A 212,980-nucleotide genomic window follows, 5' to 3' on the forward strand; every position below is an offset into this window, starting at 1 on the left:
TACTCTGTCCGTTCCATAGTTACAGAAGTAAAATGACCCACATGCGCACTCTACGTATGGTAAAATCACATATCCTCCTTAGTTATATCAAATTTCAATCAGTTTCGTCAAAATGAGTCTGTTTTATAATAAAATACCAGTGCATGACAAAGAATAATATACGTTATCCTGTCAAACATATCTGGTTAACTACTGGTGACCTATTGAAGTAAGAACACTTGTCAAACATATCTGGTTAACTACTGGTGACCTACAGAATTAAGAACACTTGTCAAACATATTTGTTTAACTACTGGCGACCTACTGAATTAAGAACACGTGTCAGACATAACTGGTTAACTACTGGTGACCTGCTGAATTAAGAACACTTGTCAAACATATTTGGTTAACTACTGGCGACCTACTGAATTAAGAACATTGTTTAACATATCTGGTTAAAAAAACTGCTGGTCGTCTTATGGAGTAAAAATATTTGTCAAACATGTCTGGTTAACTATTGGTTGTCTGCTGGAGTAAAAACACTTGTCAAGCATATCTGTTTAACGAGTGATACTGTGCTGGAGAAAGAATACTTGTCAAAATATATCTAGTTAACGGCTGGTCGTCTGCTAGAGTAAGAACACTTATCATACATATCTGGTGAACTTCGAGTAGCCTACTGAAGTAGAGGCAGTTGTCAAACATTGTTTGTCAACTAATGATAACATATTTTGTCAACTGCTGGTAGCATCTTAGCCAGACTATTCGAAGGCTAGTCAGAGCTATTCCACTGTTAACGTTTTGCATCTAAGTTGTTTTTATTATTTTATTTATTTATTTATTTTGGGAGGGGAGATTAACGTTGCACAGACAATTATAGGTCATATGGCGACATTCCTGCTTTAATGGTGGAGGAAGACCCCAGGTGCCCCTCCGTTCATTATTTCATCACGAGCGGGCACCTGGGTAGAACCACCGACCTTCCGTAAGTCAGCTGGAAGGCTTCCTCACATGAAGAATTCAACGCCCCGAGTAAGACTCGAACCTACATCGATGTGAGGCAAGTGAATGAAGTCAGTGACCTTAACCATTCGGTCACGGAGGCCCCTTTGCATGCATTTATAGCTATCATTTAAAGACATATAGATTTGAAACATTTTTCTTTTTCTAGATTTATTACCGACCTCACAGGACCAGGTCTCATAACTCTGGCATTACTTTGCTTAAATTGTATCCCCTTTATGTATGTAAAGGTAATTTAGCCGTGCATTATCACTTTGCAACCATGGGCCTAAACTAGAGCAGCATTATTATGATGTTTATTTTGACTTATTAATGAGGTTGTGGATATTGTATCTGTAAAGCGAGTTCTAAAAGATAAAAGGAAATGGAATTTTTGGTATTCTACAACCAATTTATGCTCGCAAAAACAAATTGAGGTGGGGATGGATAACATAATTGCCGCCTTGACCGTCTCGAAATCCTTGTAAGGATATCTTCCACATTTTAGGGATATGGCAGACATATACAGAAATGTATCTCATTGACTTGAGCCCGCCCGCTTAACTCAATAGTGAGAGCGAGCGCAGATCTACGGATAGCTGGTCGTGAGTTTGAGCCCTGGGCGAGGTGTATATTCTCCGTGACGATTTGATAAACGATATTGTGTTGTGTCTGAAATCATTCGCCCTCCATTACTGATACATGTTGGCAAGCTGACACTTACTTGCGGAGAACAGGTTTGTACTGGTACAGAATCTAGTAACCTTAGTTTAGTTAACTGCCCGCCGTTACATAACTGAAATGCTGTTGAAAAACGGCGTTATGAAAAGGCATTAGTACTACAGATCAATGTAATTATGTCATTTGATATTCGCTATAAATTACTGAGAGATATTTCACTTTATCAAATTGTTAAAAGTTTTTAAATATATAAGCTTGTGCACACTCAATAAAAGTATCCTTATCGTAGTACAAGGGCTTTAAGTACCCGATAAATACATTCATCGGAGTCAAGAGTTATCATTATTTGCGAACTGATAAAAGTTTCACAGAATTCATATTTATAAAATTGAAAGAACTTAAATATTGTTTAATGTGTTCTATCTTTGAAAATTTGAGGTTTTTATCTTAATTTTTTTGAAAATTTGAGGTGCTATCTCCATAACAAATGGCCTGTCCAGATCACTCCGCATCTTACATACATTTACCATGCCCATGGAATTTTGGCCTTTTGAAAATTTATAATTTCTTTGTTGTCTGCTATCCGGACAACGCTTGTAATAGTTTTCAAAGAACGTTTTCAAAGGACGTGCATCGGCCTGGTAGCCTAGTGGTAGTGTGCTCACTATGAATGTCGGAGGTCGTGGGTTTGTTCCCAGTCGCGTCATATATCAGATGTGAAAAACGGTAATAGTAACTCCCTTGCATGTTATGACGCCGGTGTCCGTCCGTCCGTTAGCAATTTCGTGTGCACTCTGTGACTCTTGAACACCTGAATCAAAGAAACTTCACACAAATGTTCACCACATCGAGACGACGTGCAGTGTGCATGCTTCGGATTGCTCGCTTCAAGGGCAAGGTCACACTTACTGGTCAAAGGTCATATGACTTACTTCGTGTCCGGCTATTTTAGCCATGACACATATTAAACTATAACCAGTGCTTACTAAGCAACATCGTCAGATGGTCCCAGTCATCTATCAAAGCTTTCTTGGTTAAAGGTTTTTTGCAATCTTTGTTTATTTTTTGACATATATTTGTTACTATTGCTTATATCTTACTGTAACTTCACATAAACATTGTCCATCATACAAACAAAATATGTTCACGAGGTTGGGCTCATTATACCCAAGTTCAAGGTGACCAAGGTGTTATACTTAGGTTATTTTTAAGGTTAAAGTTTTTTCTGCAACCTTTGTTTTTCTTTCATATCTTTGTTACTATTGAGTATATCTTACATAAACATTGTCCAGCATACAAACAAAGTATGTGCAGGGGCTGGGCCTATTATACACAAGGTTAAGGTTACCAAGGTGTAATACTTTAATGATTTTTAAGGTTAAAGTTTTTCGGCAACATTTGTTTTTCTGCCATATTTTTGTTAATATCGCTTATATCTTACTGTATCTTCACAAAAACATTGTCCAGCATAGAAACAAAGTAAGTGCAGGGGCTGGGCCCATTACACCCAAGGTCAATGTCACAAAGTTGTTATACTTGGAAATATTTTCATGTTAATTGTTTTCGAAAGCTTCGTTTATAGACAAAACTTTGGTACTTTAAAAGATAATGACTTGAAATTAAAAGTATTTCTTCATAATCATCATCTGCATGTGTGGTTACAATCCCCTTAACTCTAATTGTATTTTGATAGAATTATGCCCCTTTCATACTTAAAGTTTTTTGGCAATCTTCGTTCTCTGGATATAACTTTAGTACAATATAAGATAAAAACTTGAAACTTAAAATGTATCTTTATCATCATCACCTACATGTGTGGTAACTATAGCAATACCTCTGATTTGTATTTTTCACCAAATTTTGCCCCTTTCATACATATTTGTTTTGACAAACTTCGTTTTCTGGACATAACTTTGGTACTATATAAGATAATGACTTGAAATTCAAAACACACCTTTACCATCGTCATCTGTATGTCTAGTAACAATCCCAATAACTCTAATTTGTGTTATTGACAGAATTATGTCCCTTGCTGTGTCTTCCTTTTCAAGTAGAAGTCACTTATTGAGACATATATTCATTTTACTGGGAAATCAACGAATAGTGGAGCACGCTGTGTTATGGACAGCTCTTGTTAAGGGGACGCATATTGCTACATTCACAGTTCATACAGAAATGAGGAAGGGGTGCATATTCAAGAAATCGATGGTGGGAAGATAAAAAACATATTCCTAAACTGATATAATACTGATGGACACCTGTAATATTCAGTACTATGTGGATAAGGATGTGATACTATGAATGTAATAGGAAAACAGAGGTCTTTGTGAAAGTACATTCAACACAAAATATTAAGCTTTTGTATAAGTAAAAAACAGGTTTTTTACAATAACAGTATTACAAATAATGTTGAAGGGATGAAATTTTCTTTCTAACACACCAGGTTTGCTTAAACATGTAAACAATTAACGCCACGTCATTTCAGCTCGAGATGGACGCCATATTTCTCATTGATAAAAAATGTAAACAAAAATATCAGAGTTGGATTAGCATTGCATAGTTGGCATAACATGACATTCTACACTATGAATACCTTAACAGATATCTAAGATGCTACACAGGTCAGGCGGGTTTAATGCATAATGTCGATCACTTGAAATTCATCTTGAAAAGGTGGTTATTTTTAGTTTATTTACATGGTTTTTAATTTTCCTACGACTTCTCGGCGATTCACTGCAAAACGTATTACTGCGCCGGACGAAAGGTAACTCTAATAAACAACGGGAGACAACTTAGGTGTCAGCACGTGTATGATTTAAAAAAAAAACATGTCGATGATTATAATTTCTTATCAAATAATGAATCCTATTCAGATATTCGTCTTTAATATTAGAAAATTATTAATTTCTGTGGACATTTATCAAAAATATTACTTACAGTGGACTACTTTGCGCATCAAACTGGTTTCCGCTTCAGTTGTGAGGCACTTCCGTTATACTTTTTGACAACAATAACAAAACACAAAATGAATCAATAAAGTCACTTATAAACCGACTGCTACTTACATCAGTGTAAGTATAGTTGTTGTAACAACATTATACTTGTTCATTACGTTATGAGATAAAGTTTATCTTGAACTGCATAATCCATTATTTACGTTTAGATGATATTGCATTTACAACTTATCTGACCCCGTTTTTTTACGTGAATGACAGCATCCTCGTGCAACTCGTGCAAACAGAGTTATGGAAAGTATGGTGGAGAATTCAAGGACAAATTATAAATGACATTAAAGTGAGGATAACTGTATATTCGTCCAGTTTTGATCATTGACATTCCTGCTGTGTATTAGTAAGTTTTGTGAACAAGATTAGAATGTTACTTTTGCACATATACACATTGATTGGACCTCTCAACCAAATTTCATACCTTATTTTAGGGATTTTTAAGACAATACATTTTCAAAAGTTTGTTGAATGTGTTTTGATATTTAAGTGCATTGTAGTTCATGAATACCAAGTTTAAAATTAATAATGGCAACATTTCTAGGCCCTTATTGTAAGCCACTCGACTTCTGTAACGATAAATGTTTAATGTATTAAGGGGAATATACTCTTAGTTCTGGAATGTGGCATTCCTTGACAACCGTATCTTTTCTTATGCACTACTTTGTGAACAAACTAAATAATGTGTTTTAGCTTACATATGCAAAATGAAAAGCAAGACAGTGAACTTATTTCACCTTTTTTCTTTAAATTAGAATCTGTAGGAGATTGATAAATGTTTGGACAAGGTGAAGCACTATTATTTTCGCACAAAAAAGTATTAATTTTTGACTTTGAATGTACACAATAAGTCTTATGTAATTCAACAATAACTTTCTTCTTTCAGTTTTTCTCATTTTTATTTTAGTGAGCAATCCTTTGTGTACTTATAACAGTTGAAACAGTATCCATTTCATGTACCAAAACCTTGTACCTTTTTGCAGGTAAATTTTATCATACCCCAAAGTATGCGTCCCCTTATTAAGTTATATTGTGATATTAAAATATCTGACATGTAAAATATTTTATCTTGAAATGCACGGATCTCTTTAATCATTTGCAATTATCTTAAAAACAAGCACGCGAAATATTATTGGCAAAATGTTTTTTACGACTGACAGTGTCATTGTACGGAAACGTTATCAAGTTGTGATTTTCCAGTATACTTCCATTATGAAAACTTATCTGAGTCCAAAATATTTTAATGAGTCTGGCCAAAAATCGAGCAAAAGAACCTATCATTTTATTTGCTTATTTTCTTTTAAAGTATCTTCAGATGTGTTGAAAAAATCAAGGTTTAAATAAATTCTACATTGTAGAAGATTTTTTTTGTATCCAAACGTGCAGAACTACCTTAAATTGTACACACGTCTGCCTTTGAATAACATTTCACCGCTTTTAAAAGGCATATGATAGGGCTATAGTATTAATGACTATATCAACCTAAAGTGTAATATAATCTGGTGGTTATTTATAACTTACGGTGCATTTATAGATACGCGTTTTGTTGATTTAAGGTAAGAAATTCTGAATAACTCTACAATTTAATTGTAAGAATTTACGAGTTATGTGGTCAATATTTGTCAAAAAAGATAGTGACAGTTTGGACTTTCAGTGCAAAAATTGTAACGGACAAAATAGTTGGTAATCGGTATTGTAAACATATGCTATCGACGTAATAGTTAAGATACATTATAAATTCATTTTGCAATATTACATCTGTTGTAAAAACGATTGCAATATCGATAATGTATGTGTCTGTCAATATCTGTCAATATCTAGAAATAATTTATTGAAAATATAAAAGATGCATACCAGAGTAGGGGGTCGAACGTATTTGGGCTCGTTAAAGTTTTAAGCGAGAGCAAAAGGTTATTTAAACTAAAATGGCGGATATCAGCGAAAGTGAAAGTAAGTAAATACACATTTTACCTAATTTATCTCCAGTTTGCTAATTTAAATAATAATGTCGCTCGCACATCGTGTGACGACTACATTGGTGAGTATGTTTCAAGTTTTCACAACGCGCGAAAATTGATTGAATGCATAGGTTTTTGTGTGTAAACAACACGCGGACACGCCATCTGAAATCATGAAATATTACCGTTAAATGACAATCCATGGTAAATTAGACGATAAATCACAAGAAGGCCTTGATTGTTTTCATTCTGACATGCTCCTTGACATATTTTAATAAATATTATCATGGACTTCATTTACCCGAGGAATAGTGTATCGGACGTCATGCGGCAATGTAACATCATAATTGACGTCATAAAATATCATTTCTGCATTACTTAAATTATAGTTCTGATATGATTAGCAATGCTTAATCACAACATTTTTATGTTGACGTCACGTCGACGTGATATTTAGGGCCATATGGTATACATCAAGAAATATGCACTCGGGTGGTTATACATAGTTCATATACCTTCAATTGGGCTGCGCCCTCATGAAATTATTACACCCGGCGTATAACCGCCCTTCGTGTAAAAATAGTGTTAAGACACGGGTTTGCGATAAATTATTTCTTAAATACATTTGATGAAGATTTTCTACATGTCAAGTTAATATCTTAATTGTTAAATATTAGTGATAAGAATTGGACGGCTGAAGCGGAATAGATTAATCGGTCCGATTTTCATCGTTATGTAGAAATGTGGTAGCAACAGTAAACCTTTTTATTCAAGACTTTCATATGACTTCTTCTATTACTTTTGATGAAGAATTTTATGACTCAACCGCTGTAGTTTGCAGCCTTTGGCAACTGCCAGGCAATCAGACTGGTTCTCTGGGAGGAGTTGTTAGACCAAACGGAAAAGTAACTGGAATTTATATGTTATCTATGGCCAGGGATCTGTATGTTCTCCATGGCCGGCTCTCCATGGCCAGGGATCTGTATGTTCTCCATGGCCAGGGATCTGTATGTTCTCAATGGCCGGTTCTCCGTGGCCAGGGATCTGTATGTTCCCCATGGCCGGTTCTCCATTGGCCGGTTCTCCATGGCCAGGGATCTGTATGTTCTCCATGGCCAGGGATCTGTATGTTCTCCATGGCCAGGGATCTGTATGTTCTCCATGGCCGGTTCTCCATGGCCAGGGATCTGTATGTTCTCCATGGCCAGGGATCTGTATGTTCTCCATGGCCGGTTCTCCATGGCCAGGGATCGGTATGTTCTCCATGGCCAGGGATCTGTATGTTCTCAATGGTCGGTTCTCCATGGCCAGGGATCTGTATGGCCAGGGATCTGTATGTTCTCCATGGCCGGTTCTCCTTTGGCCGGTTCTCCATGGCCAGGGATCTGTATGTTCTCCATGGCCAGGGATCTGTATGTTCTCCATGGCCGGTTCTCCATGGCCAGGGATCTGTATGGCCAGGGATCTGTATGTTCTCCATGGCCGGTTCTCCATGGCCAGGGATCTGTATGTTCTCCATGGCCAGGGGTCTGTATGTTCTCCATGGCCAGGGATCTGTGATTCGAGTCATGCCAATGCCAAATGTGACATGAAAAATATTTTGGGACATTCCTAGCTGGTCTAGGATTAGTTATATCTTTTTTTTTTAAATTTCATCCACTATTAGTTTATACTAATTCATTTTAGGTCGATAGTGAAACAAGTTCTACAACTTATACTAATCACACACGGCACCGCATTCCTGATTCCATCGCCACGAGGCATAGAAGAAGAGGCCAGTTTCCCTTCTAAGCCCTTCCGCAAAGCAAGGGAGCTACTGATACCATTTTTCACATCTTTGATCTGACGCAGCCGGGGATCGAACCCACGATTTCTACCACTAGGCTATCGAGACTAGTGTTTTGTGTTGAAGCAAAAACAATAGCTTGTAAAATGAAATCTAAAAACTGTTTACAATGAGAACTAGAATTTTTCAACAAAATCAGCGGCTAGAATCTATTCTCTGTGGTCAGAATAGATGTCGCCGACTCTGAAACTTTTGCGACGATAACTCGATCATCGGCGACAATCGGAACATCACTTTTAAATGTAATAGCGGAAGATGGTCATTGATATCGTTGAACGTTTGGTGAAATTTATGAATTTTAATTATATCACCTTTTTTATAAATGACTAGTGAGTAGATTGAGTAAACTGTTTTTTATGCAGTTTCTCTTATTATTTTCTCCCTTTTATTGGAACGGTGTCTGTTTCTGTCTGCTTCAGGATTTTACAGTATGTGCATAAGGATATTCTTAAAATGCATTTCACAGCATTGTCGTGAATGTTCATGTGAAGTTTGCCACACCGCCTATTTACCATTTTTCCCCGTGTTTTATTGTTTTGACCGTACGTCATTATAATATAATTTCAAAATGTAACTGCCTGATGATATGTTCATTATTTCAAGTATAGCGCTATTTGTCTAGACTTTTTTCTTGTAACGTGGCATATTCGAACTGAAAAAAGTAACTTGACAAATAAAGCAAAAGGCAAAATTTAAACACAGAATGGAATACCTGTCACAAGGTAACTTGATCGAAGCTGGCGAAAAATAAATTGACTGTGCCAGGGGCGTACCTGGATGATTTTGAACTGTACGCCAGATATGAGAAGCATATAGCTACGAACCAAGCAAAGATGCTGCGAGTGTGGGGTATGTGAAAGAGGGGTTCTCCATTTCATCTCCCGGCGCATTGCGTTTTTGGGACCTCCCCTTGAAACTGTTGAAAACTTTCGACAAGAGATGGTTCTCTTGCTATATTCCAGCGTCAATATATTTTGTTTGTCACAATTGTACTACATATTACAAAGATAATTATTTAAGTTGATAGTTTTATCACACCACTCTTGTTTACTAGCTGGGATTGTGACAGTGTCAAAACATGCCGGATATTTTGAGGAATAAACCATTTTTCGTGTAGAGTCCTGTGTAACTTTACTCTGGAAAGTGTGTATGCTTCAATAACTCGGTCGCTCTGGCACGACACTTGTCCCGTGCTAGATTTTAAAATTCAAACTGCGTAAATTGTAAATATTTCGGTATCCAGATTTGGATATAGACTGATTTAAAAAACGATAACATAAAAAAAACTAGACTAAGTATATATTTAATGTGTGATTAATGCCTATGCAATCTTCACATTGTAGAGGATATTAAATAAACCAATAAATAAATAAATAAATAAAATAATGATAATAACAGCTTTGCACAAGGTTTGAATATGCGATTTGTTCACATATGTAGCAGTTGGGATTAGGTAAGAGTTTAGATGCAGCTAAGCCTGGCATAATTCATTTTGTTATTTGTCGTTGTATCAAAGTAATTCAAGGAAAAATCTGCAAAAAAGTTACTAAACATTTTAAAATCTAGCACGGGCCAAGTGTCGTGCGAGACTGATTAGACTGATTTATGTGTTTTTTTTTCAATAATCGTGAATATAGAATAATATAAACATGTGTGCTAAACCACAGCGCACACTTAGACGAATCCTTGTAAAACCAAATGGTAAAACAAATAAACAAGAAATCAGCGGCCTCATTTACCAATATAAAATGTGAAGGACATGATTAGTTTCAGTGTAATAAGGACTACATAGGTGAAACGGAACGAACACTGAAAGCAAGGTTCATGGAACATAGACGACTTTGTTCTGGAAGTAACGAGGTATGCCGCCACGTACACCAAGACAGCCCAGGTCACGCTGTCTCATTGGAATCCGTGCGATTTTTTTGACCGGGAACCTTCTTGGTTTAAAAGCGGTCAAGGAGGTGGTATACATTAAAGCATACAAGCTGGCGCTGAACAGGGACGGGGGCCGTTTCCAATTACCGCACATGTTGGACACAGCATTAACATTGTTCGCGCCCTCGGATGGTCACGGGTAATACTAATCCCCAGTTAATGTAAAGAAGATCAGTTGGCTGATGAAGTCCATATTAGATGAATGAAAGCTCTCAAGTTAGCTTTCAGTACATTTTGTAAGAGAAAGTAAACCTATATTCTGTTATATGCGCCATATTGTTAGGCTGCACTTTTTGAGCTCTGATTTGATTTAATTTTGTTGTCGTTAATAGTGGGAGTAGAGACGTGATTTTTGGAGTGTAGTTTTGTGAATGTGTGCTTGATGTGTTTGTGTCATTATATTTTGGATTGCTGCATGTGTTGATCCGGAATCAGCATCAGAAACAATCACATATATAAACTTGAAATATTTATTATTGATAAACACTTTGTGAACTTTCGTTCACCATTGTAGTTTTCAATCATGGATTTTATTATGTATGACAGCAATTTTCTACACAAAATTGGACAATCAACAAGGTGTAAACTTAATCCTATTGTGTTATCAAGGTTTAAAGATTTGAGAATATTGAAACAGTACAGAGGAAAAAGAGCTGGTCGCCTAAAGGCACAATCCTTGAACAATAGCAAAAGTGGTTACGGTAAACCAGTGGTTTTCAGAGGTGTAAACTTAAGCAACCTTATATACCCAAAGAAAAATGGAAATAAATTGAATGGACAAAATGAACAGCTAACATGTTTGACGCTAAATTGTCGCTCGGCAGTAAACAAGGATGTTATTATTGGTCAATTATTACGCGAGGAAAAGATAGATTTTGCTCTTCTTACAGAGACTTGGTTTTCGGACGACAAACAGTACCAATATGAAACGTCTGATCTCAATCAAAATGGCTACAAACTGAGTGTTACGAACAGGCAAAATAGGGTGGGTGGTGGTGTTGCACTGACGTGTAGATCTGCTGTAAACATGCGCAAACTTTCGGCAGGAAATTTTCACAGTTTTGAATATGGTATTTGGCAGTTGATTTTCAAGAACATTACTATGCATATAGTTGGGATTTACAGACCTCCATCTTTATCCACTTGTTCCCAGTTCGTCACAGACTTCTTTCAATATATGGAGGGAGTTCTATCACAGTACTCAAATGTAATGGTCATGGGTGACTTTAATCTTCACATCCACGATGACACAAATGCAGTAACAGAATTCAATAATTCTTTGTACGCCATGGGTTTACAACAACATGTACAATTTAGTACACACATTGGTGGTAACATTCTTGATTTGGTCCTTACGGAAGTCGTAAATGGTGTTGAAGTAGTTTCTTGTGAACAGGGTCCATATATTTCTGATCACTGTGCAGTCAAAATTGTGACAAATGTTAGAAAGGAAAATATAACCAGTGAGGTTGTGCTCTTTAGAAATTTCAAAGACATGGATACGAACACTTTTTCAAGCGATCTGAGAAAAATGACAATCAAAAGTGATAATGTCGACCTTTCTGTTGAAGAGTTTCAGACAGCAGTAGAAAATATTTTGAACTCACACGCACCATTTATAGAAAAAACAATCATCCATCGCGCTCCAAAATCCTGGTTCACAGAAAAACTTCTTCACCTTAAAAGAGTGGCTCGCAAATCTGAACGTTTGTGGAAAAAAACATAGACAATCACATCTGCATGAAGCCTTCAAAACAGCGCGTAAAAACTACGAAAAAGAACTCAAACATGAAAAAAGTCATCTCTGAGTGAAAAAGTTCTTAATGCAAAAGGTGACTCGAAAAAGCTTTATAGATTTGTATCTGAGACAACAGGCACTAGGTCGGAGAACCCTATGCCAACTGGACATGACAGTACACTGGCTGAGAAATTTGCAGATCATTTCATGAATAAAATCGAAAAAATTCGAAAATCGTGGAAAGATTTCGATAAGTTTCAACCATGCGAAAAAGATATTCCTTGTTTTGACAGTTTTAAAGATCTGAGCGAGGAAGAAGTTAGAAAAATTATAAACCAACTACAGACAAAATCATGTGAACTTGATATCCTACCAACAAAAGTGCTAAAATCATACTTGGATGAGCTGTTGCCTGTAATTACCAAATTGGTTAATTTGTCGTTGCGCGACGGCATCTTTCCAACAAATTGGAAACAGGCAATTGTAAGACCTTTGTTGAAGAAAATGGGACTGGAACTTGAATTCGCAAACTACAGGCCTGTTAGTAATCTATCGTTTCTGTCAAAATTAATTGAAAAAGCAGCTCTGTTCAGGCTCAATGATCATGTAAACAAACACAATCTTCTACCAAAAAAACCAATCTGCTTACAGGAAAAACCATTCTTGCGAATCAGCACTGTTACGTCTTGTAAATGATTTACTGGATGCTATGGAGAAGAAAGAAGTTACGGCGCTAATTGCCATCGATCTCAGTGCCGCTTTTGATACTGTAGATCATGACATTCTTGTTGATGTGTTAAACAAGCAGTATGGCGTTCGTGGAACAGCACTGAGCTGGGTTGATTCCTATCTGCGCCCCAGAAGTTGTCGTGTAAGTGTCAATTCAACCATGTCATCTCCACGCCAATTAAATTGTAGCGTTCCACAAGGGAGCTGCTTAGGACCGTGGCTATATTTGACATATGCGGGGACACTGTTTGATGTTATTCCGCCGTCGATTTCAGTTTACGGCTTTGCGGATGACCACACTGCTAATAAACGCTTTAAACCATCATCTCCAACAGTAGAATCCCAAGCAATACGAGAACTTGAACAATGTGCTAAAACAATCAACAACTGGATGAATGAAAATAAGCTGAAAATGGACACTTCCAAAAAAGAGTTCATCATGTTTGGTAGTAGGCAACAGCTTTCTAAGTGTTCGACTGACAAAGTATGTATTGTAGGTGATGAAGTGAAATCAGTGAGCTTTATTCGATATCTAGGTGCATTCCTGGATGAAAACTTGAATCTAAAAGAGCATGTAAAACGAAAGTGTAGAACAGCAATGCTCAACTACTTCAGAATAAAATGTATCCGGAAATATCTTACCAAAGAGGCTACCGAAACCCTTGTACTGTCATTGGTGATATCCCATTTAGATTACTGTAATGTCATTCTATATGGTATTGCTCAAAGCGAAGTAAACAAAATGCAACGTATTCAGAACATGTGTGCAAAACTTGTCCTAAATCGAAGAAAATATGACAGTTCCAAGCAAGCGCTGTATGACCTTCACTGGCTACCAATCAAAGCCAGAATCACATTCAAAATGCTCACCTACATGTACCATTGTTCAGTTGGAAACTCTCCAGAATATCTTTCTGAACTTCTCGTAAAACAAACACAGACAAGGAACTTGCGTTCTTCAAATTCCGTTACTGGGTGTTTCGTTGTTCCTTTCAACAAGCGCAAAACTTTCAGCGACAGAAGTTTTGGTACTGTTGGACCTAAACTCTGGAATGAATTGCCTCTCGAAATAAGGAACTCAGACACAATAGATGTTTTCAAAAAGAAGTTGAAAACTCATTATTTTGTAAATTACTATGCACTCTTTTAGAAACTGTGACTGTATTTTTTTAAGAGATTGAAGTAACGTGAACCGGATGATTTTATTGTGTAAATACATTCGAATTCTTACCTGATAATAAACAGCTGTCTTACCGTATCTTAATGCTCTAATATTTTATTAATTTTATCTGATGTCTGATCTTTTTTTTTTTTTTTTTTTTTTTTTTTTTTTTTTTTTTTAATGCTTACTTAATAGTTTATTCACAGTGATATTTATGCTCATTTATGTTATATGTCATTAAATATCTTATTTTTTTGTCGTATTTTTATGTATTTGTAAAACGCCATTGAATATGTTTTCCGTAAAAATAGGCGTTTAATCAAATAAAACAGTTTTCAGTATATAAACTATTTAATAATGACTGAATCTGCCACAGTGTGCAGCCAGATCGGGACTCGAACCCGAGACTTTGGAATACTGTTCCAATGCTCTACCGACTGATTTACCCGGCCGCCTACACATTTTCTCCCCGTTTAAATATTCAAGTTCTATACTGTGACAAAACCACACAGTTGAATTTTCATTCATACGTGTATGATATCCCGAGTAAGAAAAATGTTACGCTAAAAATAACACTCATGATATGATATTGAACATTTTAGTGGTTGCAAGTCGGTAGAGCCCCCAGTAAATTATAACATGGTGTAAAATATAAGAAGTAAAGATTAACTGATCGAAATAGATCCAAATTGGTGGATTTTTGATAAACATTTCGTTTACGAGAGAGCGAAAGTTATCTTTACACTCAATAACTTTTTACATACGACATAGTTCTTCCTTGTAGAATCGGCATTACAAAGCTGAAACATTTGTCCATTCGATGTACAGTTTAAATTACCACAATAATGTTGAAATAGCATAATATCTTTAAAACTTTTATCTTGTTTACATACAGATGTCAGTCATTTTATGTTTCGAAAACCTTTTTCTCTGGTTAAGATTTTAACGAACCAAAACACGTTGGACCCCCCTCCCCCCACCACCCCGCCCACCGGCAGAGCTCAAGATGACTTTGATAAATTTGTGAAAATAAATCGGCCTCTGTAATGATTAAATGTAGTTGACAATGGAGTTTTCTTTTGGTCAAAAACCATTCATTTTCAATAATGTCTATAGGTCCGGGATCTGTTCTCTGACACTATTTCTAGCCTTGTAAACATTCAGGCTGCCTGCAGGATGTAAAGGGGCATTATCACCATGAAATAAATATCCATTATTAGGAAAATGTCTTTCTTCTTATTTTTCTTTCCATTCATTTTGGCAAGAGTGTCCATATTTTTTCCAACAAATACCGCCGTATATCATTACCTTAAACAACCCATCGTCTTTTCACGACACAAGGCAATACCACTTACAATTGTTATATTTAGAAAGTGGTAACAGCATCGTATGATTTCGGATAAAATCAAGCGGATTTGGTAATTTTGGGTAAGAAAACTATTTTTTCTGTTATTTCATAAAATTAGTGTCAAGGACGACATACAGCGCAAGATGTGCTCCCAATACTCATTTTCCAACAGTTCTAAGCATTTTTCTGAGGTACTTCAGAAAACTTTTTTTTCTTTAAATGCTTGCTTTTTCGAATCGGTTTTACCCTTCTTCATATGTGTCGCAATGTAACACCAAGTTACTAGCGATGTTTGTGGTCGAATTGCGCTAGGTTTTATTTTTAAGTGACAATATGACTTTTTGACTTTACTTTACTTTACATTTAAAGTTGTAGTGAGCGAATGTTCCGGATAACGGGTTCCGGCGATTAGACTCATGCAAGAGGATTGTGGGATCGCGATCTTCGTCTAGAGAGTCAGCCATATTGGATGACTGTCAAAGCGTACTACACAAAGCCGTAAATATACATTCATACAGTAGCCATCCATCTAATTGGGTGAGTCTATAATTATATATAAATAATTCTAGTATATCTTGGTGGGTTTCAACACTGTGGCAGCGCCTCTATTCGACCAATAAGACCGCTGATAGTAAACGCTACCTGACCGTGGGAAAAGGTCTATCTTTTTTTTTTCACCAAGATTGGCCTGTGTTTGCACTCTAATTCATTTTAGGGAGGAAAAAAGGAATCTACGTTTGATTCTTGGATTGCTACCTGTTTAGTCAGTGAAAAAAATGCGTTTAACCCTCATAAGCAATCTACGTGCGCATGTCTGTCGGCCTTTATTCTGGAAAACCAACACCATTTTCCGTGAAGCCGGTGTTGGGGTACAATTCTCAACCGGTTTTTCTAAATATTCTGACCCGATATTTTAGAGTTTTTGAGGAGAGTGTGACCAAATTATAGTTACACTAGATTGGAATCGAGTGTACCTGTAAGTAAAGAACCAAAACCTAGTTCTTTTCTTCGTGTATTGCCATTTTGACACAAAACCTGTCATGGCAACTGGTGGATCCGATTCTACGAAGGTGCCAGCTGTCCAGATAAATTTTGCTGGTGAGACTGAACTGCAACAGATACCTGGTATTGGTAAGAGGTTGGCCAAGGCCATTATAGCCGTTAGGCTAAGTAGTGGTAATGTAACTCCTGAAACTCTTGGTGTTCTGTCCAGACGAGAGTTTTCTGATGATGAACTTCTTCAGATTGACTTTACCCCTAATGTTAAGCTGGAGAGTTCAGGCTCGGAGGGATCTGGTGACGAGGCTACGGAAGTTGGGCCAAAACCGCCCGCTTCCGCATGGAAAAAGGCATTATCGGCTGCTGCGGACAAAACAAGTATGCTGGAACAAGTAAAGGTAAGGCAAAGGTTATCTTTTCAGGAACCTGTCGTGACGCCGCTTAAACCAGTGGCGGACATCAAAAGCGAGCCACACTACACTAGTACTCCTGATGTGGGGGGGGGCCCAAAACCCGGTCTTCACCCCAGTGCAGCCAGCAGTTACAGGTAGTATTATGGCAAGTGTTCCAGTTTCAGGTATGCAGTCATTAAATCTCACTAACATTACCCAGATGCCAACGCCAGCCCCAAGGCCCAGCCGTGGTGCACACACCAGGGTGAAGGAGTTTGTAGCTTCCCTGCCCAAAAACTTAATCTTTGATGGGAGGGGAAACTGGAACGCCTTTAAGTTACAGTTACAGCGGTATGTAAGGACTTTCGAGTGGTCAAAACAAGAAGCACTTGATTGTCTAGTGTGGAGTTTGAGGGTAAGGCCCTTGATTATTATGAAATTGTGTCCGACGTGGACCAGACACTTTCATATGAAATGCTGTTGAAGAAGTTGGATGCCAGATTTGGCGAACAAGAAATTCCAGCTATTGCGCAAGCTAGGTTTCAGCAGGCCACACAACAGGTAGGTGAGGGCTTGGACGACTGGGCGGATAGGGTGCTTACTTTAGCAGCCCGGGCCTTCAAGCAGTTACCGCCTGAGTATTGTACTGAGCAGTCAGTTAACCGCTTTTTACAGGGTATGCTGGATCGGGAGGCGGGCCATCATGTGTGCATGCAAAACCCATGCACAGTACAGAACGCAATTCAGTTGGTCCGTAAATTTCAGCAGGTCCATCTGGCAATGTATGGTAAGGGCAAGCCTGAACGGCGTAGGAGGGGGGATGATATGGATGAACCTCCTCGTGCTGTACATAACGTATCTAAGTCTGACCCACCCGTGGCAGATTTTCAGGAGGCTCTTAAACAAATGGAGTCTCGTTTAGAAAAGAAACTTGGTCAACCACAAGCGGTTAATCAAGTGTCGGCTGAAGCACCCAGCCAAAAAGGGGATGACTTCCGGGAGGCCCTGAAGGAATTGGAGAGCAGGTTAGAAAAAAAGATTGACCAGAAATTGGGCAAATTCCCAACCAGGGACCGACCAAAGGGTTGGCATGCCAAGGTCTCCTGTTTCAATTGTGGTGAAGTGGGACATATAAGACGTCATTGCACCAAGCCACCTAAGGAGTCTTTAAACAAGACGGGGTCACGCTAACTGGCCAAGCCATGGCCCATGATCAGCCGCAAGGCCAGATTAATATTGAACGAGGTACTGCAATCATAGTTGATGACCCCAAATCCCGGGTTACCAGCACTTCCGGTGTAGACCCTGTTGCCCCCAAAACCAGGGACACAGGTGTAGACGGAATAACACAGTCACAGGAGGATGTCATGGAAGAGGTGACTGTGCGACACATGCAACCAGTCACTGAATTTTCCATGAATATCCAGGTTAGCAACCATATGGTGAGGGCCGTTATTGACACGGCAGCCCAGGTTACTATACTGTCTGACAAAGTGTATGAAGCTTTAAAGGTCAAGCCACAGAAGTTAAGGACAGTTAAATTGTTAGCTGCAGGAAGGGATATGTCTATGGTAGGGTTTGTTGCAGGTCCTTTTAGATTAAAGATAGGTGACCGCTGGTACAGTGAGAACTTGTATGTAGCTCCAATTGATCAAACTATGTTGTTTGGGGCTGATTTGCTTATCAATAAAGGTCAATCAGTACTTGATATGGGGCGGGGTATTTTGCATTTTGATGGTATGAACATTGTTTTGGATGGGGTCACGGATTCGAACCAGCCCAGGGTAGCTAGGGTGTCTGTGGCTAAACGTGTTGTCATACCACCCCACTCAGTAGCTAGGGTCCGTTGTACCATGGACAGTGATTTGTCTGATTATTTGATTGAGCCAGTGGACAATAAGAAATTCCTAGCCCCAAGAATATTCAGGGGTGGGGGCTCTCAGCCAATCATGTGCTTGGTTAACCCCAGTGATTGCTTTAGGGAAATAAAGAAGGGTAAGCAAATAGGTAAGGCATATGAAATAGATAATGCCACTGTGTATAACCCGGAACAGGAAGACTCGGTCAGTATCAACTTGGTCGGTCTACAAGCTGAGTCCGAAGCCACTATAGGGGACACCAAAACCCGTGTGCCTCTACATCTACAGCAGATGTTTGATGAATCATGTGAAAAACTTGATTCAAAGCAGTGCTTGCAGCTAGCGCAAGTCCTTGTTGAATACCAGGATGTGTTTGCGAAGGACGAGTTCGATCTAGGAACTTTTAATGCAATTGAGCACAGGATTGAAACTGGTGATGCACGTCCAGTTAAGCAAAGGATGAGACGGACACCTGTTTGTTTTGCTGGGGAGGAGGAGGCTCACCTTGAAAAAATGCTCAAGGCCGGAGTCATACAAGAATCAACATCGGATTGGGCTTCAGCACCGGTGTTGGTCCGGAAAAGGGACGGCTCTGTCAGATGGTGTATTGACTATAGGGCCGTTAACCTTATCACGGACAAGGATGTATTCCCGTTGCCCTTGATAGATGATTGCTTGGATACACTTTCCGGTAGTACCTGGTTTTCAAAATTAGATGCTAATTCTGCATACTGGCAGGTAAGTATTCGGGAAGAAGATAGGAAGAAAACAGCCTTCATAACAAAGTATGGCTTGTTTGAACATGTTAAGATGGGGTTTGGGTTATGTGGAGCACCAGCTACCTATGCTAGAGTTATGAACCTAGTGCTGCGGGGTCTGTCATGGAAGACCGTACTAGCCTTCCTAGATGATATTTTGGTGCTTGGCTCAGATTTTCAAGACCATTTGAATAATCTGTGTGAGGTGCTTGCAAGGTTCCGTTCTTATGGTTTGAAACTCAAACCTAAGAAGTGTGTATTCTTCCGCCATGAAGTAGAATTCCTTGGGCGAATGGTGACTGGTGACACCTTACGAATGTCCAAATCCGACATTCGAGTGGTGCAAGAGTGGCCGGTTCCTGCAAATGCAAAGGAAGTTGAAAGATTCATGGGGCTTGCGAACTATCATAGAGGATTTATTAAAAACTTCTCTAAGTTAGCTGAACCACTGTATGCGGTAACTGGTAAAAAAGCCTTCCAGTGGACTGATGAGCAGTCAGCAGCGTTTAAAGCATTAAAGGATGCTTTAACATCACCTCCAGTGTTGTCATTACCTAATGTAAACGACGAATTTATATTAGATACCGATGCATCTGATTGGGCAATTGGTGCGGAACTCCTTCAGGTGCAACAGGGGGTGGAAAAGGTGATAGCCTATGGCAGTTATGCTCTCACAAAAGAGCAGAGACGGTATTGTACCACCAGGAAGGAACTCCTGGCTGTGGTGCGATTTACTAGGCAATTTAGACATTACCTTTTAGGCAAACCTTTCAAAGTCCGTACCGACCATTCGAGCTTGAGATGGTTGATGAGGTTTCATGAGCCGCAAGGGCAGTTGGCGAGATGGTTGGAGGAACTGTCTCAATATAATATGGTGCTGGAGCACCGGGCAGGTCGCCACCACACTAATGCAGATGCACTGTCCAGAATGCCGGCTAGAGGTGGGCAGTGTGGGGCACCGGTGGTGGGTGTACGACCGGAGGACTTACCTTGTGGCGGTTGTCGGTATTGCAAGAAGGCCAGTGAGAGCTGGGTCTGGTTCCTCACCGATATAGACGATGTTGTGCCGTTGGGGGTCAAGCCAGTGGCTGAAGGCATGGAGTGGTTTGGCCAACCTAGTGTCTTTCAGGGTTTGGGGTCCCACGCACAAGGGCGCTTCGTCCATGGGAGTGAAATTGAATCTTCAGCGGGCTGTCTCAGTGAGAAGTCGGTGCGGGCGGTAAAAGGTTTCTTCACATTAGAATGTGAGGAACAGGAAATCCTTGGGGGTCGGGGGTGTACTGGGTGTGAAGTGGGTGAAATACCTAATCATGACCTAGAGTATACAGTTGACATATCTGATGTTAGGAACTGGAAAGCAGTTGTAGACCTTATCCCATGGAATGCTGAAAGAGGATTATCAGCAGGTGCAGCAAATGTGAATTTGGTCACAACGAGGCGGGGCGCCAGGGAAAAGGGTCAAGTCCCAGTTCAGCCTTCAGAAGGCGGATCCCCTGACTCCGGGGATCAGTCGATTAGCCAGGCGGGCCAGGTAGCTCCAAAACCTGAATTACCTAGCCCTCAGGTTAACCAAAAGAAGCCTGTCCCAAAACCGAGAAAACAGGCGAGCCAGGCAGCTGCAAAACCTCAGCTACCTATGCATCCGGTACAACTGGATAAACATGTTCCAAACTCTGAACAGGGATTCGTTCCACCAAAACAGACAATACCTCAAACAGATGGTAAGGGTGGGACCACGGGGAATCAACCTAGTAGCTGGGGGTTCTCCAATTCTGATCTTATTAGAGCTCAGGAAGACGATGTGAATCTAATTGTAATCCTAGAATGGTTAAAAGATGTATGTGATCCTGACCAAGCTATGTTGTTCCGTGCGAGTCCAGAGTTGAAGTCGTACTGGTTAAACAGAGAGTTTTTCAAAATGTTTGATGGGGTACTCTACCAAACGAATGCACACACTGACGAACCTTTGTTAGTGTTGCCCAAGTCCATGAGGGGGGAGGCTATGAAACTCCACCATGACCTACCGTCTGCAGGCCACCAGGGGGTAGCAAGGACCCTGGAACGGCTAAGGGAAAAGTTTACCTGGTATGGCATGAAACATGATGTCACTACCTATATTCTAGGGTGTTCCATTTGCAACAGCAATAAGAAATCCGCAAGGCATGGTCGGTGCCCCTTAACAGAATTTCATGCTGGGGTACCTATGGAGAGGGTTCACCTTGATTTTCTTGGTCCACTGCCTAAAACATCCCGGGGTAATGAATATGTGTTAATGATGGTAGATCAATTCACGAAATGGGTAGAGTGCATACCTTTACCTACCCAGACTGCGTTGGAAACAGCCAGAGCCGCTGTTGACAACTTCTTCTCAAGGTTTGGGGTACCATTCGAAATATTCACAGATCAAGGTAGAAATTTCGAATCCAGTCTGTTTTCTGAAGTCTGTAAGTTATTAGAAATCCATAAAGCCCATACAACTCCTTATCGGGCATCTGCAAATGGCCAGGTGGAGCGTTATAACAGAACGCTTATGGACGCAGTTAGGTGTTTCATAGGTAAGTTTCATAACCGCTGGGATCACCACATACAGCAGATCGCAGGAGCTTTACGGTCATCTGTAAATCGCATGACTGGTTACACAGCAAACAGATTGATGCTGGGACGTGAAGTTAATATGCCTGCACACCTGATGTTTCCATTGAAAGGTACAGAACCATTAGATTCAGATTCTTATGCAGGTAAGCTTAAGGTTGCCCTAGCAGAGGCCCATGACACGGCCAGGGGTAAGTTAAAAACTTCAACGGTCAGGATGAAACGGGATTACGACATAAGGCTTTTGGAGAGGTCGTATGAGGTAGGTGACCCTGTATACATTTTAGACACAGCAGTTCTAAAAGGTAAGTGCAAGAAGCTGTGTCCGCCTTGGAAAGGCCCTGGGGTTATCGTAACCAAGTTATCTGCTTTTCTGTTCAGGGTAAAATTCAGAAACTCTGTTTTTGTAGCTAACCATGACCGTCTGAAACCTTGTCGAGATAGACATCTACCACATTGGATAGTACACTGGAAAGAAAACCCAGTGGAAGTGAAAACAGCTCGGGGTGATGATAGGGTCTATTGCTTTTGCCAGAAACCCTGGCAGGGGCGATTCATGATTCAATGTGACACTTGTGGAGAGTGGTATCATGGTGCATGTGTAAATGTATCACCAACTGATGCTCTAGATATTGATAGCTATAAATGCACAGATTGTAAAAATAGGTAGGACATTTGTAGGACAATTTCCATGGTCTATTTTTCTTTTTCAGATATGGCAAAAAGAAATCTTGTTGCCGAACTTGAGGAGTTCGAGGCTGAAACCGCCAATGGCTTGGTTATGACCACGGAAAAGATCCTACAGGTCATTCCATATTGCACCGGGGACCTAAGGAAGCGTGCAGAGGACGCTCTGTTGGGTCAAGTTAGGCTAGCCCGGAGGCTCTCAAACAAGCCGATGCTGAAAGCTCTGGCGGAGCGGTTAAATGCCATCCAGTTCCATAGCCACCACTGGATTTCGGAGATGGTTCATCATCTTCCAACGCCCAAACCACGAGCCGTTAGCGGGGATCCACAGGGACCAAGTAGGGATATCCGAAAAGGTACACACCCATCTATTGTCAGCATAACTAGGATGGAGGGTGGTAGTCGGACTGAGGAGAGGACAGAGGAGGATCTTCTGAAACCTAGTTCAGGAGAGGAAGATATGGAGGTGACAGCCGCAGATGATGCCATCCTCACCGACACAATTCCTACAAAGCCTGTGAGCCCGGTGAAGCCAAGGATGCAAATGGTCATTGAAGGAGCCAGTGCTTGTCCTGCCCCAAATCCCGGGCAGGTAGAGGTGGAATCTACCCCTGTCGCTCCCTCGACAGAGCATATCAGGGATTACTCTGCTCCAAAACCTGAGCATAGGAGGCACCATGGTAGGGGTCCTGCTCCAAAACCTGAGCAGGAGGCCCAGTCTTCAAAACATGAGAGTAGGAGGCACTATGGTAGGGGTCCTGCTCCAAAACCTGAGCAGGCGGCCCAGTCTTCAAAAGGAAGTTACTCCCGCCTGAAGGAACAACATGCCCCTCGAGATATGAGGCGTGAACACCCATCTGGCAGAAGGGAGCAGCGATACGAACACTCCCGGAGAAGCCGAGAGAGAAGGGAGAGAAGCGAATCGGGTGAACAAGCAAAGAGGCCGAGGGTAGCGGAATCGAATGCCGCAAGCAGAGATCATCATGATAGGCAACGTCAATCTGGGTCCAAATTCGACCACAGAGACCATGATAAACTACGTCAATCTGGCCCAAAATCAGATAAAAAGAAAGCTAAACGAGGTTGGTCTGGCCCTCGGTGCCCGATAACTGGCTGCGAGGAAGGACTATCCATGAAACATACCTTCAACAGTCATCTGCCGCTCTTATTCCACCCTAACCTAAGTGGAAAAGACATTTCAGCCAGACGTAGGACTGCTCTGGTGTTCCTGCAGAGAGTGCTGGTGGGGGCACATAAAACGCTCTCAGATCTTATCCGGTTGGCAGACAATACCGATCAGACTCCAGGAGACCATAACCTGTCTCCTGAGCTGATAGCAGGAATGACCGAGTTCTGTGTTGAGACAGGTATTCCAGTACCTGAAAAGTGGTGCATAAGACCAAGGGGGAACTCTGAGACCATGCTTCTGCACTGGAGTAAACTTCTTGCCTTAGTCTCGTTGTTGAGGAAGGAGGAGCAGGAGGATTTCAGGGAACTATTCCAGCCATCACCAGAGGAATTGGCCCAGTTACCTATTCCAGTTCAAGGCTTTGATGCGCACTGCCATCTTGACCGAACCATGGCAAAATTCGGAATTGAGCAAATGTCCTTGGAGACCATAAACCAGGCTGCCGTCTGCAATCCGGAGTATGAAGTGGACACTCGGAGAGTTGTGGCGGTTTTCTGCGATCCAGACACGTACCCAACAGAGGAGGAGATGAGTTCATGGATCACACAAGGTGCCGTCATAGCTATCGGCTGGCATCCACGGACATCAGGCACTGAGGAGGACTGGCAACGTTTTACCACTCTGATGTCCTCCCCAAAGGTTACTGCTCTTGGAGAGATTGGGCTTGATAGGACCGAACATCCAGACACTTGGTTCACTCAGATGCTTAATATGGAGAGGGCCCTGTCGACACTAGGACCAAAACACGTCTTGGTGCTCCACAGTCGCAGCTTGAATGACACCCAAACGCCGGATGAAAGTTGGTTCACGATTCTTCAAATACTAAAGAATCACCCCAAAGTAGGTAGGGGCCGTCTCGTCCACTGTCACTGCTTCACAGGGACGCAAGCCTTGACTCTAAGGTGGCTGCAGGAGTTTCCAAACACCTATTTCGGTTATACCAACCTGGTGAGAAAATTCTCAGAAAAGGATGATCCTGAGAAACTGGAAAGCATCCGTCGTATGGAGCCTGGGAGGATGCTGTTAGAGACAGATGCCCCATACTTTGGCACCGGAGGAGTTAGACGTACCACCCCTGCACTGCTGGGATATGCAGCATTGGAAGTTGGAAGAATCCGTAATGAGCCATGGAAGGATCTTCTCCGTCGGTGCTCAGAGAATGCGTACCGGCTGTATGTCCAGGGCCAGTCTCCTGAATTATAATGGACCCAAAGGGCGGTCTAAAGTATGGGGTTGGTAAGCACAGCCAACCGGGAAACAGTCTTTTCAGCCAAACCCGCTGAGAAGTGCAAAATCACCACTCACCTAGCCAACCTGGGTAGCATTTTTCTTGGCCAAATCCGCTGAGAAGTGCATTGCCATCACTTACCAAGCCGACCTAGGTAGCCGCCTTCTTGGCCAAATCTGCTAAGAAATACATGTACTGATGAGGATCCCAGCAATTCTTCACCTACAAGGTTCTCCTTTTCAGAGTGGGGAGGAGTGTAGTGAGCGAATGTTCCGGATAACGGGTTCCGGCGATTAGACTCATGCAAGAGGATTGTGGGATCGCGATCTTCGTCTAGAGAGTCAGCCATATTGGAAGACTGTCAAAGCGTACTACACAAAGCCGTAAATATACATTCATACAGTAGCCATCCATCTAATTGGTGAGTCTATAATTATATATAAATAATTCTAGTATATCTTGGTGGGTTCAACAAAGTATTGAATTGGACCCGTAATGACATTAGGCGGTTTCCGTACGGTAACATTTTCTTCGAATGCGATTTCGGCATTATCCGGATTGTTGTTGATACGAAATACGTAATCGAACGACCGACTTCATTACGAGTCCATTACCGTATAAAGGGATCGAACGTGTTTGGGTCCGTTGAAATTTTAAGCGAAGCAAAAGGTTAGTTAAGACAAAATGACGGATATAGGCGAAAGTGAAAGTAGGTAAGTACACATTTTACCTTTTTTATCTCAAGTCTGCTAATTTAAAGAATAAAGTCGTCCGCACATCGTGTGACGACTACATTGGTGAGTAATGTTACAAGTTTAAACAACGCGCGATAAAGCGAGTTAAACAGGTTATTGGATGCATAACTTGTTGTATTTGTAAACATGAAATATTACATAGGGATTGTGATTTAATTAAGAAATGGTGCAAACAAGCTATATGACAAAATGAATAACAAAAAAACGATACTCATTTGTGCAGTATATCCAGAAAACGTATTCACAAAGTGTAAGTACGTTTATTGGTTCCATAACATAACTGTACGCCTAAAATATGTTCTTTAGGCAAATAAAGTGTTAATAAGCTGTAGGAATAACAAGCAAATAATTTAAAGAAAACATGGATTGTACTGTCCAAAATGTTTTGTATGTTTTGGTTTGCAATGGATGCAAAGAGTGTTATATTGGGCAAACAGGTGATAAATTAAGAAACAGAAGGACAGTCCATGATCAGCAAATAAGTGATCAATCAACAAGACAATTGCCTGTTAGTGAACATTTAGATCTATGCTCTAAAATGAACCCACAATATTCATTTTTTTTTCCTTTTTATAAATTTCATGATAATAATGTTTCAGCTAGGTTATCTAAGGAACGTTACTTTTTGATATTTTTAAACCAAAACTGAACAAATATTGATGACGTCATTGTCAGGATACGAGTAATATGACACAAGGATGTGCCTACGCCTTTACTTTCTTGAACAATGAATTGGGTCCAATCGCTGAGGTGACTATGTCTTAGACTAGCTGACAAACGATATAAAATTTCCTTTGTTAAAACGTAAAGCTGGTGAGACCAAATATCTTATATATAAAATTTTCCTCTGGCTACATTGCCTAAATGATTCGTGTACCAATGATCAGTAAATGATTTCTATTCGGAGCTAAATAATTTCAGGGATCAAGCAAATCACTAAATGTTTCAAACAAACAATCTTCAATTAATGATAATCCTATAACTCCTATAAGCTGGAGACTCTATACTTGACTGGTCTTTTTGTTGAAGTTCCCGTCAGACAATGTCTTTGAATCATCAACATACAAGTCCTATCGTATAGATTCTCGGCCTCTGTCCTCTTAATTGAAGTTGCAACTCTATATGATTGCCCTGACTCCTGGAATGCTCAGCGTCTATATGCTATCACATGTAGCATTCAACTACCATATAGATGTATCCCCAATGCCTTGGCTGTACTTCGCCAATAATGTTGAACGGTTTATAAGCTGTAACTCTCCTACTACCTCAGTAGATTACCAAACTCTGAGTATCTGTCTCAGCTTTCCGATCCTCAGCCAATATTTGCTATCGTCTATAGCATTCAATTACCGTTAAGGTAAAACTTCTATGCGCTGGCCCTATAGCTGGAAACCTTGTTGAAATTTTGCAACTCTTCTTTAGTCTATGAACTTCAAACATCTTCTTTTTAATAATGTATCCGCCCTGACAGTGTAGTTGCAATAACTTCATTATCTTTCTGTCACCCATCTACCTATTAGAGATTTTCAACTTACTTCAACGCGGATTGCGGACAGCGGACTGCGTACCTACAGTAGAGGTTTTCTCAAAATATTTAGGTTCGCAAGAAAGAAAACATAACTATGTTATATATGTTTCTTTTACCTATATTTGTAGAAACTTTTGCCTCCATTGTAGAAATTATTGTATTGGGTTATAATTATCTGCTATTATACAATACATATGTTTGAAAATATATGGATAGTGAACAGGCTACATTTAACACTTTCAGAGGTAATCTAAATACTCTGTCGCATTTTACTTGCCTTTAGCATGTTCTTTAAATATGCGTATGCTTTAACATTTTGTCTTGATACTGAGACATTTCTGGTGTTACTTACCTTCCGCGCGACCCGAACGACACGACATGTGAAGTTTCGAACCCACGGAACTACGATGATACTTCATCTTAATAATATTATGTTCATGCATTAAAAAAAGTACAACTTGAAACATGGATTTGAAGATAACGGAGATTCCTATAAAAACAGTTTGGTTTTAATTTGTGTTCGTCCACACGATTCCTAGACTTGTTTTTCATAGCAACAAGATAAGAAAACAAAAGTGCCAGAATGTCACAATATACGTCCATCAAGTAAATTCTACAGTAAAACATATTCTGTATAAGTTTGGTAGACAGTGAGCCCAAACAATGACATATCCAATTCTAACAACCAGGTTAAATGTTTCAAGAATAAGCTATTAAAAGTAGCAAGAAAGGGAAGTAAGTCCAAAAGAAATATGTATTAAAGTCCACAAAAAACAGTAATAAAACAATTTCAATATCAGCTATTTATAGTAACAATAAATGGAAGTAAATCTAAAACTAGGGACTTAGTTCTTGTGCATGACATTCCGTCTTATGATTGTGAACAATTGTGCCAAGTTACATCAAAATCCATCCATGCATGAAAAAGAAATTCTCCGGAAAAAGAATCGACTTTTGACCTCTAAGTGTGAAGTGTGACCTTGACCTTAACCCTAGGGACCTGGTTCTTGCGCATGACACTCCGTATCATGATGGTGAACAATTGTGCCAAGTTGAATCAAACTCCCTCCATGCATGAAAAAGAAATGCTCCGAACAAAGTCATTCTTGAATTTAGTTTAAACTGTATCAAAATCCCTCTATGCATGAAGAAGATATACTCCGGGCAAAGTCGGTGGACGCTCGCTGTCCGCCAGGCTGCGGGCCCGGCAGGGGCGTTCCCATAATATGTCCCGTTTTTCAAATGGGCGTATAAAAAGCACTACAAAATATTATTGTGAAAAAAACAAAACATTCTGAATTAAATGAACATCCGTTTACTTTTTGCTGCATAGTATAAATACAGTGTTCTCGTAGACTTCTGTACGGAAAAAGTCATTGTCTTTCATTAATTTTGATAATATATTGTAGACTGTTCCATAAAATAGAAGTTTTAATGATATATCTTAAATGATTTCGTTCAACATTTCCTCTAAATATACAGGAAGTTTTCATACATGTATCCCCGTCGAAACGAGATCTGATACTTTACCATAATTTAGCGATAACATCCTGAATAAGTTATGTATCAGCATGTTTGAAAATAAAAAATAAGAATAGCATGCCTGATACATTACCATAATTTAGCGAAAACATCCCGAATTAGTTATGTATCAGCATGTTTGAAAATAATAAAAAGGAAACTTCGTATTAACATAAACTGATATCAGATGATCAAAACAGGCTCGGTTTTGATGACTGAGCAAAGATTGAATTCCTGGGCATCTGTTTTCAAAATATGTTGAGTCTCAGCTAAGATTAATAATGAAACCTTTTAATTGATATCAAAGTTGCATGTTAAAATTTAACTTTTAAATACATGACTATTTCCAAGTAACTATTCAGTAAGGACTGTCATATCTCAGCTGCAATTTAATATTTAAGTACCGTTAAAACTAGCTTTCAAAAATTCAATTTAAAACCCAGCTGACACCGAAAATTGTTTTGTGAACAAAGGGCTTGGAAGCGTCCGTCCAAGGTCAAAATTCCGATCATATTCCAAAAAAGTTTTATGGCCAGCACATGCATAGAATTGTCAACGAATGACACCATTTAAGCAATTCTGTGTGGTCATTTGATACAACCAGCTTAGTAGTGGAGACTAGCATTTTATCGTTATTGACAAAGCCTTTTTTCTCGAGTACCTTTCCGAACATATGCATATATGGTATGTATAGATACTCTGCTTCAGGTAATAACGCAAAGTCTATATTAGAAATTTAGAAATTTATAATGTAGCAATAATGTATATCACGACAGGATGACCGGGAAAACTGAATGAATTTAGTACCGTATAAAACTGAATTTGTAGGGTTTGAAATAACACCACATGCGGCATTTTTAATAAATATAATATATATGGTAAAAAGGGCATTTAAAAGAAATGCTCCCACGCTGTTAAGAATGCCTGTAAGACAAAATAAATCGGTATTTCATATACAATAAGACGAAGGTTAATAATCTTATAACTGCCTTTTCTCAGATATTTTAAATGGAAACAGTATTACAGAATTAGAACCGGATGCTAAATATGCCACGGTTCAGTTATGAATAATTTCCTCGTATACAGTTTGAGAAAACTCCTATAGTAAGTCCGCAGTCCGTGGTCAGCAGTACGTGTCGATGTCTGACTGATTGACTGATTTAGGTTTAATTACGGTCCATCCGCCCTTTCAGACACAATGAAGCATATAAATGCCACGTAGAGTATAGACCGCGAACATGCCCCTTATCATGTTCTTAAAGTGTGTTTTGGTTCTAATGTAGGGGTATTGATTACCTCTCTGCAATTCCCAGAGAGTTTCGTCCAAAGAATATGAATTTAATAGCCAAATTGCGACTGTAAGTACAGCGGCCAATGAGACCTAAACGTACTCAAGTCCGGATGTAACAGTCTGTTTGGAAAAGCGAGCACTCGGACCGGATCGGACACGCGTTCCTAGCGTAGACAATATAGCAGGTGTAGGAGAAGGCGAGCCACTCTGGTGATCGGGCTACTGGAGTCTCCAGCAGAGCCATGCCAGTCAGGAACCGGAAACGCACCGTTGATGCCACACCTGTCGCGGTCGTTGATGGAGCCCCTTCGCCATTGTCTTCGGTCTGTTCTGTTTCAACTAGTTTTCACCCTCCCCTCTAAGAGAAGCACGTTAATTGAGCATCTATCTCAGTCCTCGGCAGGTGTGGCTGTGTCATTGCCACTTGTAGACCACACAAACGTCCCCTCCGGGGGCCACTCGTTTTTGAATTTGGAAAATGGTCTAAATTGTATGCCAAATGAGAAGAAGATATTATCCAAAAAATTGCCAAAATTTGAAGTAGAGAGATTTTTATGCCCCCGAAGGGAGGCATAGTTTTAGAACAGTCTGTCTGTCGGTCTGTCCGCAATTTTCGTGTCCGGTCCATATCTTTGTCATCCATGGATGGATTTTCAAATAACTTGGCATGAATGTGTACCACAGTAAGACGACGTGTCGCGCGCAAGACCCAGGTCGGTAGCTCAAAGGTCAATGTCACATTTAGACGTTTTTCATGATAGTTCATTGATGGGCGTGTCCGGTCCATATCTTTGTCATCCATGGATGGATTTTCAAGTAACTACGCATAAATGTGTGGCACAGTAAGACGACGTGTCGCGCGCAAGATCCAGGTCTGTAGCTCAAAGGTCAAGGTCACACTCAGACGTTAAAGGTCATATTTCATGATAGTGCATTGATGGGCGTGTCCGGTCCATATCTTTGTCATTCATGCATGGATTTTAAAATAACTATGCATGAATTGTGGCACAGTAAGACGACGTGTCGCGCGCATGACCCAGGTCCGTAGGTCAAAGGTCCTAAACTCTAACATCGGCCATAACTATTCATTCAAAGTGCAAACGGGGGCATGTGTCATCCTATGGAGACAGCTCTTGTTTTTTTTAGATAAAAATAAATATATTTACTCAAAAGTTACTAATATGTATTTGCAATGTATTAAAAACGAAGACAACGCAAGAACTAAGCTTTGAACAAAAATTAACTCATTCATTTTATGTTCTGATGTGAACAGGAGCCTGTTTTTATCTATCAATAAATGGTTTATTTTCTTTTATTTTCGTTTTTTTCTAGTGTTTTTTTGTAATGTCAGGGCTATTATAACATAGTTATAGTGTATAAACAAATTGTAGCACCTGCATTTTTTATATACATTTGTATTGCCTAACATTTTCCTTCTTTTTGTTGCTGTTTGGCCGAAATTTCGTAACGGAAGACTGTATTTAGATAACTATATATTTCATATATGCGTTCATACAGGCTCCGGCTTTGTATTTTGCAACATCAGAGTAATTATTTTTCACAATGTGTTCTTACTACTATTGTAAATTGGTTTGTCTTTTGGTGACAGGTATGCATTTTCTTCTTTTTGTTGCAAATATGATCTAAATTTCTTTTCATGACTTACTTTCTGAAATATTCTGCTGCTGTCTTCTGATTGGCTGAAAAAAATACTGCCTTAATTTGATTGGTTCTTACTATTGCTTCAGTTCTGTGTGTCTTCTTACCATTAAATCGATTTTAAAATAAGCTATATACAAAATAAGTTTGGCAAGATGATACTCTACTGGGTATATGTTATACGTGCCTTTAATTGTACCTTAAAGGGAGCACACAGTCCATGGTGGGGGCCCAGTTTCATATCATCTATAATGTTCAGTCAGTATCCAGCTCATTAGTGGGTTTTTAAATCATGAGGGCAGGGTATCACTGTGGCACTTTCCAGATTTGTCCTTCAACTGACGGTACGCCTACATGGTTGGGCTTTCTTGCCATTTTTACTTGATTCGGGTTACCCTGCAGACCTATGGAAACCATGTATTGTACCATCCATCTGGCATCTGGCATCCAGCTCATATGGAGTGGGTCGGGGACCTTTGTTTATTATGAATTATTGGTCTGGGCGATATGCTTGGGACTTTATGTCATATTAACAGACCTGTCCCTCAGCCAGATGCATACCAGATAGAAAAAGTGGAAACTCCACAGGTCGCTCAACACAACAAAAACGAAAATGTTGCAGGTTCGGTTTGATTGAGCCTGTTCATGGACGGTAGTGGAAATGCATGCTACCGTCCACGCCCTCTAGCCCCGGGTTGAGCAGAACATTTAGACCTTACTTGGTATATTATTTATGCTATATTAAATAGTAGTTTTGGTTAAATCTTTATTCTGTTTTCTGTTTTCTGAGTTGTAAAAACGAGTTGAGCTAAGGCCAAAAATCGGAACATAAATCTATGACAAAGAAGACAAGAGCTCTGAACCAATCAGCGCTCTTCTCTTATTTGCCATGTTCGGCTTGAAAATGTAAACAATCCGGTAGAATAAACTTGGTAATTTGATTAAGTTTTTTGTTATAGTATATTGATCAATTTCATCAATATTTTATTTTTTCAATGTGAGAGGACTTTCCTTTCGAATTAGTCCATTAAATAGTATTACCCTTGTCTGGTTATGCCAGACCGGTATGCCATTTTCTTCATTTCGTTTAGTGCATTATTTTTTTGTGGACCAGATATTTGTTGTATACATACATGAAAGTTAGTTTTCTTTTATTAACTGGTTTCTGCACCTTTCTTAATATAAATACTGTAGTTGTTTTACCACCAGTTCGATAGTTATGAAAATTTCTCTGATAAATAGGTTTTAGGTCGGATGATACTAGGCTAGGTGGGGTGTTGTTGCCATTATTTGAGGGTGGGGATGCCTTTAGTCATTTGGGACCTCGCTTTGTATCATCCTTGGTATGCATCCAACATCCAGCTCATATGGTGATCAATTTTTTGATGGGGAAAGGATATAGTAGGCTGTTGGCAAAGTATGGGACCTGTCTTTCAGTTGGATGCATACTTGACCGTGCCTTATTTATTATCCTTTCTTCGAATTGTTTGTATTTACATAATTAGGCAGAGAAAATCTAATATTCTATATGGTATGAGACTGCCATTTACCTTAGTATGTTGAGCTTAAGCCAAAAAACGGATAGTAAATTTAGCAATCATGACAGAAGAGACAAGAACTCTCGTCCAATCAAAGAGCTCCTTTCATCTGCCGTGTTCGGTATGATAATGTAAACAATGGAATTGGAATTTGATCGATTCCACTAACATTTCATTTATTCAATGCCTGTATGATTTTCTACCAGGATCACTTACTAAATAGTGATTCTTAAAGGCCTAGATTTTGGCAGTGGGCCAAGGGATTTTTGTCTTCACCAGCACAGTTGGGGGCTAATGACCATCACAGTATGACTCCAATAAACAAGGGTCATTGTTTATTGGAGAGTCAGTCTACCTTACAAGTGTATCTATTAGTGAAAAGGGGAAAAGATGTAATTTATTGTAAATTAATGAATAATTGATAACTTTTAAAGTTATACTAGTTTTTTTTTTTGGCATTTCTATGTAAAGAAAAATATTTGTTGACCAAACACAATTATAAAATAATCAGAAACTTATTTTCACAATAATGAAATAATGAGAAACTTACTTAAAGAAACATGCAAGTTTTATTTTTTCAAATTCTGTCTGGAGAATTGTGATATTTCTGAAAAATGTGACTTTCACTCATCTAAAGCTTGCAGAATACTGTAAATAACATTTGTATAAACTGAAAACAGAATGTGAATTTCAAAGTTACAAAGCAAAGCATGATAAAAGTCCCTTTAGGCAACATACTGAAAATGAAAATCGAGTATAGATGGAACACAATTTTATATTCAAATAATGTTGATTACATGAATACATGAAAATCAATTTCCAAATCGAAAAATATTGTTTATCAGCACAAAGAACTCAGGAAGTTTTCACTGTACTTGTATTTTATTATCATTATTATTTTCAATATTATTACTGTATCTTTTATCATCCTATATGTAATATAATAATAATAATAATATACTAATGATAATATAATAATAATAATTATTATTATGATTATGATTATTTCTATTATTATTATTTTCATTATTATAACATTAAAGTGATAGTTATTTTCATCTACAAAATATCAAAATAATAATTATTATAATTATTATGAAGAAAAATTAACTTCTTTCAACTCCACTGCACACATCTTCATGGTCTAGTTAGGGTCCCTGCTGTGCTAATTGCCCTCTAATCAGTTGCTATTACATAATCGCTGATAAGCAGCAGATAAGATGGGAGTTGTATATTGGATTTGGGGGGGGGGGACACTTATATAGTAGTGAATCTAGGCCTTTAAGGCTAATTTAGCCAAACTGATACCCTTTTTTCTTCTTTCCGTTCATTTGTTGTTGTACTTATCTATACTCTTTTAGGGTTTGCACAGACAGATTGGTGTAACTGCCTAATGTCTTTGTGCCATTATTAGACCAGTAATGTTTGTTTTGTCTTATGAATAAACAAAATTTCAATTTATTCCATAGTTTTTGAGGTTTTTAGTGAAAAAGTTAGGTTTGGTCGGATAATATTCGGCTTGGTCGTGTCATATACTGCCATTATTTGAGGGGTATGCTGTCCGGACTTTAGGAGACCACGCCTTATATTATCCATGGTATGCATCAAACATTCGGCTCATAGGGATGTCAGGTAGAGATCTATTTAATTGTGGGTAATAGCGTAATAATTGTTAATATGATATTTTTCATTTTTGCCTATGATAGTGACCGCTAGAGTTTCTGCTGTTGCACTATATCTAATTGCTTTTTCTTTAAATGTAATTCCATTTCGTACGTAAATGCACAGCAATCCGGCTGCTGAGTCTTCTGCGCCCGGGCGTAATTTATTTATTGGTTTCTGGTACCCCTTAAAGTTGAAAGGCTTACTTTTTGTTTTAAGTTTTGTTTCCTGAATACATATCACATCTATCGGATTTTCTAAAGAGTCTAAATAATTTTGTAATTGGTTGCATTTCACAAAGTGGTCGGTTTTCCTTCCTCTGATATTCCAAGACATGATGCTGAGGCGGGATTTTTGCTTATATTTATTTGTCTATTTGCCCCAACATCATTTAAAGCCAGTATTTATAATTGATTATGGTGTTTATTTTATTATTTGTTTTTGTAGGTTTCAGAATTTATCTCTGTCACAAATTGACATACGGGCCTTATTTTATCTGTAGTGTAAAGGCAGGTAATGCATCATCTTTTTGTAAATTTTTGAGTTATTGAGATAAATGTCAGATTTCACGCATAAAATACCTCTAATGTTTTTCTGTATTTCATAGCTTAAATTTCCTTGTAAATTTCATTAAATTCGGTTCAGTAATAAGAAAGTTGATATTTTATAAACTTCAGTAATTTATGTTTTTATCCCCAAAACCACTATAACGGGCCTCAAATTGTCAATTTCAATCCGCGCCAAAGTAGTCAGATTTCCCGGCTATATCGTGAATCCCGTGAAAATAAAAATAGTGATAGCACACGGATTATCCATGAGTCCCATGAAATTGAGTATTTGGCGGGACATTACTCTACAAATAGAATGGACTAGATATGCCTTACGCACACCACATTCCGACATTAGACGAATCTATGTCAGACTAATTTTTCTTGCTTGAAATTTATGCTCGATCGAGGTAAGAAATTTATTTGTTAGATTTTTGTATGATTTTTGCATTACGATTTTTATTTGGTAAATTTTTGTGCATTCTACAGAATTCTGTAACATTTACTTTTCGGCATGTGATTTTGGCTAGTTTCGGTATGTCAGGATAATTTATTAAATTTTTCAGACTTTTGTAAATTATTTCAAAGAGGAGTCTAAAATGTTTCGTTTATATAAGATGTAAGATTTGTACTAAATTTGTAATATGATAATTGTAAAGTACTCTGTTTCAAAAACTTCTGTCAAACATTTCGTTGTTAAGGAACGCCGATACTGCAATGCACTGTAGTGTATAAATCTATATGGCAAGTCTAGTACCATGTATGTAATATATCATTGTAATATGAAATTGTGTGCCAGTCTATAGCACATACATACAATGTCCGTTTTGTTGTATGGCATTTGATGCTATATCGATACCAACTATTGTATAACGTTCGATTTGCATTGAATTTTGTTAATTTATAGTTGTAAATAATAGCTGCAGTTAATCATTTCCGTATCTGTATTTTTCATCAAAAACTTTTCACATCTTTTTCATACTTTAACTTTAGTCTTTTAAGTAAGTAATTTTTGTAATAATGGAAGTAATAAGTGACGTATTTTAATCACGTGACATCTGAACTTAGTAGCACATATATTTTGTATAGGTAGCACGTATTATTTATGGGAGCCTACGGAGGTATGGTGTACTCAAAGGAGCAGTTTTATGCCCTGACTTATTTGTTTTGCTATGGTGCTTACCATATGTTATATAAGTTGTGATCTTCCCAGCGCAGAGCTTTCGTCCCATGGTTGTGCCGTAAACCGCAAAGACGTTGGTTTTTGTTATCCTCTGAAGTCAGCTCAGGGATGCAATCACCTACCACCATAGGGAGCCAAAACGGAATCAACGTATTCACGGTTTAAAGGGACTTGATTTGAAGATATGTTATATATTTTTTGTGCTGCTTAAAGTTCGCAATTAACTGAAAGATCTGTGCCACGTCACATTAAAATGAAACTGTCAGTGATAGAACTTTGTATCTAGAGATACTGAACTTTGATTTTTTTCTTTCTTTCTTATAATCAGTTTCTTTTCTACATATCATTTATTCATTGTTAATACTCATTTTATGTAAATAAATTTGTAAATATTGTAAAGGGTGTTAATTTGTTCTGATAGTTATTGTCGCCGGTACGGCCAGTCTTGTCACAATCTCCCCCGTCATGAAGTGACCAGTAGCGTTTTTCAGCTATCAAGAAGGGGTCCGGAATTAGAGTTCTATGTCCCTTTGCATTTATAATTGGCATACATCCATACGGCGGGACTAATGGGAGTCCTATATGGTGATTTTTTTCCTGATTTGGTGTTTCCGGGCTGTGTTACTTTGTTTTTTTGAGGCTGGGTGTGTTATGGGTGTCTGTTCTTTTCCTTTTTTTGCTGTTTAGTGGCAGGAAGTTCCGCTGTTTGTTCAGTGGGTTCTTTTGTGTTTTGTGCTGTTTTGGCCATGTCACCTTCGGGCGTGTTGGTAGAACCACTACTATCAATATTTGGCTTATCGGTGGTCTGTTTATGTTGTTTGGTTTTTGCTGTTCTAGTTTGGCTATTACTGGATGGCACTAGCTGTTTGCTGAGAATCTCTTTGATCTCTCTTTCAGATTTATTTGCTAACTTTGGTGCCAAATCTGAGATTATTTTCTCAAGATTATCATTTGCGATTTTTATGGGTGTGATATTGTTTTCTTTGCGGCATTTATTTTCGTAATCTGCTTCTATTTTTTTTATTTGTTTTGCTAAGTTTGAATTCATAGCTGAGCTACACCGGGCATCGTTTAAATGGAGAAGTTTTTGAAGGTGATGATGATAAGTCTTTCGTTTCCGTTGACCTTTCGAGTATATTGTTAGTCTAGATTTTGTCTTGTAACGTGACATATTTGAACTAAAAAAAAACAACATACAAAATCAATAACAAATAAAGTAAAAGGCAAAACTAAAACAGAATGGAATACATGTAACAAAGGAACATAATTGAAGCTGACCCAATATAAATTGACTGTTGTATCATTCAACTTCCAATATATGTTTTGAAATCCACTGAGTCTCAACAAATGTTTATTCTCAATATGTAAAATAACCCCGGTAGTGCAAAATATATGTACACAATTAATCTAAAACCAACTATTTTGAGCGTACATTAAGTTTAACCAACATTTTTGCATTCGTACGCCGCATTATTGAACCATAGTTTACGGACCTGAACCTATATTTTCGAGCGTGAACCTATGTTTACGAACGTGAACTTAGGTTTACGAGCGTGAACTTAGATTTACGTTCACAAAACCAGGTTTTTCAAACGTAAAACCAGGTTTTTAAATACTAACCTTTTTTTCGGGCGAAAACATAGGATAACGTCGTAAACCATAGTTCACGCTCGTAAACGTAGGTTCACGTTCGTAAACCCAAGTTTACGGTCGTAAACATAGGATAACGACCGAAATTCATAGTTCAATCGAGAAACCTAGTTTATCGAACGTAAACCATGGTTTACGATTGATATACCAGGATTATGAAATCAACTATCAATTTCGGCCGTAAACCTATATTTACGAGCGTTAACCTAGCTTTACGGCCGTGAACTACAGTTTACCTTCGTAAAACCGTGTTTGTCGATTTGTAACAATATGGCAAGCCAATTGTCCAATAATTAAGTGAACCCTAGTTCACGGTCGAAAAACTAGGGTTAACGATCGATAAACTAGGTTTTTCGAACATAAAACTAGGTTTTTCGAATACTAACCTATATTTTCGAGCGAAAACATAGGATAACGCCGTGAACCATAGTTCACGCTCGTTAATTTAGGTTCACGATTGTAAACCCCAGTTTACGATCGTAAACATAGGATAACGATCGTAAACATAGGATAACGACCGAAACTCATAGTTCAATCGAGAAACCTAGTTTATCAAACGTAAACCATGGTTTACGGCCGATATATTAGGATTATAGAATCAACAATGAATTTCGGGCGTGAACATGGGTTTACGGCCATGAACCTATGTTTACGGGCGTGAACTTATGTTTACGACCGTGAACCATAGTTTACGGACCTGAACCTATATTTTCGAGCGTGAACCCATGTTTACGAACGTGAACTTGGGTTTACGAGCGTGAACTTAGGTTTACGTTCGATAAAACCAGGTTTTTCAAACGTAAAACCAGGTTTTTCAAATACTAACCTATTTTTTCGAGCGAAAACATAGGATAACGTCGTAAACCATAGTTCACGCTCGTAAACGTAGGTTCACGTTCGTAAACCCAAGTTTACGGTCGTAAACATAGGATAACGACCGAAATTCATAGTTCAATCGAGAAACCTAGTTTATCGAACGTAAACCTGGGTTCACGAGCGTAAACTATGGTTTACGCCCGGTATCTCATGTTTTCACTCGAAAATATAGGTTAGTGTTTGAAAAACCTAGTTTTACGTTCGAAAAACCTAGTTTATCAATCGTTAATCCTAGTTTTTCGACCGTGAACCGGGGTTCACGTAATTATTGGACAATTGGCTTGCCATACACGCGCTTCCAGTCAAGTATAACATGATGTAAAATATAAAAAGGAAAGATAACCTGGCCAAAATAGATCCAAATTGATGGCTTTTTTGATAGACATTTCGTTGGCGAGAAAGCGAACGTTGTCGGTTTACACTCAATAACGTTTTATATACGACATAGTTCTTCCTTGTAGAAACAGCATTACACTTGAATGTAGTTTTAATTATGACTAAATGATAAAATTATTTTATATTTACCATAAGAGGGATGAAGTGCGACCTTTCAGACAGACGTGTAGATGGTGGATATGGTAAAATTTGTTGTCTTGTCAACTTTCTGTCTCATCGTGATCACAGACGGTATACTTTTTTCGTTTGGCAACTTGATAGTTGAGCTGATTGAAGAGTTCAATAATGATCGGGCAACAACAGCTTTGGTCGCTTCAATTTACTTGGGATAGCTGGTCTTTTTGGTTCGTATAGATATATATTGCGGTATTTGATTGTTTCAAGAGAACAATGGGTTACATGCACGTCATCATTAGTACTTAAAATAAATTAATGAAAATCTGACCTAGTTTCCATTAATAAATACTCAGTTATCAATTTGCTTGCTTGAGTTTTTTGCTTCTAAATATGGTGGCCGGTTGCGGCCATTTTAAACCCGCGAGAAATTTAATCGATTGTTTATAAAATGTCGCGGGCAACTTACAAATCCGCGAGATTTTCTGTCAAAATCGTATAAAATGTCGCCAGGAACACATAAACCGCGATATTTTATAATAGTCGTTGGGAACAGCAAGGAAAAAATTGACTCTGGTGGCCGGTAACCTCCATTGTTTGACTCTACATTTTTTCCCTCGACAGTCTATAAAAAGTCGAGAAACAGAAAAAAAGCCGCGACATTTTTTGCAATTTTAGTAGAAATTCTACAAAAAGTCGAGGGTAAAAATTAAGGCGCGACATTTTGTTTCTCTATAACGGTCTCATAAAATGTCGCGGCGAAAAATAGCGAGTATTCTAGCCGCCATATTTTATGCAGACGGAGTGGTTTGAATACACCAGTTTCTTTCAAAATTGATATGAAGTTGGCTGTAGCAGGAGCAGCAAAAACGTAAATCTAAGAGCAGCAGCAGTAGCACAACTGTAAAATCGGCAGTAGAATTAGCAACAGTAGCAGTAGTAAAAACATGAAATTGGCAGCAGCGAAAGTCGCAGTATTAGCACTAGCAATAACATGACATTAGCAGTAGCAGCAGTAGAAGTAGCAGTAACAGTAATATCAATAGATGTAGCAGCAGTAGCAGTTGCACTAGCAGCAGTAGCAGAAGTAGCATATGCAACAGCAGCACCACCAGCAACAGTAGGAATAGCGGCAGTAGCAGAAGTAGTAGCAGAAGTCACAGTAGCAGTAGCAGTAGCAGCAGTAGCAAAAAAGTGAAATTGACAGTAGCAGCAGCAGTATCAACAGCAGTAGCGTAGCAGGTGTTGCATAAGCAGTAAAAGTTGCAGGAGCTGTAGAAGCAGTACCAGTAGTAGCAGTAGTAGTAGTAGTAGTAGTAGTAGTAGTAGTAGCAGTAGTAGCGATAACAGCAGAATTATTAAAAACAATAGCAGCAGTTGCAAAAGCTGTAGTATCAGTAGCAGTGGCAGCAGTAGCAAAAAAAAAACGTGAAAAAGGCAGTTTCAGCAGTAGCTGTAGCTGCTGAAGCATTAGCAGTAGCTGTAGCAGCAGGAGCACCAGTAGTCCAGAAGAAGTAGCAGTAACAGCAGCAGAAGCAGAAGTAACAACAGCAGCAGTAGCAGTAGCAGCAGTGGCAGTAGCAACAGAGCAGTAGTAGCTTTAGCAGCAGTAGAAGTAGCAGCAGTAGCAGAAACGTGAAGTTGGCAATAGCAATAGTAGCTATAGCAGTAGTAAAAACGTGAATCGGCAGTAGCGCAGTAGTAGAAAAAAATCGTGAAAATTGCAGTAGTAGCAGCAGCAGCAGCGGCAGTTTGTGAAACAAGCAGTAGCAATAGCAGCAGCAGTAGTAGTTGTAGCAAAAACGTGCGCTTTTACTTCTGTTACTACTGCTATTACTATTACTGCTGCTGCTCCTACTGCTACTGCTAACTTCCTACCCATTCTACTTACGGGTGAATCACGCTTTCATTAGCATTTTCATAAAAAGTCGCGGGTAAGAAATCCGCGACTCTTTATGAGAAACGTTTCTCTGCATAAAAACTCGAGCTTAGATGTTAAAACTGGACTTTTTATAAGGTACGCATGAAAACAAAAATATCGCGGATTAAAATGGTCGCAATCGGCTACCTAAAATAAGATTGAATATGTTTGTGTGGCTTGTTCTACTATGTAGACAGAAAATGTCGCGATTTCGTCCGTAATTCGCAACGTTTAAGAGAAAAACTCGAGTGTCTTTCTTGGCGCGATATTTTATATAATTTCAACATAAAATCTCGCGGATTTGAAAGTTGCCCGCGACATTTTATAAACAGATGGTAAAATTTCTCGCGGTTTTTAAATGGACGCTACCGGCCACCATATCTGAAGGATCAAATATTATTTATTTGATAACGATTTTATTACAGGACCTATCTGTGGAGGTCTTTGTGACATGTATGGATGCCGCATTATTGCTGTGGTTGGATCTATTTTATCCTGCGTAGGACTTTTGATCAGTTCATTCGCTACAAGCATCTACTTCATGTACTTTTTCTACGGCTGTGTTGGTGGTAAGTGAAATGTTTGTGAGCGAATTCTAAACTTCGCCGTTTGCGGGTTTGGTATGCTACTGAATATCATCATTATTTTTTACACAATATAGTTCATTTGATATCGAGATAACAAATAATACAAATCATAATCGATGGTAAATACAATGTACCTGTAAAACCCGTGCAGGATATTTATTTTGCTCGTCATTTCAAGAACGTCTCATATACTTTACTTCATTTTGAAACCTGTTTCATGATATGCTTTTTTATTTTAAACAGAAGTCGAATATCTTAGTTAAATTTTGGAAAGCTCTGAAATATATATAGACATATATTGTAATTATATTTCTAAGATATTTTATTGTGATATATCGCTCTACACTAGCTATGATGTAAGCAGGACAATTATATTCAGTGAGAATTATATTGACACAAGTCTGGGCATCTTGGTCGAAAATTTATATGAAAATTGTATCTTTCAGGTGTAGGATTAGGATGTATTTATCTAGCAGGGAATATCATAACTGTACAACATTTTTCTAAACGGCGTGGTCTGGCATGTGGAATAACATTGTGTGGGTCTGGTATGTTGAATTTACATCTATAAACTACTTAAAAGTCACGGATAATGATTCCAAGTATCGCATCCTTTCTGGATCTGAAGGTACCTCTGTTGCACATTAAAACTATTGATGTGACATGTTTTTATATGTTGATGATTTATACCAGACCTATAGTAGGGAAACACTTTAAAGCTACTCGGCCACAATTTGAGTGAATTTCTTCAACATGTTAATTTCCACCATGTTAGGCATAGAATGTATATATGACACTGAAAAATGATAAAGTGGGTGAAAGTAAAAGTTAGATATTAGTAAAAATGCAAAAGGAATGTTAAATTTCTGCATTATTTCAAAAGCGTTGCAACGGTTTACTGTATCTTTTTGGTTATATATAAGAATATCTTGCAAAAATCTTATGTCAATAAGTCTGTACCACTAGTCACTTTGAGAGTACTCACTTTTTATGGGTTTTTGAGAGAAATTATTTTTAGCCTAAAATGTGTGGGTAAGTCCCTTAAAAGGATATAACACTTTATGATTATAAAACGCTATGATCAATTTGTCAACGTTCTATCAATGATTATTGTAGGAGTCGGGACTTTTGCTTTTAATCAGTTCACGCGTGTCTCGATAGCAGAATATGGATGGAGAGGTACTATACTAATTGAAGCAGGCATGTGCCTTCAGTGTGTTGTATTCAGCCTTTTTCTGTTGCCTCCTTTTCAAGAGAGAAAATGCCGTCCAAACACATGTTTTAACGATGAAACTGTTAGTATCCTAAAACTTTTTCTTTAAAAATTTTCCAGATCCTCATAATTGCGAAAACATATCACTTACCCCAAATACCGGAAGTGTAAAAACTGACAAAAGCGTCGATGAAAACAATTTTGAAATGGAAACGGAACCAGAAGAGTCTGCTATCAAACGTGATACGGGCAAAAGGGAAATTTACAAATCCCCTGACACTGTCCTACTTAAACAAATGTTCCAGTCAATATTTGATACATCACTTCTAACTGATCTTAGATTCTGGATATTTCTGCTCTCCACGGTGGTGGTTCATCTAGCATTTTCGGTAGTCATTACTATGACAGCAGATCGGGCTATGGAATTAGGAATGACGAAATACGAGGCATCTTGGCTAGCATCTTCGATAGGCAAGTAATTTTCACTAACCTGGCAAAAGCTGTATTTTAAGCTCTCCTGTCACGAAGTGACAAGGTGAGCTATTCTCGTCGTCCGTCGTGCGTTGTCCGTCGTGCGTCGTCCGTCGTGCGTTGTCCGTCGTCCGTCAACAATTTCTAAAAAAATCTTCTTCTTGAAAACCACTGGGCAGAATTACACCAAGCTTCACAGGAATGATCCTTGGGTAGTCCCCTTTCAAATTTTTCAGAGAATTGAATTCCATGCAGAACTCTGGTTGCCATGGCAACCGAAAGGAAAAAAGGAAAAACTTTAAAAATCTTCTTGTCCAACACCACAGGGCCTAGGGCTTTGATATCTGGTGTGTAGCATCATCTAGTGGTCTTATACCAAAATTGTTCAAATTATCCCCCTAGGGTCAAATATGGCCCCGCCCCGGGGTCACGTGGTTTATATAGACTTATATAGGGAAAACTTTGAAAATCTTCTTGTACAAAACCATATGGCCTAGGGCTTTGATATTTGATATGTAGCATCATCTAGTGGTCCTCTACCAAGATTGTTCAAATTATCCCCCTAGGCTCAAATATGGCCCGCACCGGGGGTCACATGGTTTATACAGACTTATATAGGGTAAACTTTGAAAATCTTCTTGTACAAAACCACATGGCTTGGGGCTTTGATCTTTGGTATGTAGCATCATCTAGTGGTCCTCCAAAGTTGTTCAAATTATCCCCCTAGGGTCAAATATGGCCCGCCCCTGGGGTCCCAAGTTTTACATAGACTTATATAGAAAAAAAAGTTTAAAAATCTTCTTGTCTGAAACCACAACACTTAGACCTTTGATATTTGATTTGTAGCATTGTCTTATAGTCCTCAACCAAAATTGTTCAAATTGTACCCCTTGGGTGAAAAGAGGCCCTGCCCTGGGGGTCCCAGGTTTTATATAGACTTATATAGGAAAAAGCTTTAAAAATCTTCTTGTCTGAAACCATACGACCTAGGCTTTTGATATTTGGTATGATGCATTGTCTAGTAGTCCTCTACCAAAATTGTTCAAATTATGCCCATGGGGTTAAAAGAGACCCGCCCTGGGGTCACTTAGTTATTATGTGAGTTATGTAGGAAAAATACTTAAAACAATTCCAAGACTGTTTAATTATAATTACCTGATGAACCCAAGTAATATGATGTCACTTGACTGTGACCTTGACCTATTGACCTACTTTCTTGTTTTTTATATACAACCTTGAAATTTTGATGACATACACAGTTTTGCACACAAATCGTAAAACTGAATTTCATTGACCATGAATGTGACCTACTGACTCTCTTAATATTTTATCATCAGTTTGACATTTGAAACATGTAGCTCATATTACTCAGGTGAGCGATCCAGACCCTCTTGTTTAAATTGTGTTGAATATGTATGTGTAATGGTGTTTAAGTTGTGTACCTTCATAATGTATTTAACAAAAAAACTTATAACGCAAAACAGATAGTTATGATAAACAGCAAATACCTAACTATAATAAAATACAAAGAAATCAGACTCCCAGCATCTTCTATGTGCGGCCTAAATTTCAATACGTTCATAATCTATGAGAGACAAACTTTCAATGGCATTCCGTGTCCTCTAATTCACTAGACTCTCTAATTTAGCAGACTCTCTATCTCTATAAACATTTTGCATATTATTCACCCTTATGCATTATGCACAAAATAATTATATAAATGCTTGATTTCTTCAGGGATAGCAAATACTGCGAGTCGAATTTGTCTCGGTTGGTTAGCAGATCAGAGATTTATGAGTAGAATAGTTATGGCGTCTCTGCTATTGCTTCTGGCTGGAGTATCTACGGCGTTGTCGCATCTGCTAAGGACATTTTCCACAAGAATTGTAGGAACGTCATTTTACGGATTCTGCATTGGTAAATTTGAGGTTTATTGTTAAGTCGAAATTTATGTCAGTATAACAACAGATAGGATAATTATGATATAATTTATTTCTGACTGATACGGAAGCTACGAATTGCATGTAGGCCTCTAATCTCGAGTTTCTATCAAACGAACTATTCAAATTCCAAATGAATTACTTTGGTTATACGTACAATTGCAACTATGCTGGAACGTTTGTCATAACTTTTGATTAACCAATTTTATGTTTGAATTGTCATTTGATAATAGCTTAAAATAACAGAGTGTTGGAGTTGGCTTTTTGACTGGTTGAGAAAGATATGGCACTTTGAAATGTAAGGAAATGGTTGATCAGGGAGGCAGTCACTTTAGTTTTTACGGGTTTTTTTTACAACTACCGAATTATTTATTTAGCAAACAATAAAAAAAATTGATTCGAATAAAAATAACCTTTTAAATAGATTAAATTCTATAGAGTTTAAGGTGTAAAGCATTTTTTCATTTTAATTGGAAAAGGAAAAACCGTTATTTTATTATACAGTAAAATAATTAACTACTGCCTTTTTGTTTTATGTTGCACTGGAAACGAAATGGATACGATTTTTATCAATAATTGCAATGTTTCTTAGCCAGTTTTGAATATTCCTTCGCTGCCTGAAATGATTCAAGAGGAACTTTCATACGAAATTAATACATGTACTTAGACAACATTGCTTATCCCTTTAATTACTTTCATTATCAGTATCACATCAGTACAAATAAATAATGACGTCTTGAAAAGCACTTTTGCCCATTTACATACGGTATATATGCAACTCGTTAAAGTAAATAAATTTGTTTATTCAAATTAATTGTGTACATAGCAATGCCATATATTGTACAACTTATGCAATTTGGTGCTTCTAAACGTATCACTTGTCGTTGTGTATTGGATTCGCATTATAATACATTTGCAGGTTCTGTTATGAACATGAATTGAGCCGCGCCATGAGAAAACCAACATAGTACATTTGCGACCAGCATGGATCCAGACCAGCCTCCGCATCCGCGCAGTCTGGTCAGGATCCATGCTGTTTGCTAACGGTTTCTCTAATTGCAATAGGCTTTGAAAGCGAATAGCATGGATCCTGACCAGACTGCGCGGATGTGCAGGCTGGTCTGGATCCATGCTGGTCGCAAACGCACTATGTTGGTTTTCTCATAGCGCGGCTCATTATTATTGTTTTTAAACTTTTATTCTTATTGTATTTTAGGTGGCTATATTGCAATATGTCCTCTTATACTTGCTGACATGTTCTCATCTGAGCTGATTGCCAAATCGTTAGGTTTATATCTTTTTTGCACTTGGCCTTTCTACAGTAGCATCAACTCCTATAGGAGGTTTGTATAAGTTTGTTAAATTTATGACGACTCCTTTTATTTACGAAATAACAAATATGTTCCCACATTTGATCAGTTAATAAAATATAGGCTGGAGTTCGGAGGCATAATAACTAAATCACGATTGAATGCGTAAAACGAGTGATTTAATTGGTTCTTACAAACCAAGTAACAAACCAAGTATTTCTTGTTTTATATGAAATGTTACAAGTGTAATACTTAGAATTTTAAAGCTGAATATACGAAAGGGTGAACATCGGTCACCAAATAAAGCGGGTAAAGTCTACTTGTAAAAAAACATCAGTAGGCCCTAATTGGTTTTTAATGGTAAAACACGAAACTGGTTAATTCTTTGCAAGTTAGGTAATATAAAGTCTCATAATCAAAGCAAACTGTTCCGACGAACATATCTTAAATGAATAAACTGCAATATTATTTTCAGGATTCCTATTCGACAAGACCGGGAATTATGACGTCACATTTGTAGTTGCCGGATCAGAGCTTATTATTGCGGGACTACTGGTTCTTTTCTAAGATTTATGCAGAGAAGAAATTAATTCAACTATTGTTATGGTGACCTTTCAGAATAGAAAATCTTGACATATCCGTATGCTTTGAAATAAACTGATTTGAATGAACAGTTTTTGCTTGGCCTATGATAATAATAAGATTGAACGGTCGTTTTGTTTTGAACAAATTTTCAAGAAGCTACTGAATCAGCTGCATTCCTTGTAGGGAATATGGCTTATAAATTTGAAATCAATTCGTTACTTCTAAGTGTCCCATCTGAACTTTGGATCATCGTGAGGTTTACGCAGTTGTCAAAAATTCACACAATTAGTTTAATTCTCTGAAAATTCAAAATAATTGTTATGTCTGAAGTTTATTTAGGCATTGTTGCAATATTTAATTGAATTTCATATGTTATTAATTTGTAATATTAACACAAAATGAATTACTCACGAAGTAAAATTACATTAGATAAAACACACACGAATAAAACATTCAAACACAAATTAACTTAACTGATTAAATCATTACTTAAACCTTTTGAACACAATACCGCATGTTCACGCGGCATAATAATATCGTCTGCATATGACACTACAACAACAACTTCGCGCTGACGTTAATTTTTCTTCCAAATTAGTGAAAATAAATCGTCTGAGAACGAATCAAATTATTATTTCACAAAAATGAAATAAATATCATTCAAAAGATAAATTCAACGAGAATAGGAAATTACTTGCACCTAAGCTTTCATATCAATGGTTTTATACAAAAAATGGCTGTGTCCCGCCAGATTGGAGAAGTGCAGTTGTCGCCCCTGTGTATAAGAAAGGCCCGAAATCCAAGGCCAGTAACTATAGGCCAATATCTCTCACCTGCATAGCTTCCAAATTATTTGAACACATTCTAGTCTCCAACATCATGACACATTTTGACACTAATGACCTCCTAAGCCAGTACCAGCATGGCTTCAGATCTAAGCATAGCTGTGAATCACAGCTGATCAGCTTTACACAAGAAGTTTACGACAACCTTGAGCAAGGTCAACAAACAGATGTAATAGTAATGGATTTTAGCAAAGCATTCGACAAGGTTGATCACAATAAACTGATATTTAAACTTAATGAGCTGGGTGCCCACCCTCTGGTATCACAGTGGATAAAGTCATTTTTGAAGGGCCGAACCCAAAGAGTAGTTGTAGACGGCTGCACTTCTGACACCCTGCCTGTCCTGTCCGGTGTCCCTCAGGGATCTGTCCTAGGGCCCTGTCTCTTCCTGGCTTACATTAATGACCTACCAGATTCTATTAGAAGTAAGGCAAGACTGTTTGCAGGTGATACCATAGTATACCTTACAGTCAAGTCCTCATCTGATGCCCAAACACTACAAAAAGATTTGTACGCCCTTGAAAAGTGGGAACGGGACTGGTCAATGGAATTTAATCCAGACAAGTGTGAGGTGCTGAGAATTACTTGCAAACGAAATCCTGTCATGTTTCTTACACCCTGTATGACAAGGAACTGAAATCTACCGATACCGCTAAATACTTAGGTGTTACACTAACTAAAGACTTAAACTGGTCTGAACATATTAATACTATTTCCTCTAAAGCAAACAACTCTCTTAAATTCATCAAAAGAAATGTTCAGACAACAAACAAAAAGGTCAAAGAGAAAGCCTATAACACATATGTCCGTCCACAACTCGAGTATTGCTCATCCATCTGGCACCCCTGGCAAAAGTCCCTCTCATACAAAGTCGAAAAAGTGCAAAGATCAGCTGCACGGTTTATCTTTAACGACTATAATTATACAAGCAGTGTAACCCAGATGATTAACACCCTAAATTGGCAAACTTTAGAACAACGGCGCATACAATCTTCTCTCATCTATTTTTACAAAATCCGAACGAATCGTGTATGCGTCGACCATAACCATCTAACTCCGACCAGAAACCTAAACTACCTAATTCCACAGTCCCGTACTCAATACCACATGAACTCCTCCTTCCCCCGTACAATCAGACTATGGAATGGCCTTCCTCACTATGTACAGTCCAGCCCCAGCCTCAACATATTTGCTGAGCGGCTGGCTACTGTACATCTGCAGTAACTTCCTTCACTATGTTTTTAACTTAGTACCTGTAGTAATTTTTATTCTTTGCACCTAATGAGTTTTCTCATTTTTAACACTGCCCAGACAAGCGCCTTCCTGTCATAATCGCTAATGATTATTGGAAGTAACATGTAGATGTAGAGATGTAGAAAATTGCTTTTAAGAAACGCATGTATGAGATATTTTACACATTTTATATGGAAAATAGAAGGGAAAAATTGACGAAATGATAGCCTTAAATATCATATTAGGAACGAATCAAAAATAAAGATAAAATTTTATTTAAAAATACCGTGTGATGAATCAAATGTTGAACTTTGGTAATATTTTTGCACCTAAGGTTTCTTAGTTTTAGTAGTTTTGTTATTAAGTTATTATTTCTATATAGAAAATCTGACCGCTATCGATTATTGGCCGGAGGAATATTCTTCGGTATGATTGCCTTTCAATGGTTTTCATAATTTTTGAACGGTATAAAGGTACAAAATCGTCAGCTTGTAAAAACAATCCACACCAGGATTAATATTTAACGTTATTACGAGGGCCATTGTAAAAATAATGAAAATCGCGCATTTCCGTGGACGTTTGACACTCAAAAAACTCGTGTTTTACATTGATACATGAATGACTCCTTTATAATCCTGCAAAGTTTTGTTGAAAACTGTTCTATGGTTTCGGAGATATTTTGGTTTGTATCAGCTGTAGCAAGCAAAATACATTTATATATGAAAAGCGAACAGAAACCTGAAATTAGAGCGCGTACATTAAATTACGTTGTTCTTTAGAAATTCCTGGAAGGCAGATACTCAGTGAACTGAACGGTGAACTGCATACTTCATTATGGGAAGTTTTTAGTATCAGAGAAAACTGTTTATAGGTGGTTACATATTCTTAAATGCAAATTGTCCGGCAGTTCTCAAAGACAGGGCTCATCCTTACAGGCCCAAAACAGCGGTGACGTCGTCGAAGAACATTGTTGCTGTAAGACTTCTGACTGATGGATACGCCAGGTATACATATGGTGTCCGAGATAGCGGTCAACGTTTCTCACCAAGCACTTGGGCTTAAAACTGTTTGTGCCTCACATTTTAACAGAGGAGCAAAATGTCAATAGAATAACAATGTGCTAAATTTAGATGATCGCATATGTCACAACCCCAAAAAAGAAGATGAGACCTGTATATACTTTTATGTGCCACAGCGTCGCGTTCACAACAGACAGTGTCTGCGAAAAAGTGACCATAGGCCAATAATTGCAAAACAAACCTACTCGAAAGTGTCAAAAAGACTTTGTATTCCGTTTTCTTTAACTCAAAGGGTACTGTTGTACAAATTCTTACACCTCCTGTAAATTTAACCTTTAGCCTGCTAAATTTCTAAAATGGACGGGTCCATCATTCAATTTGGGCAGTACCATTTATCATTTGAATAGGTATTTTGAATAACGAACAGTGCACTGGTCGCAAAAGTAAAATCATTTGCTGCCAGCAGGCTAAATGTTAATCAGTCACTTTGAAGTTTTATAGGGACAAAGTACTGAAAGCTGTTAAACTAAAATGCAAAACAATGCGTTCAAGGACTGGTCTTCTCGGTCTCCAGTTGATCCAAAAATCTAGTACTCCTGTCTTCTCTGGTGCAAGTGTTGTCAGTTCCGTATATTGGGACCTCGTGAGAGATTTTGACTAATGTCTTGGGAGAGACATCTGTTTTTGTGAAATCAACAATTCTCTAGAACATTTTTTTTCTTGTTTTTTTTTTTATATGTATACTTGATAATTGTATGTACATTATATTTCATATTTAGAAAATGTTTTCTTTTTTATTTGGTACAGTTATATGTAATAGTTATAGTATGTGTGAGAGTGTGTTACCAGGATATATCAGAGCTAGGGGTACATCGAGGGTATTTTTCTCTGCACATATCGTCGAGGCCGGTAGGCCGAGACAGATATGTGAAGAGAAAAATACCGAGTCGTACCCCTAGCTCTGATATATCCTGGTAACACACGAGCATTACATATTATAACTGTTTTATCGCATAGTTTATCATTAAAATTTATATATTATTTTCATTTAAATTTGTTTATTATTATTTTTACTATTTTGATTCCCTTTCTGTACCTCGCTGACTGAAACACTAAAACTTCTGTTTTAGAAAATGTGTTCCCCAGATAAAAGTACCCAACAAATTTCTGCATTGGTTTTAAATCTTTGCATTTCATTGGCCAGACATATTGTAAAACTTGTTGTTTTGTTTGTAAAAAAAAAAAATAAAAGAAAAAGAAACATTTGAGAAATCTCCCCAGTAAACACCTGACGTCGTACCGACGTTGGTTAGACGTTGAATTTTGGTCGCGACGTCGGCGACCTGAATTCAACGTCTAACCAACGTCATAACCACGACGTCTAATAGACGTCAGACTTAGACGTCTAGAAGACGTTGGAATTAGGTTGGATAGAAAGTCTGTTTAAATGTTTTCATTTATGAAATTTACTGGTGTAATTTTGCTATTATAGTTTAAAGATAGTTATGCCTGAACATGCGCTTATAAATAATAGTTCATTAGCACATAAAACATTATCATTAATTATGTTACAAAATCGCATGAGACTGTCTATTTTCGGAAACGGATTTCTTTTTTACCAATTTAAAACTGTTCAGGAAAAAATTGCGTTCTATACACATGTATAAATTATTCTAAATTCACCTAAGGATCTTCTTCTACACATGTTGTTTATTAGTCATGCCTCGCGAGATAAGCCAGCATCGGTTTACACAAGTCTTCCGGTAATTTGATATTTGTGGGATAAGATAGAGCAAGTTTATAAATACTTTACACAAAGGGATCCGCAACGTGAGTAGCAGATTTTTGAAAGTTGTTCTTAGTTTAATAGTTATTCTTGTTAAATGTTACGTATTCTTTCAAAGATTGATGCATTATGTTTATTTATTTAAAAATCAATTGCGTTTAACATAAAACTTCATTACATTTTATGAGGTTATAGAGATTTCGTTTAGAATTTAAAATATAACATGTTTGTTTTGCACGTAGCAATTATGTTCTTTAGTAATAGCTCTAGCATACTTGTATAAGTTTTCAAATTTTATGAAATGATGAAACTGTCAAATTTTATACATTTCAGATGGGAATTTTAGCAGGGTTGAAGAATCATGCAGATCGAGTCATGACTAAACTTGAAAGTTTCAATTACTGGATTACCTTTTTTGGATTTATGATATTAGACTTATGTCGCTATTATGTGAAATAAAGATAATAAAATACATGTGTTGATTAATTGTTTGATTGCAAATTCTGTTGAAAATTTGGTCAGATTTTGGTTGGAAAGTGGTTAGATTTTGGTTGGAAAATGGTCGGATTGCGACGTCTAGCCAACGTCGGGATCCGACGTCTAAACGGTTTGCAAATCCAACCAAAATCCAACGTTAATCCGACGTCGGGGTCCGACGTCTATACAACGTTTAACCGACGTCAAATGTCTACTGGGTCAGAATTTCATAAATTTCATGTATTTCTGAATTTGGCAATAACTATCAAGTTTTTGAAATATGTAATAGTTATAGTATGTGTGAGAGTGTGTTACCAGGATATATCAGAGCTAGGGGTACATCGAGGGTATTTTTCTCTGCACATATCGTCGAGGCCGGTAGGCCGAGACAGATATGTGAAGAGAAAAATACCGAGATGTACCCCTAGCTCTGATATATCCCGGTAACACACGAGCATTACATATTATAACTGTTTTATCGCATAGTTTATCATTAAAATTTATATATTATTTTCATTTAAATTTGTTTATTATTATTTTTACTATTTTGATTCCCTTTCTGCGCCTCGCTGACTGAAACACTAAAACTTCTGTTTTAGAAAATGTGTTCCCCAGATAAAAGTACCCAACAAATTTCTGCATTGGTTTTAAATCTTTGCATTTCATTGGCCAGACATATTGTAAAACTTGTTGTTTTGTTTGTAAAAAAAAATCAAAGAAAAAGAAACATTTGAGAAATCTCAGAATTTCATATATTTCATGTATTTCTGAATTTGGCAATAACTATCAAGTTTTTGAAATATTCTAGTTTATTTATTCTTTTACTTTATAAATGTAGGTGTTTGTGACATTGTGACAATTCTTTCTCTGTGAACTGTAAATTGGAGCTAAATAATCTTTCCTTTGAAAGGAAAAAATTATACTCCTTTGATAGGACCTCAATAGAGAAAAAGTGTTCCGATATATATCGGAACAGTTTTACTGTGCTGATATATATCGCAACACTTTTTTTCTAAATGAAACTCTATAGAGATTTCTGTGTTGATATATATCGTAACAGTTTTGTAAAATATCGCACAGATTTTGTAGTATTAATGTGTGTTACCATGTTTAACATACTGCAAAGATCAAAGGAAAACTGCCGCACTATGCGATAATCTAGTTTATTTATTCTTTTACTTTATAAATGTAGGTGTTTGTGACAATTCTTTCTCTGTGAACTGTAAATTGGAGCTAAAATCATCTTTTCTTTGAAAGGAAAAAATTATACTCCCTTGATAGGACCTCAATAGAAAAAAAGTGTTCCGATATATATCGGAACAGTTTTACTGTGCTGATATATATCGGAACACTTTTTTTCTTATGAAACTCCATAGAGATTTCCGTGTTGATATATATCGCAACAGTTTTGTAAGATATCAGCACAGTTTTGTAGTAATAATGTGTGTTACTATGTATAACATGCTGCAAAGATCAAAGGAAAATTGCCGCACTATGCGATAATTTAATAAAATTGATAAAGATTTAAATAAAACGTGTGACTGTCTCATTTATTCAACAGTTGACAGTGATGATGACTGGCAACGATAGTTCTGGCGGTTTTGTGATGATTATTTCACATATTACGAATGAAACAGTCTGATAACATAATAATAACGACGATGAAGTAGAAAATGTTTTTTCCGATGATAGCGATAGTGCGTTTATTGTAAGTATAGACTGACCCAAACAGCTAATCCGCCATTTTTATTATTGGCATTTTTTTCGCAAATGATAAACATATTAACAGATGAATTTTCACTCTATCCATTTCATAGTTACAGAAGTAAAATGGCTCGCATGCGCACTCTACGTATGGCAAAAACTCATATCCGCATTAGTTTTTTTACATTTCAATCAGGTCTGTATTATAATAAAATACCAGTGAAGGACAAAAAATACTTTACATAACTTGTCAAACATATCTGGTTAACTACTGGTGACCTAATGAATTAAGAACACTTGTCAGACATAACTGGTTAACTACTGAATTAAGAACACTTGTCAGACGTTACTGGTTAACTACTGAATTAAGAACACTTGTCAGACATATCTGGTTACCTACTGGTGACCTACTGAATTAAGAACACTTGTCAGACATAACTGGTTAATTACTGGTGACCTACTGAATTAAGAACACTTGCCAGACATATCTGGTTAACTACTGGTGACCTACTGAAGTAAGAACACTTGTCAGACATATCTGGTTAACTACTGGTGACCTACTGAATTAAGAACACTTGTCAGACATATCTGGTTAACTACTGGTGACCTACTGAATTAAGAACACTTGTCAAACATATCTGGTTAACTACTGGTCGTCTTCTGGAGTAAGAACATTTGTCAAACATATCTGGTTAACTATTGGTTGTCTACTGGAGTAAGAACACTTGTCAAGCATATCTGTTTAACGAGTGATACTCTGCTGGAGAAAGAATATTTGTCGAAACATATCTGGTTATCTACTGGTCGTCTGCTGGAGTAAGATCACTTGTCAGACATATCTGGTTAACTACTAGTAGCCTACTGAAGTAGAGGCAATTGTCAAACATGGTTTGTCAACTACTGGCAGTCCCTGAAGTAATATCAACACCCAAACACTACTGGTAGCCTGTTGAAGTAAAGACAACATGTGTTGTTAACTACTGGTAGCCTGCTGAAGAAATGACAATTTTAATTGTCAATCATGTTTTGTAAACTAATGGTAATATATTTTGTCAACTGCTGGTAGCATTTTAGCTAGACTATTCGAAGACTAGTCCGAGCTATTCCAATGTTAAAGTTTTGCATGCAAGTTTTTTAATTATTTTATTTTTTATTTATTTTGGGAGGGGGGATTAACGTAGCACAGACACAATTATAGGTCATATGGCGACATAATCCTGCTTTGATGGTGGAGGAAGACCCCATGTGCCCATCCGTGCACTATTTCATCACGAGCGGGCACCTGGGTAGAACATCTGACCTTCCGTAAGCCAGCTGGATGGCTTCCGCACATGAAGAATTCAACGCCCCCAGTGAGGCTCGAACCTACATCGATGAGGGGCAAGTGAGTGAAGTCAATGACCTTAACCACTCGGTCACGGAGGCCCCTTTGCATGCAAGTAGGTATAGCTATGATTTAAAGACATATAGATTTGAAACATTTTTCTTTTTCTAGATCAATTACCGACCTCGCAGGACCAGGTCTCATAACTCTGGCATGTATTTTGCTTAAATTATGTCACCTTTAAATATGTATGTAAAGCTAATTTAGCACTGCATTATCACCATGCAACCATGGGCCTAAACTAGAGCAGCATTATTAATAATTGATGTTTAATATGATTTATTAATGAGGTTGTCGATGTTGTATCTGTAAAGCGAAAGTTCTAAAAGATAAAAGGAAATGGAATTTTTGGTATTCTACAACCACTGTGCTCGCAAAAAAATGAGGTTGGGGAGGGGCACATTATTGCCGCCTTGACCGTCTCGAAATCCTTGTCAGGATCTTTTCTACATTTTAGGGGATCTCTTCTACATTTTAGGGATATGGCAGACATTTACAGAAATATATCTCATTGAATTGAGCCCGCCCGCTTAGCTCAATAGGGAGAGCGGGTGCAGATCTACGGATCGCGGGCCGTAAGTTCGAGCCCTGGGCGAGGTGTATGTTCTCCGTGACGATTTGATAAACGACATTGTGTCTGAAATCATTTGTTCGTCACCAGTGATTCATGTAGGGAAATTGGCAGTTACTTGCGGAGAAAATCCAGGAACACTGGTTAAGTTAACTGCCCGCCGTTACATAACTGAAATGCTGTTGAAAAACGGCGTTATACCCAAAACAAACAAAACAAATCTCTATGAATTGAACTTGTGCATATTGTCAGGACATCGATGTATTAAGAATATCTTTCTACAAAATAAGTAGTTGTACGTGTATTGTGTAACACTAATGAAAGGGCATTGATACTTCACTACATGTTATCATAAATCTGATATTTTGTTTCGCTATAAAATACTGAGAGATATTTCACTTTATCAAATTGTTAAAACATTTTTTTTGAATAAATAAGCTAAACAATGTGAAGAAGTGAAGCTAGGGTAAATCACACACAGACGTCTTAAGTCTTGGTAGTACAAGGAAAGTAAACTAAGCTTTAAGTACCTGATAAATACCTTTATCGGAGGCGCTAACAGTTGTCATTATTTGCGAACTGATAAAATTTTCACAGAATTCATATTTAGAATTTGGAAGGACTTAAAAATTGTTTAATGTGTTCTATCTTTGAAAATCTGAGGTTTTTATCTTAAATTCTTTGAACACTTGAGGTTTTATCTCAATAACGAAAGGCTTGTCCAAATCACTTCGCATCTTGCATACATTTACCATGCCCGGTATAAGAGTTATGGCCTTTTGAAAATTTACAATTTCTTTTGTGTTTTGCTATCCGGACAACGCTTGTAATAGTTTTCAAAGGACGTGCACCGCCCCGGTAGTAATGGTAGTGTGCTCGTTATGAGTGTCGGATGTCGTGGGTTTGCCCCCGGTGCGTCATGCCAGATGTGAAAAACGGTACTAGTAGCTCCCTCAATTGGCGCTCAACATATAGTTCTAGGAATATGCAGTCCAGTGAGAGTTTTATGTGAATGAGTTCGGTTACATGTCTACGGTGAACAGAACTATAAAGTTTGGCGTTGTGCTCACTGCTACACTCGTTTATATGACATAACACTAAATCCGAACACACACACATACTATAAATTGAAACTGCGCATATTGTCAGGATATGTATGTTCTTTCTCAATGTGACAATGCTGTTTGAATTAGTAGCGTATATATAATAATTATATATAATATAGATCTAGTACAGATATTTCAATAGAATAACTTCTACACATGTTCATCTTAGGATATAGCTAGAACTATTGCTTTCTAGTGAACGATTGCTGGTTTACCTCCCTTTTTTATGAATTAGACAATTACTATGCAATTCCAACGACTTTGATTACTGATGGTAGGCAATGAGATGAATGCGAAGGACTCGAAACGTAACTCAAACTTAGATAATTGCTAATGTGTCCCCCTTTTTTACTTCATTTCACATCCCCTTTCATTGTGTTATGGTTATTAATACAAATACACAGCTTTTTGTCCAGTATATACTCTGTGAGCGTAAACTAGATTACTGATAGCTCGTTTTAAACTTTGGTGAGATTGGATGTCTGCGGAGGACAGTCATGTAACAACAACAGAAAGAATTGCAACTGCAAAATATACAGCGATTCGTTTGGCCTCTTTGTCAGTACATTTATATTTGAAGACCCGCCATAACCCAGTGACCTAATTAATTCCCCTCCCCCTACACACCTCTACCTGAACTTCATGAAAATCAGTTTGAAAATAGTTATAAATCAAATAAAGCTGTACTACAAAATGACTAGGGGACAAGTTAAGCGGCCTTTCCTATGTTATTGATGTGTTTTCACAAATTCTATCTACTAATTATGTCTCCCCCAGGAGACATATGGTTTTTGCCCTGTCCGTCCGTCCTTCCGTCCGTCCGTCCGTACGTCACACTTCATTTCCGAGCAATAACTGGAGGACCATTTGACCTAGAACCTTCAAACTTCATAGGGTTGTAGGGCTGCTGGAGTAGACGACCCCTATTGTTTTTGGGGTCACTCCATCAAAGGTCAAGGTCACAGGGGCCTGAACATTGAAAACCATTTCCGATCAATAACTAGAGAACCACTTGACCCTGAATGTTGAAACTTAATAGGATGATTGGTCATGAAGAGTAGATGACCCCTATTGGTTTTGGGGTCACTCCGTCAAAGGTAAAGGTCACAGGGGCCTGAACATTGAAAACCATTTCCGATCAATAACTAGAGAACCACTTGACCCAGAATGTTGAAACTTCATAGGATGATTGATCATGAAGAGTAGATGATCTCTATTGATTTTGGGGTCACTCCGTCAAAGGTCAAGGTCACAGGGGCCTGAACATTGAAAACCATTTCCAATCAATAACTAGAGAACCACCTGACCCAGAATGTTGAAACTTGATAGGATGATTGGTCATAAAGAGTAGATGACCCTTATTGATTATGGGATCACTCCGTCAAAGGTCAAGGTCACAGGGGCCTGAACATTGAAAACCATTTCTGATCAATAACTAGAGAACCACCTGACCCAGAATGTTGAAACTTCATAGGATGATTGTACATGCAAAGTAGATGACCCCTATCAATTTTGGGGTCACTCCATTAAAGGTCAAGGTCACAGGGGCCTGAACATTGAAAACCATTTCCGGTCAGTAACTTGAGAACCACTTGACCCAGAATGTTGAAACTTAATAGGATGATTGGTCTTAAAGAGCAGATGACCCCTAACGATTTTGGGGTCACTCTGTGAAAGGTCAAGGTCACAGGGGCCCGAACATTGAAAACCATTTCCGGTCAGTAACTTGAGAACCACTTGACCCAGAATGATGAAACTTCGTAGGATGATTGGTCATGCAGAGTAGATGAACCTTAACGATTTTAGGGTCACTCCGTTAAAGATCAAGGCCACAGGGGCCTGAACATGGAAAACCATTTCCAATCAATAACTTGAGAACCTCTCGACCCAGAATGTTGAAACTTCATAGGATGATTGTTCATGCAGAGTAAATGACCCTTATTGTTTTTGGGGTCACTCCGTTAAAGGTCAAGGTCACAGGGGCCTGAACATTGATAACCAGTTCCGATCAATAACTTGAGAACCACTTGACCCAGAATGTTGAAACTTCATAGGATGATTGAACATGCACAGCAGATGACCCCTACTGATTTTGGGGTCAGTCTATTAAAGGTCAAGGTCACAGTGGCCTGTTTATGTAAAATCATTTTTTGGAAATAACTTGAGAACCACTTGACCTACAATGTTGAAACTTAATAGGATGATTGGACATGCAGAGTAGATGACCCCTATTTATTTTGAGGTCACTTGATCAAAGGCCAAGGTCACAGGAGCCTGAACAGTGACTTGAGAACCACTAGGCCACGAGTGTTGAAATTTAGCGGGATGACCGGACATGCCAAGTAGATGATTCCTATTGCAGCCAACCATCAGTGTCTCTTTGACTAAGCGGGTCATGATGACCCTAAATCGCTCACCTGAGTAATATGAGCCACATGTTTCAAATGGCAAACTGATGCTAAAATATTAGGAAGTAGGTCAGTAGGTCACATTCATGGTAAATGAAAGTCAGTTTTAAGGTCATCCAAATTTCAAGGCTGTATCTCAAAAACAAGAAAGTAGGTCAGTAGGTCAAGGTCACAGTAAGGTGACATGTAATTACATGGGTACATCAGGTAAATATAATTAAACAGTCTAGGAAATATGAACTGATAATTTTCGAAGTATTTTTTCCTATATAACTCATATAACAACATGACGGGGCCTCTTATAACCCCTGCGGCATAAATTGACCAATCTTGTTAGAGGTCCACTAGGCAATGATATATACCAAATATCAAAGGCCTAGGCCTTGAACTTCCAGACAAAAAGATTTTCATTTTTTTCCCTATATAACTCTATGTTAAACTTGGGACCCCCAGGATACAGCCTCTTTTCACCCCACGGTAATAATTTGAACAATTTTGGTAGAGAACCACAAGGCAATGCAACACACCAAATATCAAAAGCCTAGGCCTTGCAGTTTCAGACAAGAAGACTTTTATAAGTCTATGTTAAACTTGGGACCCCCTATGCGGGACCTCTTTTCACCCCTGGGGCATAATTTAAACTATCTTCAAAGAGAACCACAAGGCAATGCTACATACAAAATATCAAAGGCCTAGGTCTTGTAGTTTCAGACAAGAAGATTTTTAAAGTTTTTTTCCTATACAAGTCTATGTAAAACTTGAGGCCCCCGGGGCGGGGTATCTTTTCACCCCAGGGTAATAATTTGAACATTTTTGTTAGAGGACCACAAGGCAATGCTACATACAAAATATCAAAGGTCTAGGTCTTGTGGTTTTAGACAAGAAGATTTTTAAAGTTTTTTTCCTATATGTCTATGTAAAACTTGTGACCCCCGGGGCAGGGCCTCTTTTCATACCAGGGGCACAATTCGAACAATCTTGATAGAGGACCATAAGATGATGTCACATGCCAAATACCAAGACTCTATGTCTAACAGTTTTGGACAAGAAGATTTTTAAAGTTTTTCTTTTCGGTTGCCATGGCAACCAGAGTTCTGCATGGAATTAATTTCTTTGAACAATTTTGAAAGGGGACCACCCAAGGATCATTCCTGTTAAGTTTGGTGTAATTCTGCCCAGTGGTTTTCAAGAAGAAGACTTTTTTAGAAAATGTTAACGGACACACGACGCACGACGGACATTGAGCGGTCACAAAAGCTCACCATGAGCCTTTGGCTCAGGTGAGCTAAAAAGTTACAAAATAAGCTATTCATAGTAACATAAAAGGGAAGTAATTTAAAAAAAATATTGTAAGTGAACAAAAAGGGATCTGCCAAATAAAAACAAGAGCCATCCAGAACATGTGCTCTGTATGTCGTCTCGATGTGGTGAACATTTGTGTCAAGTTTCTTTGAGATCCGTCAAGGGGTTCAAGAGTTACAGAGCAGACACGAAATTGGTAAGGGACAGACGGACACCGGGGTTATAACATAATACATTCCTTCGGGCGTATAATAATAAATACTTTTTTCTGTCAATTTTTAACTGTTTAACCAAACTTTTCAATGCAACTCATGTATCATTACCATCATGGAAGCACAAATTTTAAAGAGAACAGGTCTTTAACAAGGGTATTTTCCCCTGAATAGCCTTTGGTTATGGAGTCTTAATTATCAGAAAAAAATATTTGATTCAAAATAATTCCCATATCTAAACAACTAGTCATTGCAACAACCTAATTATATTTCCATTTTGCAATGCCGTCAAAACGTTGTGACCAACAGGTCCCCTATCACGCCGTGTATATTTCCCCTTTTAAGATGGAAGCAAATACTGTTCTATAAAGATGTGCTAAAACTATATTTTGCACTCCTCATGTGTCCCACTGGGCCATTAGAACAAACTACCCATTCCAGGAAAACAAAGCTGATATCTAATTCCACCCTTAGTTGAGTTGGTGGGCCCAAGGATAGGTGGCTGGGACGATTGATTCAAAGCTACTCTGCCACACAGCCCCATTCGCATGTACTAAGCGGAGATTTAAATAAAGACTCGAAGAATAATACGTTTAAAACATTTATCTATTTAACATATCTGAATATAGTTAATCAAAAACAATAAACAATGCCATTTTCTATATTTGAATATCATTGCAAAGTCACCAGATCTTCAAGTTTTATCTGTTAAGAGAAATAAACAATAATACAATGGTGAATAACTTATCTGAGAAGAGTCTCACCTGACCCCAACTTCACAAACTTTTAAAAGCTAAATGTACACTGGAGAGAGTTTCAAATAAGCTTACAGCTTCTTACTCAATCCTGTATGCTTTTTTGATATATGTACATGTTGTAAATGAATTGTGATTAATAAAATATTGTTTAAACCAAATGTACACTGTCTATTTTTAACAGCATTTTTTTGTACATTTATTCATCAATATACAAAGCAAATATTAAGAATAAAATAATCCACTGGATTACATTTAAAGCACCACCATCTGTATTTTTTAAACTACAGATGTTTCTGTAAATTAGCATTTCATTGATATTTGAAATTTTTGGCAATATTCATAAAATATCACTGGTATAAAAGTTTTCAAAATTGTTGCATTACTACTAAAGATTTTTGGCAATATCCATTCAAATATACATAATGAACCTTTACCAAATGTGTGTATGTTACTTACACAATAACATTATGTGAAAATAAAGCTGACAATGTGGTGACAAGTCACTAACCTTGGCAATAGACAACATCATTAACAATAACTTTACTTCATAGACTGATACATTTTCCTTTAAGATGGCCAATGTTGAACAGTAAATGACTGAGTCTGGAAACCAGTAATTGATTGACTGTTTTTGCACAATCTCGAAAATGACCAATGGCAAAGCTGCATTCATAACTGTTACAATGGTTTTCAAACTCAATTTCCCTGATAAAGTGCTACTGAGCACAATCTCAAACTTGACCAATCGCAAAGTTACAGACTGGCTTTCACACTCAATTTCCCTGATAAAATGCTACTGTGCACTAACTCAAACTTGACCAATGGCAAAGTTACAGACTGACTTTCACACTCAATTTCCCTGATAAAATGCTACTCACATGTGCAGTAACTCAAACTTGACAAATGGCAAAGTTGCATTCCTTGACTGGTCCCTAAACTTTCCAAACTTGAAGCCAGACTTCTGACCCAGAAACGTCTCAATGTTACAAAATGAAAGTGTTCCTTTGTATTTGTCAACTTTTGAAGCAATCTGGTTCTTAAAACCTTATGTGATAGCTAAGTACAAGCGATTTTTATGAAAGAAAAAAAACCTTAAGCATCTGTATAAAAGTATTTCTTTTCTCAGAAATGATAACTTAATATAAAATCCTGTAATCATTTTACCAAAACAAAGAAAATAAACATAAGCTTTTCTGTTTTCTGATAAGACTCATTATGTCACCATTTCAACATAGCATGACATTAACACACAAGCAATTCTGTTTAAAAACATCATCTTTCCCGTTCCCAAATGCAACATTTTTGTCCTCCATTACCATTTTAACAAAAGTATATAACATATAATTGTTTTCTTTTTTTTTAAAGTAAGAAATAATGATTAAAGAACTTTAAAAACACATCCATTTAGGATAAATATTTCATTGTTGCAACTTGTATGCTAATATCAAATCTGATTAAATGTAACTTGGATCATGACCATTTTTAACTGTGCACATGCAGCTCCTTTTGTAACTTTATGTTGCACAAATTTCCCAGCATGCATTTTAGGGACAAGAACTTTCGAATAACAGTGCCCTCAACTTTTCCTAAATGTTTGCCAACAGATAAACCAAAGAACTGAAAACAATAAATGCAATGAAGAACAAGGAGCTGCGTTCAATAAACGCTTGATGCCCCCGGTGGCATCCTTGTCGATACAAATCAACTTAAGTCCAAAACGAGGTCAAGGTCAAACTGAGGTTAGGTGATGTTTGAAGATGAGGAATGGTCACAGGTTACATCTGTATTACCGGTAGTATCAATTTATTCTTGTAAGCAGTATTGATGCTAGACGAAACGGTCCCATTTGGTTAACCAAGAGATGGCCCATATAAAACAACCTTAGTCCAAAATGAGGTCGAGGTCAAGGTCAAGGTCAAACTGAGGTCAGGTGATGTCTGAAGATGAGGAATGATTACAGGTTACATCTGTATTAGTATCAATTCATTCTTGTAAGCGGTATTGATGCTAGACGAAACAGTCCCATTTGGTTAACCAAGAGATGGCCCATATAAAGCAACCCAAGTCCAAAATGAGGTCAAGGTCAAACTGAGGTCAGGTGATGTCTGAAGATGAGGAATAGTCACAGGCTACATCTGCATTAGTATCAAGTCATTCTAGTAAGGGGTATTGATGCTAGATGAAACGGTCCCATTTGGTTAACCTCATACGGACGGACGGACGAACGGACGGACAGGACAATCACTATATGCCTCCCGTATCAGTAGATGCCGGGGGCATAAAAACTGTACATCTGTATATCAGATTAAAATCTGTCTGAATACAGCTTCATGAGGCGTTGTCACACTTCCAGTAGAACAGAAATATTACCATCTTAACATTTCTCGTAATTATCATGCATATTTTAATTACTATATACATAAGTAAATTCTTGCTTGGACTGTTTTTCAAATGTCTAAATGAAGTGTTTTTAAAGTTGTTGAGTGTGATCTTCACACAATCTCTTGACATTTATGACCTTTATGAGGACGCCATACAGTAATACCTATTAATTAAGCACTAAATCCACACTGCAGGGCAGTAACAAGATGTGCAACAAAGTTTCTGCATAAGCTCTCTGTCTATTTAAAATTAAAGATCTATTGTTCAGAAAACAAGAGCACCGCCTTGCGGGTGCTGACGCTCATCTGATTTTTTTTTTGTATAATAGAAATATTGTCCTACCCATGATTTTCTAAGTCTAAAAAGGGCCATCATTCTTGCAAAAAGCAGGATAGAGTTATGTTTCTTGATCTACAGTGTCCACTTATGATTGTGAAAAACTGTTGCAAGTTTTAAAGCAATAGCTTTGATAGTTTATGAGAAAAGTTGCCTTAAACATAATACTCAACCAAGAAAATGATTTTCTAAGTCCAAAAGGGGCAATAATTATTGCAAAAAGCAAGATGGAGTTATGTTGCTTGCTGTACAGGGTCAGCTTATGATGGTGAACAAGTGTTGCAAGTTTCAAAGCAATAGCTTTGATAGTTTAAGAGAAAAAGTTGACCTAAACATAAAACTTAACCAAGAAATCTGATATTTTCTAAGTACAAAAGGGGCCATAAATCTTGCAAAAAGCAAGATGGAGTTATGTTTCTTGCTGTACAGGGTCAGCTTATGATGGTGAACAAGTCTTGCAAGTTTCAAAGCAATAGCTTTGATAGTTTAGGATAAAAGCTGACCTAAACATAAAACTTAACCAAGAAAACTGATTTTCTAAGTCCAAAAGGGGCAATAATTCTTGCAAAAAGCAAGATGGAGTTATGTTTCTTGATGTACAGGGTCTGCTTATGATGGTGAACAAGTATTCCAAGTTTCAAAGCAATAGCTTTGATAGTGTAGGAGAAAAGTTGACCTAAACATAAAACTTAACCAAGAAATCTGATATTTTCTAAGTACAAAAGGGGCCATAAATCTTGCAAAAAGCAAGATGGAGTTATGTTTCTTGCTATACAGGGTCAGCTTATGATGGTGAACAAGTCTTCCAAGTTTCAAAGCAATAGCTTTGATAGTTTAGGAGAAAAGCTGACCTAAACATAAAACTTAACCAAGAAAACTGATTTTCTAAGTCCAAAAGGGGCAATAATTCTTGCAAAAAGCAAGATGGAGTTATGTTTCTTGATGTACAGGGTCTGCTTATGATGGTGAACAAGTATTCCAAGTTTCAAAGCAATAGCTTTGATAGTTTAGGAGAAAAGTTGACCTAAACATAAAACTTAACCAAGAAATCTGATATTTTCTAAGTACAAAAGGGGCCATAAATCTTGCAAAAAGCAAGATGGAGTTATGTTTCTTGCTATACAGGGTCAGCTTATGATGGTGAACAAGTCTTCCAAGTTTCAAAGCAATAGCTTTGATAGTTTAGGAGAAAAGCTGACCTAAACATAAAACTTAACCAGGCAACGCTGACGCCGACGCCGACAACCGCTCAAGTGATGACAATAACTCATCATTTTTTTTCAAAAAATCAGATGAGCTAATAAAATGGACGTCTATATATCATACATGTATATACCAAGCAACCTTTGAAAGACAATAGTCTTAACAAAATTAAATAAATTTGTAATTGGTCCAAAGCAAAAGATATCTTGTCTTTTGTATAGAATTACTGGCCCTAAAATTGGGCATAACTGAGATTACATTATCCCATTTATGTCATGTAATACAATGGTTGGCTGTAAAATTCCATCTTGTGCCTACATATAACCTGAATGAGCTATATTCAAAGAGGAGTAGACAAAGTCAACTACACTGTATTAAACAGCATACCCTAACATAACATGAAATCTGTTATTACTTTACATATGACTGTGCAATGTAACAAATTCTGTATGAAAGCAGCTTTCCTTTTAAATGAATATGTCATTATACTTCAAATGTAAATATCTCAGGTCAGGCATTTTCACTAACTTTTCAAGAAGAAAACAAATATAAAACAAGTATAATACAGATATTTCTTCAGAAATGTACTGGTAAAACAATATCTTATCAAGTTAAATGCAAATGGTATACTGGAGAAAAACTTTGTTACAAACAACAAAAATTGCATATTGAAAGCATCACAACAGTTTAATACACTTAAGAAAATGTTCTCAAGTACTTTTAACAATATAGACTGTCCTCCCCTTTTTCATCTGGGTGTCTGCATTCTAGACCACTCTCACAAAACTTTGTGACTCACAGATTTTGAATGTCCAGAACTTTGAAATGTTCAAAAGTCGTAGTAATAAGACAAGAATGGCATCACAAAAAATATGCATTTCTGAGGAATAGCTTCAAGTGAGAATACTCAAAATAGTTGATGTTAAGTTCTGACAACAGGTACACAGTGCTTAAGCAACTGTTCCAGACAAGATCAAGGAATAAGAAAGTGTAGTTTTTTTCTGATATAAACATTACTAGGATAAAACTTGAAATGTATATATGAGCCATGCCATGAGAAAACAAACATAGTGGCTTTGCGACCAGCATGGATCCAGACCAGCCTGCGCATCCGCGCAGTCTGGTCGGGCTCCATGCTGTTCCCTTTTCAAGCCTATTGGAATTGGAGAAACTGTTAGCGAACAGCATGGATCTTGACCAGACTGTGCATATGCGCAGGCTGGTCTGGATCCATGCTGGTCGCAAACCCACTATGTTGGTTTTCTCATGGTGCGGCTCATATATGAAACTGGGCTCCATGTAAATTATATATGGAAGCTGATGCAAATACTGTCTGGTTAACAGTGACATGACTTACTGAGTTGTGTCCCTTTGCTTAATAAAGCGCCTTTATGACTATCTTACAAACTCATGCTGGTAAAATATGTTTGTTGTACAAACGTTGTTACTACACGGAGTTTAATTTACTAAGAATTTTATCAAATTGGAAAGAAACTATCAACAATAATTGTTGCTGTTTCCTCTTTAGAAGTGTTGTTAACCCAGGTTATGCACCATAGTAAACAAGTAATTACGATCTAAACTGAACCAAAAATCTTGAATTTACAAGTTTAAGACACTTACAGTTATAAATATATGTATATATATCTATAACTGAAATGAAATGTTTATCAAAGGTTTTGCATTTTCATTTACTTAAACGTGAAATAACAAATCACCATATCATATACACCTATTGATGCTTGCCAGTTAATAGTCAAAACTATTGACTGTCTGAAGGCCCGAGAGCCTATAGTTTTGACTATTGCCCTGCAAGCCATTCTTTAAGTGTTCTGTTACATGACAATATAAATTAAGTTTCAGATTTTTTTCAAACTTTTTTGACTTATTAGCCCTTTAACCCTTAGCCTGCGGGCAGCAAGTGATTCTGCCTTTGTGACCAGTGCAGACCAAGATCAGCCTGCTGGCAGCAAGTGATTCTGCCTTTGTGACCAGTGCAGACCAAGATCAGCCTGCTGGCAGCAAGTGATTCTGCCTTTGTGACCAGTGCAGACCAAGATCAGCCTGCTGGCAGCAAGTGATTCTGCCTTTGTGACCAGTGCAGACCAAGATCATGCAGTCTGATCATGGTCTGCACTGTTTGCTATTCAGTCTGAATCTTTTTGGTAAGCACCCCTTTTAACAGTTAATAGTACTGTCCAAAGTGAAAGATGGACAAGTTCATTATAGAAATTTAGCATGGTAAGGGTTAAACATGTGCTGAACAGAGACCAGTCATACATCACAAATTAGACCAGCAATGGAAATAAAACTCGTAAAAATGTATTTCCGTTCTGCTGCAAACACAAACTTCAGTCATCAATGTGTAGTTAACTGTTAAAAAACAACATAGTTTTAACACAAACTAATAAGATACTTAAAAATGTTAACAATTCCATAACCCAATAACAATTTAATTGCAAGTACCAACAACATTCTATTGCTTTCAAAATATTTAACCTTTAGCCTGCTTGCGACATGTGATTGTCTTTGCAACCAGTGCATGCACTGTTCGCTATTCAGTTAGTAAATTTTCAGTGAACACCCCTTTGGATAATAATTATTGCCCAAATTGAATGATGGACTAGTTCATTTTAGAAATTTAGCAGGCTAAAGTTTAAAGTAACATGTATCTTTACACTATTGTTAATAAATGTACAGGTAAACTGAGTTATCAACAACATAGAGGTTACTTGTGTAAAAGTCAACAGTGAACATTTAAACATGAGAAAACAGTATATTTAGCAAAAGTTTGCTGAAATGCATACTACATATAACACTTCTGTTTCAAATGAATATACGTATATTTAAAATGCATGTATCATAAATACGGAAGTCTGAAATGCAATAAACTATTAACAACTTTTCCTTTACATACATGTCTTTAATAGCTGTACCAATGCAAATTGCTCATGAACTTTTGTTCGAAATGCATATTGTGTAAACTTCAATATCTGAAATGTATAGGACAGTATAAAACTTACTTAAAATACCACTTTATAAAAAAAAAACTTTTGGCAAAGGAATGTTAACATTAGCACTTAAATTATTATATATACACAGGTAGACATCTAAAGAAAAACTGCCAACAAATGCAGTATTTCTTTTAGAATAAACTCTCATTTTATGTAAAATATTTAAGTCCATAATATGTACAAAACATGGCACACATATAGGCTAATGTCTGCTAAAAGCAATAGAAAATGTTGTGATTTTATTTTTATGTGTACATGTAGTTCTTTTTTTGGACACATTTCATCCTTATGAAATAGTTTATTATAAAGAAGGAAATTTTACAAGCACACATGCTCATACAAGTATGAAATCACAACATCTCTAATATCTCATCTTCAGAAGGAATAAAAAGAATCTTCTGTATTTATTTTTCCAAAATAAGGACTTCTTGTATCAGGTCTTTCAGTCAATTCATTGCTCCATTATGAAACTATTTATGCTGTTAATGCTTGGTTTAAGAACAGGAATGCTCAAAACGAAAACACTACATTTGTTTGTATTTATGTACCTACAAATCTTAGGTTTTTACAATATCAAAAATTTATTTTAAGTTGGTTGGTTCTGTAACAAACAGCTTTAGCTATTTATAAATATTGACCAAATTTTCACAACGTAACAGGCATTTACTGTTTTATGAATAAAATGTAATCTGAACCAAATGTGAGAGTGTGAAAATGTCCGAGGAAGGACATATATTTTTAAGCTGATATGGAACATATTTTCAGGCCATTAAATATAACTCACGAAGAGCATAAAAATGTTCGTTGCATTTATATGATGACTGAGATCAAAATGAACAGTCTAAAATGAAAAATCTCTATCAAAATATGAAACTTTGTAAATATCTAAATAACAATATATGAACTGTTCTAAAGACAGCAATAAATGAAAACATGAACAGATGTGTAACAAGCTTTTCCAACCATTGAAGCAAATAAAGTTAACATATTTATCTCACAGTGAACAATTCGGTGGTACATCTAACTATTTGGTAAAACAATTTTCTTTTAATTACAACCCCACTGTGATGAACACTCAGACTAGGTGTAAAAGAAATCACAACAGCTGTTTTTATAGACACAACTTTCAAGAGTACTCATGTTGCCCATTTATTATGTAAACATTGACCTATGAAAATGGTCTGTCCCATACATAGATTACCTATTAGATTGGCATATTTGTTTTGAGAGATTCTATTTCATGTAACATACAAATCGCTTAAAATCGCATGGAGATGAACAAATTGTCCAGCGTTTCTAGCAATCAAAACATAAAAATCTATATTAAAGGAAAACTACCAGGGACAACATGAACAGTCAGCCCAAGAGTAGAGGCTTTGATGCTCAAGGAAGGGGTGTTTCACTGTAATTATAGTGCATCCAAAGTAATTTTAATCAGTTCCTTACCAATATCATTACATGTAACATGTCCATGGTTACTGAAATTCAGGCCATTTCATGGTTTTAAAGTTTACTGCCTATAAATCATTCAAATATGTACATATATCTATCTATTACATTTGGAAATACGAGATTTATCAGTACTGCCTGACCCATTATGGCCTTTATAATTCTCACAATGTGTAAATTTTACCATACTACAAATTGTAATATAAACTTTCAATGTTCAGTTAAGTCATGTGTCTGATTTCAATGTGACAATGTGTTAAAATTGTCAGTATATATGTTTTTATTACTGAAATGCCAAGTAATTGATTCCAAATCAGTTGTATTAAGGACTGGTATATCAATAACAAGGCTATTATGAACACACATTAAAGTAATAATGGCAAAATGTACAATAGGTACAGTCTATAATCTATTTGTTATAATAATGATCTACATTTCTCCTGTCATCATATTGCCGTTGGTTACTGTCCCTTGCTTCAATATAGCTTGAACGCTTGTCTTGGTACTGAGGTGGAGCATTGTATGCAGGCGGCTGAGAGCTGTAACCAGAGGAGGTGGATGAAGAATAGGTTGGGTGGGTCTGGGAGGAAGCAGGGTAAGATGTATGACTGTATGACTGGTTAGAAGGGGTGTTTCTGTGTGATGAGTACTGGCCTTGAGGTAGAGGTGTGGGCGGGGTATTTTGGCTTGGGTAGCGTGATCCATGTGGAGAATGATCCCTAACATTAGTTTTTGCTGGTGTTGGGTTCCTCACTGGCATGTTCTGATAAAATGGAGGAGACTGAGAGCTGGATGGCAGTGGGCGCTGATTCTGTGAGGATGATGGGGTACTGTAGGCATTAGACGGTCGTGAAGTTTTGTTTGAACTTTGTGCACTGTAATCTGGGTAGGAAGATTGGGAATAAGCATGAGGGGGAGGAACTGGGTAATCATAACTTGAACTGACCATATCTTGTGAACGATTATGACTTGAACCATATTTTTGTGATGTTTGACTGTTATAATAGTAACCTGGAGGGACATTCTCATACGAGTTGTCTCCCATATTACTAGGAGCAGGGTGATTCTGATAAACTGGCACATTATGACTGACTGATGACTGGGAGTCAGATCTAGGATACTGATTTCTGGGTTTAGGACCTGGAGACTGGCTACGTTGCATGTCTGCTGCCTTTGGTGTCACTGCCCTCCTGACAGGACCAGGAGAGTGACTCCTGGGTTCCATTTTCTGAGTGACATTTGGAGGCTGACTTTGTTGTTGTGGTGTTGGGGTTACTGGGGTTGACCTTGATGTGTGTACATAACCATAACGACCCTGTTGACTTGAATAATGTGTGTTTGGTTGTGGTTGACCTTGAGGTTGGGAGCTGGACCCAGGGGGAGGTCTCTGAGACTGAGTAGTTTGGGGAATCATCCCTTGATAGGGCCCAGAATATTCATCAGGTCTCCGTGCATCATGCCCGGAGTATGTAGGTGTAACCTGAAAAACTGTATGACCTCTACTATTATCAGTCCTCTGTATGTAAGCCGCTGGCTGACCAGGCCCTGGCCCCAGTAGTTCTGTGCTTGACCTCAAACCTTGTTCCGGTCCTGTAGAGTATCTGTCTCCTATAGGTTGCCCAGATGGACTTTTCTCTGATGTCTCTGGTGGGGTGCTCTTACTCCGTACTGGCTGCAGGTTTTCATAGACTGGAGGCTGCATAGCATTCTGTGCCTCCTGTTGCTGCTCTGCTTTCACATTGCCCAACTTCCTCCATACAACCTGTAATGTGCAAGCCATCTAGATAACTGCTGATTGCAGAAGAAATATTATGTAAAATTGTTTACCCAAGGATCTGGGTCTTGCATGTGAAAGTCTTATAATGGTGGTCATTTTCCCAAAGTAATTTGATATCCAACCAGGCCTATTAAAGTTCTCAACCCAACATAAGTTTTTAAACACACTAAAAAACTGAACACACAGAGGTAACACTACATGCCTGCAATTATTAACAACACAGGCATAACAGCACAATATAAAATAATGTTAAGCAGTCTGTAAAACACTTTTCATCATATCTTTAAAAGAAAACACAGGTATTCTTAACAAAGATCCATAATAGTTTCCATACCAGTACTAATTAGTTCTCTGTAAGTAAATAAACAACTATGTGACATACAATGAATCAGAGGTAGAGGAATGACAGAATGCTCGACTAGTTCAGACCCTTCCACATAATACTTCGCTTACAAACAAGAGCTTCATCGGACAAAAATGCTTGATTATTCGGCAGCCTTGTAAATTGAATGCATATAAAAGTAGAACAAGAGCTCCGCAAAGCGGGGCAATATACGCCCGAAGGGTTACATCAGAGGATGGGAGCAAAATTTAAAGGACTTGAAGTGTGAAGCCAAAAGGACAGGAACAACAAAGGGAGGAAAGTCCAAAAAAATTCTAAGCCCACAAAAAAAATCCTTACAAGGTAAAGGTATGTCAAAATACACCTAAAAATTGGATGTACCATCCATGTTGTACCACAGAAAAGTGGTCCCATTTTTTCTCTACTGTCAATAATAAAAAAGTTAAAAAGTTTCAAAATAAGCTATTTATAGTAACGTAAAAGGGAAGTAATTCAAAAAAAAATTATTGTATGTGAACAATAAGGGATCTGCCAAATAAAAACAAGAGCACTGCAATCATCGCAGCAGAGTAATAAAAACAAAGCAGTCATATATGACTTTTGACCCCTTAGTGTGACCTTGACCTTGAAGCAAGTCAACCGGAATATGCGCTCTGCATGTCGTCACAGTGTGGTGAACATTTGTGTCAAGTTTCTTTGAAATCCTTCAAGCAGTTCAAGAGTTACAGGGCCGACACGAACAAACTGATATGACCTTTGACTCCTAAGTGTGACCTTGACCTTGAAGCGAGACATCCAAAACATGAGCTCTGCACGTCGTCTCAGTGTGGTGAACATCTGTGTCAAGTTTTCTTGAAATCCTTCAAGGGGTTCAAGAGTTACAGAGCCGAAATTGCTAAAGGACAGATGGACACCAGCGTCATAACATAATACGTTCCTTCGGGCATATAAAAAGGGGCAAAATTTTGTAAAAAAGCAAAATAGAGTTATGGGACCTGTCCAATGTAAGTCAGTTTATTACAGTGAGTAAGTGTATTTAATTTCGGGACACCGACGCTGATGCCGGCACCAATGCACAGGTGAATCCAATAGCTCCACCTGTTCTCTTTACAAAAATTTTCTACTTTGAAAACGGCGCATATTATTTGAAACTGTAAGTCAGGGCTATGAAACCTATTTAAAAATGGTCATTCATGATGCAAAAGACTTCTGAAGTGTTTGAAAAGCATTCCTGAAAAATCTTATTCATCAAAATCTAAGTGAAGATGTGTCATAACTTTGCAATACTGTAGGCCAGATTTGTGAAAACCCACCATGTGTGGCCACTTTAAGATGCTAAAGATGTGTGTTAAGTTTGAACACATATAATCAAGTATTATGAAACCTCCCACTTTGTGAAACCATTTTATAATGCCAAAGAAGCATTCAGCCCAATAGTTTTGAGAAACCTGCTTTACATGCATTGCTTTCATAAAATGTCTATGTTACAAAAGTGTACAATTCTGACAAAATATAAGCTAGAGTAATGGAATTTGTCCTGAGGGGTCAAATCATGACTACAATGGCACGTATGAAGTTTGAAAGCATTTGGCCATGTGGTTTTTCAGAAACCTGCTTGTTTACTTTAACCTAAAATTCTGTGTGAAAGAAGGCATAGTTTTCACACAATCAAAGCTAGAGTTATGTACCTTTTCTGGGAAGGTCATACCTTGATACTAGACTACTAGACATTTGTGAAAGTTTAGAAGCATTTGACCAAGTAGTAGTTTTTGAGAAACCTGTTTACATGCAAAACTTAACCTAAAATTCAGACCAAAAAAAAAGGCATGATTTTGACAAAATCAAAGCTAAATTTCTGTAACTTGTCCTGTGAGGTCAACAAATGATGCTGAACTCTGTGTGAAGCTGAAAGCATTATGGCCTAGTAGTTATTGATAACCTGCTTACATGCAAAACTTTTGTGATGTGGATGTCGACAGAAGGGTGACAAGAAAAGCTCTACTATTTGAAATACTTCAGAGATATACAAAGAAACAATATAAGACAGGATAGTTTGAGAAGATACATTAACATTCAGAAGCCTGTCACAACACTTTAACAAATGCTTACAAAATCTGAACCCAATGACCTTGACCTTTTAGGTACATGAACCTAAACCAAACAGAATTTGCCCTCAACTAAAACCAATCTTAATCTGAGGTTTAATGATTATAAAGGAAGTAGTTAAGAAGAAACAATGAGACTGAGAGCCTGCAATACAACTTTAACCTTAACCAATTCTACCCCAGTGGCATCATACCAAAACCAATCTTTACACAAGGTTTGATGAGAATGGGGGCAGTAGTTAAGAAGATATAACAAATTTAAAAAAAAGCTTGCCATCAAACAAATACATTACCCAACCTTATTCTTTGAATAATTGCACTGAAAGCTGCATAAAACTCTATGGATCACCTTTTTCTATTTTTCTATTTACATGTACTAGCAAATTCAAAGTAATTATTAAATTTCAAAAAACTTTAAATACATCTGGAAGCTGTCCTCAATATTACCTCAAATATAGTAAATTAGCCTATATTTACTTACATTACACATTTCTCTGACAATGGCCTTCTCTTTATCGTCCAGTGTGTTCTCCTCACCCACCGCAGTCTGGGGTCTCTCCAAGTTTTCATGTACTTCTAACACCTTCAAGAAACAAATAACATTTGAGCTATCACTGAATGTGTTAAGAATTATTAAGATTACATGTGTTTCTAAATGTTGGTTTCCTTGATTAATTTCTTCTTTTTATCAAATTTATCTCTGATCAATGGCCATAATAACTGAATTAAATAACAAGAATTAGATACAGTTTTGAAGAGTTTTATTCATTTTAATCTCTTTGAAATCTTGTTTGTTTGAAGCCAAATATAAGTTACTTATGGATTCCTTGCTAGAATAACCAACTATTCCATTATGTCCAATTAAGGTTTTGGAGTATATCATCAAAGCACAGAAATATTTGATAAACTAACATCTTTACCAACAATCTACCTGACCATTACATGCTCTGTACAATGAATACTTAGCGTATGTTGAAAAAGTTGTTTCCCTTCAAAAACGAATGCCAGTTGTAAAGAAACAAGAGCTGTCCGTAAGACAGCCAATGCTCGACTATTCGTAATATTGTCCCAGAAGCAGGAAAATATTACCCAAAATGTTAAAATATCAAAAGAGTTTTAAGTTCAAAAGGGGACATAGTTTGAACCAAAATGCAGGTCAGAGTTATGGGACTTGATGCTATCAACTAGTTTTATAACCCTGAAGACACATGTGAAGTTTCAACTTAATATCTGCATTTGTTCTGCAGATAGTAACTTGCATGCAAAACTTTAACCAGAATTTTCTAAGTCCAAAAGGGGGCATAATTTGCCCAAAATTGCAGGTGCAGACACTCATCTGTTTTTTTTGTCCATGTATAATAGAAATATTGTCCTACTCATGTGTTTTTACGATATTTTCTAAGTCTAAAAGGGGCCATAATTCTTGCAAAAAGCAGGATAGAGCTATGTTTCTTGCTGTACATAGTCAGCTTTTGATGGTGAACAAGGTTGCAAGTTTTAAAGCAATAGCTTTAATAGTTTAGGAGAAAAGCTGACCTAAACACAAAACTTAACCAAGAAATCTGATTTTCTAAGTCCAATAGGGGCCATAATTCTTGCAAAAAGCAATGCAGACAAAGTACTTGCTGTGCAGAGTAAGCTTTTAATGGCGAATAACTGCTCCAAGTTTTAAAAGAATACCTTCGACCGTACAGGAGAAAAGTTGACCTAAACGCAAAACTTAACCAAGAAATCTGATATTTTCTAAGTCCAAAAAGGGCCATTATACTTGCAAAAAGCAGGATGGAGTTATGTTTCTTGCTGTACAGAGGCAGCTATCAATGGTGAACAAGTGTTGCATGTTTTAAAGCAACAGCTTTGACAGTTTAGGAGAAAAGCTGACCTAAACATAAAACTTAACAAGGCAACACCAACGCCGATCAAGTAATGACAATAACTCATCATTTTTTTCCCCAAAAAATCAGATGAGCAATGACTGGAAACTGTGTTCCACCTAGTTATGTGAAATTTCAGCACTTGGACATTATTGCAAATGTATCAAAACAAAGATTGTACTCTTCTTTGAAAATGGTGTTTTTTAAAATTGTTGAACTGTCCGGAAGTGTGGCCCCTTTATGCAGTCCCTTGCAAGAACTCTACGTATATATCAGTATACTGATAATTGTTTTGTAGAGTAATACACATAAGGCTAAGCGTTAAACAAATTGGTTGTATTATCCAATTATGCCTATTAATCAGTTTGAAGATCTAACTGATTTGTTCATCATTAGTGGGTAAAGGCTCTAACATTTCAGCCATCTTTTATGAAAAAAAGGGAATTTTTATGGCTTGTGCAACTGAACAGAGTGGAACAATGCTGATTACAGTGAGCCCTTCTTTACCTGTTATAACAATATCTTACCTTCATGGCATGTACAACAGCTTCTGGTTTGTGAGGATTGGTTCCTTGGCCTCCACTATTGTCCACAGCTTGTGTACCATCAGGACCAACACGCTCGGTACCAGTAACCTGAAAAATGACAACTTCATATCTAAATTTAGATACTTGTAAGAGATTCTACTGCTAAAAATTACTACTGTACTATCACAATGTAATTTTTTTTTGGTTTAAATTTCATACTGCTTTTTCTGAAACATTTACAGCTGTTTGTAGGATTTAAACAATTCCTGAATACAGTAATGCATTCTTGTAGTCAAACGCCTCAAATCAGGACCAGTCCTGCTCAATATGTGGTGTTTCTTTTCCTTGACTCTCAGTGCGACAGCTAGAACATCTTACCTGAATATTCAATATGTGGTATTTCTTTGCCTTAACTGCCGGCATGATATGAAATAGCATCTTTCCTGAATAATCAGGTGTTTCTTTGCCTTAACTGTAGTGTGACATTAAAATCAACTTACGTAAATATATGGCGTTTCTTTGCCTCAACTGTAGTGTGACATTAAAATCAACTTACGTAAATATATGGCGTTTCTTTGCCTCAACTGTAGTGTGACATTAAAATCAACACGTAAACATATGGCGTTTCTTTGCCTCAACTGTAGTGTGACATTAAAATCAACTTACGTAAATATATGGCGTTTCTTTGCCTCAACTGTAGTGTGACATTAAAATCAACTTACGTAAATATATGGCGTTTCTTTGCCTCAACTGTAGTGCGACATTAAAATCAACTTATGTAAATATATGGCGTTTCTTTGCCTCAACTGTAGTGCGACATTAAAATCAACTTACGTAAATATATGGCGTTTCTTTGCTTTAACTGTTACAAAGTGTGACATTAAAATCAACTTACCCAAGTATATAGCATTTCTTTGCCTTAACTGTAGTGTGAGATTAAAACCAACTTCACTGAATATCTGGTGTTTCTTTGCCTTAACTGTAGTGTGACATTAAAATCAACTTACGTAAATATATGGCGTTTCTTTGCCTTAACTGTTACTAAGTGTGACATTAAAATCAACTTACCCAAGTATATAGCATTTCGTTGCCTTAACTGTAGTGTGAGATTAAAATCAACTTCCCTGAATATCTGGTATTTCTTTGCCTTAACTAGAGTGTGACATTAAAATCAACTTACCTGAATATATGGCATTTCTTTGCCTTATTGTAGTGACATTAAAATTAACTTACTCGAGTATATAGCATTTCTTTGCCTCAACTGTAGTGTGACATCAAAATCACTTACCTGAATATCTGGTGTTCCTTTGCCTTAACTAGAGTGTGACATTAAAATCAACTTACCTGAATATATGGCATTTCTTTGTCTTATTGTAGAGTGACATTAAAATTAACTTACCTAAGTATATGGCGTTTCTTTGTCTTAACTGGAGTGCAAGATTAAAATCAACTTACGTAAATATATGGCATTTCTTTGCCTTAAATGTAGTGTGACATCAAAATCACTTACCTGAATAGCTGGTGTTTCTTTGCCTTAACTAGAGTGTGACATTAAAATCAACTTAACTGAATATATGGTATTTCTTTGTCTTATTGTAGAGTGACATTAAAATTAACTTACATGAGTATATGGTGTTTCTTTGTCTTAACTGTAGTGACATTAAAATCAACTTATGTAAATATATGGCATTTCTTTGCCTTAACTGTAGTGTGACATTAAAATCAACTTACCCCCAAGTATATAGCATTTCTTTGCCTTAACTGTAGTGTGACATCAAAATCACTTACCTGAATATCTGGTGTTTCTTTGCCTTAACTGTAGTGTGACATTAAAATCAACTTACCTGAATATATGGCATTTCTTTGCCTTATTGTAGAGTGACATTAAAATCAACTTACCGGAGTATATGGCGTTTCTTTGTCTTAACTGTAGTGCAAGATTAAAATCAACTTACCTGAATATAAGACATTTCTTTAACTTAACTGTAGTGTGACATTAAAATCAACTTACCTGAATATATGGCATTTCTTTGCCTTAACTGTAGTGTGACATTAAAATTAACTTACCTGAATATATGGTGCTTCTTTGCCTTAAGTGTGACAGCAATATCATCTTACCTGAATATGTGGCGTTTCTTTTCCTTGATTGTCAGCATTTCTGCCAGTTAGCTGGAAGTTATCAACAGATATTATCAATAAAACTTATAAACATGCAGGATGGAAACAGCAGTAAAACATTATGGACAATTGTTGAAATATGGACTCTTACTTCTTTCATCATAAAAATCTTAGGAATAATAAAAAAAAAGATAAATGGTTTGAATTAAGGTAAAAAATAGAAAACAGCATCAAAGTTCTTACTTAAATACATTGTTCAGGTTGAACACAAAAGTTCAAATTATTCAGTTCTGAATATAACCAGTATGTTAATACAACCAAGCAGTGTAACTGTTTAGGTGTTACAACAATAATGAAGGTAAGAACTATTCAACTGTCATTTAATTACTGTAATATTGGCATGCATGGTTTCCAGTGGCCCAAATTTTTTTGGCCACAAAGTATAGAAGTCATTTTTATAGTTTATTTCATCACCTTGTCTATGGCTAAACAGGCACCTAAAACATATAATCAAGAGCGCGTTTAAATTTTAAACAAATCCAATAAATCAAAAATCCAAGCTGAAAGTTACACAGGCATGACAGGGAGTAGAGTAAATGATGCCTCAATAGCTGACAAACTCTAATAATCAAAATTTATTTTATACATGTAAATAATTACAAGTATCTCATATAACTGACGATATTAGTTTATTAACCAACCTTTGAAACTTTCTTCTTTTCCTTCTCAAGGTGCCGAACTTTGTCTTCAAGCTGGCGTATATAATCATTTGTTGCTAAAAAGTATTATGAACATATTATTCATTAAAATACATTTTTTTATTTGAAATATTAAAACAATTTCTAGTTTGTCTGGTTTAGTTTAATTTTAATTTTTAAGTAATATTCTAACTGTATTTAACTGACAGCAGTCATTCATCCTAACTGCTTTGGAGTTTCCTGAATTTTTTATCAGAACATTGTAAATTTATGTTATAAATTGACAACTTCTTCACAGGAAACAGAAGGAAGAAAAAAATTAATGATGACAAAAAATTTCTTTAATCCATCTGTTCCTAAATGGCCTGGCAATCTTAAACTTTCCATACCATGACGATATCATGAAAACTGAGTGAAAGACAGTATATTTATACCAGATTCAGTGTCTGCATTGGTGCTATTGTTCTGGAGTTGACTGACTGGTACAAGTTCAATGTCATTCTGATCCTCAGTTCCTGCTACCGTGCTACTACTGCTTCCATCACCCTCATCACGAGGCTGACTCGCCCTCAAACGTTCTTGATCCAAGTAAAGACACAGCTCTTTCAAATCAAGGTTATCAGATATCAGCTCCTGCTGTTTTGTTTCAAGCTCTTTCAACTTTTCCTGGTATGCTGATACTTCACTTCTCATCACACTCGCTGTATAACGACCAAACCTCTGCCACTCTCGTGCAAGCTTCCTGCCACGTTGCCGATCATCGTCAAGGAAACAACATAAGTCACGCAACTCTTGATTATCATCTTGTAGATTCTGATTGATATCTTTCAGCCCTCTGACTTCTAACAGTAAAATTTGCATTTTTTTGTTCACATCTTTAACAACATTTGAATGTTCTGCTATGACGTTTCGGTTTTCTACTTCAAGTCTCCGAATAATATGAAGGAGATCATCTGGGTTACGCCTTATCAAGTCTTCATCTGGAGTCTTGGCGAGTGCAAGGATAGATGCACTCTGGGTGATAGGTTTGTATGCACTAGGTATAGGGGTACTTCTAGCACTCGAGTTAGAAATACTAGATGAAGGAATGGATGATACACTACCTGTCTCCATAATTGTAACGAAAAGAAATCTGAAAATAAAAAGGAAAATTTAAACATCTCTAATCTATAAAAAGTCATACAGAACAATGTTAACATTTCATCTGCCATTGATTTAATTTAATTGGCATTTCAATTTCTGATGAAGATTGTGGCTAAACAAATGTGAACATTTTGGTGTGGAAAAATGAAGTGACATTTCCAATTTTAATGTGTGTACAATCGAATATATGCTACACTGCTTTGATTTTTTCCATTTTCATCAGGTACCAGAAAAGTCACAAATTAGCTACATAGCTAAATCTTAAGCTATATACAGCTAAAATCAGCTATAAAACCAATAATAACACTGGTAATTAATGCAAAATAATTGTCAAATCAAATGCAAAATGGTCATAATCGCATTTGAATGGTTTATAAGATGAAAGACAATAATTACAAAACGATTCGTACATTTTCAATAAAATGCAGCAATATTTTGTGATAAGTCATAATCATTGAAGAATACATGTATCACTTGAGAAAATCATTGCATAATTTAGTAATGACTTATCGCAAAAATTCACAACATGTATTAAACTGAAACTGCACAGATCTTCATTGTCCACCTACAAATCACAAGGCCGGGGTTTGTGCACCAGTAAGGACCATAGTATTTTCTCTCACAGGGTTTACTTTGAATGTAACATGTAACATTTTCAGACAAGAGCGGTAGCATGATAGATTACGTAATACACAAATATATCAGACGGATGCACCAATTTTTTTTCAAATTTGCTGTTACTGTTGCATGACGTTAATTATTCAAATCAGGAATCATGCATTGTGAAAAACTATGAGGTCTAATTAAAGTTGTTTCACTTCTTAAAAATAGTCTATCCCCTTGGGTTCTTCAATAATTCCTGCAAACTCTTTGAAAATGACAAATTTCAACAAGTTAATAAAATGTCCGACATTGATATAACTGTAGAAAGTGTTTAGAAAATGCTCAAGGATCTAGCTCCAAACAAGGCGTCTGGTCCAGATCAGCTGTCGCCAAGATTACTTAAAGAACTTTTTAAGTCGGCTAACAGCTATTCATAGCTAATGTTATTATGTTTGCAACCTGACTATAAATAAAAATTTGTATCTTGTATCTCTTGTATCATATGAACTCCTTTTTTCCCCGCACAATCAGATACTGGAACACCTTAACTTATAATATCAAGGACAGTGTGAACCTTCAGTGCTTCACATCTGACCTAGACTCGTATATGTACTAATGGGAAACAGGCTGATTCGGACCATGGCTGATTCGGCCAAGGCTGATTCGGACCAAATATTTTGGCTGATACGGACCAAATACTTTGAATAAAAATAGAAAACTGCCATATATTTTGGCTGATTTGAACCACAAACTTTGATTAATGAGTCAATAAGGACCATATATTTTGGATGATTCTGTAATGTTCAGGAAATAATGTTGATAATAGGGATTTAACTTGAAGAAAGGATGTTTAACATAAAATATACACAGTACAAGCAGGTAAGAAGTTTTGACTAGCTAAAATGCATCAGTTATGCATCTGATAAGCATTTTAATTATTCTTTACATTAGAAATTATACTCAATACTCATAAATGTTATGTTTACTCATGATATTAGTGTCAGGAACAATCTGGACTGAATAAGCCAAGTAAATTTGGGCCGAATCAGCCATGGTCCGAGTCAGCCTGTATTCGTACTAATGTCATCATCCTGTTTTTATTTTTAACAAACTGTATATATTACTGCTCTAACTCCCTTAACAACATGAATATCATGTAACATAGGAACATGCTTTTGAACAACTGCCCCGTCCTCCCAGTTATGATCAGAAATTGATTGTTGGGAGTATCTCCGTAGTCTAGATGTAGATGAACTCAAGTTTTAACCTTTTTATATCACCATAGCTATTTTCACAGTGTATAGACTCTCTGTACGCCCAACCGGAAGTCGCCAGAAACTAGGCGTTCAGAAATCAAAACACAAAGTTTTGCTGTCGCGGATGGCTTGGATTTTCATTGATTATTTCGTTAATATCGTATAAAGTAAGTGTACTTTTAATCAACGTATTGTTTAAGAGCTACTGTTTACGTAGATACCAAACACGCCTATTAAAACTCTTAATATACTTCATTTCAAGTCAAATTACATGTGGGTATTTGTTCGATTTTGTAATAAAACTATCAATTCTTTGAAATGCATATATCTTGAGCTTTTGCAAATAATTAAAACCTTTGCTACTTCGTAGATAAATATCTTACGCATCGATAAATACTAGCATGGCTCTATGGTAACGAATGCGTTTGTAGGAAAATATGTTTTTCTGAGACATATATGCCGATTACACTGTCCCACTAGTCGATACATTACTGGCCCACTAATCGCAATTTCTAAAATCCGGACTGAACGCTTAGTCGAAAAACTGTACGCCTATTCAGAACTTCTTTTCATTCATGTATTTCAATAATTTGACTTTGTGTTATGATAACCAACAGTTAAAAAGTAATAGTTATATTATCTTTCGTTTTCGTAACAGTCACGGACCATTTTATATGTTATTACTGCAGTTTCGAATCTACTTTTCGTAAAGGTTAGTGTTTATTAGTAAGTAATTATCAAATCAATTTAGTCTAGCGCGGCACTGCCGCGCGACTAATTCAATTTGGTAAATGCGTACTAATAAACTCTAACCTGCACAGTGTATAAAATTATTTTTTGTAATAATGACTAGATTCTTTACACATAAATCACTAACGCATCATTCATATAATCGTTACGTGGCACAACTCAGTGTTTGATCAATTTCCGGCATCTCAGGGACTTGTTCGAATTTTACCTCGGGAACTTTATCATCATTCACAGAAGAAACAGCTGCCGTAATCGCTACAAATCAAAATGAAAATGACCTGGCTCCTAACGTTTACATCAGTTGTTCTACACGTATAACTAACCACCGTCTTGGAAGATATATGAGCGGACTCGTTTTAGACACTTTGATTGTACAAAGTTTTCATATAGACAGCGCGTTTGTCTGTTGGCGGAGCTTAAACTCAAAAAAAAAAAATTCAAGAACAACACAGAGTGACATTCACCTTGGGTATAATGGGAAGTCCCTGCATAAAAAGGCTTTGTTTGCACAATGTTTATGTGAAGTTACAGTAAGGTATAAGCAAAAGTAAAACAAGAAAAAGATGTGACAGAAAAAAGGTTGCCGAAAAACTTAACTTTAACCGAAACCAGGGCGAGTAGAATAGCACCGCTATTCCCCGAATAGTCGAGCTGAAAATACAAAGGAAAAAAAACAGTGTCCTGTCAAGCTGAGCGGAATAAATATATATTTTTCTCGTATGTTAACGGAAACACGTACACAGATTATATTTCTTGTCCAAGACAAGGACGTCGTTGGTGAAACAGACCAATAAATACTGTTTCACTGTCGCAAGTAAAATACAAAACAAAACTTATATTTATAAATTCAATAAGTACAGTGTATAGAGCCTACAAGCCGACACGTCGTCATTTCTTTATTGAATAGGCGTACAGTGTTTTGGCGAATAGTGGGACAGTTTTACAGAAAGTTTTGCGACTAGGCGGTCAGTGCATAATTCAGATGCATGTTGAATTAAACAATATTTAAACTATTCAGGATTGTAAATTCATATTTGTAGGTATAAACTCACTTGCATGGATTTATAATTTAACATTCGGAAGCGGTTCTGACATGTATTTCACTCGCAGTTCCTAAATAATGGGCATTTTCAGCCTGAATGTATCGTCTTTTGCTTTGACCTGCTGGGTTTTTGGTGAAAATACGTTTTAATTTCATGTGTTAATGTCTATTTAACGGCAGTTTGTTGCAGAGACATTTATCATACATTGAAAAATATATACAACAAGAATATTTATTTCAAAAAGCCAAAGAAAAACATAAAAATACTCACTACCGACAGCTTCCAAAAATTTGAAAAACGAAAGTGAACGCCTAGTTATTGGCGACTTCCGTTTGGGCGTACAGAGAGTCTATACACTGTGATTTTTAGTTTCTTCCACTCTAAATTTTTATCACTATATTCTTTCTCTTTTTGATTTTTACGCGCAAAACGTCTATGTTCCCGCAAGGGGTTTGCCGTCTACGGAAGATAGATAGATAGAATTCAGAAAATGTAAATAAAATCAATGTCGGAGACATTGTTCTAAAGATTACAAGGACTAGTCAGGTTACCCCTATTTGGATTGTATAAAGATGCCTTTTGTATTTTATGCCGCAAATATATTTCAAAAAGAATTCGAAAATTGTGTTATAATAATTAATGTATCAAACGATATGAGCTGTTGATTGATATACTGACATAACTGTATGATATGCACTGATGATGAGCACTGTAATAGTCTGTACCTCACCTGTTTTACCAGATTACCGCTTTCAGCGGAAATTTACAAAACAAAAATAAAATTGATTTTCAAATCTAACGTGGGCAGCTTTCTATAAAGTTGATATTCCTGTCAAATTACCTGTGCTTTTGTTTAAATATGAAATAAACATACCTGTCTATATTAAAAAAATACAATCAAAACAACATGGCGCCGGAAATTTTGACAGGCGGTGTCCAGGTAAAATAACTCCGGAGAATAATTTCCGCCTACGATACGGCATCCGTCTCATATTAGTTGTTTACGTCATACAAGATACAAAAAGCTTTATTTTATGTCGGACGTTTCGGGACAGCGTGGTAACTTTTGACTGTCGCTGTCTCCAGGACTGCAACTAAAAAATACCAGGTCTTAAAGCAAGTCATCCCGATAAGCCAAATGAGTAAGGCTAGATGCCACGTAGAAGTCTACCAGTTGTTTATAGATTCACCTTTTCCGCACAACAAATCCCTTAATATTTAAATATAAAACAATATGACATTCCATATGATTTTTTTTTTACATTTTCTGAATTATTGAAGAACCCGAGCGGATAGACTATTTTTAAGAAGTGAAACAACTTTAATTAGACCCCATAGTTTTTCACAATGCATGATTCTTAGATTCCTACAGTAACCAAAGCAATATAGTAAGTAACCCCAGTAACCAAATGTATATAGTAGGTTACAAATGGACACACTTGTGCAGAGGTGCACATTTTGGGCCATATATGATGATTCCTGATTTGAATAATTAACGTCATGCAACAGTATCAGCAAATTTGAAAAAAAATTGGTGCATCCGTCTGATATATTTGTTTATCGCATAGTGCGGCAATTTTCCTTTGATCTTTGCAGCATGTTATACATAGTAACACACATTATTACTACAAAACTGTGCTGATATCTTACAAAACTGTTGCGATATATATCAACACGGAAATCTCTATGGAGTTTCATAAGAAAAAAAGTGTTCCGATATATATCAGCACAGTAAAACTGTTCCGATATATATCGGAACACTTTTTTTCTGTTGAGGTCCTATCAAGGGAGTATAATTTTTTCCTTTCAAAGAAAAGATGATTTTAGCTCCAATTTACAGTTCACAGAGAAAGAATTGTCACAAACACCTACATTTATAAAGTAAAAGAATAAATAAACTAGAATATTTCAAAAACTTGATAGTTATTGCCAAATTCAGAAATACATGAAATATATGAAATTCTGATCGAGATTTCTCAAATGTTTCTTTTTCTTTGATTTTTTTTTTACAAACAAAACAACAAGTTTTACAATATGTCTGGCCAATGAAATGCAAAGATTTAAAACCAATGCAGAAATTTGTTGGGTACTTTTATCTGGGGAACACATTTTCTAAAACAGAAGTTTTAGTGTTTCAGTCAGCGAGGTACAGAAAGGGAATCAAAATAGTAAAAATAATAATAAACAAATTTAAATGAAAATAATATATAAATTTTAATGATAAACTATGCGATAAAACAGTTATAATATGTAATGCTCGTGTGTTACCAGGATATATCAAAGCTAGGGGTACGACTCGGTATTTTTCTCTTCACATATCTGTCTCGGCCTACCGGCCTCGACGATATGTGCAGGGAAAAATACCCTCGATGTACCCCTAGCTCTGATATATCCTGGTAACACACTCTCACACATACTATAACTATTACGTATTACGTAATCTATGATACCGATCTTGTCTGAAAATCACCAGAAGTTTTCCCGAAGTTTTTGTTTCTGTGAAGAATACCCAGAAGAAGACGATAAGATATACACGCTTTAAATGATCCATGATCCTCCCACGAGAGGACGTTTTGGGATAGCGTGATAACTTTTGACTGTCGCTGTCCCGTCTTGTATTTAATTGTTGCCTTTTAGGTTCGGTCGATATGCGGATTTCGACCTGATAAAAGCGATATCAACCTCACAGTATCATCATTTTGTTGCATATTCATTTTTACTTATAAAATCATACATATTTTGTTTGTTTGGCTGAGAAAATTTGAAAATTATTGACGTATTTCAAGTCATCCATTAGTGACGTCACAATAAGCCCTACGGAAAATATTGACAGATGTTCCATTTCAACTAAACTGAGCTGAATATTCAGTATATAATAATTTGAATTTCATCAAATTCACAGGTTGAAAGTGTACTGCTGTGATTTGGAATTTACTAATGTGACTTTTGATTTAATGGTTATTTTTTTGTTACCCTTACAGTTAAATGTTTACTTCATTGCCGAGCGGAAACTGTTTTCCTCTTTGATATATAATTTTTATATCCAGTCCAAAGCGGCGTATACAGTCCAAAGACAATTCTTCATATAAGCTTGCTTTACACAAAGTTTGGTGACAATAAGTCAATCCTTCTAGTTATAAGCCGGAAACCGCCTTTCTGATAGATCTAATCACACTGAAAATATCCATATTCTGTCACTGTGACCTTGACGCTGACCCTACGACATAAAAATGACATTTTTTTCATTATAAAAGTTAGGCCCAGACCGGGATTTTAACTTCAATAATATAAAATGTACATTAGACAAACGCTTAGGCCCACTGCGCCACCAAACGTAGGGCAATGGTCGGAAAGCGCCATGGTAACTAGAGCAAAATCTAAAACGATGACCGCCATTTGCCTTATGAAGATTCGATATTGATTGAAATTTCAAAGTTCAAATTCATTCAAAATACTTTATGGCAGTTTCTTAAATAATGGCGTCTTTACGTGAAATTTTAGGTGAAATTCGACGTCAGTTTTACGTGTTTTGCGTCCATAAATTGCTTGCCTTCCATGTGAAGTCGAAATAAACTTGACAAATTATATGAGTATCATTGGAGATATACTGTTAAGACAAACTTGAAAAAAAGTTTGTTTGCCATGTTTTCGTTTTATACCTGTACAAAAACGCTGCTTAAAAAAAACCTGCCAAGTACATTTTGTGCTCCGCTGAAAAAAAACACACAAAAAAAACCGAAGTTAGTAGTCATTTTTGAAGATTTATTGCAGCTAAATGGAGAATAATATAGAACTGAAAAAATACCAGTCTATCGGAAACATGGTCAACTTAATTTGTGAAAATTTCATAACTGTCCATTGAAAAATGGTGGGTGGCGCATTCTACCTTAACATGAAAATGCAGGTTTGAAATGCAATTTTTTCGTTAATATAGTATCAAAATACTGGCTTTAACCTAGCATTTGAACTATTGCCAGTTCTGTGGCATTGTGACAGAGGGTCTTTAGACGTTATGATTAATAGGCGGTAACCCAGGTAAAGTATGCTTTTTTAAAAAAACAATTGAGAAGCTCCAGACTAACACAATTAAAATGAAGGCGATTGATACAACAACCACACGTGTTGATAAGCAGTTATTTGCGGTTTCACTACCACATTTAGCTCGCTCTGAAACAACTGTTGTTGGTTTCTACGCAAAAGAAGGGTGCAGAAATCAGGGTGACTAACCCACATGACTTTTGAGTATCGTAAACACGAGGAAAAAACGCTCGACCCATGTCACATAATTGCTAGTAATTTCTTTGCTACTTGATGGATTAAAAAAACAACAACAACAAAAATCATCGAAGACGTCCGCCAGACTATCAATTCTGTCTTAAATTCCAGTATGTACATTACCTACATGTTTGGGCCATGCGAAATGTTTAAGAAATGTATCAAGAATGTTTGACTGAGACTTTATGGCAAGAAATCACCAATTTTCCTGTCTTCAACGCCTTTCATTTTTTGACATCTGGCTCACTCGGGGCGTTGAATTCTTTATGTGAAGAAACCATCCAGCTGGCTTACGGAAGTTCGGTGGTTCTACCCAGGTGCCCAATCCGACGGTGATGAAATAATGCACAGAGGGGCACCTGGGGTCTTCCTCTACCATCAAAGCTGCAAAGTTGCCATATATGACCTATAATTGTGTCGGTGCGACGTTAAAACCCAACAAAATAGATATAAATAAGTAATAAAGAGATTATAAGCAAAAGTGTTACCTTAATTAAGCGATTTTCCATTTGTTTACGCGTGAGCTGGCCTCTCTGAAGATCCCACTATCAAATGTTTGTTATGGATTTTGATTAGTGAAATTTTGAACCAGTTACTCTGTGCGCCATAGCCAGATGAATAGAAAGCGTTGTTTCTGGAGCTAATGGCACATTTTTGTCGAAAATAAAACGTACACAAGAATGAAGTGCATATTTTAAAACTTGTTTCGAAAGCATATTTTTAAGTGGGTAAAATACGTGTAGCAAGCCATTTGTTTTTGGACGTTGTGAGATTCAGCCAAATTGATAACGTTGACGCCTTGCGGTTTAGGCCAAAAAAGCACAAGTTTGTTCTGTACATATAAAGTTCATTCGTGTTTTGAAAGTTACAGATTAAGAGCGTACGGATTTAAACAAGAAACAGAACTGAGAACTATGACAGTGGAGATGCAAAACGTTTTGCGCGAACAGAAGAGGCTCCATAATTCCGGGCATTATTCTGTCAAACATCGAAGCGGTGGAAAAACTACTACTGGCAATTCCCAAAGTTATGTATAGATACCAACAACAGGATTTGGTTAAAATATCAGTAAGAGAATATTTGTATTAACTTCTTCCTGAAACCCGTAACACTTTGCTCAGAAATATGTTACCAAGGATACTGTAGGAAATCATCTCTTAGCGTGTTCAGCATCCTTAGACGTGATCTGATCTCCATCTGATACATGCGTGGAAGTTGTAAGTCACTTGCAGAGAACAGATTCATACTGGTAAGGAACCGTGGAGAGTGGCAGGGGTCGCTGACTTCGGATCTCTTCTTGCACCTTTCCGATGTGGGTTTGAAAACTCACTTGGGTTGTAGAGTTCTTCATGTGACGAAACATCCAGCTGAATTACGGAAGATCGATGGTTCTACCCAGGTGTCCGTTCATGCTTGAAAAAAAAAGCCTGGAGGGGCACCCGGGAGTCTTTTCCCACTATAAAACTATAAAAAGCTGAAAAGGCCATTTGAAGTAAATTATGTTCATGTGACTCTACCCCTCCCCCCCCCCCCCCCCCCCCTCCCCCTTTCTCCTCCTCCTACACACACACACACGCGCGCACGCACGCACGCACGCACGCACGCACTTGAAGGAAACGAGAAGCACTGTTAAGTTAGCTCAACTGACCGCTGTATAATTGCCATATGGATTTTGCAGGTGTGTCTCTAAATCACGCCCTATCCCACCTCCTATCACCTCACTTCCACCCCGTGCCCCCCCCCCCCCCCCCCCCCCCCCCCCTCCTCCCTCCCACACACACATAAAAGGAATCCAGAAACAGTGTTACCTTTTATGATTATTTCCTAAGTTATAACTCTCCTTCAATGTGACATAGTAGGTCATTTATGTAATCTGTTCGTGCGCATTGTCAGATGTAATGAGTTATATCTTAGCTCTTAGCTTTGTTTAATAGATAACAGCACACAGTTTGCTTCAAAAGTGTCCTTAACAACCGTAAGAAAACTGGGGTTAATACCCAGATCGTTTACCCAACAATTATCGTTTAGTCGTACTTATTTTATCGATGTCTTGAAACGTTTGTTATACAAAACAAATAACATCCGGAGAGTTACTCAAACAAGCATCTTCTCAGTCACTAGATCAAAATCATTGGAACACTTGTCTTTTGGGGGTTTTGGAAACCAAAAAACCGGGGAGGTACTCAAACAAGCATCTTCACAGTCACTGGAACAAAATCATTGGAACACTTGTCTTTGCGAGGTTTAAAACGAATAACATCCGGAGAGTTACTCAAACAAGCATCTTCTCAGTCACTGGATCAAAATCATTGGAGCACTTGTCTTTGCGGGGTTTTGGAAACAAAAATAAAAACGGGGAGGTACTCAAGCAAGCATCTTCACAACCACTGGATATATATTTTTGGAATATTTAAACGGAAGAGAGCTTTATTCTATTACATCATACATGATACAAAAATGATTCGTTTCTTTCCAAGTTTTGACATTAGCTTAGCAAAATTTTAGTGTTGAACTGTAGACCGATCAATGGCACAAACCTAGAATTTGTCCACCATTATATGTCGCAACACCAACGCTAAATGTCGCACTGCCTATTTAAAACTAATACATACATCAACAATTCTTTGTATATTTTTTTCTATTTTATTTTATGTTGTAAACATGAATCTTCAATTGTAAAATAATGTGGTGTTAGCTTTAAGCATGACGAAAGTCACACTCATACATTCTTGTATACTTTTTCGAGGGCAGCAGACTTAATATGTCAATGTTTTACAAATAATTATTTTATGCTAATTGCTGATGCATATAGAAACAAGAGGTTTGTGATGGCCCTTGATCGCTCACCTGAGTTTCACAGCTTGCTTGAAGAGTTTTGATAGAGGGTCACACAAGAAAAATACTTGTGAAATTATTTTGAAATAGAGCTAGCGTTTTCTGACAGGAAGATTTTAAAGTCTCCGGTTGGTAATGACATTGTGTGTTTGTGGGTGTGGGTAAGAGAGGGGAAGGGAGTGAATGATGACACGAATCTATGACACAATACCAACATATAGTAAACAAATGGAGGAGTGAGATGGGTAATGTGGACAAGGATGATGATGATGTGATACTAAGAGACAATTTCCTCAAGGTGTCCGCTCCTGCCTGAAATGATACACGGAGGGTCATATAGGATCTTCCTCTGCTACTAAAGCTGGATAGTCGCCTTATGACCTTATCTGTAAAATTCCAACAAAGAAATAGCGATCATAACCAATTATAAGGAAATCATTCGAATTTTACAGCTGTTCTGGTACAAAACACAGGAACACTGTTTAGGTTAACTGGTTAACTGGCTGCGGTTATATGATAAGTGTCACGAATAGGTTTAAGCCTTTCATATGCACCCCTTAACATGCACATTCATTCTCGAGATCGGTGCAGTTTGCTTTATTCGCACGTGTATTAATATGCAATTGATGGTCTTTCAACATATCGGGGTTCGATCCTTCGATGACAACGCCTTTTTATGTCGCATATATCATACATTTTCATATTACAACAATATGTCTTGTAGCAGATGTTTCTGAAATGAGTCAGACTGGGCTGGGCTAGGTCAGCCTGTGCTTTTGATAGTAGATCATTCATTTTTTTTTTAATATTTGGTATCGTGTTGGGAAGTTGTCGGCAACTATCTAAAACAAGTGTTAAATTTTAGTTTTATGACATCTACATAAGAGTACACTTTCTTATGTTTTTAGTTAAATTTTCTCGAGCGATCGAAATAAGATGTCGTAAGATTGAAATAAGATGTCGTGCGCCCGAGATAAGAAGTCGTGCGCTCAAGATAAGATGTCATGCACTTTAGGTAAGATGTCGTGCTCTCGAGATACAATGTCGTGCGATCAAAATAAGATGTTGTGCACTTGAGATAAAATGTCGAGTTCTCAAGATAAGATGACATGTACCCGAGGTAATACTTCGTGCTCTCGAGATAAGATGTCGTGCGATCGAAATAAGATGCCGCGCGCTCAACACGAAAAGACGCGTGACACGACGAACGACAATGCGACATTAATGTCGTGGGTCGTGTCGCATTGTCGTGTGCGTCGTGTGATGTGTCGTATCGTTTTGGCATGTGTCGTATCGCACGTCGTGCGTCGGCCTAAAAGAGTTTACAACTACAGTGCGACATTACGCACGACAATACTAAAGGAAAATCCCACACAACATGCATTAATGTCGCTATATCGTGTTGTATTGTCGCCCTTCGTATCATGTGTCAAGCGTCGTATCGCATTGTTGTGTTTCATGATGTATGTTGACCGTCTGCTCGTCTAGGTCGATGTACGACATGTGTTACACCACGCGACAATACGAAACGATGTGCGACATTACGCCCGATACATGATACGACGGACAATCGTGACTTTTTACTGAATCATAAACCGAGATGCACGATGGTGCGATGACGAAAACACGATGGTGCGATGGCACGATGATGAAACAACGATGGTACGATGGTGAAAACGCGATGGCATGATAATGAAATCGCGATGATGCGATGGTACGATGGTGAAATGTCGATGTAATATCGCGTTTTCATCATCGTACCATCGCATTTTCGCCATCGTATCATCGTACTATCGCGTTTTCATCATCGTACCATCGCGTTTTCACCATCGTGCCATCGCGTTTTCAACATCGTACAATCGCATTATCACCATCGTACGATCGCGTTTTCACCATCTTACCATCGCGTTTTCACCATCATGTCATCGCGTTTTCAACATCGTACCATCGCGCAGGAAGGTCTAACATCGTCTTCCGGTGGTCATGCGCAGTGGTACAGTATATGTGTCAGTAAAATACAGACTTGATACAATCTCATTTTAACATTGCACTATGTACTTTATACATCCTAACAAGAATAAGCCGAGTTTGAATAATATCATGTGACTACTACACCCAGCTTTTTATTTACTTTTATGCATACATAAAATACAAAGGACTTGGCCATGATTTTACAGTTTTAACAAACTGAGCACTGAACATTTTGTAAAACATTTTGCAAAACACCAGAATCTAAATGGTAAATTTATTCCCACAAAATACATTGAGATACATTCATCTATTGTTGACAAAAATACAAGTGCACGGAACTACCATTTCTAACCGGAAGGCGATGGTACGATGGTGAAAACGCGATGGTACGATGTTGAAAACGCGATGGTACGATGGTGAAACCGCGATGGTACGATGATGATAACGCGATGGCACGATGGTGAAAACACTAACGCACGATGGTATAACGCGATGACACGATGGTGAAAACGCGACAGTACGATGGCGAGAACGCGATGACACGATGGTGAAAACGCGATTGTACGATGGTGAAAACGCGATGGCACGATGGTACGATGATGAAAACGCGATATTACATCGACATTTCACCATCGTACAATCGCACCATCGTGCATCGCGGTTTAGTATTAAATAAAAAGTCACGATTGCCCAAACGGAACACCGTAGTTTTCCGCAAATGTCTTTGTTTTTGGTTAACAATCTGTGAAAACTTCAACCATTTCTTTTAACAGATGTATATTTTCAGAGTAGCTGTGTGAAATTTCCGGTTTGAAAGAAAGTATTAGCCGTTAGGAGTCAAGCATGAAATAATCTTACATATAATACACAACGTAGTATCTACTGTCTGATCAACCAAATCCGTAACAGACGTTTTCATGAGTTTTAAGATCCAACTAAATGTTACACATCATTCTACAGGCCATTAGAGTTGGTAGTAGGAACTTGTAGAATTTTTAGGGTATCTCAAAAATCATTTCAATATAATAATGAACAAAAATGTAATTTAATTAGTTCTATGAGAATTTCGAAAAGAATCCAAAACTGTTATGCATGCATATATTCTGAACATTTCTTACAGGCCCAGCGAAAAAGGAGCCATATTTGCAGCTTTTCTAAATATCATCACGGTCCAAAATCGAATGTAATTAATAATGAAAAACATTATATCAAAAAAAGTTTTTTTATGATAAATTCACAACTAAAAATATTTTCTAATTACCTCTCATTGAGTTTGTTTAGAATGATTTGTTCATTATATCTTATATCTAAAGAAGGAAACGAAGTAAAATTGATACGGAAAAGTTAGATTAAACAGTAGTTATTGACAAGGCCTACGTGAAAAAAAAACACCACGTGAATTCCGTGCAGGCAAGGTATACATGCTTACGGACACTTCTTCCCGTACAATTGTATATTAGGTATTTACATATTTGCGAAGCAATGATGTCAAGCACACGGTAAGTTTATATGTTTTTATTCATGTAATGTGATTTTAAAACATGTTTATGTTCTCGTGTGGAAGACCTGGGAAGAACATGTAGTGTTTGATTCGTCTGTCCGTTAGTCCGTTCGTCGCACTGTTGTGTACTCATTCAGGCAACAATTTACATCCAGTTCAATCGAAACTTGGTGTTTAAGGTACTTCCGCCATCTTGAATTTAGAGTGACTTTCATTTGAAGTTTGAAAATATAATGAACAAAAGCTTTCAAATGCAGCTGTTCCAGAATACAAAAACAGCTCAGTTTGCAAGACCTGAACTAAAAGTAGCTGTATAAAAAGTAAAACTAAAATTTGGAAATAGACAAAGCAGATATTTTACCTGTATTTTTCCAAATTTTTGGTTAGATTTATAAATCCTTTCAAAATACTTTATTAAAAATTCATGAATTGCAAAAGTTAGTTCAAAGTTTCAATTAGTGCATAGGAGAATTGTCTTACTGAATATAACTAAACTTATTACAAAATCTGTTTTCAAATCTGACCACCTCATGTATTAAAACGAAAATAAATCTGTACATATTGCTATTTTCAGCATACATGAAAGTAGTGCAATGTGCGGACAATGATTTTTGTACGTATGGTGTACCAAACTGCCTAAAATTGTAAGACAAGTCTCAGACTGAATGTGAACAAGATTTGGCAACGATCCAAAATTCTTTTCAAAGTATATATAATCTCTCACTAGCTTAAAAATAGCTAGTGAGAGATTATATATATTTTCAAATTAGTTCAAATAAGTTTAACATTGCTTGTGTGATTATAGTTTGGGTCTGGATATACGATGATGATGATAAAAATATACACAGGTGCGTAGTAGTTTGGGCTGGAGGGGTTGGGGGTTCCAGACCCCAAGTGTCTGTGATATTTTATTCCTTGAAATAAACATGGCGGCGAAATATTTTAGAAAAACTGTGCACGTGTTTTGCGCATTAGAATGTTTAACGACAATTTCTTGAAAAAGTAACGCTCGTGTGCACTATTTTGGCATTTCTTTGATTTGAAAATAAATATTTTATAGCAATTTAGGTTGCATACGATACCAAAATTTTGCACCAAAAATGTTCACTCATTTTCCTCCAAAGCACCGTGGAGATAGGGTTCAGCGTAGCTTTCATGCTCGCAATTTTACCTACAGATATATCTTTTCAACTTTTATCATACATTTTTGTGTCCTTGCATTTCGAAAGCTGTTTCGAGGGTTCTGATTTTTCACATGAATTTCTAATTTCAATTTGCGGAAATACCTTAATATCGACATGAAGCGGACAGGTGGACAGGCGGATAAGCGCTTTCATTTTTTGTTGTGTTTAACGTCGTACCGACACAATTATCTGATTATAGGTCATATGGCGACTTTCCAGCTTTGATGGTGGAGGAAGACCCGATAAGCGCTTTCAGTGTTTATGCTAAGTTGTATGCATCGAGAAGTTGGCACTGACATCGAAGATCGAAAATCGAAATTAAATTTCTAGCCAGCTCGAAGATCGAAATTCAACATTCAATATCAATTTCGTGCTAGCTTTTAACTTCTAGCCAGCTCGAAGATCGAAATTCAACATAGAATTTCGAGCTGGAATGAATTTCGAGCCAGCTCGAAGATCGAAATTCAGATTACCAAAAAGTTGAATTTCGAGCTAGGGTTGAATTTCGAGCCAGCTCGAAGATCGAAATTCAAATTATGAAAAAATTGAATTTCGAGCTGGGGTTGAATTTCGAGCCAGCTCGAAGATCAAAATTCAAATTATGAAAAAGTTGAATTTCGAGCTGGGGTTGAATTTCGAGGCAGCTCGAAGATCGAAATTCAGATTTTGTAAAAGTTGAATTTCGAGCTGGGATTGAATTTCGAGCCAGCTCGAAGATCGAAATTCAGATTTTGTAAAAGTTGAATTTCGAGCTGGGGTTGAATTTCGAGCCAGCTCGAAGTTCGAAATTCAGATTTAAAGAAAAAGTTGAATTTCGAGCTGGGGTTGAATTTCGAGCCAGCTCGAAGTTCGAAATTCAGATTTTGAAAAAGTTGAATTTCGAGCTCGGGTTGAATTTCGAGCCAGCTCGAAGATCGAAATTCAAATTATCAAAAAGTGGAATTTCGAGCTTGGGTTGAATTTCGAGCCAACTCGAAGATCGAAATTCAGATTTTGAAAAAGTTGAATTTCGAGCTGGGTTTGAATTTCGAGCCAGCTCGAAGATCGAAATTCAAATTATCAAAAAGTTGAATTTCGAGCTGGGGTTGAATTTCGAGCCAGCTCGAAGATCAAAATTCAGATTTTGAAAAAGTTGAATTTCGAGCTGGGTTTGAATTTCGAGCCAGCTCGAAGATCGAAATTCAAATTATCAAAAAGTTGAATTTCGAGCTGGGGTTGAATTGAAATCCCAGCTCGAAATTCAACTTTTTCAAAATCTGAATTTCGATCTTCGAACTGGCTCGAAATTCAACTTTTAAATTGAATTTCGATCTCAACTGGCTCGAAATTCACCAGTCGAATTCATTTTGTAATTGAATTTCGATCTTCGAAGCTGGCTCGAAATTCAACCCCAGCTCGAAATTCACTTTTTCAAAATCTTGAATTTCGATCTTCGAGCTGGCTCGAAATTCAACCCAGCTCGAAATTCAACTTTTTCAAAATCTGAATTTCGATCTTCGAGCTGGCTCGAAATTCAACCCCAGCTCGAAATTCAACTGTTTCTTAAATCTGAATTTCGATCTTCGAGCTGGCTCGAAATTCAACCCCAGCTCGAAATTCAACTTTTTGAAAATCTGAATATCGATCTTCGAGCCGGCTCGAAATTCACCCCCAGCTCAATATTCAACTTTTTGATAACTTGAATTTCGATCTTCGAGCTGGCTCGAAATTCAATTCCAGCTCGAAATTCAACTTTTTGATAATTTGAATTTCGATCTTCGAGCTGGCTCGAAATTCAACCCCAGCTCGAAATTCAACTTTTTCAAAATCTGAATTTCGATCTTCGAGCTGGCTCGAAATTCAACCCCAGCTCGAAATTCAACTTTTTCAAAATCTGAATTTCGATCTTCGAGCTGGCTCGAAATTCAACCCCAGCTCGAAATTCAACTTTTTCAAAATCTGAATTTCGATCTTCGAGCTGGCTCGAAATTCAGCCCAGCTCGAAATTCAACTTTTACAAAATCTGAATTTCGATCTTCGAGCTGGCTTGAAACTCAACCCCAGTTCGAAATTCAACTTTTTGAAAATCTGAATATCGATCTTCGAGCTGGCTCGAAATTCAACCCCAGCTCGAAATTCAACTTTTTGATAATTTGAATTTCGATCTTCGAGCTGGCTCGAAATTCAACCCAGCTCGAAATTCAACTTTTTCAAAATCTGAATTTCGATCTTCGAGCTGGCTCGAAATTCAATTCCAGCTCGAAATTCTATGTTGAATTCCGATCTTCGAGCTGGCTAGAAGTTAAAAGCTAGCACGAAATTGCTATTCAATGTTGAATTTCGATCTTCGAGCTGGCTCGAAATTTAAAGCTGGCTAGAAATTTAATTTCGATTTTCGATCTTCGATGTCAGTGCCAACTTCTCGATGAAGTATGTGTATTTTTGTACTGTTGAACACTTACATATCACAACTATAACTTGGTATACGTCATCAACTGATCAACATGTGATATTGTCATGTGTATATTGACCAGTTTGTACCTCTACTTTTCGAAGAATGTGTAGAGCCATTCCACTTGCCCACTCAATGGCGTTCTGCGTCAGTGTCTGTGTCGTGACACTCCAATCCACCTAAAATCATTTTTAGCTCGACTATTTGTAATTTGTCAAAATAGAGCTTTTGTTAACACCATTTCGTCGGCATCGGCGTCACCAAAGTATTTCATGAAGAAGGTTTCTCTGATTCTACTAGGCAAAATGTGTTTAAACTTCACATCATAAGATGATTCCAAAAGACAAGTTACATAACTAAGTAATGTTGGTTAAAGTTTGAAGCAAGCAGGTGTCCAAATGCTTTCAAACTTGACACATATCTTTTGCAGCAGTTGACCTCATAGGGCAAGTTATTTAACTCTACAAAATGCTATTACGCAAAATGCTAAGTACATCTTCATACATGTCTCCGGCGTCATGAGATTACCTTACAAGATAAATTACATAACACTTACTTATTTTGTTAAAATTATGCCCCCTTTTAACACAAAAGTTTATAAAGTTTTAACAGGACGTATTATTGAATGAACCAGACAGTGGAATGTATGAACTTGCTGGATATGATAGACCAAATACATGCATATCAAATTACTTTAAACTGTTTGTTTCAGAGTACTTTTGCTACTGGCCGCTTCCTTTATTTGCGCATACATTGTGCACGCTGACCATTACACATTACAGTTCGGTAAGTAAGTTCAAAGTACTTTTGATGTTGTTGAAACATGTGCATTTATCGAACCAACGCATGCTCATAGTTGGTTTGTTTGTACTAATTATACCCTCAGGTACTAGTATCTGTGAGCTATACTGGATTCCGGTCCGTACGTCAGTCCGTACGTCTGTAGACGGAAGTTGTCCGGGCTATTTCTGAGCAATTATTTGCCAGATTTCCATCAAACCTTGTAAACATTATCAGCACCAAGCCTAGTTGTGCATTTGCAAAGCGGGTTCCATTTGGATGATTTTTCACTTAGTTATGGCCTTTCTTTTCTATATATGTATATGGAAAAAAATGTTCACGCCATTTCTCTGTCCTTATATGGCAGACTTTTATCAAACCTTGCCATTGTCATTGGTACCAAGTCTATTTGGATGATTTTTCACTTAGTTATTGCCCTTTATTATTTTTTTTATATGTATATATTAAAAAAAATTGTCTGCGCTATTTCTCAGCAATTATTTGCCAGATTTCCATCAAACCTTATTATTATCAGCACCAAGCCTAGTTGTGCATTTGTAAAGCGGGTTCTATTTGGATGATTTTTCACTTAGTTATGACCTTTTTTTTCTATATATGTATATTGAAAAAATGTTCACGCCATTTCTTTGTCCTTACATGTCAGACTTTTATCAAACCTTGCCATTGTCATTGGTACCAAGTCAAGGTGTGCATGTGCAAAACATGATTTTTCACATAGTTTTGGCCTTTTATTATTTTTTTCTTCATATTTATATGGAAAAAAAATTGTCCGCGCTAATTCTCAGTCATTGTATGCCAGACTTTTATCAAACCTTGTTATTATTATCATCGGTACCAAGTGTAGTTGTGCATGCGCGAAGCACGTTCCGTTTGAATGATTTTTCACGAAATTATGGCTCTTTATTTGTTTCAAATATGAATAGAGTTACATTGGAAAAAACTTCAATTAATACTTTTCTAACATATTTCATATGCTGTTTAGTATAACTAGTTGATGACCCTCAGTGATTACATAGTCCCTTGACCATGACCTTGACCTTCTGACTTACTTTCTTCTTTTTATACGCCCGTCTTTGAAAGAGCGGGGCATATTATGTGAACACCCATGTCGGCGTCCAAAAGCATGTCCGCTCTCTAGATCAAACAGTTTTCATCCGATCTTCACCAAACTTGCTGACAATGTTTGTAGGCATAATATCTCAGCCAGGTTCGATAACCACCCAAATCGCCCCAGGCACTCTTGGATTATGGCCCTTGAATAAATCGAAAAACTGCGAATTTAGCCTTGTCCGCTCTCTAAGTCAAACAGTTTTCATCTTCTTCACCAAACGTGCTGACAATGTTTGTGGGCATAATATCTCGGTCAAGTTCGATAACCACCCAAATCGCCCCATGCACTCTTGGATTATGCCCCTTGAATTACTCGAAAACTGAGAATTTAGCCTTGTCCGCCCTCTAAGTCGAACAGTTATCATCCGAACTTCACCAAACGTGCTGACAATGTGGGCATAATATCTCGGTCAAGTTCGATAACCACCCAAATCGCCCCATGCACTCTTGTATTATGCCCCTTGAATTACTCGAAAACAGAGAATTTAGCCTTGTCCGCCCTCTAAGTCGAACAGTTATCATCCGAACTTCACCAAACTTGGTGACAATGTTTTTGGTGCATAATATCTCGGCCAAGTTTGATAACCACCCAAATCGCCCCAGGCACTCTTGGATTATGGTCCTTGAATTACTCGAAATCTGCGAAATTAGCCTTGTTCATTCAAACAGTTTTGATCCGATTGTCAATTTCATCCCACATGGAACCTCACAAATACCTTGATTCCTTCTCACTCTTTTTTGTTGGGTTTAAAAGGCATACAACATCAACATTATTACCTTTATGATACGTAACTGAATATTTTGAAGGGCGTATTTTGTGACAGTCCGGCACTCTTCTTTATAATATTGTCATAAAATTTGGACCACTTGTACAATTTTGAACACACATGACTTTCAGTTACCTTGATTTTGACCTACTAAACTACTTTCTTCTTTTTAAGGCACAGCAATGAAATTGGTAGATCTTACACAGTTTTGCACAACATTTTTTTTTGTGCATCTTTATACATTTTCTCCCTATACAATATACAAATGCAATAGATCATATGTTCAATACCCCTGTTCCTCCGACACTAAACCGCTGTCTGGGGATATTCATCACTATTAGTTATAGATCTTGTTTTATCTGTGCTCGACTGGGCTGAATTGAAACAATTTGTGTCCGTTGATCGGTATGGAAAGAGGTGTTTTGTATTTTGTTTATTTAACACCCAGCAAACAAGGTTTCAGAGGATATAGAAATCACTTCGTCCCGTCCGTTCCAATGTTTTGCTTCCCTTTAATATCTCAAGAAGAACGCTTAGACCTATAGGCGTCAAACTTCATAGGATCCGATAATTGCCTGTGGTAATTAGAGGACTCCTATTGTTTTTGAGGTCAGTGGGTCAAAGTCAAGGTCGCAGTGACCTTGAGACTGAAAACAGTTTCCGATCGGATACTTAACAACGCTTTGGCCTACATGCATCAAATTAAATAGGATGATTGCCTGTGATCAATAGATTTGGGGTCAGTAGGTTAAAGGTCAAGGTCAACGTGACATTGAGACCGAAAACGGTGTTGATCGATAACTGAAGAACGCTTTGGCCTACAGACGTCAAACTTCATAGGATGATTGCCTGTGGACAGCAGATGAACTTTATTGGTTTTGGGGGTCAGAAGATCAAAGGGCAAGGTCACAGTGATCTTGAGACAGAAAACGGTTTCTGATCAATAAGTAAAGCACGGTAAAACTCACGGACCTGCAATTTTATAATTAACCATATGTTTATTTACAAACTGCCAGAAGTTTTATAAAAATCTACATTGTAGAAAAAATTATATTTTCGAAAAAAATTTCAACATGTGATTATCCCATAGACGCCAATTATAAAAAGTTGTATCATCTAAATTTTTAAAAAGACCAGGTTTAATCAAATTCTACACTCTAGAAAAAAAATCTGGATCCAAACTCACAGAACTACCCTAATAAGTTACTTATTTAATATCTTCCTAAGTATTGCTAGTTATCAAAAAAAAAAAAAAACGAAAATGTTCGGAGTATTCCGATTGTCTCAATAACTGCTGACACGATCCTTCGTGCCTCTGGGTGCTATGGACATAATTCCAGTGTTTAGCTTATCATCTGAACACAACGTGCTCAAGGTTAGCGATTGTGAACACTCGCCGTTCGTTCGTCAACCCGTCCATCCATCGTCCGTCAGTCCGTTAACATTTAGCTCGAAGTAGAGATCTATTGCAATCTCCCATTCGTCGACGTTAGCATCCGATTCGGCGTCCCGATTTGGTTAAGTTTTTTACGTGTAACCACTTGCGGCAACGAATTGAAATTTCACTGTGATTAAAAGACTTCCGATGCACAGGTTCCATAACTCTATATTGCTATTTTACAAAATTATGCCTCAGTTTCTCACTCCGCAATTTTTGGTTAATGTTTTGTTTGTATGTTGGTATCCAAGTACTCAGTATTTCTGTTCGTTTAAAAGTAACAATTGCAAGTTACTTAAATGATAAAGGTAACAGAAAAACAAACCAGCAACTATTACGAATAACAAAGTTTATTTTTAAAAGTAACAATTCAGATACCTTGAAAGTGTTAACTAGCCGTAACGTCTAATTTTATTATGCAAGAATAGACCAAATCCTGTCCTGGACAAATTTAAATCCAATCTGGTAGGGCGACAATTAGGCCATTCAAAAAGTTGAACCCGGGCCAAATTTTTAACAAGGCAAGTTATATACCAAAATGTTTGTAAAGGTCTGAAGTTTATCGGGCTGCCGGTATAAATTGGCATAAATGGTGGCGATCTGAGAAATCTAAGATGGCGTCCAAGATGGCCGCCACAAAAGTAATGATGACTACAATTTTTAAACACACCATCATGTTTACATTTTCATATAAAATGTAATTATTTTTCTGTTTAATGTTTAACTACGATATCTCAGATTTTATGACTATCTATTCAACATAATGGTGCCGTGAATACTACTCAGTGAGCAGTGCTCACGGTAATGTGAACACTACTCAGTGAGCAGTACTCATGGTGCCGTGAACATTACTCAGTGAGCAGTACTCGCGACGCCGTGAACAATGCTCAGTGAGCAGAACTCACAGTACCGTGAATACTTCTCAGTGATCAGTACTCATGGTGCCGTCAACACTACTCAGTGAGCAGTACTCACGGCGCCGTGAACACTACTCAGTGAGCAGTACTCACGGTAATGTGAACACTACTCAGTGAGCAGTACTCACGGTAATGTGAACACTACTCGGTGAGCAGTACTCACGGTAATGTGAACACTACTCGGTGAGCAGTACTCACGGCGCCGTGAACTCTACTCAGTGAGCAGTACTCACGGCGCCGTGAACACTTCTCAGTGAGCAATACTCACGGAAATGTGAACACTACTCATTGAGCAGTACTCACGGTAATGTGAACAATACCCAGTGAGCAGTACTCACAGTACAGTACCGTGAATACTACCCAGTAAGTAGTACTCACAGTGCCGTGAACACTACTAGACGATCAATGTTTTGTGAAAAGTACTCAGAGCTGTGATCACTCAACACTGATCATTAGCAATGATCACAGAGAAATTGTAACCCCAGCACACTTAGAGTCCTTCCCACTGAAGACTTCTCACCACACTAAAAAGGGACACCGTTGTAAAAAAAGTGACCGTGCGACCACATACACGCATCACAGGATCGATGCGAAAAAGGGGCGACATTTTTGTCAACCTACCATACCCCCTTTTGGGATAGGATATCACTCAACTATTAAACAAAGGGTGTGAAGAAATAGTCTATATATTATAACTTATAACTTATAACTTTATATTTTATTAAAGTGTCATGTAAAGCATACATAGCATTTTACATAATGTATAAAACAGTCACGTTTAAACAGTTTTACATCCAGCCATTACTGACTTATGAGACACTAAAACAGTATAAAACATAAAATTTTTACATCAAAATGTTTAGTTTAAAAGTATCCATATTGTATATATGGCATCTTTCTTATGTTTAAGCAGGGTAATAGTGTCAGTTTGTTTTAAGATTTGACATTTAAAACCGAATATGATTATATATCTTATTGTTTTTACAATATGACGATGATTATTTTTTTCAGCTCCAGGAAAACTGATTTATTAGACTTTTAATTATTTAAGTGACATCATGGAAACGTTTTATAATGTTCTATCAAGGTGCATATAATATTTCAAGTTATGTAAAAATCTACACTATTTTTGTATGCAAATCTTTGCTTGAGGCAATATGCGCACACTAATTGAAAAGCATTGAAAACCTGTCTATAGATAATACGACACTATATGTGTCCAAATAACAAATATCAATAAATGTACTAATATACAGAATTTAAAACAATTACCGTAAATGAACCAAATATGTAGTTATTCTGATGTTCTGATCTCATAATGGATGAAAATCCCTATCCTTGGAGGAATACAAAACATAAAATAGAACTAGAAACTGACCAAAACATTTGTTTTTCATACCTGCATAACCTGAGGAAAAAAATAGACACATGTATCAATATATAGCAACTTTTTCAAGTACTTTTCTGTTTACCTGCTTGAAATGCGCATACAAAGTCACATTAGTATGAGTACCTTTTGCAGCAGTTTTACTGTAAAACGTCAATAATTGTCCTTCTTTGTATCAGATAATCCTTTTGTGCCATTCTTGAATTCTTTCAAAAGGATTTATAAGTTCTAATTTTCAAAACTATAAATTAGTGATAATGAATGGGTAAAATTTGCATTTTAGCAGGAATTTGACCTTTTGACATATATTATTTACCTTTAAATATAATAATTTAAATGTTTTACAATTCATGAAAGGTGTATTGCAATAATTCTACAAAACAATGCATGACAGCAGTTTATTTCATCAAAAGTGAATGATGAAAACCTTATTTATTTAACAAAAAGCACCTTTTTCATTTTATGGCGGCCATCTTAGACGCAATCTGGGATTTCTCAGCTTGCCATCATTTATGCCAATTTATGCCGGCATTTTCGGAATCTACAAGCTTTTACGAACATTTCGGTATATAACATGCCTTGTTAAAAATTAGGTCCAGGTTACCCCTAGAAATAGTGGACTTCCTTGGCCGAAGTCACCCGACCAATCAGTATTAATCTCCTCTCTTTAAAGATCCATAATGTCAATGTAAACCCATCAAATGTTAACTGTAGAAACTGTTAATATTTTGTTAATAAGAAATACAGGAAGAACATCTTGCTTAGGTTCTACAGACAACTGTGTATAAATTTCACGGGCTTTGCCAGTGAGAACACTTTGAGGTAGAAGACTCCAATATTTTCCCTAGGCCATTTAATATGTTAGGTGACACTTAAGGAAGAAGAACTTGGAGAAGGATCTGTTCTTCTACTTGACAGTTCTAACTTTTCTTCTTTAATTCAGATTGCATTCGTTTCTCCTCTAACAACATTCTTCTCTCTCCGTTTCTAACTTTTTCTCCTCAAGTCGCATTCTTTCTTCTCTCTCCGTTTCTAACTTTTTCTCCTCAAACCGCATTCTTTCTTCTCTCTCCGTTTCTAACTTTTTCTCCTCAAACCGGAATCTTTCTTCTCTCTTCTTTTCTGATTTTTTCTTCTTAAACCGCATCCGTTTCTAACTTTTTCTCCCCGAACCGCATTCTTTCTTCTCTCTCCGTTTCTTTCTTTTTTTGAAATTCCAACTTTATTTGTATTTCTTTTAATTTTAAATCAGACTCGGTTTCAACAATAAGTGACTTAGCAGATAAAAACACATTAAAAATGTTTTCATCCATGAAGTATTGAACAATAATATTCTTAATTTCTTGTTTGAACATGGGGGTCTTTGTTTCAGATATTTCATAATACTTGGCAAGCAGAAGTAAATCAGACTTCTTATCTAACTGGAACATCTTCTGGGGGTGGCTTAGCCACAAACTTATCAATATTAAACGACATATTGAGAGCTAGTATGTGTACCCAAAATCGAAATTAGGAAGTTTTTTGTACAAAATAATTGTAAAGAAACTAGCTGGAAAGTCTCAAAATATGAATTATAAGATATAGCAATTAAATGTTCGTATTCTAACTTCATCCAATTATCCACTGTGTTGATCTATCACGCATTACACAAGTTCCATCCATAACTCTATTATTCATATTTACAAAATTATGCCCCTTCTTCGAATAAGAAGTTTTTGGTTATTTTTAGCTTACCTGAGCCAAAGGCTCATGGTGAGCTTTTGTGACCGCTTAATGTCGTAGTCCGTCGTTTTTCGTCAGTCGTCCGTCCGTCAACATTTTCTAAATGAATCCTCTTCTTGAAAACCACTTGGCAGAATTACACCAAACTTCAAAGGAATGTTGATCTATCACGCATTACACAAGTTCCATCCATAACTCTATTATTCATATTTACAAAATTATGCCCCTTCTTCGAATAAGAAGTTTTTGGTTATTTTTAGCTTACCGGAGCCAAAGGCTCATGGTAAGCTTTTGTGACCGCTTAATGTCCGTAGTCCGTCGTTTTTCGTCAGTCGTCCGTCCGTCAACATTTTCTAAATGAATCCTCTTCTTGAAAACCACTTGGCAGAATTACACCAAACTTCAAAGGAATGGTCCTTGGGTAGCCCCCTTTCAAAACTATCCAAAGAATTGAATTCCATGCAGAACTCTGGTTGCCATGGCAACCAAAAGGAAAAAAAAATCTTCTTGTCCAAAACCGCAATCCGTATAGCCTTGATATTTGGCATGTGACATCATCTAATGGTCCTCTATGAAGATTGTTCAAATTGTACCCCTGAATGAAAAGAGGTCCTGCCCCGGGGGTCACAAGTTTTACATAGACTTATATAGGAAAAATCTTTAAAAATCTTCGTCTCTAAAACCACAAGACCTAGGCCTTTGATATTTGGTATGTAGCATTGCCTTATGGTCATCTACCAAAATTATTCAAACTATAACACTGGGGTGAAAAGAGGCCCTGCCCCGGAGCTTCTGAAGTTTTACATAGACTTATATAGTAAAAAAAATTCTTGCCTGTAACTGCAGGGCCAAGGCTTTTGATATTTAGTGTGTTGCATTCATTCCCTTGTGGTCCTCTACAAAAATTGTTCAAATTATGCCCCTGGGGTGGAAAGAGGCCCTGCCGTGGGGGGGGGGGGGGGTCCCAAATTCAACATAGACTTATATAGGGAAAAATATAAAAATTTGAAAGTTCACATGACGAATCTTCTCAAACTTTGGCCTGAAGCATCCTTGTATGGTGTAATCTTAAGTTTGCTCAACTGTTTCTTTTGACACATTTCTTGGACCGCTAGGGCTACGAATACAAACATCTTTAAATGACTCCTCGTGAACCGTAAGAAAGGCTTTTAGTTTGACTGTTAAAAAAATAGGTAGAGCTATTGGACTCACATTTGCGTCGGCGTCAACTTCCCGATTATGTTAAGTTTTGTATGTAAGCTGCTATCTCGGTAACGTCACCACTTGTGGAATGGATTGAAACTTCGCACACCGAAGAAAATGGACTTACACTGCACAGGTTCCATAACTCTATTTTACTTTTTTACAAAAGTATGCCCCTTTTTCAACCTAGCCGTTTTGGGTTAAGTTTTTGTATGTGAGTTGGTATGATCTCAGTTCCACAAATGGGAATGGATTGAAACTTCACACACTTGTACACTGTCATAATCTGACATGCAATGTTCAGGTTCCATAACTCTACTTTACATTTTACAAAATTATGCCCCTTTTTCGACTTAGCCGTTTTTGGTTAAGTTTCTGTATGTAAGCTAGTATCTCAGTACCAATGAATGGGAATGAAATTGAAACTTCACACAATTATTCACTGTCATGATCTGGCAGTCAGTACACAGGTTCCATTATCTCTACTTTGCACTTTTACAAAATTATGCCCACTTTTTTTGACTTAGCAGACTTTTGGTTAAGTTTTTGTATGTAAGCTGGTATCTCAGTACACACTAATGGGGAATGGATTGAAACTTCACACAATTGTCCATTGGCATGCGCTGATATGCATAGCACAGGTTCCATTTGGAAGTTTACAAAATTATGCCCCTTTTTCGATTTTAATATTCATTCAATTGACAAGGCTGTTGAATTGTCGAGCGTTGCTGTCCTCCGACAGCTCTTGTTTACAAAAGTAGTATTATCATTGTACGGGCATCTCAGTTTTGTTCTATTTGTTAAATAGTTCCTCCTAACCCCTTTTACGGAAGAGCAGTAGTGCCAGGTGTATGTTATTTATTAACTCGAAGTTAATATATTGAAATTCGTAGTGTCATGATCTATATGCAAACTCAAATGATATGATGAGCGACTTTTTCATTTCCTTTGAAAATCAATAATTTACGTCTTAGACAGTTGGCTAACTGGGAAAAGAGGCCTGGTTAACAAATCCGTAGGCATTTTTTAGTACAATATGGTATCATACCTTAAAACGTTCGTTATTCTTTCTTCCATTCAACCAGGGTGGATACCAAGCTCAAAAATCCATTTTTTATTTTTTGTGAGGCCCCAAATGGGGACAATTAGTTTTTTCTCAATTTTAAGGGAAATTAAAGAAAATTTTCATTTTTATCATTATTTGATGAAATGTGTATCTGTTTTAGATTGAATGTATTGTAATATGAATAAATATGTTCATCACACTAATTATTTTAAAATTTGAGGCCCATTGCAGGGTTTTTAAAAAATGTTTTGAAATTTTTGATAGGTAACGCATAATTTAGAAGTATATTGTTTTTACTCTATTTGTGAAATCTCTACGATAGTAAGGTTGAGTATTTAAGGTTCAGGTGTGTAACAGGCATTCTAATACACAAAATAATAAAAACGGCACCACTATGGGGTCATGTTATTGTAGAATAATTGATAAGCAAATTTTAAAGTTTGTTGAAAAAGTTTGGTAAATTGCCCTCTTCTTTCATAAGTTGTAAACCATAAAATTTACCAGACTATTTCCTTCAAAGCAATTTAATATTTGTTGTTCTTAGGTAGTTATTTTACCCCCTCCCTCACCCCCAGCCCCACCCCTCCCCCCAAAAAAAGAAAAACCCCAATTTTGAGGCTCCAAAGGGGTTTAAATTACACACATTACATAATAATTTAGATCAATAAGTACTTATTAGTTAACAGAATCATTGCTGAAATATATTTAGCATATGACGATTTATGATTCACCGTTTTATATATATTGTGGTATTCACATCTCTTTAATAGGATGTAAGTGGAACTTTAACTAATATGCCATAGTATAATAATAGTTCAAAGACCAGATTATTCTTAAATGTGTGCCCTCTTGATATACTCGTAGCAAGCCTACGATTATATTCATTGGCAATGTCACCTATACATGTTTCTTTATTCATCTGATCTCTTGTAACATTGGAATAATTATACCCCCAAACAACAATCAGATCACTTGATTCAACTAGCCAGAGAGACACATTTTTTTTAACCAATTTGATATCAGCGGAGCAGTTGTCAAGTATTTAGGTTTCCGCTGCTCAATCTGGAGGTCAGCATTTCACGTACCACATGACACCAATACTGGTGTGTGACCACTTCAGTAAATGTCACAATGACACTGCACAGCTGATAGTTACATTTTTTATTGTAAGTATTTCATTACCTGAAAGGGATCACTGATGTTCATGTGAACATGTAGCGCCTATTTTCCCAACCAGCTACGTTTTTGGTAGGTGGTGTTAATGAAGTAGCCACAAAGGGGCTAGAAAATTCTAATATTTTCAAAAATGATGTAAATTAAATCATTAGTATTTTGTGTAATTTTGTGCCTTCCAGATTGTAGATATCGGGTCTTCTTTGTCCTCATATACTCGCCTCTATTCATGATATAGGAACAAGAATGTCCAGGATCTGTTAAATCTTTGTTTACAATTTTGATAATTGATTAAGTATGTATATTTTGTTGTTCGTTATTAACGATACCTGTAAGGATTCCTGAGAGTAAGCATTTTTATATACAAATGACTGCATGAAACGATTTTCCTGGCACCATAGTGATGGTCAGGGCTAGATTCCAACCTGAGGGCCCTCCATGTAGTTCAACATTGAAATTTGTTAATGGTCATTTTTTCAGTTCTAGGCTTATTATGCTCTAGAAGTCTATTTTGCTCAGGTTAAAAGAACTGAATACATGTCTTAATAGTTGTTAGGCTTACTTTGTATCTAAATTTACAGAAACATTTCGTATTATACATACTTTGCCATCACGTCTTTTATTTACACTGTTATGAAACTCTGAAAAGTTGGAAGGATCAGGAGAAAGGTTTACTTAACTTTTTACTGGTTTAATTTCCAAGTTGTGTTTTTGCAACTGACAGTTCCAAATCTGTCCTCCACTTTTGTTCCTTTTTGTGTCCGTATCTTTCTCGTTATTTTATATATTTTACTTTGTTCATGTATATAAAATGTAAAGTTTATCGTGTACACCATACAATCACTGATCTGGGGTTTTTGTTTGAGGGGGGAGGTTCTTTCTTCGAACGTACTTTTTCTTAATGAATATTTGTCCTTGCGATTTTTTTGTCTAGCCTTGTGCTTTGAAAATACTCTCAAAAAGTAAAAAATGCAACATTGCAACATCCATTCATTTGGACAGTCTAAGCATGACTTGTGTTACATGAGCATATGGCACCTGTGTTGTAATTCATTTCACTACCACCTCAGAAACTCATATTAATTACATTTCGATATACAGAAATTCGATCATCAGTAAGGAATGACATACCAAATATCCGTAAAGTCTTGATACTGTTAAATGATTAATAAATTGACCAAGAGTTTAAGTTTGATAAGTTTGAAGTTTTTAATTTGCGAAACACTTTTGTGTGATGTAGATGCGATTACAAACATTTACGTGTAATGTTACATAAGGTTTTCTATATTGTAGTAGTATTATTACATCTGGAGACTCCATCATTTCATAGTAACTGAATGTCAACTGGTCTTATAGCATACCACTGCTTCAACAAAATATTTTGAAAAATGCCTGTTCTGGCCATGGATAAAGTCCGATAACGATTTTAATAACACCAGCTGCCCAAAAGCCTTGCGCTCGACTATTAAACAACTTCAAAGACCATGACTGGGCAAGACTTACAAAACTGGTTACTTCCCGAGGTTTGACGACCAGAAGCACTATGTGAAATTTTAATCAAATGCATGTAGTTTCTGAAATACACCTTGTTTTTTAGGTACATGCTAAACTTTTACCAAATATTCTAGGTTGAAAACGAATCATATTTTGTATTAAACTCAGTCCAGATTATTTTTATTTCAGAAGGTTAGATGACACAAAAGCCTTATGTAAAGTTTTAATCCAACACATGTATTGGTTGCTAAGATATGAACTTACATGCAAAACTTATCCAAGATGAGGATGTCAACAAAAGCGACACCAACACCAGAGTAGACAGAATAGCTCTCACTATTCTTCAAATATACTGGAAGCTTGAAAAGTTTGGCAATTTATATGTGTATATCGATGTACATCAAATATTTACACACAAAGTTTTGCAAAAACAAAAAAAAAGAAATATTTGGCAAAAAAAAATGATCTTGCGTGTTTACTTTTCTGAATGTATATATCGGTTCAGTATTCCATATTTGGGCAATTTGACTGTATGTGTCTCAACAGTTAGTACCAATAAACCGATATTTTACGCATTCTTATTGTAGTAACAATTAAATAAAAACAAGGAAATGAAATGCAGCGAAGTAACATGTATATGTAATACATGTATATTGGCTCTACAATTTCTTGAAATTCTCAGAGTTACTTATTCTATATGTATCAAAGTGTTTTGCGAAAGTCTCGGCTTTAGTGTTCTCAGACTTCCATAGAAAGTGATGTTGCAATAATAAAAACAATAAAATTACATTACACAATAAGTTTTGGTACAATTAATATTTTAAGACTGCGTGAGTATCCACACACTTAACTGAATGTTACGTTGATGGCAAAAATGATATGCAGCTTGTCCGGTTGAAATTGTTCATTTTCAGCGTAACTCCTTTTGGGGCCTCTTGAATCATATATGGAATTTCAAAGAAAACATAATATGTCTTAGTTTTTTATATGCACTGGATACTATAGAGGATAAACATTTATTTCTTAATTACATGTTAATACCAAGGTACCGCAAATTTTAACATATTGGATACGTCACATCATCATGTAAATGCCGTCTGACGGAAAACCCCCAATTTAGGGCCTCGTACTCTTTAATTTCACTTGAAAATTACATTTATACCTCAAATTATATTATATAATTGAATCTTTCCACTCTATTATATATTTAAGTAGGATTTCCCTAATTTAAGCAACATTTTACTTTCATTATTATTTCTTATCACGTGCACCCCTTTTGGGGCCTCACGAAAACTTGAATAGGGATACTTGAGCCTGGTATCCACCCTGGCTGAATTCCATATACCCCAACGAACATTTTGATGTATGATACCATATTGTACTAAAAAATGCCTACGGATTTTTTTCTCGGGGCTTTCGCCAACTGTCTATCTGATAATTTTCTGTCATTAAATTTAGATTGCCAGCCCAATGGTGACATTGTTATTCAAAATCCGGATATCAGCTATATGAGATCGGCAACGGCAGGAACAAACACTACCATCTGCAATGTGACAAAGACGCCGGACATATCGTCCTTCACTGTATCCGGTTGTGAAAAGGTTACACTCTTCCTACTGTATTTAGATGCGATAAGATTATATTCTTCTTCATTTAATGTAACTGTATGTAACGAGATTTACACACTCCTCTCATCCCAATCTTATTGACTATAACTGGGTGTAGTTAGGGAGGCAAGTATCAAGAGGCATATATTGCCGGGTGGGTCCAATCGAACCTGTCATGCGAGAAAGCCATTTAGCTGGATTCCCGAAGGTCTGTGGTTCTTTCAAAGTGCCGCCCGTACTTAAACAATGCCCCAATGTACACCGTGGATTTTATTATGTCATCTTAATTTTACTTCTCTGCGAAACAACTTTAGATACAAGTTAGTCTTTCAGGAAACCTGTTAGAAACTTTGATTGACAAACATTTTGCTGTTAGTTAAATATGCATGTATCATTTATGCAAATAATTTAAAGGCACTGACCTCAGATTTTGCAATCGTCTTTGTAGATGAACTTGATCATATTGCGGCTGGCTTAGAAGGTCGGTTCTACCAGGCCGCTCGTGATGAAGTGCACGAGGACCTGGGTCTTCTCACCATTAGCTGAAGTGCATATGACCTAAATTGTGTCGTGCGAGTTAACCAAAAAAAAAATGATATATTGCGAGCATTAAAACATTAGCCCCCCCCACCATTTTAAGGGGTGGGGGGGGGGGGGCGGGCACTTGGAGTTGCCTTTGTCCGTGTCTGTGTGTCCGTGCGTCCGTCCCATTTTGTGTCGTTCATATCTCAGAAAAGTATTTGACCCAGAGTCATCATACCTCACAGGATTGGTATTCAGCACGGGATGTTAAACAACAGGGGGTTTAATTTGGATCTCAAACAGCTGAACCAGAGTTATGGCCCTTGGCTTAGTAGCAGTCAAAACTATGCATAAAAAGGGCCTAAGTTTGTGTCGCATGTATCTCAAGAAGTATTTGACCCAGTATTATGAAACATTACAGGAATATTATTCAGCATGTAGAATTGTGCACCTAGAGTTTTGTTTGAGATATCACTCAACAAGACCAGTGTTATGGCCCTTGACTTAGCCAAAAATATGCATGTAAAGGCATCAGTGGCATGAAAGTTGTGTCGCACATATCTCAAAAGTATTTGATTTAGGTTCATGAAACATGACAAGAATATTATTCAGCATGTGAACTTTTGCACGTGGGATTTTGTTTCAGATTTCTGTCAGTCAGACTAGAGTCCCTTGATTGTCAAAAGTATGCATAAATGGGATACAAGTTTGTGTTGCATGTATCTAAAAAGTGTTTGACTTACAGCCATTAACTTAAGGGGATTGTTATACAGCATGTGAAGTTGCAAACCCAGTGTTTTGTTTGGGATTTCACTCAACCAGATATGAGTTATGGTCCTTGACTTGGTGAAAAATACACATAAAGTGTTTGAAAGTTTGTGTTTCAAATATCTTAAAACGTATTTAACCTGAGTCATGAAACCATGTAGGAATATTATCCAGCTCGTGAATTTTTGCCTATGAGTTTTTTTGTATTATTTCATTTTGCAAGACCAGAGTTATGGCCCTTGACTAAGTAAAAAACTAACTGTTTGTGTCACATTTATCTCAAAATGTACTTGAGCTAGAGTCATAAAACGTTAGAGGATTGTTTTATGTGAAGTTTTTTTTTGTTTTTTTTTGTGGGGGATGGGGGGAGGGGTAGGGATTTCATTCAGCTAGGCCAGAGTTATGGTCCTTGACTTAGTGAAAAATACACATAAAGTTTGTAAAGGTTTGTGTCTCAAACGTCTTAAAATATTTCACCTACAGTTATGAAACCATGTACAGTGACAGGAGTGGGGGTACCTGTGCCCTGTAGTTGTTTCTAAACTATCTTTCAATGCCAAATCAAGGAAAAAACATGCCTGTAATGAGAATCGTACCCAGGTCGCCGCAGCAACAAACCTATACTTTCGTTCTTAACAAATACAACATGGAAGAATACGTACTTGATTATATAAAGCGTTAAAATTTTCAATTTTGAACGGAAAAAATAGTAAAAACAACTAATTTTTATGTGTTACTATGGAACGCCAGGGCTGCCTTATTTGCGTATTTTGTGTAACGTTATTACATACAATCATTATATACTTTATGTCATGGCGTGTGACAATACTATCAATATAATTGTGTTTTGACACTTTCCTTATATATTTTAAGAATTTATTTACGTTATAACATACATTAAATATATGTAGCCGTTATGTCAAGATATGTGATAATATCTTCACTATATAATATGATACTTTCCTTATGTCTTATCAGAATTTCATTATGTTATATCAAACGATCATTATATGTGATGGTTATATCATGATGTGCTATAATACCTTCGGCAATTAATATATTGATTGTATGTTATAACATAAATGGATTCTGATAAGATAATTATACTGGAAATATCATATGATAAATAAAAGGTATTAATCCATGTCATGACATAATCATCACAATTAATGAGTGTTTACTATAACATAATGAAATCGTAATAGATATAAGGGGAGAATTATATCATATATCGAATGCATTATAACACATCACATAATAATGATTGATTGCTATAACATAATGAAAGTCTAGTAAAACGTAAGGAAAGTGTTATATCATATATTGAAGGTATTATCACATATTATGAAATAATGGCTATAAATATTGCCTTATAACAAATCATGATTAAACAGGAGGGAAATGCCATGTAATGTATTGAAGGAATTGTCAAATGTACATGACAGAACTGTCACATATAATGATTATTTGCTATATCATAATGAAATTCTAATAAGATATAAGGGAAGTATCATATAATATATCGAAAGTATTATCACGCGTCATGACATAACCATCACATATAATGATTGATTGCTAAAACATAATGCGAATCTAATAAGATGTAAGGTAGTATCATTTCATATATCGAAGGTATTATTAAGTAATGGCATAACCATCGTATATAATGATCCGTTGCTATAACAAAATGAAATTCTGATAAAGTATAAGGAAAGTATCATATCATATAGTGAAGATATTATCACAGATCTTGACATAACGGCTACATATATTTACTGTATGTTATAACATACATGTAGTTAAATTCTGAAAACATATAAGGAAAGTGTCAAAACATATCAAAGGCATTGATACTCTTCATGACATAACTATAACATATAATGATTCTGTGTAAAAACGTTACATGAACTGCGCAAATAAGGCAGCCCTGGCGTTCCATATGTTTCCATCAGTAACTAAGTTCCAAGGCCTTCTTCAGAAATATAGCAATAACTTTGACAGCTGAAACATTTTTGTTGTTGTCGAACGACCCGGAGGTCAATGCCTTTAAGAAAAATATCATTGACGTTTGATAATTGCATATTCTTTATCTGTAAGTATGAAATCAATCATGCATATGGTATAATGGATACCATTAAAATATTATAGTAAATTTGTTTAAATAAAAAAACAAAAATAAGTTGGGCCACAGATTTTCAAATTAATCATGAACCGCCCTTGACAAAGTTTAGTAAGAAATGACCAGAATTTTATTCAAAGTTCATTAGATACTTGCTACAGAATGTTTCATATACAACAACTTTATTCACACCCGTTAACCGGTTCCGAGCAAAACAGTTCGTGGCGGACAAAACAGTTCACCGATATTTTTACCGACATCTGCGTTGGGGTAAGTATTCTCCATCCAAGAATCGGTTGGTGCAAAATATATTAAAGTTTTTTATTTCAGTAAAAAGTAGCATGAACGAAGTACATGCCATGTGCTTCCCATTTAAAAGTAACTTATATTTAGTAAGTTATGACGAGTTAAATGTGTGATTTTGTTGAAAAAATGTGAAAATGAAAGTTTATCACGGTATATTTAATTCACTTTTCAATTTAGGTCTATTATATTAATGTCAACCTTTAAAATAATGTTTGCCCTGAATATTGTCCAATTTTTAAGCGACAAAACGCAATATTCAACGAGTTATAGACATTCAAACATGACATGGTCGAAAAAAAGTGTGGCGGCATTGCACAGCTCAAAATTATTTGTGTGGCGAGCAAAAGCAGTCCTGTGTCTTTCCATATTTTACTTAATAAATGGTCTAAATAGTGATATAAAGCTTGTTAATCTGATTGTTTCATATACTTCATTTCTTAAATCTTCCATAAGTTCTGCCGGTACATGTTATTTTTCAATCTCTTGAACACATGCATATATATTGTACGTTAATGCAAACTCCTTGTAGAATCGGGCTTTTCTGTCAGTCAGAGTTAGAGCAGGCTCGAACCTCCAGCAATCTATATCTTCCATTGTTTTGCCTTTACCCCTTGCAACTTTCTTTCCGTCTATGCCAATTTTGATAGGTTTTCCCCTACATAGTTTTCAAACATTTTTATAGTGTCTACAAAAACATCTGGTAGTATTGGTTACAATGCGTCCTTGGCTGTGATTGGTTTAGATGGCACTGCAAAGTTGAGTTTTGTGTAGAACAATCACCGGGAACTTGTTGCCCACTTACAACTTGACCTGTATTTCGGGGACCGGCCATGAAACGCAAAAATATCCTATGGAACAGCTTGAAACCAACTTTCCAAAAATTTAACTTTGTATCGTGCATCTGGGATGAAGAGGATTATGAAAACCATTCTACAACATCAAGGAACAACAAATAGTATATGTTTTCCATCGGGAACTGTTTACTAGCGACTAGAGATAGCCAGTTTTTATATAATTTTAACTGACCATGTTCCTTAAATGTTTCTATTACCTCCGATGTATTGTCATTAATATCACTGACAGTTAAATTAACTTCAGGTGGGTCTGTTTCTTCTGAAAAACAGGGAGAGGATTCTAATTTGAATGTTGAAGTGTTTCCAAATTCCTTGTTTTCGTTAACGTTTAGTGAAAGACTGTCTTCTGCTATTTCAGATAAAAAGAATTTTCAGTGTTGTTTTCTTCAAGTAGAACTGAAGTGTGTAACTGATTGCTTTCATCAACGGATAAGATATGTGCCACAGGTTTAATACATTCAAATAATTTTGTTCGATATCCAGTTTTTCATGTACGACAGCCAAGCTCAAGTTGTTTGTACTTTAACATGTCAAACTTATGGCTATTACAGAGGTGTTGAATTAACTGGCTGTAAACATCAGTTGTTGCATTACAGTAGTAGCACAGGTACATATGTATTGTGATCCTGATAGAAATATCGCAAATGATATGATAAAGTAAGTGGAACGTTCCTAAACGGGAAGGCATCACATCAAACTACCGTACCACTGCGAACATAATTTAAAAATGTAGGAAAACGTGTTGATGATATATTACATTGTTAGGCGGTTGTATGATTAATATATGCTTTGATTTCCATCTGTTTGTTAATAATAAAATAGTGTAAATTGCAGTGTTGTCTAATTAAAAACGTTACTTATTAAGACATACGAGCTTGATATCACTATTTAGATCATTTATTAAAGTAAAATAAAAAAGACACAGGACTGCTCTTGCTCGCCACACAAATAATTCTGAACTGTGCAATGCCGCCACACTTTTTTCCGACCATGTCATGTTCGAATGTCTATAACTCGTTGAATATTGCGTTTTGTCGCTTAAAATTTGGACAATATTCAGGGCAAACATTATTTTAAAGGTTGACGTTAATATAATAGACCTAAATTGAAAAGTGAACTAAATATACCGTGATGAACTTTCGTTTTCACATTTTTTCAACAAAATCACACATTTAACTCGTCATAACTTACTAAATATAGGTTACTTTTAAATGGGAAGCACATGGCATGTACTTCGTTCATGCTACTTTTTATTAAAATAAAAATCTTTGATATATTTTGCACCAACCGATTCTTGGATGGAGAATACTTACCCCAATGCAGATACCGGCAAAAATATCGGTGAACTGTTTTGTCCGCCACGAACTGTTTTGCTCGGAACCGGTTAACGGGTGTGTATATTAACATTAAAATTTTGAGAAAAGAAGAAATACTATGGTAGCTGATTTTAGGTCACTTCGTCATGACATTGTCACGTTGTCATGCGCGCGGTATATATAGCACATTTTGTTGTAATCTCCTGGATCGCCCGCAAATGTGCTAAACAAAATTTTGAAAGTTTTGTGTGTCATTTTGACGACAAAACGGGCGTACCAATGACGCATAACGAAATATAGAACGCGACAGAACGAATCATTTTATTTCATGCTGGCGTGCGCCCTAAGAACAAAATTTCATGTTGAGATGTTGAGGTGCACAAAAATGGGAAGTGAATGTTTCGTTGCTTGGTGTTGGTGTGCGAGCCATTAACAAACATTTCTTGTTGGCACACGCGCCAAGACGAAATAAAATGTTTCGTTTCCTTGCGTTGGCGCAGGCGCGCGTGCCAGAACGTCTCAACGAAAATGTATTACATAAGAGGGTTGACCCGGCAGTAATTTCACTTTGTTCATTGCGCATTTATTCATTGTTGTATTATCAAAGAAGATAGATCAGCATATGAGCTTACTCAATTATGATTACATAGTTAAATATCATTTTCTAGGATTGTTTCGTTTTAAATATATAGAACTTCAAATTTCACCCTTGACATTTCGCCGCACACAAAACAGCGCTTCTTTCATTTTCATTAACAGTAAAAACAATCATAAAAAGACAATCACCAATTGACATCGAAACAAAACCCCTAATCCTCTTAATCTCGATAAGTAATTAACTTTTTACCATATTTACAAAAAGTACTGCAAACAGATTAAGGTACTTTGGTAGGAAGTTTTGTTGTTTTCCTTTCATTATACACATAATTATAGCTCCAGTAACTTTTCTTTTGGATACACCCTCGTACCTTTGCGCACGCCAGTGCGACATAACGAAACATTTCGTTTCGTCTTGGCGCACGCGCCAACTGGCACACCAAAACGGAATCTTTGTTAACGCCACACACGCCAACACGAAATAAAATGCTTTGTTCTGTCGCGTTCTGGATTCGTTATGTCGCGTGGTTAATTTTATTTTGTCACGTTGGTTCAGGCGCCAACATGACACACACAAAAAAGTTCTGGCGCGTTGGCACGCGCACCAGGACAACACAACGAAATACGCTACAGAAGCCGCGTGCACGCCAACCCGACATAACGAAATGTACTAAATCAGGCAACATATTATACGAAAAGCAGCAATACAAGAACCATGGAAAAGATTTTTTTTTATTTTACAGGATACGGATATACTTTTTACGCTGAGTACACGAGAGACTGATGACGCTACTGGCGACCCAATTATTGGTGGGAATTACTATGAGGCCTACATCATTCACTGCACAGAAATTAGTGACGAAGGCGTTATCTTTAATCAAACTTTTATGTTTGATATTGAAGCGTAAGTTATTTGTATTCACTCTCAAATGTTGACTTTATACTAAGTAATTAGAGTATCTTTACTGCTAAGGGATATTCCCTCTGCTTTCGAAAGTATCTCCTTCAATAAACAGGCATACCTCTCTTTGAGTATAGTTAATCTTACATCTAACTTTTACGGTGCCCCTAAAGTGACATGTTTCACACTTTTTTTCCAATTAGGTAATGTGAGACTTTTTTTATTTCGTTTAAACGAAATAAGTTATTTCGTTTAAACGAAATAGTTATTTCGTTTAAACGAAATCATATAAATGATTATTTCGTTTAAACGAAATCATTTCGTTTAAACGAAATAAAAAAAGTCTCACATTACCTAATTGGAAAAAATGTGTGTAACATGTCACTTTAGGGGCACCATAAACTTTCAAACCCATTCAAAGTATACTTACTAATCATAAATACTTTTCTGGTGATGCCTGAGTATTTACATGTATGGATTGTCATTAGATAAAACCATTGTACAATTTTGAGGCCCTGCCAAGGTGCCAATGTCTTACGTGCAAGGTATTTTTGTTATAAACTTATAATTTCAAGTAAATGCATTATGCAGCATGAAAACAGTGGTGGTCACAAAGAGTGAAATACATGTGTTTTTGTGCCCCCTCCACCCCCATTAGTGGCGGGGGCATATTGATTTGGTTTTGTCCGTGCATCCGTCCGTCCGTCCGTCCGACCGAAGTTCGTGACGCACTTAGCTCGAAAAGTATTTGATATAGATTCATGAAACCTTGCATGAGTCTTAATCATGATATGAACTTGCGCACCTCCTATTTTTCATCTGGCTCTGCCCCCTATTTTCAGAGTTATGGCCCCTGAAATAGTCAAAAATGCACATTTTCACCTTGTGACACGCCTAGCTAAAAAAGTATTTGATATAGATTCATGAAACCTTGCACGAGTCTTAATCATGATATGAACTTTCGCACTTCTTACTTTTCATTTGGGTCCGCCCCCTATTTTCAGACTTATGACCCCTGAAATAGTAAAAATATGCTCAGTTTCACCTTGTGACATGCCTAGCTCAAAAAGTATTTGATATAGATTCATGAAACCTTGCATGAGTCTTAATCATGATATGAACTTGCGCACCTCCTAATTTTTATTTGGGTCCGCCCCCTATTTTTAGAGTTATGGCCCCTGAAATAGTCAAAAATGTACATTTTCACCTTGTGACGCACCTAGCTCAAAAAGTATTTAATATAAATGGTTGAAAACTTGCATAAGTCTTTATCATGATATAAACTTGCACACCTCCAATTTTTTGGCTGGCTCCACCCCCTATTTTTAAAGTAATGGCCCCTGAAATAGTAAAAAGATGCACTTTTTCACCTAATTATGTGCCTAGTTCAAAAAGTGTTAGATGTAAATTCAGGAAACCTTGCTGGAGTCTTTAAGGTGATGTGACCTTGCACACTTGGCATTCTTCTTGAGAATCTTAGCTCTTATTACAGAGTTATGGCCCTTGAAATAGCCAAAATAGTGGATTTTTTTGTTTGTGATGCTCATAGCTAAAAAATATAGGGCCTAGAATAATGAATCCTTTTCATAAAATGTTTGTTGAGGCTATACCCCATTAAGACTGCAAACATTTGAATTATTGCCCCTTATTTGTGACAAATATACCAGTGGGGGCACCCTGTGTCCTACAGACACATTCTAGTTTTAAACCTGTTAACAGCCATATCACTTCAGCTGTATATTTAATTTAAACTTAAAGTGAAATGAATTCTTCTACGTAGCCAGAAACATTTATCCCTATGCGGGCCTCAAACAGTGATTTGTCCTCTGTGTCATTATATAATTTACAGTGAGAAACTGTGTCTTAATGTACATTAGGTGAATTTACCATCATGAAAACACAAAAGAATACAGTTAATCTGCAATGGGTCTTTAAGTTGACGTTTTGGGAGTGTTATATAAAGAATACACCATATTTTTTGCATGTTTGAAATATGTTCATAAGACTAATTCAAAGTCTATTTGTGATTATACAGTGATAGTCATGTAAAACTGGGCGATCGTGAACTACTGGGTGTAAAACTTGTTCACTTCTTAATTACTTGTAATTAATGGGTTAATGCCATTAATTCAAATTATAACAAATTGATCAGTCAGTTATTAAGAAATTTGCAGGATCGTCCGTTTTGACATGACTCCACACACGCACAACCACACACACACACACACATACACACATCCAGAATTTGCCAATGATATCTAAAAAAGACAGTTTTTTCAACAACAGAAGTGGATTGCATTCGGCTTGGCAATAAAAACGACAAGATCCTAGTAAAGGAACCAGCGTGGGAGCCATCTGGTCTAATCGCGTAATGGCGGACAGGTTTTTGAACACTAATTTTTCATTTGGCCGCTTAGGTCTAAATTAAAGCTGGTTTCTGTTTAAATTTCATTGTGGATGTATTATTGACATTTTGGTAGAAAAAATGGGACAGACGGTTGTATTTGGTGAAGTGAAACTCAATGTTAGTATGAGTAGTACTTCAAGGTGACAGCAGTGTGATTTTGATGTGATTTTACAGTAAGCAATGTGACAAGAGAAATCTCTCTTAGAAGATACATGACCCCTTCTTTTCTCTTCATTTTATGTCAGTTTTATTATAACTCTTTAAAATGAGGTAAGGATTTGTTCTCTGGAATGGGTCTAGCTATGTTTGGCAGCTCTTTAAATAATGTCAGTTTTATATAGAACATATAGGGAATAATATTTACTAGTGTCTGACCATGAGGACAGGTAAAAGGCGTGCGTAAACGTTTTCACCACAGGCACGGGTCCAGTGTAATTTTTTTTGTTTAATATAAAAAATCACTTTTTTCACACAATTAACCTTTTATATGTTAGACAAATGAAAAAACAATCGATGACAAAAAATCCGGTCACAGTATGTATACGATACTGTGACCGGATTTTTTGTCATCGATTTTTAGCTCGACTATTCATAGAATAGTGAGCTATTGCACTCGCCCATGCGTCGGCGTCGGCGTCGGCGTCCGCGTCCGCGTCCCGATTTTGGTTAAGGTTTTGTATGTAAGCTGGTATCTCAGTAACCACTTGTGGGAATGCATTGAAACTTCACACACTTATTCACTGTGACAAACTGACTTACATTGCACAGGTTCCATAACTCTATTTTGCTTTTTTACAAAATTATGCCCCTTTTTCGACTTAGAAATTTTTGGTTAAGGTTTTGTATGTAAGCTGGTAACTCAGTAACCACTTGTGGGAATGGATTGAAACTTCACACACTTATTCACTGTGATGAACTGATCTACATTGCACAGGTTCCATAACTCTGTTTTGCTTTTTTACAAAAGTATGCCCCTTTTTCGACTTAGAAATTTTTGGTTAAGGTTTTGTATGCAAGCTGGTATCTCAGTACTTACTAATGGGAATGGATTGAAACTTCACATACTTGTTCACTATCATGATCTGACATGCACTAAGCAAGTCCCATAATTCTACTCTCTTTCTTTTCAAAATTATGCCCCTTTTTCGACTTAGCAGTTTTTTGTTAAATTTTTGTATGTAATCTGATATCTCAGTATCCACTAATTGGAATGGATTGAAACTTCACACACTTGTTCACTGTCATGATCTAACATGCACTGTGAAGGTCCCATAACTCTACTTGGCATTTTTACAAAATTATGCCCCTTTGACTTAGCAGTTTTTTGTTAAGTTTTTGTATGTAAGCTGGTATCTCAGTATCCACAAATTGGAAAGGATTGAAACTTCACACACTTGTTCACTGTCATGATATGACATGCAGTACAGAGGTTCAATACCTCTACTTTGCATTTTACAAAATTATGCCCCTTTTTCAATTTTTGTATTCATTCAGTTGACAAGGCTGTTGAATAGTCGAACTTTGCTGTCCTCCGACAGCTCTTGTTTTTTATTTGACTAACATATAAAAGGTTAATTGTGCGAAAAAAGTGATTTTTTTATATTAAACAAAGAAATTTACACTGGACCCGTGCCTGTGGTTTTCACAGACAAGCCGGGCTCATTCCACTTTCGTTGGTTGAAAAAAAAATGGCATGAGAGCTACCTTCAACGGTCTTTTTTAATACCATCGACCAATTTTGGATAGTTTAAATAATCATATAAATCGAAAGCTGTGGGTAATTTGATAACAATTTAAATATGAGGAATAACGTTCAAATTACGGTGGATAGTCAACACGGCGGCTATATGTCCAGCCGCAGGATGCCTGTGGTCTAATTGCATAAAATTGAAGTTATCGCAAGAAAATTTCCTCTAAACACATGACAACGTGGTACATTTTTGTATATAGATTGCAACCGAATGACCTAATATGCCACGATAGTAGTAACGCGAATCTATGTAAGATATAACCCAAACAAATTCAGGGGGTCGGACGTATATAATGTCTCTCGGGTTTTTAAGCGAGAATTCAATGTCATCTTGGCAGAAATGGTGATGTAAACAAAGAAACGGGAGGTTTTCTAAAAAAACATGTAAGTACATGCTTATTTGTACGTGACAGACCTAAATGAGCGCTGGAAAGGTTCAATCCTTAGACACTATGGTCATAATACGAAAGGGCTACCTTTTACTTGCTGCGGCGGCTTCAAACAATGTAAACTAGTTTAATTACGACTTCTAGTTCATAAGTTTTGAAGTTAAATATGAACATTTGAAAATGCTCTGACGTGCTTCTTTTCTCAGGAGATTGCCGATATAGAACGATTGAACTGTTTCCAATTAAAATACCGCTGCTAATTAAAAATGACCAAACTTATTATCTGCAATTTCCATAAAGTTGATTGATCATGGATAATATTTTACTACTTCAGTGAAATTCAAAAAAAAAAAAAAAAAGAAAACCTCCCGTTTCTTTGTTTACATCGCCATTTCTGCCAAGATGACATTGAATTCTCGCTTAAAAACCCGAGAGGCATTATATACGTCCGACCCCCTGAAATATATTTCTTAGATGGACGGTGGCCCCAACATTTTTTCTTTCCATTTTGAAGAATTTTCGTGTATCATTAAAGCAGCAAAATATTTCAAAAATCTTAACTGAAGATTTTTTTTAAAGATTTAAATACGTTTTTACTATTGAAAAAAGTGGGTGGGGCAATTATGCCAACACGTACAAATGAAAGAGATTTATTAGAGACATTTATGCTTATGTAATACTGATATCACCTTGTATTCATAGTAACCTGTAAGACCTGAGATCCCTATAACATTAAGTGGGATTTCATATGTTTTATAAAGTACTCCCATTTTTTTTCAGTTTTAATTAATTTCAGAAATGCTTAAAACAGTGGGTGAAGAAAATGGCCTATAAAATAAAAACGAATGCGGTGACCTGTGCTTTTTATCCCCCGACGAAAGTCGGAGGGATATAGTTTTGGCGTTGTCCGTCCGTCCTTCCGTCCGTCTTTCCGTCCGTCCGTCCGTCCTCCCGTCTTTCCGTCCGTCCGTCCGTCCGGAGCCATATCTAGGAAATGGTGGGGAATATTTATTTAAAACTTCATATACATGTTCACCACAATGAGTTCTTGCGGCCCATCAAGTTTCAGTCAGATTGCCCAAGTAACACCAGAGTTATGGCCCTTAGAAGTTTCTAGTGTTAACTATATAGGGTACTATAAATATGGCAATTTCTGCATCATAACTTTTGATATATTTGACCTAGAACTATGAAATTTAAACAGAATTTAGATCACAATAATGTGGTTGTGTACACACAATTTCATTTGGATTTATTTGTAAATTAAGATTTATTGCCCTTTAATTGTATAAAAATCCACATATTTGTACATAACAAACTTACCATTTGGTAGAATTTCATTAAATTTCTTTCATTTTTTTCCATGAACATTTATTGTAAACATGTGAAGTTGTATACCCCACACCTGGTCACCCCCTTACCTTGATCACACACCTCCCCCACCTATCCCCCGACACCCCCCCCCCCCCCCCACACACACACACACACACAAAAATCATTCCTTATTTTAGATTTTATTCAAACAAACTTCATATACATGTTCACCACTATGAGGTTATGGGGCCCATCAAGTTTCAGACAGATTGCCCAAGTAACACCAGAGTTATGGCCCTTAGAAATTTCTAGTGTTAACTATATAGGGTACTATAGATCTATAAATATGGCAATTTCTGCATCATAACTTTTGATATATTTGACCTAGAACTATGAAACTTTAACAGAATTAAGAGCACTACAATGTGGTTGTGCACAGACAATTTTGTACGGATTTCTTTTTGTAACTTCAGAGTTATTGCCCTTTAATTGTCTAAAAATCCACATATTTGTACATAACAAACTTACCATTTGGCAGAATTTCATTAAATTTCTTTCATTCTTTTCTGTGAACATTTATTATAAACATGTGAAGTTGCGCACCCACACCTGGTCACCCCCCCCCCCCCCCCCCAATTTTTTTTTCATTTCTTATTTTAGATTTTTTTCAAACCTTCCAAGTTGTACCATTCCCCCACCTCACTTCTCCACCCAGTCATGCCCACCACTGATCATGCATCCTCTGCCCCCCCCCCCCCCCTCCAACTTCACCCTTTTACCTTTTACCCTTTTTTTTCATTTTTAATTTTCAATCAATATTTATAATCAACATGTGAAATTTTGTTTCCTCTCCCGTTCCCTTGCACCCCCACCCCCTAAAAAAATAAATATATACATATATCTATATATAGATATATATATTTCCATTCCCTTTTTTTTTTTTAAATGTTCAAACCTTCAACATGTTAAGTTGTGACTGCACAAACCTTGCCCTCAGCCATGTTCAAGATATCTTACCTGTGTTCTCTTAAGGACATCTGATCTTTTAAGTTCAAATGTACATGTAAAACAGCAACACCTGGTGCCAAACCACTCAAAGACAATATTTCATTCCAGTTAAACTTCAAGCTCACATTTCAATTAAGTGCATTTAATTTTAAAAGCTAAGCTTATTACAGTAAGCATATCCCATTCAAAATAAATTCTTTTGTCAGGATCAAAGTAGCATACATTTATTATGTACTCTTTAATTAAACATTTGTTTTCTGTTAAATTGATTTTGACTAATGAAATTATTTGCTTCTTATTAACATCCTTAACTTTTTGCCGGATATATCTTTTTGCCATTCCTCACCACAAACCCTTTCGGCGGGGGATACCAATTTATCGAATTTGCTTGTTCTGCCCTTATTTGTCTTAGAAACGAATGTTCTTCAAGCTCTTAGAGTATGAAAAAAATTTAACAGTAGAAAAAAATTGATCCTACATCCGTAATAATATAGGAATGCAAGTGACACGTTTCCATTAGGTTAGGTTAGGTTATGTAGCTATTAGAAGAGATGCTAATGTTGAGATTAGGTTATGTAGCTATTAGAAGAGTGGCTAATGTTGAGGGTAGGTTAAGTAGCTATTACAAGAGTGGATAATGTTGAGGTTAGGAAGTGTAGCTATTAAAAGAGTGGATAATATTTAGGTGGCTATGAAAACAGTGGCTAATGTTGAGGTTAGGTAATGTAGCTATTAGAAGAGTGGCTACGGTTGAGGTTAGGTTAAGTAGCTATTAGAAGAGTGGCTAATGTTGAGTTTATGTTAAGTAGCTATTAGAAGAGTGGCTAATGTTGAGGTTAGGTTAAGTAGCTAACAGAAGAGTGGATAATGTTGAGGTTAGGTTGTGTAGCTATTAGAAGAGTGGATAATGTTTAGGTGGCTATGAAAAGAGTGGCTAATGTTGAGGTTAGGTGAAGTAGCTATTAGAAAAATGGCTAATGTTGAGGTTAGGTTGTGTAGCTATTAGAAGAGTGGCTAATGTTGAGGTTAGGTTACGTAGCTATTAGAAGAGCGGCTAATGTTGAGATTAGTTGTGTAGCTATTAGAAAGGAGGATAATGTTGAGGTTAGGTTGTGTAGCTATTAGAAGAGTGGATAATGTTTAGGTGGCTATGGAAAGAGTGGCTAATGTTGAGGTTAGGTTATGTAGCTATTAGAAGAGTGGCTAATGTTGAGGTTAGGTTAAGTAGCTATTAGAAGAGTGGCTAATGTTGAGGTTAGGTTGTGTAGCTATTAGAAGAGTGGATAATGTTTAGGTGACTATGAAAAGAGTGGCTAATTTTGAGGTTAGGTTATGTAGCTATTAGAAGAATGGCTAATGTTGAGGTCAGGTTGTGTAGCTATTAGAAAGGTGGATAATGTTTAGGTGGCTATGAAAAGAGTGGCTAATGTTGAGGTTAGGTTATGTAGCCATTAGAAGAGTGGCTAATGTTGAGGTTAGGGTGTGTAGCTATTAGGAGATTGGCTAATTCTGAGGTTATGTTAAGTAGCTATTAGAAGAGTGGCTAATGTTGAGGTTAGGTTAAGTAGCTATTGGAAGAGTGGATAATGTTTAGGTGGCTATGAAAAGAGTGGCTAATGTTGAGGTTAGGTTATGTAGCTATAAGAAGAGTGGCTGATGTTGAGGTTAGGTTAAGTAGCTATTAGAAGAGTGGATAATGTTTAGGTGGCTATGAAAAGAGTGGCTAATGTTGAGGTTAGGTTAATTAGCTATTAGAAGAGTGGCTAATGTTGAGGTTAGGTTAAGTAGCTATTAGAAGAGTGGCTAATGTTGAGGTTAGGTTAAAGGCCTAGATTTTGGCAGTGGGCCAAGGGATTTTTGTCTTCACCAGCACAGTTTGGGGCTAATGACCATCACAGTATGGCTCCAATAAACAAGGGTCATTGTTTATTGGAGAGTCAGTCTACCTTACAAGTACATCTATTAGTGAGAAGGGAAACGATGTTATTTATTTTAAATTAATGAATAACTGATAACTTTTAAAATTATACTAGCTTTTTTGGCATTTCTATGTAAAGAAAAATATTTGTTGATCAAACACAAAAAAAAATAAACAGAAACTTATTTTCACGATAATGAAATAATGAGAAACTTACTTAAAGAAACATGCAAGTTTTTATTTTTTCAAATTCTGTCTGGAGAATTGTGATATTTCTGAAAAATGTGACTTTCACTCATCTAAAGCTTGCAGAATACTGTAAATAACATTTGCCTAAATTGAAAACAGAATGTGAATTTCAAAGTTACAAAGCAAAGCATGAAAAAAGTCCCTTTTGGTAACATACTGAAAATGAAATTTTTTTTTTTGAGTATAGATGGAACACAATAATTTTATATTCAAATAAGGTTGATTACATGAATACGTGAAAATCAGTTTCAAAATCGAAAAATATTGTTTGTCAGCACAAAGAACTCAGGAAGTTTTCACTATACTTGTGTTTTATTATCATTATTATTTTCAATACTATTACTGTATCTTTTGTCATCCTATATGTAATATAATAATAATGATAATAATAATAATAATAATAATAATAATAATTATGATTATTTCTATTATGATCATTATTATAACATTAAAGTAATAGTTATTATCATCTACATAATATCAAAATAATAATTATTATTATTATCATTCCACATTTACTGAAGAAAAATTAATTTCTTTCAACTCCACTGCACACATTTTCGTGGTCTAGTTGGGGTCCCTGCTGTGCTAATTGCCCTCTAATCAGTTGCTATTACATAATCGCTGATAAGCAGCAGATAAGATGGGAGTTGTATATTGGATTTGGAGGGGGGACACTTATATAGTAGTGAATCTAGGCCTTTAAGTAGCTATTAGAAGAGTGGCTAATGTTGAGGTTAGGTTAAGTAGCTATTAGAAGAATGGATAATGTTTAGGTTGCTATGAAAAGAGTGGCTAATGTTGAGGTTAGGTTATGTAGCTATAAGAAGAGTGGCTACTGTTGAGATTAGGTTAAGTAGCTATTAGAAGAGTGGCTAATTTTGATGTTAGGTTATGTAGCTATTGGAAGAGTGGCTAATTTTGAGGTTAGGTTATGTAGCTATTAGAAGAATGGCTACTGTTGAGGTTAGGTTAAGTAGCTGTTAGAAGAGTGGCTAATTTTGAGGTTAGGTTGTGTAGCTATTAGAAGAGTGGCCAGTGTTGAGGTTAGGTTATGTAGCTATTAGAAGAGTGGCTACTGTTGAGGTTAGGTTAAGTAGCTTTTAGAAGAGTGGCTAATTTTGAGATTAGGTTAAGTAGCTATTGGAAGAGTGGCTAATTTTGAGGTTAGGTTGTGTAGCTATTAGAAGAGATGCTAATGTTGAGGTTAGGTGAAGTAGCTATTGGAAGAGTGGCTAATTTTGAGGTTAGGTTATGTAGCTATTAGAAGAATGGCTAATTTTGAGGTTAGGTTATGTAGCTATTGGAAGAGTGGCTAATGTTGGGTTGTATGGTTTAAAGAATAGTCTTGTGTCAAACGAACGCTTGGTCCGGGCAATAACTTTAAAGATGCTTAATGGAAACGTTTACAAAACTTTATCATAGATGGATATGAGAGAAAAACTGAATAAAAAGAAGTAATGTCTTGAACAATCATGGATTGATTTCCCCTTTCGGATTTGAAGTTTCAGCACGACTCTTTTTTTCCCCAAAGTAGAGATTTTATTTCACCTTTTCGTCGGCGGGGCGTCACAAAAGTTTTGTATATATGTTGGTTTTCCTAAAACTACGAAGTCAAACAGTTTCAAATTTCACACATATTTTTGTCATTATAAGAAGACAAGTTAATTAAGTCTATTTATTTTGTTTTTAATCTGGCCCTTTTCAAAAAAATTACTTAAAAAAAACGTTGAAGTTTTGCATTTATGCGCCAGAGTTTACATTACAAGATTATAATCGTTTTATACTTAAATGATTTTAGTAGAGCTGTGTATGTGAGCTAGTATATTGTGTGAAGAGTGTCAAATAGTCATTAGACAGTTCTTGTTCCACATTTTCCTCCGCGCATTAACTTCTAAACAACTGAAGGGGATTTTCTAGACATGAGTCGTGACAATAAAAATTCTACATTGTAAGAAATATTTTGAACCGAACGTGCAGACCTATGCCACGTATATGAAAGGACAAATTAGAGTTAGAGACAACCAATGCTTGCTCATAGACTTCCATTATAACATTATGGCGTATACGGCTTTCCATAAATCGAATCATGTATATATAATCACATTTTTTTTTCAAGAACTATTTTAGTTCCACCAAAATATCGGACGAGAAACGTATGAATAGTGATTATTTGAGTAATTTTCTTGCGAATGAGATGACCCCTGTGTACATCTTTGGCATGGCGGGAAAAATTCGTCTGATGAAACCTATTTCAATACACATAAAATATAGAAAATTTTGACTTTTGTCAAAATGTATAATAAAATACTGTAAATGCAGTAAAAATCTATTTTGAAAAAATAATCACTTTATGGGTTTGTTTACATAACTGGCCAATTAGAACGGACAAACATTATTATACCCTTATTTTCAGTAAGTTCCCGTTACTTTTTAACTCCACTATTCGGAGAATAGGGGTACAATTCTATACTCGCCCCGGTGTCGGCGTGAGCTTTCTTGGTTAAAGCTTTTCGGCAACCTTTGTTTTTCTTTGTTACTATTGCTTATATCTTACTGTAACTTCACTTTAACATTGTTCAGCATGCAAACAAAGTATGTGCAGGGGCTGAGCCCATTACACAAAAGGTCAAGGTCACCAAGGTGTTATACTTAGGTTATTTTTAAGGTTAAAGTTATTCGGCAACCTTTGTTTTTCTGTCATATCTTTGTTACTATTGCTTATATCTTACTGTAACTTCACATTAACATTGTTCAGCATGCATGCAAAGTATGTGCAGGAGCTGGGCCCATTATACCCAAGGTCAAGGTCCCCAAGGTGTTTTACTTAGGTTATTTTTAAGGTTAAAGTTTTTCGGCAACCTTTGTTTTTCTGTCATATCTTTGTTACTATTGCTTATATCTTACTGTAACTTCACATTAACATTGTTCAGCATGCAAGCAAAGTATGTGCAGGGGCTGGGCCCATTATACCCAAGGTCAAGGTCCCCAAGGTGTTTTACTTAGGTTATTTTTAAGGTTAAAGTTTTTCGGCAACCTTTGTTTTTCTGTCATATCTTTGTTACTATTGCTTATATCTTACTGTAACTTCACATTAACATTGTTCAGCATGCAAGCAAAGTATGTGCAGGGACTGGCCCATTATACCCAAGGTCAAGGTCACCAAGGTGTTTTACTTAGTTTATTTTTTAAGGTTAAAGTTTTTCGGCAACCTTTTTTATTCTTCGATCGTTTTCTTTACTATTGCTTTATATCTTACTGTAACTTCACATAAACATTGTCCAGCATACAAACAAAGTATGTGCAGGGCCAGGCCCATTATACCCAAGGTCAAGGTCACCAAGTTGTTGAATTATTTTCATGTTAAATTTTTCGAAAGCTTCGTTTTTAGACATATCTTTGGTACTTTAACAGATAATGACTTGAAATTAAAAGTATTTCTTTATAATCATCATCTGCATGTGTGGTTACAATCCCCATAACTCTAATTGTATTTTTTTACAGCATTATGCCTCTTCCATACTTAAAGTTTTTTGGCAATCCCGGGTTTTTTGATAAAACTTTAGTACAATATAAGATAATGACTTGAAATTCAAAATATATCCTGCATGTGTGGTAACAATCCCAATAACTCTAATTTGTGTTCTTGACAGAATTATGCCCTTTCTTATTATTTCTTTTATATATATATATATATATATATATATATATATATATATATATATATATATATATATATATATATATATATATATATATATATAGATATATATATATATATATATATTTTTTTTTTTTTTTTAATTCCATCAAAATAAGAATGTCAGTACCCCTTCAATACTCGACCTTTAACCCCTCTGAGTAATAGGGTCTTTTTATATCTTGGTGTATCTTCCTTTTAAAGTAGAGCTTAAAAGAGTACAAACAGATTCATTTTACTGTCAAATCGACAGCTCTTGTTTGAATTGGTAGTCTCTGACCTAGATGCTTCCGTGGAAAAAACAAAAACTGTTGAACATGCTGCTTTGATGCACTTTAAGGAATATTTGAAGACGTAATCGGGCCCATTTCAAACAGCACTGTTAATATAATGAAATATGTTTGTGAAAATCATACGGAGACCCGGGGATTGATGTATCATACATACCTTCGTTGCTTTTGGGTGGTTATAAAAATGTAAAACGTTCTGTAATAGATATCTACAATGTATGCTTTTCTTAATTCCACAGAAACGCTACTGGTGAAGGTAACGATAGTATGACTAATGGGACAACACATGCAGCAGTATACGACGAGGCTCCTGTGACCCCAAGTTTTACGATTTCCTCAAGTATATGGAACAGTAATAGAACACAAAAGGTCACAACTGCCAACGTAGGAGATTTGTTAAAGTGGAATGTTCACGGACCATGTACGTTACTTTGCCTGTTATACACGCATGTCACCTGAAATGTCCCGTTGTGCCTCAGAGTTTGGCGGGAACACATAGATTTGCCATTGTCCGTACATAGGTCCGTCCGTCTGGAATATTCGTTCGGAGGATTGTATTGTGCATATTTCAAAAAGCATTTGACCCAGAGACATCAAACCTCCAGATTTGTTAATCAGCCCTAGAGTTCGTATGGGATTTCACTCGGGCATCTCGGAATTATGCCCCATGACATGACGAGAGGCTCTAAAAGTTTACGTCACATGCGTCTCAGAAATATTTGAGCCAGCCCGCTAAGCTCAATTGGGAGAGCGCAGAGCTACGAATCGCGGGGTCGTGAGTTAGAGGCGTATGTTCTCCGTGATGATTTGGTAAAAAACATTGTGCTTGGTATCAATCGTCCGACACCTGTGATTCATGTGGGGAAGTTGGCATTACTTGTGGAGAACGGGTTTTTACTGATACAGAATCCAGGAACATTTATTAGATTAACTGCCCGCCGTTACATAACTGAAATACTGTTGAAAAACGGCGTTAAACCAATACCAAAGAAACAAACAAAAATGTTTGACATAGAATCGTGAAACATTAGACAATTGTTACAGCGCACCTGATGTTCTGTTTGGGATTTCATTCCGTCAGACCAGAGTTATGGTCCTTCAGTTAGTATATAACATTTGGCCTAGAGATTGAAACCATACAGAAATATTTTGTTTGGAATTTCACTCCACAAGACCAGAGTTATGACCCTTGACCTAGTCAAAAATATGCATGAAGGGTCTAAATGTTTCTAACACACACACATTTCAAAAAGTATTTGACCAGGAGGCATGACACTTAATAACAGTGTTGTACCTCATGTCAAACTGTGTACCTGGGGTTTTGTTTTGGGTTTAACTTCTCTTATTTCGCCCGCTGCACCATTTTTACTCTTTCAGTTTCTTTGTTTCTTGATGATGTTTTATAGTGTTCAAACTTCCACCGCCCTCGTCCCCCCACTCCCACCATCACCCTTACCCTACCCACTTATGACTCACACCTACAGCTAATGGTAATATAAAAAATTGCTTAGTCTTGCATTGTAACAAGTAACATATGACTGTACAGTGACAGGACGTGGGTGCATCTGCATCCTATAGACATACATCTTGTCTGGAATGAAAATCGCGTAAAACTTCACTTTACGATATAATGAAAATGTAAAATACCTAAATACTATCCAGCATCTTGTGTTTTATGCACTTTGCTGTAAGATACGTATATTTTTTTCAATGTTATTAATGTCGATAAGTGAAATACATTACAGTCTTATTGCAGTTTAGTAAATACACATTTTACCTGCTTTAAAAACAAAACTACCGCAATATTCGGTTTTAAATTATAATTTCAGATGAGTACGACCTGCTGCCTTACTGGTGTACGGTCAATCCAGGAACTGCTGTTGGTAACCCACCAGCAGTTGGTGTCATTGAGAACGGGTACGTAAACTTATTGGCTGAAACAAGAATAATAAACATCTGCTATATTCTATTACATCATCATTGTTAAAACCTCTCAATGACATTTGGGGTTGAAAATTTCTACATCTCTATATTTGCAAAATTTGATATAAAATGACAACCTTTCATTGATAAATAAATTTATCATTGATTCAAAATAAACTGAAAATCGGTATTGAATATTTGTATAGTAGATAATCTTAAAGTGGCATTTCCTTGTTTAATGTAAGCCGGGTTCTGTTTTTATTTCATTGGGGACCTATACTTGACATTTTGGTAGCAATGAGATTTTTTGCATCAAACTGGTAGAAATGTAAACAAACCTTATTACACATGTATTTATACCCACATTTTAGCTGTCATTATGTCTTCCACCACACAGTGGTGTTGGAGACATACTGATTTACTCCAGTCTGTGTGTGTGTGTGTGTGTGTGTGTGTGTGTGTGTGTGTGTGTCACAAAGATTGTCCGCACTCTAACTCGATCATTTCTCATCCGATTTTCACCAAACTTGAACAAAATGTGTTTGACCATAAGACCTCGGCCAAGTTCGATAACTAGCCAAATCGGTCCTAGTGTCTTGGAGTTATGGCCCTTGAATTACCAAAAAATCGGTCTTTTTACTCTTGTCCGCACTCTAATTCAAATATTTCTCATCCAATCTTCACCAAACTTGAACAAAATGTGTTTGACCGTGAGACCTCGGCCAAGTTCGATAACTAGCCAAATCGGTCCAGGCATTTAAGAGTTACGGCCCTTGAATTATCGAAAAATTGGCCTTTTTACTCATGTCCGCACTCTTATTCAAACATTTCTCATCCGATCTTCACCAAACTTGAACAAAATGTGTTTGACCGTGAGACCTCGGCCAAGTTCGATAACTAGCCAAGTCGGTCCAGGCATTTTGGAGTTACGGCCCTTGAATTATCGAAAAATTGGCCTTTTTACTCTTGTCCGCACTCTAAGTCGAACATTTCTCATCCGATCTTCACCAAACTTGAACAAAATGTGTTTGACCATGAGACCTCGGCCAAGATCGATAACTAGCCAAATCGGTCCAGGCATTTTAGAGTTACGGCCCTTGAATTACCGAAAAAATCCGTCTGTTTACTCTTGTCCGCTCTCTAAGTCGAACATTTCTCATCCGATCTTCACCAAACTTGAACAAAATGTGTTTGACCATAAGACCTTACCCAAATTCGATAACTAGCCAAATCTGCCCAGGCACTTTTGATTTATGGCCCTTGAATTACTGATTGGATCCACTCATCCAGACCATCTAATTGGATCCACTTGTCTAAAACATCTAGAGAAACTAACATTTTTCATAGGGGCAGTTGTGGGAGACATGCGCTTTTCTCAAAAGCATCTCTAGTTTTGGAAAACATTCCATAGTGTTGACCTGTCAGACAAAAATCTCCCTTAGAAGATACACGACCCTACTTTTCTTGGTGTTTTCTTGTGGTTTATAAATCATTTAAGAAGATAAGGCTCGGAATCCTATTTTTAAAATGGGCCTGTTACAGCGCTCAGAAGATTGTTAATTTTATTTAGAACATATAACAAATTTATTATGTCTCCCCCAGGAGACATATTGTTTTTGCCCTGTCCGTCCGTCCGTCTGTCCGTCCGTCCGTCCATCCGTCCGTCCGTCCGTCCGTACGTCACACTTCATTTCCGAGCAATAACTGGAGAACCATTTGACCTAGAACCTTCAAACTTTATAGGGTTGTAGGGCTGCTGGAGTAGACGACTCATATTGTTTTTGGGGTCACTCCGTCAAAGGTCAAGGTCACAGGGGCCTGAATATGAAAAACCATTTCCGATCAATAACTGGAGAACCACTTCACCCAGAATGTTGAAACTTCATAGGATGATTATACATGCAAAGTAGATGACCCCTATCGATTTTGAGGTCACTCCATTAAAGGTCAAGGTCACAGGGGCCAGAACATTGAAAACGATTTCCGGTCAGTAACTTGAGAACCACTTGACCCAGAATGTTGAAACTTAATAGGATGATTGGTCATGCAGAGTAGATGACCTCTAACGATTTTGGGGTCACTCTGTTAAAGGTCAAGGCCACAGGGGCCTGAACATGGAAAACCATTTCCAATCAATAACTTGAGAACCTCTCGACCCAGAATGTTGAAACTTCATAGGATGATTGTTCATACAGAGTAAATGACCACTATTGTTTTTGGGGTCACTCCGTTAAAGGTCAAGGTCACAGGGGCCTGAACATTGATAACCAGTTCCGATCAATAACTTGAGAACCACTTAACCCAGAATGTTGAAACTTCATAGGATGATTGAACATGCAGAGTAGATGACTCCTATTGATTTTGGAATCAGTCAATTAAAGGTCAAGGTCACAGTGGCCTGTTCATGTAAAATCATTTTTTGGAAATAACTTTATAACCACTTGACCTTCAATGTTGAAACTTATTAGGATGATTGGACATGCAGAGTAGATGACCCCTATTATTTTGAGGTCACTTGATCAAAGGTCAAGGTCACAGGAGCCTGAACAGTGACTTGAGAACCACTAGGCCAAGAGTGTTGAAATTTAGCGGGATGACTGGAAATGCCAAGTAGATGATCCCTATTGCAGCCAACCATCAGTGTCTCTTTGACTTTCGCTCCTGACCCCTATTGACTTCTTGCCTATAGGACTTTGCATTTGGGGAGACATGCGCTTTTTTACAAAAGCATTTTCTAGTTTACTCAAAATTTGCGTATTTTTGCCGTGCGTCCCTATGATAATGATTTTGAGACATGCGCAAATTGATCGATCAAGGTCTGTAGTGAGCAACATCGACGGAAAAGATCTTGTTCTCTGACGCTTTATCGAAGGAAAAAGACAGCTATTTGTCGGAAAAGATCAGGCCCAAATTTCACGAAACTATTTGAGTTTGTTAGTTGACTTAAGTACGTTAATTATGTCTTCCCCAGGAGACATATTGTTTTTGCCCTGTCCGTCCGTCCGTCCGTCCGTCCTTCCGTCCGTCCGCCCGTCCGTCCGTACGTCACACATCATTTCCGAGCAATAACTGGAGAACCGTTTGACCTAGAACCTGCAAACTTCATAGGGATGTAGGGCTGCTGGAGTAGACGACCCCTATTGTTTTTGGGGTCACTCCCTCAAAGGTCAAGGTCACAGGGGCCCGAACATTGAAAACCATTTCCGATCAATAACTAGAGAACCACTTGACCCAGAATGTTGAAACTTCATAGGATGATTGTACATGCAAAGTAGATGACCCCTATCGATTTTGGGGACACTCCATTAAAGGTCAAGGTCACAGGGGCCCGAACATTGAAAACGATTTCCGGTCAGTAACTTGAGAACCACTTGACCCAGAAATTTGAAACATCATAGGATGATTGGTCATGAAGAGTAGATGACTCCTATTGATATTGGGGGTCACTCTGTCAAAGGTCAAGGTCACAGGGGCCTGAACATGGAAAACCATTTCCGATCAATAACTAGAGAACCACTTGACCCAGAATGTTGAAATTTCATAGGATGATTGGTCATGAAGAGTAGATGACCCCTATTGATTTTGGGGTCACTCTGTCAAAGGTCAAGGTCACAGGGGCCTGAACATGGAAAACCATTTCCGATCAATAACTAGAGAACCACTTGACCCAGAATGTTGAAACTTCATAGGATGATTGGTCATGCAGAGTAGATGACCCCTATCGATTTTTGGGTCACTCTGTCAAAGGTCAAGGTCACAGGGGCCTGAACATGGAAAACCATTTCCGGTCAGTAACTTGAGAACCACTAGACCGAGAATGTTGAAACTTAATAGGATGATTGGTCATGCAGAGTAGATGACCCCTATCGATTTTGGGGTCACTCCGTTAAAGGTCAAGGTCACAGGGGCCTGAACATTGAAAACCATTTCCGGTCAGTAACTTGAGAACCACTTGACCCAGAATGTTGAAACTTAATAGGAAGATTGGTCATGCAGAGTAGATGACTCCTAACGATTTTGGGGTCACTCTGTGAAAGGTCAAGGTCACAGGGGCCTGAACATTGAAAACCATTTCCGGTCAGTAACTTGAGAACCACTTGACCCAGAATGATGAAATTTCATAGGATGATTGGTCATACAGAGAAGATGACCCCTAATGATTTTGGGGTCACTCTGTTAAAGGTCAAGGCCACAGGGGCCTGAACATGGAAAACCATTTCCGATCAATAACTTGAGAACCTCTTGACCCAGAATGTTGAAACTTCATATGATGATTGTTCATGCAGAGTAAATGACCCCTAATGATTTTGGGGTCACTGTGTTAAAGGTCAAGGTCACAGGGGCCTGAACATTGACAACCAGTTCCAATCAATAGCTTGAGAACCTCTCGACCCAGAATGTTGAAACTTCATAGGATGATTGAACATGCAGAGTAGATGACCCCTATTGTTTTTGGGGTCACTCCGTTAAAGGTCAAGGTCACAGGGGCCTGAACATTGATAACCAGTTCCGATCAATAACTTGAGAACCACTTGACCCAGAATGTTGAAACTTCATAGGATGATTGAACATGCAGAGTAGATGACCTCTATTGATTTTGGGGTCAGTCTATTAAATGTCAAGACCACAGTGGCCTGTTCATGTAAAATCATTTTTTGGAAATAACTTGAGAACCACTTGACCTACAATGTTGAAACTTAATAGGATGATTGGACTTGCAGAGTAGATGACCCCTATTTATTTTGAGGTCACTTGATCAAAGGTCAAGGTCACAGAAGCCTGAACAGTGACTTGAGAACCACTAGGCCAGGAGTGTTGAAATTTAGCGGGATGATTGGACATGCCAAGTAGATGATCCCTATTGCAGCCAACCATCAGTGTCTCTTTGACTTTTGCTCCTAACCCCTATTGACTTCTTGCCTATAGGACTTTGCATTGGGGGAGACATGCGCTTTTTTACAAAAGAATTTTCTAGTTTGCTTAAGCATTTACTTATCTTAAACAAGTTAATGTACTTACTTAAGTATTAAGAAAGTTAATGTACTTACTTAAGTATTTTCGTGAAATCGGGACCGGGTTCTCAGACGATTTATCGAACAGAAAGGTCGAATGGTCATATCTATCTATCTTCCGCTTAGGTCGAACCCCTCGCGAGGACGTAGACCTTGCACGCGTCAACCGGCAAAAGAATATTAGTAAGAATGTGAACATAAAGAGGTTTAAAAACAAAGAAATAAGGTGGGTTAAAAACAGGTTTAAAAAATAGAGCATCGAATGGAATGGGCGCTTGTCATAACGCTTATGGATTAATACTTTGCAAGATTACTACGTCGGTATGTTTATACCACGTTTACAAAATATAACTAATTTAAAGTAACACAACACTTTCAAATCCTTTTGCTAGACAGAAAAAGAATATTATCCAACTAAAGTAGCTTGATTGTTCGTCATATCCGAAAACAAAAACGTAATACGTAACGTAACATTTGTGACGTAACATTAGTGACGTACATCTTTTGTTATAGATGCAGTGTACTTGATATGGTGACTAATTTTGTGACTGCAAGTGGAAACGCTACCGAAAGAGGGAGCCTCGTCAGTGACCTGTATGCCTTCAAGTTTACTATGTCGAACGAGATAACCATTGCATGCAGTGTCAAGATATGTACCAGAGGAGATGCAGCATGTACAGTGGTAACCGCTTAAGTTTTCTTCGTATCCCAGTAGAAACAGCATAATTCTTTCTATATAGTGGTCTCGAGTTCGAACCCTTGTTATGGAAAATCTAATGTCGTCTTGTAGAGATGTTACCTGCCCCAAGAACATCTAAAAGAGAACAACTCTGAACTGACCGATAATCTGAAGCTAACATAAAACGGTGGTAAAAAGTTAAAGAAAAACTAAATAGGTCCTTTTCCCAACAATTAATCTTTGTTTTCGATATACTTCACACTTTTCTCATGGCTTACACTGACATTTATTTTATAAGTTATGCCGAGGTCATGAAACTTTAAAGAGATATTGTTCAGTGTGTGTGAAGTTGGGCAATTGAAATTTTATTTTGTATTTAACTCCCCCCCCCCCCCCCCCCCCCCCCCCCCCCACACACACACACACACCCCTCCTCCAAACTCGTCATGTTGGACACATGTACTTTTATTTTCTGTTCAGTTTCTTGATACTGTATCTAACTATCATAGTATTATTCATCCACATGCCGTCTCTCCAACATACCGCATATTGTTTTTGCCCTGTCCGTCAGTCCGTGCCCGCGAAATGATGGTTAAGTGCCTGCATAACGCAATCTGACTAAAGTACATATCCTATTACGCTACGCATAGGATCTGACAACGAGCTATTGATGGCCTCGTTCTGACAACCCTTCCGCTAGCCAATCAAAAGTTAACTTACAACATTTTGCAAGCTTTAAAAAGCCTTGGTATTTGATATTAACAATTTTTATGTAGAAAAATGTCAGATAGCCGGTTAGCTCAGTCGGTAGCGCCTTTACTCTGTAAGCGAGAGGTCCCGGGTTCGACCCCTGGATTAACTATAAATTTTTCTTACTCTTTGACATTCGAACAAGTTGTCTGATTGGTTCAAACAAAAATAGATTTGCGAAAATAAAAATAGCAATCTTGGAAATCCAAAATATACAGAAGACTAATGTGAATGGGTCGTTCTCAGATCTTCGTTTAGAAGATCAAGTACCTTAGTCAGATTGCTGCATAACGGTACTTTCTCTTTGATGTCATTCATTCCGTTCTGTTTATGTGACCTTTTTCTTTTTATGTGACTGTTAGAACAATAGAGAGAACAATGGGGGTGTCATATAAATACCGTTTCGTTAGAACGGACGTCTTTCCGTCCGTCCGTGCGTCCGCCCGTCCGTACGTCACACTTCATTTCTGAGCAATAACTGGAAAACCATTTGACCTAGAACCCTCAAACTTCATAGGGTTGTAGAGCTGCTGGAGTAGACGACCCGTATTGTTTTTGGAGTCACTCCATCAAAGGTCAAGGTCACAGGGGCCTGAACATTGAAAACCATTTCCGATCAATAACTAGAAAACCACTTGACCCAGAATGTGAAACTACATAGGATGATTGATCATGAAGAGTAGTTGACCCCTATTGATTTTGGGGTCACTCCGTTAAAGGTCAAGGTCACAGGGGCCTGAACATTGAAAACCCTTTCCGATTAATAACTAGAAAACCACTTGACCCAGAATGTTGAATCTTCATAGGATGATTGGTCATGAAGAGTAGATGACTCCTGTTGATTTTGGAGTCACTCCGTCAAAGGTCAAGGTCACAGGGGCCTGAACATTGAAAACAATTTCTGATCAATAACTAGAGAACCACTTTATCCAGAATGTTGAATCTTCATAGAATGATTGGCTATGATGAGTAGATGACCCTTATCGATTTTAGGGTCACTCCGTCAAAGGTCAAGGTCACAGGGGACTGAATATTGAAATCCATTCCCGATCAATAATTAGAGAACCATTTGACTCAGAATTTTGAAACTTCATAGAATGATTGTACGTGCAAAGTAGATGACCCCTATTGATTTTGGGATCACTCCGTTAAAGGTCAAGGTCACAGGGGCCTGAACATTGAAAACCATTTCCAATCAGTAACTTGAGTACCACTTGACCCAGAATGTTGAAACTTCATAGGATCATTGTACAGGCAAAGTAGATGACCCCTATTGATTTTGGGGTCACTCCGTCAAAGGTCAAGGTCACAGGGGCCTGAACATTGAAAACCATTTCCGATTAATAACTAGAGAACCACTTGACCCAGAATGTTGAATATTCATAGGATGATTGGTCATGAAGAGTAGATGACTCCTATTGATTTTGGGGTCACTCCGTCAAAGGTCAAGGTCACAGGGGCCTGAAAATTGAAAACCATTTCTCATCAATAACTAGAGAACCACTTTACCCAGAACATTGAAACTTCAGAGAATGATAGGTCATGAAGAGTAGATGATTCCTATCGATTTTGGGGTCACTCTGTCAAAGGTCAAGGTCACAGGGGCCTGAATATTGAAAACCATTTCCGATCAATAATTAGAGAACCACTTGACCCAGAATGTTGAATCTTCATAGGATGATTGGTCATGAAGTGTAGATGACACCTATCGATTTTGGGGTCACTCCGTTAAAGGTCAAGGTCACAGGGGCCTGAACATTGAAAACGATTTCCGATCAATAACTAGAGAACCACACTTGACCCAGAATGTTGAACTTCATAGGAAGATTGTACATGCAATGCAAATGATCCCTATTGATTTTTGGGTCACTCCGTTAAAGGTCAAGGTCACAGAGGCCTGAACATTGAAAACCATTTCCAATCAGTAACTTGGGTACCACTTGACCAAGAATGTTGAAACTTCATAGGATGATTGTACCTGCACAGTAGATGACCCCTATCGATTTTGGGGTCACTCCGTTAAAGGTCAAGGTCACAGGGGCCTGAAAATTGAAAACCATTTCCGGTCCAGTTACTTGGGTACCACTTGACCCAGAATGTTGAAACTTCATAAGATGATTGGTCATGAAGAGTAGATGACCCCTAACGATTTTGGGGTCACTCTGTTAAAGGTCAAGTCACAGGGGCCTGAACATTGAAAACAATTTCCATCAATAACTTGAGAACCACTTGACCCAGAATGTGAAACTTCATAGGATGATTGTCATGCAAAGTAATGACCCTCTATTGTTTTTGGGTCACTCCGTAAAGGTCAAGGTCACAGGGACCTGAACATTGAAAACCAACTTCTGATCAATAACTTGAGAACCACTTACTCCAGAATGTTGAACTTCATAGAATCATTGTTCATGAAAGTAATGACCTTATGATTTTAGGGTCACTCCGTCAAAGGTCAAGGTCACAGGGACCTGAACATTGAAACCAATCCGATCAATAACTTGAGAACCATTGACCAGAATTTGAAACTCATAGAATGATTGATCATGCAAAGTAGATGACCCCTATTGATTTTGGGTCACTCCGTTAAAGGTCAAGGTCACAGGGGCCTGAACATTGAAAACCTTTCCATCATAACTTGAGAACCACTTGACCCAGAATGTTGAATCTTCATAGGATATTGGTCATGAAAGTAGATGACCCTTTGATTTTGGAGTCACTCCAGTCAAAGGTCAAGGTCACAGGGGCCTGAACATTGAAAACCATTTCGATCAATAACTAGAGAACCACTTTATCCAGAATGTTGAATCTTCATAGGATGATTGGTTATGAAGAGTAGATGACCCTTATCGATTTTAGGGTCACTCCGTCAAAGGTCAAGGTCACAGGGGCCTGAATATTGAAATCCATTCCCGATCAATAATTAGAGAACCATTTGACCAGAATTTTGAAACTTCATAGAATGATTAGTACATGCAAAGTAAATGACCCCTATTGATTTTGGGGTCACTCGTTAAAGGTCAAGGTCACAGGGGCCTGAAATTGAAAACCATTTCCATCATAACTTGAGAACCACTTGACCCAGAATGTTTAAACTTCATAGGATCATTGAGGCATAAGTGAGATGACCCCTATGATTTTGGGTCACTCTGTCAAAGGTCAAGGTCACAGGGGCCTGAACATTGAAAACCATTTCCGATTAATAACTAGAGAACCACACTTGACCCAGAATGTTGAATCTTCATAGGATGATTGGTCATGAAGAGTAGATGACTCCTATTGATTTTGGGGTCACTCCGTCAAAGGTCAAGGTCACAGTGGCCTGAACATTGAAAACCATTTCTCATCAATAACTTGGAACCACTTTACCCAGAACATTGAAACTTCAGAGGATGATAGGTCATGAAGAGTAGATGATCCCTATCGATTTTGGGGTCACTCTGTCAAAGGTCAAGGTCACAGGGGCCTGAAATTGAAAACCATTTCCGATCATATTGAGTACCACTTGACCCAGAATGTTGAATCTTCATAGATGATTGGTCATGAAGTGTAGATGACCCCTAATCGATTTTGGGGTCACTCTGTTAAGAGTCACAGGGGCCTGAACATTGAAAACCATTTCCGATCATAACTTGGTACCACATTACCCAGAATGTTGAAACTTCATAGATATTGGTCATGAAAGTAATGACCTCCTATAGATTTTGGGGTCACTCTGTTAAAGGTCAAGGTCACAGGGCCTGAACATGGATAAACCATTCCAATCAATAACTTGAGAACCACTTGACCCAGAATGTTGAAACTTCATAGGATCATTGTTCATGCAAAGTAAATACCTCTATTGTTTTTGGGGTCACTCCATTAAAGGTCAAGGTCACAGGGACCTGAATATTGATAACCAGATCCGATCAATAACTTGAGAACCACTTGACCCAGAATGTTGAAACTTCATAGGATCATTGCTCATGCAAAGTAAATGACCTCTATTGATTTTGGGGTCACTCTGTCAAAGGTCAAGGTCACAGGGGCCTGAACATTGAAAACCATTTCCGATCAATAATTAGAGAACCACTTGACCCAGAATGTTGAATCTTCATAAGATGATTGGTCATGAAGTGTAGGTGACCTCCTTCGATTTTGGGTCACTCCTTAAAGGTCAAGGTCACAGGGCCTGAACATTGAAAACATTTCGATCAATAACTAGAGAACCACATTTTACCCAGAATGTTGAAACTTCATAGGATGATTGTATGCAAAGCAAATGATCCCTTTGATTTTAGGGTCACTCCGTAAAGGTCAAGGTCACAGAGGCCTGAACATTGAAACCCATTCCAATCATAACTTGGTAACCATTTGACCAGAATGTTGAAACTTCACAGATGATTGTACCTGCACAATAATGACCCCTATCGATTTTGGGTTCACTCCGTTAAAGGTCAAGGTCACAGGAGCCTGAACATTGAAAACCATTTCCGGTCAGTAACTTGGGTACCACTTGACCCAGAATGTTGAAACGTCATAAGATGATTGGTCATGAATAGTAGATGACCTCTAATGATTTTGGGGTCACTCTGTTAAAGGTCAAAGTCACAGGGGCCTGAACATGGAAAACAATTTCCAATCAATAACTTGAGAACCACTTGACCCAGAATGTTGAAACTTCATAGGATCATTGTTCATGCAAAGTAAATGACCTCTGTTGTTTTTGGGGTCACTCCGTTAAAGGTCAAGGTCACAGGGACCTGAACATTGATAACCAGTTCCGATCAATAACTTGAGAACCACTTGACCCAGAATGTTGAAACTTCATAGGATCATTGTTCATGCAAAGTAAATGACCTCTATTGTTTTTGGGGTCACTCTGTCAAAGGTCAAGGTCACAGGGGCCTGAACATTGAAAACCATTTCCGATCAATAATTAGAGAACCACTTGACCCAGAATGTTGAATCTTCATAAGATGATTGGTCATGAAGTGTAGGTGACCCCTATCGACTTTGGGGTCACTCCGTTAAAGGTCAAGGTCACAGGGGCCTGAACATTGAAAACCATTTCCGATCAATAACTAGAGAACCACACTTGACCCAGAATGTTGAAACTTCATAGGAAGATTGTACATGCAAAGCAAATGATCCCTATTGATTTTGGGGTCACTCCGTTTAAGGTCAAGGTCACAGAGGCCTGAACATTGAAAACCATTTCCAATCAGTAACTTGGGTACCACTTGACCCAGAATGTTGAAACTTCATAGGATGATTGTACATGCACAGTAGATGACCCCTATTGATTTTGGGGGACTCCGTTAAAGGTCAAGGTCACAGGGGCCCGAACATTGAAAACCATTTCCGGTCAGTAACTTGGGTACCACTTGACCAAGAATGTTGAAACTTCATAAGCTGATTGGTCATGAAGAGTAGATGACCGCTAACGATTTTGGGGTCACTCTGTTAAAGGTCAAAGTCACAGGGGCCTGAACATGGAAAACCATTTCCAATCAATAACTTGAGAACCACTTGACCCAGAATGTTGAAACTTCATAGGATCATTGTTCATGCAAAGTAAATGACCTCTGTTGTTTTTGGGGTCACTCCGTTAAAGGTCAAGGTCACAGGGACCTGAACATTGATAACCAGTTCCGATCAATAACTTGAGAACCACTTGACCCACAATGTTGAAACTTCATAGGATCATTGCTCATGCAAAGTAAATGACCTCTATTGTTTTTGGGGTCACTCTGTCAAAGGTCAAGGTCACAGGGGCCTGAACGTTGAAAACCATTTCCGATCAATAATTAGAGAACCACTTGACCCAGAATGTTGAATCTTCAAAAGATGATTGGTCATGAAGTGTAGGTGACCCCTATCGATTTTGGGGTCACTCCGTTAAAGGTCAAGGTCACAGGGGCCTGAACATTGAAAACCAATTCCTATCAATAACTAGAGAACCACACTTGACCCAGAATGTTGAAACTTCATAGAAAGATTGTACATGCAAAGCAAATGATATTGATTTTGGGGTCACTCCGTTAAAGGTCAAGGTCACAGAGGCCTGAACATTGAAACCCATTTCCAATCAGTAACTTGGGTACCACTTGACCCAGAATGTTGAAACTTCACAGGATGATTATACATGCACAGTAGATGACTCCTATCGATTTTGGGGTCACTCCGTTAAAGGTCAAGGTCACAGGGGCCTGAACATTGAAAACCATTTCCGGTCAGTAACTTTGGTACCACTTGACCCAGAATGTTGCAACTTCATAAGATGATTGGTCATGAAGAGTAGATGACCCCTAACGATTTTGGGGTCACTCTGTTAAAGGTCAAAGTCACAGGGGCCTGAACATGGAAAACCATTTCCAATCAATAACTTGAGAACCACTTGACCCAGAATGTTGAAACTTCATAGGATCATTGTTCATGCAAAGTAAATGACCTCTATTGTTTTTGGGGTCACTCCGTTAAAGGTCAAGGTCACAGGGACCTGAACATTGATAACCAGTTCCGATCAATAACTTGAGAACCACTTGACCCAGAATGTTGAAACTTCATAGGATCATTGAAGATGCAGAGTAGATGACCCCTATTGATTTTGGGGTCAGTCTATATAAGGTTAAGGTCACAGGGGCCTGGTCATGTAAAATCTTTTTTTTTTGGAAATAACTTGAGAACCACTTGACCTAGAACGTTGAAACTTAATAGGATGATTGGACATGCAGAGTAGATGACCCCTATTTATTTTGAGGTCACTTGATTAAAGGTCAAGGTCACAGGAGCCTGAACAGTGACTTGAGAACCACTAGGCCAAGAGTGTTGAACTTTAGCGGGATGACTGGACATGCCATGTAGATGATCCCTGTTGCAGCCAACCATCAGTGTCTCTCTGACTTTCGCTCCTGGCCCCTATTGACTTCTTGCCTATAGGATTTTGCATTGGGGGAGACTTGCGTATTTTTACAAAAGCAATTTCTAGTTTTTCTTTTAATTTCTTTTCTTTTCTCTCAGTTCTGTTTTTATGCCCCGGATATATAATAATTGAATTATCTGTCTGTCCGTTCGTCCGTCAGTCCGTACGAACTAGATTGCCTATAATCCACATAAATGACCCGATTTAGTTCATACTCACACTCAAAGACCTATAAACTGTAATATATATAGATGATCTTGACCCTCATATGACCATCACCTTCAAACTTAAAACCTTAATAAACAACGGTTTTGGTCCTACAGGCCTCATAAATGGCCCAGTTTAGTTCATACTCACACTCGACAAACTTTATGGCAAGACCTCTATAACGATGACATTGACCTTCATCTATCAGTACGAACAAGATTGCCTGTAGCCCACATTAATGAACCGATTTAGTTCATACTCTCACTCAATAATCCCTGTGGCAAGACCTAAATACTGACTTATACATAGATGACATAGTGATCATAACTGGCTACTAGTCAAGACTGAAATTAAACTACCAAGATGACCTTTATCTTCATCAGTCCGTAGAACCAGATTGCCTACTGCTCAAATTAATGGCCTGATTCAGTTCATACTTACACTCAACAATTCTTGCGGCAAGATCCACAAACTGACCTATATATAAATGACCTTGACCCTCATATGACCTTGATCTTTAAACTTAAAACCTTAAACAACATTTTTGGCCCTACAGTCTATATAAATGACCCAATTTAGTTCCCTCGCACTTAACAAACCTTATGACAAGACCTACAGACTTGCATATATATAGATGACCTTGATCTTCATATGATCTTCACCTTAAACCTAAAACCTAAAAACATCTTTGATCATCCGCCCGGGGGCATGATATTGTGTTTTAAAAACGCATCTCCTTGTTGATGCCCAGTTAATTTTAGACACACCTTCATAGTTGTTTCCCTTCAATTGTTTGTTTCCAGAGCTGTGGCGGTGGTGGCAGAAGACGTCGAGCACGAAACTACCGTGAAAAAGATCTTGCTGGAACACAAGCTACTGTTGTCAGTCACTTAACAATAGAGGAGTCTGGAGCCGTCACACTTGGTAAGTAGAATATATTTTTTACTTTAAAAATATGATCACTACATTCTTTGCAGTAGCAATAGAAAGCAAACTTAGTTCGCGTCGTTGAATACGTCAACTCGCGTCCAAGTTGTACCAATATTAGTCACATGTTAGTCCACAGGTGCTCATCCAGTCTTGGTGCCCATATATGGGTCCCCACATAAAAGTTAAAAAATACTGTTTTTAATCCTAAAACGCAAAAAAATAAAATATTTTTGATTTTTTATTACTATATACGGTCTCTATGTGGCCGTAACACTATGGAGGTTTACTAAGACACACGCTGTGGAACAACTAAAATGTCCAGTTCAGTAACAATGCAGGCTACCTTGCAACCGTTTACATAGACTTACAAAGTCTGTTGAGATCAAATAATCTGTAATAATATTAATTTATTTCTTCATACTTAATGACTCTAACGACTGATGCTGCCAGTCTACCGTTTACACATCGGGCATTGAGAAAATAGTAAACAATCTTATTCTGCCTAGCCTACAGTCTTAAATAACTTATATTTAACTCAAAGACGCCAAGTGCGGCTTAGGTTTTCTACTTCCGTTTTTCAACAAAATGGCCGATTGTCACCGTTATTTTGCTCGTGTCTAGACAAGTTGACATCCTTGAGTTCGCTTGTCTTTATAACTATAGGCCTAATTATTTTTAGTAATTACTAAATTTTATATACAACATTCAACATGAAAAGGAGCCCGCCCGCTTAGCTCAGTAGGTAAGAGCGTTGGTCTACAGATCTCGGGGTCGCGAGTTCGATCCTCGGGCGGGGCGTATGTTCTCCGTGACTATTTGATAAACGACATTGTGTCTGAAATCATTAGTCTTCCACCTCTGATTCATGTGGGGAAGTTGGCAGTTACTTGCGGAGAACAGGTTTGTACTGGTACAGAATCCAGGAACACTGGTTAGGTTAACTGCCCGCCGTTACATGACTGAAATACTGTTGAAAAACGGCGTTAAACCCAAACAAATCAACATGAAAATGATACAAAACACACTTTAGCTCCCGATTGGTTCTGAATACGTGTTTAAAGACAATTAGGATTATTATTTCACATAACATGTCTTTATGCTCTTAATTCAATTCATAGTTCATTTCTGACAGAATGCAACAAAACTTAGCAATAAATAATGTCTTTTCCAGGAAAGTTACTGAAAGAGATATGGAATTTTGAACATGATCAATAATCATTAGAATTAGAAAAATGAAGAACATTAATGTCTTTTGTTATGAGGTTTTTATTCATGTCCTAATTGGAATATATTCGCGAAGGTTTTATTTTCTCTAATATTCGCGCACAGTGCGACCCGCGAATTTAAAACACTCGTGAATAATTAGCTGTATGATATCCAGAACCAAACAATGAAAAGGCAACTTCTTGTTCTCGCGAATAATGTCTAATGTTTATAAAATCGCGAAATAAACTTGACAGTCTATAGTAGAATGATCACCCGTGACCACACATGCAGATGATCAGAACATATGGAGTAGTTTCTTCCTTTCTGTGACTGTATTAACACATTCGTTACAATTCAGAGATAGAATTGCTTTTTGTGAAGTTTTAATTGAAATAACATTACTTTTGCCACGAGATTTGACTGACTGAATACATTTCTGCATTTTTAATAAATTGGCTTTAATCAATGTTTTTGTCCACCTATTTTTGTAAGGCTTCAAATTGGCGTCAGACATTTTGACCGTTCACTACGATTAAACATTGCATTGGACAGTTTTTATGAACCACTTATATTTAAATCTGCTTTACTTCTGTTTTCTGTTGTAAGTTGATACTGTCTCAGATGTTTCTTTTTTGCTCCAAAGAGGCCCGCCGCTTGCTCATAGTAGCGTTGGTCTACGATCGGGTCGTATTCATCCTCGCGGCGTGTTCTACGTAATTTATAAACACATTGTGTCTGATCTAGTCTCACTGATGATTCACGTGGAATGCATTACTTGCGGATAAGTTGACTGTAATCCAGACGTTAGTTAACGCCGCCTACTACTGAATACGTGAAAACGCTTAACCAAAACAATCATCAAACCAAGAGGGGTCAGTTCTATTCCATCACGTTTTGGATTACGATACCATAATTATAGACATTGCTTTCCTGAACAAATTAGCTTTAGACACGAGTGTGTTCTGATACAGTTCTCAATTGCAAGGCTTTATCTCGCGATTTCACCAAGTCCGATTGTAACTTATCACTAATTTAAAAAAAGGAAATGACACCACTTTGATCTATAGAAACATATCGAGTACCGTGGTATGCTGGATACACTGATGACCTCCCAGATACGATTGGTTTGTCAGTATTTATTATCCACGAGATGACGTGATCGTTTTGTCATAAAATTTGTTTAAACCTTAAATGTAATTCAAAGGTAATGTGCCCCTCCCGCAATTCTGAAGTTTGTAAATGACTTTTGGAGCTAAGGTGGTGGACCCATAATGAAATTCGGCAATTTCCATCCGATTATGTATTGACATATCTTATTTCGGCACCCCTTGGTCGTAACAGAACACTGGTTTTTATCATGATAACCGGAGAATGCCGAAATCGCACACGAAAAATACGGAAATGGAACAGAAAATGGCGAGTGTCATTACAGGTCCACTACCTTACGTGTTGCTGCTTCTGTTCAGGGATTCTGTTCTTTCTTTTCATTTTCATTCTTTCCAAGTTTACATTACTTACACTGTCCAAAATCTCTACTTCTGGTCTAGAAGGAACTTTGAATACAGAAGATTCTGCTAATCGATTTTATTTTTGACATAATTTTATTTTCCACAGAAAAAACGGAATGTATTTTTGTCAGACATTTACATATTTTATAAGAATTCAACTTTGATTGTTAAACAGTTTGGTGTCTGAAATGGTTTACAAATAAACACTTCTTCAATTATCACGTTACTTTTTAAAAAGTTAAAAAAGTTCCAGTAAGGACCTATTAAAAGAAATCGCCTAAAACTGTTGTCACAGAAATGATTTACCGAATATTGATACGATAATGCTGACACATATATTTTTCTACTGTATTTCAGGATTGTCACATGTACTGATGACCTTTGCATGCATCATTGTGCTGTGTTAAAGCAAGCTTTATCTACTGATTTGATCAAAGTTTCAAACGAACAATGGACTCTGCGGTGTGTTTTGTTAACTTTAGACAATTGTTAAAGAAAAACTTGATACATGATTAAAATATAAAGATAACATTTGTTTCTATTGTTTCGTGGCTTTTATATCGGCTGACATAGTTTCAAGTGTTTTTTGCAATGTCATGTATATTAGATATTTAGATATCATAGTCTTTGAATAAAAACAAATATTTTGACTAGTCAATATCCTTCTTTTAAATTTTAAGTATATTGTGACGGTTAAGTCTGATATCGAACAATCTGTATTATTTCATTCAGTACGTATACGGTTATAATTAAGGACCACTATTTCATTTTATGCCTTTGGGTGAAATATTAGTATTGAAATATATAGATGAATGAAATTAATATAATCGCTGTTTTATAGTAGGGAAAATACCGTTTCTTTATTTTACGCTACCCCCAACATATAGATGTACACTACACCGTATTCTAAGGAAAAAGAGTTATAGAAATTATCGGCTCAGAACTAACATTTTTTCAACACAGATAATGAAAATACTGCATCTGGTGTTCATTCGGTTAAATATATTTCGATTTTACACTGAAACAAACATATATCAACTTTTATCACAGCATATCTTCATCTCTCTCTCTTTTCTTTCAAAATTTAGACAGGTGTGTCATATTTAGGTTATTGTAACTTACAAGATAAAACGAAAATGATTCACGGAGATTTTTTATATACATGCCGTAATTTTGAAACATTCCTGCTGCCTTACTGTAAATATGCAGAAAATAAACGAATTGACGCGAGTTAAGAGGAATTAATCAATAAAGTATAAATCATCACTCGAAGATTTCCTAGTGATATCAAATACCTTGTTCAAAATCAATTCAATAATTAGAATTTACTTAGAGTTTACAAATCGCTAAAGCAGGCAGGTGAAATCCTACTATAGTATCTTTCGCGTCACTTTCATGTCAACAGCCATTGACATTGATAAGAATTCGCGCTTTCTAGCTTATAATGCTTATATGTTATAACATTCACGACTACTGTAAACTCTTTTAATTTCGTGAGCATGAAGTTTCGTTGTTATGACCAAAATGGCTATTTCTTGGAGACAGGAAATTTCAAATGTGGATTTCAAATTTTGAAGATAATGTGAATGGGAATTTTGACTGTTCGTTTTGGATTAAAGTTCATGGATTGTCTCAATTTAGTCAATTATGAAATCCGCGAAAGTTAGTTTCCAACGAAATTTAAGGAATTCCATGTATTCTGAATTTATAAATATTTAGTGAAAATCAAACGATGGCGAATATTAGCCAATTAACTGTATGAATAGTATCGGTTATTTCTTTTGCTATATGAACTCGAAAACTCTTCAAGTCTACAAGAAAATGATTTTTCCTTCGGCAGCAGTTTTAGATAGGTAGGCCTATAAATACAGAAATATTCTCGCTGTTATTCATAAAGAACATGTTCTTAAGAAAATGCATCCTGTTTATAAAAGCATCGGCTAAAGTTCCTGCTTTATTACTGAGAAACCTCTGTGTTATCATGTACACAATGCCAGCTAGTATGTCCTTGTCTGTTACAGTAAATCCTCTGTTATTCAGAAAGTATACATACACGCAATGATTAGATAAAAGGCCACCCGGCCTTTCCTTGTGATGATGTCCTTTTGCCGTCGCGGTCAAGGTTGAATTTTATTTCCGACTGAAACTTCACGTTGGCGTGATGCGACCGGTCAACATAACCGTTCATCCAGTGGTTATTTCTTGGAGGAGACATAACCCGTCTGTTCCTTCCCTGGCGTCTTGGTCCTTGCTCTAACTGGTTGAGTCGCTGTTCGAGACGCAACAGCCTTTGTTCTCCGATCTTCTGTTGTTCCTCAAGGGTGTCAATCTGATCCCTTTGTCTCTCTTTCTCTTCAACTAAAGTTGAAATCTGCTCCTGTTGAATGTTTCGCTCCACAATACCTACAATGGAAATGTTGAATTCGAGATATAAATTGATCTTTTATTCTGCTAGCCATAATATATAATATTCACTTTATAATCAAAAGAGGGTCACTTGAAAATTATTTCGAAATACCCTGCACCATAACTATGTCTAGGCAGCACAATTATCTTATCTTTGTACTACTTAATTTAGAAAACGATCGCTAGGTGTAACGCAGTATCGAGAGGTATACATAATTATGTTCAGTCGGTAGACTAATGTTTCTTAAATGAATTAGTACGTAGTTTTTATATATGTAAAGATATAGGCGACCGCACGAAATGTGCACAAACACGTATACCAAATGATGTAAAAATGATATACCTTCATCTTGCAGTTCCTCCAGTTTGTCTATCTTTTCTCTCTGCATTTCATTTTCTTCTTCAATTTCTTTTAGTTTCAACAGTTGTGTGTTTAATTCTTCCTCTTTCTCTTCGAGCGCTTTCTTGTGTTCATCAAGTCTTCGCTCCATGTCTTGAAGCTCGCTCGCTTTTACACTTAGCTCTTCTTTCTTTGCCCGAGTTGTATCACCATTTTCTTTCAGCTTCTTATTGTCAAGTTGTAACTGAATTATCTTCTGCTGAAATGTGTTCAGTTTTTCTATAAGTGATTTGTTTGTTTTTCTTAAACGCTCATTTTCATCTTTCACCTTTTGCAGTTCTTCCTCTGAAGTCGGGACGCTACTTGTTTGTTTTGCAATTTTCTTGAAAAGGTCTGCGATAGCTGGTGCCATTCGGACGAGTTCTTGTTCAAGAATATGCATATCTAAAGGTGTGTCTTTTCCAGAACTAACGGCTTGGTTTGTAACACTTTGGCTTTTCTGTTGGCTATTTGTAAGTGCTGCATTTCCGTTTTTGGTTAACTGTGCAGTAAGTGTGTTCTTGTTGACTTGAGGAGTTGAAACCGTCTGGTTATCGGTGGACGTTGAGCTAAATGACTGAAGGGACATTTCACTTTGGGTACCGAGTGTCGACTCTGCGTATAGCACCCTTGGCCCACCCGTTTCTGAACTTTCTCCAGTACTCGAACGCCGTCCAGCAGCTGCGTTAGAGCCACCTAAAGGAATATTACTCTGCATAACGGTTACAGTCGGCGCCACTGTTGCTACTGGGGCAGCACCGCCGTTAGGTTGACAGTTGTCAGTGGTGACGTTACGAACTCTACGGTTTCTTTCCCCGGTTTCGCTGTTAATGGTTCCACTGCTCTAAAATGAATTATAATACATGATTACGGAAGAAGAAGGTGGAGAATTACAGACATGCTCAGTATGACCCTCAGTATCACGACAGGAACTTCCTACCTTGTCTCAGAATAAATATGTCTGAGCCTTTGGAATCATGGAAGTTATTCTATTTAACTTTATAGCAGTTTAAGCTGTTGCGGGCGGAATGAGGTGTGCTGCAATACTAGACATAACATAATTACTCACTCTGTCAATTAGTGCGTCTTCATGAAATATTTTGTAAAACTCTAAATTAATTTAACCTTGTCAGTGCTGCCAAGGGGGATTCTGATAAGCATGGGGATTGATGCGTTGATACACGAAGTTCTTGCTGATAAGGCATAAAAAAACACTGCAAATTTCTCTTGAATTTTATCAGTTAAGTGGACTCTGATGGTTCTAAAAAACAGAACAAAAATGCTGAGAAGTATTCCCGAGTGAAAACTCCGTAAAGGCTTTTCCATTTTACTCATTTCATATTCACTCACTGTATCTAATATGATTTACAAACGCTTTTAAAGAATCAAATACAATTTTCCTAAAAGCAAATATTTACCGAGGTGTAGGTTTATCAAAGCTTTTTCATAGCCAAATGGAGACAAATCACCCCTTGGTGGGTAGCTATAATAACCTAGTAAAGGCTGCATTAGAGACGCGAATTTCTGTCTCCAGCCTGCAGCTGTTTTGAATAATTGATAGGCTTTTCTAGAGACTTAACTAATAGTTTGTACACACACAACTCATTATATATAGTGCTTCGTGCAAATAGAAACTTCTTTATGCAAATATTTTCATCGCCCGTCTTAAATGATAGGTAAGGTAACTTATCATGTCCACATTCGTTAACAGCTTTGTTCATTATTATGAAGTAATTAATAATAAAACGTTTTGATAAAAAAGACTTTTGATTTCTTTTAACTCTCAGCTATATTTTCTGGATCATGGAGACTACCCGATATTTACGAACAGTAGAGTTTGTCTTCAGTCGATGGAGGGTGTGGAGTGGGGGGCATGAAGGGTGTCGCACATTTCATTATCTGTCGTGAAAATTCAGCTAAATAAACCGAGTCTGCTATTAATTTTTGTTTGGTTGCGTTCTATGCTGTTAAATGATTTCTTTTACAGATTTTGTATTATTAGTTATAAATACAAAATATCGCAATGGTTGCATAACCAAAAGTGGAACGTCTTTTATCAGATTATCAAGAGCATTGTATTAATTAACGGTAAAGACGGCGCAGGTGTTGACAGAATAGTTTGTCTCGAAGTGAATTATTTCGTACTCAGAAATTCAAGGATAATTAAAATCGATCACAGACAATATGTTGAGAGACGCTAGGATGCATATATAATAAAGGATCACATATAAGCGACTGAAGTTCACACCTTATGTAGCTTCTTATTTATTTTGAAAAGATGTATGCCTGTAAACTATATGTATTTTGTTCGTTTTTATTGTTCCGCCCAAAGTTTTTGAGGTCAATAAGATTTGTCCGTTCGTCCGACTTTGTGTTATGTATATCTCAAAAAGTATTTGACCTAGAGCCCTCATATGATTGTTTATTTTTTCAGCATGTGGACTTGTGCATCTAGGAGTTTGTTTTGGATTTCACTCACCAAAACCAGAGTTATTACCTTTAACTTAATAAAACAATGTTCGTTCGTCTTTCTGACTTTGTGACGTGCAAATCTCAAAAAGCATTTGACCTAGAATCATGAAACGATCAGCTTGTGAAGTTGTGCACCTGGGGTTTCCTTTTGGATTTCACTCAGGCAGATAAATATGCATGTAGGGCATACCTGTTTGCATCGCATGTATCTCAAAAGGTATTTGACTTTAGAGTCGTAAAACACCACAACATTGTTATATATAGCATCTGTAGTTGTGCACCTGGTGTTATGGTTTGGATTTCACTCAGCCAGACCAGAGTTATGGTTCTTAACTTAGTGAACTGCTTTAAAGTTCATGTTACAAATTATTTAGAGACCGCACTAAGAGTTATTCGTGTACTATGGTGATGTGCTGCCATTTATACATGCACCGGTTTCGAATAAATGTAAACTATGAACTTAATATGTAGGAATGAATGAATGACCATCGATTTTTGTCATAACACTGATTGACAGCTGATGCTAATGACTTTATGAGATGCAGGGAGGTATTTAATTTGAAATCCTGTAATAATTCGTAAAATCGTTGTTGTAATTTGGACAACCTCGCTGTCTTCGTCATTCGCCTACTGTTACAACTGCAAATATAAAAGATTCGATACTGGTACTGCCAGTTAGTAAGATCATACTCTGAAAATCTGGACAGTTTTGACCGTTTGAAAATGTTAGAAAAACTTGATTTTATTTTTGGTTTACACGACACTGCCTAGCTATTGATTTTTTATGGCCATGAAACAGAGTCAGGCCTGAAATATTTTATCGGCCTGTTCCACTTTTCTATGATTTTAACAAAAAATATCGCTGCTAAATGTAAAATAAAATGCATCCAAATAGAAAATATCCAGTATTATATGTCCCTTTTATATTTCTGCTCTACATGTCGAAGAAGAGTTGCATTTCTTTGATCACAAATTTTTCTTGTAACTATATAAAAAATATCAAAAGCTAAAAACTATATGTATTTTTGGTTATAAATACATTAACTTTATTTTTGAAAAATTAATGGACATTTGCTTGATAGCTTTTTAACTTCATATGTGTGTTTTGTAAAAATGTAGGTACTGTCTCTAGTCATTATATGTATGTTGTTCTAAACGTTCGATAAATTTCAAAAATGTACTTTTAATTATTTTAAGACATTGACAAAAAATCACATGTCTGCTGTTTTGATCAGTTTATAAATCATACAAGTCGAAAGATTTCCTGCGGCCAGAAGTGATACAGACCAGAAATTGTTGATAGTAACTTATGGATGAATAACGTACTTGTTCTGCTTTTTATTACACCATTACGCTTTAATGTAAGAAATATTACTTCATTCTACATGATCATTCTGAAAGTTATTGTTTTGAGCAAAAATAACTATATTTCCCTTTCATGTATAACATAACTTTTAGCTCAACTGGTCGCATTCCTTGACTATTGAAATACTTGACTAGAGCTTTCACAAATGTGATTCATGCCTTCACTTGGACTTGCTTGACAACACAGGACCATAATCTAGGAAATTGAAGAGCAATTAACATAAAAACCCTTATGCACAACAATGTATCAATATTGATCATTGCTGAAAGTTTGATTAAATTATATGAAATAATGAATGAGGAATTCAGGTCACAAACATTTCTCTTTTTATCATATAGAGTGCTAGCTATATTGCAAAAACGGCGTTCCATAAATGCGATAAGCCAATCGCATATCGGTAAAAAATCACGTGAAATCACCCAGTCTCCTGTGCTATACTACTTGTTGCATTCCAATATACCTGCGGCCTTTAGGCCGCAGGTAATAAGCAGGTAACCCATCTACATTAGAACCCTTCTACACCGGAAGCACTTCAAAACTGATCTTTGCGTTTGGTCTTGAGTCAATATTGGCCTAGACGGATTATTGTATGTTTAGTTTGTTTATTTCCAAAGTTTGCAAACTTACCGTGGACGACACAGCTGTTGATGGTCTAGAATCTTGCTCTGAAAAGATATGGAAAATTTGATGTAAATGATAGACATAAACACCAGTTAAACAGAGATTTATTGACACACATTTACGTTGTATTACACACGTGATCTGTCGTTAGATACGCTATTGTTGACGACAGAAATAAGTGATGTTATACTATTTCGGTTTTAAAGTTGTATATATTAGGTCACCAGTACTGAACTCTATGTATGGTTCCTTTTTATTTTAGTATGTGATATACCTAATCGTATAAGCAGCCTTCATTTAAGGAACTCAAAAACATAACGTAACGTAACTAACGTAACGTAACATAACAGTATTATAAACAAAACATGCCGGATATTAGATGCTTACAGAAATACAAATGCTTTGCAAAACTTTCATCTGTAATACAAACTAATTTATATCTAGTTAAAGTACGCAGACCTGTCTCTGGTGCATTTAGAGAAAACTTAAAACAAATTCATGCGGCTGATCACAGCTGAACTGGCAGTAAAAGACTTAAGTAAATAGCAGTTCTAGTTTCAACACATCTATTATGAAATTAGCCCGGAAATAAAAGTCCATTTGACGCCGGGTGGTCTGCTCAGTGTCTTGGGATAGGTGAATGATTTATTTCCAATTGTCATACGATACAGGATACAAAGATCTTTTGTAAACATGTTTACAGAATATTCTAACAGTAAAGGAGGATGTTGGACGTAACTAATATTTCAATACAAACAAATAAATGTGTTTTTCACATTAAGCATGCCACACAATTTATTTCAGAACATTCAACATTCTAAACGGGTTCTAACTGTAATAGTGATGTTCGAACTTGCAACAATAAATGTTAAAACTAGAATACAATTATAGCTAAGAACAAGAACAGTGACCTTTCAAGCTAGACAGTGTTGTGACACGATATTTTCATTTTAAAAATCTTGAAATTGACAATATACAGACAATTTTCTAAGAAACTAATCTGTCAAAAATCGGGAAAAATACCCGACATAAAAAAGTAAACTTACGCGCAACTTCAACATTTCTGACAGTGCTGCCCGCGCCACCAGACACAGTGTTGGCCTGGTTTCCGACAGGGTTAACTGCGGGATATATTTGCAAAGCTTCCATTACCCGGCTGTATCGATTGTCCGGATTGTTACGGATAAACTGGCATAAAGTCTGGTAGCCATGGTTTCCACAGGAAATAACACAATTCAGAAACTTCTCAGCTGCAAAACAGAACAGAGAAGGGTTGTAACAAAAGTTTGAATAGCTATTACAGTGCTTAGAGATATTTCGCAAAGTACTGATATTTTTGCGAAACTTAATCTGTATACTGGCATCGTCAAGGAAACAGTTTCTGAATATGCAGAAATGATATCTGGACTGTGGTAATTATTTCTAGATATTCTATATATGATGTGCTTCGTGTTATATCTACAAATACATGGGCGTAGGAGCGAGTTTAACTTTGTGGGTGGGGGGGGGGGGGGGGGCGGGCAAACCTTTTCGACCGGCGGTTTGTGGCGTGGGGGAGGGGGGGGGTGGAGTTAGCGGCAAGGTATCCTCGGTGCATTATTCGTGACAAAGACTCAAAGCCTTGTACAGGGATTAATTGGGCCATAGGCCCCTCAAACCTTTATGTTTTAGCAATCATTGATTGTTCTAATTAAGTGTGCCATTTTTTACATTCTTCTGTTGAAGCCCTGGACATACAATCAATTAGCACTGCATTTGTCTAATTGTGGTATAAAGTTGTGGAAATATCATTTCCCTTGAATGGACAATGAAAAACAAAAAAATACATAACGTTTACATGCTTAAACAGGCTTAATAGTTAGGCCTACATTGATTTTGCAGACGCTCAAACCGGTACTGTAGTGATTGCGCTCAATGATATATTATTTTTATAAAATGTAAACAATTCTTGGCGTGGCGCGTACAGATTTCAGTACTCACACTACGGAAAGATACATTTTAGTCAGAATACAAAGGAAGGCCAAATGCAAATCAGAAATCAGGTTGAAAAGAATTATATGATGCTAAGTAAATGTTATATTAGACTGCAATTTATATCTCTTTTCCAAAATATTCGGGGGGGGCCAAACTATACTTTGGCCCCCCCCCTTTCCTAGCTTTGTGGGGGTGGGGGGGGGGGGGGGCTGGCCCCCCCTGCCCCCCCCCCCCCCCTGCTCCTACGCCTATGAAATACATGTACCACAATTACAACGCATTTGGACATATGTTTCTTGTTAAAAGCTGATTTTGTCATTCAAGGAAGTGTCTCGGGTATAATTTTAGATGATGAATGGCAGGTACAGTTTAGATGAAGCATCTCCAATACAATTTAGATGAAGAATCTCAAATACTCTGTAGATGTAGAATCTTAGATACAGTTTAGATGAAGAATCTCAGATACAATTTAGATGCAGCATCTCCGGTAAAATTTAGATGAAGAATCCCAGATACAATTAGATGTAGCATCTCCGATAAAATTTAGATGAAGAATCTCAGATACAGTTTAGTTGAAGCATCTCCGATAAAATTTAGATGAAGAATCTCAGATACAGTTTAGTTGAAGCATCTCCGATAAAATTTAGATGAAGAATATCAGATACAGTTTAGATGAAGAATCTCAGATACAATTTAGATGAAGAATCTTAGATACAATTTAGATGAAGAATCTCAAATACTCTGTAGATGTAGAATCTTAGATACAGTTTAGATGAAGAATCTCAGATACAATTTAGATGCAGCATCTCCGGTAAAATTTAGATGCAGAATCTCAGATACAGTTTAGATGAAGAATCTTAGATACAATTTACATGAAGAATCTCAGATACAGTTTAGATGAAGAATCTTAGATACAATTTACATGAAGCATCTCAGATACAATTTAGATGAAGCATCTCAGATACAATTTAGATGAAGCATCTCAAATACAATTTAGATGAAGAATCTCAGATACTGTGTAGATGGAGAATCTTAGATACAACTTCGAGGAAATATCTCAGATACAAGTTAGAGCAAATATCTGACATATAATTTAGAGACAGCGCCTCAGATACAATTTAGAGGAAGTACTTAACATACAATTCAGAGTAAATATCTCAGATACACGTTAGAGGAAATGGCTCATATACAATTTAGAGGGAATGAGGAAATATCCCAGATAAAATTTAAAGGAAGTATTTCAGATTCATTTCAGAGGAAATAATATGATACAATTTAGATGAAGTATCTCGGATACAATTTTGATATTATCCAGATAAAATTCAGTTTCAAGCATGTGGCTATTTTACTGGACACTATAGGAGTTTTATAACTCAATTTTGAAAACGTGTCGGTACTATCCAGATCTTCACAACTACGGCTTGAAACTCACCGTAAGGTTTGAACTTGTGTTTTTATGACTGAGAACCTCAAAACAATTGAAAACAATTAAGTTAGCGAAAATACAAAAACCATGTCCGATGTCAATGGCATCATTTAAATTAGTATCTGCCAGTTGTAACTCCACCAGTCCTATTTGTATGAAATCAAAGAAAAACCCCATGGGAAATCTGGCAAATGTCTTAGCTGGAGAGGCACCCCGTGTATTTATTCTCTGTTAGCTCTCATCCACAAGATTAGCTTTAAAAAGAGAAGTTAACTGATCAAAGTAGCAACATCAAGGAAAGATTTACAATTTTTCAAATACACAATGACGTTGTATGTTGCGTTTCGGCCAAAATTTGATGGACATAAATCGTCAAGCACAACGCAGCTCGGTAACATAGTATCAAAATACGTCGGATATGTAAACGATAACAAGGGCAATCTAAAGAATATTTTATATGTTATTTTGTTCAATTTCGTTCATTCTATATTCTTATTCTCCAGGTAAAGGTGCTCTCCCCAAATTTGCGGGTGGGGACCAATAGGCTACGGAGCCCCTAAAGTGACACCCAATACTTTTATTTTAGACATTAGAGAAATCTCCAGAGGGGAGGGTGTCCAAAATCCATTCGTATTTAAATGTCGAAATTAAAAGACCCTCAATCCCCCTTCCTTCGCAGATGCCCGATCTTACCTTTCATGCTAGGCGTATTTGGTATTACACTGGCTATATCGCCTCTCAGAGTTGGCGGGAAAACACCATTCTCTACAAACTTATGCACGAAATCATCAACACGCAGTTCCTGCTTCAATAAACTCCAGTTCCGGCGCAACCGCCTTTCGTCTTCAGGATTCAAACTCATTTTAGCGCTTTAAAATTCACCAATCATTCTATTTTTCGAGTAACGACAACCCTGTGTAGGGGATAGGTTTTACAGCCGATACTGACTTGTTTTAGTTCTATCGGCAAAATGTGTTTGTCTGAAAATCCACTCGAACCAGAATTAACCAGAACTAACCTGAATCGAAAATTAAGTTAAAAACGATTTTCTCGCGGATAAAATGAATAAAAGTTACTGCAGATAATCCAAGTTTCCAATTTATTTTATACAATTTCACATAATTAAATTATTTGTAGGCCAATTTCTTCTCCGAGCTCTAAAAATCATTACTTTTCAACAAATTCAAATATAACTATTTGTGGCTATGTATGAAATATATAGTCGCAACTTAATTGACATTCATTGTCTTATTATTGATTTAATTCCCAATCATCGATGTTAATCAATGTTTATTGTCTATATCGTAAACATGTATTATCCTTTGTTGTATTATTGGTTGTACTTTAAAACTAGAGCTCGGGGATTTTAAAGGGCAATTCATGTGTCCTCTTACAAACTATTCTTGTTGGAACATCGTAAGATGACGAGGAGGTGGTGGGGTGGGGGACAAAGCCACTCCTAACTCCAAACCCAACATACAGCTTATACACATTTTCATACTACACACCATCCCGACGCGTTTCGATTTAGGTCTTTGATTTGTTTTAAAAAGAAAACTTACTAACGCCTGATTATAAGGTATACGGAATTCTATTCGTGCCAGTTGTAAAGTATTCTATTGCGCTCAGCACGACAATGTTAAGTAATATGACTACAACACGATACAACAACAGTACAATGCGATATAAGAGATGACAATGCAAAAGGACGTTCGGCTGCCACACGACGGACGATAATGCGACAGGACAGTGTCGTGATGTCATCGTATTGTCACAGTATATCGCAATGTCACTTCGCACTGTCGTGCATCGTATCATGTTGTCGCGATGTCACTTCGCATTGTAATTATATGTCTTCACACTGGCTTGCGTCGTGCTCTAGATTTTTACTGCCCTACTACAAAACACACGACAATGCGATACAACACTCGACAAGGCGAAACGACGCCCGATAATGCGAAATGACATTTTTGTAATATCCTATTGCATTGTAATTCTGTCGCTTTGTCATATCGCATTGTCGCGATGTCACTTTGCTTTGTCTTGAGTCGCGGACGACATTACAACTGGAATGAACATGATTCCGTATTATTTGGACCCGGGACACGTATCTTTAAAGAACATGTTAACCAAATCAAAACAAAGTAATATCTTAAAAAAATCAATATAGTATGGAACGCCACGACTGTCTTCTGGTGTTGATTTAACACTTTATGCTGTACATGCATCAGTATATGTAGTGCCTCTACTTGTATGTGCAGTGCTTATATATGTATATGATGTGCTTAACACTGTATATGCGGTGCTTCTATCTGTATTTTGCGGTGATTTAAACTGTGTATATTGTTGTTTCATCTGTGTATGTGGTGCTTTTAATAGTATATGCGGTGATTCCATCTGTATTTGTGGTCTTTTTAACATTATATGCAGTTTTTTTCTACTGTATATGTGATGCATTCACTTGTATATGTGGTGCTTTCAATTGTATATACGGTTCGTTTAACTGTATATGCTCTACCTTTATATTTATATCCGGTGCTTTCAACTTTATATGCGGTGCAAATAACATTATGTGCAAACTACATTATGAGATCGGAATATTACCAAAGTAAGCGAATATTTCCGAAAACATCCGACTAAGATTATTTTCGCGGGAATAAGTCATACTCTTTTATTTTATATCTAATCTAAATTTATTTTATATCATTATACAGATACGATCAGTAGACACTCATAAAACCTATTAGGAATTACTTCACTTTATACGTAAATTTTACTTATTTTTCATAGTTTTTATTTTCTTTGATCCAGTACTATTCTTTTACTATTTTAATTTTGTTTCTTGAATAATTGCCTGATAGTTGAATGCAGCATTTTGTGGTTTGTTTGCCTTCGTCTATTTTTTGTAATATATTTTTGATACATATACGTACATTATCCAACGGGGAAAGTGTACTTCTTAATATACCATTTCCGTGTCCCGTGTTTAAAAGGGGACTTCTGCTTCTGCGTACATAGCATACACATATACTTTTAATTCATACAATGTACTTTCATATTAACAGGATAGCTATAATCATTCTCAATGAATCATAAATGTGTTTCAATTTTTAGCGGAACTTGACGGTGACGTTTAACAACGTTACGTCAGTTCCGGATTTGTATTTCAACGAAATAAGTGTCATTCCTAGATGTTGACCTTACGAAGGATACCAGTAATAACATATACACCAACTTGCATGTTAAAAATACTAACATCCACCAATACCTTCTCTATTCCTCTATTGTAAAGACGGCATACCCTACAGTCAGGCTAAGCGATACCGTCGTATTATTTCTGACGATAATCAATTTACTAAATTTATGGACACTCCACGTGAATTTTTCAAATCCAGAAATTACCAAGATAGTGTAATTGATGCTGCGTTTAACAAGTTGCGTAATGTTACACAAGATGAAGCCCTGATATACAATAACAACTCTGCTCAAGTTGATGGTGTGCATTTTGTTACTGACTATAATCCTTCTCTTTCTAAATGGCAGTATCATACATAAATACTGCGATTTATTTAAACTATCGCCAAATGTCTCAGTCCAACAGTTGCATTCCTCTAGACCCATCTTAGCATATAAACGTGGTAAAAATCTAATAAAGTCTTTCTTGTAAAGTCTAGATATTCTGCACTGCCCCCTACCTCCATCAGCGCCCGTTCCAGCGAATGCTCCCGACCTAGGTGTACACATTGTAACAGGATAGTAGAAACTGACAAATTCTGTAGTTTCTTCAAATTCGTCTATGTACAAACTTAAATTTAATACAGACTGCACATCATCAAATGGCATTTATCTCATTACTTGTAAAAAGTGTAACACGCAATATGTGGACCAAACACGACAGGTGTTTAAACGTTTGAACAGTGCTAAATTTGGCATTAACAATTTCAGCGATCCTGCACATGCTAGTGGTGTGGCTACACATTTCAACAGTATTGATCACAATTTGCGGTGATTTCAGTTTTTTTTACCAATTGACATGTTGATAATGATATGGATATATTATTACGTGTAACTTCACCGGTTAAATATCGTGCATTTATCTGGTATGAACACCAGCGTTTTGTTTAATGTGTTAGTACAATTACCAATAAAGATTGGTTTTATATACTAAGAATTTAACAATATGTCATTTTATTACCTCCCCTTATTGTTGCTTCAAGGTCCCTTTTTCCACCGCTTGACTGCAGTTTTTTTTCTATAATTTGACTTTCTTATTTAAGTTTTTATCTTTTTTTTTTTGTTTCTATAATTATATATGTGTGGTTAGCTTTTAAATTAATAATAATAATTTAATTATTATTACTACTATTTAGATTATAAGTACTGTTAATTCTCGCATATGCTTCAAACTTTGTCATTATAGGTTTTACTTTTTCTCTACTTCATACTGAAGAAATATTTTTTTCGATAAATATGTCAGATGTTTTCGGCGATGCTCGTTATTTTCGTAATAATGTGGATCTCATAATGTTGTTTCACTATAATGAAGTTTGCACCGCATATACACTTGAAATCACCGCAAATAAAGTTGAAAGTACCGAATATAAAAATCGAACCACTACACATAATGACAAGAGGACCAACGAAATGTGAAACAACCGCATATACCGTTAAAAGCACCGCATACACATTAGAAAGCACCACATATAAAGCTAAAATCATCGCGTGCGCAACTGAAACCACCGTATGAACATGTAAAACCAATCCATATACAGTTGCAAGTACCATGTATACAGTAGAAAGCATATCATATCAAGTTATAAAAACACAGCATAATGTAGATTAAAGCACTGCATATAAAGTCAAAAGCGAAACATATAAAGTGAAAATCACCGTATATACAGATAAGAGCACCCCGCATACAGTTTAATACGCATATAGTTAAAAGTACAGAATACATAGTTAAATGCAGAGCATATACAGATAAAGGCGACGCATATAAAGTTGAAAGCACCACATAAACAGTTGAAATGATCGCATACAAAGTTAAATATACCGCACAATCAGATGAAAGCATCGCATATACACCATAAAGGACCGTATATAAAGTTAAAAACACCGCACATACTGATGAAAGCACCCCATATACAGTGTTAAGCGCATCATATACATGTATAAGCACTGCACATACAAGTAGAGGCACTTCATATACTGACATATGTACAGCATAAAGTGTATGTATCAACATCAGAAGACAGTCATGGCGTTCCAAGCTTCATTTTGGTTTATTAGATAGAAATAACATAATGTATAAAATGTCCATTTGAAATTATCAATGTATTCGAAAAATTCTGACCATTCTGCCTCTGAATTAAATGAATTCTTACATTGTTTTGATATAAGTTATTTATATCAATTGAGGAAGCATGAATTTGTTATAGGTATAAGTATAAAGATCATTGTACATCTGATATGAAATGAGAATTAAAATGATATTATATGACTGTAATCATAATGAGAAAATACATCTCCAGCCCTATAGTTTGTTTTAGAACAGGCTGACTATTACGGCTAGCGCTCCGGTAGAATAGGGTTTAGTTTAATCAACTACTATTGTCTAATACCATGGTTTAATTATTGTAACATATAACTGCGTAAAGCTAAAAGATATGACGTATTTGTTTAGCTATAGTTCAACTAGCGGATAAGGACCGTTGAGAAGTGTGCTGGATGTGACCTGTATAACTATATAAAGAAAGAAACTGTGGGCTAAGTTCCTATGGGCGCAGAAATATAGCTGCTTCTTCGCCTCCAGCAAGAGAGAACAGTATGTTCGATCACGCGCATGTGCTGAAACACTTCCTGTTTCTTACTATGTTGTACAATATTGGATGATCAAACTAGTCATAGCATAACACTACGCGATTCCGACATTCTCCGGCATTTACAGAATGCAAAGTGCGCTTTGAGTTAAATTGAGCCACACCATGAGAAAATTAACATAGTGTTTTTGCGACCAGCATGGATCCAGATCCATGCTGTTCGCTAACGTTTCTTTAATTGCAATAGGCTTTAAAAGCGAACAGCATGGATCCTGACCAGACTGCGCGGATATTGGTTTTCTCATGGTACGGCTCATTTATGTCCGAAAAGAAATCTTAATTGCTTAGTGAGAATACGTAATCAAAGGGAACTGCCGTCAGTTACCATAGACTTTTTGATGCATAAATGAACCTTCCCCTCTCAGATAAAGGCTATACATTTAATCATCACATAACTTTTCAATAATCATTCCTCATTTTTTGTACTGTAAACACTATAGTAAATCTGTTTGAACGGTACAGCTACACGGCCAAAAGAAAGTGCCAGAGGAATTGACGAGAGCTTCGTTTAGTTCGTCATTGGGACAGTCACTGGTATTTGACTGGTGATAATTGGGTACGAAGACGTACGAAGGAACTAGTGTCTGACCACTTAATGAATATAAAAGCGTTGAATTGAACATTTATACACTTTTTGGAAAGGTCTTTTGAATCTCTAATCAGATAAAACAAAATTGATTATAGTGCTTGAATAAACTGAGAACAAAATTTCACTTTAGATTACAATACCGATTGCATAATAAATGATTATTTCTATACAAAGTTTCAACTAAACTAAATGTTACATTTAGCAATGGAATCAAACGCATGATTCTGTTGTCTAAAGGACAATATATATCTAGTCATTCTTTAAGGGAACCATTCCAACATCCTCAGCCCGAGATAAATGCGAAAAGATAGCTCGCGTTTCACCTCCAAGGAACCATTATGTTATCCTTTCATTCCATTTTCATAAAGAAAGAAAAGGTATAACTGATGCTAATTGAGTACGCGAAGTTTCACATAGCTCCTATAGTTTCTTGAGAAAAAAGTGAACGCTGATGACGACAATGAAGTGGCGACATTACCCTGTAGTCTTTTTCATAAAACAATTGTTTTAAACAATAGGATTTTTACTCTTGAAACAGGAAGAATATTAACGTCCACAGGACCCCGCTAGATTATTGGTGACCGAGACCGAAGATCGCAAACACTAACGTATCCCGAGGTGACATGTATTGTGGCTATTCTTGCATACGGAAAACATGACAATAAAACGAAATAATTTGCTTTTTAACAATTCGATCCAAATTTTAATTACCATTCTGTTGTTCTTGAAAACGGCCAGCATGTTTTAATATCCATAACCGTGGCACACAAATCAACAACACTTTCAAAAGCATATATAATAATATTATATATCGGTTAGGTTTTTATCTCTCGTTATTACAAGCATGACGCTAACCATACTTTTACATATCACTTTTGGGAACGAACCATTTTCAACGTGTTGACCTGCTTCCTAGATTTATATGAACTCAGTGAGACATAAGACCAAAACCATACCGATTGATACTAAGTCTTCTCAATATTGTAGCGGTTCAATACATTCACGGTTATACCACAGTCACACATACGGCGCGGATAGCTACGTCTAGCTACGGATATAAACGTAGTCACCCGTATCGATCCGTACCTGAGCGGTGCGGGTTGGTATGGATTGATACGGATTACTACGTTAAGGTACGGCTCAGGTACGGATCGATACGGATCGATACGGGTTACTACGTTTCAATCCGTGGCTAGACGTAGCTATCCGCGCCGTATGTGTGACTGGGGTATTACCGAAGAGCGTTTTCGTGCCCAATTTGAAAGAGAGTATATGTGGGAAGTAAGCGGTGCAAGAATAGATATTTGGCCCTCATACAGCTTTTCACAAATACAAATCACGTATAAACAGCACCTGAACTGCCTTGTTAAAACACGAGTTCTTTTTCCCTTTAAAAGAACAGAACAGAACAGAATTTTATTTCAGTAATACATGACCCAATCACTTGGAAAAGTAGTTTTTTTATGCAGAGATAAGGATAAGAAAACTTCAGAACAAAACTTACAGTATAAGTAGCTGCACTAAATTGATGTTTTATTGCTAACATGTAGATACACATTTAAAGTGTTTTAAATTTACTAGAATTGCAATCGTATAATTTTAAGCATTGAATTGTTATGTTTTTTGTTGTTTTTTTTTTTTTTTAAGTTTAAGATAGGTTTCAGTCTTGAGTGACATTGTATATCATTAGAAGACATTGTGTAGCATAGTTACTAATACAGTCTTTTTAATATTAACTTTTAATTATTTAATATTAATAATTTGCTTTTAAGTTGTAAATTTTAAGTATTAATTTTAAATGGCCCTCCAGGGCTTCCATACTTCTGTTATTCTTATTTAAGAATGATTGCATTATATTTTATATTTATTCTACCTTGTTTAAACTAAATGAAAAATGTCCACGAGAGTGTAATTACTTATAAACCTATGTACCACCGAGAACAGAAACATATATGTCCACCGTATTAAATTTGCAGTAGCATTCTTTCCAAAAGCAAAACAAGAAAAAATAGTGTGCGTGACGTTATGCGTTGCGCGGATAAACTTTTTTATTTGTTCAACCTGAAATAAAAAGTTTGTTGTTTATTCTCCATTAACGAAATAGTATAGTATACATATTTTCTCTTCCAGCCAGCAATTCGCATTTTCTTCCTGATCGTCAAGTTTACTTCTGTACTGAATAAAATATACTCCACATTGGTTGCTTGATAAAAGTATCCGCATGAAATATAGCGCCAAATAATTGGTTTGGGATCACCAACTGTTTTCCCATAATCATCCATTATAGCGTCATGGCGTGAATGGCCTTCTACAAATAAAACTAGAACTGTCACAGGAGTGACATATACCCCCACAATACGGTCTTGTCACAGACGAATGGCAATCATAAGAAATTTTAAAAATACTTAGAATAATATAAAAACGTAAAAAACACTTAATACTTCAAAAATTTTTTACTCGTCTTTGGAGTACTTCATCCTGGGCTTCCGCGGCACATATAAGTAATACTAGTATATGTGCCCAGGATGAGGGATGAGGTAAATATAAAAATCTCTAATATTAGAGATACACTAAAAGTGAATACAAAAAAAAATGTCTTACCGACACATGTTACCACAGAAAAATGTATTTACTTTTTACATAGGACTAGTAATAAAAAAGTTAGAAAAATACCTAAAATATTGAAAATCTAAAAATTTAATTTCTAAAAATAGACTAATTCTTGGAATTTAAGGGGAAGTAACTCAATACAAAGTTTAAAAAAGGTTACTTCCCTTTGACTCAGCCAATCAGAATGATATATAGTGACAATGCATCAAAATTAACCTTAAATTCTAAGTAAAATGGGACATAATTCATGAAAAATTGGTGTCAGAGTTATGCACCTTGTGTCACATGATGTGGGTGATGAGGTGGAACATCTATTTTAAGTTTGAATCATATCCGTTTAGTAATAACTGAGGTATAGTGAAAATACATCAAAATTAACCTTAAATTCGAAGTAAAAGGGGACAGAATTCATGAAAACTTGGTATCAGAGTTATGCCCTTGTGTCACATGATGCGGGTAATAAGGTGGAACATCTATTTTAAGTTTGAATCAAATCCATTTAGTAATAACTGAGATAACAGATTTCGCGACGGGACGGGGCGCGAAAAAACTAACTCCTATATAGCCCCCCCCCCCCAAACATGTTTGTTGGGGGTTTAAAAACATGTATGTCATATTTTTCTGAAGAACTATTTTAGTTCCAGCAAAATAACGGACGAAGCACATATAAATAGTGACATTTTATTTGAGTTTTTTTTTTTCGCGTGACTGATATGGCCCTCTGTTTGCATCATAAGCATGGCGGAAGAAAACCGTTTCACGTAACTTTTTCAAGAGACGTCAAATGTAGCAGTTATTGTCAAAATGTATAATAACATTTTGTAAAAAGAGGAAAAGGTGGTTCAATTTTGAAAAGAAAATCCCTTCTTGGGTTTGTTTACATCACTGACCAATTAAAACCGAAATTTTTTACCTTATTCCAAGGTATACGTTTACTTTATTCTTAGTAAGTCCCCTGTACTTTTCTGAGTCCGTGGTCTCTGACCAAATGCTTGATATAACGTAATGGCAAAGGAACCAGCGCCGGAGCAATCTAGCCACAGGTGTCACCCAGGTACGGGTAATTGTATACTAAAACTAAAACATTCTTTGAAATTATGAAGTCCCCATATTGAAGACATCCCTACTTTGAGTAATGTCTTTACTGACATTGTGTGCATTTAATGTCATTCCTGATTTTTTTACAGTTGTTTTGTCTGTTCTTCAGAGCTATATTTCTGTAGGAAAAAGAGCACAATACGGCATATGTAAGTGGACTCTTCTAACAGAAAAGACATAATGTCTGGACCATTAAAGAAAATACGAGATAAATCAGATAATGTTATCAACATATAGGGACATTTTCGTTCTTTCTCTGTAATTTACAGACAGTAAATTATAGTTTTCAGATACATATCTGTCATACTGTATTTGTAGACGGAACAGAGTTGTATTGGATAACAAATAAATTCGAGAAATTATGTCTAGATGTCTATCAAAAGTTGCCTCTTGCGATTGAAGAGTATTGTGTTTATCAGAACAAGTATTATTCCACATCATTTTACACCGACATATGTTTTTTTAAGAATCCGATAACCGATAGTCGAACGTTCGAACGGTTAAACGATTAACCGTTGGCATCTCTAAAAATAATTTCATTAATCAGAGCAATTTTGAAAGTGCCATATGGCAATCGAAATAATTTGAACAGTCGTTGTAAAAAGTCACTCAAGGAACATTTTTTAAACATGCTACCGGTTTCTGACAACTTTCCTTTTCGTTGCCATGGTAATCAGATGTCTTCCTGGAATAGATTTTTTTAACAAATTGAAATTATGACCGCTCAAGAAATATTCAGTTGGAACTGGCCTGATAGTTTAGGAGGACATGTTGTTTGAGGCAATTTGTTGACGACGAACACCTGTTATATTTAGGTGAAGAAACTACACCGTGTGAGCCAACGAACATTTTGAAGAATAGCTAGGGAGTCATTTCATCATTTTAAGTCATTGGGAACATCAACGGCGTTGTCTGATCATACTGATGAATGTAACCTTACTAAATGAAGGAGCTTCTCCAAGATCACAACACCCTACAAGCCCGTGGAAAACAGTGAATTGACGCTACCTTTCCAACAACCACCGATAGCGAAGGAATTGGTTGTTTAGGAATCATTTACGGAATCCTGTTGGGGCCATTTATAATGTCACCTTCGCGTTTGTGGGGTTGACACACGACAACGCGAGGTGACATAGTGACATTACGAAGTGACACCCGACTCAATCGCAAACGACGGCGACAATCCCAAACGACAATGTCGCGATATCCACTTTGAAATGTGACCTTTCAAAAGCACGATATATCGCGATGTCACTTCGCGTTGTTGAGCGTCATATCGCATTGTCGCTATGTCACATCGTAATGTCGCGATGTCACTTCGCGTTGTCGTGTGTCGACCCTGCAAACGCGACGGCGACATTATCAAACGAGATGCGATAATCACAAACGACGCTCGACAACGCGAAGCGACATTTTCCAAATGTCGTATCGTATGTCGTGTGTCGTGGGTTTGGGTTAGGGTCGACGAGCGACAATTCCAAACAATACACGACACGCGAAGTGACACTCGACGATACGAAGCGACATTTTCACAATGTCGTATCGCATGTCGCCCGTCTACCGGTGAAAAGGTAAAATTTAGCCACTTCACCGCTCACGTAATTTACGTAGATCTATAGCATGGCGTCGCCTGCGGGTAAGAAAATTGAAATAGCTGATTGCACCGTTACACGGTGAAGTGGCTAAATCTTACCCTTTCACCGGTAGACGGGCGACATGCGATACGACATTATGAAAATGTCGCTTCGTATTGTCGAGTGTCACTTCGCGTGTCAACCGAGTGGTGCAGAAATATCCAGCCGATCTCTATGGATACGCGGATGACCACAATACTGTGTTAAAAATTCAAGCGGGAAGTTCTCAAAATGAGACAACTGTTCTTCAACAACTCCGCATTCAAACTGGAAATGAATCAGTCTAAAACTGAAATAATTATGTATGGAACCAGACAACAGTTAGCGAAATTGAACATCACAAGTGTAAACGTTGGTGGGTGTGACGTAAAATGCCTGGATCATGTCAGAGACCTTGGTGTAACCATGACCAATACACTCAACCTTGACCATCACATCCATAAAAAGTGTCAGATAGCTCATGTGCAGTTACGAAACCTTAGAGCTATACGGAAACATCTCGCACAAAAGTCAACTGAATCATTAGTGCATGGATTGGTTCATTCCCACATTGACTTCTGCAACAGTTTATTTACCGAAATTCCAGCCTACCAAATCAACAAACTACAGCGAGTCCAAAATCATGCCGCTAGAGTAGTCATGAATACTTCCTATGAACAACCAAGTGCTGAACTTCTGAAAGAATTACACTGGCTTCCAGTTAAGGCTAGAGTCATGTTCAAAGTCCTAGAATTAGTCTTCCGTGTCATCAATGGTACAGCTCCAGTATATCTGAGGGAAATGTTTGTACCTACTTGACAACGGAACAAACTACGCTCACAAAGTGACATTTACTTTAACATCCCTAGACGGCGAACAAAATTAGCAGACAGATCTATGGCCGTCGTTGGTCCAAAATGGTGGAACGATCTACCTAGCTATCTGAAAGACATTTAGTCTGAAGCCAGCTTTAGATCAAAACTGAAAACACATTTGTTTAGTCAGTTTCATGAACAATGAGTGTACTCTTGTTAAAATATTAAATATCAGTAGTGGTATAAAATAGTATTTATACATGTCTAAATCTCTAAGTCTAAATTCTAGAATCCTGTTCGTATTTTGAATGCATATATTTTAAATGTGTGTTATGTAATTGTAAAGCGCAATAAAATATTTTATAATTTTTGCGCTATGTAAATGCCATGTATTTGTTTTTGTGTTTGAAAATATGCACGAAAACCTCGGCTTCCACACACTTTACATTCTCATCCATCAGAGGTTCGTCAAAATCCCAAGACGAACACTAGGCAACCATGGTAGACCTCTGGTAGGCGAGAATACACACTTTAATAATGAAACTGTAAAACCGCGGGCGACTCAGGTTTTAACCATACGTACCATAATCACATATTTTACCTGTTCATTTAACGGAAACACAGATTCGATATGAGCCGTGCCATGGGAAAACCAACATAGTGGGTTTGCGACCAGCATGGATCCAGACCAGCCTGCGCATCCGCGCAGTCTGGTCAGGCTCCATGCTGTTCGCTAACGGTTTCTCTTATTGCAGTAGGCTTTAAAAGCGAACAGCATGGAGCCTGACCAGACTGCGCGGATGCGCAGGCTGGTCTGGATCCATGCTGGTCGCAAACCCACTATGTTGGTTTTCTCATGGCACGGCTCATATAACCAAAGTATGACCTGGGTTCCTGGTTGCTTTAAAAGAGTTGACGCCATTCTGTGCAATTTGTTTCTGGCATCAAGGTGACCCGCATAATTCGTATCGTATAATATACATTAAACAAACACTTTCTACACGCTAGCGTGTTGACGGTTCGTTGGTGTTTTTAGATTCTGTCTACAGAATTTAATATGTTTGCAGACATAGTAGACATCGATTTGTCGCAAGCGATTTTTGCGAGTTTTTGTTTGCAAGTACATAGGGAAAAACTTTCTGTGATAGTATTGCATCGGTCTCTTATTTTCTTTGACGAGATGTATATGACCTAGATCAGACTGCACGAACGGTTTTCACACAGCAACCTGTCATAGAATAAGTCACCTTTTAGTTGGAATAAATGAATAAAACATTTTTAAAGCCTATCAGTGTAGCAATTTTGCAACCTAACCGCCTAGCAGCCTAACAGTCTATACATTATCTTGTCCACTTACTGAAGCCACTAGCACAGCAGATACATTGTATGTATAAGCAAACTTATAGATTAAGATCAGACTGCATGGCTGGTTTTCGCACAGAGTTGCACATATCTACCTGTCACCGAATTAATCACCATACTTGATGTTGACGGGTTATTGATGTTGAAGCAAAGTTCAGTCCTTTATTAACGTAGTGAAATGGTGCAATAAAGCTTTTAACGTTAATAATTTCTTTCTACAGAATTTAATGAGTTTGCAGACATGGTCTACATTGATTTGTCGCAAGCGTTTTTTTTTCTAGTTTTGTCTGCAATTACTTAGGGAAAAACTTTTTCTTTGTGTTTTTGTCTGTGATATTATTGCACCTGTCTCTTGTTTTCTTTGACGATTTAGGGCAATGCGTATCCAATTATTTCATATTTTTAATGGTAGGAAACATCTTTTATAAAGATATGCTTACGATATTTACCTGTTATTTCGTCCATATGGAAATAAAACAAGTAATAAAGTTTCTAATAAGCAAATTGCATGTATCGAAATGACTTTAAACGTAAGTCAGCACATGAAAGACAATAATTAGAAACATGAATAACGAATAACTGTTGTTGCTTTCTCTTTATGCAAATCAAATGAGACAATGACGATTTGTTTGTGTAAGTAATCTTTCTGATTCACACGCTACATGTCCGTTATCTATTCAATTTAAACATCGGATTGCCTGAATTCTTCATTACAAACGATGTTATATATGTCAACGTTGGACATTCTACAAATCTGCTGGAACTATTTTGTTCTAATCTCCTTCCATTAGAGCGTGTTTTTATTCTTATATATAAATAGTGGGCTGTTTTGTGACTCTTGTGCTCTCTTAGTTTATCAGTTAGTTGACATGAATCCAGCTGCATGGTCTGCGAGAAGTCTCTACGAGGCAGACGCATTACTGTCCTAATTTACCTAAAATTGCTTAATGGTGTATGTGGATGGATTCTACATCCAAATTTTCTGAAGTTTTAGGACGTACTAACATCTCTGTCAGGGTGATGTTCAGCAATAAAAGTAATTTTATATAAATCCAAACTGCTCAAAATGTTTGAACCACTGAAATAAAAAAAAAACAATCATGAAGATAGACGGATCTTAAAACCTGTATGATAATTTATAATACAATTAAACACCATTAGCGTTTCAACAGTTAAAATGTTTCAGAATAAATGAATACACCCTTTGTCATTCATTAGCACTTTAGCTAATTCTACCAATGGCTCAAAGATTAATATTTTGCTTGAGGAGTGCACGGATCGAAAACGAGCAATTCCGTATAAAAGCTGTAAAAGGATCCTTTAGAAGCATAAAATGCAACCACGCAGAGTAATAGCAGACTAAGACTGACTGAGTCTGTTCATGAGAGAAAATACCAAGGACTGATCTTCGTTGTCACTATTTGATCCATGACAACGCCTCAGCTCACAAAAATGCCATCGTTCAAAAGTTTCTGAGAAAACTTAGTATATCATTATCAGATATCATTATTATCAAATATAACTCTTGAAATAGCAGAGATCATTGAGCACTAAAAAGCGTGACTCTATAAACATTAAGCTTACGTTACTATGGGCATTCTTGAAATAATGACAAGCGTGTGCTTCCGTAGAAGTTTGACTAACAAGAAACTCGAGCTTTACATTGATGATACATTAATGACTCCTTTATAATCCTGTTTATTAAAAATTATTGTATTGTTTTGAGATATTTAGTTTCTTATCATGTGTAGTCATATACACTAAGCAAAATACGTTGAGCTATGAAAAGCTGTCCAAAATCTGAAATTAGAGCCTACATTAAAGTACGTTGTCCTTTAGAAATACCTGCAAGACAGATAATCAGTGAACTGCATACTTCATATGAGAAGTATGTAGTATCAGAGAAAAAACTATTTACAGATGGGTACGTAAATTCAAAACATTTTCAAGCAGTCCTTTAGGACAGGGCTCGTCCTGGCAGGTCAAAAACAGGAGTGGCGTCAAAGAACATTGCTTCTGTAAGACGTCAGATTGATGAAAACGCCAAGTACACGGTGTTTTCTTGGCATGTTACCGGGGAGAACACATGAGATTATCATCAAACACTATGAAAGGTTTGTGCCCGAAGGGTGCCCCACAATTTAATCGAGGAGCAAAATAGTGTCTGAAAAAGTTCTCAAATTTAGATGATTGCACAATGTCACAGCTCATAAGAGGAGATGAGACCCGGATATACTTTTATGAGTCACATTGTCGCGTTGAACACAGACAGTGGCTGCGAAAAGGTGACCGTAAACCAGTTATTGCAAAAAGAACTAAAAGTGTCAAAAAAGGTTTCGTAATCCATCATCTTAAACTCAAGAAGTTCCGTTGAACAAATTCCTACAGCGTCAGAAAAATCAGTCACTGGAAAGTTTTATAGTGGCAAGTACTGAAAGCTGTTAAACAAAATACAAAATATGTGTCCAAGGACTGGTCTTCGTGGTCTCTATTTGATCATGACAACGCTGCAGCTCACAAAAATGCCATCGTTCAAAAGTTCCTGTGAGAAGAAAAGGTGGTACAAATCAGTCATTTCGCATATTCGCCAGATTTAGGCCCTTGTGACTCATTCTTTTTACCTAGGCTGAAAAGGATGCTGACTTGGCGCAAATATTTATCGGATAAAGCACTTGGGAGTGTGGGTTTTAAATCAGTAACTTAAGACCATGGATTTCTCGTGGACGTCAAGGGAGAATACCCTAAAGGTACAAACTAAATTTGAAGTCTGTACACAGTCTATGTACAATATTCCAGCACGAGTGTCCCTAGTCTTAGAATGGCCCTCGTAAATCATTCAGTTACATTAAGCTAATCATTTATTGACAGGTCAGAAAGCAATATTTCAGGTGGTGTTTGAAGAGAAATAATTTATTCGTTTGAAACTGCTCCCATAAGATATAAATAAGAGCAATAAAACTGAACGCTCCAATACACTATGAAATCAAAACAGAAATTACTGTAATTAGTTTGTCTGGAACAAACTTCCACAACTGAAACAGATCGAAATTGACAATAATTTGATTTTGTTGACGGCCAGTAACCGCGCCAATATCATAATGATAAAAAGGGTAAAACTTACCTATATGTTTACATACAATACGTAATTCGTAATAAAGGTACAACCACTGTTATTGGAGTATAATACAATAGAATAATATTAAAATATTGTGTTTCATCTATAGTTTTTAGTAACTGTGGTAATTCATCCATAATTTCTGCATAATTTAACAATTTATCATCACACTGGTGACTGTCAATGTTTTTACCCAGAAGAATATATAGAAGAATATACAATGTATATAACATGTTGCGTTCATCCTCAGCATCTGCTTCCGGTTGGACATGCGTATATTACTCCAATGTTAGAGTATACTACATCCTTAAAGTAAAACAATTTGAACGCCTGTTTTTCAGAAACTGTGCGGATTAACTTATCAGCAAATTGCATCATTTAAAGAGTGTAATCTAGATAAAATGTTTAATATGTCATCTTATCGTACATAAACACATTAACAGGGTATAAAGAAGTACACAAACATACCCGAACAGCGCATCATTAAACGTACAAAGGTACTCAAACGGCATATCTATAGACGTTCGTAAATACCTAGGCAGACGTAAAAACAGACTAGCAATAAAGGTACAAAAATATCTAAGCTGATAAACCAGAATGTAAATAAATATCTGAACTAACTAAAAATTAATGTAACGTAAATGCTCATGCAGACTCCCCATAAACGTATATAAATACCTAAACAGACTAACAATAAATATTCATGAACGCCTTAATAGACTTAACAATTAACGAACGAAATGCCTAGGCATAATAACAGTAAAAATATTGTTTTCGCTTTGAGAAATAAACTTAAAAACTGTGGATTTAGGCAATAATTTTGGATCTTGAATTTCGCGTGGAGTACATGATGACCAAACAGTAACACACTTAGCTGTATACCAGATAATTTGCAAGGTACGGCACCTACAGAAATCGCCAGAGTTCAGTAGGCGGGGTTTGTAAACAACTCTTTTAGACCCGGATTTCATTCTTTGTAATTGACACTAGAATGGTCCCAGATGACCAAAGACTTAAAATTTTACGAGATAATTGTACATTTGCCTCCTTTAAAGTGTCATATTTCTTCAGCAGTGAAATTTCTTCCGAGTTTCTTTTTTATACGCCCGAAGGGAAGTATTATGTTATGACGCCGGTGTCCGTCCGTCCGTCCGTTAGCAATTTCGTGTCCGCTCTGTAACTCTTGAACCCCTTGAAGGATTTCAAAGAAACTTGACACAAATGTTCACCACACGGAGACGACGTGCAGAGCGCTTGTTTCGAATGACTAGCTTCAAGGTCAAGGTCACACTTAGGGGTCAATAGTCATACGAGTGTGTTTCGTGTCCGCTCTGTAACTCTTGAACTGCTTGAAGGATTTCAAAGAAACTTGGCACAAATGTTCACCACACTGAGGCGACGTGCAGAAGTATGTTTTGGATGATTCGCTTCAAGGTCAAGGTCACACTTAGGGGTCAAAGGTCATATATGACTTTGCTTTGTGTATATTGCTCTGTATTGCAGTGCTCTTATTTTTATTTGGCAGATCCCCTTTTCGTTCTCTTACAATATTTTTTTTTTGTATTACTTCCCTTTTTTGTTACTATAAATAGCTTATTTTGAAACATTTTTATTATTGGCCGTAGGGAAAAACCGAGACCACTTTTCTGTGGTACAACATGGATGGTACATCCAATTTTTAGATGTATTTTGACATAACTTTACCTGGTAAGAACTTTTTTGTGGACTTAGAATTTTTTTTGGAATTTCTTCTTTTTGTTGTTCCTGTCCTTTGGGCTTCAACAGTCAAGCTCTTTAACTTTTGCTCCCATCCTCTGGTTTAATATTGGCCGTAGCGAAAAACCGAGTCCACTTCTCTATGGTACAACATGGATGATACATCCAATTTTTAGATGTATTTTGACATAACCTGTTAAGAATTTTTTTGTGGACTTAGAATTTTGTTTGAAAATCTCCTTCCTGTTGTACCTGTCCTTTGGACTTCAACAGTCAAGTTCTTTAAATTTTGCTTCCATCCTCTGATGTAAACCCTTCGGGCGTATATTGCCCCGCTTGGCGGCGTTCTTGTTTATTTCTATATGCATATGCTGCTTTCCTGGGTACTAGTATTTTCATTGGTAAAAATACTAATGAGAGATATCATATTGCTGAAGGATACATGTACCTTCAGACAACACTAAGCCTTTTCTAAGAAAAAAATCAACTGTAAACATTATGTTTAAAACTAGTCAAGATATTTGAAAATGTCTTATTATCTCTCAACTTAAGTTACGAGTTCAATAGATTGAGGTGTGCCAATGGTATTGTTTTATATTTTAAAGGAAACACCTTGTTCACAGTAGTGGATTTAGCTGTAATGATTTGAGATTTTGAAAAAAATGTCCTCTACTTGTTAGTTGTTGTAAGCTTTACTAAAAAATGTTTAAAAAAATGTTGGGTAAGATATTTTGTAGGGTCCAGAATTATTAAAATATAAGTGAATTGTCTCGAAAATTAAAGAAGTTATGAGACAATTTGAATACTATGACAATTCTTACATAGTAGTTTACAAACGGTAAATCATTATTCAGTTACATAGTTGTTAAATTGTTTTTACTGGATACAAGTGTAACATCATGCCATTTTCAAGACCATTTTCAAGACAACCGGTTTTATTTTCTAATTTAATACTCCATTTAAAAACAAGTAATGCATGTTTATGATAAATTCTTCTTGACATGGTGCAGGACAAATCCATTAAGGTAACAGAAATATATCTTATTATTGGTCATTTAGATATGCCCTGATAAGAAAAAAGCGCGGAATATTTCAGCAGAAATAAGCTGTTTCTCAATATGTTAAAACAATAGAAGCCATATTGTCTCGATCTCTGATAATGCACATAATTTTAACATAATAAAAGAGTCGTATACTTATATTTGTCATATCGTAATTGTAGATTAATCTGATATAAAGCATACAGAATAAAAACATCTTGTCTCAACTGTTGAGATAATACGTCTGGAGGTGCATTTGCTTTATGTAACTTGGGCAGAGGGAAAATAAGATACGCACAATTTGGAGTGAATATTCAAGAGTAGTTCATGCAGTGTAATTGACAAAAGCAACAATGTTCAAATGCGTAGAACTATGTATTTTTTTCGATTTTTTTTTCGTCAGTGTGTAGTAAGAAAATATCATTTTCTTAGAAGTACTGTTCCAAAGTAGAGCGCTTTTCAATATACTAAAAAATGAAAGAATTAATGTAATTATATCGTTTTATTACATTGAGCTTTCCTAAAATTAAAATTTGTATCGTTTGCAAGGAACAACTCGGGCTAACTATTAATAGTATATCTTATGAATTAATCTTAAAGTAACGGGAACACGTAAGATAAGGATCGATGAGCCAAAGCACAGGTGGCAGTATCATAGATTGGTCACCCCCTTCCCAATGCTACAACCCTGAAAAAAAATCTGACATTCTCAGGCATTCCTTAAAATCCCCACCCTACAAAACCCCTGATACAACCCCAAAAAAAAAATCTCAACTATCAAAACAATAATTACTAGAAGGTAGAAAATCTGCTATATGCCCATTTGCCAAACATTGTGGAACATAGGATATCGTCGTTTCGGCGACTCAGACGCATTCTGACGGCATATCGCCATAATTATCATTCACTTTAATAAAAAGATCTGTAATTCCACTGTTTACCTAATTCAATTCCATCGAATGACTATATTATAGCAAAATATTCATCTTTCACGGTATTTTTGACTTGTTGGAAGCCATCTTGGAGTCTGCTACCTGTTTTGTAATACGCGATCTGATTGGACGAGTGTTTCAGGCTATTTGGTTCCCGGCGTCTAAAGCGGAGCACAGGATAGCAGGTAAACAGCCCGTTTTTGTTTACTTTCTGTTAGCGGTGAAATCAACTGGAAAGCGCGCTAAATTTTAAAAACAAGAAAATACTGAAAAATAAGTAATAATGGGCGTTATAAATTGGTAAGCATACACGAAAGTTATTAACTGTACGTTGGTTCAGTGTTGCAGAAAGTGTCACTATGTAGTAAACGAACAATTGCGTATAGAATATGTCATCTAATTTAGATCCCAAACAGCTGATCGCGTACACAGACACTAGTATCGGACCTGGGACAGAATATGTTTGTTTTCATCCTAAATGAGTTCAAAGAAGACATATGTATTTTTTGAAGGGGGCTCATATCTAACTACATATTTTTTCATTTTGAACTCATTTACAAGATGAAAACAAGGCCATATTTTTTGTCCAAGATCCAATACTGGTGCCTGTGATCGTGTATAAGACCCATGCATAGCCTTACTTATTTGGCTTATCTAGATGACTTATTTCTTGATATAAGCGGCGCCATGGGAAAACCAACAAAGTGGCTTTCAACCAGCATGGATCCAGACCAGCCTGCACATCTACGCAGTCTGGTCAGGATCCATGCTGTTCACTAACGGTTTCTCTAATTGAAGTAGGCTTTAAAAGTGAACAGCCTGGATCCTGACCAGACTGCGCGGATGCAAACCCAATATGTTGGTTTTGTCATGGCGCGGCTCATATGTTGTTTCATAGCTGTAATCCCTGACAGGACAAGGACAGTCCAAAATTATTACACGGTCCAATAACGCCCTATTATTTGGACGAGCCAATGCATAGATCTACAGGTCAGTAGTCCTGAATCAGTTTTTCATGACATGATAGATGTGCCCTTTCAGATTGGAGAGATGGAGGTGCAGCCAGGTAAAGTGGAAGAGTTAGCAGGAATTGGTAAAAATTAACATTATTTTTCTAAATTTTGTTTTAAATAATTTGGGTTTGGTGGCACATCTACCCATTCATAAGACTGTTCCTTGCTGGTTGTTACAGGTCTATTCATCCTTCACAGACACAAAAACATGCACTGATCCTGAAATCTGGAACTCCTGGTATTGTAAAGTTATTTCGTAAACAGTACCCACTGGGGTACTCCGCTTTGCTCTCTAGTGACTATACCGAAAATGGAAATAAATCATGTCTGAACCACTCTCTGATTGTGGGTACCTTGTTTCCCACGTTTTGCAAACCTACAAACTATTAAATACATAAACTCATTAAAAAAATAAAAAGACATTGATTTTAATTATTTACTTTTCCGGTTTGCAAAATGTGGGAAGGCATTTGGGATGGGTACATAGGTATTGACACATTTGTTTGTCAATTAATGATGCTATATTTTATCTACATACAGTAAATGGGTGCTTGATTTTTTGAGGGGACCTAAAATGTCTATAAATGTTTTTATTTGCCTCTAATCTATCCATTGTCCCTTGAACATGTGCATTGTCCTATATTGTCTTTTTGTTTAGCACCCCTTTCAATACTTATTGGTACTGTCCATATTTAAAGATGGACAAGTTCATTATAGAATTTAGCAGGGTAATGAATATGGAAGAGACAGTTATAGGTATATATATAAACATCCTTTATTAAAGGCACTGGCCTGCAGATCACATACACAGTAAAGAGAAAATTGTTAGATGTCAGATATATTTTGTTATATTTCTTAAGATCATATTCATATGTTATGTAAACACATAAGAATAATTTTATTGCCATGGCAGTTTGGGTTTCCTGACTCTGGATTTTTTTCCCACCTATACTGGGCATTTCTAAGACAGTTTTGATATACAAAGTGATAAAATTAATAAGACCAAAACCTCATGTTGAAAAGTTAATAAGATGAACAAAATTCAGTTGTAAAGAAAATACCAATTTTAGCTAAAATCAAGTCATTGCTTTTAAATTGAGCATCTTTAAAATGTTAGTAACATATATTCAGTATGCTGATCAGGAAAAGTAAATGTAATGAAATATCTGCTAAATTGTATAAAAGTATGTAAGATCTAGTTGATTTTAAGCTCATCATAAAAATTCAAAGCATTAGACTGAAACTGAATTCAGGCAGATGGTTTTAGTGTATTTGAAAATTGAGCCAAAATAGCCAGGCATTGTATCCAAACTCGACTTCCTAAACCACATGTCCAAAGAATATAAATCTAAGCACATTCATTGCAAAAAAAGTCTACACCTTCTGCCGAAAAATTGACCCATTTCTTTTTTGCTCTTAAACCAGCACAATTCCTGTGGAACCATTTAAAACATGAACTGCATTGTATCCATTGTACACCTGCTTTTCCAGTCCTTTGACATTTTTCACAGAGATCAGATGTACTATCTTCTGCTGATTCCCCTTCTTGATCATCACCCACATGAACTGCACGTTCAGATACTGAAGGGATTGTTTCTGACACGGTTAAACTTTGTTCTTGAATGTCCTGAAGCACAGGAGGTATTTCCGAGTCTGCTTCAGATGACAGAGTTCTAGATGTAGATGGCTCTTGAGTATCTTGGTGAACAGTATATGTTTCTGAATGGGCTTCTGAGAGCAAAGTTCCAGATGTAGATGGCTCTTGAATATCCTGATACACAGGAGATAATTCAAGGTCAACTTCAGAAATCAGCACTCTGTAATTTGGCATGCAGGTTGAGCTAAGAATTGTAGTTTTCAGGTTATCCATAATTAATGATTTTTTTTCAGCAGTTTTTACACTCACGTTGTAAGCTTTACATAGTGTGCAAATCTGTTTCTTGTTCATTGTATTAAAAACATCTAAGTTGCTCAATAACATACCTTTTAGTAAGGTGTGAGACATTTCCTTATGTGAGGTTTTATCATTTAGCACTGTTTGAAAAGATACAGACTTTGTTGACATAGATTGCTTTTTTTTTTTTGTCTGAATTTGTTTTCTGTGAGCCATTGTTTTAGCCACAGAAAATGATTCTAGAAGATCCTTTCGGAACTGATTTAGCATGACAATTAAAAACTTTTCAATTATTTCTTTGTACAAGTCATTAGCATGCTCTACATTAGATAATGTATTACTCATGACTGAAGTCACAACAGAGTTTAAAGATTGCAAGTTGGCACAAGTACTGAATTCATCAAATTGATGCAAGTTTTTACAAATTATGTATACAAAATCTTCAAACAATTCCGTGTTATTCACCATTTCTTTAAGACAAAAGCAGTGTAATTGCTCTCCATGCACATTAAAATTTTTATCAATGAGATATTGTATTGAGAGATTACAAGCCTCACAAAAGAACTTATACATGTCATCATTGATGTTAAGAAGGCCGTGTGACATATACTGGCGCCTGTAAGTGTCTATGAGAGACTGTGGATCTGTTGATGTTTGTCTTAAAACGTCTTCTCTTTCAATGAAAGTGTTCAAGATATTCAGACGTTCTTTAGCAGTCTGAAAAGTTGCCTGACCTTCAACTGATGTGCTTTACATAACAGTTTTGTGTAAAGAAGTGTATTTCTTTCTGACTGCATGTATGCAGTTTCCACCAACATATCGAATACGTGCTTTTGACGCATCAGTAATTGTCCTGTCAGATATGTGACGTTCACTGACTTTGAATATTTTTGCCTTTTCCTGAAGTAAATACTGTCTGACTGCACTGGTAATTTTGGTGCATATATGAGAATGTGCATGTGAAGTATGTGTGAAATGTTGGAGAAATAACATACAGGCTAATTTATAATTATCACTGGTTTGATATTTATGACAGTCTATATAGAACTTATTCAACTTTTCTGCTTTAACGGCAGTGTTTTCTGTTACATTTATGTCATTCACAATCTTTGATAACTCTAGAAACTGTTGCCTACAAAATTTCTTAGCATTGTAGAGATCACCTCCAAGAATATTCCTTGCTATCTCATTCACTTCGAACTGAAATGGCGTTACAGGAGATTCTGAAATGCAGTCACTCAAAATCTTGTAAACATCAAAATCTGCTGGAATTTCAACACTTTCAGAGGAGTCACCAAGGTCCAGTTGAGATAAAATTTCATTAAATTGTTCGTCGAATTCTTCCTGTGGCTCAATTTCAAATACACTATCATCTTCAATCCAAAAGTCATCATCTTTTACAACTGCATCAGTTCTGAAAGAAAGAAAAACAACTGTTGTAAAGTACTATTTAATAACCTCTATTGTCAAAAATGTTGATCATCACCCTCTGGAACACTGGCAACTTTAAAAAGCATTATGATTTTTACTGATTACATTCATAATTGAAAGTTACAGACAGTTTTAACTCTTAAAATGAAACACAGCAGATAAAGCTGTTGTTCAAACAAAGAATAGATAAGAAATGTACTATTTTAACCCTTACCATGCTGGACATGATTGATTCTGCTTTTGCAACCAGTGCGGATCATGATCAGCCTGCACATCCATGCAGTCTACTCAACATCTGCACTGTTCGCCATTAAGTCAGTATCTTTGGTATACGCACCCCTTTTAAGAGTTGATGGTATTGTCCTATTGAGTGATAGCCAATTCATAATAGTTATTTAGCATGGTAAGGGTTAATATTGCCCATGAACTTGTAAGGTCACTCAATGCCATCAAGGGAGGTAATAGAACACTGGAATCAATAATATTTTCTTCTATGTTAATAAATATTCAAACTATTAACAATTATATTGAAAATAGTTTTCCAAAATAGGATTTAAATAAGACTATATATTATATTTATTATTTATTATGTTATGTTTTTAGCAGGAAATGTGAAAGCCACAGAATGTGAAAGCCATTGTATACAAAATGCCTTTCTTGATAATGTGTCTGACATATTATCCACATAAAATATGTGTATTTCTTTATAGATATTATTTTAGATTATTTGTTTCTTACATATTTGCAAAAGATGTTTGCATAATAGAAACTTTTATTACCCATTGCTTGTGATTGCCTCCCTTTATAGCTCTATCTGTATGTAGTGTAATATTGAAAGTAGTGATTTCCAAATCATGTAATTATCCATAACCTATTTGGAAAGCTGCTTTATTTGTTTTAAGCAAATAATTGAAAGCATTATGGAACTTTAAGGCTATTTAGTACTAAGAATTCAATGCTCCATTATTGTACTATTTAATTGACCTGTCAATTTCAAAACATGTTCCTGGCTTTCATGTTAATCTTATCTAGGCTCGAACAGAATATAATGAAAGCCGGGTCCATTTTTTGACCGGTCAAATAAATTGGACAATAATTTCGCTTTCAACAAACAGACTTGATGTAATTTACATAAATATATGTAATATTTTCCTGTGACACAAAATGCTTGAAACTATCCTAATTTTCATTACAGGTTAATATCGAGATGCTCTGTCTGCATGGATGGGAAAACAGATATGAAGAAGTTATACTCAACGTACGATTTAGAATGTAAGGACAGTGGAGAAGATACTGCGTGTTCATTGAGAGAGCTTTCTGAAGCTTTATTGAATGTGTTCCCTAATGTCGTTAGGAAGAAAGTAAGAAAAGGAGAAAAGACATTCAATTTATATTGTGGTGTTGAACTGAAGCCATTGGGTCCACTGAGACCACTGCAGACAGGGAATGCAGATTTATCAGGAATTCCAAAAAATATCCCAAAACAGTTCAAACTTATTCACATGGATAATGAAACTGTTGAATGTGAATGTGTTACGGGGTTTCTGTCAAATGGCCATGATGTCAGGAAACGTTTGATATTTAAAACTGATAACTCATTTCAGGTGTTTATTGGAGAAAAAGAAGTTGATTTAAAATCTTTAGGAATAAGTCCTATTTTCAACTTAAGTGAAGAAGGTGTTTCAGTCGTGTTTGATATAGTCACAAAGATCAAGCTTTGTTTCGGTGTAACTGTTACAAAAGATACTGTTTGTTCAAGACTTCACACACTTGAAAACTGGAAGAACATACACAGTGACAATGCAACAAGGCAGTTAAGATCTGTAATGTGCAGTAGAGTAGTAAAATATAGCTCTAGATCACACACATGCGTCACCTGTCAACAAATGACTGTACAAAAGAAAAAGATTTCCTCAGATCAAGAAAACTCTAATCCAAACCCAACAATTACCAAAGAATATTTTAGAAATTTGATCCCAAATGCATCTGAAGAAATGTTAGAGCTGTTCATGAGCCAGATAAATAATGCAGGTAAAAGTCCTAGCATGAGACGGTGGAGTAAAGAAATGATAACCACCTGCCTCCAGATATACGCAAGATCTCCCCATGTTTACAAAATGATGAGAGACAGCCAGCTGCTTATTCTTCCATCACCAGTTTTGCTTGTATCATATAAAAGTAAAATCAAGCATGACATTGGATTTTCTGAGCAGATATTCAGGTAAGTGTATTTCATTTATTCTGTTAGAGATTTATAGAAGGAACAAAATGACCTATTAAATAGAGTTAGGTATCTATTTAAAATGTATGCTTCATTACTTTTATGAAATTTTGTAATTACCTCCCTTTAATACGAAAGCTGTTAAAAGTTACCTATTTCTTTTGATTTCATTATAAGGCGTAAAAAAATTGTTTGTTTCCGGTATCCCGACCTACCCTAAATTTTTGGCCCGACCCTAAATGTTTTTATGGCCTTGAAGAATATTTTTTTCAACTTTTTAACAAAAACATGCAAAACTGCACTTTTTATGCTTTAAACATGGCCAGTGATGTTAGAAATCAACTTACTGATGCTCTAAAGGCATAACCCCCTTATCTGTACGGTAATCATTTTTTGACAAAAAAATAATTTTCGAAAAGTCTCCCTTAACTTAATCAAAAAAAAAAAAAAAAAAAAAAATTCCGACCTACCCTAATTTTTTTTTAGCATGTTACCGGAAACAAAGAATTTTTTTTAGGCCTAATTCCTATTTTTACATTTGCATTTCATAAATTCTCTGATATTTGAACTACCTGAAACTAAAGGCAAGTTTTATAACAGCTTGTATCATTGAAATTCATTTTTTTGCACAACTAAAACATGTGCATGGAGGTAATAATAAAATCTACACACATGCATTTCTAATGGATATCTGTAAAATATGAAACATTGTCAATACAATTCTTTGATAGCTATAATACAGTAAAGCATATTATTCCATGATATTTATTAAGTTAAATTCATACTCATGCCAATAATACAGAAGGAAAATCAAATTTTGAAAATAATTCCAGTGAAAATCTGACATGTATTAATAAATTCAATAAGTGTAAATGTTAACCCTTAACAGACTGGACATGATTGGTTCTGCCTTTACATCCATGCAGTCTGACCAAGATCTACACTGTTTACCATTTAGTCAATATCGTTTTGGTAAGCACCACTTTTAACACTTAACGGTACTGTCCAAATTGAAAGATGGACGTGCTCATTATAGAAATTTACCAGTGTAGGGTTTCGAACAATCAATATTAGTTGACCAAAATCTGATTATAAACCACATTCAACTATAAAGAACAGCATTGTGATTTCATATTTATGTAAAAAATAAATACTGCAGCGATTCAAAGAGAGAATATGCATTTACATGTTCAGCTCAATGCTGTTGTATTTAAGCTAAGAAATAAGTGGAAGAGCTTCAGATAGTTAAGCATGTTGTCATCAAATTGTATAATATAACAATAGATATGAAAGTAGTGTACAAAGTAATTTTTTTTATTAACTTGATATACTTAATAAACATTATCTGAAAGAATCAATGCCTATGTTGAATTAAGGAAAGAAACTGATAATGATTTGAGCTGCGCCATGAGAAAACCAGTATAGTACGTTTGCAACCAGCATGGATCTAGACCAGCCTGCACATCCGAGCATTCTGGTCAGAATCAAAGTTGTTTGGTAACACTTTATCTAATTGCAATAGGTTTTAAAAGCAAACAGCATGGATCCTGACCAGACTGTGGGTATGCAGGCTGGTCTGGATCCATGCTGTTCAAAAACACACTATGTTGGTTATCCCACGATGCAGCTCATATAAGTTCACATAGTTAATTATAATAATATATCCACAAGTTTTTTTATTTGACAGTTAAAAGAATGTCTTATCAGAGTATTCATTTAAGTTTGAATTTTATGGGTCATCAAAGAAAGTGCAAGTCAGTACATTGATAAATTTAAAAAAAAAATCTGATATGAGAATTTAGGAAACTGTATCTTTTGTTTATTAGAAGAAAACAAAATTGGGAAGTGTCACAGTCACATTAATAAATTACTTACTTTATTAACCAACATGTAAACTTTATTGATTAAATGAAACTTTGAAATACTGATTTCTTTGTGCAAGAAAGGTTGGCAGCTCTTATATTAAACATGTGACTGTAAAATATACATCTTATTATTCAGGTGGATGCATGCAGAGGCTTGTCGACTGAAGCTGCCAGAAGAAGGCTGGACAGGGGGGATAATTATGGATGAGATGGCCATCCAGCAAGACCTCCAGATTTGTAAAAATGGGGACGTTATGAAATTAGTTGGTGTGGAAGATGTTGGAAATGAGGGCAATACATGTAGTACCCTGCGAAAAGGAAAACTGGAACGTACGCTAGGAACTCATGTTCTCCAGTTTATGTTTCTTGGACTCAGTGGTTTCAGGTTTCCCTTTGCCCATTTCACAACAACCAATGTACAAGCATATGATTTGTATGTTCTATTTTGGGAGGCAGTGGAGTTCCTTAAAATGTTTGGTTTTACTGCAGTTTATGTTAGCATGGATGGTGCACAAAGCAACAGAACTTTTATGAACATTAATTTAGGAAAGAACTCTAAAACTATGATTGGTAAAAACACATCTCCATTTGACAATCCTGTTGTATTTATCATGGACCCTTCACATATGGTAAAAAAAATCAGAAATAATATTATCAAGAGTGGTTTTTCAAAAGGCTGTACCAGGAATTTAACACTGCAAAATGGTGATGTTATATTATGGCAAATGTGGATTGAAGCATACAAATGGGACCAATGCAATGCACTTAAACTTCATAGGAAATTAACCAATGAACACATTTTCACTAGTTCCCAGGGTAAAATGAGAAACCACCTTGCTGCAGAAGTTATAAATAGTGATATAATGTATTTATTTGAACAATATCAGTCTTCATTGTCCAATGGTACTGTTCTAAATGGAGCTACAGAGTTGCTGAAGAAAACATCCAGCCTTATTGAAATTTTCAGTGACAACCGTCCCATACTATCTTTAGAAGATTATAGGCTGACAGACATAATGGAGGCTTACAGATGGTTTAATAGATGGGATGAGTATTTTTCTGAGGACAAGGACAAAACTAAAAAACTTATGTCTGCCCAATGTATGGAAGACATCAAGTCATGCCTTCTTGGATTTTATGAATTGTGTACTTTGCTTTTAGCAAAGAAAAGTGTACATATTATTCCTGCCATGATCAATTCAGATATTATTGAAAACCATTTCTGCCAGCAAAGGTCAACTTTTAACGGGGCAAACAGCAATCCGACAGCTTTGCAATATCGAAAGAACTTGAACTCTATAATTATTAGTCAAAATTTAGTTTCACAGAAGGCAAATGCTGGAAAGTCATCAATAAAATCTCCGTCACTGGCATTCACCACAGCAACTAAGAAAGCTAAGAAACGCTCAAATATACATTCAGTTACAGATGAAGCGTTTAACAGAATAAAGGTAATAAGAATGTGAAGAATTCCCCAACCATTAGCTGTTTTTGAAAACTTGTCCAACAAATATATATAACAGAAAAAGTGAAAATTCCATAGGTCACTCAACACAACAAAAATGAAAATGTTGCAATATGTGTTTGCTTGAGCCTGTTCATGAACAGTAGTGGAAAATATATACCTGTTACTTATTCTGCAACATGATAGATCATCACAAACCACAAGTGGAGGTTCTGTTTTAAAGAGTGTAATGTCTTCTGGTTGTGGAAAACAAACTTTAGGACTGAAGTTGAGAACCTGTAAACCTTTTCCACTGCGTACTCTTCCAATAGCTACTCCAAGCTGACCTGGTTGGAAAATTTCCCTACAATCAACATGTACACTGAAAATTAAAGAAGAATATTGTTGTAAGCATTAGCTATGTTTGTATTTTTTTAACTGATATAGTCACATCTATTGATATAGACCACATATGAAAACATTTTTGTATGTACTTTTTATTGAAACTGTCACACCTGTTGATATAAAACACATATGAAAACAAAAAAACTGGTTTTTATGGATAGGTGCTATCTCCAAAAGGGAAAATTACTTTGAATTGTATGTACAGTCATGCTGATGTGTACTGAAAGGTGCTGTATAGCACAGGTTTGAATGTACTTATTCTTACAGGAAGAAAACAACTATTACAGTCATCAGTAATGAACAAATTGTGTAATACTTAGTACATCCAACTGGAATGAAACCAACTTTTTTTAAAACCACTTATTGTCAGATACATGTTTCATCAACTATCGCATTGAAATATATTTTATTTTTAATGGAATGATTCACAGGAAAATAAAAATGAAACAGTGATATACTAAAGAAATACCTGTCCAGGGTCATTCCTTGTGATTTATGGATTGTTAGTGCATAAGATAAAAGCAGTGGAATCTGTTCCCAGTTGGCCACTGTCTGATTCTGTTTTGGACTGAAAACTAAAGGTTATAGAAGCAGTAAATAGGAGTGTTCTATAAAGTGATTAAATATACCCAGAATTTTTGTTCAACTATTAAACAGTAAGCCTCCAAAAGAGTACTCAATGTTTTGCCTTTCCATCTACTGGTCCATATATTTGGCTTTCAAGCAATTATTGACTGACTAAGTGAAACTTATTCTGAATTTTGTTTTGTTCTCAGTGTATTCTGAATTTCATATAAGCTCAACAGGAACCTTGACATAGTGGAACAAATAAAAAGTTACCTTATTTTCAAAACAAATTCTGGCAACCTTTTCAACTTGTGAAAGTAGTCAAACCAAAATTCTAAATGCAAAACTGGAAGACAGTAAACAAGGACTATATAAATCAAACCTAAAAAAATGGGTGTATAAAATTTTTATGGGGTTGCAAGGGTACTAAACAATGATACTGTCCTCTGTTTTAAGATGTTTGTGAGAAAAAAGGAAATAATTATATATCAGGTATCATAGAAATCTGTGTACTAATTACACTGGACAGTGGACAGAACATGATTTAAAAGTATTAAGATAAGTTGTGTTCTTACCAGTAAAAGAGATCTTCTTTATCTTCAGAGTGGATTTAATTTTTGGAAAGTGCACAGTTGGACCATCTGGTTCACATGTTACAACTTTGCCTTGGAGACCATTTACCAAAGTTTGGGACAGATTCCTAATCAAAATTACTGGACAGTTCTTTTTAATCCATAGTATCCCTGGAGCTCTAACATTCTGTAGCTTGCTACGGTCACCAGTGTCTGTAGCTTTGTATTCATATATATCTCCTGGCTGATTCATCAATAATTTCCTGTTATATCTGTTTACCAGATCATTTTTAGAAAAAAGTTTGACACTATTTTCATCGTTAATTGGCCTCTCAAATGTTTTAATGTAACTGCATAAATCTTCAGATATGTTCATACCAGTTGACACTTTGCGGATCATATCTATAAATTGTTTCTCACTTTGTCTAACCACTGTGTTTAAAGTCAGTCTATGGAACTTCTTAAAGTGCACACTTTTGAAACAAAATTGGCCTTCATCATTGTACGCTTTATTTGGTGTTGGATGAAGCTGGTTAAAATCGCCAGACAAAATAATTTGCATAGCACCCCATGCCTTCCTGTCATCTTTTAGTGAACATATACTATGCAGCTGATCAAATAACTTGTGACTCAGCATAGAAATTTCATCTATAATCAGTGTATCAGTTTGCTTGATCCTGTTCATTGTAGTTTCATTGTTTGAGACCACAGCTAAAACTTCAGTTGAGCTGTACCTGCCATCATGCAAACCAGACCACCTATGAATTGTTGAGGCATTAAGAGCTGGGTCAAAATTCATGCAGGCAATACCAGTGGTGCATGTAATTGCAACATTTTTACCAAGGCTTGTAAGATCATTATAAATATTTTTCACTAAATAAGTCTTGCCTGTACCAGCGTAGCCATCAATAAAGATACTGTGGCCTTTTAAAGCCAATGTCGCTACGTTTCGTTGATCCTCGTTTAAAGTGCACATTTTTTTTAAGGAAACATGTGCTTTTGTTTGTTTACAATGTATTGGTTCCGCTTTGCAGTTCTCATCTTTTGTTGTTAACACGATAGACGCCGGGAACCAAATAGCCTGAAACGCTCGTCCAATCAGATCGCGTATTACAAAACAGGTAGCAGACTCCAAGATGGCTTCCAACAAGTCAAAAATACCGTGAAAGATGAATATTTTGCTATAATATAGTCATTCGATGGAATTGAATTAGGTAAACAGTGGAATTACAGATCTTTTTATTAAAGTGAATGATAATTATGGAGATATGCCGTCAGAATGCGTCTGAGTCGCCGAAACGACGATATCCTATGTTCCACAATGTTTGGCAAATGGGCATATAGCAGACTTTCTACCTTCTAATAATTATTGTTTTGATAGTTGAGATTTTTTTTTTGGGGGGGGGGGGGGGGGGGGGGGGGGTTGTATCAGGGGTTTTGTAGGGTGGGGATTTGAAGGAATGCCTGAGAATGTCAGATTTTTTTTCAGGGTTGTAACATTGGGGAGGGGGTGACCAATCTATGATACTGCCACCTGTGAGCCAAAGGTGCATTCTAACACGACCTGATTCATTTTCCTATTAAACAAAGAAGGCTGAAAATTGTGTGTTATTATACAATATATTTATTCTGACGTCACAAGTATTACGTCATATCGTCTAACGGTATAGCGGTGCGCTGGAAAAGAAACCAACAGAAAACAGGCAAATATTTGATGGATGTCTTCAATGATGTACTCAAAATCCTTTGTAACGTGTAAGAATAGAAATAATACATCTCATTTAGTGATATGCTCATGAATAAAATCATTGTTTGTAGTTCAGATGAGTATTATTATATCACTGGGGCAGCGCCTTCGTGATATAATTCGTTCGCATCTGAAATCCATCTGGGTCCGGGTGCATGCAGCCCCCCCCCCCCCCCCCCCCCGGAATATTTTGCAATTCAGCGCTTTTCCTGCACTCTTGGGCATTTTAGGAGCATTTAAAAACATCTTTTCCACCGCAATTTGTATACAATATACTCCTTATTTTCACATTTTTATGAGCTCACCTGTTAAATTTGGGAAAAATAATAAAATGGTTAAATTCTTTGTTTCTTTGAGATAATTAACATAAATATGAATTACGTCAGGGGCGTATGTAGCAGCAGCCACATACACTTTGAATGCGGTCTAAATGTTGCCTTTTCGAAAAACCATTTTCTTTTCTTCTTCTCTTGTTCATGAATTTTCCAGGGGGACCTCCCCCACTGTATCCGCGCATGTATTTCTTATGAATGACTTTCAAGTTTATGCATCACAAAAGTCAAAACATGATTGAGATTTACTCAATTGTGTCACAATGGCCTTTTTACACATTAAAAATCAAAATCTTTTAGGCCTATATCTTATTTTGGAACGTCCTGTCCTTGATTCTGTATATTTGCATTTGTTCAAGTTTGATCTAATTAGGTTACATCGTAAATTTAGTCATTAATTTGATAATGTGATATAATTTTCTTTCTCAGGCAATTGTGTATTGATATGCAGATTTGGCCGTAATCATTTTTGTATATTTCTGTGCATATAGCCAAACAGATTAAAAGCTAACTCTTGTTAGAATGCACCGAATAGCTTTATTTAACATGAAATCATACTGAATTGATAAGAACTAGGAAATCAAACAATTCATTTAATATCAAAATATGTTCAGTTGTGTCTGGTGATTGTACCCATTCCACTTTTATTGTTATTTTTTTTTTCAGGTCTTAAACCACCGTTCCCCACTGCCAAACTTCTAACTGTACAGTGAAGTTATGTGTGCACAAGTTATTTTTAAAAATATTTCTGTTTTTCATAAATGTGAAAAGAATGTTAAAGGTATACTAGACGCAATTTCATGATTGAAAATTTGAACAATTACTACTTATATCATATGTAAATATAAAATTGACAGGTTTATGTGTTTTAACAATACTGTGCAGGTTTGAAATAGTACACACTTAATACATGTATAGCTAAGCACAGTATAAATGTGTAATACCAAAGGTGACTGTTATTGCATGGCATTTAATTACAAATGTAGCTCTAAACAATTAATGTATATACTAACTTAAATTAAATACTTTCGATGAGGACTTTCTACATTTGATTCAGAAGTAATTATCTTAAGACTAAATACTTTAGTGAAACTTGTGCAATGGATCTCTTTAAGGACACACTAAGGATTGTTGGGGTGCCTTTCTTTAGTACGATTTTGCTCCACATTTCCGAACAAACAAACATGCTATGTTGCATATTAAAATGACGGGAAATTTGTTTGTTTGTTTTGGGTTTTACGCCGTCTTTCAACAGTATTTCAGTTATGTAACGGCGGGCAGTTAGCCTAACCAGTGTTATTGGATTCTGTACCAGTACAAACCTGTTCTCCGTAAGTAACTACCAACTTCCCCACATAATTCAGAGGTGGAGGACGAATGATTTCAGACACAATGTCTTCTATCAAATCGTCACAGAGAACATACGTCCCGTCCGAGGATCGAACTCACGACCCAGAGATCCGTAGATCTGCGCTCTACCTATTGATCTAAGCGGGCTAAAATGACAGGAAAAGATTAATCTATACCAAGGTACTATTTCAATACGAGCCTGTGCACCAAGATTCTATTACGAAACAACAATATGTAAATTGCTATCTTCAAAAAGATTCATCTCTCTCATCAATCCTGCAAATGAGCCAAACTTGAGAGTAGTGTGGGAGTACCATAAACTACAAGAATTTTTCGCAAATTATCCCTACGTCGACAGAAAAAAAATGAGTACACACAAATCAGTTATTTTGGGGTATCTGTTTTTCCAACTGAATTAAGAGTGACATAATTCAAGAATGGGTTAATTTATTACAAAGTTGTTAATTTCTGTTCTAAAAAAGGAAATGTACTTTATGAACTGTATCCTCAAGCTCCTTCAGTAAAGACTGAATATCCTTTATTTTTCTGCCAAGTCCTTGTACAAATCGGCTGACAGTACAAACGTTCTACAAATAATAAGCCATCTTGACTAAAGTCGCTAGTTTAAATATGTTATATTTACCTATGAACGCTCCCTTCAAAGTATTGGGTATCCAATGTATTGTTATCCACTTGTTGACTTGTTATCCAGGTTCAATGCTAAGCTGATGGTTAGAGAAATACCATAACTAATAGAACAAGGCAGTCTGCAAGACAGCTAAATCTCCCGCCACTGTTATGGAAAGTGAAAGGGTAAAATTTTGACCTTTAGTTGTGACCTTGACCTTGAACTGATATGGCTGACTCATGAATTCTGCACAACGTCTTGATGAGGTGATCATTTGACCAAAGTTTCATGAAAATCCTTCAAGGGGTTTAGAAGATACAGAGCTAAAACCTTTGACCTTGAGTTGTGACCTTGACCTTGCGTTGACATGGCTGACTCATGAGCTCTTGATGAGGTGATCATTTGACCAAAGTTTGATGAAAATCCTTCAAGGGGTTTAGGAGATACAGTGTGGACACAAAATGGAAGGCTCAAACCTTTGACCCTCAGTTGTGACCTCGACCTTGAGCCGGCATGGCTGACTCATGGGTTATGCACATCCTCTTGATGAGGTGATCATTTGACCAAAGTTTGATGAAAATCCTTCAAGGGGTTTAGGATATATAGAGCGGACAAGAAATGGAAGGCTCAAACCTTTGACCTTAAGTTGTGACCTTGACCTTGAGCCGACATGGCTGACTCATGAGTTCTGCACATCGTCTTGAAGAGGTGATCATTTAATCCAAGTTTCATTATTATCCTTCAAAAGGTTTAGGAGATACAGAGCGGACACGAAATGGTAGGCTCAAACCTTTGACATTGAGTTGTGACCTTGACCTTGAGCCGACATGGCTGACCCATGGGTTCTGCACATTGTCTTGATGAGGTGATCATTTGATTCAAGTTTCATGATTATCCTTCAAGGGGTTTAGGAGATACAGAGCGGACACGAAATGGAAGGCTCAAACCTTTGACCTTGAGTTGTGACCTTGACCTTGAACCGACATGACTGACTCATGAGTTCTGCACATTGTCTTGATGAGGTGATCATTTGATTCAAGTTTCATGATTATCCTTCAAGGGGTTTAGGAGATACAGAGCGTACACGAAATGGAAGGCTCAAACCTTTGACCTTGAGTTGTGACCTTGACCTTTAACCGACATGACTGACCCATGGGTTATGCACATCGTCTTGATGAGGTGATCATTTGACCCAAGTTTCATGAAAATCCTTCAAGGGGTTTAGGAGATACAGAGCGGACACAAAATGTTACGGAAGGACAGAAGGACGGACGGAGACCATTCCTATAACCCCCCACCATTTGTAGCGGGGGATTAATAAAACTTAAAAATGTGAGGCCCCACCGATAATTTTATCAACTGCATTCGACGAGTTCAATAAATTCAATGTGGAACGACACCTATATCATAAGTTAGCATCATCTTCTGAAACTTCAAAAGTTTTATTTTAATTATTAGTAACATCCGGTCAAGTCCAGCCTACAAGACACGTCCTTCCCGCAGTGGAGAATGCATCCCCTTTACTGACAGTCACATCAACGAGCTGGAGAACATTTAGCAAAAAGCTGCAAGGTTCGTCAGAAACGACTACCAACGAACCAGTTCAGTCTCAAATATGCTCCATGAACTCCAGTGGGACACACTTCAGCACAGACGCAATATGTCCAGAGTAACCATATTGTACCTGTATTGTATCTAAACAGTCTACAAAAAGAGATTATGTAAATAGTTGTCCCTTACGGCTTCGCTGGTACAGTATTTTAATCAAATCGCGAATATACTCTTCTAGAGTAAGGCGATTACTGAAAATGATGAATGATGATGGTTATAAACCAAACCAAGGCGAGAATCGTCATCTACTATATATGTAAAACGAATTTATCAAACTGATTGCATTCAAATTTTTGCTCTCATTCTGACTATATAGCATTTCAAGGGCAAAAAGAAAATAGCAATACATATTTGTAAGTTGTTTCTCTCACATCATAGAGTATGAATGCATTCAGATACACACGATCCCTATTGTTTGTGAAGCAAATTATCATTTATACAAACCAAATAATGGTTCATTAAACTAAAGCTGTCACAGGAGTGACGAATTATACCCCCACAATACAGCCTTGTCACAGAAGTAAGCCAATGTTGAAGTCAAACCACAAAATCAATAGGGGTCATCTGCCGGTCATGATCAACCTCCCTTTTAAGTTTCGTGATCCTTGACCCAAGCGTTTTCAAGTTATCGTCCGAAAACGGTTTAACTGTTCCGGGGCACTGTGACCTTGACCTTTGACCTACTATCCTCAACATCAATGGAAGTCTTCTGCTGGTCATGACCAACCTCCTTCTTAACTTTCGTGATCCTAGGCCCAAGGGTTCTCAAGTTATCATCCGAAAACCGTTTAACTGTTCCGAGACATTGTGACCTTGACCCTTGACCTACTAACCTCAAAGTCAAACCTGACCTGTATTTTATGATGTTACACCTATGTACCAAACTTTATGATCATAGACCCAAGGTTTCTCAAGTTATTATCCGGAAACCGTTTAACTGATCTGGGTCATTGTGACCTTGGCCTTTGACCTACTAAATGCAAAGTAAAACTTGACCTGTATTTTATGATGTTATACATGTGTACCAAAATTTATGATCCTAGGCCCAAGCATTCTCAAGTTATCATTCGGAAACCGTTTAACTGTTCCGGGTCATTGTGACATTGACCTTTGCTCTATTGACCTCAAAGTCGAACGTGACCTGTATTTTATGGTGTTACATCTGTGTACCAAATATTATTTAAATCTGTCAAGCCTTTTACGAGTTATTGTCCGGAAACCATGAAGGACCGACCGACCAACAGACCGACCGACCGACCGGCAAGCTCACTCCTATATATCCCCACAAAATTTGTTTTGTGGGGGTATACTAAAGAAAACTCCAGTTTGTATTGAATATCATTACAACTGTTACTGCTGAAAAAAGACTTGTACATCATATTTCTATCTTAGTGACGTGGTATAGGTCACTGTAGGTTATGAAAACGAAGTTAATACGGCTGCGCCTAGAAACAATTTACTGAACTTTATCAGAATATCAACCCTTGGAAAAGACCCCCGCCAGCTTAAACGGCTAAATTAAATCTTTAAAGGACCAAAGATAACATCAAGAGAGCACATTGTGGCATAAATCGAACAGCATTGATAGGAAGTATCTAACAAGGCGCAAAGATTGACGTCGCACGGATTAGATATAGTGACATGAATATAAGAAGCGACAGACTCGCCCGCACTCTGAAAGGCATGTTGTTTTAACCATGATGAGAAGTGATCTAGCTTTTACAACCATAGCAAAATAGTTTTAATAACAAGCGTTAACACCAGTAGTTTGGTCATAAACAAATGTAGATGGTAGAACAAACACCGGTTTAATAACATTTAACTTTTACCTGTCTACTTACCTTCAGGTATTGCTACCAAATAACATATTCTAACTACTCTACCAAATACCAGCATAAATTTCTATTGTCCACATGTATTTTTTCATGGCTCAAAAGAAATTTCTTTTCAATACCTGCTTAAAAAATAAAACAAAACAAGATTGTACTGCTGTATGCTGAACAAAGTATTACACACTCTTATACTTAATGTAATAATTTAAACCATTTCCGTTGGTCTAATCATCATCATAACCACCAACACCACCATCATCATCATCATCACCATATTTTACTTTTGCGTTTACAAGCATGATAAATAGCTCATCGTCGTCATCACCATCATCATGATGAGGATACCACAAAATGATGAAATAGAACAATTAGTAAATAACAGCAATAGTATATTTCTTAGGTAACAACAGCAGTAATGAAAATGATAAGCATTGTGATCATCATCAAAATCGTCCATTCCAACATCACCATAAGAATCGCCTTGACTGCTAGTCGTCTTCGTCAACATCATCCTTTTCTGTACAGAAATCTTCTAAATCTGTTCTAGTATACTTTGTATAATCACCATCGGCAACGACAGCAACAAGACCATAATGGACAGCATGATAAATTATCATCACTTTCAAAGTACTCAACTGATAGTAGCAACAATCTTAGAAAAGTTCATTCTTTCATTATCGAAAAATATCTCTCGAATTTTCAATCATTTTTTAATTTTTGCATTTTATTTGTAATAGAGCGTATATTTAAGTCAGTAGCGAAACAAATAAAATGTTGTTGATAAAGCTATTACAAACTGTTAGAAAGTTCCATGTACCATGTCAATTAAAATGTTTTACTATCTTTAGAAGAAACCGGTAAAGATAAACCACATACAGTCGATCCGGCGCTAAATGCCGCCAACCAAAATATAACTACAATAAAACTTGTTGTCATTTATCTTCCCATTTAAACAATAATAAAAGATGCACGCATCCTCAAATGTCCAAAGACATTTTCTTTATTCACTTAGGCTAGTCGTTCAAGTTTGACTGTATAAGCAGTGTGAAAATTTGTGTTTTCATCCTAAATTATTAGAATTTTGCAACGTGTCAAATCTAGGACATGACAAATGCAAAACCGTCAGCCAATATCCAAAACACAATGACTCAACAAAGTGGTAACAAACAAAGAATGATGATTGTTGCTACGGGGGGTTCCCTAGAAAAGAACCTTGTTGTTTTTTGATATCATAAATAACCAATGCCCAACCCATTTGCTTTTGTATTTTTGTAATTCTATCTATCTACTTGCATGTATATATGAGCAATAAAATATGGTTAAATCAACCAATGATTGTTCGACATAAATAACGCATGAACTAGTATTTGAAATTATTCATTAGTTTTAGCGAACAATAATTATATCTATTCATTCATCTTTTAATCAAAAACTTATATGCATTTGCTTTAATCCTCACTGTAGCAACATTACTGGAAAAACGCTAGCTCTTCAAACATGTGACGAACATAAATGTCGACTTGCCTGCTTAGTTATTTGTGAAGGAATGAACCGGTGACCAAAATGACCACACCCGTGAACTGCTCGTGCATAAAATTGATTATTCGAGGCACATTACTAGTCCCCTACTGGTTGAAAACCAGTCTATTCGGGGACTATAGGAATGCGTTTTTCCGTCCGTCCGTCATTCCGTCATTCCATCCGTCCTTCCGTCCGTCCGCAATTTCGGGTCCGGTCAAAACTCTGTCATCCATGAAGAGATTTTAATATTACTTGGCATAAATGTTCCCCATGATAAGACGACGTGTCATGCGCAAAACCTGACCCCTAGGTTAAAGGTCAAGGACACAATTCGAGGTCAAAGGTTCCTGTCCGGTCCATAACTCTGCCATCCATGAAGGGATTTTAGTATTACTTAGCATATTGTACCTCATAATAAGACGATGTGTCATGCACAACTTTCAGACCCGGTCCATAACTCTGCCATCCATTAAGGTATTTTAATATTACTTGGCACAAATGTTTCCCATGATGAGATGACGTGTCATGCGCAAAACCCGGACCACAAGCTCAAAAGTCAAGGTCACAATTGGAGGTCAAAGGTCAATAGAGTTTTTTTTCCTGTCCGGTCCAGAACACTGTCATCCTTCAAGGGATTTTAATATTACTTAGCATAAATGTTCCCCATGATGAGACGACGTGTCATGCGCAACACCCAGAACCCTAGCTTAAAGGTCAAGGTCACAGTTGGAGATGAAAGGTCAATGGGACATTTTTCCTGTCCGGTGTATAACTTTGTCAGGCAAAACAGGATTTGAATATTACTTAGCACAAATGTTCACCACTGTGAGACAGAGTGTCAATGGCAAGAACCTGGTCCCTAGGCGAAAGGTTAAGGTCACACATAGATGCCAAAGTTCAGATACAAGAATGACTTTGTCTGGAATACTTCTTCTTCATGCATGGAGGGATTTTGATGCAACTTGGCATAAATGTTCACTACCATGAGGCAGATTGTTGTGCGCAAGAACCAGGTCCCTAGGTCTAAGGTCAAGGTCACACTTGGAGGTCAAATGCCAAATTCAAGAATGACTTTATCCGGAGTATTTCTTCTTTATGCATGGAGGGATTTTGATGTAACTTGGCACAAATGTTCACCACCATGAGGCACTCTTGTTTTTAAGAATTATGTCCCTTTGTTGTTACTATAAATAGCTTATATTGTAACTTACTTATTACAAGCCGTAGGGAAAAGTCGAGGCCGGTTTTCTGTGGTACAACATGCATGCTACATCCAAATTTTAGGTGTATTTTGACCTATCTCTACCTGGTAAAGAATTTTGTGTGGACTTGCATAGAATTTTTTTTTACTTTAAATAACTTATAGGATACGTTTTTGATGATCGGCCAAAAAATGCTATATGAAAAGAACTTTAGGGTTTATATATATACACATTTTAATCCAAGTGTTTTTTATAACATATTGTATATGTAGTACAATATTGTTTATACATTATTGACAGATATCAGTTCATTATGTTATACTGCAGTACAGAAAATTAGGTGCCTTCCGGTAGGGGACTTTGTATTGCACGGCAATACTTCATTCACTTGTTTTATAAGGACTGGATTGAAATTACAGAATAAGCAGAAATTATAGCTCTTGCATGCCTACTGAAAAATAACATGAATTTATTTCTCAAGAGAACATAAATTCCTATATTTATATAAATCCTAAAGAAGCGGTTTCTGTGCAAATGAATCCGCAATGCTTCGAATATTTACTGTGATTAAACTAGATTATTCATGTTTATTGAATGCTCAAAGAAAGAAACAACTGAAACTTTCAACTGTGAACATAAGGTCTGTGCGAGGAAAGTCTTCTGACCTTCTCCAGCACATATTAGAGGAGGGTATAGACCTCTGTGTGATCACTGAAACTCGGCTACAGCCGAATGGTTATGACGTTGTCAGGGGGGTATTGTCTCAGGATGGTTACTGCTTTGATGATGTCCCGAGACCCGACCGTAAAGGTGGAGGACTTGCCCTATTATACAGAAACAATCTCAAAGTGTCAAGATGCCCAGCAAAAACCTTTCAGTCCGTTGAATGTGCTGAATGGAAAGTATGTTGTCAATCATTCATCCTCTACACCTTTGGTATAACTAGACCGCCATATTCGGAAAGACACACAGTTACTCAGGCTATGTTTATGACAGAATTCACTGAGTTTCTTGAACAAATAACGACAAGATCTGAGTCTCTGGTGCTGTTAGGTGACTTAAACATCCACATGGATAATAAGTCAGACTGCTACACAAAACAATTTCAGCAGTGTTTGAGATCTTTTGGACTGGTTCAACATATCAATGCTCCTACTCATTCTGGTGGTCATATTCTTGACCTGATGATCACAAAGCTAGAAGACAAACGTTTGAATGTCAGAACCTTTGCCAGACTATTACATCTCTGACCACTGCTTTGTTAGTTGTAACATTGAACAGTGTCGTCCTCCCTTGATCAGGAAAGAAAACAAATCTCGCAATTGGAAATCTGTGTCCAGTGACATATTACGAGGGGTGATTGAAAAGTTTTGCAACTGCCGTAAAATCTCGAAATTCACGTGCAATAGATGCACCAACCTTCCGTGTATTTGACATTCAAACATTTATCTATTAATGTGTAAAAAATCACTCATGTGTGTTGTACATTTTACGAGAACGAGCGAATTGAAAATCCCTACTCGGTGACACTGTGTTAAAAATGGCTTGATTTAGAAGTAGTAAATGGCTAGAAATTCGGATCTACATTAAAGCAAGGAGTCATTTTGGTTTATGTGCACGGGATCTTTTTGCTGAAATTTGTGACATATATGGACACCATGAAGTGTCTTACAGCACTGTTACCAGGTGGATATCCCATTTTAATCGGGTCGGGAGCAGTTGCAAGATTTACCAAGGAGTGGGCGGCCAAAGTCTGTGACCATCGACAAATAAGTCAAAAAATAAAACAACTATTAGAGAAAGATACTAGATTAACATTGCGAGAAATAGCACGTCTTACGGGGATATAATCGGAACGAGTTTGTTCTGTTCTAAAGGAAAAGCTCAAAGTTACAAGATTTCTGCTCGTTGGATCCCTCATTTGCTGACGCCACAGCAGAAACGGAAGCGCGTTAAAAAGGCCAAGTCACTACTGAAGTTGTACTCAAAATGTAAAGGTAACGCGTTCTCTGAATTGGTAACGGGTGACGAAACATGAGTACATTATTTTGAACCTCGACGAAAGTGTTCAACTCGTGTACGGGCAACATACCATTTAAAGAGACCCGAAATTGACAAGAGAATTGCATCAGTGTGCACTGATTTATATTGCGTTTTCTTCAACCATAAAGGACCTGTCATCCAAGTTCCTGTGCCTAAAGGAAGAATTGTCAATGCTAAATTCTATAGAAAAGTGGTTTTGACAAAGCTTGATCGTTATTTTCAAAAACGCCGACCACGAAAGGGTATGCAGAACAGTTCACTGCTACATGACAATGCTTCCTGGTAGACGCTATGACTCTCGAAACGGCCTAGGGGCAGCAATTTGTCAGTGCCTTAAGGGTATACCTATTGAGGACTTCCAAAAATATTTTCTAAATTGGATTAAACGCTTGAAACTTTGTGTGAAGGTTAAAGGAGATTACTTTGAGGGAATGAAATGCTAAAGTTGTTGATTTGACTGCTAATTAAAGAAATAGAAGGTTGGTTGCAAAACTTTTAAATCACCCCTCGTACAAGCAGAATTCAGTCAATTAAATAACACTGTAGTGAACTCGTCCAATGTCAATGATCTTGTGTCTGAGTTCACTAGAATCACGTCAGACATTGTCCAGAAACACGCCCCTCTAAAGGAAAGAACTATTCTCTGTAGACCGACTGTTCCTTGGTATTCAGGATGCCTAAAACAGCTGAAACAGTACAAACGATCAATAGAGAAAATCTTTATGAATGACAAATCTGACCTGTCAAAGAAAGTATATAGTGGTGTAAGAAATATATATAGTGCTGAACTTTCTAGAGCAAAGGATGAGTACTACCAGAACAAGATTGGAGAAGCAGAAGAAAACATCAAAAAGCTATATGCTGTAACATCCGATTTACTGGGAAGGTCGAAGGACAATCCGCTCCCATTACACACAAGTGCAGTATCTTTGGCAAATGACTTTCTACGATACTTTGCTGATAAAATAATCAAGTTGAGAAATGATCTTGACAACATATCAACTGAAACACCCAGCAATTGTTATTCTTCCTACTCAAATCCACAGGTGATTATGAATACATTTACTGCGTTCAAGCCACTTTCCGAAAACGATATTTTGAAACTTGTATATGCATCAAAATCTCCAACTTGTGAACTTGATGTGCTACCAACTAAGAAATTAAAGGAGCATTTTTCACAACTTGCTCCCGTTGTGACAGAAATTGTAAATCGATCACTGCTATCTGGTGTGTTCCCTGAGGAATGGAAAAGTGCTGTGATAAAACCTTTGTTGAAGAAGAAAGGTCTCCCACTTGAACTGCAAAACTATCGCCCAGTGTCAAACATTCCTCTCCAAATTTCTTGAAAAAGCTGCACTAAACCAAATCAATAAGCATATTGAAGCTAACAATCCCCTCCCAGCTTACCAAAGCGCCTATAGAAAATATCAAGGGGTTGAAACAGCAATGTTCAAAATGTATAATGATCTTTTGGAAACCATAGATGAAAATCAAATAACAATCGTGGTCATGATCGACTTTAGTGCAGCGTTAAAATCAAATCCTTCAAGATGAATTTGGTATACATAGCACTCCCTTAAAATGGATAGAATCTTATCTCACGAACAGAAAAATGAAAGTTTTAGTCGAACAGTCAGCATCTGACACGTAGCCACTGAGGTTTGGTGTCCCGCAGGGTTCTTGTGCCGGACCAGTGATCTTTACCCTGTATATATGGGCTCTCAACCGAGTGGTGCAGAAATATCTAGCTGATCTCTATGGATACGCGGACGACCACAAGATTGCGTTAAAAATTCAAGCGGGAAATTCTCAAAACAAGGTAGTCTGAAAGACAGCTAAATCCCCCGCCACTGCTATGGATAGTGAAAGGGTAAACCTTTGATTTTAGCTGTGACCTTGACCTTGAACTGACATGGCTGACTCATGAATTCTGCACAACGTCTTGATGAGATGATTATTTGACACAAGTTTCATGAAAATCCTTCAAGGGGTTTAGGAGATACAGAGCTGAAACCTTTGACCTTCAGTTGTGACCTTGACCTTGAGTTGACATGGCTGACTCATGAGTTCTTGATGAGGTGATCATTTGACCCAAGTTTGATGAAAATCCTTAAAGGGGTTTAGGAGATACAGAGTGGACACAAAATGGAAGGCTCAAACCTTCGACCCTTAGTTGTGACCTTGACCTTGAGCTGGCATGGTTGACTCATAATTTCTGCACATCGTCTTGATGAGATAATCATTTTACCCAAGTTTTATAAAATTCCTTCAAGGGGTTTAGGAGATATAGAGCGGACACGAAATGGAAGGCTCAAACCTTTGACCTTCAGTTGTGACCTTGACCTTGAGCCGACATGGCTGACTCATAAGTTCTGCATATCGCCTTGATGAGGTAATCGTTTGACCCAAGTTTGATGAAAATCCTTCAAGGAGTTTAGGAGATATAGAGCGGACACAAAATGGAAGGCTCAAACCTTTGACCTTCAGTTGTGACCTTGACCTTGAGCCGACATGGCTGACTCATAAGTTCTGCACATCGCCTTGATGAGGTTATCGTTTGACCCAAGTTTGATGAAAATCCTTCAAGGAGTTTAGAAGATATAGAGCGGACACAAAATGGAAGGCTCAAAAACTTTGACCCTAAGTTGTGACCTTGACCTTGAGCCGGCATGGCTGACTCATGGGTTCTGCACATCGTCTTGATGAGGTGATCATTTGACCCAAGTTTGATGAAAATCCTTCAAGGAGTTTAGGAGATATAGAGCGGACACAAAATGGAAAGCCCAAACCTTTGACCTTCAGTTGTGACCTTGACCTTGAGCCGACATGGCTGACTCATAAGTTCTGCACATCGCCTTGATGAGGTAATCGTTTGACCCAAGTTTGATGAAAATCCTTCAAGGAGTTTAGGAGATATAGAGCGGACACAAAATGGAAGGCTCAAACCTTTGACCCTTAGTTGTGACCTTGACCTTGAGCCGGCATGACTGACTCATGGGTTCTGCACATCGTCTTGATGAGGTGATCATTTGACCCAAGTTTGATGAAAATCCTTCAAGGAGTTTAGAAGATATAGAGCGGACACAAAATGGAAGGCTCAAAACCTTTGACCCTAAGTTGTGACCTTGACCTTGAGCCGGCATGGCTGACTCATGGGTTCTGCACATCGTCTTGATGAGGTGATCATTTGACCCAGGTTTTATAAAATTCCTTCAAGGGGTTTATGAGATATAAAGCGGACACAAAATTGCAGGCTCAAACCTTTGACCTTGAGTTGTGACCTTGACCTTGAACCGACAAGGCTGACTCATGGGTTCTGCACATCGTCTTGATGAGGTGATCATTTGACCCAAGTTTCATGAAAATCCTTCAAGGGGTTTAGGAGATATGGACCGGACACGATTTTGTTACGGACGGAAGGACGGACGGACGGAAGGAGACCATTCTTATAATCCCTCCGCCACGGCGGGGTATTAATGAGACAACTGTTCTTCAACAACTCGACAGTTGTCTCAATGAAATCATAAAATGGAAGACAACCTTCAAACTGAAAATGAATCAGTCTAAAACTGAAATAATTATGTATGGAACCAGACAACAGTTAGCGAAATTGAACATCACAAGTGTAAACGTTCGTTGGTGTGACGTAAAATGCGTCGATCATATCAGAGACCTGAGTGTAACTATGGCCAATACACTCAACTTTGACCATCACATTCAGAAAAAATGTCAGATAGCTCATGTGCAGCTACGGAAATATCTCACACAAAAGTCAACTGAATCATTAGTGCATGGATTGGTTCATTCTCACATTGAATTCTGCAACAGTTTATTTACAGAAATTCCAGCCTACCAAATCAATAAACTACAGCGAGTCCAAAATCATGACGCTAGAGTAGTCAAGAATGCTTCCTATGAACAACCAAGTGCCGAACTTCTGAAAGAACTACACTGGTTTCCAGTTAAGGCTAGAGTCATGTTCGAAGTCTTAGTAATAGTCTTCCGTGTCATCAATGGTACAGCTCCAGTATATCTGAGGGAAATGTTTGTACCTACTCGTCAACGATACAGACTTCGCTCACAAAGTGACACTAACTTTAACATCCCTCGACGGCGAACAAAATTAGCAGACAGATCTATGGCAGTCGTCTAAGTTCTAGAATCCTGTTCATATTTTGTATGTATATATTTCAAATGTGTGTCATGATGTAAAGCGCAA

General features: G+C 36.8%; 5 protein-coding genes across 9 annotated transcripts; 2 read left to right on the top strand and 3 right to left on the bottom strand.

The window, feature by feature from the left end:
- The first annotated feature begins 6,142 nt into the window (after positions 1–6,142).
- Positions 6,143–48,496, top strand: LOC123526521 (monocarboxylate transporter 12-like). 5 transcript variants are annotated; one of them, XM_053520663.1, is made up of 8 exons: positions 6,143–6,223; positions 39,833–40,041; positions 42,158–42,301; positions 42,766–42,867; positions 43,653–44,003; positions 45,741–45,920; positions 47,160–47,286; positions 47,729–48,496. In XM_053520663.1, exons 3-8 carry the CDS (start codon positions 42,184–42,186, stop codon positions 47,757–47,759), a joined length of 909 nt encoding a protein of 302 aa, XP_053376638.1. In that variant the 5' UTR covers positions 6,143–6,223; positions 39,833–40,041; positions 42,158–42,183; the 3' UTR covers positions 47,760–48,496. The 5 variants fall into 5 exon arrangements, with proteins under 5 accessions (XP_053376638.1, XP_053376634.1, XP_053376629.1 ...); XM_053520659.1 differs by lacking the exon at positions 6,143–6,223 and adding an exon at positions 6,272–6,617; XM_053520654.1 differs by lacking the exon at positions 6,143–6,223 and adding an exon at positions 25,620–26,095.
- A 13,977-nt stretch (positions 48,497–62,473) lies between these two features.
- Positions 62,474–86,202, bottom strand: LOC123526497 (uncharacterized). The gene is made up of 7 exons (XM_045305672.2): positions 86,139–86,202; positions 80,904–81,601; positions 80,473–80,546; positions 79,772–79,822; positions 77,654–77,761; positions 75,734–75,835; positions 62,474–72,789 (listed from the first exon to the last, which is right to left on the bottom strand). The coding sequence occupies exons 2-7, from the start codon at positions 81,580–81,582 to the stop codon at positions 71,437–71,439; spliced, it is 2,367 nt and encodes a 788-aa protein (XP_045161607.2). The 5' UTR covers positions 81,583–81,601; positions 86,139–86,202; the 3' UTR covers positions 62,474–71,436.
- Positions 86,203–95,732: 9,530 nt separating this feature from the next.
- Positions 95,733–154,323, top strand: LOC123526488 (uncharacterized). Its single transcript, XM_045305664.2, has 9 exons — positions 95,733–95,844; positions 100,174–100,247; positions 113,998–114,140; positions 121,372–121,532; positions 134,794–134,975; positions 136,384–136,471; positions 142,003–142,171; positions 150,830–150,950; positions 154,028–154,323. The coding sequence occupies exons 1-9, from the start codon at positions 95,828–95,830 to the stop codon at positions 154,075–154,077; spliced, it is 1,005 nt and encodes a 334-aa protein (XP_045161599.2). The 5' UTR covers positions 95,733–95,827; the 3' UTR covers positions 154,078–154,323.
- Positions 154,324–154,650: 327 nt separating this feature from the next.
- Positions 154,651–165,539, bottom strand: LOC123526479 (uncharacterized). Its single transcript, XM_045305651.2, has 5 exons — positions 165,008–165,539; positions 161,961–162,164; positions 160,921–160,958; positions 156,420–157,299; positions 154,651–156,073 (listed from the first exon to the last, which is right to left on the bottom strand). Exons 1-5 carry the CDS (start codon positions 165,174–165,176, stop codon positions 155,733–155,735), a joined length of 1,632 nt encoding a protein of 543 aa, XP_045161586.2. The 5' UTR covers positions 165,177–165,539; the 3' UTR covers positions 154,651–155,732.
- A 29,449-nt stretch (positions 165,540–194,988) lies between these two features.
- On the bottom strand, positions 194,989–197,882 carry LOC123552526 (uncharacterized). Its single transcript, XM_053529273.1, has 4 exons — positions 196,499–197,882; positions 195,826–195,931; positions 195,133–195,333; positions 194,989–194,992 (listed from the first exon to the last, which is right to left on the bottom strand). Exons 1-4 carry the CDS (start codon positions 197,469–197,471, stop codon positions 194,989–194,991), a joined length of 1,284 nt encoding a protein of 427 aa, XP_053385248.1. The 5' UTR covers positions 197,472–197,882.
- Between the last annotated feature and the right edge of the window lie 15,098 nt (positions 197,883–212,980).

Source organism: Mercenaria mercenaria, chromosome 1 (assembly GCF_021730395.1).
Source record: "Mercenaria mercenaria strain notata chromosome 1, MADL_Memer_1, whole genome shotgun sequence".
NCBI classification, from domain to species: domain Eukaryota; kingdom Metazoa; phylum Mollusca; class Bivalvia; order Venerida; family Veneridae; genus Mercenaria; species Mercenaria mercenaria.

What these genes read in the sequence shown, in the direction of transcription:
- LOC123526521 (XM_053520663.1), top strand. Translation starts at nt 42,184, where the DNA reads ATGTATGGATGCCGCATTATTGCTGTGGTTGGATCTATTTTATCCTGC. An exon ending in AATAACATTGTGTGGGTCTG is followed by an intron (nt 42,868 to 43,652) that starts GTATGTTGAATT and finishes AAAATTTTCCAG; the next exon opens with ATCCTCATAATTGCGAAAAC. An exon ending in ATTTTACGGATTCTGCATTG is followed by an intron (nt 45,921 to 47,159) that starts GTAAATTTGAGG and finishes ATTGTATTTTAG; the next exon opens with GTGGCTATATTGCAATATGT.
- LOC123526497 (XM_045305672.2), bottom strand. Translation starts at nt 81,582, where the DNA reads ATGGAGACAGGTAGTGTATCATCCATTCCTTCATCTAGTATTTCTAAC. An exon ending in AAGAAACGCCACATATTCAG is followed by an intron (nt 77,762 to 79,771) that starts GTAAGATGATAT and finishes GTCATTTTTCAG; the next exon opens with GTTACTGGTACCGAGCGTGT. An exon ending in CTGTTGTACATGCCATGAAG is followed by an intron (nt 75,836 to 77,653) that starts GTAAGATATTGT and finishes TGTTTCTTGAAG; the next exon opens with GTGTTAGAAGTACATGAAAA.
- LOC123526488 (XM_045305664.2), top strand. An exon ending in CTGTATCCGGTTGTGAAAAG is followed by an intron (nt 114,141 to 121,371) that starts GTTACACTCTTC and finishes TTTATTTTACAG; the next exon opens with GATACGGATATACTTTTTAC. An exon ending in GAGATGCAGCATGTACAGTG is followed by an intron (nt 142,172 to 150,829) that starts GTAACCGCTTAA and finishes GTTTGTTTCCAG; the next exon opens with AGCTGTGGCGGTGGTGGCAG.
- LOC123526479 (XM_045305651.2), bottom strand. Translation starts at nt 165,176, where the DNA reads ATGAGTTTGAATCCTGAAGACGAAAGGCGGTTGCGCCGGAACTGGAGT. An exon ending in AAATACGCCTAGCATGAAAG is followed by an intron (nt 162,165 to 165,007) that starts GTAAGATCGGGC and finishes TCTGTTTTGCAG; the next exon opens with CTGAGAAGTTTCTGAATTGT. An exon ending in CAGAAATGTTGAAGTTGCGC is followed by an intron (nt 160,959 to 161,960) that starts GTAAGTTTACTT and finishes ATATCTTTTCAG; the next exon opens with AGCAAGATTCTAGACCATCA.
- LOC123552526 (XM_053529273.1), bottom strand. Translation starts at nt 197,471, where the DNA reads ATGTGCACTTTAAACGAGGATCAACGAAACGTAGCGACATTGGCTTTA. An exon ending in AAAGAAGATCTCTTTTACTG is followed by an intron (nt 195,932 to 196,498) that starts GTAAGAACACAA and finishes TATAACCTTTAG; the next exon opens with TTTTCAGTCCAAAACAGAAT. An exon ending in CAAGGAATGACCCTGGACAG is followed by an intron (nt 195,334 to 195,825) that starts GTATTTCTTTAG and finishes TTTAATTTTCAG; the next exon opens with TGTACATGTTGATTGTAGGG.